At 50.5% G+C, this 287,339-nt stretch overlaps 1 protein-coding gene across 3 annotated transcripts; it reads left to right on the forward strand.

Annotated features, from left to right (window-relative positions):
* Positions 1 to 9,297: 9,297 nt before the first annotated feature.
* Positions 9,298 to 194,262, forward strand: Pax5 (paired box 5). 3 transcript variants are annotated; one of them, XM_021232295.2, is made up of 10 exons: positions 9,298 to 9,781; positions 22,161 to 22,326; positions 28,034 to 28,231; positions 38,361 to 38,425; positions 41,621 to 41,749; positions 74,068 to 74,243; positions 112,601 to 112,730; positions 151,351 to 151,452; positions 181,040 to 181,126; positions 187,791 to 194,262. In XM_021232295.2, exons 1-10 carry the CDS (start codon positions 9,736 to 9,738, stop codon positions 187,865 to 187,867), a joined length of 1,176 nt encoding a protein of 391 aa, XP_021087954.1. In that variant the 5' UTR covers positions 9,298 to 9,735; the 3' UTR covers positions 187,868 to 194,262. The 3 variants fall into 3 exon arrangements, with proteins under 3 accessions (XP_021087954.1, XP_021087956.1, XP_005078815.1); XM_005078758.3 differs by lacking the exon at positions 9,298 to 9,781 and adding an exon at positions 15,296 to 16,498; XM_021232297.2 differs by lacking the exon at positions 22,161 to 22,326 and having other exon boundaries at positions 9,678 to 9,781.
* Positions 194,263 to 287,339: the final 93,077 nt, after the last annotated feature.

Consider the following 287,339-nt stretch of genomic DNA (forward strand, 5'->3'; position numbering starts at 1 on the left):
GGAATCTCTCTATCCCCTGCCTTGCCAGCTCCTAACCAGACGAATGTATTCATTCTTCTTCCACCCCACTGCTCCTACTGAAGCTTCAGGCTATAGCATCCTTGTCTTTCTTTGTTTTCAAGACAGGGTTTCTCTGTGTAGCCTTGGATGTCCTGGAACTTGCTCTGTAGACCAGGCTGGCCTTGAACTCACAGAGATCTGCCTGCCTCTGCCCCCAAGTGCTAGGATTGAAGGTGTGCACCACCACCACCCAGACTGTCTCGTTTTTTTTCTAGTCCACCCTTTCATTAACCTATCTCCCTTGGAAATCTTTATAAGCTAGGTGTGGTGACACATACCTATATTATCTGCACTTGGGAGATGAAAGCAGAAGGGCCTGGAGTTCAAGGCTAGCCTCAGCCATATAGTAAGTTCAACGCTAACCTGAATTACACGAAACGCTTTCTTAACCCACTGGCCCCCAAATCTTCAAATCTTTATGAACATTCCTAGCAGAAAGGAAGAACATCTCCTTCATTTCTTTTACGGTACTTAATTAAAAGCCTGGTTGAGTCGTCCCGTATTACACGCACATTTCTGCATTCTGACCACAAGCGAGTGAGGGCAGGAGGCTCCTGTCTCCCTGAAGCACCTAGCACTAAGCATTTTGCTCTGTTTGCTGAATGGAATCAAATTAAGACCAAGAAGAGGGAACACATCTGTCTCTAAAGTAGGATGTTTCTTTGGTCCTCTTGAGGCAGGTTGGGAATAAGTGTATAAGTCTGGCTGCTGGCATTTAGGAGGGTCTGGATGCTGCCATTCTGGTCAGTTCCAAGTTCTTGATGTTTGGACAGTTGCAGACCTGGTAAGAGGGGCAGAGGCAATCAGTAGATATTGTCTTTCCTTGAAAAGCTTTCCTCCCTCTTTCATTCCTTTCCTCTCTCCCTCCCTCCCTCCCTGCCTGCCTCCCTCCCTGCCTCCCTCCCTCCCTGCCTCCCTGCCTCCCTCCCTCCCTGCCTCCCTGCCTCCCTCCCTCCCTGCCTCCCTCCCTCCCTGCCTCCATCCCTCCCTCCCTGCCTCCATCCCTCCCTGCCTCCCTCCCTGCCTCCCCTCCCTCCCTCCCTGCCTCCCTCCCTCCCTCCCTGCCTCCCTCCCTCCCTGCCTCCCTCCCTCCCTCCCTGCCTCCCTCCCTCCCTCCCTGCCTCCCTCCCTCTCTCCCTGCCTCCCTCTCTCCCTGCCTCCCTCTCTCCCTGCCTCCCTCTCTCCCTGCCTCCCTCTCTCCCTGCCTGCCTCCTCCCTGCCTCCCTCCCTCCCTCCCTCCCTCCCTGCCTCCCTCCCTGCCTCCCTCCCTCCCTCCCTCCCTCCCTCCCTCCCTCTCTCCCTCCCTCCCTCCTGTTTTGATTTTAGAGGCACACTTACACTATGTAGACTGGCTAGCCTCAAACCCACGATTTTTCCTGACACAGTCCTTGGGTTGCAGACCTACATCATCATATGTGGCATTGCCCTGGAAGCATCTCTAAGTCGGTGTCTCTCAGTAGATGGCCAGGCATTTCTGGCACCCTCCTGCTTGCTTGGGAAAGTCATGAAACACTCAGGCTTCAAGCTTCATCCCTTAGCACTAATAAAGCTCTCTGGGGTCTTCAAGTGATTCACACTGAAGTTTAGATGCTCCTGATAGAAGAGAAGGATCTGCCTTTAATCCCAGCACTCGGGAGGCAGAGGCAGGTGGATCTCTGTGAGTTCCAGGACAGGCTCTAAAACAATACAAAGAAACCCTGTCTCAAAAAAACAAAAACAAAAAAAAGGAAAGAAAGAAAGAAAGGAAGGAAGAAAGAAAGAAAGAAAGGGGAGCTGAGGATAGAGTACAAATATTCCATCTCCAAACCCCCAGATGGTGGGAAGGGAGAGTTCCTTCTGCCAGGCCTGACAAGGAGCAGCAGCAGTCATGGGCTGTCTCTGGGAGGGTCCCTTACCACCTTCATGGGATCTAGTAATGTGTGGGATGGGTATTTCAGTCTGGTTTGCTTACCTGCTTCCCAAACTGAAGTCTTTGGAGAGTGTCTCTCTTGCACCCAGGAGAAGATAAATAAACAGAAATGATGCTGGCTTTTCTTTGGTCCCGAGACCATTCTGTCATCTTCCTACCTGGTATCAGGAGCAGGAAGCTTTGGTGTATGCCAGTGGTCTGCTCCCCAGGCACCCTGCCGTCTTTGTTCTATGCCCCTGACATGAGAATTCCTTCCTTCACAAGCAATTGCCATCTACCCTCTAGTTCTTAGCCAGCTTTTTTAAATAGTATTATGCTTGCATTGATACCCAGTAGCCTTATCTGCAAAAATGGGATGTTATTTATGTCCTCTGTGTCCTGATTTACCTAGTGTCTTAGTTAGGGTTTCTATTGGTGGGAAAAAGCACCACGACCATAAAAGACGTTGGGGGAGAAAAGGGTTTATTTGGCTTATACTTCAGCATTGCTGATCATCTTCGAAGAAAGCCAGGACAGGAACTCAAATAGGGCAGGATTCTGGAGGCAGGCCCTGATGCAGAGGCCATGGAGGGACGGTGGGGTTGCTCCTCAAGGCTTGTTCACCTGCTTTCTTACAGAACCCAGGTCCACCAGTCCTGGGGTGGCCCCACCCACCATGAGCTGGGCCCTCCCCCAGGGATCACTAATTGAGAAAATGTCTTATAGCTGGATCTCATGGAGGCATTTCCTCAACTGAGATTCCTTCCTCTCCAAGGACTCTAACTTATGTCAAGTTGACACACATAGCCAGGACATTAGTGAAGCCCTACTAACTCTTCAACATCCTTTGTAGTCCACTGTCTAAGGAGGTCTTCATCATGCCCCTCTCTGGTTTGCTCATCTTGCTGTTTTGTCTCAGAACGCTGTCTTATATACACTTCATCTTACACTCTTCTGATGGCCTATCTCCCTTCTGGACAGGGCCTGGGTCTCAGATGACACTGGTCCTTGGCTTCTGACTCATATATGTGCAGTCCTTTCTTTGACACCGCCTATGAGGAGCAGAGGGTACTATGCCAAGGCTACCTGAGGCCCTCTTAGCAAAGGTTCTGCTCTCCACCCCGGTTCTCTTGATAGTGGAACCCGTTAGGTTGAGAGAACAAGGATCTCTAGTACCACAGGCTGCCTGCCTGGCTCAGGGGGAACGAATACATTCGGAATATGTGGTCCTTTAAAACTGACAAACGTGCAAACACTGCCCACCCCATGTCAGCCATGAATCCTGTATAGTTCTGAGTGACCAGAAAAGCTTTAGGGGCAGAGTTTTCTCTGAATCTTGGAAGCTGCCCTGGCTGGTGAGAGCAGGTATCAGCCAGCACAGAGGGCCTAAGAGGTAGGACGAACCAAAGGCTAGCTCCCTAAACAGGCTTTGGTGAAAGCAGCTGGACAAAACCCAGCTTCAAGCTTAATTAAAAAAGAGTGCTTAATCCCTCCGACAAATGCAAATCACCCACAAAGGAGAACAGGAACCCCAGTAGCCAGGAAGACCCTCTGCCTTATAAACAAGCTCAGCTATGATCTGATACAATGACTATTGTCAGGGAGGGCTGTTTTTCCGTGTTTTTGTATCCTTTTCTTCGAATTTTCTTTTGCTACCTAATTTCATGCATCAGAGGTCAAAAGACAAAAGGTTGGGCTTGGTTCAGAGGCGGCAAACTCCCCACCACCAGGAGCGTGTGTCCAGAGGAGCGCTCAGAGGCCCTGTCTTGCCACACTGTCGGCAGGTCCTGCCTAACTCTCTTTTGTCACTTCATGGGGTACATGAATCTGTTCAAAGGCCATGTGAAATGAGATACCAAACTAGGAAAAACCCGCTCCCCTTTAAGTTCACCAAAGTGTTTCCCTCTCCTATTCTTTTTTGTATAAGAATTTGAACATTAAAAGAAAAACCCACCCAAGTCCTAAACTCATCACTGTAGGGCTAAATGTAACCGTGTATGTATATGGAGATATGTTTATATAGTAGATAGGAGTGCATATTGTTAATATAGAAGCTGAATGCGTGTTGCTTGATTTTTTTCTCCAGAAAATTGCCAGCACCTGTTATAAAACTCGTTTGAATGGAAATTATGGCAGCATTTTAGCACAAATAACTTGGGGTGATTATGTTAGTAGGAATTTTTATCCTTGAACCTCAAGTCTTTTCAGTGTCCCATCTTGGTTTCTTTGGTCTAGTGGGCTACTAGAGTTTCCTTGTGTAATAGGTACACTCCTGGATGTTCATAAAGAGAATGCCACATCATGACTTCTCAAATAGACACATTTTTTGATTTCTTCTATGTTTACAAGCTCCTCAAATTAACCTCATATTCCAAATGGCTTTCAGCTGACTGAAAATTTATTTGTTGAGATCTTTAGTTTTCTTCCTTTCAGATAATTGTTTTAGATTTGAATAATGCAGGGTCATAAAGCCCCTGTCCTCCACTACAAAGCAAAGCTGGGGCTGGGTTCAGGGCTCGTCCCACAGGCCTTTGGACACCAGCGTCGCTTCTGTTTTCCACCTTACTCCAGGCTGAGTTCTGGAAGCCACTACCAGCAAATTGCTGGCTAAATCGCCAAAACCAGGTATCCACTTAAACGCTGAAAGACTTTTAGAGCCGTTTTGTCTCAGGCACATCTTCAAGCCCAGACTTTACACTGCTTGTTCCAACCACCCCCATAAGGTATCTCCCCACAAGAAAATATGAAAACCAGTCCACGGCCCGCCCTGAAACATTGCAGATTCCCACTCCAGTCTTCAGGAATCCGCTCCATCCAGCTGTGGTCCCCTGCCATCGCTCAAGTTATTCCAGAGAAACAGAATGAAGTGAGAACATTAAGGGGCCTACTTGGGGTGAGCTTCACTTCCACTTAGCATTCTTGTCGACATTAAAAAGCAAAAGAATGGTTTAGCCTGGTGTTTTCACTTCGCTCCAAACTGCCTGGGAAGTGAGTGCCTTTATATTTCAATACTTCCTGGAATCAAATTGCATCACATTAATTTTTTATTAGTTTAAAACACATTGAATAAATGTAAGTCTGGGCTGGTATATGAATATTTAAAGCTCACATACAACACGAAGAAGGAAAACGAGTAGAGAGAGCAAAAGTCTCGTTTACAAATATTGACAGAAATAAAAATTCAGCCTTCTTTAGAAAAATATGATTTAGCACTGACAGTTTTGGTATTGCTACTTTTCAGAGAAAAAACGCAAACTAACTGATCACAGTTGTTTTCATTCAGAATCTCTGCAAATCTTTCAATGCCTTGCTTTGGATTCTTAGGTTATACTGACTTGCTGGGACATGCTGGCAAATTTTAAATACTGTTGATGGTTTTCCATATTCATATATTGCAAGTGGAACTCTAGGAGAGTAGATTTAATCTCAGAATTCTCTAAGAGTTGGAGTCAAGTCGGGTCTCTGTGCATACGTACACAGCATAAACACTTGACGTCTGCCATGTGTTCCTGTGCACTGGAAACCAATCGTGAAACTGAATTGAACTGCTGGATTTGAGCTGAAATGATCCCATCCCGACGACCCTGGTCTGCACTCTCTGAGGCTTCTCTCAATAATCTTTTTAATTAAAACAAGAAAAGCAGTAAAGAAAAACAATTGCGCTAGCCCACCATGAAGCATCAGTTCCCCGGAGCACGAAGCCCCATCACGTATTCCGTGCTACCGGTGTATTTCTAGACAGCGAGTGGCTGGCACATGGTACCTCAGCGAACCAGCAGCCAGAGTTCCAGAGCTCGAAGCCCCCTAGAAGCAGAGGAACTTAACAGCAGCAGAAATGGGTGTTTTGGATCAAGCCAGACCTAAAATACCGGTGTCCTTTCTTCACCTTGTGCCCCAACAAGTGAAGGTGCAGGACACAGTCCCTAAGCTTAAGGCAATGTTCCTGCTGATCTGGACTTTCCCTGTTGCCACAGTCTGGGCCTGGCATACGGCGCAGGGCGGGGCTGGGCTTTCCCGGCACCGCCAGTAGAAGGTGTAGTACCACGTGCGCGCTGCGCGGACTGGGACTCCTACGAGCCCAGCTTAGGCCGCCGAGTCTCGCTAACCTGGGGTCCGGACTTTAGGGCGGGGCCTCTCCCTAGCCTCCTGCCTACACAGCTGTTCCCATCCACCATCCTCGCCAGCTCCAGAGGGAAGACTAGGGCTAGAGTGGGTTCCGGTGACTACCTTCAGGGCTGGCCCAGCGGCAGCCAAGAATGCCCCAAACCCTCGCTAGCACCCCAAGATCTGGGGAGGGAGACCTCCGGGCCAGAACCGAATCTCAGTCTCTCCTCCTGGTGTTTCCGGGCTGAGTGGAAGAGCTCGAACTTGGCCCCATGCCTTGTCCGCCTCCGCCTCCCTTGACTCTAGCCTCCTGGCTGGGGGAGAGCTCACCGCGCGCTCGGCCGACCCCTTCTTTTCCTGTCACTCTCTGCTCTCGGTTTCTGCTTTCTCTTTCCTACACACTGCCGGAGCACGCAGAGTCCTGGGAGCCTCAGCACCAGCCCCTTTCCTGGGCCTCAATCTGCCTCTCCCCAGCCTCGCCTTGGCCATTCTGTCTTTCTCTATAGATTCTCCTCGCATTTCTTAGCCGGCCTAGCTAGCACGACTCTCTGCCTCTAAGTGCCGCCGCCCCCCCTCCTCCCCTAACCCCCGTCTCCATATCACTGCTTCGTGTAGCATTAAAAAAACACAGCATATGTTGCAGCAACATGGCTAGGGGGAAAAAAAAGCCTTATTCTGTTCTTAGAACATTTCCGGTCATTACGATTTGGTTTCCTCTCCAGGCGATGCCAGCACTGGCTCCACCGTGCAGGCCGTTGCTGCGGAGCCCGCTGTCTGTGTGCACGCGTGTGTTCAATAGTGGATACACCGACCTACGGTTGTAAACAGTGCGGGCACTCCGAGACGAAAGCTGAACACAGGTTTCTAGAGTTTTAGGCGAGGAAGTAGGTTGCATTCAGGGTCCCCGACACCTTTCTGCGCCTAAACTCCTCGCTTTCAGGCCCTTGTTCTCTCTCTGGGTCCGCAGCATCAGTTCCGTATCCTCCGAAGTGGTTTAGTTTGTCACCTGCTCCGCAGCGGGGAGCGGCCTGTACGCTCAACGCTGCTGGCAGGGGGTTTGAGGGAGTTGAAAGCACGCTACTCGTCGCAAGAAGACCTCAAGCCACAGTTGGCCGAGTGGGCAAAGGAACCGTGGTTAGGCCTGGGTACCGCGGAAGGGAATTCTGAATTGCGATACCAGCACCAGCACCGCAGGACCAGCGAGGTTGTGGTTTGCAACGGGCGCCCCCTCGGGAACGCACGTTTGTTCCGCACTGGTCCGAGGCGCACAGAGCGCAACGCCTCGTCTGGCCCAGGGTCTGCTATTTTTGGAGTCTGGCAAACCCGCCCTTCCGTGGTGTTTGGCCTAATGCTGGTTCCTAGCTAGATATAAACAAGAACGAAATAGTGGTCGGTGTGCCCTCCCTTAATCCCACAGCCCCCACGAAATCAAAATATACACCCCAAACTTATCAAATCGTCTCACAAATACTAAAGCCAACGCAGGAAAACAAGCCCCAAACCCTCATCCAAAATCATAGCTCATAAAAAAGAATCAAAATCGAATAAAACAAAATAAACACATTTACCAACGCATCACACACAAGGCACTTACAGATACATAGCCTATCAAAGCACTGCTCGGAGGAGAAACCTGGCAAGGAGACAGTCTACAAGGACAAACTCCAAAACCCACACAAAATCAAAGCAGGCAAGACAGATAACAATACCCACCCCGGAGCTAAACCTGCAAAAATCAGTTCCACAAAGAGAAAAAAGAAACAACAAGCAAAACGCAAGAAACAAAAGATTCATAGATAATGGAAACTCACAGGAAACAAACAACAAAACAAAACCCCTAAATAGGAAGAAAAGAAAAGCCTACAACTCCCGCCCCAGCCCAGGGTGAACTGTCAATTCCGAAAGGGCTTTTGATCTCCAGGCGCTGGCAAGGCCGCTCCTCCCCAGAGCTGCCTCCCGGCACCGGCGAGGCGGAAGGGCGGGAAGCGGGAGCGGAGGCCCGGAGACGGACGAGAGTCTTAAGCTCCAAAAATCAAACCGCGGAGTAGGGACCAGGACCCACAGGCTGCAGGGAGGAGGTGGCACGGGGGACTGAGCAGATCACTTGGTGTGAGGGCCGCCCGGGAATCCACTGCCACGTTTCCGATTGTGGCGAAATCTGCTCAATGGATTCGTGATGTCCGGTTCCCCCTAACCCCCTCCCCCCCATCCTCGAACTCTAGGCTCTTCCCCCCCTAGGTTGCAGCCCAGCCTCGTGACCACCCCTTAAAAAAATCAAACAAACACTCTCTGAGGACGATTCACTTTCTGAAACTGCCATTGTCCGGTGGGCCAGGAGTGCTCCCCCCGCCCTGGAGAACCTTCTCCTGCGACTACCCCGCCGGCGGGGCTCCATAGGCTTCCAGTGGCCAAGCGAGCAGCTCAGATAGATTCCAGGCTGGGGAGGGGACAGAATAGGGGTGGTTTGAGCTTGGGCTGCAGGGAGCGGGCTTAGATGAGCCACACCTCTGCCTAGTCCCTCCGCTTCTGATTTCACCTCTGGAATCAAGTCTGGGGACTCAGGGGATGCCACAAGGTCTCCTGGCCTGAGGGCAGTGGGATTTCATTTAGGGGCCTGGGTAAGGCGCCCAGAATTTTCGCTTGTTTTGGAACCTACTGAGATGGTTCTGTTTGGCCCGGGTGCTCCAAAACAGGTCCGGGTTTTATCAGCAGCCTTTCTGTTGAACCTCTGTGCTCTGGGCAGAAAGGGACGTGCTCTGGAGAGGAGATCTGGGAGCTGCTGACTGAGCGGAACCTGGGGAGTGTAGGGATCTGAAATTGCCCGAGAAGCAGAGCCCAGCAGACCTATGGAGGTTGCGAACGGGTTGGGGTGGGGTGGGGTAGTTGGGAACCTCGAGGGCGGGCGCCGCCCTAGGGGTGAATCCGAGGATGCTGGAACGTCCTCAGTTGTTGCTAGCACAGGGTTCAAAATCACCTGCTTGGCAGAATTGTTCTTTCTTTAAAATAAAAAAATCGGGCCTACTGGCATCCACAAAACAAGGTTTGCATGTAGAGAGAGCGCACAGGGCCGCGGCCCCCAGACGCAGGTTTGGAAGCAGGTGCGACCTGGTGGCTCCGGTTCAGCCTCAGTCTGCTCCTTCCCCTACGCGCGACTAACGCGGGACTCAGTCTGAATCATTCTTCCTTCCCTCCCCCCCAGTCCCCTATAAAAGTCCGAGGCGGCACCGAGGCGGCACTGCTGCTCTCCGGGCCTCTCGCACGCCTTCGGCCCGGCCCGGTCCGCCCCGTCTGGCACGCTGGGCAGGCCGCAAAGTCGACACCCTTTCCCGGCTCCTGGCCCGCGGTGCGGGGCGGTGCGACGGGGGCGCGGCGTGTCTGGGGACATCTTGTGATGTTGGCGAGAACAGGACATGATCTCACATGGCGAGAAGCTCTTTAGTTCCTTAATCATTTCACGGTGCCTTCGGACGCTTTTTTTCCACCTAAAACGTTTAGTTTCAGCTCAGTGATCAGCTACCCCAGCTCGGCGGGGGAGCGGAAGGCTTGAATTATTCCGACTTGTGAGCGGCCCGGCACCAAAAAAAAAAAAAAAAAAAAAAAAAAAAAAAAGAAAAAGAAAAAAGGGCACAAAAAAGTGGAACCCCCTCCCCCTTGTCCATTTCATCAAGTCTTGAAATATCAAAATGGATTTAGAGAAAAATTACCCGACTCCTCGGACCATCAGGACAGGTAGGACCACCGCGAAACGGGGTATCATTTATGTTAACTCTGGGACACATTTCCCTGGCCGCTAGTGCCCAAATAACGGAGAGGGGGTATGCGGAGTTTCCTCAGGGAAAGGCCTGTCGGTCAACGTGTATTTGTAGGGCTTTCACTAGTCCAGGTGTCTTCAAGGAGACCTGTTTTATTTGGTTTTTGTTTGTTTCTGCTTGTTGCTCGTTTGGTGTCAATCTGGAGGTGAGCAAGTTTGGGTCTCTGTGTTTGCCTAAGAGGCTCAATGTGCTCACGAGCAGGAATGAGTTTGTATGCTCCTAAGTAAGTGTTTTGTTTGAGTTTGTGTGCCTTCTTGTGTCTTAACAAGCTTGTTACCTTGCCTTGGATGTATTAGTTAGTGTATGTGTATGAGTTGGTGTTTGTGTGTGTGTGTGTTCTTTTGAAACCTCCAAAACGAGTGTCTGTGCAAAGATCTCATAATATAATTTTGATAAGCATCTCACTCATTGTACACCTATTGCTTTGAGGGTCTGTTCACCTCTCATATCCCAAGAGACTTTGGAAGTAAGGAAGACCCCTCTGTTTTTGGATGTCAACAGCTGTCCAATGTGTACATGCCAGTACACATGAAACTGCTTGTCTCCAGGCACAGACATGGCTCTGGGGCCTACTAGGGTTACAGTACGCAAACCATGTGCTGCCAGGCCCACGCCATATTTTATTGAGAGAATCACAGGTGAAGTGAATTTAGGGTCCCTAGGCCCCCACTGTGCACTGTGCACTGTTTCGTCCTCGGGGTACTATTGAATTTAGCTTTTGTATGTATACAAGGGTCTCCTGTGACAGGCACAGCTTTGGTGGGTGAGAACAGTCAGTTTGTTACTGATGACATTTTGACACTTACCCCTCCCCCCAATCACCTAGACTAGTCTCTGACATTATATGTGTCTATGTGTCACACTGTATGCTCAGGTTTTGTTTTATGGGTGCTGTTCCAATGGAGGAGAGCTCATGTGGGTGTATATATCTGCCCAGCCTGGTCATTTAGCTGGGGTCACTGTGTGTGTGCGTAGGTCTTCTTGGCACAGTGCCCTTGTGTCTCTCAGAGACCGGGGCACTGGGTAGCAGAGTATGTTTACAACTGAGAAGATGTGGCAGAGCAGAAGGCCTCTGTCTATCCTAAGGCATAACCTGACACCCCCTTTTCTTATTAGGCCTTTGTGCCAACGTGTACACGAGTACTCTGAACGATGGCAAGAAACCCACTCCTCTCAACCCTGGGTCACCTGTGAGACACCAGTTCTACTCTAGCTTTTGATAAAAAGTCAAAGAGCAGAGAGGAGGAAACCTAGATCCCAACCCAGGATGACTTTGTGGCACAACTACGGGTCCAGAAAAGCCAGGATAGAAGAGCGTGAGGCCAGGGGCTACAAGAGATTGCTGTGATGAGCTCCCATGCAGAAACCTGGATCTCCACTCCCTTTCCATCCTTAATTCCCAGACAACCTTCCCTTCTTCAAGAGGCTGGATGCCCAAGGGTGCCTGTGCCTGGGCTGTTTATTGTTGGAAATGGGTTGGATGTATGAGAGTCGAGGGGTCTGAGGGGCTGTCCCTCTCGACAAGCTGTCTACTACGGGAATGTAATTCATGGCGGTCGATGGGCTCTTTGATTAGTTCAATCGCCTGAATAATCGTTTAATCAATAAAGCATTTCACTCTTCTGTGCCATTAGCCTGGGTGGGGTTTGTGTGTGGGGAATCCTAGAGGGGTTTGCAGCTTCAAATCCTAAAAGCCACGCCCCTTACTGATGGGTTAGGGCAAAAGTCACCTGCTTGGAAAGGCGTAGCAGCTCAGGTCAGAACACACTTTTGCTTCCAAGTCCTGAGACCCAGTCTAGGGAAGGGAGAGAGGGTGAGGACCGCGGGTCTATCCAGGCACTCAAAGGCTGTCTTGGTCTACTTTCTGCCCTCAACTTCTGGGCCTTTCGTGGGTCACAAAACTGTCCTTCCTTCCTCAGAATCATGCAGCATTCCTTCTCCAAAACTCAGTTTCCTTGTTTGTGGTGTCTTTATAGCTGAAAGCCCAATATTAAGCAAGGGCAGCACACAGCAGGGAGCCACTTAAGCAGTTTCTCCCTTCCTTGGAAAAGAGGAGGTCCAGAGGGCAGGAACTTATCATGCTCATCAAACAGGACTAGGTCTAGAAGCAGGAAAAAGAATAACACTTCCTGTGCACGGGACAGCATCTCACAAAACTCTGGGGAACAGGGAACAGGCACAAGAAGCTGAGGTCTTAGGAGAAAGGACTACTGAATCATAAGTCTTAGGAGAGAGACTGTCCTGGTGCTCCAGCCTGCAAGGGCAGGCTGGTGGGGGTAACCAGCCCCGGCACAGGAGGTGTGCACTCCTTGAAAGACTTGGTTTAATTCTCTCCTCCCCAGTGATTCCTGTATCATAACCCAGGCCAAGGAGGGCAGAATCTTGACCCACGTTCAGGAATTAGGCAGACATCTCTATGCCCCATTTGCTGTGCAATCACAGACCAGTTGCTTTTCCTCTTTGATACTTTTTCAAACTAAAGGCTAAAAAGAACGGCAGTGGCCAGGCATCTCCGATCCTTCCCAACTGAAAGACCTTGCTTTATTGGAAGAAAGAACAGGCAAATGGGCTGGAATTGAACTGCAAGAGTCAATCTCAGGCCAGAACTCCATGGCAGCACCAGTATCCCAAAGGCTTGGCTCTTCTGTAAACTGGAGGGAGTGTTGGGGAGCTGGGCAAGAAGAAGTGGGGGTGGGGATGAGGGTGGTGTAAAGCATCCAAGTACAGAGGGAGGTAGACAGACACCCCCTCTCCAAAGGTGTTCCAAGTTCCGAAACATTCTCAGAATTGTCATTCTTCAAACAGGCAAAACTTTTCAAAGCGATTCAATGGAAATAAGTTGTTTTGTGCCCTCCCCCATAGTGGTTCTGTTTATAGGTTTATGCCATTGCCATTAGTGCTCTGCTAGTCCTTCCTGGACCCAGGCTGCAGACGGAGGCAAGAGCGAGGCATGGAAGCACATCTATGTTAGGGAATAGCTGTGTGATCTCAGACTGGTTATCCAACCTCTCTGGGCCACTGTTTGGCAGCTTGTAAGGATGGACTGGGTGGTCATATCAGGACTCTTCACTTCTTTGGGGATTTGAAGGTCTCCGAGCTCAGGCACTCCAGGAACGACAAGAACAACCACTCACAAGGAAATTTCCTCTGACCTAGGATCACTAAGTGTAGGGAGGGGCTACCTTCCTTCGTTGGTTAGGCTGGGTCTCACAGAGGGGAACGCACCCAGAGCTGAGCAACACTGACTGTGTGAAAGGGGGAGTTCCGGCTGTTCCTTCTGGAATGGTATCTACAGTTTCCCCCTGCCCTCAGAGTACCCTGGGCATTCTGTCCAAACAACACGGGACAACTGGCTCCTCAGGCAATGTCCAGGTGAATTATTTGGTTTGACACCACCTCCCCTTCCAGTCTCCAGCCTTCCTTCTTTCCCAGACTTTCTCAGACAAGTTGTATTCTGTCTTTTACCCCTCAGGTTCCACATCTGTAAAATGGGAAAAACATTGCTCCAGAATTCTGTTAGTTTTAAGATCCTAGATCTGGGTTTGGAAGCTCAAGGGGCCTGAGTTATCATTGACTGCTTTTTGGGTGCATCCTGTACTCTTGAATTTGCTAGAGGGAATTAACTGTCTTGGAACTGAATTATTGTGGTATCAGATCCATCAGGAGCTACAGGAAAAAGCCAATGGACCCCTATGCCACCACAGCCATTTTCCTATTGTGACCTCCCTGCCCTAAGGCAGAGGTGGATGTGGGGGGCAAATATGTGGACTTGGAGGGGTTCCGGACAATGGAGAGAGAAAGCTACCACCCCACCACCTTGTATACCACAACCTTCTGAGTCCCCAGAGACTGGCCTAGGCCGTTTTCCTGCAGCTGTGCCCCAGTGGGGGGAGGGATTGTGTCAGCCAGGGGAAACTTGTCTGCTTGTCCTGAGCAGCTGTGACCAAGACAGCTGTAGAGAGTGGACCCAAGACCTGACCTAGTATAGAGATGTTAGACATGGAACAAGGAGAAAAGAATGAAAATGAGGGAAAATTCAGGCAGAAAGTAAATAGAGAAAATGGCCCAAGGGTCCTCCAAAAATCCAGCTGAGCTCTGTTTCCTCTGTGCTATGACTGAAGCAGACATCTCAGTGTTCTTGTTCTGGTGGCTTTATGTCTAATACCAGAGGACAATGACTTATTATTCAAAGGAGTGAGTGTTTAGTCTACTCCCACAACTGCTGGGGCAAGGGGAAGCTCATTGTCTGGGCTGAGTTGGGTCTTAGCACTCTAGAGGGCTCACAGAACTATAGCTACCTGGGTGAAGACACTTCTTTTTTTTTTTTTTTAAGTTAAGCTGCTTTGCAGCTGAGAGCCTTACACTCCCGAGAAACTGAGGTGTGGGCTAGCTAAAGAACTTTGCTGGATCAAGAGAATTCCTCTGGAAGTCTGTCCATTTTTGTCTTAAAATCAGAAACTCTGATGAGGGAAGGTCAGAGTTTCCTGGCCGCTGGGCACTGCAGCGTTTGTAACCCTTGGTGCCACACTGCCAGGCTCTTGTAAACACAGCCGCTGGCTTCGGGTGCTCTCATTAGCTCTGGATGCAGTGAGTGCCTTCGCTTCAAAGGAGGCCTTGCACTAGATGCGGAAACCGGCTGTTGACAGAAGCGTTGAGCTGAGAGTATCACCAGCTCCCAAGGGACCTGTCAGCCCCTGGACTGAGGCTGCAAAAAGCGACCTATGGCTCTGTTGCTTGAGACAACCTGGTCCAAGCTTTAGAGACTCGACAATTCCTGGTAATGTTAAAGCAGTATTTCCCCAACTCTGAGTTTGATTAATGCAGCACCGGGGCATGTGTGGATAGGAGAATGAGAAGGAAGGCTACCTAGGAAACGGCCGTCGCTTAGTAGATTCTTGATAAATTTAGGAAACGTTTCCATTGGAAGGAACCAGCATCAAAGTCTCCCTTCACTAAATTCTACCCATTTTACAGAGCAGCAAAGTGAGTCTGAAGCGGCAGGTACACACGCGTAAATCTGCCATCTAGACTGAAAGCCGACTCTCTATTGCGTTGCACGTCTTCTTGCAACGTTTGTAGGTGTTTTCTGCCCGACCTCCACTCCTATTTCTGGAGACTTCTCTCTCCCATCCCCACCCTTCGTGCCCTGTCCCGGTTGCCTCAGTCTCTGAGCGCACCCCGGAATCCCAACAGCAGGCAGAAGGGTTGGCTCTGTGGGACCAAGAGCCGGGCTCTGCAGACATGGCGTGGGCCCTGTCTCTCTCTCCGCCTTATCCGTCCCCGACCCACTAGGCCTTCTCCCCACGCGTTTGTCAATGAACGTGGCGCCGCCGCTTGGGCCCCGCCCCCCATTCTCTCCCATTGCCCAGGTACCGGCTAATCAGGCGGAGCCCGTGAGTTGCTTAGCCAATAGGGCAGTATTTCGGGCTAGGGCCGGATGCCCCGGTTCTGATTGGCTTGATGGGGCGTGATTGGCAGGTGAGCTCCCGCCCCGCCCCCGCCCGGAGGGAGGCTGAGCCCCGGGCGGCGCTGTCCACACGCAGCGGGTCCTGAAAGCGGCTCCGGGGCGGCGCGGTGGCGCACTGTGCGCGCCGAGCAGGCGGAGGGCTAGCGCCGGCGGCGGCGGCGGCGGCAGCGCGGACATTAGAGCCGGCAGGGGTTTCATCTCAGCACCGACAGCCCTGGCGGCCCCGGCGGCCCCGGCGGCAGGGACCCGCATCCTCTGCTGCGCCCCTCGCTCACCGCTGGGCAGACGCGGCGGCTGTCCCGGAAGAGGCAAGCCGGGGACAGTCCACCCGCATCCCCGAGAGCGGGCAGCGGGGAGCCAAGAGTTGGCAGCGTGAGGCACGGCCGGGAGCGAAGGGGCCGGGAGCCTCGGGGCCCGCGGGAACTTTGAAGGCGGCGCGTCCCGGGCTTCGAGGGCTGCAGTTCCGGGGCGCTCCGGGCGCCCAGCCTCAGCAGCTACAGCATCTCCGCGTCTGCCGCGGCCCCTGCGCGGCCGGAGAGGGAGTTCTCCGCAACTTCGTCGGAGACGTCGGAGAGCCGGCAGGAGAGAGGTGCAGGGGCTCGTCCCGCCCCAGAGACAAGGAGCAGCGGGAGACAGGAAGGCTCTGGCGGAGGCCGAGGGGTGGACAGTCGCTCGAAGCAGCGAGACGGAAGCAGCCTGGCAGCCCGCGGGCCTCGCTGCCCCGGAGTGAGACGAAGGGCCGTGTGCTCGCGGCCTCTTGCACGCTTCTGCTCCGTCGCCGAGCGCCGCTAGCAGTCCCGGAGGCGGGCCCCTGCGCTATGCCCTCGACGCCGCGGGCTCCTGGGCCTCTGCTTCTAGGGTGTGGGCCGGGAGCCGCCGTCTGAGCCCGTCAGGGAGCGAAGCCAGCTGCAGTTGGGCGCCCGCTCCCAGACCAACTGGCTGAGCACCATTTCCCGCCTCTCGGCTCAGCTCTCCGCGACCTTCCGCAGGAGGCTTGGAGAGGGACTCCCGCACCGCTGCAGAGGTGTTTTTTGAGTACAGCTCACATAGTGCCTGCCTCCCTGAGCAGCCCTTTGGCGCCGAGAGGCAGCGGCGTGGGCCGACCTGCAGTCTGGAGCGCCCCGATGGAAATACACTGTAAGCACGACCCGTTTGCATCCATGCATAGTAAGTAGGCGGCGAGCTCGCTTCTCTCACTCTCCGACCGGGGTCGGGTTGGGGGTGCTGGACTGCGGGGCAGGTAATAAGTTCTGGAAGGCTCGGGATCTCTGTAGCTGCGTAGATAACTTTGCAAAGTGCAAGGCTTTCAGACTGAGGGCGCGGAGCGCGTTTGGCCGCCAAGGCCAAAGCGCCTGGTCTGTAAATCCCGCCTCCAGCAACAAGGTATTGTAGGCATCGAGCTGCAGCCTTTCTGGATCTCCAGCAGCTAATTCTCAGAACCCTGGTTCATACTCATAGAAGGCTCGGAAGTGGGCCAATTGAAAGGCAGGAAGTTCTAACAGGGGTCAACGAGAGTCTCAGACTGTGCCCAACACCCCAACTCTGTTGGCGCCCTTTTCAGCCATGGGACTGACCAAGATTGACGCTTAGAATGAAAAGTGGGGTCCCGATCAGTCCCTGTATATGTGAATAAAAGAAGCGAGAGTTAAGAAAGTGCACCTGGTCTAGGGTTCCAAACGTGTCCTGGGGTCGAGGAGAAGGGATTTAAAAAAATCAACGAAGTCCGTGTCCCTAAGCTACACTTCATTTTAGACGTCGGCCAGTACAGACTGAGACCTCTAAAGACACCATTGAGTCGTTCTCTGTAGGGTGACTGCTGCCTTGAGATGGATTCTCTCCTAGAAAGAAAGGGAGGAGAGAAAGAAAGGAAGAGAGAGAGAGAGAGAGAGAGAGAGAGAGAGAGAGAGAGAGAGAGAGAGAGAGAGAGAGAGAGAGAGAGAGAGAGAGAGAGAGAGAACTAATTAGTTATAGGCAGGCGAGCCTGCCTTCTAAAAGCCTGTGCGGTGTAAGAGACCGGCAGGGTCATTTCGGGCACCGGCAGGGCCCTGCTGCCTGACCCGCAGGGTTTCTGCCAGTTCACCCATTAACACAGCCTCCTGTGAGATGAGCGCTCTTCTCACGGTGAGTTAACTCTGGATTAGATTCGGAGATTTCAAGGAAATTCCAAGTGGAACGAATCGCGTTTCCCTTCTGTTGACTGTAGAATCGGCCAGGGGAAGGCGTCAGGCTTTGGCAGACTGCACTCGGGTGCCCAGCTCGGGTCTCCGTGGACTGCAAATCGCGGAGTAACTCCGTGGCTAGCAGCGGACTCCAAGCTCACTTAACCTCAACCAGCCGGGACCCCGCTACTCTAGCCGTGGGTCCCCTATTTAACAAAGGCAGCAGAGACCCGGCTAGAGAGAAGGCAAGCTGGGACAAGAATCTTCGTGTCTTCCAGGAAGGGCCCAGTGGCCTGGAGGCAGGGGAAGGTAGCTTCTCTTTGTGTCAATATCCCAGTCGGAGGTAATCCTCCCAAGCGGCAACAGGATTTCGCATAGAGAAGCGGCTTGCTCTGGTCATAGTTCCAACGATTCCTCTCCATTTGGAGACTGGGTTTGAGCAATTTCCAGTCTACCACGGCTCCAACGTCTTCCATATCATTTTCCTACACAAACTGGCTCTGGAGCCTCTCTGCTCTTCCTCAGAGCAAACCTATAAATAAACGAGTTGGGGGCAACGCTCTGAGAGGGGGCCAGCTTGGCTCAGCCAAGAAGCAACTGGGAGACACGATGGGTAGGGTTGGCTCCCGAGCCTCGTTCCTTACTGGCATAAATCCAAAGGCCCACACTGTCTCTCGCTGTCCAGAGTTCTGCTGCCCAGAGGTCATGTCCAAGCCCTTAGGGAGACAGCATCAGACTTGGTAGTCTTCCGGTGTGCATCCGTGTGGAGAAGCAGCTCCTTCCAGGTTTAGGTTAACCAACTGCTAATGTCTAAGCCTTCCTGCCGGGCCTTCAATCTGCCCCCTCCTCGGGAAGTGCTCCCTCCTCCCATTCTCCATCTCCCTGGCAGCACAGAGGGGGCTGGGCCAGCCTAGCTTCCAGAGCTAGTGGAAGCCCTTGGCTTCTTTGGAAAGACCTTTAGTTCTTGTGCCCAAAGCCGTTTGTTTGCACAATGTAGTCTGTCTCTGGGTCCCAATTTGCTGGTGATGGGGGCAGAGAAAATAGCTTCTGTTAGGGGGCTGGTGTAGTAGTGCCCTTCACTTCATCTTTATTTCTGGCTCTGGTCAGTTTTTCCTTGTTACCTCCATTCTTCCCCCCAGCCCACCCCAACCAGTTTTGCACAGGACAGCTTCTGTTGGCCGGGACAGGCACTGCTGCATCGTGGACTTCTGAGTTCAGTGGTACCCCACATGCTACTCCGGTTTCCTTAAGCACACTGGCACAATGACATTCCCTCAGATGTTTCCTTCCCCCAAGCATTTTACCAGTTAGTTACAAAGTACTTTTTGTGGCCGATGGCACACTCGAGTGTGACCCAAACCTTCAGTTACCTCCACTTTACAGAACATGATACTGAGGCTGGAGAAGTAAAAGGACTGTCAGAAATCGGCTGCAGCTGGTTCTTGGGAATAGAGGCATAACTTTAGGCTTTGGAGAATTAAAGGAATGGGGAAAAGAGAAGGACTGGATTCCAGAGAGGTCAGCGGGACTGTTGGCATGTACACATATGCAAGGCTCTACTTCTGTGTCATTCAACTATGCCTGTACTCACTGCATGGCTGTGATGTGAAGCAGCACCTGGTGCCCCATTCTCTGTGGCCCTGTCCACATGTCTATGTGTGCCCTTCCTGTGGCCCTGTCCACATGTCTATGTGTGCCCTTCCTGTGGCCCTGTCCACATGTCTATGTGTGCCCTCCCTTCGGCTCCAGCTTTTAGGAAGAATTCCAATGATCCGGGCTCTTGTAGTGCAGTCTTCAGCAACAGCAGATAGCTCCTTTCTAATTATTTGTGCCTAGCCATGGTTTTGGGGGGTGTGGGCAGTGCCCTATGTGGGCAATATGTCCTTAACATGGTCTAAGGGCCATCTGAGGAATCCAGTTCCTTCCAGAGCAGAGGCACAAAGGTCTTAGGATCACCCACAATTCCATGGTTCTATCAGCCTTCAAACCCTGCCCTTCCAGGTGGGGCTGTATCTGTGTGTTTGTTCCCCAGTTTTTACTAATTTGTTTGCATCGCTTCTGTGCCAGTCTCTAAATTCTGCTCCCCTTAGGGATGGTAGCTGAGTTCATATCTTAGCCCAGTGCCCTCCCGGCAGACGAGCCCTCACCTAGCCGGAATCCACAGTTGAACTTGGGACTTGAATCTTCAAGGAGATGGAGCGAGATCTGAGCGGGAGGGAGAGGACCCAGATTCCCACCCATAGAGCTCTGTCTTCTGGAATCCCTTCCATTTGTTAGTCTATTTAGACTTCCTTTTCCTCCCTCCTCCCTCTGGCTGCTATGACTTTGTGTCCTCTCTAGCCTTCCCTTCTTTGCCCATTGTCTCACCCCTCCCCTCCTCTCTATGGTACAGAGTAGAGAGACAGACTCTACAGTGTCTACATCCTTTGCGCCCGCCTCTCTTTCCCTTGTTCTTCCTCTCCCTCCCTCAGACTTTGGACTCCCCTGCTTACCAGCCCAGATCAGTGCCTTTCCTGAGGCCTGTCATAAAGTGCTCTGTTGGGCAGACTCATGAAGGAGGCAAGAGGACCAAGAGGGTCTGTGGGCCTGTCCAGAAAGTTAAGAAAAGTAAGAGTCACCCTGTCAAGTTTGTGTCAGCTGTGGACACTTGCCTTGAATGCTGCAAATTCCTTAGTATCTCAGCCATGTGGTCAAAGGGAGGTAGTTTGGGGGATCTGCTGTGATTTAGGGAGTCCTGACTCTAGGAGACAATTGGTATTTTTATCCCTATGGTACAAACCCACAAATTCACTGCAAAACTGCTCTTGGCAGTGACTTCCTCTGAAGGTTGCTACCGTGTTTTAGACAGGAAGTCTCAATTGTTAGTGGTATAACAAACAATTGCAGATGATTGACTGCAATGTCTGGACCTTTAGATCATATCAAAAGTGTGCTGGGTCTTTTAGTTGCCTTTTCCTGACCTTTGACCTCCCAATGAGCACACACCAATTTTGGGTATTACTTAAATCCAGCCTGTTTTGGAAAAAAATTGGCTCAGCTCTCTCTCTCTCTCTCTCTCTCTCTCTCTCTCTCTCTCTCTCTCTCTCTCTCTCTCTCTCTCAGATGGTCTCTGTCACAAAACAAAGCTCTTGATCAGGGTTGCTGTAATCTTTTTGTTTTAGGTAAACTATACAATTATATTCCTAGCTGTAAAACCCTGTTCAGGAAAAATTTCTGTCTTTTCATTTTTTTCTTCTGTGTGAAATATTTCAGAACAATCAACTTCCTTAAAGGCATGTTTTAAAAATCAGAGGAAAATTCAGCCTAGTTTGGAATTAAGTAATTACCTAAAAAAAGTCATTTTCTTGGAAATAGCCTGAACCTGGAGATTTGGGGAAATAATTTGTGAATTTGTTAGACACTGTTAAAGATAAATGCTATTTTAGGAGTGTTTTATCCCTCAATTTCAGATTGAGGCCTGGTTGTAGATAAGTCTTGGACTTGGATGGGTTGGTGGTGGCCGAGCTGTTTTCTGTTTTAAAGTTGGAGAGCGGATATATGTGTGACCTGACTTCCCTTCTGGAGTCCAGTCTGTTCCACTCCTTGACCTCTGATCTGTCAGCAGCACCAGTACATTCTTATATTTGGCTTTAGCTATAGTCCTCAGCAATGCCAGTTAGACTGCTTCACAGATTCAGGGCCAATGATGTTGCTACACTGTATCAGTCTGTTAACTGGCCTGGGTCTTCAGTTTGCTCAGGCCCGGTTTCCCTTCACCCGGACCTTGATTACCAGTAGGAAACATCAGAGCAGAAGAGGCACTTTCTCTGACTCCTTTCACTTAAAATACATCCCATGGCACTGGTAAAAATCTGGGACTCAGGAGCTTTATTATTTCCTCCTAACCAACTTAAACCTGCTTACGGACTGCAGAACATGCCCAAAATTCTAGGGGCACACCTTTCTAGCAAATCCTGATTCAGTGGAGTGTGTTGTGTGCAGAAGAGCCTGTGACCCGTTTCTTTTGTGTGCTCTGAGAGGGTATAATGGGCCTGCATGTCAACCTCACCGTTTTAAAAGAAGACTTTACTTTTTTTTTATTTTTAAATTAAGGCAGTGGTTAGGTTTTGTCTCAGTGATCTGAAAATACTGGTCATTAAAAAGAAAGTCTTTAGTTCTTCAATTAGATTGCTGATTTAAAAACACTTTCCCCCTTGAGATGTAGATATTAGAACAGCCCGTTTCACTTTTGAAGACATTTGTTAAAAGAAAATGAGTTCCACTATTTTTCCCTCTTTAAATTTGATTATTTTAAGACATACTTTTCTCCCCAGAATCTTCCTCAAATTCAGCATTGTATAGTAAATTGTGCTCCTTTTACATAGATTTCTTTTACACATTCCCTTACCAATTCCCCCAAATGAAGAGGAAAATGCTAGTAACCAAAAGAAACACAGCATGGGGAGCGAGCAGCGGCTCAGCTGACTGCCTGCAGATGGGCAAAAGCTGAGACCGGTGTTAAAAAGCAATCCAGGGTCCTCATGTCATCTGCAGGATTGGACTCCAGGTGCAAGACATGTAGCCTGCCAGCCATTTGTGATCAGAGGGGCTCTGGGTGCTCACAAGGGCCCTTCTACTGTGACTGGTTCTAACCACCCTTCCCCTTGCCTTTTGTTTCTCGTCTGTTTCAGGACATGGAGGAGTGAATCAGCTTGGGGGGGTTTTTGTGAATGGACGGCCACTCCCAGATGTAGTCCGCCAAAGGATAGTGGAACTTGCCCATCAAGGTGTCAGGCCCTGCGACATCTCCAGGCAGCTTCGGGTCAGCCATGGTTGTGTCAGCAAAATTCTTGGCAGGTAAAGGCACCAGCTCCAGGCTTCCCTCAATGTCTTACAGAAAGATCTAAAAGACAGCCCCAGCTGCTCAAGGTGCCAGTGTCTCCAGCGAGACTACGGCAGCATTTTGCTTCGCACACTTGAGAGTTTGCAGTCTTTTGAGATCATCCTATTCAAAGTAGCCGTGAACCCCATGTTTTCAGTGACACATGAAGTAGGGTGACTCTGTCAGGAGGAACAACACGTTTCTCAAAAGTCTGGTGAATTATTTTCTAGAACCCAAATGCCAGAGGTTATTGGGAATTTTCCTCAAACCTCTTAGGTGAGCTTGAGGTCAAGGGAATGGCTGGGGGTGGGTGGGGATGGACCCATAGGTTATTGAATACATCCAGAGTTGATCGTTTCTTTTTCTTCTTATTTTTCTTTTTCTTCTTGGTGCAGGGTGATGTATGTGTTAAGTGATTGCCTATCATTGAGCTATATCGGCAGGCCTTAGTGTTTTCTTTTAAATGTTTTCAAATAGCACTGATATTTAAGAGCTGTAGTGGTTTTCTTCTGTGTGTTTTGTTTCTTTTGTAGTGACAGGCATCCTAAGTATACATTAAATTAGAAGGAGGAAAACAAAACAGCAACAAACACTAAGTCTCAAATCTGACATTTGAAAGTTGCCACTTGACCCAGCAATTTGCTGCAAGCAAAATACTTACAATGACAATCCTCTCAAAGGACTGTGCAGGCCGTTAGCCTCACGTTTATTTTTTCACCAGCCTCAGCACGATCCAGGGGAGGTTTTAAGATGAGGGAATAAACCCTTCTAGGGCTAACTGACTGGCGTAGGAATGTCCAACCAAGTCAGCACTTGGGCTGGACTAGGTCCTAAATGACTCTGGAATCCTGTCTTTCTCCATAACCCCAAAATGATTGACAGTTTTTGTTTGTTTTTATGTCCTAGGCACGTGACATTGTTCTAGGTCTTTCCTGGCAGACAGGAACATTCTCAGGTTTATCTCTTCAGGGCTTTCTTCCTAGCTCTCTCCTTGGGGTCAGTGGTCCTCATCTTTGTTCTGTAGCTTGCATTATGGTTTAACATTTTGAAGTATTTTTGAAGTTTTCTCAGTGGCATCATGGCTCTCTGCTCTTCTTGTTCCATCTTCTGGGGTTTAAAATTTCTCCCAACAGTGTTGAATAATAAATAATATAGAGGACCTTGATTAACACCAAAGGAAGACATCTCAGGGGCAAGAATCTGGCAGTTCTGTTAGGGCCACCTATCCCTGAGCTTATTCTTCATCTTCCTGCCCAGCATGGGTCACCTCAGACGTGGAGGACAAGGGCTCAATCCACTTCTGCTTAACACTCAGTCCTCAAATGAGTTCCAGCCGGAGTTCAGGAAGGAGCACAGGAAATCAGCCTGATGGCCATGTTAGGTTGGTGGTTTAGGGAAAGCTGGGAGTCAGTGCAACAGAAGCAAGTAGCATTCAGGGACACAGAGCGAAGAGAGAAGACAAAGGGAAAAAAGAATGTGTTTTTTCCAAAGACAGAATAGAAAATGTACGAGGAAAGAGGGAGAGAGGAAGTTGCTTCAGTCACCAGGCTCACTTTTGGAGCTGAATGGTCTCTACCGCCTTCATGCGATGCTTCTTTGTAGCAGAGGACAGGGAGAGACAGGGGAGGCCCTTCCTTTGTTTTTACTGAGACATCTTGGCTCAGCTGACATTTTGTTTGCTGTTTGGAAATTTCAAGATACCAAGAGCCTTTCTCAGACATCCAAATGACTGGGTCTCATGTTCTAGAGCCCCAGAACGCTTTACCTCTCCTGTGAAGACTGAGGTGGACAGGAACCCTTCTAAAGTCAGGCCAGCAGACTCTCCTGGACCAGAATAGATTTGTCACTGGGCAGAGTGGCACTCGGAAGTAACGCGCCGCTCCGGTGCCTGGCCGTTTAAGTTGTCAACAATAAATTGGAATTTCATAGCTCATTATTTTCATAACTAAGAACCACAGTGGACAAAATGTCACTCTAATTAGAACTGCCTTTTAAGAAACAAGTTCAGCCCTAAAACAGTGTGACTGGGAATTTCTGAACTCGGCCTGTTTGAACCACAGATTGCCCCCACCCCCTAGAAGAGTTTGATAGGTGCTCACCGGGTGACGGATTATAGAATGCTCGGTGTGTGGTGGCTGTGGGTTTCAAAGGCTTTGTAGCAAGGCAGGCAAAGTCCCTGGGAGCAGGCAGGGATCCGTGTCCCTCCAAGAGGGTATGTGGGCTACAGGAGTGTGGACATCCAGTCTAGAGAACTCAAGACTGTAGAGGAACTGGGCATCATACGAAGGCCAAGTCGGATCGCAGAGCTGGGCTTTTGTCTCCTCTCATTGGGAATGCCAGGTCATTTGAAATTTGATGGCACCTCACATGATGAAAATTAAACAGTGGGGATTTTAATCCCCAACCATGCACTCTATTTGATGCAAATTCCCTTTAATTTTTTTTGTTGTTGTTGCAAAGTCTTTTCATGGTCATCCTGCATCCCTGTTATCCCAACAGCTCTGCAAAGGAACCATGGCAAATATCCTCTCCTATTACAGAAATGGGGTAGCCGAGCCTAGGAAGGCTGAGTTGGTCAGGATCACACAGCCCGTGGGTGTCAGAGCCACTACAGGCATGGCACCTCTTGACTCCCAACCTAAAGCTCTTTGCACTCTTTGCACTGAGGGGCACGGGGCTGGTGGCTGCCGTTTGTCTTTTGTCTGTAAGCCAAAGGGCTGCACGGCTGTTGTGCTGAGATGAAAGGATGGTTATTAAGTCTGAATCCTCACTTGACACAGTCTTGAGTTGGGCTTTCGGGAGTGTCTGCGTTGCCTTCTAAGAGCCTGGCCCATCTGTCAGTCAAAGGCGAGACAGAGACCTCGAGTGTCGAGACTGCAGAATTCCACAGTTGGCACTGCTCAAGCAGGATGGGCAGGGAGCCCTGAGCTGCCACATACCAGCCATGTAAGCAGGAGCTTCCTGACGAGTTTCTGCATGGTCACTGTAGTTCCATTAGATTTATGTATTTTGAGAACACAGTGTGGTCTACTTATCTATAAGCCCTGTCTCGAGGCCATCCTTGCCCTAAGAGGACCCAGTGACTATTGGTTTATGGAATGAGTGATGTCTGAGGAAATACCTTGCTCTCTGCAATTGTAAGAATGGCACTACTAATACTAAAAATGTTATAATCAAAGCAGAAACTCATAGAGTGAGAAGAGCTCTGGATTCAAAGTCTAGTTTGAAATCTGGGTTGCCTCTGTAACCAGAGGAGTTGGGCAAGCCCCCTAGTCCTCCCATGGTTTCTTTTCTCTTCTATAAAATCCTGTTGACTTTACAAGATGTATGAGGATCAGGGTAATTTGAAGAACTACATAAACTCTAGAATGTTGTACCAGAATAATGAGTTGTTATATGATAGTAAATAATCAGCTTTGTCTGGGCTGGAGAGATGGCTCAGCAGTGAGGACCCAGGTTCAATTCCCAGCTCTGACATGGCAGCTCACACCTGTCTGTAACTCCAGTTCCAGAGGATCCAACACCTTCACACAGACATACAGTCTTAAAAAACACCAGTGCTACTAAAATAAAAATAAATAAGTTTAAAACATCACTGGTTTTCTCTTGAGAAGTTGATAGAACTGTAGAGTCTTCAGGTTGCTGTGTCCTAGAGTTTAAGTGCCTTTCTACTTTCTATAAAAAATTTGTGGCTATCTATTGAACCCTTTTGTGATAGAAAATATTTATTTTTAGAAAATTGCTTCCAACAATTTTATAAAAAGGGAAGATAGGTTGGATTTTGTTTTGTGCTTTAAATTTGTAAATGACTCACTCTTCTTAATGAAAAATAGAACTACTTATTCTCTTCTAGAATATTCATTTACATGGCCCTAAACAGCCTTAACCAAGCTGAGAGTTTTAGCAACACTGTAAACTCTCCATCATTGCTTCTGGGTCATGCCTCCATCCAGCCAATAGATTCTTCTTATTCCCTTCCTTCTCCTCTCTTCCTCCCTTAGTCCTCCTCCTCCTCTCCTCTTCCCTTTCTTGCTCTTCCTCCTCCTCCTCCTCCTCTCCCCACCCCCTGTAAGTAGCCAAGTCTACTTGAAATTCCTTATCCTGCTGCCTCCACCTGCCAACTACTAGGCTTGCAGATATGTGCCGCCATGCCCAGTGCATTCCTTACTTCTTACAAATATTCTTGGTTTAAAACTTATAATTTCTAAAATGTCTTTGGTTTAAAAAATTTTAAACCTCAGGATGATCTTCTTTGGAAGAGGGGATCAGGAATTCCTCAGTGAACACTGAGACAGACATCCAGTGATGGCTAGAATTCAGAAAGAACCAGGTCTTTTTTCTCCTCCCCGGAAAGATCTTCCGTGCCACTCTTCTCTCTGGTCTTGGTTTTGCTGTAAAACCCCGACACCTTATTTGTGTTAATGAGGAAAAGCTTATAGCGTGGAGATGTCCTGAGAAACAGCCATTTACCTCAGGGGAGGTCTCTGGATGAGCTGTCGAGAATCATGGTTGGTTTTTCTGACTGCTTGGGATTTGATTTCTAATACATATTTCCCATTAATGCTGGAATCCAACACTCCCTTTAATTTTATTGTTTTCCTCTTTTAGAAAAAAAAACCCTGTAATATAGGGAACAGCTTCAGAGAGTGCTGTAGACTGTGCTGGGATGGGAGAGCTAGCGAACTGAAGGTCTACATCACCTTCCCAGGGAAATTTTAGTTCAAGAGGATTGGCCAGAGTCCTGGCTGGGTACCTGAATCCTTTGTGACCCCAAGGAAAACACTTCTGTAAAGCTGTGTTTAACATTACAGAAGGGTACGTCACCTAATTGTCCAGTCACTTATTCATTCACCTGAAACAGTTTATGTGCTACAGAGCTGTCAGAGGACCAAAAGCAAAAACTAACTTGCAGTTTTTTAATAATCTGTAAAATGGTGGATGGATGTGAAGGCATTTTGCTAATATGTAGCTTGCTGCTAGCATTGTCTAATATATGTATTTTATAATTATATTATAACATGTAATAGGAGCCATGTGAGCAATTTGAAAATGTCTCATACACTAAGAAAAGTGAAATGAAACTAGTACAATTTATTTTAATTATGAATTTTATTTAACATAATGCATACAGATTATCATTTCAACATACAACCATTATAAAAATTATTAGTGGGCTGGCCAGATATCTCAGCGGGTAAAGGCACTTCTGCCAAGTCTGATGGCTAGGGTTCAGTCCCTGGGACTCCTTAACGTAAGGAGAGAGCTGACTCCTGGAAGCTGTTTTCTGAGCTTGGCACACACATGCATACACGGAGACATGCATGTACACAAAGCAGAATTTTTTAAGAAATACAATTTTAAAAATGATGGAGCTATTTGATAGCTTCTTTTTTTTTTTTTTTTTTTTGGTTTATACGAGACACGGTTTCTCTGTATTGTTTTGGAGGCTATCGGTCCAGCCCGGCCTCGAACTCACAGAGATCCGCCTGCCTCTGCCTCCCGAGTGCTGGGATTAAAGGCGTGCGCCACCACCGCCCGGCTTGATAGCTTCTTACACTATGTTTAAAACTGGATTTCCTGTTTACGTCTCAGCATATCTTTCTTCACACTTTCCCCATTTCAAATGTGTATCCTCTCTGCGTGGCCCCGTGACTAACTGTGGTCTTTTCTTCTTGGGTCTAGGTATTATGAAACAGGAAGCATCAAGCCGGGAGTGATTGGAGGCTCCAAACCAAAGGTGGCCACTCCCAAGGTGGTGGAGAAGATTGCTGAGTATAAACGCCAAAATCCTACCATGTTTGCCTGGGAGATCCGGGACCGGCTGTTGGCAGAGCGAGTGTGTGACAACGACACCGTGCCCAGCGTCAGCTCCATCAACAGGTGAGGGAGGGGCTGGGGATGCGGGTGAGGCTGGGGTACCGAGGGGCAGGTTCTTCTTTCACTCCGTGGGGACACGAGCAAAGGGGAGCACCGGTGGTGCTTGCTGGGCTCTGTGACCTTCCTCCTCTCTAAACGGGACAGGAGTTCTCAGCTCAGGGAGAGGACACCATGCCAGTGCCCAGGCCACTTGAGTTTTCTGAGCCAGGGAGTGACTGACACCACCCAGCTCATTATCTACCTGTGAGGAGCACTTTGTATAAACTATCTTCATTAGGCCTTCACGAATATCCCTGCCCCTGCCAGGGGCCGACTCATCTCAGAGGCTCCTCGGTGGGCAGTCCAGCCCCCACTTTGGACAGAGGTGGAACCATGAGGTGTGGGAAACAAAGTTCCCTTTGGGCTGGGTGGTGGTGCACACCTTTAATCTCAGCCCTGGGAAGGTAGAGGCAAACTGATCTCTGTGAGTTCAAGGCCAGCATGGTCTAAAAGTGAGTTCCAGGACAGCCAAAGGTATGCAGAGAAACCCTGTCTTGAAAAAAAATGAAAAACAAAAAACAAACGAAAGAAGTTCCCTGTGAGCTTGGACAAGTCACTCTTTGTTCTCGTTCTACTGCCAACTTGAAGTGAGATCTCAGCAGATTCTTGTGTTATTTTCTGAGACCACAGGGCTCTAGTGTGGATTTTCTAATGATTCTAATGTGGATATTCCATGCACCCTCACATCTCACCCATGGAGACACGAAAACAGAAATACACCATGGCTCCGTCCATACCATTTTCCTGGAGTTCACATGGTATCCTTTCTTTCCCTTAGGCTGATCCAAAGCTTAATGACGGATAACATCAGAGCTTTAAAAATAAATTTCTGACTTGGAATAGATGTGGTAATACATATATGTAGTCCTAGCACTCTGGAGGCTTGGAGGGCAGTGATTTTGAGGGCAGCCTCAAAATAAAATACTACATAAAATGAAAATTACATTCTGGAAGGAAATCCTTCCTTCTTTACTTCCTTCCTTCCTCCCTTCTTTCCTTCCTTTCTTAATGAGACAGTTTCAGTATGTGTTTTTAGTTGGTCTGAACCTTGCTATGTGCTTGAAATGATCCTCCTGTCTCAGCTTCCTGAATGCTGGGGTTACCAGTGTACCACTACCGGAAGAAGGTAGTTTCCTATTATAGAAGTGTAGACTCTGATCCATTTAAGCCTACAGGCCAGAGCTGTGGGTGTAGCTCAGTTGGTAGACTGCTTGTCTTGAATACAGGAAGCCCTGGGTTACACCACCTAAACCTGGAGCAGTGGTGCATGTCTGTAACCCCAGCATCTGGGATTACAGCAGAGTTCAAGATCATCCTTGGATGACATGGAGAGTTCTAAGTGAGAGGTCCTGCCTCTGAAACCCAAAGAAATAAACAATTAAACAAACAAACCCACAGTCAGGGATGAAATGATGAGATGAATATAAACAATTGTTCTCTAAAACCCACATAAGAAAAAGAAGCCAGAAGCCGGGCGTTGGTGGCGCACGCCTTTAATCCCAGCACTCGGGAGGCAGAGGCAGGCGGATCTCTGTGAGTTCGAGGCCAGCCTGGTCTACAGAGTGAGTTCAGGGACAGCCTCCAAAGCCACAGAGAAACCCTGTCTCGAAAAACCAAAAAAAAAAAAAAAAAAAAAAAAAAAGAAGCCAGAAGTCTTGGAGTTGAACCATTCCAATTTCTTCAGAGTCATGTCCTAACGTGGCCAGTGCTGAGCCTGTCTGAGGACAGAGAACTCCTCACTCTTGAATGAAAGAGGTGTCAGACTGGAATGTCTCTGAGGTCTCCTCTGGCCCTGAAGGCAGAACGGTGGCCCAAATGCACAGCATCAGCATGTGATGGATGTGTTGGCTTCTTAAGTCCCACTGGCCCATCAACCCTTGCTTCTCTTGAAAACCCCTGAGAAATCGGGTGCAATCCTTTCAGATTTGTCCTAGAGGGTAGAGCTGGGGGGGGCAATCCCAGTGGGCCTAGGGGTGAGGGAGTATCTATTTTTTCCTGAGTTATGAAAGGTTTTAGTTCTGAGTTCTCCACACCTCATTCATTGAAGGATTTCCAGGACACACACAAAAAAAACATGATTTCCCCCCCCCTGGGTGTCCAGGTGATTGTTTTTCTTTTTAAAAGTAAGCTGCATTGCAGAGTGATGGAAATTCTGCTAGGGGAAGGGACAGTTGGCAAATCAGAGATCCAAGCCACCTTTTCAGTAAAATCTTAATGGAAGATATGAATTTTGTTAATCTATGTCACTCTATTATTGTTAGATACAATTTGAAATTTTCTAGTGGATATTAAGAGAAGTAAAAAGAAATATGTGTAATTAATTGTGGTTGTATTTATTTCACCCAACATAGAAAAAAGTATTTCAATGTACAATCAGGGTGAAAATTATTAGTGAGCTACTTCACATTTTGTGTCTTGGTGCTAAGTTTTAAAAAGGGTGATTTACAGCACAACTGGACTCATACTAGACACATGCCGATGTCCCGGTGGCTAAGCACCATACTGTTTATGTCCCTAGCTGGGGGTCACTGGAGAATGTAGAGGGAGGGACAGAGGCAACATTGGAGAAGTTGGTCCACTCTGTAGTATAACCTTGTGCAAACCCTTAGTCAGGATTTGGGGAGCCCACATGTTACCCAATGTAAGGTACACACATGATGACGTGGTCCACAGAATAACCTTGGGTCCCCATGGCAGTCACAAACTTTATTGCCCACGTGGATGGGGCAGGCAGATGGTTAATGAAGGAAGTTGTGAGACTCCGGAGGCTCCAGGGGCTGAGGCAGGGGAGACAGCACAGCCCTGTGGGTGGCAGCTGCTCCTGAGTGTCAGCTGAGCGCTGCCGGGAGTGTAAGCCAGAGTCTTTCCACCCCCAGAGAACCTAGAAACCAGGGTCTCAGTGCGTGGGTACATACGCATGGAAAAATCCAGACTTTTAAATGGTGGCATAACAGGACTCCAGTTTTATCTTCTGTAATGCAACGAATTCATTTTTACATGATTTAGAAAAATCTAAGTGCCGTGTCACACTGGTGAGCTGGTGAACACTGAACTTTCTCCTACCTACTCACAGTAGGGAGGCCTGGTGGCCTTATATAATTCATCTAAGGCCCACAATATGCCTCAGTGGGTGAAGGCATTTGCCGCAGAGCCTGAGGAGCCAAGTTCCATCCCGAGGACCCCCGTGGTGGAAGGAGAGAACTGACCCCTGAGAGTTGTTCTGTGGTCTCCATGTGCACTGCAACCTTATCTAAATACATAAACAAGTGCCATTTAAAACTCCACGTAAGTCCAAAGTACGGTGTTTCAGAGGAACGCGTAAAGCAAAGATAGAAGTGGCTACAGGAGTGGTAAAGGCTGTGGAAGACGGACTTGAATGTCCGATTCTGTGTGTCTAGGGCTGTGCTGCTGGAGGTCCTGGTGCTGGTGACTGGGGCCACGGCTAGATTCTGGGACCTCCTGGGCATCTCAGTCGGCAGATGTGACTGGCTGATGGTGTTTCCACATGGCCTTCCTATCCGTGGCCTCCCACAGCCCTCAGGCCTGCTGTTGTCCCGTGGTAGGTGTAGAACTCAGGCCCAGATGTGAGGACCGGAAAGGTGACGCGATGGAGACCAGGGTAGAGTCAATGAGAAGATGAGGCCTGCTGTCCTTCCACCAGCACCCTGGAGGTCCCTGCCAGCCTTCTCCTGTGAGGAGGAGGCCAGGAGACGCCACCATTCTTTCCCTGTTTCAGTGTATCATGGTTTGCTTTGCCGTCTGTCCATCCCTGGAATCCTTAGGTCTTTCCAGTGCTTTTCTCAGGTCCCTCTTGAGGACTCCTCACTGCACCGTTAGTGACAACCCCCAAATGTGACGCAGTCTCTTATCAATACACCCTCTGGACCCAAATCTCCCTGGGATTCCATCTACTATAGAATTGCTTTTATGTTTTGGGGGGAAGGCAGAGCCCGTTGCGTTGAGAATGACGCATGCTCAAATAACCAGCTTGCAGGTGTCAAAAGAAAGCTCACTCCTAGCCATGCTCCCACCAAGGCAATTTCTCACTATTCCTCTATGTTAAACAGCCAGAGAGAAGGTGATGTCCTCTCTACTGCTCACCCCTGGAGGCAGGTACTGTTCTGCTCTCTTTGGGAACCAACTCTGGAAACATTGATATTTAGCTCTGATGTGGAGCTAAATGTCAATGAAGCACATCTACCAGGCTGGTGGGGACTTCCTGGGAGTCCTTAAGTCACCTTGCTCATTTGGAATGCTGCACAGCCTGCAGCGGAGAGTCCTGAAGTCCAGGCAGGGAGAGTCAGCTGCAGGTGGACGTCTCAGAGCTGACCGAGATGGTAGGCAGCTCCCTTTTCTGTGCCAATTCTGTGACTCTAAACTAACAGTCGGGACAAGTGGCGTTCCCAGTTGAGGTGGCCGGTTCTGTTTAGCACTATTGGTTGCTGTGCAGGTGAGAACGTAGGGCCAGCATCACAGGGTCAGGTCAGATTTTTATGGGAAAACTCAACGCTCACACATACTTGCTATTTATTCAATAAACAATGACAAAATAATCTGTGCAGGAGCTGGAGGTAGCCTGGTGAATGAGTTTGTTAGTTTTGTGGGGACAGGCGCTCACCCCGTGCTTCAGACAGGTCTCCAACTGCCCATACACCTGCCTCTGCCTCCCGAGCGCTGGTGCTGCAGGCATGCGCCACCTTGCCAGACTTACTTGTGCTTTTTAACCTCGGCTTTGGCAGCAAGTCTTCTGAGATGCTTTCTCACACCCACTTTCTTCTTCATGCCGATGGCAGGCTGTGGATCCATCCGAGTCCCAGGCTTTTGGATTCCCAGTATAGCTGATGGCCTGTGCATCTCTCTGTGTTGATGGTAGCTTTAGCAGTGCGGTGGAAAGGACCCGTATTTGGCACAACGCTCCCCACGGTCAACCAGTCCCAGCCTGCCGGAGTCATGTTGGCCATGCTCAGGCTGGCAAGAGTCCCTTCAGTGGTTATTTCTCTCTCTCCTTTTTGGTGGTGGTGTGTGTGTGTGTGTGTGTGTGTGGTGTGCATGTAGAAGTTGGACTTGGTGTCACAAATCATCCTCTATTTTCTCCCTTATTCGTTGCTTCAGGGTCTCTCAGTCAAACCCAGAGTGTGTTGATGATTAGTCTAGGTAGCCATCTTGCAGTGGTCATCCTCTGTTCTCTGCCTCCCGAGTCTGGAATTACAGACAGGCCACCCAGCATTTACATGAGATTCTGGGATCTGAACTCTGATCCTCATGTTTGCATGGCAAGCAATTCAACTGCTGAGTTATCTCCTCAGCCCCCACCCCCTTTTTGAGACAATTTCATGTAGCCCAAGCTGGCCTTGAACTTGTTCTGTAGTCAAAGATGATCCTGAGTTCCTGACCCTCGTACCTTAGTGTACTGGGATCACACATAACTCAGGTGCTCCTGGGGCCTGGGCTCCGGGCCTGTGTGTGTGTGTGTGTGTGTGTGTGTGTGTGTGTGTGTGTGTGTGTGTGCTAGACAAGCTCCGGGCCTGTGTGTGTGTGTGTGTGTGCTAGACAAGCTCCGGGCCTGTGTGTGTGTGTGTGTGTGTGTGTGCTAGACAAGCTCCGGGCCTGTGTGTGTGTGTGTGTGTGTGTGTGTGTGTGTGTGTGTGTGTGTGCTAGACAAGCTCCGGGCCTCTGTGTGTGTGTGTGTACTAGACAAGCACCATGCCAGCCAGCTACCTTCTAGCTCCATCTCAGCTTTCCCAACACGCTGCAAAGATCTCTTTCAGTGAACTGGTGTGAGAGGTGAGAGGGCCTAGTTTTTCAAAGGGGAGGGTGAGGTTGAAATGAAGTTCTTAAATGCTTGTCACTTAAAATCCCTTCGATTTTGAAAAACGGATTTAGAGTCTAAATAGCTTCTGTGCTCAAGCCTGGGGGCTAGGAGTCTGGACTGACCCTGTGCTGTGTGATCCCAGCTAAATCACTAGCACAGGCTGGACTTTAGTCTCTTCGTCTGTGTCAGTACTAAACCAGAGCATGTTATCGCGGTAGCTTGGGCCATGCTCATGCTTAGCAATATAGGATGGATCTTATTCATTTACTTTAGATACGGCCCCACTGTGAAACTCAGGCTGGCTTTGAACCCAGGATCCTCCTGCCTCAGCCTCCTGGGTGCTGGTATCACAGTTGTTCCATGTGCCTTAGGCAAATGGGAAGCATCTGAATGTTTTAAAGTTGAAGCTGCTAGTTCATCATTATGAAGACAGCCATGAGACTGATGATATGTGACATTTATTGGGCATTTGATATGGATCGGCCACATCTAAATAATTTATTAATTCGGCCCTAATAACAACAATTCCATGTGGTAGGAATGATTCTTGCTTCCATGTTTTCAGATGAGGAACCGAGGTAAGGAATTTCCTCCAGGTCATGGAGATGGCAAAATGAAGGTTGGATTTGAACTCTAGTGCTTTGGTTCTGGGGTCTGTATACTTACTCCCTGGGCCTCAGTGGTCTGTTATGACCTTTTATAATGCTTTGCCAGTGATTTATAGGTATTTGAAATGTGAAAAATGTATGTTTTTTCGTCTCTAGGCAAATTTAATGAAAAGTCAGGATTTTATGTTGGACTTCAGTAGGAAATAGGACATATATCTAGCACATCTGAATACTCACTTATCCGCTACATCTTTGTAGACACACACACACAAATTAGATCAAGGCTGGCAAGATGGCTCAGCGGGAAAGTTACTTGTCACCAGAGTCTGACAGCCTGAGTTTGATTCCTTTAATCCACATGGTGGAAGAAGAAATCTCCTGCAAGTTGTTCTCTGGCGTGTGAGAACACACACACACACACACACACACACACACACACACACACACACACACACAAAGTGACCTTAAAAATATTTTAAAAAAACCCAAACAACTACAATGTGTAGCAACATAATTCAAGAGGTCAAGAAAAGAACCCCACTCCCAGGTTTTTAATATAGTCTGAGTTTGCTTAGCGGAAACAGCTACTTTAAATATTGTGACAAACACATAGATGTATGGTTATGTTGACTGTTTTTGAGGTTCAGAACAAGGCAGAAGACTTCTCTCAGGTGGCCAGAATGCCAGTGTTCTGTGGTTAGGCTTGCAGCATCGGACGAACAAGTCTATTCCAAGATGTCAGCGGTGTCAAGTGCCGACATGTAACAATGTCAAGTGCCCTGGGTGCCTAGCACCAAGCTGTAAGACCAGGCAAGGCAGAGCTGACTGCCCACAGACGTTAACAGAGGGTACCTGCCGCTTCTGGCCCTCCCATGCGGAAGCTGGAAACCGGTGCAGTTTGGACATGAATATATAGATACAGGGATTTGGCATGTGATGAGTCCCTGGTAGGATGCCTCGAGAAAAGTGCAGGGTATGAAACTGTGTGCACAGCTTGATCTTGGTTTGATGGTGGGAAATGGTGTTTTGGAAACAGCAGTAGGAATGTGGGCATAATGATGTATACAAGGTGAGTGATCCCCCCCCCGCTGTTTTTTGAGATAAGGGGTCTCAATATATGGTTCAGGCTGGCCCAAACTTTCAGTCTTGTGTCCCAGCCTCCCAAGTGCTGGGATTATGCAGCGCCATGCCTGATAGACACCTTTACACTCCCCGTGTCATCCACACAGTCTACAGCCAAGCTGTGGAGACGGAGCACCAGGCACAGGGCTTGTGGCCCTGTGAAAGTGGGGGCCTGAGTCTGATTCCTCGGAATCCACATTTACAAAAGCTGGGCAGTGCTCTGTGAAATGGCTCAGCCAGCAACGGTGCTGACTGCCAACCTGAGGATTTGTTTGACCTTTGGAGCCCATTTGGTGAAGGAGAGAACAGACTCCAGAAAATTGCCGCCCCCCCCCAGCTTGGTGGCACACACCGATAGCTCCAGTTCTGTTGTAACAGACACAGGCAGATCTCTGAGGCCTCCAGCCTAGCCGTAGAAACAACATCTGAGGTTGCCTTTTGGTCTCTACACAGACTCACACACTGCATGGGCACACACAGGAGCATGCAGACATGCACACACACACAGAACTGTAAACAGTAGTCTATAATGAATATACAGAATTTTAATAACGAAGTAGAATTCTACCAAGTATCTGTTAAAAAGTTTGGAACAGTGTTTTTCTTGAGAAGTCGCCATTTTATTAAATTATGACCTACCCATCTCCAAAATGCCAGGGAAGAAGCTCTCCTGCAGATCCCACAGGGACTTTTGGTTGTCTCTGTTCTGTGTTCAAAGACATGCTGCCCCTGTGGTCTCCTGGAGGTCCTGTGTGTGGGTCCTGCTGGAAGTCTGCCACCAAGGCTCCCCAAGCTCCTGCAGAGTGTCAGCATTGCCAGGCTTTGGATACAGGGAGTCACTGCTGCCTTTATCATTTAAATACAGTGAGCCTTCCTGCAAGGTTTCTAGTTTTTATGAAAAGTATTTAATGATTACTTAAAACAAGCAGAGAAAGATCTATGGGAACGCCCCGAGTGTGCTGAGGCCCACATGGGAATGGACTCACTCAAGGTTATCATCAGGTTCATGGCAGAACTCCAACAAGGGTTTTGGGAAGGGGCACTCCTGGCTCCCCGCTGCATGGGTCCTTCCTATAAAGTTCGTTTGCTTTAATTTAATGAAGTTTCCTTTGGCAAATGTGCAGTCTGTTGACCGTGCTCCTGCATCTTTGGCAGTACCAAGCGTCTCCATCCTCTATGCTTCTGGTGTGTGTTGTGTGAGCTCTGTGCTTTGGAGTCACTTTGATGCAACCTTTGCTAAGGCGGTCTTGAAGGCTGCTCTGGCCAGGGAACCGGAATCTTCAGTCTGTTAGAGACCACAGCTGGAGTGATATCCTTATGGTTGGAAACTTTCTGCAGAGTTTGTCAAACAGGACCAGGCAGTTCAGTTTACCCTGAACTTTGCTCTTGGATCCCCCGTTTGGCCTCATCTCACAGTTGTTCACTCGGTCTTTATCTTTTTTTTGTCTAGCGTTCTGGCACTTTTTCTTTTTGTTGTCATCCTTGGGTGACATGGGGGAAACCCTGGGAGCCGCAGCTAGTGCTGCAAGACTCCCTGAGATCCTCCATCCCCCATGGGGTGTGCATGAACTGTCTTCTTAGGAAGCCAAGCCAAGTGCTTTCTTTGGGCAACACAGGCTCCCTTGATAGCTTCAGTGACACACATCCTCTTGCTAGCCACTTTCCCCGGCGGGTGTGTTAATCTTATTTGTGGAGTCTTTGGGACAAAGAAACCACATGCGAGCACTGCCAGAGAACAGACAAGGTGCCTGGTTCACTTCTTTAGCTCCACAGGTGGAAAGCCGAGCTCAAGCCGGGGGATGGATCTGTGAAGGAGCTGTGGGCACGCCTGAGAGTCAGCGAGGCTAACCTGGACCCATGCCACATCAGTTATTCTTCAGAAAAGGAGGCGCTCAGCCTGGGATGGTGGTGCACGCCTGTAATCTCAGCACCTGCCAGGAGAGGCAGGGAGATCAGGAGTTCAAGGGTAGCCTTGGGTAGACAGGGAGCTTGAGGCTGGTATATATTATGTGAGATTCTGCCTCAGAAAGTCTAACAAACCAAAACATAAAAGATAAAAAACTGAGCAGAGAGACACCGACACTGAGGGTCCAGGGGTGATGCCAGTCACCCAAAGACACCCAGTGGGAAAACTCTTTAGAACTCCTAATTCCTAGTCTGGGCTCATAATCTACCAGCCCAGCCCCACCCCTTTCCTGAGTCTCTGCATAACTAGCTAGGGTCTCGTTCTTCTTCCTCCTCCTCCTTTTTCCTTTTTAAATTAAATTAAATTTTTTTATTTTTTAAGATAGGGCTCACTAGGATTGGACTTGCTATGTAGCTGAGTATAGCATTGAACTTCTGATTTCTTACCTCTTCCTCCTCCCTAGTGCTGGGATGGTGGATATGTACCAACACATGCATTTCCATCCTTCCGGGGACGGGATCCGGGGTTTTGCTAATAATGCTAGGCAAGCACTCTACCAAGGGGGCAACACCCCAGCCTCAGGGTCTCTTTCCTTCTCAATGGTAAACAGTCATTTGTGTTTCTTTTTCCCCCAACTGCCTACAGGATCATCCGGACAAAAGTACAGCAGCCCCCCAACCAGCCAGTCCCAGCTTCCAGTCACAGCATAGGTAAGAACTTTTAAAAAAAATTTGAAAATCTAATGGGCTCCAAATATTCTAAAGAACTTTTAATCATTCTTATGGACAGATAATTCTGCATAAAACACTTCACACGCGTCCTAATGCTCCTTCTTTGTCATTCTCCAAGGGCTGAACCTGGCAAATGAATTTTATAAATACTGCTAAAAGGTTTTGAATTTTACTGATTATTATGATAAATAGCTTTCACCATGAGACAGAAAATTGAAATCTAAGCCAAAAAAATCCACTAATGGGGGTCTATAGAATGTCAGATAATTAAAGTAATAAATCAAGAAAGGGATACTTATTCATAACATTTTCTGCATCATTAGTCAGTAAGTAGTTTTGAATGTGTTTTTTTTCCTTCTATAACCAGCCTTCTGCAATTCTTTGTGCGCTTGCAGTCTTGAGTGAAGATGTAGCAAAACTTTCCAAACTTTTTTTCTCTCTTGCTCTCGGTTTGCTCTCTCGTACACTGCCAACTGTTGAGGGCTGCCTGCGGGGTTTCCGAGGTCCACAGGGGGATTCTAAGAGTGACCATGACTCATAAGGGTGGCGTTCTAACTTGCCACACTCAAAAGTCTGAACTTTTTTATTGCTTCATCTTCAAAGAGGAGTTGAAAATGACATAATCCAGGCATGTTCTTGGTGTCATTTCTCCATTTGGGACAGAGGGATACTTCTGGTTTGCTGGGGAAGTTACTCTGCTTTAAGGAAGCAGGTGGCTAGTTAGCAAGCCTCTGCCAGTTTGGGTGCCACAGACCCCAAGGAGTCTGCAGTGCTGCATCTCAGATTGTGCAGTATTCTAGTATATTTATCACTGCCAGTTAAATCTGTGTATGTGCAACGTGTGTGTGCTTACTTGAGGAGTCCAGAAGGGGGCGATGGATCCCTTGGAGCTAGAGTTACACACAGTCATAAGCTATTTGACATTGGTTCTGGGAACTGAACTCAGGTTCCCTGGAAGAGCAGCAAGTGCCACTGAGCTGTCTCTCCAGCCTCCCCTGCCGTTCTTTCTTAAATAACAACCTGAACTCACAGTGATGAGAAGACTAGCAGAGGCACACCAGTCTGTCATTAGCTCACCCAGTCAGCTAGATAAGTGTCTCATCTCTGAGTATCAGTTTCCCCTTGGTTGTATGGAGGAGGGACACAAGCCAGGTGTTCCTGAGGTTTCTGATCCTTTAAGGGTGGCTCTTTGAAGGAAGGTAAGAGAGAAGTCCTCCCTGCCCAAGACCATTCTTCATTCTGCATTGCTGTTGGAAAGACTTTATTATGCTCATGCTATGCGGATCCTGGGCTTGGAGAAGAATGCCAGACTAAAGTCCATGTTCTCAAGGGCTTCTGGTCCTATGAGGGAATGTGGGAAGGGAGCTTGAAAAACAAAAAAACAAACAAAAGAACCAACAAAACAAAATAAAATCCGAAGCCCAGGAAACAGCCCGCATGAGTAGCAGGAAGGGGCCGTCTCTCTGTGAGAGGAATGACAGGACTGAGGAGGGCTTCTTGGGTGGGGTGCGGGGGTGTTTGCAGCTGAGATTTCACCTGTGGCTTTAACGCTCCAGGGCATGTAGCATTAAAAACATCAAACTGTCCTTCATTAGCATTAGAGGAATAATTCTACAGTAATTCAGTGATTTGCTTTGTCCCAGAAATTTATAAAACTTTGTCTCACTTGTATATTGCCTCATATAGTCTGCAAACTTATTGGGCATTGAGGACAGTTAGAGCTCACAAGATGAGTGACGACTCTAAAGTCATATGTGTAGCCAGAACCTGAACCTGGGTCCTCTGTGCCCAGTGTGATTGCAAAATACCTAAGCAGGTGTCATTGGACTCTGCCAACGGCACAACCAAGCCTGTTTTCCATGCGGCTGTTGTTGGATGTGCCAAGTGATCTCTTTATTTCTTTGTTCTTTGCTCCTCAATACAGAGAGGTCATGGGATTTGCATAAATGTATTTTGAGGAGCTTTTTTTTCTGGTGAAGGGAAGGAGAAATTAGCAATTTCTGCATTGGTGTCTCTTAAGGGAGTTCTGAACTCAAGCTCAAACATGAGCAGAAAGGCCCTGTACCTTCTAGGTCTGTAGAGCCATGGGCTGCCTCTGCTCCAAGGAAAATGGTTTATCATTCTAGCCACACCCTGCTCTGCAAAGTAAAGACTCCATCTGCCTCCAGCTGGCTGCTCACAGAGAGGTGTGTGAGGAGAGAGGTCTAGTTACTTATGGAGAGGTGTGTGAGGAGAGTGGTCTGGCTGCTCATTGAGAGGTGTGTGAGGAGAGCGGTCTGGTTCCTCATCATGGAGAGCAGTCTGGTTGCTCATGAAGAGGTGTGTGAGGAGAGAGGTGATTGCTCTTAATGAAAGGAGGAAGAACCCCCACATCTCTCACAAGTGAAACTCAGATGCATAGCTAGAGAGGACCTTCAAAGGTCTGCTGGACTCTAGACTGGAGTCACTGTGAAACTTGCTGAAGTCCCCCTCCTTGCCCTTGGAGACTTAGAGACCTGTGCCTGGCCACAATAAGTCACCACCTCTGTTTCCACTTCTAAGAAGGGAAATTTTAGATCTGAGGCTAACTGTGAGTGCTGCTTAGTTACTTCACTTCAGCTCTCTTCACCTCATGAAACTAACTTTCCTCATTTGGCAAATAGAAAAATAATCAGTAGCACAGCTAAGTGAAAAGCAGGATATCTGTGGGAGACACGTTGTCTTTCTTCACTATCCATCAGCGAAGAGCACACTTTTTTTTCGAGACAGGGTTTCTCTGTATTGTTTTGGAGGCTATCGGTCCAGCCCGGCCTCGAACTCACAGAGATCCGCCTGCCTCTGCCTCCCGAGTGCTGGGATTAAAGGCGTGCGCCGCCAACGCCCGGCTGAAGAGCACACTTTTTATTATTATACTTTATTCTCTCTGTGTGTGTGTGTGTGTGTGTGAATCTGTACACATGCACGGCTGGAATGGGAACAGAGATGAATGTGACTCAAGCGTGCATCTAGTTCTTTTCCTGGCATTGGAGGTGGCATCAGCTGCCCTCCTCCCTGCATCCTACGGGCTGAGATCTTAGTAATCCCCTTTTTTAGTCTGTGCTTGCATTCCTTTCTGCTCGGTCTGTGGCAGTTGTACCCAGCCCAGTGTTTCCAGTGAGCACCTTGTGACAGTCCCACACCCCTCTCCTTCTACAGTGTCCACGGGCTCCGTGACGCAGGTGTCGTCAGTGAGCACCGACTCTGCAGGCTCCTCGTACTCCATCAGTGGCATCCTGGGCATCACGTCCCCCAGTGCCGACACCAACAAGCGCAAGAGGGATGAAGGTAAGAGGCAGCTGGGCATCCCTGTCAGGGATGGACCCATGAGCTCTGTGAGGGGCTCTCGGAGCATGAGCAGAAGGGCCAACTCAGCAGCCTTACCTGCAGGGGACCCGAGCTCCCAGGGCCCTGTCCTTTCCTCTGAGACAAGGAAGACAGACGGGCGCCTGTCTGGGACCCTTTGCTACCCGTTTTCACTGCTTGGGTGAGAAACGCCACCGTGGGCTGTGCTTTGCTGCTTTTAAGAGAGTCCTGAGGACGGAGATGGTACCTCAGGGCTGCTGTGTGGATGGTCTTAGCTTAGTGACACTGTCTCCTCTGTGGGTTCTGGAGGCAAGAGATGGGCTGGGCAGGGTAGCCACTGCTTTGCTCTGTGGTGAGGGGCATGAGGAGAAAGAGCAGGGACTGGAAGCACTCCTCTGTGAAGGAGATGGTGGTGAAAGGTGGAGGGGAATAAATCTCAGTTTTGCCCTTGGACCTGAGAGGAAGGCCTGGGGATTACAAAGATGACAGCCTCTTCCTGTGCTACCTGGGTTATTGGAGCTGGCCACTCCCTCTGGGAGTCTGTAAAACCTTACTCAGAAAGTGTGTGTGTGTGTGTGTGTGTGTGTGTGTGTGTGTGTGTGTGTGTGTGTAAGCTGTGGTCTGGGGGCCGGAGAGCAGACTGACAGAAACGTTGACTCAATTATCTGTCTGCTGGCGTGATTCTCCCTCAGCATCATGTAAGGGGTGTATGATGTTGCAAATACATGCCTAACTACTTAAGATCTGAAACTAGACATCTAGTCAGCCCTGTGGTGGATTGGCCTGGGGTCTTCGTGCCGCAGGCATTGGGGCTGGCCTCAGTGTGCAGTGGTAGTCCAAGCCCGAATGATTCATGGTTCTCAGAGTCTGCTTCACCTCCTTCCCCTGCTCCCATACTCCAGAACAGATGTCTGGAGTACTTAACGCAGCGGGTTGCTGTGCCAGCTTGCTGCGGGAGGCAGTGGGCCTGCCATCTCTGTTGGTTTATGGAGTTGATGGTGCCATCTTTTTTCTCTGTGTCACCTGAACTCTAGGCAGATGAACCAAGGTGGTGCCTGACTATGTTTGATCCCAGTGAAGGAACGGGTGCTAGGATGTGCCTTTGCAGCTGAAAAACTCAAGCAGAGATTTTTTTAGGAGAAAGCAAGAAAAAAATCTAGCTTAACGTTTATTAACGGACAGATTCTGATGCGGAGAGGCTATGGTGCTAGAGAGTTATATGGTTAGCTGTCTTTGATCAGGAGCGTTGTGGTCTCTCAGCCAGGCACATAGCAGCTCAGAAGGTGGTCGGTGTCCTTGAAGGTTCTGCTGGTCAGCTTGTTACCTGAGGATGATGGCTGCTCTGGAGATACTAATTTAAAGGCATTTATTTGTGTGTTTATTTACTGGTGGGGGTGCACAAGGGCCATGTGTGCACTCGGGGAGCAGAGAGCAGCTCGCAGGAGTCGGGATGTAGTGGGGGACGCCTGCAACCCTAGCACTTGGCAGGCGGAGCCAGGAATATGAGCTGAGAGCCAGGGTGGGCTACAGGGTGGGGGCCGTCTCAAAGACGACACAAAAACGTTCAGAATGAGACGTAAGACTGGATGGTCTGCGGTCCCCCCAGTCCTGAAGCCCCAGTTTCAGAAACCCGAGAAGACTTCTGGTGAAATTTCAGTGTATGCTACGGAGGCTGAGATAGAAAGACTTGGACGTCTTGGAAAATTCACAGAGTTGAGAAAAACAGGGAATTGAGTGAGGCCCCGCCCGGCTGCCCTGCTTCAGCAAGAACAGAGCAGGGCAAGCTGAGAAGCGGCTCCTACTGGGGAGACGTCTTGGGGCTGGGGGGGTACTGCCCAGGGCTCCACATCCTTTCTTACCCTCCCTCTGTATCCCCATGGATCCCTGCTCCAAAGAGAGGTGAAGGGGCAGAGCCAGCACCCTCATTTATCAGGGAAGGTCACCAAGGATCCAGGGTGCTCTGTGCCATGGGCAGTCACATGGCTTGTGTAGACTAGGAAGCAAAGGAACTGAAGAACCTGGGGCTTCGCCCTCTGGTGTTATCTGTCACTGCTGGTTCCTCCAGGCTGGAGCTGTGGAGGTGAAGCAGCCTGTGCCTGGGCAGGACCTTTGGCAGCAGTGAAAGAGTGGCGGGCAGTGAGCATGAGTAGTGGGTTGGATGATGCTGAGGGTGTGGTGAAGTCAGACCTTGAGGTTTGGGAGCAGAGGGTAGGACCCAGCAACCAGGTAACACACAGAAAGGCTGGGCTTGGCAGGAGCCAGCTGGGACAAGGCTACTCACCATGGATATGGAAGGGTGCTGGCCTTATGGTGAGCAGTCCCTGCAGGGAAGGGGCATCCAAGGGTCAGGAGGAAGACAGCCGAGCATGTCGCCCCACATCTTCAAGGTTAACAGAGACATCCCAGTGGGGCCCCTCACTCGGGGGGCTGTGCACTATCATCTCCAGCTGGGACTTGGATTTTGCCCTGTGGGCATTTCCTGCTCAGACCTCAGATTTGGGGAGACCAGAGATGGGGTACAACTTCATGCAGAGGGCAGGCGAGGGTCATCGAGAATGAAGGCTCCTAGCTCTCCAAAGGGCAGAGTATGAGGTGACCTCTCCCTGGGGGTTTGTTTTGACCTAAAGGTCTCAGAAGGCTCTTAGGAGATGTGTCAGAGGACTAAGGAGAGACATGCCAGTTACCAGAGGAGAGAGAGCATGCCGGTCAAAGGTAACAGAGAGTGTGTCCAGTCTGGGACTGCAGTGAGCCCCAGGACCCGAACCCGGAGAGGGGTGGCAAACATGTCAGGTGGCTCAGTACTGACTGCTGCCCCTGAAATCTTAGTTTGAAAATGGGATGGCTTTAGAGAAAGACTTTGCTGAATGTTTGGGTGTGTTCATGCAGTTTTGGAAATGATTGGCCCAGCAGCCTCGTTCAGCGGAAACAGAACAAAAGCCACAGGCGTAATGAACCACTTTCCGGACACCAAACAGTAACAAGACTGACTGTGTCCTCCTCTGCTTCTAGTACTCAGAGGTGGGGTTGAGTTCAAGACCAGCCTGGCTACACAGCAAGACTGTCGAAAAAACTAAAATCGAAGCTGGGTGTGGTAACACACACCTGGATCAGGAGTTTAAGTTTGAGCCTCAAAAGATAAACAAACAAAAATTCAATCAACCAACCAGTCTCCTACCCCACCCCAATAATGAGTACAAAGACAAAGAAAGAAGTGGAATTAGAGGTTGAGAAGATGGCTTGGTTGGTACTTGCTGCACAGGTGTGAGAGTCTGATTTGGCACCCCCTGCCCTAAAAGGGTTCACACATTGTGTGAGCCTGTATTCCTGCTCTGGGGAGACAGCCAGAGCATCTATGCTCACTGGCTAACTGGCCTAGCTGAAATGCTAAGCTCCAGGTTGATTGAGAGCCCTGTCTAAAAACAATAGTAACAATCTGGGGGACAATGGAGGAAGATATTTGACGCAAATCTCTGGCCTCAATATGTTTGTGCACCCACACACACAGAAACAAGTGGGATTAATAACATAGTTTCCTAGTGTAAAACGTTATCACTTCAACATGCAGTCAAGTCTTAGGATATGCCATGTTGCCTCTTTTTTTTTTTAAACTAAGTTGTTGAACTATGGTGTGCATTTTACAAGCATAACACATCTCTGGATGCCAAGCATCAGAAATCTCAAATCAGATGTTGTCAATCCTGTCAAAACAACGAAGTTTTATATTTTATGTGGCTCTTGCTTTTTTTTTACAATTGCTACTTGTTTTAAATGGATTGGTTAGTATTACTGCTGTATATGTGTGACGTTTGTGGGCTAGGGCACTCGCGTGTCACAGAGTGCACGTGGAGTTGAAGGCTCACTTTGTGGACGTGGGTCTCTCCTTTACCTTTATATGGGTTCTTGGCTGAACTCAAGCTTGTACCACAAGAACTTTCACCCTCTGAGTTGCCTCACCAGTGTGTTTTCTATTTTTAAAATTTAAGTATATTAAAGGAAATGAAGACAATTAGGTATGTGGTTGGTAGAACATGGCTCTAATCTCAGCGCTTGGAGAAATGATGCAGGAGGATGGGATGCTGGGAGTCTGAGGGAGGCCTGGATTGTACAGTGAGTTCACAGCCAGACTTGAATACATAACAAAACTATTTTAAAACAAGAAGAAAAACTTTAGTTCTCAGTTGTACTAGCTATATTTCCAGTGCTTACTACTACAGCTAATGACTACTGTATTGAACAGCACTGAGTATGTAATAGGTGGTCCATAAATGCTTACTGGTTGAATGGGTCACAGACTTTTCATCCCAGCACTCAGGAGGCAGAGGCAGGTGGATCTCTGTGAGTTCGAGGCCAGCCTAGTCTACAGAGCGAGTTCCAGGACTGCTCCATGGCTACTGAGAAACGCTGTCTTGAAAAACCAGAATGAGAGAGAGAGAGAGAGAGAGAGAGAGAGAGAGAGAGAGAGAGAGAGAGAGAGAGAGAGAGAGAGAGAGAGAGAGAGAGAAGAGAGAGAGAGAGAGTTCATAACTAATGAAGACAACAAGTGTATGTGGTCTCTGGTCTCTTTAGTCACAGGGCTTCCATCTAGCAGGTTGGAGCCTCCACAGAACGCCCTACTTGAGTCTGGGACCACAACAAACAACTTAGGACACTGAGAGACCAGCACATTAGCAAGGGGCCATTCAGACTAAAAATTTTAGGTTTCTCTCCAGGATGTGTCTTCAATCATAACTGGGGATGTGACCCTGTACCCAAAGTTCAGATGGACTGTTCCGTGACTGAGGCAGCATCAGGTCCCTGTGTCCTCTGAGGGAAGAGCCCGGGTTGTTAAAGGGGGCTACGGGGAGCAGAAGGCATCGAGTGTCTCATGCATTTTCCCTCACACCAGCTAGACTGGACCAAGATTAGTAGAACTCACTACTATCAGTGCAGTGACGTCCCTGTCACTGGATGTATGAACAGGGGCTGGACAAAAGAGGAGCAGAAGAGTCGAAGAAGGCGTCTGTTTTGGTTGCTGTGACCTTTGGAGGCTGTGACAGCCGAGGCAGCTAGTACTCCTGTGACACGCAGACATGGTCTTCCCATCCGTTTCTCCCTTCGCTCTCTTGTCCGACTTTGAATTACCTTTTTGTGGGACAGACCTGGGTAATGGCCCTGTCTTGGGTGGCTCTATCCCTTGCTCAGAGAGTCCTGGGAAGGCTTGGCTCCTCGAGGTGACCTTGTGGAGAGGCAGCCTGGTCCCTTACGCCCATACGTGACCTTTCATGGAGAAAGCTGTGGCAGTGGTCCCAGGACCCTGCTGGGTTTAGGGTTCAGTGCCACAGGCGGGACCTCTGTCTCTGGAAGACCCAAGGGAGCTGCTGGCAGGAACATCAGGCAGGGCGGTGAATAGCAGCCACGGGTGAAAGGGCAGCCCCTCTGCTGCTTCCTGGGACTTTGATCTTCAGCGAGGCTTCCTCTGCCTTCCTCCACTGGTCTCAGGGCCCCCATTCAGATCCCCTCGACCTCCCCTCCCCACCTCCCCCGAGTTGAAAGGCCTTGAATACAGGAGGTCAGTGGAGTGAGAATCCTTTCACCAGCTCAGAAAACAAATGCTATCCAGCACTGGTGTAGACAACTCTGGGCCAGAAGCTCCTGCAGAGGCAGCCAGGGTCAGTACAAACAGGCTTCTGGCTTTTTAGAGAGGACAGGAAGGACAGCCAAGACCTTGAGGGGCTGTTAAAATAAAGTCGAGTTGAGTGTGACCCCACAGTGAGGCTGAGGCAGTTGGCTGTGGACTCCTCTCATGACTGCTCTTGTTGCTAGGGTGCTTTTATACCTCTGGTGGTACCTTTTGTTTGGGGGTGCCTCTCATGCTGTTTTTATACCTCTGGTGGTACCTTTTGTTTGGGGGTGCCTCTCATGCTGTTTTTATACCTCTGGTGGTACCTTTTGTTTGGGGGTGCCTCTCATGCTGTTTTTATACCTCTGGGGGTACCTTTTGTTTGGGGGTGCCTCTCATGCTGTTTTTATACCTCTGGGGGTACCTTTTGTTTGGGGTACCTCTCATGCTGTTTTTATACCTCTGGTGGTACCTTTTGTTTGGGGGTGCCTCTCATGCTGTTTTTATACCTCTGGGGGTACCTTTTGTTTGGGGTACCTCTCATGCTGTTTTTATACCTCTGGGGGTACCTTTTGTTTGGGGGTGCCCCTCATGCTGTTTTTATACCTCTGGGGGTACCTTTTGTTTGGGGGTGCCTCTCATGCTATTTTTATACCTCTGGTGGTACCTTTTGTTTGGGGGTGCCTCTCATGCTGTTTTTATACCTCTGGGGGTACCTTTTGTTTGGGGGTGCCTCTCATGCTGTTTTTATACCTCTGGGGGTACCTTTTGTTTGGGGGTGCCTCTCATGCTGTTTTTATACCTCTGGGGGTACCTTTTGTTTGGGGGTGCCCCTCATGCTGTTTTTATACCTCTGGGGGTACCTTTTGTTTGGGGGTGCCTCTCATGCTGTTTTTATACCTCTGGGGGTACCTTTTGTTTGGGGGTGCCTCTCATGCTATTTTTATACCTCTGGTGGTACCTTTTGTTTGGGGGTGCCTCTCATGCTGTTTTTATACCTCTGGGGGTACCTTTTGTTTGGGGGTGCCTCTCATGCTGTTTTTATACCTCTGGGGGTACCTTTTGTTTGGGGGTGCCTCTCATGCTGTTTTTATACCTCTGGGGGTACCTTTTGTTTGGGGGTGCCCCTCATGCTGGGTTCTCCTAGCTCTCTGCGTGCTTTCCATTAGTAACCCACCCTACATACTTTCTTTTCTTTTTGTGTATTTTTCAATCTTTCTTATCAACCAACTTCTGTCACTTGGTCAAAGCCCTACCCAGCAAAGCCTTGCAGGACTGAGTTGTGGAGGGACGGGGAGGACAAGGCTCAGTCCTCATTCTTCCCATAGGTTGGTGGGCTCTGGTCTGTCTGTCTTTCCCTGGCCATGTTTTCTGCCCTCTGGGCAGAGGACAGAACAGAGTAGGGAAACCTCCTGTCAGATTTCCTGGAAGAAACTGGTATGGGCAAAGCTGGGACTCTTTTGTCAGGAGTTAGTGGCAGCCCTTGCCTGTAAATCTCAAGACTTCACAGACCTATGATCCCTGGGGAACCTGGCCTCCCCGAGATGCTGAGCCTGGGAGCCGGGGTCTAGAGCAGGAGTGGGATGGTCCCAGGACTTCCTGTAGTGAGATCTTGAGCAAGTACGGTGGTCTCAGAGCCTGTGCTTTGTCATTTGGGAGGGACAGGTGGCAAGAGTCTTGTAGATTATCTTGAGGTTAAAGGAAAAGGAAGCACCCCCCCTCGGAGGGTTTAAGTACACACTAAATAAATGGTGGCTGTGTGCTTGAGGTTGTGAGGCCAGCCTTGGGCGTAGGATGGTAGGCTCCAGCCACAGTTCAAGCTGCCCACCCCTGACTTCCTGTTTATAACAGTCAGGGGTGGGGGAGGGAGGGTCACTGAGGAATAGGGGAAGGAAAGCTGGGGAGCCCACGGACATCCAGGCTGAACAACAGTGCCCCCAGGTGTCGGCTGCAAAACCAGGGGCCCCTCTGTGTCTGTTTTCTTTTCGTAACACTTCAGTTGTGCTAGTTTCTAAGCCTCAAAAACCTAATGTTTCTAGAATCTGAGCCCAGACCCTAGAGAAAGGAGTTCTCAACCAAAGGCCATGGGAGGCAGGTTGCAGGAGTGGCCAAGGGTGTGTAAGCTTGTGTGCAAGTGTGTGAACCCTTGTGGTCAGGAGGGTGGGTAGTCCAGTACAGGCCAGAAGAGGGTGAGCTGGGAAGTCAAATTCTTGGGGGTGGGATCAAGGAGCCACACTGCAGATGTCCAGAACAGTGGGACTGAGATCATTTCTGTTATACTCCCCAGGGCATAAAGTTCTGGCGACACCCAAGGGTGTGTTGGGGGCCACAGAGATGCTAATGTCTGACTCTTCCTTGTCTAGACTTTAAAACCGTGGGCACTCCAGTTGAGATCCAGGCAGCCAACTGCAAGGGCTCCTGGGCAGAGAGTCCAGGTGGTCTCTTGCTGGGCTTCATGGGTCTTTCCCTAGGGCTTGGGGCCTGTCCCATGGGGCGGGGCAGGTTTCAGTTCCTCCCAGCTCTGGTCCCTCAGTTTCACTTTGATTCAGTAAGGGAGAGCCTGCGTGGGAGCCAGAGCCACTGACACCCCCCTCCCCTGTTTACATGCCTGCTTAGCCCAGGCCTTTCATAGTCCCCCAGGCTCCAGCACCCATTCAATGCTTTTGTGTTCAGGGAAACCCCAGGGATAGGACAAGTGTTTCTCAAATTTTGGGTATTGGGATCCCTTTAAACTTAAAACTTGTTGCAGATTAATTAAATTGTTAGGCTAATTAAAGCGGGTAAAATTAAAGTATTAATTTATGAAAGTAACAATAATAAACAAGTAATGTGTATAACAATAGCGTATAAAGCATGTCTAAGCACTGTTTTCCAAACTGAAAATTTAGGAGTGATACTGTTCTACACCCATGCAAGTGTATCCGGTGACAGAGGACAGCCTCCGTACTCGCTGTCATAGTGCCCCACTTCCCAGGTTCTGGAAAGCTCCACCGTGTGCTTGAGTGGGGGCAAATGACATTATGGGGAAAATTGTTCCAACCTCACAGAGCCCTGAAGGGTCTTGGGAACCCCCTGAGTCTCTGGCCTACACATTGGGGAGCTCTGCACAGAACAATCCTGGCTCTGAATGTGCCTGCTCTTCCGTCCTACAGACAGGGATAGTGGATACGTGGTTTTGGTTAAAAGAGAGGGGACATCAGGGTCTCTCATTCTTAACTGGGAGGGACACACCGGCTTTGGAGGTCCTCCTACACAGCAGACATGTGGTTCCTGACTCTTCCCTCAGCCGTGCTTTACAGAGAGGCGTGACCACCGAGCATTTGGTATTCCTGCAGAATGTCTGTCGGGTTCCATCTCACACCCTTTGTGCTTTCCCGTGTCTTCACTCAGCTCAGTTCTGCACTGGTCTGCAGGTCCCACCTTAGGCACATCTTTGGTGGGAGAAAAATCCAGCTATAACACTGATTGGGAGTGAGACATAATACAAGTAAAATAAGAAAATGCCTTTAGTATGTCTCTTGATGCCCGGTACTAGACGAAAAGCAGCTCTGAAAGGAGATTTTTGATCTGACCACACAGGGGCTCCTGGGCATTTCTAGAACACCAGGGGAGAGTGACTCACATGCAGGTGTGTGCACAGTGTGTCCAAATTCACTTTGACACCACGGTCTTCACTTTCACTTTCACTGGCGGGTGTGTCGTTTGCCTGCCCTCAGGCAAGCTGAGATGTTCCAGGGAACGAAGATGCTGCATTAGAAGAAGTTATAAAGAAGATGGTAGTGTGAGAGACATTCCTTATAGTGCCATCAAGTGAGCTATGAGCAAACAGAAAGGTGTGGCCCCCTGGGAAAGGATGAAAAGTGAGGCGGGGCTAGAACTTCCCAGCACCAACCGCCAGGTGGCACCATTGACCCAGGACAGCTTAGTTGCTGTCTAGGGTACCAGGGCATGGGTACTGGCCATTTGTGAATTGATATGCTTGCTCTTGGGCAGGAGTGGCATGCCTGGGTAGGCCATTTATTCGAGTCTCACTTTGCTGCTGGAGGAGAGACTGACCATGGTTGTTGGGGTGAATGCCATGTTTTTTTCACCTTCTGGCCAAGATGTCTTGACAACAAACCTTTCTAGGAATTCTTTGCTCTACCCTGAGCTTTTGCTTGGTGTGTGATCTTGGGCGAGTCACCACTTTGAGGCTTGTCTCTCTCATGCTAAAACAAACAGTTGGATCTTAATGGTCCCACGTTTGACGGTGTGTCAGGAGTGACACTGGTTCGGAGTTCCATTTTTGCTCTTTCTGTTAGCTGTGTGACCTTGGGCAGGTCACTTCTCACAGGACATATCTTTCAATAGATCATTTTCCTGGTTTTAAATAAAATATGTTTGGAAAATGCTTTGGAGTGTGTGTGTGTGTGTGTGTGTGTGTGTGTGTCTGTCCGTCCGTCCGTCCGTCCGTCCGTCCATGTCCCTGGAGAGTGTTAGACAGGCTTCTCGATGTCCTCTCTCCTTAGATTTGAATCTCTGCCTGTGAGCACTGGCAGGTGTCTGCTTGAAGACAGTGTGTCTCTGTCTTAGACATTTCTTCAGCCTCCTGTTGCTCTCCATCCCTGCTGCTCCTGCACTGGTCCAAACATTCTCTTCGTTCCTTTTGGACTACAGCCTCCATGCTGGTCTCTACTTCCTGATTTCTCCAAAGAGTCTGTCTTTCACATAGCACACTTAGCGTCTCCCCTGCGATTCTGTTCAGCTCCATGGCTCACAGCTGTAACAGTTCTCATCTACACATTACCCTCAGAAGCCCTTTGAACTGTACAAAGCTGACTGCCTCTTGAGACCCAGCCCCCACCCCCTTACCGACAGTCTGTCAAGCCGAAGCCCCTCCGGGGGTTCCTCAGGGCCTCCTGGCCTTTCCTGCTGACATCAGGCAGGTGGGCGAGTGTCAGACAACCCAGGGTCTACTTCCCCCATCACTACCCTGTGGCTTTGGGAGTGACATGTGAGCCTCGGTTTCCCCATACGTAAACAAAGGTACTGGTCGTGCCTGCAGCTGAGCCTGTGAGGTGCTGAGGAGACTCTAAGGCCTTTCCTTATGGTAGTGTGTCCCTTTCCTGCCCCTCCATAGCCCAGCTGACATTCCGTAACCTCAGGATCCAGCTTGTCACTTCCACAAAGCTCCCCTGCCCACCTGTCCTTTCAGGGCAGTTAATAAAAATGAAATGTCACTCATCCATCCCCCCATTTCCCTAAAACTGTGAGTTCCATGGGGGCAGGGTGCACACTTGTGGCAGTTACCATGCCACCTTAGAGCCCAGATCAGAGCCTGGTGGGTGGTGTCATCTATGTCTTGTATGAGAGACTGGATGTCTGAGGCATGGGTTTGGCTGGTTAGTAGGGGCAGGCTGTGGGATGGAACTCAAAGCCTTGCCCATTAGACTCTTTGTCTTCTGCCCACCCAAAGCCTCCAGCATGGCCACCAAACCCCATAGGAGGGAGCTGGGAAGACCATTCCTCAGCGGATGGAGCACCCTCTGGCCTAAGGCACACATGCATACATATGTGTGTCTAACATTCTCCTCTTGCCTGAGCGTGAACATGTGTTCCTAGTGTGAATGGATTGTGGCCCTGGCCAGGAGCTATAATAAAGAACAATATAATCACTAGCACTGACAAGTTTTAATGACATGCGCTTAAATGCTTGATGCAATTAATACAACCAGTTTACCAAATGGGTACTCTCATTACCCTCTATTTTACAGAGACTCAGAGAGCTCAGAGAAGTTGTCCAAGCTCACAAAGCTCAGCCCAGAGTTTGGCACTGTGGGCTGGTGCACCCTTACCTGCCACCCTGGTCTGCTTCTCAGTGTCACATTAGGACAGCACCAGGGTAGGGCAGTGTCCCCGGGGGCACGTCCCCAGCTATCTCCAGTCCTGCCGAGGCTGGACTGGGATAGACACAGCTTATGTCGCCTCTCAGGTCTCCATTTCTGACACTTCTCTAGCAACCCCTCTCTGCACTCTTCCCTGCCACATTTGCCAGTTAGCTCCAGCAGTGGCCCGCCACTCCATGGTGACACCATGGAGGCATGGGGTCCCTCCAAGCTACTGACCGCACAGCTGGAGGTCTTCCTTCATCCCCACCTTCTTTATCTGTCCAAAGGGGGGCTTCCCCTTCGTTTTTGGTAACTAAAAATGTTACCTATTGTATTTCACTTGCAATGGCCAGAGGAAATGTTTATTATTTTTCTCAGAGCAGAGCAGTTTCACCCCAACTCTAAGATTCCGCACCAAACCCTCGAGGGGGCAATTCTCCATCTCAGTTCTTTTGTCACCCCCCACCATCATTTTTCTCTCAAGGTCTCACTGTATAGCCATGTTGGCCTCCAACTCACAGTGATCCTCCAGCCTCAGTCTTCCAAGTGCAGGATTGTAAGCACCATGTCTGGTTTTCTCTCGTTTGATAAGGTTATTCTGGCTAGGTTCAGAAGAAGAAGAAGAGCCAACCAATTTATTCCTTTACTGAGATAGGGTCTGGTGTAACTCATGTTAGCCTTGACCTTGCTTTGAGTCCCAGGGTGATCTTGAATGTCCGATCTTCCCAATGGGATTGCCTGGACTGCAGGTGTACCACACACCCAGTTTATGTGGTACATCAGGGTCTTTCCCAGTGCTTTGTACACGCTGGGCAAGAACTCTAGACAGGCAGCGCGTTAGCCCCATGCTTCAGGAACTCCGCTGACCCCGGCTGTGCCAGCGGGAGTGGACTGTTGTGTGCCAGCGGGAGTGGACTGTTGTAGGCTGTGAGCTCACACAGACAGGGAGCAGCCTGGGTCCACCTTAGGTTTCAGCACAGCCTTGCTGTGTGGTCTTAGCCAGGGCCCCATTCAGATTCAGGAAGCCTGACAAGTCTTCCAGCTCCTGGTCCCCTCTCCTCTCTCCTCCTATGCCCCCCTTCTCCACTTTCTCTTCATTTCCTTTCTCTCTGAGACACAGACTCCATCCAGTACTTCTGAATGGCACTTTTGTTCAGTGAACATTTCTTCTCTGCAAAGGACGACTGCCCAGGTTTGTATCTTTTAAATGCCGGACATTTTATCAGTTAAGAACCCTCGTAGCGCTCTCTCAAGAGACAACCCCAGGGAGGCAGACAGAAGAGGCGGAGGGGAGGAAGGCTGGAGACAGCTGACAGGCAAACAGCAAAACCTCTCTGGGGCCCAAGGCTTCATCCCCCCAGCTCTTTCCGGGACCTTCTTCCTGATCTTCCTCATGGCTCAGAGAATCTTCCAGATCAACTTCACGTGTCTCCCTCTTGGCTCCCTGAAGGAGAGAGGGGTGAGAGCAAAGCCCAAATCTGAGTTGACCTGGTTCAAGGCTTCATTGAGATAAGGCTGGGAGCACTGGACTCCGAGTCCTGGGCCCTCAAGTCTTGCCCTCCCTTGCGGCTGATCTTGAGCAACCCTTTCCAGGCTTCAATGCCCCCTCCTCTTTCCTCTCCCCTTTCTCCTTTTGGGTGTGTAAGTGTGGCATGTATATGTCATGTGTGTGTGGTACATAGGAATGCGTAGGTGCACACAGCCATGTACACTCTCAGAGAGGCTGTAGAAGACCTCAGGAGTCTTCCTCTGTTGCTGTCCATGTAATTGCCTCTAGACAGGACTTTCACCAAACTGTTCTGCCTAGATTGTAGGCCACTGAGTTTGCAAGATCCAGATCTGTGCTACCTAACGCTAAGATTACAGATGTGCATGGCTGTGCTCTGCTCTTTATATGGGTTCCAGGACTCAGATTCAGAGCTTTGTCCTTGAAGAACAAGCAATCTTACCCACAGAGATGTCGCCACAGCCCTCCCCCACCCCTGCTTTTTGAGACAAGGTCTTGATGTGTAGCCTAAGCTAGCCTTGAACTCCTGATCCTCCGGCCTGGACCTCTCAAGGGCTGAGATTTCAGGCGTGTGCTACCACCCCAACTCCATTTTCCTACCAGCAAAGAGAGAGTGAACAATTCCCTCAAAGGCCTGGCAAGCCCCAGTGCCCAAGAAAGTGCTGTGTAAATGGCCGTACTCCATGCACCGACCAGAGCGTTAATGCAGCTCATCTTATGTATCTGCTTGAGGATCTTGCCCAAGAATGAGTTTTGCCATCTGCCAGGTGGGGACAAACAACAATGAAGCCAGCGCTTTCTGAAGACTGCAGGCCCCACTGGCCACTTGTCCTCTGGGAACTCTGGGATAATTTTCCTGCCTGTGCTCCAAGCACCTCTGTTGGAGGTGGTAGTGGTGATGACAATACCATCTTTTTCAGGAGTCAATCAATTCCAGTAGGAGAGGGTAGAGGCAGGAGGATCACTATTTCCAGGCCTACATAGACAGATTCTGTCCCAGAACAAAACAGAACCGAACACCACCAAATAGTAGCTCTGGGATGGGCAGAGCCTTTGTGTGGGGTCCATGAAGCCCTGAGTTTCATCCCCAGATCCACACAAAAAGGTGGTGGTGGTGGTGCACACCTGTAATCCCAGATCTCAAAAAGTGGAGGCAGGAAAAAAATCGCAAAGTTCAAGGTCATCCTCAGTTACACAGTGAGTTCCAGGCCAGCCTGGGATGCAAGAGACCTTGTTTCAAAGCCAGCCAGCCAGCCAGCCAGCAAACAGAATCTGCTTCAGAGGGTTGTGGGGGCTCAGACCATGCTTAGGGCTTGGCTCTGCCTGTGCACCAGGCAACTGGACCGATGCTCCAGCACACTCAAACCCGGGGCTTCGGCTGGCAGATTCCAAGCCTCCAAGTCCTTCTGAGCCTTGACTGATTAGGAAAACCAGGCGGGAACAACGAGAAGCGGTTTATTATAGGTCCGGTAAAAGTTGCATCCCAAGACCCTGCCTTTGCCACCTAGCGAAGGTCCCTCCTCCCGAAGCCGGATCTACTCCAGAGCTCGCTTAGTTCGCGCGCCCAAGGCCCTCCCTCCAATTTCCAGGCTGGACCTTCGGGTTCTTGGCCCTGGGAGGGCTCGGCCTTGCTTCACGCTGTAGAAGGAAAGCAAACCCAACGCGGCAGCACCGGGCGCCCTCGGGAAGGGGCTGCCCGCCTACGCGCCCCGCGCTGGGCCTCCGCTGAACATTTGCAATTTAATTGACATTTGGCGGCTGGAAGCCAATCAGTATAAGTCAATTGACGTTCCGAGATAAAACTAATCGGCGACCGGGAGCTGCTCCCGCCAGCGCCGCTGCGTCTGGGCCTCGGGACACAGCGTGGCGGCCGCTGCGCCGCGGGCTGGCCCCGGCAGGTAACGGCGCTGGCGCGTGTCTCGGCCCGCGAGGGGGCAGCCCGCGGCCCGCTGATTGCCGCGCAAGCCCACGGTGGCCGGGAGAGGTCCGTAATGAATGACTTTATTTGCCGGGGCCCTGCTGAGAACAATTGAGTTTGTTATGGTAACAACGGATGCCAGCTTTCCGCCGCCCCGGGGGGCGCGGGCGCTGTAGCGGCAGGAGTTGGGCAGCCGAGCAGATGATGCGCGCGCTGAGCAGAGGGGCGTCGGAGCGGGAGCAGGGGACAGAGCAAGTGTTACCTCCCAGCCAGGCTGATCAGGGGAGCGGCTCTGGGTCGCCTTGGACAGTGCCACGGGCGGTGGATAAGGGACACACAGTGCAGAGATGGGAATTCATCGAGTTCCCTTGTTTGTTGGACCTGCCAGTATTCCTGGTTTTATCTGTGACCCTCCCCTTTGGCCCTGAGCTCGGGAGTGGGTTCCTGTCACTTTTTGTTGTTTTTGCAAAAAGGACAAAAGGCATCCCTCCCTCTGAAAACTGGGGCTTGGGGAGTTGAGGGACAGTATTTCAGAACCAGTGTGCTCTGTCTTCTGTCTGCATCCCCATGCTTTCTGGCGTGTCACCTGCCACAGGAAGCTTCCTTGCCTCCACAGAGAAGGGTGTCTTCGAGCTCTTTCAGCCTTCTGCTGCCCCTCCATCAGGCCGTGAGTTCTGAGGCTCAGGGCTTGGAGGTGCATCCCAGAAGACTTCAGGGCTTGGCACGGAGCTGTGAGCTCATCGGCTTCTTGGTGGTGTTTCTCTTTGGCTCTAGACACCAAGGTCTTTTCTCTCTGTCCCTGTCTTTCTCTCTCTTACCTCTCTTATTCTCAGTGCCATTTACAGGTACACAAGTAGATGCACAGAGCATCTGAGAAAGCAGGGTAATGCTCTGGAAGGGGTCTGGACGGAGAGTGTAACACAGACAGGTTAGCTGTGTGAACACTGTCTGTTCTCTTTCCAGGTCTCAGGTTCCCTACCTATAGCAAGGAGGGAATTGAAACTGGCTCTCAGAGCCAGTTGAGCGGGAGACACCTCAACGGGAAAATGAGGGCCAGGATCAGGTCTCTGCTTCTACCTCAGAGCCTTGGGTGTTGCATGCAGTGTGGCCACTGGAAATAAATGTCTCCCCCCCCCCTCAGCTTTCGGAGGCAGACGGTGAGATTGACGAGCTCTCTGTGTGACAGGCAGGGCTCACAGCAGCTCTCAGAAGCGTCCGGACTATTACCGTCTTCACTTTTTATAGATGGGAACTAGGAGCAGTTGAACAGTCTAAAGTCATGGAGGCAGTAAATTGAGGGCTAGGTGCAAACCCAAGCAGATGGCACACGCCCCCCCTTGGCCCCTCCCAGCTCTTCCCCGCCCACCCTGGTTCTGCCTCTTTTGTTCTTGTCACCCCCAAACTCACTGTCCACGCATGCAGGACCGCAGGTGAGTGACAGTTCCGGTTGTCATTTCTGTTTTAGAGGTAGGGTCTCATGGAAACCCACACTGCCTTGAACTCACTGTGCTGCCAAGTCTGGCTTTGACCTCCGCATCCTCCTGCCTCGGCACTCTCAGCTGGGATTGCAGGCATGTGTCACCACACTTGTTAACCAGTGTCATTTCTTCCTCTGGCCTTGTACCTGGCTGTGGATAGCTGAGACTAGGTTCTCACAGGAACAGCTAAGGCAGAACTCGGGGCTCCCCTTGGCATAGTCTAGCAGGATTTTTGAATTTGAGAAATCATCCTTTTTCTTCTTCCTTTCTTTTTTCTTTAGACCAGGTCTTAGTTGAGGGTGACCTTGAACTTCTAATCTTCCTGCCTCCACCTTCTGAGAGCTGAGAGCCACCACACTAGCTTTAAGGGCTTCTGAAAAGCAGAGTGGAGGACCCAGGTCTTGCCTTCTAGGAACAGGCTTTCAGAACAGTTTTTGGCACCTGTCTTTTGTCCCTACAACAACTTCTGGAGAACTCTTTGCTTCCCTGAGATAGCCCTTTGCTCTTTGGATAGACTAGGAAAATGGTCTCCAGTCGGGGATAGTTCTAAATGGCAAAACTAGGCAGGGCTGGGAAATTGTTCATCCAGCCCGCTTTATATCCTTCAAACCAGCATCTCCTCTTGGATGTGGTGTAGTGCCTCTTTTGCTGCCCTAAATGAAATTCAGGGAAAAGATAATCTACCAAACACACATCATTTTAAAAAGTAATATAATGACCAACTATAACCAAAAGGGGACATAATATAAAGTGATAATGAAATGTGTGCTTCACTATGTGAAGGCTCAGGTGTGACTACACCAGGGGACACTGGAGGTGGCTAGTGCTTGCTCTTCATGTGGAACGGTCAGGAATCCAGCAGCTGCAAATGCAGACAGCTGTGGTTGTAAGCACTACCAAAGCCTCAGGCAGTCCTGCCATCGGTGAACCGATTCTCGGGAATTGTAAACATGTCCTGATAAAATTCCAGCCAGTGCAACTGGTGGTTGTATTCTTGGGAGTCAGTAGATATTAAAACACCAAGGTTTTGTTCTGTTCTGTTCTCCAGGATCCCCTCGCCTCCTTGCTCATGTCCCCAAACCCAACCCTGGCTGGAATATCTCCTTCCTCCAAGAAGTCTTCCTTGATTCCACAGCCTAATAAATGCTTAAACCGGAGAATTCAGTCTAGCCTCCTCTCTCTGTGTGTCTTGTCATTTTATTTGTTTAGAGACAGGGTCTAGTGGAGCCCAAGCTTTTCTTGAACTTACTATGTAGTCCAGGTGGATGACCTTGAACTCTGCCTTCTAAGGGTTAACATCACAGGCATGGGCTACCATATCCAACTTTGTCATTTTAATTAATTAAAGAAGTCAATTACTTTCTGAGACAGGATCTCACTTGGTGGCCAGGCTCATCCTAACTCTCATTCCCCCTCCATCCTTCAGCTTGGGGGATTGCAGATGCAGGCCTCCAGGTTCATCTTTCCCCCTGTGATCAGGCACGAGTTTTCTTTGTCCTGTTCTCCCTGAGTGACCCTTGTGCTCCCTTGTTTGGGGTCTGCCTGTTCTGATCTTTTGTGTTTTCCTGACCCCAGTGCACAGATGTAAGAGACAGCGAGAGCTTGCACCCAAAAGCTAGATCTTTGCCACCTTAACATTTCCAAGGTCAGGCCTCCTGAGGAGAGAGTCACCCACTGACCAGCTCCTCGTGTGGTGCTGGTGTTGTGGGCAGGGCCTGGCAACTTGCTTCCCTTCAGACTGGTGCCTTGAGCTGGGCATGGAAGCCAGAAGGACACTGAGGAGCCCAGGTCCCACATATATCCATTCATCCTATAAGTGTATGCCTGCTCTGTGCGGGTCTTTGTTCTGGGTCTAGGTGCCAGGGACACAGCAAAGGATGAGGCAGTCAAAAGTCCTTGTAGACAGGAGTGGTATTCTATTGAAGACAGGGAGAAAAATATGAGTGGCCATGTTGTGTTGTTACATGCTTTTTGTTTTTCAGAGCTGGGTTGGGGCCCAGGGTCTGTACGGTCTGTACACACATGCTGGTGGCTGTTGAGCAGGAAACAAGACCAGGAAGGAGTCTAGGAATGCAGTGTCCCTGTGGGTGGGGCCCTGTCTCACAGAGGCTAATCTGAGTGCAGAGATGACATTTGAGTAGAGTCTCCAAGAAAAACCAGAATGAGCCAAACAGATACCTGGGAAAGTTCTAGAACAGCAAGGACAAAGGCAGGGTGTCCTTTACACAGCTGAGGGCCAGTGAGGAGGCCAGAGTGACTACAGAGTGTGGACAGAGGGTGAGGGAGCTGTATCGAGAGGTGAGGCAGGGGGGTGATGCAATGGTTAAAGCACTTGCTGTGTAAGCCAAAGGACAGGCATTTACATGCCAGAGCCCGTGTGAATGCTGGACGGGTGTGGCAGTTCCTGGGTCATTCCAACCACAGAGGGCAGAGACAGAGCAATCTAGGTAACTGGACAGGCAAGCTCTCAGGTGATTGAGGGACCCCGCCTCAAAGAACAAGGTACAAGAACCATCAAGGAAGACACTTTCTATCATCCTTAGACTTAAACGTATGCGCATGCAATACATTCATGTGCATTTACCACATACATGTAAGTGTGTGTATCTGCTCTGTCACATGTAAGCATATGTATATGTGCTCTGTCACATGTAAACATGTGTATATATACTGTCATGCTCTGTCACATGTAAACATGTGTGTATATGCTCTGTCACATGTAAGCATGTGTATATATGCTCTGTCACATGTAAACATGTGTATATATGCTCTGTCACATGCACATGCATATGAAAATAAGAAGGAAGAAAAAAGGAAGGAAATACGGGGCTGTAGTGTGAGCATCCAGGCCCAGTAAGGCCATGTCAGCCATGAGCAATTGTGGATCTTGCTGAGAGAGCAGCCAGAACCTCCGAGGCTCTCCCACCACCTACCCTTAGACAGCTACCACTTCTAGAGACAGTCTTGCTAACACTTTTGCACCTGCCACTTTTGTGGATAGCCATTCCCCTGCCCCTCTCTATGAATGAGAAGTTCCTGCTTGCCTGTGCGATGTCTCATCTCTCTACATCAAGCCCACCACATTAGATATGACTCCTCCCCAAGTGTCTGAATGATAAGGTCAGATAAGGGGCTGGCTACCCGGGATGGAGACTGGGGGGTCTGGATGTGAGGACTAAGGCTTCTGGAAGATGGGCTGTCATTTTTGTGTGTGGCAGAAGTGTGACATAGAGGGTGTCCTGAAACTCTTTGTTCCACCTCCAAGACTCAACCCTGTGCCAGCTACCTCAATGCCTTCCCTAGAGACACCAGCTTTATTTATGCTTCTTTCCCATGCCCTCTGAGTTGTAAACTGCTGTGCCTTGGTCTCTTTGGAGAACGCCCCCCCAATAATGCTGCTGCAAGAGTCTCTTCTTCCAGGCAGCTAGCCCCACCAGCTACAACCTCTTGCCTTCTCCAAGCATCATCAAGGCTTGCATTGGGAAAATGAAATTAAATGCCACAAAGAAACCGTAACAGCACATTGGACCATGTTAAAAATGGAGAGTGAAGTTTTTACTGTGGATCCGGGTGGGCATTTTGACGTAAATTAGGGAACCTTCTAAGGGAAGTCAGGAAGTCCTGAGTGGAGAGTTCAGGGCAAAGGTTCCTATGAGGCTACTGGGTGTCTGGGTGGCTTTGGGTGAGACTGAGTTTGACTTGTCCCCCAAGTTTATGGGTTGCAGACAATCTTAGAATCCATCCTAAGTTCAAAAGTTTTCAGAATGAAAGTGCAAAGATCCAAGAAGTCAGGATCAAAACACATTGCCGGAAATGCCTTGGGCATTCTGAAATTACCTATGGGGTGCTCTCTGATGGTCAGAGGTACAGAGGAGCTGACATACTGGGACTTTTGTCTAATCTGTCCTGTGACCCTAGGCAAGCTACCTCTGCCTCCAAGAGCACACTTCCTCTTCATCTGCACATTGGGAGCCATAATCTGTTGTTGGTATCTGAGGTCATCTTTGGAATCAGAGAAGCAGGTAAATGTCACAGTAACAACATGTCTGAGGTGCAGAGATATCGTTTTCTGATGTACCTTTGGCCTAGGCATACCACCTGACTGTCTAATATAGAAATATGCTTCTGCTGAGGTCAAAGCCCAAACAAGTCAACTTGCTTCCATAGGGAAGAAGGAACAGGGCTTCCATGCAGAAGGAAGAGCCTTCTTGGCACTTGTGACTGCTGTCCTCCATAAATCTGCCCCTCTTATGAGCGTGCTTGGTGGGAAAACACGCCAGATACACACAAAAGCTTCTCAAGTTCTTTTCAACTGGGACGGGAGAGGACACACGTTGGCAGGCAGAGGCTGATCTCTGTGTATCCAAGAGAAGTCGAGCCAGTCCGAGTATATCTAACAGGTCAAGCTCTGAAATGAAGAAGCAATAAGCCAGTGAAATGGTACTATCACCGAAACATGATTGATCAATTGAATTCTATCAGAGACAGTGGACAGTGAGATTAACTCAGGCCTGATAGGTTCAATGAGTTAAAGCATGGTGTTCATTTCAGCTTCATTTCACCAGTCTTTGCTTGTGAAATTGGTCAATCAATAGAGGTTGAAGATCATATATATATGTGTATATATTGGAGACTATCTTATGGAGAATATCATCTCTGCCGTTGGCTCCTGGCTCGGGCTGCCCGAAGCAGGTAATGGAGACAGAACAAGGATTTCATCAGCCCCATCAAAATGGCCCGGTATCTTCTCCAATGAAAAGTATTTTTGGATCTCTGATGATTTATCTTTTTTTCCTCTCACTTTGATCTATGACTAAACCCATACCCATCTTGGAGGAATATAGTGATTTCTCTTGAAAACATTTGTGCAATGATCAGACAGATAGATACACTTCAACATATGAACCTTCTTTCTAGTTATATTGTCCTTGGAGGGGGAAAAATAAAAACAGTGATTTAAAAACTCAAGTAGGGGTAATGCAAAGATTGCAGACTGTATATGATCTTAGACTATTTATTTTTCTGCACATCGGGGATGGTAGACGAACTGCTGTGTACTGGGGGTGGGAGGTACATTCTGGATAAGGAGTCTTGGGGCTGAGTGGTTAGTTAGGGAGGGAAGCCTTGCATGGGTTGTGAACTTTGTTTAGTACCTCTCGGTTTGCTCTTTCTTTGGCTAACTCTTTCCAGCTCACCTTAAAACTCAAGTTGAATTGTTTCCAAGCAGCCCTTTTAGACTGCTCTGTTCCAGTCTGGATTATGTGGAGTAGGTTAGGCTGGGTTTAGAGCACACACTGGAATACCCGCTTGCGTTTGGATCCGACGTCTTCTACTTTTTAGTAGCGGTGCTTGAGCAAGGAATTTAGCTTCCCCGTGCCTCGCGGTCCTCATCTTCAAAGTAAAGGCAGCAATACACGTGCTGTTCTGGGTGTTGGTAAGGTGTCAGCTACTTGGCTCCAGGGCTGTGTCTGCTCTGCAGGCCCCCCCACTTCTCTCGGCACAACAGCTTGAGTGTCCCCAGCCTGCACCCTCCTCCCCAGCGTGGGAGTTAAGACTTGAACCCTCTAAGCTCTGGAGCAAAGGCCAGACACCCACCTTGACTCTCCTGAATGATGAACTGAGAGATTTGGTACTGGCATCAGAGGCCTCCTGGCCTGGGCTGGCGGTTCATTTGGACCTGCTGTCTGGCCCCAGACAGAGCTCTTTGCCACCTGGCCTCACTGTTGACATCCCGAGGGAGGGATATTTAGTCCCTTGGGGCCTTCCCATCACCAATGCCTCTGACTCATTGGGTAACACACAGCACAATCAGATTCGCTTGAGTCAAACCTGAACGCATTTGCCAATTTGACAATTTCGTGTGTTCCTTCCCCGAGAAGAAAAGATTGAGTGAAACGAATGGGTGAATCATGGTGGTTCCAATGGAATTTTCCCCTGCGACGATTCAGATTTTCTCCGTCCGTGGCCCTAGTTTAGGGAGGGATGTATGAAATCATCTGGAATATTAGTTGAGTTCAGGGCTGCCAGGGGCTATTTCCCGGTTTGCCACCCTGACACCCTAGAAAGAAGTCTGGTCCCCCATAGATTCCCCAAAACGGCAATTAGCTGGCTCTGATTTTCCCTGCCTGGATTCCCACGGCCTTGCCTGGCTTGGTGGCCTGTGCTTGCTCTCTCATCGGGACCTCAGGTAGCTGCTCCTCAGGACCCCTTAGGTTGTTAGGCTGTCCCTAATCTACCCCAAGTTACCCCAGACAGTGAATAGAAGCTCTGAATTAGCTGGAGTAGCAACACCACATTTGTTGTTAAACAGAGGAATAGACAACCGGCTGCCTTTGCCTTTCGGGGTGAACGTCAGGAAGCCGGGGAGGGGAGCTCAGGTCAGTCTGAGTTGTTTGTCTTTGTGTCAACATTTTGTGAAGTGCTTTGGATCCCAGGTAGAAAATATACCTGTAGTCGCTGTTTTCTCTCTTCCTCTCTGATGCAGTGGATGACTTTCTGAACTCATAATGGAGGCTGGCCATTGGGGAGTTGCCCTGAAGCGTGCAACCCTGTGGCCCCTTGCATCTATCTCCTCAGGTTAGCATCTCGTCAGCAAGCACTGAGCAGAAGACCAGCATCTCCTGTCTGAGAGAGCCACACAGAGCCTCTGTACTCAGACGGCTCGGACTTTGGCGAGGGAAACAAGCTAGGCCACCATGCACCAGGTGCTGTTTTCAGTGGTTTACAATGACTCTTTAGGCAACCCCAGGGATTATGAGCATCCCATTTTGCAGATGAGAAAATTAAGAATAGAGAGGTTAAAGAAATGCCCAGGCAGGTCCTGGTGGCATCTGCCTGGAATCTCAGCTACTCTGGAGGCTGGGGCAGAAGGATGGTAAGCACAAGCCACTCTACAGGTAAGTCTGCCTGTAGAGTGAGCTCGTGGCCAGACCTAGTGAGATCCAGTCTTAATAGGTGAAAAAGGTTAAGGGTAGAGTGCTTAGAAAGTATGGGCAAGGCTCCGGCTTCAGTTGACTAACACACATGCGCGCACACACACACACACATACACACACACACACACAGACGCACACACACACAGATGCACACTCACACACACACACACACACACACACACACACACACACACACACACACACACACACACGGGAAGAGGGGAGAAGATGCTTAGGTATCATGGGTTTGTAAATGTGGAGTGCCCAGGCTTCCCCGCTGTCCTGAAACACACCCGCTTCATCCTCATGCATAGTAAGAGGCCTGGAAGTGCTCTGCTGGATGTCTACTGTGTGATCTTGATCAGCTGATTCAAGTTCCTTGACTCTACATGGAGACCCCTCCCTGAGACCAAGCTCACCAGAGGGGCGGTTAGAAGTCAACTGCAGACCATAGTTGTAACTGGGGAAAGCCCTCTAGCAGAGACCCACAGGAAAGGGTGACAGATTCAGCCTTTGGACTTTCAGACAGGCTTCGGGAAGGAGGTGGCCTTCAGGCTGAGCTTGCTGGGCGGTGAAGAGGGTGCCAAGGCAGGGAGCAGAGGGCATGAAGCCATAAGGAGCAGGAAAAGAGGCACAGGAGCACAGGCAAGACGTCGGCTGAACACTGAGGGGATGCAGGAGCGGGGCCTGGCACAGGAACACAGGCAAGAAGTCGGCTGAACACTGAGGGATGCAGGAGCGGGGCCTGGCTGGGACCTTGGGCCTTGGAGGGGAGGATGGTGACAGCAGGGGCCTTGATAGGCATGTCAGGGACATCATGGCGTTTGGTTCCCACAAAGACCCGTGGTTTATCCTGCCTGCCACCGCTCCCAGTGTGCAGGTGAGGAGAGCGAGGGCTTTAGTCTTTCTTGGTCTGAAGAGGACAGGAAGTGAAGTGACCAGAGAGGGGAAGAGATCTGCAGGTGGCATAAGTCTCTGTGTGGCTATTTGGGGAACAGTTGGTGGAACAGAACTGATCAGGTCTAGATGGAAAATTCCACCTACAGAGACCTAGGGACACATCCGCTTCTGAGTGAGTGACCACAGCCAGGCACACTCCCTGCGGTGCTGTTCTCATCTACAAAGTGAGAGGAGAAAACTCACTTCACACGAGGCTCAGGGTGCAGCTTTACCTAGAGGTCATCGAGAGGCTTGGAGAGCCCTCACTGCCGTCACTGCTAAGCCCCTGCTTTCTTTGCTAGGCCAGATGCAGAAATGTTTGCTAATGCAGCCAGCCTCAACCCATCCTGGCTCCTTACCCTTGGTGAAGCCTGTGTGACCTCGAGCCCCTCCTGTGGAGAAATTCCACAGCTGATTTTGCCCACATCAAGGTTCTTGTGAATTCTACCCAAAACATTTAAGATGTGGATTAACATGACTGGCCTGTTTTATAGATGTTGCTTTTATTTATTTTTTGCTTGTTTGCTTTTTGAGACAGGGTCTGATGTGTCCCAGGCTAGCTTCAAACTTACTATGTAGCAGAGTCTGGTCTTGAACTCCTGATTTTCCTGCCTTTACTTCCCAAGTGCTGAGAGCTCAGTTATGGGCTACTATGGCTGTCTAGGCTGCAGAACTGGTCGCTATCCTTGTAGCTCCAAGTTCCTTGAGCTCATTTGACCCAAGTTGGAAATACCCCAGATGATATCCAAGGCCCATTAGACTGGCTTAAGACTCCAGGGACAAATTATGGGTGTGGACCTGTCTTTCTCTAGCATTCTCACTGTGTGTTTGGAGGGGGTGCATTCTGGGAGTACAGTGGTACCACAGTTGTGGGAGGAAGTGACAAGCCAGCTGATCTGGGGCCAGAGTAAGGACGGGAAGTCTGTAAGCACAGTAGTGGAGCCTGAGCAGTATTGCCAGGGTTGAAAAAGACCTTGGGGAGTGTGTTCCAGGCAAGAAAAGAGAGACCTTAGGCACGGATGACAGGACTCGTGATAGAGCACTTCTCTGGCCTTCCTAAAGCCTTGGGTTCCATTCCAGCAGAACACACACACACACACACACACACACACACACACACACACACACACACACGCAGAGAGAGAGAGAGAGAGAGAGAGAGAGAGAGAGAGAGATTTCTTCCTTTTCCTTACTGCTCGTCTTGTCCATTTCTTTCTAAACAAAGCACTGATAATTAGATACTTGTTGACTGAAGGAATCATTTAGGGCATTGGTAATGGTGTGTATGGGTTTGCCTACAAATGCAATACAGAGAGGACAATGATAACTTGATATTATTTCGCAGACAAAATCTAAGTCAATTTTGAAGGAGAAAAGAGTTAAAAACGACTTTGTATTCTCTACCTATATATTTTAAGGCAGGGTCTCACTTTGTGGCCCTGGCTAGCCTCAGACTACTGTGGAGCCCAAGCTGAACTCAAATTCCTGCTCTTCCTGCCTCAGCCTCCTGGGAGCTAGGGATACAAGTGTGTACCACCATAGCTCAGCCTCAGTGAGTACCTCAGTGGTACTCACCCACCTTAGTTTACCGATGGGGACTCTGGAGCCCAGAGACAGAGAGATACTTACCGAAGCACACACAGCTAGAACCCTGGTTTGCTAGCTCTGAATGTTTTTCGCACTGGGTCTGTCTGCCCTGCTAGGGACAAGCTATGAGAACGGAAGAGGCTTGCATGGGTCTGGGGCTGCTCCCCACTCTGTGGAGAAATAGAACTTTGAGAAAAGCTACCGGCTGATCCCAAGAGTCAGCCTGGTTTCTCAGGGCTCCTCCATGCCCAGCTGAGGCCAAGTCCCAGAGGCCATGATGCCAGAGGGATTTTGCAGACTTCTGTTTGTTTTTTATCTTTTTCCTCCCAGCCTGAATCTTCAGACATAAAGTGTGTGATCATTTTCAAAGAAACAAACAAGAACCCTGCAAGAAAAATTCAAACTCCCAGAATCTGCCAAGCTTCGAAGGAGATGCAATGGCTTTACGATCTTTTAAGACACACAAGAGACAGCTTTCCCCGGACAGATGGGAATCTCAGGCCATCTTGCTTCCTTCTGCTTTGCCTGACCAGGCACAATTGTATAAAGTTTTTAGCTTCAAAGCCAGGTTCTGAATAACATTGGCTTAACCTGAAATTTGAAGCCAGCATTTCTTTGCTTCCTGAGAAGGGGCTTCCTGCCCCTTGCTCCCCTGAAGCTAGCTTCCAGAATGTTAATTCTACGAGCCATGGTTGACTAAGCCCAGCACTGAGTCTATTCCATATTATTTGATTTGGAGCAGAAAAAAAAGATTTAAAGATACCATGCCCCATATACCTTTGCATCTTTGCCTGAATCTGTCTATATATTTAAGCATACTGTTCTCCCTGGAATAAAAGAGGTTTGGGTTTTCCTGTTGCCTGCCTCTAAGACCATAGCCTCCAGTTAAGTCAACATCTCTGCAGCACCGCCGACAGTCATACTGCCTGGCTGGAGGAGCAGACTTGCCCTCGTGCTGGGGGTGATTTTTGTATTCATTTCTGTAGCTGTCTCTGAGCACATAATCTCTTTGTGTAGCTCAGACTCACAGTACACCCACTGTGGGCAGCATCCAGAGGCAGACTGGCACGTTCTTGCCCTCCAGGAACCGGGTGCCTTTTTGCTAGAGTGCTCATCTTGGGTGATACTTGCACCTGGCCTGGCCTATTGAGTTTCCATTTAATGTTTACCTCTTCCACTGATGGGACTCCAGTAAGGGAAGGGCTGTGTTAGCTCTTGTCTATGGCTGCATCCTTTGCATCAGCGCTTGCTTGCAAAGATTGTTTGAGAGAAGAGGGAGTGGATGAGTGCAGACTCATGGGACGATCCTGATTCGTACAGACCAAATCCGCAGAAGGAAGGGGTTGGTCATAACTTCATTGTACAGGTACTTTTTCTGGCAGCAACAGAGGTGAACTAACGAATAGCCTAGTGTGAACATGAAGCCCAGGGGCTTGCTGCAAAGATGAGGGGAGCTTAGAGCCCTAGGAATGGGAGCTGGGGCGGGATGGAAAGTACCCTGGAGGAGGAGGTGTGTGCACTTGCAGGCTGTGTCTGTCCTGGAGAACGGGGCACTGGCCAATGAGAAGTGTAGTTTGTGTTACTCTGGCTTGATTGGGTAACCTGTGGCTAACAGGCTGCTAGCACACACTGTCTTGACTGGCCCCTGCTCTCCAACGATGCAGTTGGGAGCAGAGTTTAGGAAACAGGGACTAGGATTGAGAAATGAAGTGGGTAATTGTTTCCCCAGCTGCTCACATCTGCTCAGGGCTCCTTCAGCAAGACTCAAGTGGCCTCTGAGTCTCTCTATAGCTTCCTGGGGTTTCATCTGTTCCTCCTGGTCACCAAGTAGGGCTTAGCATAGAGTGAAGGCTCAGGGCATGGAACCAACTCAAGTTATATAGGATGGTTCTTTGGTCCCCCTGAGAACACTGTGGGCATTGCAGGTCCAGGCTGGGACTGGTACCCACTTCTGCAGAGAAGAGGACCAGCCTCATCCAGCTGTGACTTTCTCTATATCAGTAGTGGCCCCTGTGGGCTGCACTCAGGGTTCAAACACAGCTTCCCCTTGGAAGCTCTTCCCAACTCCCCCGGGCTGGAGCATTCCCTCTAGCTTTACATGGTTGCATGTGGATATTTCTGGGAATTGTTTTATACATCCTGTCAGTCAGTTTGTAGTCAGGTGTTTATTTGTTTGATTGCTTCACTGAAGTGGGCTGCCATATCCCTCGCCTCTGCACCCTCGTTTCTTGTCTGCTTTTTAAAAATTTAATTTTGGCAGCTGGAGAGATGGCTCAGTGGCTAAGAGTACATATTGTTCTTGTAGAGGACCCAGGCTCATTCCCAGAGCTCAAATCCAGGGGCTCACAACTGCCCGTAACCACAGCTCTGAGGGGTCCAAGGCCTCTGGCCACTGGGGAAACCCACATCTGTGAACACATAACCCCCCATGCACAACATATATACACACCTAACTAAAATCACCTGAGGTTTTTAATATTACCTGGTACAGAGTAACTTTTTAAATATTTACTAAGTTGAATGTATAATTATGTATTTTGGAGTGTCCTAAGTCTTCTTGTTGTTTGTCATTTGTTTTTCTTTTTGTTTGTTTTTCTTGACAGAGGGTCTTTTGACAGACTGCCATGGAACTCTGGATCCCCTGCCTCAGTCTCCCAAATTCTAGTATCATAGTCATGTGCACCACACCCAGTAATCTGTGACCTCTTAAGGAATTGTCACTTAGTTCTGCTCCCACTCAAGCAGGCGTGTGGATGGAGGTGCTTGCAGGGGACAAGCTGCCAGCATCTTGGTCATCAAGGCAGCCTGAGTTCCCCTGAGTGCAGCCCATGGGGGCCACTACTGATGTAGAGAAAGTCACAGCTGGATGAGGCTGGTCCTCTTCTCTGCAGAAGTGGGTACCAGTCCCAGCCTGAACTTGCAATGCCCACAGTGTTCTTAGGGGGACCAAAGATCCATCCTACATAACTTGAGTTGGTTCCATGCCCTGAGCCTTCACTCTATGCTAGGCCTATTTGGTGACCAGTGACCTTGTCCACAGGAATCCAGAGTTAAGCCACCCTCCCTGGGCTTCCTCAGGAGCTCTGCCCTTGCAGGACTCTCAGCTGAGAGGATCCAGTTGTCTGGGAAGCCTCTGGGCAAGGCAAAGTTGGGCCATCTCGGGAAACAACCAGTGGGAAAGAGAGTAGCAATCTTAGCGGGAATTGCTTTCATCTGGAATTTGCTGGCTTCCTGGGAGGCAGCACAGGCTGGAGAGTTTAGCTGAAGCGAGGAGGCAGAAATTGATATGATCTCCATGGCAGCAAGAAACTTGATGGGTGCTCTGGAGTGCAAAGTCACTGTGGCCGGAGTAGCTGGGACAGGATGACTGGACAGAGCAGTTTCTGAGTAGGAGCAAGCTGAGTACTGCCTGCGTGTGTGTGTGTGTGTGTGTGTGTGTGTGTGTGTTCATATGTGTGCATGTACACATGTGCACCTAGGTACATTGGACCTTTGATAATAAGGCTCTCTGGTGGGTGCTGACCAGCACAAGAGCATGACCGGGCAGTAAGCCCCCATCTGTTATTCTTGGTGACCTTGTAGGAACCATCTCCAAGGGCCATGATGGAAGAAGGGGCCACAAGGATGACATCCTGAGGGCAAGAGCAGGCACCTGGGTTGTGAAAAGCCAGTGTCACTGCCAAAAGAGGGACTCAGGTTTTATGCTGGGAGCGTTGTTGAGAGGGACCAGCTTCTACTTTAGGCTGTGGTCTTTTAGTCTGTGGACCAGCCTTGGTTTGAAAGTGATGAGGGATCTGTTTTCTCAGGCAGCTTGTAAGCCATCCCAAAAGGCCTTTCCTGTAGAACATGTGGGGTATTTTGGGCCTGTTAGCTCTCTTAAATATCCTGAAAGGCCAGCACTCAGGTGAATCCCCAAAGTTGGTGTCTGTTCAAACCCAGGCTCTGCAGACAGAACAGCTGGAACACTGTCTTCTGCCTGAGGCCCAGGGCCCAGGCTCCGCAGACAGAACAGCTAGAACAAATCTTCTGCCTGAGGCCCAGGGATACAGCATCCCTCCACTTCAGGCGCCTTGGTTTGGCTCATTCCTCACATGGGTGGGGTTTTGTCATGACAGTGACATCTAGGGCAGAGGCTGGATGAGGCCTGAGGTATGTGGTGCCTCTCAATAGGAGAGCTGACCGTTGGTGGTACTCACATGGATTCCACAGTCCAAGCGGAAGTCCCACCTGGGTCTAATTTCTACAGCCTCCCATCAGCCTTCAGGGACAACTTGTGCTAGAGACCCCAGGGCCATGATGAGCCCTTCAGGCCATTTCCTTACAGGGACCCTCTTTCTCATGCTTGCTTTCATCTTGAACAGGTCAAATCCAAAGCACACAAAAGACAGTTCAACCCCATTTTTCAAATTAATAACTCATTGTGCTTTCTTTGAAATATAAACATCATCCCCAGAGACAGACTCGGTGGGCAGCTAACACAGCAGAATACTCTCTTAACTTACACTTTGGAATCCACAATGCTTTCAAGTTCTGAAACAAAAGGCAGCTGTTTCCCACGTACCGCTCAAATCGCGCGTAGTATATGCACTATTTCTACTGTGTTTTATGCTAGAAAATAAGACTTTACACAGTACTCATACATCTGAACATTTGCAAGAACACATCGGGCCATCTTTCCTACACCGTGGACACCAGGATCATGACCTTGCCCATCCCTCACACAGCCCCGCCCTGGTGGTCCCTGCCCATCCCTCACACAGCCCCGGATCCTGGTGGTCCCTGCCCATCCCTCACACAGCCCCGCCCTGGTGGTCCCTGCCCATCCCTCACACAGCCATGGACCCTGGTGGTCCCTGCCCATCCCTCACACAGCCCCGGATCCTGGTGGTCCCTGCCCATCCCTCACACAGCCCCGCCCTGGTGGTCCCTGCCCATCCCTCACACAGCCATGGACCCTGGTGGTCCCTGCCCATCCCTCACACAGCCCCGCCCTGGTGGTCCCTGCCCATCCCTCACACAGCCCCGGACCCTGGTGGTCCCTGCCCATCCCTCACACAGCCCCGCCCTGGTGGTCCCTGCCCATCCCTCACACAGCCCCGGATCCTGGTGGTCCCTGCCCATCCCTCACACAGCCCCGCCCTGGTGGTCCCTGCCCATCCCTCACACAGCCATGGACCCTGGTGGTCCCTGCCCATCCCTCACACAGCCCCGGATCCTGGTGGTCCCTGCCCATCCCTCACACAGCCCCGCCCTGGTGGTCCCTGCCCATCCCTCACACAGCCATGGACCCTGGTGGTCCCTGCCCATCCCTCACACAGCCCCGCCCTGGTGGTCCCTGCCCATCCCTCACACAGCCCCGGACCCTGGTGGTCCCTGCCCATCCCTCACACAGCCCCGCCCTGGTGGTCCCTGCCCATCCCTCACACAGCCCCGCCCTGGTGGTCCCTGCTCCTTGGTTTTCTTCCTCCTCACTGCTGCGTGGCTTTCCACCCCCAAGCAATACCACAGTCTGTTTAGCAGCAGTTCTCTATGCATGAACTTTGGTTGATTCCAAGAACCTTGGCATCTTTCACTTTCCATAAATAAGTATATTCCCAGGATGCAGGCTCTCAGGGACAGTGCTAGGTTGTCACCTATCACAGGTGTGTGACGGATCCGTGTGTTGCAGACTGGACATGATGGTGGTGACAAGTGTGTGTGGTGAGGACATCAGCAGGACAGGTACAGAAGGGGCGATAACACCCGTGACTAAGTCCTAGCGTCACTCTGAGCTCAAATCCTCAGGCAAAGAAACTGTGTCATTTTTCTAGGCCTGGAATTTCATCTGCGAAACGGAGAAAACAGTAATATCCTGAGTTAGTTCCTTTTTTTTTTGTTTCTGTAATGAAATTCCTCAGGGCAGGTAACTTTATAAAGGAGGAGCTCATGGTTCTGGAAGTTCAAATCTGTGGTGCTTGCTCAGCCTTGGCAAAGACTAGTGTGTGTGTGTGTGTGTGTGTGTGTGTGTGTGTGTGTGTGTGTGCACGCTTGTGTGAAAGAGAAAAGAACTGAGAAGCGGAGGAGGAAAAGGAGGGAGGAATAGGCACCACTAGACAGGAAGCCATGGAGAAGGGAGTGATCTTGTGACTCCTCCCACTCTTTAAGGCCCCGCCCCCTTTAACCAATCACTGTGGAACTTCCAAGACATTAGCGCTAGGGGCGCAAATGCAAACCCCAGCACATATATTGGGGTCAGCGTGGAAAGTAAAGGAGAAAACGTGTAACAAACAGGCTTTGCACAGTGCCTGGCTTGTGACTATGAGAGGCTGGGTCAGCGGTCAACAGCAGGTGATCTTGTCCAGGCAGATCCTTACCCGAATCCCTGTCATGGGCAGGGAATTGGGCGGGAGGGTCAGTCAGGCCCCCTTCCCTTTCCTCAGTTAGTGGCAGAGTGGCCTCCACTTACCCTATCTCTCTCATGCTCATCAAAGGTATCCAGGAGTCTCCAGTGCCAAACGGCCACTCACTTCCCGGCAGAGACTTCCTGCGGAAGCAGATGCGGGGAGATCTGTTCACGCAGCAGCAGCTGGAGGTGCTGGACCGTGTGTTTGAGAGACAACACTACTCAGACATCTTCACCACCACGGAGCCCATCAAGCCAGAGCAGGTATGTCCGTGACTCTGGCCCACCGCACCGGCGCCACTGTGCAGGCCTGAGCCATCCTGGAAGCAGGGACGTCTGGCACAGTGAGGGCAGGGGTCTTTGCAGAGTGGGCTTCTGGCCATTTTTGGCCAAGCTTGGCTGGTCACAACATCCCACGAGGCGGGTCTCTGAGGCTTCTTGTCCTGGTAGCTCCGTCTCTGGCCAGCCCCAGAGGAACGGGGCTCCTCTGGTTACTCTGCTGCTAATGGATGCTGTGTCTTTTGGTTCGTGATGATCTCCAGGGTTACTTCCTGTGATTTTGTCATCCTGTCAGTTAGGAATATGATCTAAGCATGTAGATCTAAATATATAAAAATACTTGGGCTCGCAGCCGTGGAGTACAGGATATCTCATGATGCTTGACCTATGCTTGGCATTGTGGGACTGCTCACGGGTGTGAATAGCCCAGGCATGGGGTCAGCTCTGACGGGTAAGTCAGACACCAGCCTTCCTTTCACGGCTCTCTCTGAGCTGATCCTATGGGACCTTTTACAGACCATTCAGCCAGTTTGCTTTCAGATAGGGAAACTGAGGCCCATACAGACAAAGCAACTTGCCTAAGGCTGCCCAACAAGTATTCACGTAGCAAGTACTGGCAATTGTCTAGCGTGGGTAAGGCAAGGTACCAGACACTGTGTGCTCATCAGTGAGCAGACGAGCTTGGACTTGCCCCAAACCTAGGGATTTGTAGAAGAATCACAGCTTGGAGAGATGTCTAAGGCCCTCTGAGAACCCGAAGCAGAGACTGAGCCAGCCTGGAGGCCGCCATGGTGAACAACAGTAAAGGATGTGCATGCGGAGGGATGTGTCCGGCAGGGGTTGGCTAGTGCAAAGGCCCTGTGGTCACACGGCGTGAGCAGGAGTGGGAATCCAGTGTGGCCGGGATTCAGGGGCGGGGTGGAGGTGATGCTGGAGAGGTGAGTCCACAAGTGGACTGTGGGAGGGCGCTGCTCATTCTCTTACAAGTTAAATGGCGTCTTCTCTGCCGGGCACACGGCCATGGGCACTGGGCCAAGCCGATCCCATTCTAGAGCCTGGGTTTTGGGGAGAAAAGTCTGCTTCTATCACAGACAGGTGCTGAGTCTTTCTGAGAGACGGTACAAGCCACATGTCCCCCGAGCTCTGTGAGGTGCAAATAAGTGACCAAGGGTGAGGGTGTGAGGCTTTCAAGGATGCCAGCATCTCCACTACGTCAGTATGAATGAAACACAGACGCTGAGTGTTGTGAATCCCTCTGGTTTCATGGGAATCTCGCACAAACCCCTGAAGCGGTGTTCCACTTTCTCCATTTAAACGCCTGGGAAGATGGGCCAAGGCCAGACATTCACTGGGAGGCATCCCAGAGCTTTCCAGCTCCTCACTCACTCAGGGGCTCGCTGGTCCAACACATTTCCTGCACATGGGCAATGGGCCCAGTGCAGAGCCAGGCCCGGAGGGGACAGAGGCACAAACCAGGCATCATCTTTGCCAATTCTTTCATAGATTGGTGTGACGTGAACTCAGGAACCACACATATGATGGATGATGTGTGCTGAAGGGGGCCGGGCCATGAGCTCGATGGTTGCACTGAGGGCAGCCATACTGGGGAGAGAATGTTGCACGGGATCCCAAGGCCGAGGGAGGCCATCCGGGTTCAGGTGAAGATGAGGCTCACTAGAGAGGAGGCCCGGGCTGTGGGCTCTGGGAAGATGTGTTCCTTTGGTGTCCTTCAGAACGCACGCTGCGGCCTGGTGCAGGCCTGTCTGTGAGTTGAGGCAGGTCTAGCCAGGCAAACCGCCGGCAGGATAATGACTGACTCAGTGTTTCCTGGTTACTCTGCTTCACCTCTGTGAGGCATGCCGTAATGAGGAGAGATGGGGTGAGGCTGTAAGACTGCCCTGCACACATGCAGGCACTGGACTATGAATGACATACCCTCGTGCCCTGTTCGCAATCACCACGGACAAATGATGGCTTGAACCGGGGGCCGCGGCTGGGGAAGGCGTGTGCATTAAGGGTATGAGTTCCTGCGTCCCTTCCTGCTCACTGTCTTTGCCTGACTGTTCTCGGGCCCTGCCTGTGACCCCTGCGACCCCAGAGTGATGGTAGTGACACAAAGAAGTGGCCCTGAGCTGCTGGCTGTGGAGACTGGCCAGACATCTCACCCGTTTGCCAGTGTGTCAAGCGGCCTGAGACTCTGGTGACCAGGCCCAGGGCTTGTTGTTGCTGTCACTGGATGGTCTAGTGGGGGAAATGAAGAGCGTCTCCCAACCGAGGAGGAGCTGAGGGCCTCTGATCTGCCAACTCCTCACTTTTTTCTGGACCCCAGTTTCCTATTTTGGTATAATCACAATCGATGATTGCAGGTGCAGCCAGCTAACCGTAAGGGCAGAGGTTAGTTACCTGTCCATGGTAGCATTCAGCCTTCCAAGGACTTAATGCAGCCCACATTGGACGGTCCCTTTAAATGTCCTCTAAGCGACTGGCTAATGCCTGTGAGGCCCTGTTATGGATTTATGACAGACTGCATACCCATTTTCAGGCCCAGGATTGTTGAGGCCACAGAGCTGGAGTCTGACCTCAGGCTCATCTCTGTCTTCATGTTGTACAAGATAGTGTCATGGGTCTTTGTGTTCCTGGAGGGTTCTGGGATTAGTCTTTGGACTGGCTAGTGTTCTGCCTGGCCTTCCTCAGACAGTTTGTGGGCTGTTCCAGGACGTACATGGGTTTGGACAGGTCACTCACCCCATTCCTGGGACAAACACCACCAACTTAATGTCAGGGTGGTCCTGAGGTCACTGCTAAGTTCTGCCCTGAGTGGGTGGCCAGCCCGGACCCTTCCCTTTTCATAAGAAAGCTCAGAATCCCCTTTGCCTTGGTGGAAGATGTTAACAAGACCCACTCTGGGACGATGAAACACTTCCTCCTCAGAATGGCTATTGAAAAAGCAATTCTGTTTTCCCTACATGGGGAGTGAGTAAAAATCACCTCAGAGGAACAGAAGGGAGTGTGTGTGTGGGGGGAACTGCTGGTGTGTGTGTGTGTGCGTGCGTGTGCGCGCGTGCACGCATGCCTGCGTGTGTGTGTGTGCTTGGATGCACACGTGTGTCCAACAGTGGAATCTGTTTCGGTAAACCTCGAGTTGATGCTGGCTGTCACTGTGGTGGGCACTGGCTCTGGCAGAGTGGGTCCCTCCTCCGGCCACCGAGAGGACGCAGCCGATTGCAGCCTGCTGTATTTACCCTCAGCAGACTATTAACCAACACAAGGCTATTAATCTGGCTTTTGAGCCTTCACTAAAGCCCATAAAAGCTCACAGTTGTCAAATGGAGTTCATTTTAATTTCCTTTCAATCACAGTAAATTATTCAGGTGATAAATCAGCTGGAGCAGCCTCCTGGCTGTAATAGAAACCCTAATTCCTGGCTAATTATCCAGCCCATTGCTGCCAACAGATCAATACGGGTGCAAAATGGAACGGGCCCAGGGCCCTCCCTCCCATTGGGCCAGAGACAGAGAGACAGCTGGGGAAGGGGACGTGCTGCTGACCTCCTGGGAAGTTCAAAGGTCATGGGGGGTTAAATCGGGAGATGGCCTGCTCCTTGTCTAACAGAGAGCCACCAGAAGTGCCTCCTGCTGCCCTGAGCAGCTTTGCACACTGCATGGTGGCTCTGTCGGCCAGCAGGTGGACTGGTTTCTAAGTTTGCCTGGTCCCATGAGCATCCTCCCCCTGGGAAGGGCCTGATTTGTTGGTGTCACCAAACAAGACTGATCTTGGCCATTAGGGATGAACTCAGAAGCTACCAGGAAGCAGATACAGGTCTGGGCACTTGTGTGGGTGTTGGGGGGGGTGGAGGTGTCAGGGGCATGAGGCTCTGGCTTCAGGGGCCTCATTTTTCTCCCTGGTGCATGAATGCCCTGTCATGAGCAGGGTGAGGAGGGTGAGCAGGTAGAGGGGGGTGAGCAGGTAGAGGGGGGTGAGCAGGGTGAGCAGGTAGAGGGGTTGAGCAGGTAGAGGGGGGTGAGCAGGGTGAGCAGGTAGAGGGGGTGAGCAGGTAGAGGGGGTGAGCAGGGTGAGCAGGTAGAGGGGGTGAGCAGGTAGAGGGGGGTGAGCAGGTAGAAGGGGGTGAGCAGGGTGAGCAGGTAGAGGGGGTGAGCAGGTAGAGGGGGGTGAGCAGGGTGAGCAGGTAGAGGGGGTGAGCAGGTAGAGGGGGGTGAGCAGGGTGAGCAGGTAGAGGGGGGTGAGCAGGGTGAGCAGGGTAAGCACGTAGGGGGGGTGAGCAGGGTGAGCAGGTAGAGGAGGGTGAGCAGGTAGAGGGGTTGAGGAGGGTGAGCAGGTAGAGGGGGGTGAGCAGGGTGAGCAGATAGAGGGGGGTGGGGACAGGGAGACAGGTGTGCCAGGCCAGAAGTGCAGAAAGTTCCTAGAGGAGGTGCCCTCGGACTGTCTGGCAAATGTGAGCCTGTGCAGATGGTAGTGCTGGCTGCAGAGGGTGCTCTGGACAGCTGGAACAGCATGGGTAAAGGTCTGCAGGAATGCCAGCATGCAGCTGGAATATTGTCTGAGTGGCAGGAAGTCAGGGACTCTAATCCCAAAAGGATGGAATTTGGAAGTGAGAAGATTTGCTGTTGCCTCAGGATCACAGAGAATCTGGCTGCTACAGCCTGGACCATGCTCCCTCCTAGGAATCCATCTTCACTGGCACTTCATGCCTCTTGCCCTGCCCCTGCTGTGGCCTTTGGAACTTTCTTTCTGTAGCCCATTCCTCCAAAAGAACTGCTTGTGGTTTTCTCCCGAGTTTGTTTTTTGCAGGACCTTTCACTGCCCGGGTCCCTTTGCTTGCCCATAAGAAGCTCTTGCTCTGGTTAGGCCTCAACCCCTGCATTGCAAGAGCTGGGCTGATTCTGTGTCAAGAGGGTTGCTAACCATGCCTCTCAGGCTGGCATGTGCACATGTATGAGTATGCACATGTGTGTGGACACCAGTAACAGCCCATAAGTGCTTGGCAGCAGGCACCATAGTTACTACTACTTTCTTGTGTTGTTCACACTCTCAGCTGCTGATCACTGGTTCCCTGCACAGAGTATCAGCCTAAACCTGGTTATATATCCCCGTCCCTCTGGTCCAGGCAGAAAAAGAATCCTGCCCACTCTTGTCAGTCACCTACTGTCTCCTGTTGGAACCCAGACTCACAGAGTGCCAATTCTGACTGCAGTGTCATGTCCAGTGTGTACTCTCTCTTCACCACGAGCCCTGGTAGATTCCTCAAAGAGCCGCCCTGGTAGATTCCTCAAAGAGCCCCCCGATGCCTCTTCCTCCAAGGCCACAAGAACCTCTGTCACCACTCTGTACAGACAGGACGGCGAAGACCCAGTGAGACTGCCACACCATGACTTAGATACGGGGGCACAGCAAGCCCAGAAGTGAGCACTCATTCCTGGGCAGGGGCTACCACAGGTAGAGGGAGCGTCCATGGCAGGGTGGGTGTGAACAGAGGTCTCATTCCCCAGCATGAGGAAAGAGGAGTGCAGACAACACACACACACACACACACACACACACACACACACACACACACACGAGGAGTACAGACACTGTTTCACTTGAACGTTTTCTTGTCTTTGGAATGAGATTGCTTTCTATATCCCAGGAGGTACCCACCAGGCCTAGACTATCCACTCTCTTCCCTTTCTATCATCTATTTTTGTTTGTTTTTGTTTTTGAGACAGGGTTTCTCTGTGTAGCTTTGGAGGCTGTCCTGGAACTAGCTCTTGTAGACCAGGCTGGTCTGGAACTCACAGAGATCCACCTGCCTCTACCTCCCAAGTGCTGGGATTAAAAGTGTGCACCACCACCGCCTGACTATCCCCATCATTTCTAAGAGGCTCAAGTGTGCAAATGACCTGGGTCTAGGGGCTCAGATTTCTTGACATTGCTGTCTAGAGACGGCCTTCAGACTTGTTCCCTGGCAGATTTGAAAACATTTTCTAAGCCACTGGGCAGTCTTTTGTCTTCCTGCAGATCAAGCATGAGGGTGGATTCCCCTAAGTCATGGTGAGGTAAGGGAATTCTTGGGGTATGACCAAGTGAGGTGTTAGACTATGAAAGCACAGGGCCCCTAGTCTTCAGCAACTGGGTCATCCTTGAGATTCATTTAAGCCTTCTGTAAGGTATAAAGTTAATCGGAATCCATCTCTTATCTTTATTTTGACATGTTTACATTTTTTTCACCTCCTGTCTGTTCTACTGATTTTGATGAGAGGCAAATTCCCTGTCTGTGGGGTTTAAGATTACAAGGGAATTGTCACAGAGCTGCCTGCACTCCGCTGGGTTGTTCTCTCATTCATTTATTCATTCATTCATCCAGGAAATCTTACAGACATGCCATGTCAGTGACATTGACCACCTGTGCTATGGTGTGCGGCATAAAGAAATAATGACTGACACAGCCTAAGGTACTGTGTGAGAACTGACTTGGGCAGAGATGTTTCCCCTCAGACCATGCTGACCAATATTTGCAATTTAAAAAAGAGAAAAGGTCTAGGATGTAGCTCAGCTGGGAGACTACTTTCCTAGCATGCACAAAGCCCTTGATTCAGTTCCGGCACCAAATGATCCTGGTGTGGTAATGCCTAGAATTCCAGCACTTCAGAGGTGAGGTATGGGGAGCAGAAGTTTTGGTATTTTTGGCTACATGGTGTGTCTGAGTCATCCTGGGCCCCATGAGATCCCAGCTCAAAGAATAAAAAGTAAATTAGAAAGGACCTAAGAACTAGTCACTCTTGTCCAATGGCTTGTTTGGTTTTAAAGCCACACTGGAAGTCTACCTTGAAGAATTTAGTATCATAAAGTTCTTCAAAATTATAAAAATGAACCTTTCCTGGTTTGCAAATTATATATTTTAAATGCACCCAGATTGTTAACGTGGTCCAGTCCACTTCAGGTTCCCTTCATATTTCAAATGATAGGAGCACTGCTCCAAGAGCAACAGTAAAATATTTTTGCTGTGTCTAAAGTTGGGAGAGAGGTATATCCTCAGAGACTGAAGCTAAGAAGGATCAGAGCCAGAACTCCCAGAGCTAGTGTTAATGTCCTGATGGCCCGTGCCTGCCTGGATGGTTCAGGATGCCCGTCCTGGGTTGTTTTAGTGAATTTGGGGCGGGGGTGGAATATACTGCTGATTTTGTCAGAGACCTGGCTTAGGTGATGCAGGAGTTGGAACTGATACACTGTCCAATAGCTAGAAGGCATATACTGTCTGTGAAAAAAAGCCATAGGCCAGGCTCATCCTTATCTCAGAGAAGCCAACTGCATGGGGCTCAGAGTAGGATAAAAGTTTCCAGTAAGAAGCTGAAACCTCAGGTAGTGGTGGCGCACACTTTAAATCCCAGCACTGGGGAGGCAGAGGCAGGCTGATCTTAGTGAGTTTGAGGACAGCCTGGTCTACAGAGTGAGTTGCAGCACAGTCAGACTATTATACAGAGAAACCCTGTCTCAAAAATGAAACAAACAAACAAAAAACCCTATACTATATCAAGGTGTGGTTTCTCATGTCATAGTTTGCATTTTATACTAACTGAATTATGTCAGTGCAACACCACAGATGCCTCAGAGAAGCTCATGGAAACACTCTCTGCTTGACCCTTCTGCAACCCAGGTGTGTTCTCTGTGCCCACGAGTAAGCCACAGCTATTAAAAATGTTCTCACAATTTAAAAGATGTAACCCTTAAAAGAAAATGAGAGTGAGTCAGAAGACAGTCAGAGAATCCAACTCCAAGAACCTAAGATAACAGACAGATTGAAAGAAACTATAAAGTGACCAAAGAGGAGATAAAATCGGAAATCATTATAAGAGACCAAAACATCTGAGAGAGAGAGAGAGAGAGACTAGAAAATCCCATCTAAAAATAAAAGTGGTGGTATCTATCCATTAAAATGAAAAGTTCAATGACAGAGTAGATGTCTGCTAAGAAACAGCTGAATAGAAAATTGATGGTTTGGAAGACAGGAGTTGAGGGACTAGAAACACAATAGAGGAAGGTAAAAAGTGGGAGAAATAATGTCATAAAATACCTAAACTCATCCCAAGTACCACTGTGCACAGCAGGGCTGAGGGTGTAGCTTGGTGGTGCAGTGTTTGCCTGAGATCTCAGGGTCAGTCACCAGCACTCACACACACACACACACACACACACACACACACACACACAGAGTCCTATAATGTATAGTCACATGTGCATAGAATCCCAGTGCTGAGGAAGTGGAGACAGACAGACTTCTGGAGCTCGCTGGCCATCCAGGTCTCACCAATGAAAGACCCTGTCTCCACAGGGTGGAGGAATGGCATTTGAGGGTGACTTCTGGTCTCCATGCACATGCATACACGCTTGCACACACATGGTCACGAGCACACACCTGCATATACCCTGAATCCCCAGGAGAGAGTAATGCTTGACTTATAATTAAACAAACAACCGCTTATCATTAAAGGTGGGGTCTACCACCAAAGACTCACTGAATGGCTAAACAGTGACTTCAGCGAGATATTAGAGACTTCCAGTTTCAGCTCTGAGAGGTGGAGTTTAGAAGTTGCCATTCCCATCTTCATAGCAAAATTAAAGCTGAACACGGGAAAAGTAAACAGATTTTTATGGCCTATCAGAGAACTAAGGTCACAGGGCTAGTACTCGCCGCAAAACCGGAGAAGCATGAAAAAGCAGTGTTAGAGATCTCCTATGTAAACTCTGAATCCCGCACTACAGTCCTCTTCGCTGCTATTCCTGCTCCCTGATGTGTCTCATGTACATTTCAGGACTCCCTTGTGTGTGTGGTGCTGCAGACTGAACCCTAGGATGGGGGTACAAACACTGTACTATTTCAACAAAAAATTAGGCAAGAGAAAATAAAGCAAGGAGAGAGAAAGCATCCCAGAAGAACTGCACACAACACGGACTTCGGAAACATTTGAGAACGTAAAATAAGTATAATTGATGTATTAACTGCAGTGGAAAAAGTAGGCAGCATGCAAAAACATGTGGGTAATAGCAAATGATGGGAAGCCTCAAAAGGCAACACTAGAAATAAAAAGAGGAACAGAAATCAAGAATACCTCTGGTGGGCTCTTCAATAGGGTGGACACAGCCTAGTAAATAATAATTAAGCTTGTTGAAGATACATCAACAGGAAGTTCCCAAACTGAAATGCAGAGAGAGGGAAAAAGACAAAAAAACAAACAAAACAAAACTCTGAAATGTAAAGAGGAACCACATATATATAATGTGAGAAGAGAAAACAAATAAATGTTTGAAATAATAATGGCCAAGAATTTTCCAAAACCAATGACAAGAGACTAACCCACAGATGCAAGAATTTCAGAGAATTCTAACCCATACAAGCAACAAAAATTTATGTGGAGGCATGTCTCAGTCAAATTTCAGAATATCCAAGACAAAATCACAAAAGAAATGAAAAAAAAAAAGAAAACCACCATAGAGATGCATTCCTTTAATCACAACAGTCAGATCTCTATGAGTGTGAGGCCAGTCTGAGTTCTACAGTGAGACTCTGTCTCAAACAAACAAACAAATAAAATAAAAATAAAGCCCACTGTATTATTAGAGGAAGAAAGCGAAGAATTGCAGAGATTTCTGGTCAGAAACTATGTAACCCCTGTAAGTCAGACACACTCCAGCAGATGGCCTGTCCCGGGAGCAGGAGTACATAGGCAGCATAAGTTGGAGTTAATAGGTGATTAAAAAAAAAAAGGATGGCAAGATGAGGGGGTAGGGAGGAGGGAATGGATCTGGGAAGAGTTAGGGGGAGGAGTGAGGCTCAATATGATTAAAATGCATTATATGAGATTTTCAAAAAACATTATTTCAGGGTCTGGAGAGATGGTCGAGAGGTTAAGAGTGATCCTTACTCTTGCACCCACATGATGGCTCACAGCCCCCTGTAACTCCAGTTCCAGGGAGTTCTGATACCCTCTTATGACCTCCATAGGTACTGCACACATTTGATGCACATGTATGCAGGCGAAACACTCCTACACATAAAATGAAGTCAATTAACCTAAAGACATTTGAAAGGGAACATTTGAGTGTTTAAGAGAGAGGGAAATTATATGAGTCGGAAACAAAGCTATACAAAGAAGGTAACCAGAGAAAGAATGAATGAAGATGATATAAAACCTATGGTTTTTATTATCTTAGCTGGTCTAAAACCACTAGTGTAAAGTAACAATAGTAACATTGGGTAGGGTGATTAATATAAATAGATATAGGAAATGAACTGCGACAATGTCTTGGGGGCAAGAGGGAGGAAGTGGTAAGGACCTGTACTACCGATAAAGAGAAATGATGTCATTTTGGAGGCAGACTTAGCGTTATAAATGTGTATTGCAAATTCCAAGGAAAGTACTGTAATTTATAAAATTTTATAAAGAGGGTAACAGAATAAACAAAGTGGATCATGGGAAAAGGAATAAAGCAAGGGGGAAGTGGATTAAAGACTGCTCCTGCAAAACAGAAAGCTGTAAACAGTAGATGTCCATCCAGTTCTGCTAACAAGCACTCTGAATGCACCCATCAGAGGGTGGCAGAGGGCAGGGAGTGTAAGAAAAGCCAGGGACTCAACTGTGTATTGCCTGCAAGAAGGACACAAAACACAGGGGAGAGTAGGTTTTATGAAGTCACAGTGACCAATATGTTGACAAATTAAGGATAATTTAAATAGGATTATTCAACAACTTATATCGACTGCCAAAAGCCTGGCTAGTTTTGGGAATTTAGAAACAAGCAGAAAAATAGATAATGGCAGGCAGCACTGACAAGGGCATGGTTTAAGTTACAGCATTTCAAGATCTCATACTGCAGCCGGGCGATGGTGGTGCATGCCTTTAATCCCAGCACTCGGGAGGCAGAGGTAGGTGGATCTCTGTGAGTTCGAGGCTGGACTGGACCGACAGCCTCCAAAACAATACAGAGAAACTCTGTCTCGTAACCCCCCCCAAAAAGATCTCATACTGCCCAGGTAGAGGGCAGATGTGAGGAACTCCAGGAGTCGGGAGAGTAAATTCAGGGTCCCCACTAATATGTGTTATCAGATGTGACAGACTACATGACTTCCAAACCAGAAGAGACAAAGAGAGACGTAGAGAATTCTAAATCCAAAGGAAGACATGAGAGGAGGAATGAAGAATACAAGGAAAACGCAAGAGAAACCAAAATATAGAGATCATAAAACACAGAACTAAACGGAAGTATTCAAGATGAAAACTTTCAGATCATAAGTTATATAAGTGAAATAAAAACATACAAATACACTATAAAAGACCACTTGAAACAAGATGGACTAGAAAGGATTTGAGTAATGAGGTAGATAATACAGACCCATCAGTGCTAACCAGAAGAAAGTCATCTGATAACAAATTCTCAAGTCCCAAACCTCCTCAAAGACAAAAGGGTCTTTGTTTAATGATAACAAAAACAATTCCTAGTTAGATAGCAGAGCAATCCGGACTTTTATGCTCTTACCCACAGAGTCTCAAATATCAGAAGCAAAAATTACCAGTGAATAATCCCATGATATCTTTCAAAGACTTTAACAACCCAAAGAAGAACTCATGCTGACAAAATGCCAGCGGGACATTTGTAAGACTCAAGCAATGTAGGGAACGAGCCTCACGGAGCAGCTCACACCAGGGCTCTTACATATGGTGACAGAACTTACGAGACTGGCCGCTCCCCAGGTGGGACAGCAGTCTGAGCAATTCCAACAGCCCACCCTAGACACTCTGCTCTCTGATCACAATGCAATAAAATTAAAAAATGCATAGTTCAGGGGCTAGAGAAATGGCTCAATGGTTAAGAGCACTGGCTGCTCTTCCAGAGGTCCCAGGTTCAATTCCCAGTACCCATAGGACAGCTTACAACTGTCTGTAACTCCAGTTCCAGGGGATCCAACACCCTCACACAGACAATGTGCACATAAAATGAAAAAAAAAAGTAAAATACATAGTCCAAAGAAGATTCAAAACCAGGTCCAGTGACATGACTCACTGGGTAAATATGCTAAAAGCCTGATGACCTGAATTTGACCCTGGGTACTCACATGGTAGAAGAATAGAATTTCTATAAGTTTTTCTATGATATCCATCTGTGTCATGACAACTCAATACTCTCTCTCTCTCTCTCACACACACACACACGTAATTACAAACAAAACAGGGCATTCCTTCCTTAGAGTCCCTACTACTTGTGAGAGCCCTATATATTTTTTTTTACAAGACAGGGTTTCTCTGTATTATTTTGGAGGCTGTCGGTCTAGCCTGGCCTCGAACTCACAGAGATCCGCCTGCCTCTGCCTCCCGAGTGCTGGGATTAAAGGCGTGTGCCACCACCGCCCGGCGTGAGAGCCCTATCTTAGTTCTTCTACATTTGATTTGCTCAAGCAACACAAAAATAAGCCCAGAAACACCCAAGATAAACTCCCCCCCAAAGAAATCCATGTGCCAAAAATTTAAATGCTGGTGAAAAACTGAAAAAACAAACAAACAAACAAAAATCCTTAGAGTGTCTAGCCATGCACCTACACCACAGGTAAGCAAATGAAGCCAAACAGCATCTGGGGCGGACCATGACCTTGAAAATGCTTATAAAATCCTTGTGTCTGCTACCTGAATGTATGTCTTTGCACCATGTCTGTGCAGTGCCCCCAGAGGCCAGAAAAAGCCATTACACCCCCCTGGATCTGGAGCTACCATGTGGGTGCTGGGAACAGACCTTGATCCTCTGCAATAACCCACTGCTGCTCTTAACTGCTGAGCCATTTTTTAATACAGGCCCCAGATGCATTTTTTCCAAAGGTAAAAGTTTAATGAAATTTAGAAAGTCTCAGAAAACTAGAAAAAGGCCAGCAGAGTCTATTCCAATAAGGCAAAGCAGAAGGAACAGGATGCATTGCCAACAATCGAAATGACAAGTCAATAAGACACAGAAGGCTCTCTTCCTTCCCTTGCCTAACAGGCCTCCTCACAAGGCAGCATTAACACCACCCCCCTTCCCCACTTCCAAATTTGTCTTTCAAAGAGCTGAAGCTGTCTGGCCTGGAGAAAAGAAAACCCAGCGGCTGTCGAGGATGCTTTCTGACTGGGTGGGGGGGTGGGGCTCCTCTGGGAGCACAGAAGACACAGGTGTCTTTGTGGCCCAAGGGACAGAACCAGGGACTCAGGGGGAATCAAGGAGCAGCAACTTATGTCTTCGTCTCGGGGAAATGATGGATTTGTTAGTCATGCCTGGGTTCTGGGCCAGGGACCCTTACCTGCTGCAGCCTGGTGTTCAAGTCTTTGAGATGAACCTGGCAGCCCTGGGGTCTGTGAGGAGACTGGCCCCATGCGGCTCTAGAGTAGTGACTGGGGGAAGGTAAGGGCAGGTGAACGCAAAGTGGGAGGTCTGGAGCGGTCAGCTGATTGACGTGGGCAGGTGAGGGGAGAACTCAGGAAGTGTTACAGCAGACAGCAGTGTGTAGCCGCAGTGGCCTGGATAAGGCACAGAGGAACACGGAGCCTGCAGATCTCAGCCTTGTTCACATAGCCCAAAGACAGAAGGGGGAGTCAGGGACCTGACAGTGTCGCAACTCTTACATTGGCTGTGAGCTTCTTGGAGGAACTGTGGCAGTCTCCTGCACTTGGTTTGATCCCTGATTACCATCTCTTCCTGGAAGGACTCACTTTCCTACCTTCCTGGGTAAAGGTATTTAAACATACTCAGAGTACAATGCTCTCACCCCAATCTCCTCACATCTAGCACAGGAACAGTAGTAATACCTTGTCACAGGAGCTGCACTGATTGAATGGGAGAGCATAAACGGGGCTTTAGCAGGGCCACCCTAGAAAAGAGATCCCAGCAGGCAGGTGCTGATTTTGCCTCAGTCTCAGTGGTTTGACTTTATCAGTAAAGACTCCAGAGCCACACGCTGGGGTAAAAGCCTACCAGCTCTGAGAGTCAAAGAGAGCATCTAGTTGACTTTCTTCCTCAGTCAACTTCCCAGAAGCCTCCTGCCTCCTTCACTGTCTCAAACAAAACTGTTCAAATTCAGCTTCCCTCCCCTCTGCTTCCTGTGTATCTCTGTTCTCCTGACTTCCTCTTACTCTCTGTCTTTTTTCTTGATCATCCTGCGTTCCATTCCTGTCAACTGCTTGCTTGCTCCACCTCTTAACCTACGGTTGGCTTTAATTAATTATGTTAAAAATCTTCAAGCAGAAAGCTCCTGGGTTAAAGGTGTCTGCTAGGACTAAACCACACCACAAGTAGAAAAAGATTTTTCCAGTAAATAATGCAATATCTGGGTTCACAGTCTGATCAAATATCCTGTAACAAACAGGTAGGGCAGTGTGGGGCAGGATCCAATTTGCATCAGAGTGCCTAGAAATGGGGTGGAGAGGAGCATTGGTCCAGAGGTCCCATCCACCTGCAGTGGTCCAGGTCCCATCCTCCTGCAGTGGTCCAGGTCCCATCCACCTGCAGTGGTCCAGGTCCCATCCACCTGCAGTGGTCCAGGTCCCATCCTCCTGCAGTGGTCCAGGTCCCATCATCCTGCAGTGGTCCAGATCCCATCCTCCTGCAGTGGTCCAGGTCCCATCCACCTGCAGTGGTCCAGGTCCCATCCTCCTGCAGTGGTCCAGGTCCCATCCTCCTGCAGTGGTCCAGGTCCCATCATCCTGCAGTGGTCCAGGTCCCATCCTCCTGCAGTGGTAGAGCCTTTGTACCATTGAGTGGCTGGAACATTTTCCTCCCTAGGCTTTCTCTGCTTTTACTGGCTACAGATTATACAGGCAAATAAACTCAGGCTTCTAGGGGAAATCCTGTTAAAGCAATCAAAACAACAATTTGTATCACTTTTAGGACTTCTGCTGGAGGAGCTAAGAAACCCTTGTAGTGAATTATTAATTCTGCATACAAGTGCATCCCTGTTTCTTTTTGGACAAACAAGGGACATGAGAGAAGGTGGATATTTCTCAAGGAGAGGGAGGAGTTGTTACAAACCCAGTCAAGGGACTTGGAATATCCCTTCTGGAGGAAGGGTGGGAGCATGTTCCTGGAGATGCTTGTCACTGTCACTCATGCTCAGGCTGCACTGCATTGCCCGCATGGCAGGACCCTGAGGAGACGCTGGAGATCAGCCTGGTGTTGGAATCTAACCCCACACTCAGGAGACACTCGCGTTACTGATCCGTATTCTAACACCCCCAGACTGAACGATACAGACAGGGTTCCTGCCTGCCCCAGCCTACCCTCTGGGGGACTACACATAAAGTGGTGTGGAGGACAGCCAGTAAGGGATTGTCACATGGAAATGAAAGGGAAAGAGGATGTGTGACAAAAACAGCAGGAAATTGTGTGCTCTGTCTGGAAAAGGGGGTTTCTGGGTGGCTAGCGTAAGATGTAAGGGATGATTCTGGAAAACCTTACATACGCATGTTCAACATACTGTAGTTAATTTATCCATATGTACACACACATGCATACATAATTAAATGTTATATATGTGTGTACATAGTCTAGACAATGTACACAGTTAATTACTGTGCATCCTCGCATTTAACCTTTATAACCCTTTTCAGGAGAGCATTCTCATTTAAGCTTCGGTGCTCTTTGTTTCTGAATGTTGGGCATAGATTGGCATCCTCCTGAGGGGGCGTCTGGGTCTGCTGTGCTTTGATGTGGGTGGGGCATTCTTTTAGGAACAGGCATATTAATTTATATGAATGCATTTTTGAGGGAATCTGGGCTCCAAATTACAGAATATGGATGTCTGGAGAAAACCTCCCTTGTTACCTGTGTCCTGAGCAGGGTGGGAAAATCTCTTGTTAGGATTTTGGGGGGATGCTTTTGATTCTCTTTAAGAACTGAGGGAGAAGCTCAGTGGTAGGGTGTGTACCCAGTGTGTATAAAACACCAAAATGAAATAAAATAAGCAGAAAAGAAAGCAAAGGCCAGCATAGACATTTGGGACTTGGTAAAAGTGACCGTTTTCCCTGTCTGGCTCGTCACTGCATGTTGCTCTGGAAGCTGAGAGCTAAGTACACGAAGTAGGCCATGGGCTCTCACAGTCTGTTGCTGACCTGCGGTAGAGAACTTGCTTCAAGTGTCTGCAGGGGCTGTGTCCCAGCTACTGGACCGTTCCAGCTTCACAGAGCTCCTTTGTGACCAGTGCCTAACAGTCAGAACATTGTATCTGTGCTCCAGGGGTAGACATGACCTCGCCATTGTCCCAGAGGGTTAGTTAGAAGATCATCTGGGGAGCCGACATTGCTCCTTACACACACTGCTGGGGTAGACATGGGTGATTGTTTCCAGAAGTCTGCTCTGGGCTGTCACGCATGGCACCCAGGGGCCTCTGGCTGGGGAGTCACTTCCTGGTGGAGCAGTGGTTTTCAGAGTCATCTGTTTTACGGTGGTGTGTGTGTGTGCGTGTGTGTGTGTGTACAACTCACACTTCAAGGTGCTGTGTATGCAAACATACTTCTTCTGTAGGGTGAGATGTGTATGTGTGTTCTGGTGTGGCGTACTCCAAGTAAAATACTCTCTAGTGCTTGACCACATTGCTTTAGAAACATTGTGCACTCACTATGTGCCAAGCATTGGTCGGAGTACTTCGTATATGCTAACTGATGTGATACCTTCAACAGCCCTCTGGGGCTGGGTGGGGGAGGCTTTGTTATCTTAATATTACAAAACAAGAAACTGAGGGACAGAATCACTGAGTGACCTTCCGAGGTTCAAGAAGCTAGGAGGCTGTGTTGCTGAGATTTGGAAACTGGATACGCTCTCTTATACCAGGGGTGATTGAGCAACTTAGACAAGTGGATGGAATTTGCTAGAAAGAATAGCTGTGACTTTAGCATCCTAAAATGAAAGTTACTATTTCCTGTGAACTGATCTATAAATAACACTCCCTTTTGACCATCTGCTTGATTTGTTTATCTTGACATCAATTCCATGTTGGAAGATACTGGAAGCAGTGCTGGTCAAAGCCGGCTATTTAAAGTTTTTTTTTTATGGCAGAGACAGGAGTGCAGTTATATCTGTCCCACGTGTCCTCCAGATCATAGTCTTATGACAGTGCTAAAAGGGTAAGGATGCTAAGGTCTTGGTGTAGCTCTCTGGTTGGAGAGGACCCAAGACATTTCAATAAACACTCCTCCATCATTGTTTGTGGGTGACTCCAGCTTGGGTATCTTTCAGGCCACTTGACTTTCCCAAAAGAGTGCTAGCCAGGTCTGCACTTACCCGAAGACAGCAGCTTCTCTGTTGTCATTTGTTAGGACTCAGAATACTTCCCACTGGTGTTAGTTCAACTCACACACGTGATACTTGCTTGGGAAGCGTACAACCTCTACATCTTCCACTTACTCTGAAATTTTTCTTTTGGGAGACTGGGCCACCTGTATGGTGCATTAGTGTTACTTCCACTGAGTTGCACTTTGAGGTGATCCCTCTGTATAAGATCACCTATGGGAATCACCACGTAGAATGCATCCAATAATGTCTGAGTTGATTCTTAGGCAGCTGGGAGAAATACTGCCTGGATGAGAGTCAGTCAGAGAATGCTAAGTAATACGCAGGCCTCTCTCATGGACTCTGAGAGGCTGCTCATCAGTTTCTCTTCTCCAGGCGGTAGTGAGGACAACCAAGTGTGGCTCCTCTTGTGGCATCTTCATCAGCCTCTCATCTTGATTGTGGTCTTGGGGGTGTGGAGAGCGGGACCATTGAGAGTGTGCGTTCTATCCTGGCTCCAACAACCGCCAACCTCAGGATCTTGGACAGGCTAGGTAGCCTTGCTAAGTCTCAGTTCTTTGTCTACAAAATGGATATTAGGAGAGCCAGCTTTCTTGAACTGTGGGAGATTTAGCAGAGGATCCTGTGAAGTAGAGACTATGCCCACCGTGTCATGTGTGTTCATTACTGGCTACAGTTATTATTGGTCTCTACACTTTGTCTTGTATGTGTACACATGTGTACACTTTGTCTTGTATGTGTCCACATTTAAAGACAACTTAAAGGAGTCTGTTCTCTCTACTGTGTGAATCCTGATTATCAAACTCAGGTCACCAGGTTTGGTGGCAAGTGCCTTTTCCTGTTGAGTCATCATCTCACTGGTCCCTTGGTCCTTTTTTAGACTGTGTTACAGGCTTTACGTTTTCCCTCTATGCCTCTATGTATTCTTTGCATCATGTGACCTCCCTTCAGCCTTTCCTGAAAAGTGGGAAATGAGTGATGGAGCAGATGAAGTTAACAAAGTTGGTAGTGTCCAATAGACTCCAAGAGTTGTTGGAGGACTGTTTGTCCTTCTCTAAGTTTATCTTTTGGACACAGGGACCTTTATTATGAAAATTCTCTTGAGATAATATTTACCCTTATTCCTTGGGAAATGATCTAATGCTTTCCCTCATCCTAAGCCGTCTGCAGAGATGTGACTTGTGGGTATGCGAGCACACTAAGGTTGAACTAACTCACAAGCTCCCATCTATGTCTCCAAGAGCATTGACGGCAACACCAAGTTCTGGCTTTGAAATATAGCTCTAGGTGTGTGAACTCCGGGATCATTGCATGGATATCAGGAGAGGCCGTTTGCAATGAGGACTGGGAGATGGGACTTGAGCTGCTGCCTGTGGAATACTACAAACCAGCTGGATGGGCACTGGGGAGTATCTGGGCACACCCTTGACCTGCAGCCGCCTGGAGGCCATGTCTCTGGGAATGCATGCTTTAGCTGTCCTATAAACAAGCCCACATCTTACCAGGCCGTGCGATGCCGGCCATATGGCATGCAGAGCATGGAGTGTGAGTCCCTGGAGCTGGGCAGGGAGAACTGAGGTGGAGAAGAATAAATGGGACGGGCGGGGCTGGGGCTTCTGAACTGGGACAGGCTCTTCCCAAGGACACAGACAGCCCCAGATTGACAGCTGGAGGCTCAGTGTGGAGAAGGGGGACTTCGAGAAATGGCTGTGGGGACTTCTCACTCTCCGCTCTACTGCAGAGGCCCTTGCAGCTTCGCCAGGCCAGTCTGCCCGGTTGGTTATGACCTTCACGGCTGGCCCTTCCATGCTCACCTTCCATGCTCGCTCACTGTGGGGGAAAGCCGGTCCCACCACTTCTAGCAGCCGTCCTACGAACACCCCGCCTCCAGCACAGGCATGCGCAGTATCACGGTCCAGGAGGAACTGTGCTGTGGTCACGACACTCTGTGCTCAGGTTCTGCATCTGGAAATGAGGAGACGGACAAAGCCCAGGACAAATGACTGGGGGCTGATCTGCTGACGAAGCAAGTGAGAGCCAGACAGACACAGAAACGGCTCTTGGTGCCTCTCACCGGCATGTGCTGCTTTTCTTGAAACCCGTGTTCTGACTTGAGGCCACCGTACAGTGTCCCCAGAACAAGTGTTTCCCTTGCACCTGAAACGCAGAGAGGTTGGGAATGATACCCCCAAATCCCTTCCAGTTCAGACACTGTCTGGGGCTGCAGGTCAGATCCAGGAGAGAGCCGAGCTCTTGCCTTGGGCTCCTGGGCACACAGATTCTCATACCAGGTGTCCACGGCTGGGCACATTGTCCTGCAGACTCATGCCAGGCAGGTTGGGTGAGGAAAGGACAGTCAAGACAGAGGAGTCCTGAAGGACCTATGGCCACGGTTATGGCTCAGTTCCAGTCCAAGTGATACTTGCTCGTTGCCACTTATTTTTCTCTTTAAAAATGTTAGCTGGGGTGGTAATGCCTCTTTGTAATTCTGGGGAGGCAGGAAGATTACAAGTTCAGGACCTGCCTGGGGTATATTATAGCAAGACCCTGTCTCAAAAACTCAAAAAGAAATCATAAAAACATAATAGGGAGTATTGCAAAATGGTCAAAGTTTGAAATACTACAAAACGTATGCAAAAAATTAAGTCTTTCCCTCCTTTTTCTTTCTCCCCCACTTTCTTTTAATTAATTAATTAATCCTCTGGGAGATAGCCCTATTATCAGTTGCTTCTATTTATGGGCGTGAGGGAGACATCTTTGTGTTTGCTGCAAGGACAAGGACTTGAATCCAACCCCTAGAACACATGAAAAAGCCAGACATACTGGGAGGAAGATCCCTGGGGCTCATTGGCTGGCCAGAGTAGCCTACTCCACCAGCTCCAGGCCAGTGGGAGACCCTTGAAAAATAAGGTGAAAGGTGCCTGAGAAACAACCATGGTGGACCTCTAGCCACAAACACATAGGAAATATGTTTTTAACGGGTGTCGATGGGTATAGACAGCCGTGACCTACCACAGCCTGACTTAGAACTCTCGGAGTCCATGGAGGTGGGAAAGCGTATCAACACAACCAGCCCGCTTCTCCCTTTCAGTGCTTGGGAACTTTAGCAACCAAATGTAAACGGGCTCTGGGACAGACGCTTTTACCTACGCGCAAGCACCAGCAAGTGTTCTGTGCACAGGGAGGGCAAGCAAGCCTGAGCTGTGGTTCTCGGTAGGGCAGGGCACTGAATGCACGTTGGCTTCTGTTATTTTCAGTTTACAGTGGGATTATTGGGATGCACTCCATTTTAAAATTGAGAAGTGAGTAAATCCCACACTTAGATGAGGGCAAAATATATATGCAAATATGTATTGAAGTCTCTGTCAATAATTGCCCCTTTTTCATTTAAAGTTTTTGTTAGTACACATTAATCATATGTAAGAATGGATCTCATTACAAAATTCTCTCTCCTTCTCACATCCCCATTGCCACCTACCCCGTGTGTGTTTGTGTGTGCTTGTGTGTGTGCACACGCGTATGCACATGTGTGTGCATGTGTGTGCAGTTGTTTGAGATGAGGTCTCTGACTGACCTGCAGCTTGCTCTGCACATCAGGTTGGCCTCACACTCACGGAGACGCACCTGTCTCTGCCTCCTAAGCGTGGTGACTAAAGGTGTATCTTAACGATGTTGGTCATATTTATTCCCCATCATCCTCTCTTGTCCCTCTTCCATTTCTGTTGGTCCCTCTCTTCTCTCAACTAGCACCCCCTCTGCTTCTACATCTTACTTTAACTTAATTTAGTTTATGGTGACTCAGTAAGTTTCCTTAGGGCCACTTGCAGGCTGACAGGAGCATGGGTAAAGGGATAACAACAGGGAAGTGCCTGCAAATCCTCCCGAGGTCCTCCCCGTCTGAGACGGTGGGTTGACAGGGCCCAGGCTGCTCTAGGCCTTTTGCAGGGGTACACAACTGCTGTGACCTCCCCCTTCAGAGCACAGAGGGTTGCACACTATGTACAGTGTTCCACTTTTACTGTTTTCTATTAATGAGTGTTTCTTGGGATTATTCCACATAAATAAAATACTTCTTTTTGGAGCTGGTGAGATGTTCCAAGGGGTAAAGTCACTTACCACTAAGCTGACCACCTGAGTCTGACCCAGAGTCCACATGACAGGAAAAAATGACTGACTCCTGCAAGTTGTCCTGTGACCCCCACACGCACACTGTGGCACTAATATGCACACGGAAACACACACACACTACACAGATTTTTAAAAAGTGTGCTGCTGCTTTCCTGTTCTTTATTTTAAATTTTGAAACAATGTCTCACATAGCCCATGCTGGTCGTGAACTTGCTAACCTAGATGAGACTGGTCTTGAACTCCTGATCTTCCTGCCATCACCTCCCAGGGTGCCCCACGACACCCAGCTTTGCTTTATTCTTTTGAACAATTATAATAACGTTCTATTGTGTGAGGCATCACAGCTCTTTAGGAAGTGTACCTTTGGTTGCTTTCAAATAATTTTCTTTTTAAAAAGTCTGTAATGAGAATTTTGTCCCCTATTTGTTTATGTCTATGACAGACTATCCTGGCATGATATGTCCTCAAGGGTAGACGGCTGGCTCGGTATGTGTGCATTATGAATTTTTTAATGCTTTTTGTTTGTTTATTTTTGAGACTGTAATTTAATTACAACAGACATCCCTTTGCTTTCCTCACTCTAAAATCTCCCTATAGACCTCCCTTCTCTCTTTCAAATCCATGACCTCTTCTTCCACTAATTGTTATTGCGTGCATATGTGTATATGCTTGTATACACATATACTCCTAAATAGAACCTGTGGGGTCCACATATGTTTTCAGGGCTGACCACTCGGCACTGGATAACCAATTGGCGTGCTGCCCTCTGGGGGGACCACTCCCCCACCCCCAGCTTTACCTGTAGTTCTTTGTGTGGGGCTGAGGTCTTGCGGGCTTTCCCCCATCCAGTTTGGCATGTTTGTTGGTGTTGTCCTTGCTCAACTGAGATCTTCCAGGCATAGCTTCTGATGTTACCAAGAAACACAATCCCACAGCAGACTCCCTGATCCTCCAACTCTTAGAATCTTTCTGCCCCCTCTTCCACAAAGTTCTCTGACCTTAGGTGCAGGAGTGGTCTGTAGGTGTGTCCACTGGGACTGGGTTCCACAACTCTGCCTTTTGACTGATTGTGGTTTTCTGTCGTGTTCTCAACCTGTTGCAAAGAAGAAGTTTCCTTGATGAGAGGACAGAGCTACTCCTAACTGTGGGTAGAAGGACAAATTGTTATAGATTGTGGTTAGGGATTATGCTGGTTTAGTAAATTGAAGGTTGTGGATTCTCCTCCAGTAACCGTGATTTCACTAGCACTGAGTAGTTAGCTAAGCCTGCAGTACCAGGCATGGTCTCCCTCTTGTTGAGCAAGTCTTATGTCCAATTATGTCTGTAGCAGTCGGCTACCATTATGATATGCATGCCACTACTGCATCCATAGGTTGTCATGCTACGCTGGTTGTCGATGTGGTTCATAGGTGCCACAGCTGGGTAGGACTGTTAAGGTTGCTCCCTCTTTGGAACCTTGCATGGCACCTTCTGGTACCATGAAAGCTAGTCTTCAAGGAGGAGGCTCTCAGGTCAGCTCCAGTTCAGAGGTCTCTGGGCCCTGTGTCTGAAATGCATGGTGTCTTCAGTAATAGGGACTTACCTTCCACCTCTGAGTGCTGGCCAAGGGAAACATCAATAGATTGTATCTTCTAGGGCTGTCTTAGAAAGTCCTGGTCAACGAACAAAAAAGGGCTTCTCTTGTCTGGGATTGGGGTTTTTGTTAGATAGTCTTTGGCTCTTGGGAGGAGGATTATAAGCCTAGATGGGAAACGTTCGTTCAGACTGTATATGTATATTCATTCATGCACTGTAGTTGTTTTTAGAATAATTCCTTGTGGACTTTTCAGACATCCATACTGTTATTTTACTCACTCTTTCCTTCCCTTGTGTTTCCTCCCTCCCCCAGGGAGCCTCTCTTTCTCCATGACCCCTATCAGAACATGATGAGTTTCCAAACACAGGTTTAAACTGTGCTTCTGCCCTCTCACACTGCCCCTGTGTGAGAAGAGCCTGGCTGTATGCACTATGGTTTCAGCCTTTTGAGTCTGAAAGACCAGAAATGAGATGTTGTGGTTTTAACTTGTTCTTTTTTCACTGTGAGTGAGGTCCGTACCCCCATACACGTTAATTTTGGAAAAATGACAGAAAGTTTTCAGAAAAGTTGTAAAGGTAGATCAGCCTGTTCCCACATACCTCTCACCCAGTTTCCCCTAACGTTAATGTCTGATGTAACCAGAGCGCGTTCGTTAAAACTAAGAAACCAATGTTGGTACAACACTAAAAACTAAACTCCAGGCTTTCACTTTTGAGTAAAACTACACATACTTCAGTGAAAGCCAACTTCGTATATAAAGCTGAAGATGGGGTTGCACGGACCAGAGCCCCTCTCTTTCCTGAGCTCAAGGGGAACCACACCTTAAACCTTCACGCCATACTCAACACTTTGTGCTGCCCACCCAAGCCTCTCAAGGCCAGGAAGGTTGGCCTCCATGGAGCAATGATTCCTGTTTCTTTTCCTTATTTTGGGAAGCAAATGCAGCTTCTGCTATTAAATGCCTAGACAGGCTCTTTGCCGTTCCGTCAGCAAGTGCCGAGGCATGGAAGCAGGATGCTTCATCTGTCCAGGTCTTCAGTGGAGCAAGTGGAAACACAGTAGCTCTTCCCTACTTACACTGAGCGCAGGACGGGGATGGCTGGGCTAACACTCAGTCCCCTCTTCTGTCCAGAGCTAACCCTAAGTCTGGCTTGTTGCACATCCAACTAGAGCTTTCTCAGGAAAGCAAGATTTTCTCAGGGTGTTGTCAGGGGATGAAAGCGGCAGGAACAGAGAAGCTCCTTCCTCGGAACACGTCATGGATGCCAACCACACAACTGCAGTTGCCTCCCAGCAGCACTGCGAGACAGGTGGGGACCCGATCATTACGTCCTTCTCAGGCAGTGGAATCTGAGGTGTTTGATCTGGCGTCTGGCCGCCCCAAGAGCTCTGTGTGGTCCCTCTGCATGCAGTCTGTGGCTTACCGTCCAGGGCCGCTCTGTGTAAGCGCTGGGTTAGGTGTGTTCCACAGAGAGGAAGTTGAAGCTTGGCGAGGTGAGGCCATGGCTCTGACAGGAAGGACTGGCGTTCCCAGTCAGTCGTGGGCTTAGCCTTCTTGCTGGCTGTGGTCTCACCATCTGTGTGCTTTGCCTCAGGCGCAGCTCCCTGCAGTGTGACAGTCTCCTGGCCATCTTCGAGCTCCACCACCACAAGCTCTTCTGCGTCAGTCCGGAGTTGGCTCCTCCTTAGGGATGGGCCTCTGCCTGTCCTGTTTTCAGCTTGGCTTTCAGACTGTTCTCATCCTCTCACCACTCAGCCCTAAGATCCCTTTCTCTCATTACGTGTCATCAGGGCATTTCCAGAGCCCGGGCTACAGAAACTGTATTAGGTACAGAGGAGACGAGAGGGAACATGGTGGATAGAAGTAGCTGCCCTGAGGGAGCGTCCATTCTCCTGGAACGAAGATGGCATCTGACCTAGAGGCCTAGAACCTTCTGTGGGTCTAAATCTGATTCTCCCTCCTGCTGAGCTCTGAGCATCCTGCTTCTTTCACCTGAGTTCCCTGGGACAGTGGCACATTCTAGTGGCTGTCCTGGAGAAGCGGGTGTTTTCCCCTGGAGGCCTGGTATTCTTCAGTGCCCCAGTATGTCACCATGGGCTGAGGGCAGGTCCCCAGGCTGTTCTTGGGGCTCATGTGCAAATGTGCGTGATTTACCGTGCCTCGCCACGCCACATGTCTTTAAAATTGCAGTGCCCATTTCCTGCTGAAATAATTTCCACAAAGAGTGGCTCCTATTACCACAAGAGGCGTGCAGACGTCATGATTTATTATTATTTATGGTCCCAAGGCCTTGTTTATGCAAGACGGGTTAGGTGCGTGCGATAGAAATGCCATTATGCAAATGACATTGAATGTCCTTACTGCGCCTAAATAATTTTTGTGTTGGACGATTAAACCTCATCTGTTATTGATATGGGCTGCAGTCGGGCTATTACAGAGTCCCAACAGTACTTACTCCCAGTAATGGGAAAAATGAGAGAGAGAGACCAACACAATTGCCTCGAGTCGGTTGTGGTGGTCTGGAAGGAACTAACACCTCTGAGGCCTGAGCAGAGAGAGCCATGGACTCCTCGGGATAAATAAGGCAGGCAGCGTGGGCAATAAATTAAGTCCGGGTTGGAGTGGGGCCTTAGAGGATTTGCGGCCCCTCAGTCTTGTGATTTAGCTATTTGATTTCCAGGGGACCAGAGCTGGGGCTGAGGGAGACGCCAGGGCGGAGGGGAGGGGCCAAGGTGGATATCCAATCTGCTTCGCCCACGCCGCTTCTGCGCTCTCCGGCCGTGTGCGCTCCCACCCCACCCCCCTTTTTTTTGACACAGCTGTGAAGTCCCATTTTGATCAGTGTTGATAGCTTATGAATTCCAAAATTGACAAAATTTACAGAAAGATGAGGATAATCCATCTTCCTTAGCAGGCTGTCAGGAGCTGGCCATACTTCATAATCTCCAATTACAGATGCTATTTTCCGACATTTACATGCAGATATTAGAACCAAATGAAAATGAGAAACAAAGAGAGAATGGAAATGCAGCTATTTATATGTATGAAAGACAAACAGGTAAATTCGAAACATTTAGATTGGATTTGGGGGTCCCTCTAGGAGGCTGGAAAGAGACAGCCTGAAGCACGTGGGGTTTGAGAACGAAATGGTAAGACACGTGGTCTGCCTGGGTTCTGGCAGTTTGGGCTAAAAATGGGGTAAAAACTGAAGTCTGGGAGTAAAGGAAACAAGTAGGGTCTTCCCCAGGGCTGTTTCACGGATTTCACAAAAGGACAAGCTTATAACCATCCACACTTATGGGAGGTGCCTGCCACCAAGATGGACTTCTTCTGCAAGGCAGAGATCAAAAACGTTGATCCATTCTGATGACAAATCCATAAACTCCCCTTTGATAAGGGGACTCGGGAAGGTCCCACTGCCTGTTGTCAGAGGCTCTGGCCAGGTGCACAAGGAGTTGCCAATAACTTTTCAAACGACATATAAATAATAAAATTAATGGAAGCGGGGGAGGACTGAGAGATGGGTCATCCCTGCTTCCTTCTCGAGGCTAATCTGGTGAAGAGAGGAGGGCATGGGAGGAGGCTTAGTGATGAAAATGTTCTCCCCATAAAACTGAAGGGAGAACAGCCTTGCTGCCCTCGCAGCTGTATGTGGCACTGGCTTCTGGAAAGCCGGGGATATTAATTAGCACCACTTTGGATTAAACTCCCCCAACCATGTCGGATGGTACGATTTTTCTCTTTGTGAGCTTGACACAGGGTGGCAAGGAGAAGCTGGCCTATGTTTCTCAGCCTCTGATTACACCAAACTTGTCTTCCACTTAAGGACCAAATCTCCTCCTATTCTGGAAATGAAAATGAGATATTTGGGGTGTTTTGCCAGGCAGCTGGGCTCAGAAATGGTTTTGTTGGATGAATGCAGGGATTGGAGGTGGGTCTCAGTTGCCTTTGGCTTGATAGCTTTTGTTTGTGCAAAGCTTGTTTCTAGCCAACATGTTTGTGTTATCTGAGCCTTGATTTGTAGGAAAGAGCTAAATGGATGTAAGTATCACGGCAAGGGGAACAAGCCATGCTTTAAACCGACGCACACCGAGCCTGTAGGAGAAGTGTGTTTGTTTACAACACGGTCTCAAAGCAAACGGCTTGCTTGTTTAAATAAATTATAGGCATTAGCCCTGAAAATAATTATTATGCTTTGTTCCGAGGTGCAAGCTTCATGAAATTAACACATCACTGCAAAGTGCAAACAGTATGTAATGAAAATCAGAGGCTCTTAAGTAAATGTAACCTTGACAAAAAGGCACATAAGCAGAAAACACCATTGCCAGCGAACCCACTTTTTCTTTACTATTAACTCAGATTAAACTTGGGCTTCTTCAGAATCGCTAAAACCTAAGGCCAGCCAGCATCTCAGTTCTAATAAAGTCAGTGTGTCACCTTCAGTAACGAACACAGAGCCCAGGAGTTAACCAACAGGCAGGTGCCCAGCTTTTCCTTAACAACGCTAAGAGAAACACACCCTCTGTTTCTCTATTGTTCCCATGAGTGTTAAGATTAATCGTTAATGTTGACATTCAATTTGAGCGTGCCTATCCTTTGAATTTATCATGTAGTAATTTCCTGAGGTCTGGAACTATACCTCCGTGGTAGAAGGCTTGCCTGGCACACATGTGGCCTTGGGTTCAACCCTAAGCACTACAAACAAGCAAATCATATAAAAGATTCACGTATTAATAGGGAGAACATACAGGTGCTGAAGACACAGCTCAGAAGTTGAGAGTGCTGGCTGCTTTTACAGAAGACCCGAGTTTGCTTCCAGCACCCACAGGGTAGCTCATAACCTTCTGTGACTTCAGTTCCAGGGGGTCTAATGCCCTCTTCTGCCCTCTGGAGGCACTGCACATACACAGAAATTAAGAAAAAAAAGGATAGATGTTAAAGTTAGTGACATCTGTGGTTGAGCCAACCCGAGATTATTCTATTTTGTTAAATATTTAAAAATTGTATTATTTGGGTGTGTGTGTGTGTGTGTGTGTGTGTGTGTGTGTGTGTGTGTGTGTGTGTGTGTGTGTGTGGTTTGGAGAGGGGTTCATGTGCATGCATTGCCCATGGAGGCCAGAAGAGGGCATTGGATTCCCTGGAGCTTGGGTTATATGTTTGCATGAGAAAGCCACCACAGGTGTTGGGAATTGGGTCCTGAGATTAGAACGCTGGTCCTCTGCAAGAGCAGTGTGTACTCTTAAGCACTGAGCAACCTCTCCATCCTAGTCTGGTAATATTTTCCAAAAGAGGTCATTATTGAGCCAGGATCTGAGGGGCCGAGAGAGGGGACTTAGGCAGAAGAGGGCATGGGCCCTGAGGGGGGTGTTTAGTTAGCAGTAGGTGGGGGATGCTGTGGACTGAGAAGTCATACCTGGCCTCTTGGTCAGCACTCCTGCTCTGGGCTGCAGGGCTTTCCCACGAGGCAACTGAGAAACAGCAATGAACACAGACTCGGGAACCAGAAAGTGCATTTTACCTCTGCCCTGTACGTTCCTCGGTATTCCTCAGCCTCGGTGTTCTCATCTGTGACAAGACGGGGCTGAGGACAGTGACCGAGGGTCACCTTGCTTGCACTTTGGAGATGAACTGCTGAAGGGGTGGTTTTCACACACTCGCCGTATTGGCACCTGCACCTCATGTTCACCATCTGTGAGAGGGTTTGCAATACCCTGCAGGGTTGTTCGGAGGATTAAATGAATCAATACCTTTTAACCTGCAACAGTCCCCTGTGTGTAGGAAGCACGCAGAACATGCAAGCTACATGCAGTTTTTAAGGTGTTAGGATTTCTTTGCGATCTAGCGGAATCCTCCAAACCGTACACCGTGGATCTGTGGCCTTCTTAGTTTTCCTTTTCTGGAAGCTCCATCGCAGTTTCTGTTTGACCTAGGGAATCTTGGATGACAAACAGGGCATTCCCTTCACGCCCCTGTGCTTGCCTTTGCAGAGAGCTGCCTGTTAGAAAGTCCTTTCTCCCAGGGAACAGAAGGGGCAGAGAAATGGCCTTCTGGCCTAAGGAAGGGGGTGGGAGGGAGGGGTGGGGGAGACTAGGCATGGTTCTATTCTGCTCTGCTAGTAGAGAGGGTCAGAAGAAGGATGTGCCCTGCCCCATCCCTACCCCGCCCCTACTCCATCTGGGATTTATCTCTTAGAAGAGCAGTGTTCCCTTATCATTTCCTCATGGACCCAGGAAAACCTCCCGCTCCTCCGCATAGCTGGAAAGTGTGAAAGAGGGTGAACTGGGGGCATCTTGGGATGGTTCCCCTCCTCCCGTGTCAGCTGCCTGACATGATGCAAAGTCCCCTTTTTTTCATCTCCTCCTCAGGCCTCTTGGTCAATAAGAATCTCACACTTCCTTGAGAGGAGTGACCCTCCCTGCCCATTGCTAACTGTATAGCAGGATGGGACAATCATGGGGGAAACTGTGGGATTTGGCTGCCTGGGCATGGGCCTTTGTTTCTGGAACTTTCCTTCCTTCTACACATAAGGACATGAACTTACAGATAGTCACACAGCCAAGCAGAGCTGGAGCAGGTTCAAGTACTCCTATCCTATACTCCAGGTAGCCCCAGATGGGGGTGTCGGTTCTCAAAAAAGCTCCAAGACTCAGGGCTTTGTCAGGACAATGAGGGTGCCCTTGTCAGGGGAACCTTCCTGTTTGTGTCTGGGGACACCCGGGAGCTTGCCAATACCACACTGGTTAGGGGTGGAAGGAAGCAATTGCTTATTTAATTTTTGTTACATACATAATCACTTCCCACTTCTAATGAAGTTGGAGTGAATGCTCATCGTCTTCAAGAGCAACATGAGGATCCAGGAAATGAAGATCCCGGGAATCAGAAGCAAATGCTCTACACCCCAGTCAGAGAAGGGGTGCAGACGGGGTGGTGGAGAAGCTGGAGCCCTGCATGGAATCAGACAGGAAGACACCAGCCTGGGAACCTCGGGGGACATTTGATAGAGCTGGAGGAGAGAGAGCTCACAGAGGCCTCAGGGGACAGGCTGAGCACTGTCCCAGGGTTGGCTGTGTGGTAGTAGAGTTGCCCCTCAGCAAGTAGTGAGTTTGTTGTCACCAATACACACATTTGGTGAGCTCTGGGCACCAGATAGAAACTGGCATCTTACCCTTGGGCTCCAGGCCTTGAGGCTTACCCAAAGCCTACCAGAGGCCAGAGAGAAAGGTTTCTCAATTACTCCTTGCTGAAAGTTTCCCTGGGGGGAAGGCATCCTGTCTGACCCCACTGTCCTCTCTGAAATGTCCCTGCTTTTCCCACCCCACCTGGAAGCTTTTTTAGGGTGCTCTGGGGTTACAGAGGGCAGACACAGATAGAAGGAGGACATGTCATCTGACTTTGAACACGTCTCCTTGGAAGCCCTTTGCTCTGCTGAGAACATTTTGACCCACATATGGCCACAGCCCTAGAAAGTCAAGCAGACAGAGTATTTGCCAGCCTTGTCCCTTGCCAGGTACTTCTGCTAGCGAGCTGAAAGAAGTTTGACATCTCTTATCCTTCCCTTGACACTGCGAAACCCCTGACGACATTGGCAGAACTCAGCTGTGCACCTGGCCCCGTTCATTTGGTTCCAGGCATTTGCATCACCTCTGTTTTGAGCTGGGTCAGGAGCTGCTGCCATGAGATAAGGGGGACTCGGTCCCTCCTTTTGAAGCTGGCACCCTAGCTGGAGGATGGGGACCCTGAGTAGTTAAGTCCGCAACGGTGATGTGAGCTTGGTAGAGATTTACACACTGAGATGTTTTAGGACCATAGAGGGGGGAAATCAGGGAGGGCTTCCAGAAAGAGGGAGGCCTTTCGGAATCCTCAACAATTCCCGCCTCTAGTTGATAGCACAGTCGTACTTTGTAGACGACGGATACTATTACTAGTCCCATCCATAGTCTACATTCAGCAAAAAGTTTATTTTCAAATTTTGATTCATTTTTTATTTGGTCAGTAGAGCCAGAGTGCTAAAGCTTATTATTTTGGAAACAAATTTAAGTTTTTGTTTGAGATGGTTGTAGATGCACATAGAGTAGTGTGGAAGGATCTCATGCCACTGTTACCCAGTTTCCCATGGGGACTGCACGGCCGGACATGGGCGGCAGCTCTAACCCTGGCACTTACGGAGCTGATACTTAAGTGTCTGTGCTCCTGCTTCTTAGCGGTTTCATTGGAGTATTTCCCGCCTGACACTTCGTCAATGTTCTGTTTAGCAGGTGTTTTTCAAGCTTGTTGTTGTTTTTTTTAAATGTGCCTGGCCATGGGGAGTAGACAGAGAGAAAGAGAGAGAGAGAGAGATACAGAGACAGAGACACACAGAGAGACAGAGACAGAGACAGAGAGGGAGAGGGAGAGAGAGAGAGGGAGAGAGAGGGAGAGAGACAGAGAGACTAGAAAAAGATCTTCCTTCCAGTACTTGAGTTCTTACTCCCTCGTCTATGTTTTTGTGGCCCTCCAAAACTGGTCACACATCTCCAATCTCCAGATAAGAAGAGGAGCTGAGAACAGGAAGTCTGGCCATTTGCACATGGTATGAACTTGGGTGAGACCTAGCGCTGGCCTGTGGCTGGGCAATGTCAATGTCTGAGTGATGTCTTGCCCCCCTGTAACTGCCTCTGGGGTGAAGGACAGGCACCAAGCAGGCGTGAGAACAGCTGGGCTCCCTCCTGGGCTTCCTTTCCTCATCTACTCACACCCCAGGGTCCTGAGGACATAAGGGACCCGCAGGGATATGGCGGGGAAGGTGCCAGGCAGGGGGAAGGTGTGAGGTGTTTGGAATTCACAGTCCCTGAAGACGGAGGTGGGGTAGAGGTGTGGCAGCAGGGAGGAGCAGGGCAGGCACAGGGGAGGGGGCAGAGAGCAAACCCCTGGCTGTTGGATGTCCTTGTTATTCCACGGGTGCTCAGGGACTGCTGGTGAGAGCCCCAGTATCACTTACTTCCTCCTTGCTGGAACTGGATACCTGGAAAAAAGCCAGTTAAGGGTGAGAGGTATCTGGTGTGGGTTCCAAGGGATGCAGTGTGTCCTGGCAGCTAACGCATGGTGGCAGAAAGATGATGAGTCTGACTGCACGGTATCACTAGTCAGGACTCAGGGAGGCAAATGTGGCTGCCCAGTTCTTCTAGACATTGTCTTACTTACTTCACGACTACTGTTTGAGAGGAATCCTTCAAAGCTTCCCTTTAAAGACATTGAGCAAAGTGTAACCATCCCGTTCGTCACATCTGAAGAGTGAGCAAATTCCTTGATGTCGTCAAGCACAAGTTTCCCATTTTATGGCATGATATTTTTTTAGTTCCATGACTTCCAGTTTGCCTGAATCAGGGTATGTACTGAGTTGATTGACATACCTCCGGGTCTCCGTTAGCTTGGTGGCCCACTTGCCTCTCTTTTCTCTCCTTGGAATTCACTTTAAGAAGACGGAGTTGTTTTTTGTCTTGCGGGCCAGTGATAACAGTGAAGAGTTATCAGCATTAGAAAGGAATTAGAGATCATAGAGCGGATGGCCCCAGATGGAAGTCCCTAGAAGCCATGAGGTGTTCTTGGGGGGAGAACCCTTACTTCCCCAGTCTCCGCCTTCAGGCCAGGCCTGAGGACTCTCCTCCCCTTCTCTAGCCTCCTCTGGGTAGGGGTGGAGGTAAGCAAGAGTCTGGTCCTTCAGGATGGGGATGGGTATCCTGGCTCTGACTGGGCTCCCAAGGGTCACATGAGGCCCCCAGTGCCCCAGCATGGAAGTCCCCGTCCAGGGCTGGCTGAGTCGCGCCCTGAAGCCTCATCGCCATGCTGCCCCCCTTCTCACGTGTCTGTTTCTTCTCTCCTTCATGCTATGGCAGTGGTGCCCGGTGCTGATGAGACAATACTTGGTGCAGCCCCAGGCAGTCCTTTTCCAGGTAATTTCCTAGGGACCCAAACGTCATCCAGTGCACACTCTCTCGGGGCAGGCGCCTCAGAGTCTTTTGCTAGAATTCCTCAACCTCTCAGTACTTGTCTCCAAGTTACTTTCCCTCTCCCAGCCGTCAGATTTTCATGAGTTTCCTGCAGGCAGGCAGCAAGGGTTTAGAACGCAAACACCATTCCACCCTGTCTCACTTGCGTGGCCTTTCTCCCTAGAATGGACCCAGAGGAGACTGAGCTGGGGCAAGATCCCATGTGATCACCCCAAGCTCCATTTCTGTCTACCATTGGGCCAAGACTTCAGATGACAGATAAAAGGACCCACCTCTCTCTGTTCCTGAGTCTTGACATCAGATAAGGTGGCTCTGAGTATCTTTGTAACCGTTGTGTTCAAGAGAGACCAACCATGAACTGGAGCCTACTAGCTGTCAAGGAGGCTGCGCAGTCTGAGCTGGTCATGATTGGGACCTTGGGGAGTCTGCGGCTGCAGGCAGAGGGAGCTTAGTCCCGCTGTTTGTGTAGGACTGGGTAGCCTGCAAACTGCTGACCACGGTTACTGTTTCTTTATGGGTCACGGGTAAGGACAGTAGCAGAAGCTCTCAGGAGAGAGAGCAGGAGCCTAGCGTGACAGCTTCAGACAAAAATGAAGGGCTCAGAGAAGGGGGAAATGGGGAACACAGCTGGGGTCTGTGACTGTCTGTGGAGTGATTGCCCAAGAGTGTGGGTACAACACACACTGTGTGACTGTATGCACCCTCCACACCCCACTAGCTAGCCCTTGGCTTCCCAGGTAACAGTGGGAAATGGAAGAATACAGACATCAAAGACAGACTGAGAACAGGGCCACCAGGAGGGCTCTCTTCTCTGGCTCATCTTCCGTTTTACATGAGTCTATCTCTCCCAGGCCCCAACTCCACAAAGGACTTGCTTGAGGTGGTCTGAGTACACATATCTAAGCCAGTCTGAAGGAGTCCCAAGGTAATGTCGAGGAAAGGGAGGCGCTTGTCCCCGGTCCCCCCAGTGATGTGGTTGTGCTAGTTGAGCCCTGAATTTGACCCAGCTTCCTGCCAGCCAAACCAAAAGGGGATATACAACAATTTCTAATGTTCTAGTTGCTTGATCAGAGGCAAATTAACAACTCAGCATGGGAAATAACCTTTTTTCCCCTGTGAACTATGAGAAGGGCAAGGAATATAAACATTCTAATGGACAGTGTCCCCAGAGGTTGAAAAATACCTTTGTATGACCCTTTTCTTTTACTGTGTGTCACTTGGAGCTACTGTTTTAAAACCTTCTAGTTAATTATTTTGTTTTTCTGCTTTTTTTTGAGATAGGATCTAACTGTGTAGCCCAGGCTGACCTGGAACTCTGGATCCCCCTGCCTCTGGGTGCTAAGATTATAGGCATGTGCTGCCATTCCTGGCCTCCAGTAAATTCTTGATATCTGTAGTTTATATATATTCATTCATTCATTCATTCAATAAGCACTTGGGGGAGGCTGCAGGGAAGCCCTATGTTCTGAAAGGAGAGAGACAAATGATTGTTATATATGGGGGTACTATGACAAAGTCATATACAAAAAGCCACATAGTGAGGAAGCATAGGGGTTGTGATGACTTAGTCGGTGGGTATAGAGCCAGAGATGGCTTCAGCAAGGACGTCATATCTGAGTTGGGTCTTATGGACAATGTAGGAGCTCTTTACATACTGGGATGGGACCTCCACAGAGACATATTGGAGCCTGGAATGTGGGAGGTACAGCTTGTTCAGCACCCTTGTAGAAGCCCAGGAGATCAGAGAGAATCCAGAAACCCTTCAAACATCACAGGCAGCTCCAAGGATAGACTGGAGGTACAACTGAACACCCACATAAAAGAGTGTCCTGCTCCTAGAGTGGCAGAGGGAGCATTGTCGAATCCCAACAACAGAGGCTGGGCCCCTGCTGGCTGCGGACGAAGCTGCTAATGCCCCTCTGGTGCCCACGAGCCTGGGCTCTTTAGTGAGGCTCTCCCTTTGCCTCCTGGAAGCCAGGTGCTTCAGTGACTGGCTCAGTGGGGCTTCCTTCCCCACATGTTGAAAATACCTAGTCTTGCAAACCCAACAGTTTGGAGCGACTCTGTGCACTTCCTCTGTCACTGAACAAATCAAATATTGGTTTCCACCTGGAAATTTAAATATGTGAAGAAGGGGCAGGGAATCCCCATCAGCCACACTCTCTCCAACTGACTCTGTTTCCTAGGGGGAAAACCTAAGTATTCCCCCACAGGTTCAGTTACCAGTCACATCTGCAAATGGAGTACTGGAGGCTGGGGCCAGGGATGGGCGTGAGGGGTTTGCTGACTCTTGGCTGCAATGCTGAGGGCCTGGAGGACCATGCTCATTGTTTATCTTTGTATCCATGGAGGAGGTCCATCATGGTCCAGCTCCAGCTGGTCTGTCTTCATGTCCTCTCCCTGGGCCAGTGCCCCATCCTGGTTTGACTCCCTCTTTCCCTTTACCTCTAAGCTCTGCCCAGCTGTTCCAACTCAAGGGATGGAGCTCTCTCAGCCCACCCCCAGAAACCTTTCCTGACCACACCACACCCTGTGAGAATGAATGGCTCTGTGCTTTTCTCCATCTTGGGTGGACTTCCCAGGGCTCTGCATCTTTCTCTGGGAGCCTGTGGAGGGTCTCCTTTGTTTCACACACCTGCATGCACACAACAGGACCTAGCATGGGTGAGACAAATGTCCACTCACTGCTCAGGCATCCACTAGGGAGACACAGAAAGAGGAACTAGGACCAATGTCCAGGCATCCAGGAACTCTAGAAGGTGCCGCCTCAAAAGAGACCCTCCTAGAGGCATGGCAGTGCGCTGAAGGAGATAGCTGCCTCTGGTGAGCTTTTATCTCAGATGCATGCTTAGCAAACTAGAGGCTAGGACACTACAGGGAGGAATTCTAGACAGCGACGTTTCCCCAACAGCTCCCTGCTACATGGAAAGCAGATATGTTCTTCAAATGCTTCTCTTTCTAACTCACAGCAAGAAATGTATTTTCCTCTCTACCCACTGATATGTGAACCATGATTTACAAAGTAAGGCTTATCTTTTCTGTGAAAGCCTTGGTCTCTGTTCTATCCCTTCTAACTCCATTACCAATGAGCTGGGGAACTAGCTCAACTGGAGAGTGCCTGCTTGGCACGCATGAAGCTTTCAGTTCAAGCCCCAGCACCGCAGGAAATTGAGTGTTATGATCCATGCTTGTTATCCCTCCCCTGAGGAGCTGGATGTAGGAGGGCCAGAAGTTCAAGGTCATTTTCAGCTACACAGTAAGTTTAGGTTAGCCTAGACTACTCGCCAAACCCTGTCTCAAAAAATCCCAAAATAGCATCAACAAGAACCAACTAAAATAAAACAAAACAAAAAACCCAACTTTAAATAATTGGAACCAACTGTTGGGTTTCATCACTGTCATGGGCCAGGTCTCACAGCTGGGTAATTATCAAGATGCTGGAGTGAGGTGGACCCACCTTTGAATCCTGTGCCTAGGTCCTGTGTGGCTCTAAGCACATCACATTTTACCTTGAGGTCTCAAGCGTTTGCATTGAGGAATGGAACAACACGCAACATGCCTTCATGGGCAGAGCTTGAGGTTGCGATGGAAGGCACCGGTGAAGCCCTTGACACAGTGCTCTCTGAAAATCAGAGCGCACTTCCTGAGCAGTGTCCCTGCAAACTGAGGCCGAGGGCTGCAGTGAGATTGATAGGGAACACAAGCCCTGGTGTCCCTAGGTGTTCCCTGTTGAGGACAGCTCAGCCAGAACCTCTGGGGCTTATCAACCATCTCCCAGAAGTGATTCCAAAAACCTGTAGCAAAGAATCCCTAGGCCCATAGCAGGCCCGGTACTTCAAAGGAGAAGTGGGGCCGAGGACTGGGTCTACCTGCGTGGCGATCACTAGAAAACCGCAGTAATTAACATGGTGTGCTATTGGCATAGGGATAGATAAATAGACCAATGAAACAGGATCCAGGCTGGAAAGCCATCTGTGCACATATGGAACCTTGATATATGGGTAAGGAGATGTACAAATCAGCAGGGAGGGATGGACTCTTAATAACCAGCGAGGGGCAACTGGTTATCCATTCAGAAATGGGGAGAAGGAAAAAATTAGATCTTTATACCGGACACAAAAATCAATCCCAGGTGGATTAGAGACCGAAATGCAAGAGGCAAAGGCACCTAATATGGTCAGCTCCAGGTCCTGCCCAAACTCCCCAGGCATAAACATGGCCTCATGGGAGACAGAGTGAGCGCCTGGGGAGGGGCACAGGGATGTTCAGTCAAGGTGGCCCTGTCACGGCGAAGACAGGTGCAGACCTTAGTCATCTTCCCGTCTCACCCCAGTGCCTCCTGCTCTGGAAAGTCTTTTCCTGGTGACCATTGCGCAGTAGACATGGGTCCCCCTCTACCTGCTGGGCCTGCCAAGTGGTGCCTCAGAAACAGCAACCATCTTTTCCCCAAGTACACCGGGGCTCTCACGTCACAAGTTCTCAGCCTACTCAACACTGCCCCTGCCTGCCAAGCATGTCACCTTGAACAGCAGGGATGTGGCCTCTGGCGGCAAGGCCAGACTTCAGAGAAACCTCCAGCCAAAACTTGATACACACAACTGAATTCTTTGGCGGAAGTACTTGCAGCAGGAGTTTGGGATGGAGGCAAAGACACGCTGTTTGTGGTTATAATGTCGTCTTTCCTTGAATGGGAAGGTCCAGGCTGGTATCCCTTCTGTCTTTCCTGGAGGCCATTCTGTAATGGCTTCAGTGTCGAGGAAAGGGCTCATCACAGGCTTGGGTTTCATGAGTGACTTAAAGAAATGGACATGACACTGTCCACCACATTCGGTTGTCCTGGGTTTGATAAATCTGACCTGGAGTATTTAGAACACAATTGTTCATATGCTTCCAGAATTCAAGAATCACTCACAGAACTGTGACTTGGTTGGCTCTGTGTACTGAATTAGGGCTGAGAACTTGCGGTCAGCCTGCCCCTGGACTGGGGTTCTGTCTTATCTGTGAACACAACCCTCCTCCTCTTGGACCCCAGTTCGTCCATCTGTGAAATGGGTCTGGATTGAGTGATCCCTTAAACCCCTTTTAACACTTGTTTCTCACCTTGTTGTCCGAGAGCCTCCAAACCAGAAACCATGCTGCCCCTGCCCTTGGCAAGTAGACTCCTATTTGCTTACTTTGATACCCTCCCTGGCCTCTGGGGCTGAGCCAGGGAAATTTGACTTCTTGCGATGCTGTGTGGACTCCTGCACATCTTTTCACCTGGGAACAGTGGTTGGTTCTGGATACGTGTGCTGCTCCCTTGAGCTGCATCTGCCTCTGTGCTACATGCTCAGATGTCTGCTTTCTCTTTCAGACCACAGAGTATTCAGCCATGGCCTCACTGGCTGGAGGCCTGGACGACATGAAAGCCAACTTGACAAGCCCCACCCCTGCTGACATCGGAAGCAGCGTGCCAGGTCCACAGTCCTACCCCATTGTTACAGGTGAGCAAAGCTGGATGGGAATTTAGGGGGGGAGAGAGGGAGTGGGAGGGAGGGAGAGAGGGAGAGAGGGAGAGAGAGAGGGGAGAGAGAGAGAGAGAGAGAGAGAGAGAGAGAGAGGGAGAGAGAGGGAGAGAGAGAGAGACAGAGGGAGAGAGAGAGAGAGAGGGAGAGAGAGGGAGAGAGAGAGAGGGAGAGAGAGAGGGAGAGAGAGGGAGAGAGAGAGAGTATGAGTGTGCAGAGGGAGTTGTTCTTGTTGCTTTTGGGGATGGCTGGCCTCTGCTTTAATGAGGTTGTGAGGCCCCGGCTCAGGTCAGGAGGCAGGCTGCTGGGGAACACGGGCTGTGGCTGAGATGTCACATGGCTGCATGCTGCCCCAATAAAACTAGAGGAGAGGAAGTGCTGAGAGAGGCAGGGATTCCACTGTCCCGGGCTCCTGTGGTGGGGCCAGGTTCTCAAAGCTCTGGGATTTCTCCCTTTCACGAGCCGGGAAAATCTGTGGGTTGGCATCAGCTTCCAGGAGTAGAGGGACTCTTTGGAAGTCATCATTGGTATTTCAGACTTCCCGGCTGAGGCGAGTACAGAAGGGCGAGGGTTTGCTGGGCATATGCCAAGCAGCTGGCTTTCCTGGCAGCCCCCGTTATCACCATCAGTGTGAAGACCAAGGGTAGGGCCCTCAGGCTGGCGTGCAGCTCAGCAAGCGAGCACTGTGTGGGGCCTGAGTTCCATCCCCAGGACAGGCCTCACTCCCCTCAGGGTTCCAACCTGCCACGTGTAAGCCCTGCTCTCTTGGGTGAGTTGTACCAGAGCTCAAGCTGTGGTTTTCTGATCTGTATGCTGGGAACAGTGAAAACAGCTATAGCACAGGATTCTCGTGAGGAGGTTGCCTAGCACAAAGTAGTTAACCAGCAAGCGTGTCTGTGTGTGACTCCTCGGAGTCCTTTTGTGCTGGTCACTGTAGGACATGGGGCTGCAGGGGATCCCTTTCTCCAGCCCAGCACTGTGGAGCTTCAGAACAGCACTGCAGCCAGCTCTGGGAGGGTGTCTCACCCAGGAGGCGGGAGGGTCTCCAGAACATGGAAAATACAGACAGCGGGGGATGGTGGGCCTTACCTGGGCTGGAGCTTAGGATCCAGCCAGAGATGGCAAGATGGTCCTGATGGCTAATGGACATAACCTGAAGGTAGTGACGGAGCCAGGAAATTCCCATGTGTTAGAGTTTGAAGAGGAGGGATGAAGGAGGCAAGATTTGAGGCCCAGGGGTCATAGGGACAAGACAGGAAGCCTGTCTCTGAGACCTAACCACTAAATCAGCCCTGGGGCTCAGGGTAAAAGCAACTGAGCCCTGTGTGCAGGTCAGGGTGTTACATGAGGGTGGACAGAGCAGGGGTGACTTGGTCCTCGGTTTAGCTAAGATGGGGAACAGTCCAAAGCCAGCAGAGCCTCAGGGAGGAGGTGCGTGGAAGGGATGCCAACCAGTGAGCTCCAGCCAGTGAGGTGTCTCCTGTGGACCCCTGCCCCGGCTCACCAGGGACCTCAGTGACAACGTTCCCATTATACAGGTGCAGAAGCCAAACTCAGATGTGCCTGCTGCTTGAAGTAAGGAGCTGAGTTACAGCCACCCTAGTCTCCCAGGAGACCACACTGCAGAGGAAAAGTTGGGGCAGGATTTAGGAAATGCATTTGGGAACATGCTTATTTAGGTGGCTAATAGTCCAGTGAACACTGAGGCTAGAATTCTTGTCTGTGGGAACAAGATGAGTGCTTGCTAGCTAAGGCTAATCTAGCCTCCAGATAAATCTAATTGGGCCTCATGGGGCTTTTAGAAAATTTGAGCCAAGACTTAAAAAAATACAGCCTTCTGACTTCTCAAAAAGTCACGGGTCATGGCGGGTTGGGGCTCAGTGGCAGCAGCTCCTCAAACGCCATCACAGTCCCCAGCCAAAGGCCACCTCATTCACATTCGAAGCCATGCATGGAAAGGAGTGTGTATTATGCTTGGATCCAAAGAGTTGCTCTAGGTGCTATAGGAGCTCCTAGATCTGCAGAAGGCTGTAAGGAGTAAGATAACACGGATTGGTTTTCAGATAAGCCCTGGACCAAACGTTAGTTTGTACTTATTTGAATTTCTTCATTTGTAAAGTCGCATTATAGCACAGGAAAGGAGTATAAACATCCCTGACCAAAGTTAGGGTTAGGGTTAGTTCTGGAGTGTCAGGGACATTCTAGAGCAGCACATGAACAGCACTCAGGAAGCTGAGTTGGAGATTCAGGAGCTGGAGGCCAGCCTGGGCTGTGTAGTAAGACCCAGTTTCAAAACACAAAAACCAATGTACAAAATGGAAGGCATTTTAATTGTCAGCATAATCATTAGCTTTCTTATAAATAAATAATAATTAGCATAATAGAAAAACGAATCCTTCAGCAACAATATAGATAATACCAGAGAACAAATTTAGCTTTAGAGCTACAGTGACACAAAAATATAATGGAGAGATATGTATTTCTAGACTGACTGTCAGAAAGCTGTTCATTCCCCAAATCACCTCTTACCTTAAAGTAACCCCAAGGAAGACATGATAGACTTTGAGAAAAATCATCAAAGTGGTGCTAAATGCTGGATAAATAAACACTGTAGGATAGCTAGGGACATTCTGTAGTAAAGAAACAAGTGGAGCTTCTAGGACATTCCAAAACATATGAGAAGGGGCCAGAAAGATCAGTCAGTGGGTAAAGTGCTTGCTGTCAAGCTTGATGACCACACACACACACACACACACACACACACACACACACACACACACACTCATGCATGCACACATACCACACACGCACTCACACACACACTCATGCATGTATACACACACACTCATGCACACACACACAGACTCACACACACAACCAACCAAAGATAATAAATGTAATAAAATTTTATATATGAGCAAAAATGTATGAAATTCTAAAGTAACTAAAACTATTGTAGAAGCTGAGGTTTCAAACACATGGGCCAGGATGACTGTCATACGAACAGGTCCAAATATGTGTGGTCAGATCCCTGATTCACTGCCTCCATTGAAACAAATGGGTTATGAAATAGCAGATGCTAATTAGCCAGATTTAGTCACGACACATTGTAATGTATATCAAAACATCACAATGTACCCTATAAACATGTATATTTACATATCATTTATAACAAATTTCCAGTTAGCTGGAACTTTTTTAAAAAGCCATAATAAACAAGGACAAAAAAGAAACAAAAACCTAGGGAAAATTATATTCCTATGGTAGAAAAGGCCTTTAAATGTTTCAAATACAAGTAATTGAAAAACATTAAAATGCAATCTTGTTGTATGTGAAAACATTCGAAGACAGAAAGAAAAACTAGGGTGAGATGTAATACAGATGGTAAAAGTTAATTTGTTTAATATATCAGGGGCGTTTGTGTATACACAAAATATTGCTAGGCACTGTTTTTTATGTGTATGTGTGTGCCTGCTTGTCTGTATGTGTGCCACATGTGTGCGGGTGCCCAAAGAGTCAAGTCCCCTCGACTGTTGAGCTATCTCTCCAGCCTCTCTCTAAAGGGCTTTTAAAAACAAGAAGGGGACTGGAGAGATGACTCGGCAGTTAAGAGCACACTCTGCTCTTGCAGAGGACCTGAGTTCCAATCCCAGCACCCGTATCAGATGGCTCACAACCGTCTCCAGGTTGACACCCCAGACCTCTGCAAGCACTTCACTAGTGCACACATGCCCTACACAGATACTCATGCACACACATAATTAAAAATCATACTAATAGTTTCAAAATTAATAAAAATAATCTCTAGAAAAGCTAGGCAATGAGTGGGTAGTTTATTGGCAATAGCGCAGTGCCTCAGAGTATTTGGGAGATGTGTACCTCCTCATTGTCTCAAAGCTGCAAATGAAAACAGCTGTGAGATGCTTGAACTGATACCATTAGCTCTGGATTAAGGCTTGGTGTTGGAAAGGGCACAGGAAAGATGTTTTCATATCTTTCTATGGGAGTATAAATTGATGTAATTCCTTTTGGAGGAAAACCTGGCAATGTCTATCAAAGTTTTAAATACAGAGTTTCAATACTCTTTAAGGAACTTATTCTACAAGCCTGCAATGATGGTTTTGCCTGCCGTATATAATGGCAAACAAATGGAACCAAAGCAGACCCTGCAATAGAAACTGGCTAAGTAGGTGATGGTGCCTTCCTACAATGCAATATTATTGCTACCGTGAAAAGAAAGGCAAGGCCTGGAGAGGTCGCTCAGCGGTGAAGAGTGCTTGGTGTCCCTTCAGAAGTCTCAGGTTCTATTCTTAGCACCCATATCAGGTACCTCACAACTTCCTGAAATTGAAACTATGGCTAAGGGGATCTGTCCCCACGTCCACATACACATACATGTAAGCTAGGGGCTGGAGACGTGGCTCGGTGGTTAAGAGCATTTGCTGCCCTTGCAAGGGACTCGGGTTTGATTCTCAGCACCCACTGGGTGACTCGCACCTGTCTAACTCGCCCTCTTCTGGTTTCCACAAGCCCCTGCGTGGACACGGTGCACAGAGACCCGGCACACACACACAAGTTAGAATAAATATTTCTCTGTGTAGCTTTGGAGCTTATCCTGGCACTTACTTTGTAGACCAGGCTGGCCTCAAACTCAGAGATCCACCTGCCTCTACCTCCCGAGTACTGGAATTAAAAGTGTATGCCGCCACCAACACCTGGCTTATAATAAATATTTTTTAAAGGAGAACTATCTATAGCAACATGAATGTCTAAGACCTACATTTGATTAAAAAAACAAATTATAGAAGAATAAAGTATGATCCATATACTGTAATAGGGTATTATTAAAAATGCAAAACATAACAGTTAGAAAATTGTACTGCGGTTAGTGGAAGCATTGAATTCACACAGTAGGCAGCTACATACATGCACACACATCCTGTGTAGTGGACGCTTCTGCATGAAGTTTCAGTAGGAGGTCTCTGCACCCCTTCCCCTGTCTTATGGGGAATTGAGTCTCTGCTATCACAGTGGGCTTTTCATTTCATCCCCACAAGAGTCTCTTTGGGTTAGCAAATGTTTGGAGAACCTCCCCCACCCCCTTATGCTGTTGATATCTGAGTTTACAGAGATTGTGGCCTGTTGTCTAGGTTACCATTTTATTGCTGCGATAAGACACTATGACTGAGGCAACCGATAAAAGCATGCATGCTATGGGGCTAATGGTTCCAAAGGGTTCAAGTTCATGACCATCATGGTAGGGAGTCTGCCAGCAGACAGTCAGGCATGACACTGAAGCAGTAGCTGAGAGCTTGCGTCCTGATCCACACGTAGGAGGCTGAGACAGAGACACTGGGAATGGTGCTGGCTTTTGAAACCTCAAAGCCCACCCCCAGTGACACACCTCTTCCAACAAGGCCACACCTCCTAATCCTTCCCAAATAGTTCCGCCAACTGGGCACCGAGCATCCAAATACATGGACCTATGGGGCCGTTCTCATTCAAACCGCCACACCTGTTTTCACACGTACTTTTAAATAAAATCACACAGAGCCTGGACTACGGAGCACAAGAGGAACTAAGTGGTGTGTATTTGCTAGGTATATATTCTGCATGTCTGTACTGCAGAACATTCTAAGGTGATCCAGGGCTTCTCCATGCACAGAACACACGTAGGGAGGGGTATGATGGGGGTCATAATGCTCATCTTGGCATTGTGGTTTACCAGAAGGTTGAGGAACTCCTGGCACAGCTCCAGGTGAGAGACGGTAGCTGGGGTCCTAGGAAATGTGTGGTGTGTGAAGACTGTGAATGTGGCAGGTTCACACTTACATGGACGTGAAGTACAGTTCCAAACTTAAACGACTGTAAACAGGTTTTCACCTACTTGGATGTTTGGTCATAGTGAAGGAAAAGAGAAATGTGGTGTGTTTGTCTACCAGTCAGCAATGCCCCTTATCACAGAAAACCCCACAAACGTCCCAGGCCTTGAAGGAGAAACTGCAGAGCTGCTGGGCCCGGAATCTCCTCATTTCCTGAGCCTGTGTTAGTGGCTGACTGTAGATGTTCAGAGCTCTTTGGGGACAGATGGTCCTCCAGCCCACCTCTGTCCCTCATTCCTGGCCACAAAGAGCATGGGGAGGGGACCCCTGAGCTACCCGATCCTTGCTTCCACATGCCAGGCAGACCAAGGAAGGTCTCCTTAGAGACCCAGTCAGTTTCTCTGCACTGTTTATATGCTGCATTAAATGTTAAGCTAACCCCTGCTCTGCCAGCCGGGGCCATGCTTCAGAAACCGCTCACCATCTGCAAATTTGGTGGCATGACCAGCCAGTTCCCGCACTGTCAGCAGTTTGGGCCCATCCTGATTGGGACTAATTATCTGCAGGTGTGTCCTTGGGCCACGGCCTGCTGATGGGGCAGCTACTAGGTTTACCTACCTACAAGAGGGGATGGTGTGTGCAGTGCCAGGCTCCCAGCTTCTGCCTGCCTCCCCACTGGTCCCCAGATGGGCCCACCTGACCTTTTGCCTTTGAGAACAAAAGAGTTAGGCCAACATATGCCCCTGTGGTCTCTTCCCTGGGGACCAGATCTTTGCATCAGCAGATTGGAATGGCAGGACACTGAGAAAGGTTTCCTTTGTCCCAACAAGTGTGGGAGCTCCTTCTGGTAGTGGCCTAAGCCCTGGGATCTGAGCCATCCCTGCCATTGCTCCGGTCAATCCACGGAGGCCATTTTATAACACAGTGTGTGAGACCCACGGAGGCAGAGAGGGTGGCGGCCAAGTCCCCAAGTGTGCAGCTCAGCTGGCTTCCTTCATTGTTTGGAGCATCAGGACCCCAAACATGGCCGCCTATGAAAGCACACTCCTGCCCTCTTGATCTGAGCAGACGCAGAGGCTAGAGGAAGGAGCACCAGAACAGGAGTCAGGGTAAGTCTGGACTTGGCCACTTCAGTGCTCTTGTGTTGGGAGCAAATTCAGTGTCCTCTCTAAGCCTCGATTTTTCTAGTTTTGAATGGAGAGAATGGCCGCTTCTGCTGCCTACCCTGGATGTTTGGTGGTTTGTCCTGCTTTTAATTTTCTGGTTTGTAATACTGGTGATTCATTCCAGCAAGACCCACTGCATGTTAGGCAAGTTCCGTTCCGTGGGTGGCAGTGGCGGCGGTGGTGTTTGTATTGGCGTTCTGTGAGGATCATTTGAGTGGACCTTGTGTAGTGCTAAGAAGCAGGGTGCTCAATATATGCATTAATATTTGTTTTAATATTTGTCTTCGTATATGCCTTGGTTCTTGCATAAACAAGTTTACTGCCATCCTTGGTGTATAACACAGACTTTCCCAGTGCCAGTTTTCTATGGGGGGCACCTATAGGGTAGGGAGGCAGAGTATTTTGGGGACTCTCAAAGGGTCCTTACCCTGTTTGCAGAAGTCCACAGAAAGAGGTTCAGGCCATTTGTTGTCAGGACATCTGGCTGAGGGGCAGGGAGGACAAATGCCCGAGTGTGGCCAGGGATGGTTTCTCATGTGCGTGTCTTGTCTCTGTGTGTGTGTGCCCATGTGGGTGTGCACGCATGCGTGTTCTGATGCATGTATGTGCATAAGCATGGAGGCCAGAGGTAAATATTGGGTGTCATTCTTCATCTGTCTTGACCTTATTTTTGAATTAGAACTTTCCACTGTATCTGGAGTTCCCTGACTCAGCTGTGCTGGCTGGTCAGCGAGCTTTGGGATCTGCCAATCTCTGCCTCCTCAGTACAGGGATGACAGATGAAATGCCACCTCACCTTTTAAACACATGGTTGTTAGGGAGATGAGCTCAGGTCTTCATAATGGTGCAGCAAGCAACTGCCACCTGGGTCGCCTCGCCCATCTGAGGAACACTAAAATTCCCTGTATTGCTTGTGGGCCCTCGGGGCAGTCTCCAGGGTTGGGAGGCAGTTCCAGGCCCTTGGTGGGCGGCCTCCTCTGGAGCTTTTCTAAGGAGGCTTCCTGCTCAGATGTGCTCTGCTTCCCACTCAAGCTCCCCCCAGCTGGCCGCCAGGCAGCTCTGAACAACCGATTGTTCATGTTTCCGTGGGGAGCATCTCCTTTGACCCACTTTTTATGAGGCTTTTGGAGGCTCATCAGATGCAGCTAAATACCTCTTCCCTCAGAGTGGAGTCATAATGAATAATGAAAGCACGACTCCGAGAAATGTCTGTGTACCCAGGCTGCTGAGAGGTGCCCGGGAAAATGACAATGAAAGCTGAAATACAGTATGAGAACTGGGACCCAGTACTGGGCCACCAGCTCCCAGTGGAAGACACGGGGCGGCTGAAGTTGCTTTGTGCATTGGAAAGGGGAGATAGCAATGGCTGCTCGCTCCGTGGGGCCCCTGGGGACAGTCTCTACCCTCACCGGGTGTGCCTGCCTGCGTGCTATCGTGTGTGAGGGGGGCGCTTACAGTCGACACAGAATGAACACACAGTGTGGCTTCAGGAGCTCTGGAGAGAATCCCAAGGGGGAGAATGTGGAGACGGAGTGGGCAGTGAGGGTGACGTGATGAAGCAGTCTTTCCAGAATGCTGTAAGGGTACCCATACTGGTTGTATCCTTGGGTTCTTAGGATCCCAGAATTTCCAAATCTCTGAGCCTCTGAGAAGCCAGAAGTCTGATGGTTTGAAAGCCAAAGTGAAACACAGGCATGTCTGTAATTAACATGCACAGTGAAGAAACGGTGCCTTGCTTTCGGGCTAGCCCAGTGTTCCCAAGAACTATGTGTTGAATAAATGAATTAATATTTGCGTAACGTGTGATGCCAATTAAAAAAAATAATTTCAGCCGAAAGTGCTCTACTTGTTTCTGACCTTGTATTTTGTAGGATAAAAATAAACAAAGCTGGATGGCCCTCCTGCAATGCACTCAGAGATTTTTTTTTTACACTCGGAAGCCGACCTTTCCAAATAGCCTTCCAGTGGGTCTCTGGGCCCCCAGCTTCCCAGCCCAGGCTGCTGCAATCCATCCTCCTAAAATAGTGATTTCATTAGCTGGTTCTCCTGGCCAGAGAGCTCCCAGACCTTCTCCTTGTCTAGAGGAGAGCAAAGCTCCTGGCTAATTTGTAGAGGTTCTGCCTTGTATCATTCATTCACTCATTCCTTCATTCCTCCTTCCATCGAGACTTGGGTCTTTTTGCACGTTGGCCTGTGTTGGGCATGGGGGTCCTGGGGTTCCTCACTCAGTCTGATGGAGAAAGCAAATACGGAAAGCTGTACAGGACAAAGCAAAGAGAAAGTGTCAGATTCCTGGGAGACACTGTGCACATGAGCTTGTGGTGGCGCGTGGTGGGGTGGTAGTGTATGACTTCTCTCTGACCAAGAATTTGATGGAAGGCTTTATGCAGAGGCACTGTCTAAGGGAAGCCACATTTATCTGCTCTTTATTTAAAGGTATATGTCTTTAAATCCAACACATAGAAATACACACGTCAGCCTGTCACCATGTTCCCACACATTATTCCTGACCCATTCTGGAATGCAGTTTGCAGATGTTAGCAGAGTCCATGGTGTGGCGTGTATCTTTCCGGAGCCATATGTGTGCATAACAAATTTATACCACACTACATGCACATGGATGATTATCTATAGTTGCCTCTATATTCTACATAAGGTTAGCTTTAAAAACTTTTTGCTTCATATTTTTGTAGAGACCTTAACCTATCAGTAAGTAAAGAATTGTCCTCCCTAATGATGTAGACAAGCCAATGTGGATTTTGATCATGGCCCATGTCTTTAGTGACACTGCATAGATGGGAGGACAGTGGGGAATCTTGTTACCCTTGGGGTCTGGCCGCTGCCTCCTGTGCTCAGCGCTGTCGCGTGAAGATGTGGAGTTGTCCAAAGCACTGGGAAACCACAGTGAGGCCTGCTTTACATTGGCTCCTAGGAGAGCAACTTGAAACTTGTTTTCAATTTGGTTATTTTAAGTGTATGGGTGTTTTGCCTGAATGTTGTCTGTGCTCCTGTGTGTCTGGTGCCCACCGAGGCCAGAAAAGGGCATCTGACCCTCTGGAGCTGGAGTTACAACAGTTTTGAGCCAGCACGTGGGTGCTGGGAGTTGCACCTGCGTCCCCTGGAAGAGCAGCCGGAGGGTAACCACTGGGCCATCACTCTAGCCCCCAGGAGCTCAACACGGAGTTCTTTGAGAACTGCACAGGCTGCTCCTGGAGCTAATCACACATTGTGTGTGCTTTGGGTCTCTCCAGCCTTTACTCTTTGAAACACAGGCACTATTTTTATCCTACTAACATTTCAAGAGAGTGCCCGGGTTCCCTCAGCTAGAAGTGGGATGACTTTTCTTCTGCCCCCATCCTGCTTTTGATAGCCTTGAGCTCCATGTCATCACAGGACTCTAAGAAGAGCCCTCTGTGCTCGGAAGCACGGGCTGGCACTGGGGCTGTGAGAGCTGATCACATTGCATGGTGCCTGCCTCTGACCTGCAGCTCGGTAACTCATTGGGTGGCCTGTTTCTCCAGACACGGGGGCGGGGGTGAGGATGAGGGGGGTATGGAGCTGTGTGACCAAACTACCTGAGAGCATAACTGAAGAGGGAAAGGATGCATTTCGCCCATGGTTTCAGAGGTGTCACTCCATCCCACGGGGCGAGTATGACTGGGAAGAGCCGTTCACACCATGGCAACCAGGAAGCAGGGTGACGCCGTGGCAAGACATGCCCCAAGGACATGCCTCACGGGACTTAGTTTTTACAACTAGGCACCATGGCCTCCTTTCTCACCTCCCAATGATGCTGTCACTTACGAATCCATTGATGGGCTCACCCATTCTTTGGGTCAGAGCTCGCAGGAAACACCATCCTAGGTATTTCTCAGTGCAATCAAATGGACAGTTAAGATGAGCTATCACGTGGTTAAATGAGTTGATATTAAAGGCCTGGCACTCCCTCCTGGGCTATTCAAGTCTTTTTTTAAATCTGGAGCTCAGGAAACTAGCCTGAGGCAGAGTCAGACTCCGAAGTCTTCAGACAAACGGTGGCTGCCGTCAAGCAGGGGCACTGGTTTTCTATCGCAGACCCCCGTGTCTTAGTTTCTAGTTGTTGCTAGAGCACATTGCCTCAGTGGTTAGCTCTGTGGTTAGACTGGACTGGGGCCTGCTCGTCACCTTCTTCCACTCGGCCACACGGGAGCCCTTGCTTCCGCTGGGCCTCTGACTAGGATGCTCCTGTTGTTTGCCCAAAGGGGAATCAACTGTGAAAAGAAGGACAGGAGCCTTGGAGTGGGATCAGGTCCTGGCCGCTGGCACTGCTGTAACTCCTGCTCACTCTGAGAGTGCCCTTCCCCTCTCCAAGCATCTCTTTTCATGTCTTCAAAATGGGGGTCACAGTCCCAGCCCATCCCCTCCCTCTGGAACTGTAGTGAGGTTTCCTGGAGATAAGCGAATGTCCCCTAGTCTGTAAGCACTGTGCCCTTTCCTATGAACCCACAGAGAGCCTGTCACCCTGCCTGCACCAGATGGTCTAGCCTTGACTCCTAGAAGGAACATGAAAGCTGGTCCAGGGCATTGCCTATTCTCTCTCTCTCTCTCTCTCTCTCTCTCCCTCTCTCTCTCTCTCTCTCTCTCTCTCTCTCTCTCTGTCTCTCTCTGTCTCTCTCTCTGTCTCTCTCTCTCTGTCTCTCTCTCTGTCTCTCTCTCTGTCTCTGTCTCTGTCTCTCTCTGTGTGTTGTGTGTGTGTGTGTGTGTGTGTGTGTGTGTGTGTGTGTGTGTGTGTGGTGTGTGTGTGTGTGTAGCACTCCCCCAACTATCCCAGTCAGGGGTGATGCTCTCATCTGGGCCCTGAACAAGGCCACTGTTATGCTGCTATCCCATTGATCCTCGATTCTTAATTCTTGGAATCCTGCTTAACTTTCTGTGCGATTCCCAGCTCTCTCTGCCTCCTCCAGTCCAGCCTGATGCACGGCTTGGGCTACAGCAGGGACTCAGACAGTGGAAGACAAATGGACAGATGAGCTACTATGACTGGTTGTTGCTAATCGCTCCACCCTTCTAGGTCATTGTCAAGGTTAATGACATGATTCACACACTCACATACGTATCTTCTGTGAGCAAAGAGGCACATTTGATTTTGAGATAGTATCATAATTATTATTTCTTCCCAAATCCATTGGCTTCTACTATCTGCTGCCTCCACTCCCCACCCTGCTGCCAAGAAAGCCTCTCTAATTTATCTCTATTAGCTTTTATTTTCATTATCTGAGGCAGTGGGACTTCTACACTCTGAGAATGTCTATGAACGCCTGGCGAGGCTGCCGGCAGCCTGAGTCTTGGGGTGCCCTCTGTTTGTTGGATGGCCCTGTCTTTTCTCACGCGTCTCTTTGTACACCTCTCCTGTACCATGTCCAGGATGGTGTCCTTCGCCCACCTGGAGGGAGTTGCTCATCTGCGTGAACTCTGGGGCAAGGCCTCTCCCCTGACAGATGGCCTCCATTTTGACCAGTTAGAGGCGCACCCGAGCTAGGGATGTAAAGCCCTAGGATGGAGAACACACATTCGCCTCCGGCCTGCTGTGTGTCTGGCAGTGTTCCACGTCTGTTGATTTACATGGGCTTGTCCAGTCGGCATACTGACTCTAGAAGAGTTGTTCTGACGGCTTCCATTTTACTGTGTGATAACAGGCACGGGGGAAGTGCATACACGCTTGCTGAATGCCGTACAGCTTGTAAGTGGTTGGGTCAGGGTCCAAATGCACACGGCCAGGCTGCGCAGGCCACACACTTGACCATGGGGCCTCTCACCCAGGCCTGCTGTGCTCGTGACAGACAGGAGATCTCAGTGGGGGCAGACGGTGATCCAGGGGACAGAGCACACACACAGCCCATCTTTGTGAGGAGACGCCCGGACAGAACAACTCAAGGAAGGGGAGGCTTGCATGGGCTCACTGTTTCAGCAGGATTTCAACCTGTCACCACGGGGAAGGGGCAGCAGACTATGTGGCTGGTGGCAGGTGGGCATGGCAGGTTCCTCACACCGTGACTTAGACAGGAAGCAGAGGACACAGCCTGGAACCAGGAGTGGGTGGACCCTCCTACTGAGACTAACTCCTACTGAGCTGCTTCCACCAGGCACACCCAGCCTCCTACAGACACAAGCTGGACCCAAGCATTCAAAACAGGAGCGGGGGAAGGGGGCGCACTTCAGACTGAAGCCATACCAGAAACGTGGGCCCTCTCCTTTCTAGCATATCTTACCTGGGACAGGCTTCCTGGAGATGTCCAGCAACCTGGGGAGCCTTAGCTTAGCCCCTGGAAGGCTTCCCCAACCCCTAGGCTGTCATCCAGTAAGGGGAGCCCAGGCTAACCCAACATCTCCTACCTAGTCCCAAACTTTTTCTCTGTTTTTTTTTTGTTTTGAGGGGGGAAAAAGCAATAGAGAAATAATTATCACTGTGGTGGCTCTGTCAACTTTCTGGCCAAGCCTGGGAGGGGGCCATGACTTCAGGTCTGGTTCTCCTCAGATACATCCTCTGTTCTTCACCTTCCAGCTGAGAAGGCTTCCTGTTCCCTTACCCTGAACTGCCCTGCCTGGCTGAGAGGACAAAGAGGCCAAGTGCAAATGCAGACCTGGAGGAGTTGAAAACCCCAGCTGGTACCTGACGAGCACAGCAGGAAGATGGGGAGGTGGGATGGGCAGCCTGGCCCGGCTCACTAACTGGAGCCTTCAAATGTGTGTCCTCTTTAGATTCTCATCTCTGTGCACCATCAAAGTGGTTGGATTTGGGGGTGAGGTAGGAGCATAGCGCCAAGAGAGGAACAGCTAAGGGTGCAGTGATCCCGCAGCTGGGTGGGCTAGGAATATTCCAGCATCCTTCACTGTGGGAACACGCGCCCTGGTGTTGCTGAGAGGAGCGGTACCGACATGGATAGCCAGTGTGGGTCAAGTAATGAAAAGGTTCCGCTCAGTTCATTGATTTAAAATCTCTTCTGGGTGGAGGAAGAGGTCCCAAAGGAATCAGCCCTGAGGCTCTGGGTCCCTATGTGTTTCCTCATTCCCCAGAACTCCCAGGTCAGGTCCTGGGGCCCTGTTTCAGCTGCTCCCATCCTATATTCCCTGGGTGGGGCTCTACACTGCCAAGGCAGAGCCAAGTGACCAGCCTGTCTGTGACTGGAGCTCACCTGCAGCAGGAAGTGACCGCGGCCGGCCGCGGTACCCTCTGTGGTGAATCCCTTCTCTGACCTTTGTAATTATTCCTGTTCAATCTCCCCTCGTGTTTTCCCTCCCGCTTTGAGGTGCTCAACTCCTGCACCCTCTCGGGGGTATTAAGGATGTGAGTGAAATTGATGACCAGGATGTCTCGGGTCTTTATGATGATGAATGACTTTCACTGCCAAAGCTTTTATTGTCTGTGATTTGGGGAGAAGGAGAACTGATATATCAAGGCTGCCTGTCACACCATTTAATACAGTTATAAATCCTGACGTCACTAACTGCTGGTCAGGAGCTAGAGAATTCCTCCGGTCTGCAGAGCCTTTATGGATTTTTACCCCGTCCTGCCCCTTTCTTTGCTTGACTGTCACAATTGTGTGGTGTGTGTGTGTGTGACTGTCACAATTGTGTGTGTGTGTGACTGTCACAATTGTGTGTGTATGTATGTGACTGTCACAATTGTGTGGTGTGTGTGTGTGACTGTCACAATTGTGTGTGTGTGTGACTGTCACAATTGTGTGTGTATGTATGTGACTGTCACAATTGTGTGTGTATGTATGTGACTGTCACAATTGTGTGGTGTGTATGTGACTGTCACAATTATGTGTGTGACTGTCACAATTGTGTGGTGTGTGTGTGTGACTGTCACAATTGTATGGTGTGTGTGTGTGTGTGACTGTCACAATTGTGTGGTGGGGGACACAGTGAGGTGGTGATTTTAAATATCTCAGGGACACTCTGGTCTAGGGAGGAATCAGGGCCCTTACCTCATCTTTGGTCTCAAAGAAGCCAATTAAAAGCCTTGGGTTCTAAGTCAAGCAAGAGATTTCTCACTGGGACAGTTCCTAATGCCCATGCATTCTCTCTTACCTGTGCTCTGCCGGCACCACGTACCTAGTGACTCAACATCTGCTACCTGATAGAGCTCCTGCCCCCCCACACTCCTGGGGAGGGAAATCAGGGAAGAGTTAACTTCTGATTTACAGAAGGGGAAACCGCACCTCAATTTACAGAAGGGGAGACTGGGGTGAAGTGTTGGCCATGGTGGGCTACACCAAGTGGATAGCAAAGGAACTCCCCCAGGGTGAAGCCACGGGGCATCTGCATCAAGAATTTGGGGTGCCTGCCTAACTTCCAGTCCTAGGGAGAATCCTCGACCCCTAGCTTAAGATCCTGGGCAGGATTTTAAACTTTCTGACCCACAGTTTCCACACCTAGCAACAAGAAGCGCTCTCTCCTCATAGACTAATGTTGTGGGGTCACATGGGGTCATGTACATGCCATTCCTAACAAGCTCCGGGGACAGACGTGGGATGCTTTTACAGGTTGGAGCTACAGTGACAAAGCCAGGCACGGCCACCTCCACCTCCTGAGGTCATGTGGAAAGTGGCCAGGGTAGCTTCCTGCAGAGAGCTACATGGGAGCCTTGGAAGGGAGGAATAGCCAGGCTGGCTTAGAGAGGAGGGAAGTCTCTAAGCAGAGGGAACAGGGTGACATTGGTGGGGGAATGCACCCAGCAAATGGAGATGAGGGAGGGACAAGTCACGGGGCTCTCAAGGGACTGGACCAGAAGTTAGGGCGCCTCCAAGGCCTCTAAGCAGTGAGTGGCATCCGATAGGGACCCTGGGGGGTCGGCAGAGGGTGCGTGCAGTGAGGCCCAGCAGGGAGCTCTGGCCAGCTGATAGAGGTTACAAACCCTCAAGAGACAGAGGTGAGGGCCTGGGCCAACGGTAACCCGCGGATAAAGGAGAAATGATGGGTCTAGAGCTGGCTGTGGTCCAGCGGGAGGAGAGACGGGAGGCTGAAGTCAGGGGAGCTCCCTGGTTAGAGGTGGGGGACCAGACAGGCGATGAAGCACGAAACAAACGCCCCCTGTCCGCTTGGACTCCAGAGCCAGCACATCACCCAGACTGAGTCCAGTGAGTGGCTGGGGAGATGCTCCCCAACCTGGTGGGCACTCAGCCTCAGCTCTGTGACAAGCATGGTGCAGGCACTGCCAGGGAACAGGTGACTAGGTCCCGGTGACAGTCTGAGGTAGTCAGGCTTGCGCCTTCCAGTGAACAGCTGTCCCAGCACTCTCACAAGTGCTAGGATGTGAACACGTGTGCAGAGCTCTGAGGATGCTCAAGACGGGGAGTGGTGGGGGCAGGGTCGTGGTACCCGGGAGGGGTATGCCCAAGGGGAGATGGTGAGGGCATCACAGAGTGTGCGAAGGGGTGGAGATGAGGAAGAGCACATTGTCTGTGGTGTGGAGCGAATGCACAGCTTTAACCAAATGGTTGGGAAAAGGGCAGTGGGGGTCTGGGTGTGAACCAGAGGCATTGAAGAGCCAGGCAGAGCCTTCTTCGGAAGGTTGGAGCCAGGCGGGGCTACTTCTCAGTGTGAGCAGCAATGGGAACCTATGTTGTGATTGGAACTGGCTTTGAGGTTATTCCAAAGTCCCCAACTGGAGGGTATTGCAGGAGAGGTGGTTTGACCTGTGCCAAAGTGTCCAAGCTGGGCCGTCTCACCCAGGGGTGCCACCAGAGCCTCATTAGGCCTCTCATGTGTTGGGAGAGACAGAAGCATTGCCGGCTGCCTCCTGCTGGTGTGTGGAGTGCCAGGCAAACCACATGAGATCCCATCTCGCGCATAATGTGCAACCGAGGACAAAATTAGATTGAGAAGTAAATGGAGCCGAAAATTTCCAAAGCATTTCCCGTCAAGAAGCTGTGTGATTGCATGTTTTAATTCTCTGCATTTCGGTGGGGATTGCTGGAGAGAAAGGGACTTGGGTGGGAGGGGACTTCTAGGTTCCTGGGGTGAAGGCCAGAGGGGAGAAGAGATGCCTTTTGTGAACCGAGACACCATGTCCAAAGTGGGTAACATTTGCTCCATTTTGGAGCTAAGGAAAGTGGGATGGGCCACGTAAACAGTGTTTAGATAGTGGGACCCCAGGAAAGATGAGCTTCCAAACTCAAGCTGAAAGATATGCGCAGGGTCACACACCTAGAACCCCAGTCTTTGGGACTGAGGAATGGGATCTTGCGTTTGTCATCCTGGATGACATAACAAGTTCCAGGCCAGTCTGGAATACACAGCAAAGCTCTGTCTTAAATGTCAAGCCTCTACCAAAGCAGAAGCCAACTCATGCTGACACCACACTAGGGAGCCCTCTCCCCTCCCACTCTCTGCCCCAACTTCTCCTTCCTGAGTTTTAACCCTGGGAATCCCAGGAGGCAAAGGGAGGACTTACTCACATTTGCAGGTGTATAAACGAGGCTTAGAGGGCTAAGGAGATGGCTTGGTCAGAAAGTGTTTTTCATGCAAGCATGAAGGTCTAATTCTATCCCCAGCACACACATGAGAAGCCAGGACTGGTGGTGTGTGCTTGTAATTCAAGAGTCAGGTCTAATTCTATCCCCAGCACACACATGAAAAGCCAGGACTGGTGGTGTGTGCTTGTAATTCAAGAGTCAGGGAGGAAGGAACAAACCCATCTCTGATGCTCACTGGCAAGGAAGTCCCAGGCCCCATTGAGGGATTTTGTTTCAAAAGAAAGAAAATAATAAAATAAAATAAAAAGGTGAGACAGTGACATAGCTCAGCCAGTAAAGGTGCTTGTCACCGAGAGGGATGACCTGAGTTTAATCCCTGATCCCTACACGATGAAAAAAGGGACCCAACTCCTGCAAATTATCCTCTGACCGCCACACATGCAACGTGGAGCATAAAAACATGCATGAACCTGTGCATGAAAGTGCATGCAAGCGTGCACACATGCGCATGAGCGTGCACACGCACACCAAATTAAGCAACTAGGAAATAAGGGTGGGTAGCTTCTCCTGAGGAACAACACCAGAGGCTGACCTCTGGCTTACAGACAAACTAGCACACTCATGTGCACACACACACAAAAAACATATGCATTCCCTCAGAAACACACCGACACCAAATAAATGAGTAAGTGAGGCTCAGCAGCGAGCTATCATTTGTTGGTAGCATGAAGACAGATGGCATCGGTGGGCTACCCGGGTTTCTCTGAGTGTTACCCCATCTCTCCCTGCCCAGTGACTTCCAGAAGGCTCCAGAGACCCTGCTTACTTGGCTGTACCTGTGGAGTTCAAGAAGATGCAAATATTCTTGGGGTTGCTACCAAAAATAACCAAACCAAAGCAAACAAACAAAACGCTTTCTGGCTCATTTCATCTGGACCCCAGGGCCCAGACTAGTGACAAACTGTCAATTTCCTAAGCCTGGGTAATGGCTGCTCTGTGCACAGAGGGGGGGTATGGAAGTGGGAGAGAGCTGGAGAAAGCAAAGAGGCCACAGGGAGCAGCCATGTGCGGGAGGCTCTAGAGCCCAGGCTGCCCAGGCTGCCTCTCTGCACAAGGCTGTGTCTTACAACTCAGAGTAGGCACCTAATCATGTCCAGCACTGCTAAAGCCTCATAAGACTTTCTGGTGGGCTTTTTTAAAATGGGGCCTCACTATGTTGTCTAGACTGGTCTTAAATTTCTGGGCTCAAAAGATCTCCTTCAGTAGGAGGTCCTGTAGGTCAAGCCTAGAGCGTTCTCTCTCTCTCTCTCTCTCTCTCTCTCTCTCTCTCTCTCTCTCTCTCTCTCTCTCTCTCTCTCTCTCTCTCTCTCTCTCTCTCTCTCTCTCAATACTGAATCTGTATAGCCCAGGCTATGAACTCCTAATCCTACCTCTACATCCCAAGTGCTGGGATTGCAAACGTGTGCCACTCTGTCCAGCTGCTCTACTCTTGGTTATACACAGGACCAGGGGCCAGCCTCTGCCTCTCTAAGCCAGCTTCCTTTGCTGTGGGCATTAAGTTGGTGAGTAAACAACAAATCGAATCCAGGCCACATCTCCCATGTTCCTTCCTCTATGATGTTCCCCATATAGTAAGTTCCCGTCCCTGCGTGGCACAAGCCACCACCCCTTCTATGATCCCACTTGTGCCTCCTGATGACCCATGAGGGAAGCAGGGCAGAGCAGGGGTGATTAGCTACACTGCACAGGAGAAATCAAGATCTGAACTGGCAGGGACTTGCAAGCAAGAGCGGAGCATTACTGGGGCTCTGAGAGCAGGCAGGAAGACTGTGACAGCCAGACATCATACCTGCTTTTCTGGGAGGGGAGGGCCAGTGCTCTGGCAGCCTGCAGTGTGACTGAATGGGTGTTCTCCGCAGCGCATTCATTTGCTGTGCCCGCTAGGAGGTGCCCCAGCAGGGCAGGCTTGGTTTTCTTTGGTAGGCAACACACCTGCCCAGCCCTCCTCTTGCTCTTCATGATTGGTTACCAATATTGGTCTTGCTAATTGGATTGAGGAAAGAGTTGAAGGCGAGAATAGGTATTGCCAGATGTCAGCATTGCCCAGATGTGCCCTCCAGGCAGGGCTCTGTGGCATCAACATCTAGAACTCGGGGTGTGACAAGGACAGGCTGTCGTGCTGGTTCAGGGTGGACCCGAGTCCCTTGCAAGCGATCAGTGTACATCAGTGGTGTGGACATTTACATATGTCTAAGGATGTTTCTTGAGTCCTTACATATGTCTGCAGTGTTGTTTGATCTCCTTGGTAAGCAGTGCAGGGCTCTGGGTTCCAAGGCAGGATATTCCCAGAGGGGGTGGAACATACTTGGGGTATAGTAAGGAAGTGGCGGGCTTTCTCACTCTCAGGCCCAGGCTTATTGTGCCTCAGCAGGCTTTACACACGATCCTCCAACTCTGACCTCACTCCTTAGCTTGAAAGGACCAGCAGACCACTGCCACCATGCCTGATCTATGCTGGACTAGAGCAAAGGCCTTGGTGGTGAAGAGTACAAGCTACCCGAATCCTGACTCCAACCCTCATCACTTCTCACCGGGTCCATTTCCTGCCTGTGCCACCTTAGGCAAATTACTAAATCTGTCCAGTGTCACTTGACACCCTCATTTATACACTAAGTGTAAAAATAGCCTAACTGATACTTATGGGCATTTGCACAAGCTTCGTGTATATGAAATCTTTGATCCTTTTTACCAGTCTAAGTTTGTAGATGAGGGAACTGATGTGTGTCCAAGGCTGTCAATGGCGGGAGCTCAGCCTCATAACTTCTAGGCTCAGCACCTCAATAACCACAGCACTGGTTACGCTTTTCCATAGGGCTGTGGAGATGACTGCATGGGACAATGCACTCAAGTAAGCGTGCCTGATAGACATTGGGAGCTCCCCTGTGTCCCCACTGCTCCTCCAGGCACAGCGAATGCTCAGCACAGGCTCTCCAACACAGCGCATGCTCAGTACAGACCCTAGTCATAGCACATGCTCAACACAGGTTCCCAGGCCACAGTATACGCATAACCCAGGCTCCCAGGTCACAGTATGTGCACTGCACAGGCTCTCCAGCACAGTGCATGCTCAGCACAGGCTACAGACCCTAGTCATAGCACATGCTCAGCACAGGCTCTCCAACCACAGTGCATGCTCAGTACAGACCCTAGTCATAGCACATGCTCAACACGGGTTCCCAGGCCACAATATATGCACTGCACAGACTCCCAGATCACAGTATGCACAACCCATGCTCCCAGGTCACAGTATGAGCACTGCACAGGCTCTCTAGCACAGCACATGCTCAGCACAGGCTCTCCAACACAGCGCATGCTCAGCACAGGCTGCACCACTGTGGCACGGGTGAGTGAATCCCAAGGCTCTGCACACTTGGAGAGGCGGGTGACCTGACAAGAACAGAACAGAGCTTCTGAGACCAACATGGACAGAATGGGGGTGGCTGTAGTGCCTGGGAGCCACAGGTGGCACTAGGGGCGTTATAGGTGGACATGCTGAGTTAGTTAGGCACAGTGCCGTGTGCACATCTGGCCATTTGATCCATGCAATAATGCAGTGAGACAGACTGATATGGTGAAGCAGCTTCTGCAGGACCACACGGCTAGCAGACTTGGAGCCAGGAGCCATAGTCCTAGGTCTTTGTCCCTAACTGTCATGCCATACCACCTATTTTGTAAAGATGGAATGTTCTCAAATCTAGATAACATTGCCAGGAGAACTCTGTGTTTACTGTTTCTTTGTGGGGTTTTTTTTTTTAGTAAAAAGGTATCAGATATGGATGCCATCTCCTGGGAAGGCAGGCTGTCCCACAACTTTAGGTCTGGGGAGTGTGTTCTGCAGTAGCAGTAGCTACCAGGAGCAGGAAGAGCGATACAGGGGAAATAGGCAGCAGCAATACTGGCAGCCCTGAGTAGGACACTCAGCAGCCTTCACACTCTGGTCTAGGCTAACAACTGTGTGATTCTGAAACATCAAAAGACAACAAGGGATCAAGCATGGTGAGCTACACCTGTAATCCCAGCACAGGGGCATCGTTCAAGGCTACCCTCAGCGACATTGTGAGTTTGAGGCCAGCTTCTGTCTCAAACAAACAAACAAACAAAAAACAAAAAAAGAGGCGAAGATGTAGTTTTGTTCTCCAGTGGCTTGGAGGTGGCTTGGTCTGGACAGAAGCATACAGCATAAGGGGTGTAGTTGGCACCCATAAAATCTAGCCTCATAGAGGTTTGCTCTGGCGCCACCCCTGCACAAAAAGCTTTTCACCATCCGTTAGTAACAACTATGGGGAGGAGGGTAGGCGCTTAGCAGACACTTGTTTGTCTATGCAAGTCTTGTTAAGAGATGCACAGTCAGGTTGGAAAACAAAATATCCCCTGCTTTTGATGACCTCACCCAGGCTTATCCTGTAACCAGGCATGCTTGACCCCCCCTCCCCACCCCCCCACCCCCGTACAGCAGTGAAGCCTTGGGAGACTGGGAAGTCACTGGTGTCACCATTAATTACCCTGTTTGGACGCTGTATCTGCTCCTATCGTTTCCCCATCTCCATATGTGATGGTTAATACTGATTACCAGCTCGACTGGCCCTAGAGTCACCTAGCAGACAAACCCCTGGGGAATGTCTGTGAGCACTGTACACTGGGGTGGAGGGGGGCCCACCTTAAGTGTGGGTGACACCACCCCTGTGCATGGGCTGGAGTCCCGGACTGAATAAAAGCAGAGCTGAGCTGAGCACCAGCATTCATCTCTCTGCTTCCTGGTTGTGGAAGCAATGTGACCTCATGCCTCTGCCACTGTGACTCCCTGCCCTGAGGGACTGTACTCTCAAACCGGGAGCCTTCGGATTGCGTTTGCCAAGTCACGACAATAAGTAATCAGCATGCTGTCCTTGCCACTCACCTGTCACTTTTCCTAATGGCAGTGCTAGCAGGCCAGAAGTTCCCTTCCCCACTCTTTGCTCTGCTGTTTCCAATACATTGGTGGGAGCCTGGGAAACTAAGCCACCAAGTGTGTTGGAGTGATGTACCCCTGAAGATTAGGTTTTCCAGATTTGGAGGCAGGAAAGACTCCGAGGAGGTCTTATAGCCGCACAGAAAGGAGCTGACGTTGTTGAGTGGGGTATTTCAGGCAGGCGGGACAGGCCACCACTGAGCCTTGGGTACTGGCCTGGAGAGACCTGGTGAGTTTGGGGTAATTATTTGTTGCTTGTATAAGTGATATGGCCAAGATGCTTCTGGCATTATCATGAGGTTGTCCTGGAAAGCAAGTATGTTCTCCTATGACAATTCAGTTCCAGAACAAGGGACAACAACTTTATGCATCTTAAATATAATTCTCCTTCTAGACCGTGAGTGGGCCCCTTGGGGTACAGACACTGTCTGGCTCCTAAGGAAAAAAGTTAAGTTTAAATCAAAATGTTAATTTTCAATAGAAGGTGATACATTCATGTGATTAAATATTTAAACTGTATAAAATATAAAATGAAAAATAAGCTCCTCCTGCCGATCTCAGCTCGTTTCAGTTTTGTGCAAACATGTGTCACCTTAACATTTTATTTGTCTCTTTTTTTCTTCTGGTTTAGTTTTTTGAGACAGTGTTTCTCTGTGTAGCTTTTGGGGTCTGTCCTGGAACTCGCTCTGTAGACCAGGCTGACCTCAAACTCACAGAGATCCGCCTGCCTCTGCCTCCTGAGCTGGAATTAAAGGTGTGCGCCACCACCGTCTGGCTTTATTTGCCTCTTAGCACATGGATCTGATCCATTGGTTTACTAGCAAAAGCAAAACTATGTAGCACAGAATCCTTATCCTCTTGCATTTTGTTTTATACATTTAATAATACATGGAGATCTTTCCATAATCCCCACTTTCAAATTCCTACCTCCTCCTTCCTCCCCTGCTGCAAACCTGGCCCCCTCCTCTCCCTGAATCAGGGCCCACCTTGGCAGAAAGGCCCAGGGCCACTGTGTGGTGGGCTGCTTGCTAATCGAAGCTCTGCCTTTTTCCTCTCACTGTTTTGTATCAACAATTGCCAGCGGAGCAAGAGTAAGCCACAAAGGTGCAAAAAAAAATATTGACTAAGCCCCCATCTGCTCTGAAACCCCAGGCAGATGAGAGCCACTCTCTCGACACCAAAGCAAAGGGCTCAAGGTACGGCTTGCTAAAGCATGCAGGTTCTGGGTTCAACCCCCAGCACCCTCCGACCACACACATGCACTAGCCAGGTACAGTGGTGCACACCTGTAATCCCACTCACTAGCCAGGTATACTGGTGCACACCTGTAATCCCACTCACTAGCCAGGTATACTGGTGCACACCTGTAATCCCACTCACTAGCCAGGTACAGTGGTGCACACCTGTAATCCCACTCACTAGCCAGGTATACTGGTGCACACCTTTAATCCCAGCGCTTGGGAAGTAGAAGCAGGATGTGGAGGTGAAAGCCAGCCTCAACTTCTCAGTGACTTCAGTGTTGGGCTACCTCAAAAACTAAAACTAAAACAAAATCAAAAAACACAACAGAGAAAAATCCCCAAAACACAGGGCTGGGGAGATGGCAGAGCTCCCAGTGACCTCAGAGAAGTAGATGAGGTTTGCCCACATGAAGGGCTGGGAGGGCTGAAGATGGGAAAGTAAATGGCACCTAATTACTTACCGAGTGCTCATAATCGTCTTTCTGGTTCTCCCGATCCAGGCTGCACTTTTAGTCTGGCTAATACGAGACAGGCCAGTCAGAATTTGTTACATGTGAGGAACTAGTAATTTGGGAAAAAGAAATGTAGGCGTATTGTTTCTAGAGAAACAGCACTCTCTAAACTAACGGCTAATAAGCCTGTCGTTAGGAGCCTGCCAGACCTCCTGTGATGGCTAGCTGCCGCTCATCTCAATGGCTGGTCCTTGTCTGCAGGCGGAGGTGGGCTGCTGCAGCAGGACCCCCTGTGAGACAGCACATCCTTTGACGGTGACAGGTCCGAAAGAGGAGAGACTTCTGAGCATTTCCTTTGTACATCTGCTGCGAGTGGGGGCTCTGAGCTAGTGCTGTACACACCCTGGGCAGACTCGAGAGGCTGCGTGTGTAACAGGCTTTGTCCCCTCTCCCAGACCTTGGCTTTGCTCTTTCATACCCCCAAGGTGGCAGTTGTTCGTGTCGCTAAAATCTTCAGCTCGTTGCACTGTCTCAGGCAAATACACTCTTGAGCAGTTAAAAACATAACTGTTTTAGTCATAATTGCTATAACAAGATACGAGGGATAAATACCTTCCAGAGAGATGTGTACTCAATCTGCAGTTCCGCAGTTCCCAGCCCAGAATCCAGTGAGCCTGCAGCTTGGAGCCTCTACTGGGGAAGTTGGACCACAGTGGTGTGGAGTGCTCTTTACACTTTACCTAATGAGCAGGAAGAAAAACTTAAAAATCCAGGGCTCCACAGTCCTGTTCAAAGACATGTCCCAAATGGTCTAAGGACCTCCACACAGGCCTGACTTTCCTACAACCATTTCCCCAATAGTGATCCACACTGGGAACAGCGTTTGACGGACCTGACCCAAGGCACATCATGAATATTATACCAATACAAAACTGACAATATGGAAGTGAAGAGCTGACTCTATTTGTTAACTAATGTGGAAATGTGTTGGTTCCAAGACTACTTGAGAAACAGGGATTTACACCCTCTACCAGGAAAGCCTTTTTAAACTTCTCTGTGCGCTGGCGAGATGACTCAGTGAGTGAGGGCATTTGCCACAAAGTCTGATGGCCCAGAACCCACATGGTGGAAGGAGAAAATCAGCTTCCACAAGTTGTGATCTGACTGCCACACACATGCTATGGCATGCATGTACACACAAACGCTCATGCACAAAAAATATAAATGCAGATCATCTTATTTTATTTTGTGTGTGGGTGTTTTACCTGCATGTATGTCTGCACCACGTGTGCGTCTGGTGTGTACAGAGACCAGAAGAGGGTGTTGGATTCCCTGGAACTAAAGTTACAGACACAGTTGTGGGCCTCCATAGCTACACAGGCACTGAGACTCAAACCCAAGCCCTCTGGAAGAGTAGCTAGTGCTCTTAACTACTGAGACATCTCCTGAGCCCACACACACTTTTAATCTTAGCACTTGGGAGGCAGAGGCAGGTGGCTATCTAAGTTCTAGGCCAGCCTGGTCGACAAAGCAAGTTCCAGGACAGCTAGGACTACGCAGAGAAACCCTGTGTCTAAAAACAAACAAACAAATAAATACATATTTGTGGGTAGAGAGTGCTGGGAATGGACTGTGTGTGCTAGGCAAGCCCCCTGTCACTAAGCTATACTCCAAGTCCCTCAAGAAAAGCATTTAAAAAATATCAGCATAAGAACTAGATTGAAAACATAACTGGCTAATAGTCTATGAGGCCTCTCTGCCAAACCTGGGAGCTATCTCTCTTAGCCAGCAGGAATCTGCACGTTAGCCTGTGCCTTCATTGAGTCAGGGCTCAACTTACACAACTCTCCAAACAAGGCATATTCCCTTAGAGACATGACCTGTGGCCTGTCACTGAGGAATGCCCTGTGACACTGAGTTTGGCCTGTCACTGAGGAATGCCCTGTGACACTGGTTTGGCCTGTCACTGAGGAATGCCCTGTGACACTGAGTGTGGCCTGTCACTGAGGAATGCCCTGTGACACTGGTTTGGCCTGTCACTGAGGAATGCCCTGTGACAGACACCGAGGGGCCCTGGACACGGCCCACCTTTAGTGCCTGTTGTGAGGGATGCTCCTCACCTCAGAGCAAGGTCTCTTATGGCTCTAGCAATGCGCGAAGGGGAATTCTGGGAAGATACCTTGAACCTCCCTGAGGGAGGAAGAAGCGTCTGCAGTCATGGCAACAGTGAGAAGGCAGGGCAGGAGCAGGTGCGTGGCCTTGCACTCTTCAGTCAGGTCAGAGTGGACCTTGGCGTGGGGTGGGTGGGGAGGCCTGGGAACAGCAGCCTGAATGGAGGGAGAAAAGGTGTGGCCAAGGGCAACTCGGTGTCGTGGAGCACGGGACAGACAGTCGGGAGGGCTCGGAGACGGACTGGGTGTAAAGGAGTCTCATCTTCATAAGAAATTGTCTCACTTTGAAGCCAGAGTTTCCAGGAAGCTAAAAGTGTCACCCACAGGAATGAAAAGGCAGGGGTCCCCAGGAAGCTGACTGACTCCCAGCCTTGTCTTTTGAATGCTGTCTCTCTCTGCTTTGTTTGGCCTCCTCCCCCGTCAGGGGCTCTCCTGTCTGGCAGGTACCTGGGCCCCGGGCAGCAGCCCTGACTCTAGCCAGGCCCCGGCGGTAGATGGAGCTGTGTCTGATGAGGTGGGTCAGACACATGGGACTCCAGAGCCTTGAGTACGGGTAATGGAGGAAAACTGGAAGTCTGGGGCTAAACATCTGGACATATTTTCTTTGTTCTTCAGGACATAGTTTTATTATAGTTTTGTCTTAAAATTTTAAAATAAATTTTATTATGAAAGCTTGCAAAAAGCAATTATTTTTATATTTTAAAATCACATTAATTATTAGAATTGACATAGTTGAAATGCTCCAAACGCAATGAAACGTGGAAAGCAGGACCCCACTGCTATTAGCTATCTGAGCAGGTACCTCACACCCATGTCCACACTTAGAGAGGAGACTGTGGCAATGGCATGCAAGTCAGCAGCCCCGTCTCCTTCCAGAGGTTTCTTTCCCGGACACATGATAACAAGGCTGCCTTTCTTTTCAGCTCAGAGGGTCCAGAGAGGCGGGGTCTGTGTAGTACAGGCATTGGGCCGACACTAATGAGTCTGTCTTGGCTGCAGCCACTCTATCTGTCCCCAGATAGAGGCCACCAACCCATAGGGTATTGGCATGGGAAGACCCCTTTCCAATCGGTTCCACCACTCAGTTATAGTTGGGGCAGAGGAGAGACTGCATGCAGAGACCTCCCTCCTGTGGGCAGGACCTCCTATCTACCAGGGGCTGTTAGGACCAAGGACAGCAGCTCCTCTCTTGGCCAAGGAACCATCACTAACTTCCTGTCCACTCACCCCACCCCAAACCCATTCGCAGTTAATGATTGCCTCTCCAGTGAGCATGGAGTGGTGTGTCCGTCCTTTCCCTCCCACTCGCCGTCAGGTAGGTGGAGGGGGAGCTGAGTCTGTACCCCATGGCATTCAAAGTGAAGGCTTTGCACACTGTCAGAGTAATGAATTCTGCAAGGGCTTGAAGCAAGGGCTGGAGGGTTCTTGTGTCATGCGTCTAAGAGTGACAACCCCCAGTGGTTAATTACTGCCACACGATGAGAACCGAGCTGGTAGCAAAATGAGATAAGTTCATTATGAGCTAAATTTGAAGTTAATTGGATTCACGCACACACACACCCATTAGTAGACATACAGACTACCTAGGAAGGGTCTGTGTGGAAAAGAAAAAGTTGCATCTGAGCAGAAACTGGTGAGCCAGGCAGGTCTGGTCATTTTATGCAGGCAGCAAGGAAAAGCCTCTGAGGTGTGGGGAAGACGGAGCCATAGCTCTTCCAGCAGAGTAGAACTGAATCGTGGGGCTAAGGTCATCTCAGCAAACATTTTCTGAGCACCTACTGCATGCCAGGCCAGGGCACGGGAGGCAAGGGACAACAGTAACTCTCCAGTCCAGAGCAGGAGGGGGACAAGAGTCGAGGTGCAGGGGAGGAATGTGGAGGGACTTGGGGACAGGATGCTCAGGGTTGGGGCGTGGCTCCATTCCTTACCAACTGCGTGAACTTGGGCAAGTGTCTAAACACAACCTCTGCATCTTCATCCTCGTGTCTATAAAATGGCTGGTAATAGAGCTTGTCCTGCCAAGTGTTGGCGGTTGAAGGAATGAGTATCTACCAAACACAAATGGTGCTTAGAGCATGGTCCATGCTGGAAACATGCTGGTGTTGAAGATTAGGCTTGAGAAGACCGTGAGAAGTACAGCTCATAGGAACCCCCAGAAAGCTGTGGCTTTTCTGATTGGCCAGTGTGCAGGGCTGCCCAGAGTTAAGGCGAGGGAAGGTAGACACCACCTCTGCATGGAAAGGGTTGCAAAGAATCCCCAAATTAATTTTAAAGAGTCATAAAGAGTGCCATTGTTTTAGTCCCTAAAGGTACTGTTTTTCCAATTTTAGAAAGAGACTCAGATAATTTTATTATTTTCCTAAAACACACAGGTAGTAAGTAGCAGAGGTAAGATTTGAACTCAGGCCCTGATCTCCCCCTGCCACATTCTGAGATCTAGATTTGGTTCTAGAGGTATCTGGAGAGGGTGCATGAGAGGTTAAGTGGTTATGGGTCTTCCTGGCTCTTCAGACCAGACACTCAAAGGGCTGGCCCAGCGTCTCCTCCCTGGAGGTAAGGCTGCCCTCTGGTAGCCATGCTCCTCACTCAGGTCAGCTATGGCTTGCCTTTGCCCAACCCCCCTCTCTCCCCCTCTCTCCCCTAGATGCATCCCAAAATGCCTCACATCTTCCCTTCATCTGTTTATCCAAATTCACACACCTTCATTGTCCCCCAAGACTTTCTGTAAGAATCTAACCTTGGACTTCCTTTGTTCATCAGCTGGCGGGTGTATGAGCAGTCTCCGTTTTCCGGCTGTCACAAATGGTGATACTGTGAACACTCACAGACAGGTTTTCACAGGGACAGTTGGTCCCATTTCTCTTGGTGGTACAACCCGAGTGGAATTGCTGGGTCATGTGGGAAGTCTATGTCAAACCTTCTGAAGCCCCTCCAGACCTTAAGTACACACACCATTTTACATTCCCTCCGGTGGGAGATGAGGAACTCTCTTCATCTACAGAAGATATTCTGTCTTTATAATACAACCGTCCTGGTAGAGGAGAAACACTGTATCACTACAGCTTTGATTTGCATTTCCCTAAAGGCTGAGGGACTTAATCTGGGCTACTTTTTATCCATGCGCCTATGAAAGTCCTTTGCTCATTTGTAATTGGTTTGTTCCTCTCTCTCTTTATTAATTTCTGATGTTTCATATATTCTAGATGAAGCCTTTTATGAGAAACCTGATTTGCAAATGTTTTCTACCATACTATGGGTTATCTTTGTTTCTTTTCGTTTTAAAACCTTTTTAATGAAAAAAACTTCAGGCAGGTCTTACTATGTAGACCTGGCTGTCCTGGAACTCACTATGTAGACCAGGCTGTCCTTGAGCTCACAGAGATCCTGTCTCTGCCTCCCCAGTGCTGGGATTTAAGGTGTGTGCCAAACTCATCTTCATTTTCTTATTGGTGTCCTTTGAAGCACAGGCATTTTAAATTTTAATATGCTAATTTTTTATTGTTTGTGTAGTTTTTAAGACAGCCTGGCCTAATCCAAGGCCATGGATGTTCAGTTTTTCTTCTGCGAGTCCTGCAGTTTCAATGCTTACTTACACGCAGGTCTTTGGTCATTTTGAGTTACGTTAAGGCGGCATGCAGACATCTGGTTTTGAGTCATCGTTTCCTGTCTTTCCACACATCTAGCCTGGAGGCGACTTCAGCTGCTTTCCCTGCCTGTGTGCAGCTCTGAGTTTTGTTTGTCTCAGAAGCACATGGAATTCGTTCTCCTGACTGCTATGAGGGACCTCCTCACTTAATCTCGTTTCCAATGGCGGGTGGGCTCCCCAGCTCCCCACACAGGCTGCCCTTGTGCCACAGTAAGCTGGGGTCCTTCCCTCGCCCCAGGCTGGAGCCCTGTGCACACTGGGGTTTACTTGTCTTGCTGTCCATCCCCTTGGTTTTCTAGTCATGAACAGGTGTCACACTTTAATTATAAAGACTCCCCAGGAAGGTTAGCATCTGGGAGGCCAGTTTCCATTTGGGAGACACTGAATAATAACCCAGCAAGAGTTTCACTAGACATCAGGACACCTGGGGTGAAGTTCCCGCCATCGATTCCTCTAAGACTTTGATCCAGTCATGGCTCTCCTCTGGGTTTCCGTTTCCTCCGTGGTACAACAGGAGGAGGTACCAGCTCTTTCCTTTCCTCCCAGAACTGGAAAGAGCAAGGTTCCGTCTTGAGTTTCAAAGCCCCTAGAATTGCTATCACTGGGCAAGGCTGGCGCTCAATTAGTCTCTCCAAGAGAAGGCTACACAAAGTCGAACAAGGCGCACTCACACGTAGCTCTGTGCGTCGGGAACCTGATCAACTCATTCTGTTCATTTATCGCCGTCAGTGCCAGAGCTGCACAGTAAATGATGTGAACCATCGCCTCCTTGGTGAGAAGGGACATAAACATGAGCCTCCATGCCGTGCTGTGTTTGGAGATGTTGATTCTGTTTGGTCTCCAAGCCCAGAGGCCTGGACCAGCTGAGCAAGAGCTCTAGCATCTCATTAGCTGCTTTGTCCTGATGGAGCCGAGTGGTAGAGAAGGGAACAGGCGGGGGAAATGCCCACTGCTCTCGGGGTCACTGGAGCCCCAAGGCCACAGAGTCCTCAGAGGCCAGCGCGGCAAAGCGGAGTCCTCTGTGTTTCCTCCCCAGGATGTGTCCCGCCTCTGCCTGGATGAGGCCCCAGGAAGTGTGTTTGTAGTAGAAAATGAATAAAAACAGGATAGGTCTCGCATATAATCTTGTATCAATCATCGGAGGCTTAGCAGACCACACTGCAGTGCGGGGCTGGCAATCATCTGTGCTGCTCATGCCTTTAGTGGCCAGCAGGAACCCGGCTGAACTAGGGGGAGATGAGCCACTCTGCTCTGGCTCCCTGCTCCATGGGTGAGAGGCCAGGTGAGACATGTTCTCATGGTGACGGCAAAAGCACGCAGCGCCTCACCCCGACGCACACTCATGCGGCAAGTCATGCCAGGGAGTAGCTGCGGACACCCCGTTGTCCATGGCAAGGCGTGTGACTGAGGCCCCATGGGGGTAGAAAAGCCCTCTCTGTTGAGTAAGGAGAGCTGAAAAAACCATTGCTCTCTGTTTCATTAGTTTTTAGAGGTGGTTATGTCCACTTTTGGAGTTTCAAGATGGCAGCAGAAAAGGTAAAGTGTTGCTTTTTGTAGATGAGGGCACCAAGGCTCGGAGTGGTGCGGAGTCTCTCCCAAGGTTGTACAGGAAGGAGTTCATGGTGGAGCAGGGCAGGCAGCCCAGGGTTGATGCTTTTCCTCACGGCTCTGCCTGCTGCCTGCTCTGGAGTATTACGTCACGGTCTTCTGCCCTGGTACACACAGAACTTTGTCAGTGACGAAGACAAAATGAATAGTGTCCATCAACGGCCTCCATCCCGACTGGTACTGGTACCCAGCGGAAGTGCAACAGGTCAAGGTGACACAAGAAACTGTCCGTCTGACTTCCTCAATTGGCCCAACAACAGGTTGTGTGTCCCATGAGAGTACTTGTAGCCGTAGGATGGAGCCTCTGTTTCTAGGGTGTTCTCTAGGTAAAAATGGATTCGTGGGTAACACGAAGGAGCCCCTAGGAACCAAGAGACTCAGTAGCAGGGTTCCTTGTAGAGCATACATCACTGTTTGCCAGCTTCTCGCAGGGCACCTTGCTTGAAAGAGAGAAGGAATGAGCCCCAGTGCAACGGCAAGTGTGACGACAAGGTTGGTGCTGGCACCGAGACCCCCAGGCCGCGCCTGGAAAGACCGTGCCACCAGCAGCCCAGGGCACAGCCCTGAGGCAGCGTTACACACCTGCAGGGGAGGCTGAGGCTCGAGCACTTCCAGCTTTACACGTGTAGATCCTCACGCGTGCGCACTCAGTCCAGCAGGCGCTTCCGGGGCTCGAGAGGCTGAGCTGGGAAGTCTTTTTAAAGTTGGGGAGACTGAGGTTGGAGAGAGAGGTAGCCTGACTTGCCCAGGGTCCCAAGGGGAAGTGGGACTGGGACCAAAGGGTCCTGGGTGGTCTTCATGTCTTCCCCTCCAGAGTGTTGGTGAGCCTTGTGTGTCCAGTGTCACACAGCCCTGTCCTGGGGAGCTCATGACTTCTTTCCTGGAGACTGACTGACAGCCATCTCCGTTGTGGCTTCCAGTGGCCTGTCAAGGACTCCTCTCTCTCTCTCTCTCTCTCTCTCTCTCTCTCTCTCTCTCTCTCTCTCTCTCTCTCTCTCTCTCTCTCTCTCTCTGCCGTGTCACCTGCTCATCTGGTCTTGTCGCTCACCTCATCAACCCGGCCCCTCCAGCCACCCGCCACCCTTACTCACTGCTCCCACAGTCCCAGCACCCCTCACCATCAGTAGAGGCTCAGGCTGAGGGCCAGAGTCCCGGGTTCAACACGGAGCTGGTGGACGTGCCACTGTGGACAGATTGCTTACCCATGCCTTCCTTCCTCTTTGACAGAGTCGGTGGGACAATGGTGTTGGTGTGTTGAGAGTGTCCAGTGGCAAAGCAAGGGCTATTCTGTCATTAAAATCTCATCACCTCTGGCTTTGTCCGTTCCCCTCCAGGGCGTTTCCATTGCTCTGGGGTGGGGGACAGGGAAGCCTTTCGAGGAAGTAGGTATCAGAAGGACTGGGAAAGGCTGTATGGAGGAGCAGGGCCCTGCCGGTGACTTGGGGGCTGGACTGATGTCGTAAGGATTGGCCCTGGAGGAAGGCTGCTTGAAATGGGAACCGCCTGGGCAAAGGCTGAGGGTGCAGGCAGGTTTGGCAACTGGCAGGTGTTCCTGGAGCTGGGGAAGCACAGACTGAGGAGGCCACGGGAAACTAAGCCAAAGGCTTCGTGCTATCAAAGGTGGTGGGAGCTGGTCTTTAGCTGGTACCTACAGACACCCACCCATCACCAGACAGTCCTACGAGCTCTCTCACTGGCTCTAGCAGGACACCTACTTTTCAAGGTCCAAGGCAAATCCTGCTGAATAATTTTGTTTGCCGTTTTCCTGCACCTACAGTAACTCCTCCTGTCTTACTGTATTGGCTGAAAATTTCAGAATAATTTTCCTTGATAATAAATTTCCTTGTCACATTCCTGGCTTTGATAGGAAATCCTCCAAGTGTCTCAGCGATGAAATATAATATAATATTGACAATTTTAAATCAGTTTAAGATTGGAGTGTACTTTGATCTTATGTACTAACATGTAAGGAATGAATTTTAAATGGTATCCAGTGTCTTTTCCATCTTTCATACAGCCAGACAGTTTTTTAAAAAAATAACGATAGGAAGTTCAAACCAATATTTTGATGTTGAATCACCCTTTCATACCTGGGATAAAACTCTTTTGGTCATGGCATATCATTAACGCCCAGTGTTGCTCAATCAGCATGATAGAGGACATTTGTTGCCATTGCCGATAGTAGCAAGAGTGAAATAACTTGGTATCCTATGAATGAGTTATGATACTAGCCTTTAAGTGCTTGCATCACAATTAGTCCAAGATGGTGGAATGAATGAGGAAGACTCTCTTTGTTTATAGACTAGACCATTTAATAACATAAGAATATATCCCTTGATTATATACAATGAAATGAAATATAAAATAAATACTTACTCATGAAGCTAAGAGAACAAGGCTCTTATTTTTTAATAAAGATAGTGTTCTACTTCTCCAAAGACTATTAGGCTATTGGTATTTTCCAGCTACTCTTGTTATTATGGTAATTTATGTTTTCCTAGAAAATCAAACCTTTTGTTGAGAATTTCATATTTATAAGTATGCAGTTTGTATTCTTTATAAATATTATTTTTCTATTATCTTAGTTATCGTTGTTCATTCTTTATCTTCTTAAAATTGTAACATAATTTCTTTATTGATCCTTTGGGAATTTCACATCATGCACCCTAATTTCGCTTACCTCCCAATCCCTCCATATCTTCCCCTCACCCCTGTAGTGTCCCCCAAAAAAGAAAAATTTTAAATTCAAAACAAAGCAAAAAAAAAACCAAACAAACAACAAAACCCTTCGTTTTTCTGTCTTTCCTAACAGCTCTTCCCTAACAGCTCTTCATTCCTCCTGGTGGCATTGGGAGTGGTGTGGCACACAGTGTACCCTTGTGTCCTATCAACTTTGCTAGCAAATGTTCATTGCAGTGAGTCACTGGTCTGGGTCAAGGCCTCTGGCTTCTGGTACACCATCAACACTGGATCCTCACTGGAACTCCTCTGGGATATCCCTCACCATGGAGATCCTGTGGGTATCTTCCCACAGGACCCGTCGCTTCACAAGCTCCAGCAGGTCCTAGATGGGGTAGATGTTAGGGTGGGCCAACCCAAGGTGAGGGGGTGGAGTCAGCTCTCCTTCTCAGGTGAGGGGTGGAGTCAGCTCTCCTTCTCAGGTGAGGGGTGGAGTCAGCTCTCTTTCTCAGGTGAGGGGGTGGAGTCAGCTCTCCTTCTCAGGTGAGGGGGTGGAGTCAGCTCTCTTTCTCAGGTGAGGGGTGGAGTCAGCTCTCTTTCTCGGGTGAGGGGTGGAGTCAGCTCTCCTCAGGTGAGGGGGTGGAGTCAGCTCTCCTTCTCAGGTGAGGGGGTGGAGTCAGCTCTCTTTCTCAGGTGAGGAGTGGAGTCAGCTCTCCTTCTCAGGTGAGGGGTGGAGTCAGCTCTCCTTCTCAGGTGAGGGGTGGAGTCAGCTCTCCTTCTCAGGTGAGGGGTGGAGTCAGCTCTCCTCAGGTGAGGGGGTGGAGTCAGCTCTCTTTCTCAGGTGAGGAGTGGAGTCAGCTCTCCTTCTCAGGTGAGGGGTGGAGTCAGCTCTCCTTCTCAGGTGAGGGGTGGAGTCAGCTCTCCTTCTCAGGTGAGGGGTGGAGTCAGCTCTCCTCAGGTGAGGGGGTGGAGTCAGCTCTCTTTCTCAGGTGAGGGGTGGAGTCAGCTCTCTTTCTCAGGTGAGGAGTGGAGTCAGCTCTCTTTCTCAGGTGAGGGGGTGGAGTCAGCTCTCTTTCTCAGGTGAGGAGTGGAGTCAGCTCTCCTTCTCAGGTGAGGGGTGGAGTCAGCTCTCCTCAGGTGAGGGGGTGGAGTCAGCTCTCTTTCTCAGGTGAGGGGTGGAGTCAGCTCTCTTTCTCAGGTGAGGAGTGGAGTCAGCTCTCCTTCTCAGGTGAGGGGTGGAGTCAGCTCTCCTTCTCAGGTGAGGGGGTGGAGTCAGCTCCCTTTCTCAGGTGAGGGGTGGAGTCAGCTCTCCTATGCCCATGCTGTCAGGGTTGGTTCTCCATCACCCGTGTCGAGGTGTGGGACCGTCTCTCCTGTGAGGGTCAAGGACAGATCTCTTGCTGCAGTGTCCAGTGAGAGGCAGGACCAGCTTCCCCAGGGCCAGTGAAGGACGGGGCTGGCTCATCCTGACCCTCTGATTTCATCCCACATGGCTCCTATGACCGGTGAGATGACACGGGCCGCAGACATCAAGTCAGAACCCAGCTGCAGCTGGAACATGGGCCCAGGCAGGGCCCATTTATCTTGATAATCCCCTGGGATTAGTTTTAAATATTGACTTACGTTTGTCCGTTTTGCTGGTCTTTTCAGATAAGACGGGGCGTTTCAGGGTGGTCTGGCTATAGACGTCACTTCATTTTCAGATGCCAACTCTTGGCTGTGCTTACGGCTGTGTCTGCTCTTTGTTTCCCCTTTCGTGAATTGATTCCTTCCTCCTCCTTTCCCCAAGTTGCTTTATTGCTTTTTCATCTGGCCTCAGCCGAGCTCTTTGCCAAGGTTCTGATTTTCTGAACCTTTGCTTGAAGGATAAAGGTTTTAAGGTGTGTGTACCAGCAGCAAAAACTGTTGACTGAACAACCCATAGGGCAGGCACTCGTTGAAGAGTGAGCTGGTCCCAGGAGGCGGGTGCCCCGGGATGCAGGCCAAGCCCCGCTCAGAGTCTTTGAGTTTCAATGGGCACTCTGCCCTTCTCAGGGCCTGCTCGCCGTCTCAGGCTGCTGGGGCGTGCACGAACAGCTACACGAGGTGGGCTTCACCACGGCACCCTCCATCTCCCGAGAGACACGCTTGGCACCTCTCTTTTGTCTTAACCAAAATAAGCATGTTCACTATAAAAATCTATGTGGCCAACGTTCCTTCTGGAAGATGGAGCTAACAGGTAATGGTGGCCGTGTCTCAGCTTAGAGATGGGACTTCAGGAATCAAGGCAGGAGTACAGACAGCTCATAGCAAGGCACTGGAGTGGACAGGTTGGCTAGCCACGTAGACTTGACAAATCACATTTTCCTATAAGGAGGGAATAATACTGATAACCTCGGGTTGTTGAGGGCTGAGGTGTTAACCTTTACAAGACCCTTGGCAAGAACCTTGTGTTTTACAATTTCTTTAAAGCAAGTGTCCTTTTGCAGTTGTCATCCTTAGGTGGGAACCTGGGGTCAGGGACGGGGTAGGAGATGCTGCCCAAACTGGAGAGATGCTCCTACGACTGACAGAGATGCCCCACGACTGTCAGAGATGCCCCACAACTGACAGAGATGCCCCACGACTGACAGAGATGCCCCACGACTGACAGAGATACCCCATGCCAAGGCAGACCTTGACTTTGGCTGTCCCACAGACTGACTCCCGACGTCTCAGCCCGGTGCTGAGTATCTGACTGGTGCCCACTCTGCTTCCGGAGATATTGTCACAGCTCTTCGTCATCCCGTCCCTGGCCACTGACTCTGTGAAGAAGACTGGGGATCAGAAGGCCTTGGGCTGGGGTAGGCGCTAGGCTGAGGTGCCTGCTCAGTCACAGTCGGGCGGCCCCCAAGCCGTTGCTCCCCTTCCTCAACCAGGTCTCAGTTTTCCATCTGCAAAATGGCAGGAGCAGCTCCCAGAGCCCCCCTTGGGTCTCCTCTTGGACAGGAGGGGAGGAGACTGCAGGACTCCCGAGGCCATTGCTTCTCCAGCAGAATGACTTCTTTCTTTAGCCCTGTGCCCTTCTGGCCTTGGGGTATGAAGACGTTCAGACTTTGCAGAGAGGCACAGGAAGCCTAATAGGACAAATCTCCTCAGTCACCTCAGGTTCTGCAAGCTTGGTCATTTGGTTTGGCCTTGGGCTTCCTTGAGAGGATTGCCTAGGCGCAATTTGTGTCAAGGATGAAGGACTCCCAGAGTTAATGCTGGGGTGTTTGCTCAACTCCAGCATCTCATGTAAAGACTCTTGAGCCAGGGTGCCCAGCCCAAAGCCAGGAGGTGATGACCAGGGCAGGGAAGGGACTCCTTTGGGGCGGGGCTGTCTGGGGTTCTTAAAGTTCTGGACTGTGGAATGGGCAGCCTCTGGATGGTCACGGACTGTTGGCACTGGAAGGGCTGTGCAGTCTCAGGACAAGCTCCTGCTCTCATGCTACGTACGGACTTGGGTCTCTGAGGGACATCGGTCAGTGGTGGCACTCCTCCGGCCACCTGTTGGTTGTGCGGGGCTGAGAGTCCTTGCTGGCGTACTGCTGGCTTTCAGGAGGGACCTCTGCATGATCTGCGGTCACTCATCATCCCGCCCACGGGCACCTTCTCGCTCCCCACCCCCTCCCTACCCTTGTTGCCCACACCCTAGTTCCAAATCTACACCATTTCCCATCACTTCCCAGGGTGGCAGGCAGCGGCCGTGACCCTTCCTTTTAGGGTAAACTTGTCAATTCTCTCCCCAAGGACAGCGTTTTCCCTCAGGGTCCAGCAACCACAGAACATGGTACTTTCCCAAGGTCTGGCTTCCATGTTGAATCAGTGGTCTCCCTGTCATCTGTAACCTGCTGGAGGATTTGACGAGTCACAGGCCCTGTTCCTTCCTGAAGGGACACAGATAGGAACAGTTATTTTTTCCCTGCTTGTGGCTTTCTGCTACCTTGAGATTCCTTTCCACAAGCCTCTTCGATGTTTGGTTACCCCATGGATTTAACCATAAAATGCCTACTATGTCCCACAAGATACCTGCTCTGGTATATGGCACTATCTGATTTCTCAGAGATAGACCACAGTTCTAGCTTGGTCCTTGCCAAACAGAGCCAGGAGAGCTGGTGTGGAGTGTGTGTGTGTGTGTGTGTGTGTGTGTCTGTCTGTCTGTCTGTCTGTCTGTCTGTCTGTCTGTCTGTCTGTGGTGTGTGAGCATGTGTGACTGACATGGGGGGTAAGGCATGCTGGAGTTCAGCGTCCAGAAGTGACAAATGTGTAGGAATGTCCAGGGAGTTGTGGCCGAGCATCAGGCTGCAGAGATGCTCACCCTGTGATCTGTTGCTTTGATTCTTCAGGCCGCGACTTGGCAAGCACGACCCTCCCCGGGTACCCTCCGCACGTCCCCCCCGCTGGACAGGGCAGCTACTCGGCACCCACGCTGACAGGAATGGTGCCTGGTGAGTGTACACTGTCTGCATCTCCACAGCAGGCAGCAGATGGGGATGGTGTGGGAGGGCGCTCTCTGCCCCACAGCAGCGCAGGTGACTCCATGCTTCTGAGAAATCAGCCTGAATAAGTCAGCAGAGGTTGACTCAGCCTCTTCTGTAGCGGGATCTGCAGCGGGGCCAGACTAGCAGTGGCTGCACTGTGAGGACATCAGAGGGTGGGTCCTTGTCTGACACGTAAGAAGTCTCTGGGCAGACACCCTGGGTGCCAGAGCCCAGAGGGGTGCAGGGCCACGGGTGCAGGCCCAGTTAGTTGGGATGTCTCCCTAGCTCTCCCAACTTCTCCTTTGCTCCTCAATCTGTGTGACACGAATCACATAGACGTCCCCTCCCCCCAAGGCACTCTTGGTGACCTTATCCCTTGAGTGTGAGCACAGTGTGTTTTCAAGACACATAGGTTGTTGACTACTGACTTTGCCACTTGAACTCTACTGACCACCATTAAAAACTTACAACCTGTCCCTCCACCAGTGAAGTGTCAGTTTTGACACTGAGAACAGAGATCACCATTCCTTAAAGGGTGTCCTCTGTCTCTCTCTCCCCATCCATCCCATGGGCCAGGGTGAGTCCACAGAACCAAGGGCTCCTTCCTCCATGCTGGAGGCCCACTCAGATGGAGCCGAGCTCCTTCTGGCTCCACCTCAGGCTGTCCTCTTGAAGATGCCCTGATGGCCTGTTTGTGAACCCCTGATGGCGAGCCCTTGGTGAGGACTTGAATGAGCTTGAGTGTAAGGTATATAAGGCTTCACAGGTGTGTAGGGGGCGGGGATGCTTCGCATGCCAACAAGCGGAGCAGGTTAGGGCACAGGCAAGTGGGGTTTCCTGCACTGCACACCCTAGCAGAGAATATCAAGGAGCCCCAGAATTCAAAATTCCATTCTGGCCTAGTTGTGTTCACAGTGTATTGAACAAGGTAGGAGGATGAAGCATATTTCATTTAACGGTTTGTTAGCTTGATTTATGCCTTTTAAATATGAGACATATGGGAAATGGCCTCCGTGAAGACTTGTCCGGGGCCTTGCCAGCACCGGGGAGGCCTGCCAGGTTGCATTGCAAACACTTTGCCTTTCCCGCTGCGAGGATGGGCCAGTGGCAGATGCCAGGGGTACAGTGCAGGGCTAACAGGAGGTGGGGTGCACGCTGCCACCACCACACTCTGGGCTCCTCGTTTTCCAGCCTCTGGCAGCCGGGCTCAAGCGCGGCTTTTCGCCTTTATGTGGCGCTTCCGTATCAACAGGCAAACTTCTCTCCCCTGTGCTTATGCGAAACAACTCTGTCAGATGGGCTAACTCCGAGGGGTCACCCCATTTCTCTAAATGTCCGGGACCCAAAGAAGTTAGTGGACTTCATGGTGCTGCTAATAAGCTTGACCCTGGCAAATGGGCTCTCTAAGTCCCCAACCCTGGCTTTTCAGAAGAGCATTGCTGTAGTAACCCTGGGTCCTGGTCCCGATTAGACCTGGTGAAAGTGAGACCACCTTGATGGCCCTCCCAGAAAACCTTCCCTTCCCACAGAGAACAAGTTGAGAGAAGCAGCCCAACCTGTTGGTGTACCCAAACAAAGCAGCCCTTGGACCCTGACATTCGTCTGTCCCCGACTACAGGCCCCACATACAAATGGCTATGGGCCAGCAGAGGCCTCAGCAGGGCAGCGGTAGCTTCTCATCCATTGGGGATGGCAGCGAGAACCACAGGACCACACGACAGCACAGTCTCCTGTCTGTTGCAGTGGGAACGCAGGACTTCCAGGGCTCAGTCCTCCACCGCAGAGTGAAGGTGCCCAGAGCTGAGGGGAGGAAAGCAAGAGTTACGGTTGGGGGCCCTGACTCAGGGACCCCGACTTCTTCCTTCTGCACGTCTCTCCGCTGCTTGCTGACCCTCTCCTCTCCCTCCTCCTCACTGGCTCCGAGCTTTCTCCTTTCCTACACCCACAGCAATTAATGCCAGATCAAGACCACTTAATTCCTGCTCCTCAGCATCCTAGCCGCTGCCATGCCCTGATTCTACGTTGTCCTGGATGCCCTGTGTCCCCAGCACAGAGGGCCTTGCCTTTCAGCAGAGCAGTGGTCTAGCCTCCTCCCAGGCTCTGCCAAGGTCAGGCCCTCGCTCGCTATGTGGTCCTCTCTTCCAACCCTCCGCAGTCATCTTGTTCATTCTGTGTCCTTGGCTGGACCGCGCTCCACCTTGGCCTGTTGCGAACCAGCCTCACTCTCCGGGTCTGAGCACACACGTCGCCGCCCACAAGCTTCCAGGATGGTGCTGCCTGTGCCAGTGTTCTATGTTGCACCAGCTAAGTGGCGCACACTGCTCTCACTGGAATCTTCTTCGCATTGGGCACCATCAAAGCTCTAAGCAGGTCCTAGGTACTTTCCGTGAGTGTTGGCCAGGGTTCACAGGCAGGGCAAAGCAGATAAGCCTGTGTTTTAATTTCCTGCGACAAGCGGAAAATCCCAAATGCAGTGCTCATGATAACGGGAGCATTCTCTCTCATCTCTGTAACAAGTTTGAAGTCAGCATCACCAGGCCAAAATGCTGGTGCTGGGAAGTCCCACTCCCTGGGAAGCCCTGGGAAGGGTGTGACTGTGCCTCAACTCAACTTGCTGGAGCTGCGTCACCCCAGGGCCCAGTCTCTACATCACCCTCCTCTTCTCTCATATGAGGGCACCCCAGCATTCGGGGCCCATGTGGGCAATCCAGGTCATCCATAGCTCAACTTCCCAACTTCTCCACATCTGACAACTTGTCTTGGCACTCGCAGGTTTCATAGTAAGGACCCTCACTCCTCAGGTTCTAGGGACCAGCATGTGACTGCTCTGTGACTTGCTTGAGGGCTTTGCTCTCACACCTGGCCAGATTTCTGCTGTTCAACCTCTTAGGTTTCTAAGTCCTTGAGGTACTCACTGATGGGACCCAGTTATCACAGCCCTGGGCGGCCTGTTGGCATGTTCTGAGAAACAGTTGACATGACTCCGGGGAAGCTGTTATCTGGTTTCCCGGCTCTGAGGTGGCCACTCTGGGATGGATGGTTTCGCTATGTGAATCAGTCTCCCGTACTTGCTATGGGCCTGCACACACACACAAGAGGGACTGCCTCCAGGGTACACTCGGGCAGTTGATCTATGGGGTGTGAGAAAACAGGTCTAGCGTGTTCTGTGTTGAGTGGCAGCTTGTTGGCATGCCCTGCTTCCTGGCCATGCTGCTGCTGCGGGGCTGTCTGTCCCTCCTGCTCCAGGGCGTTCTCGTGTCGGCAGAGCACGGCACCCAGCTTCTCTGAGGAGTCTGTAATTCCCTCCCTGCAGCCCTCTGCAGAAAGCAAAGCCCGCATATTATATCAGCTTAGGGTGGAGATAGTTTCCTGATTTTATTTTCATCAAGTCTCAGCAAATGCCAAAAGTTTTGCACCAAGGATTCCATAGTGTCCTGATGGGTGAGTAAGTGCCAATGCCTGCCTGGAGATGTTTGTGCAACCTCACGGATGTTGACCTGGCATTTGGAACTCTTAAAAGCCCTGGGCTGCAGGGAGGGGAGTCTCCTGCCCTTTAGCTTCAGTGAGTCTGAAAACAAGATAAGCATCTTTGAGAATCCCTCAAGGGATCACAGACTCCCTCCCCAGCCCCTTGTGTTACTCCTACTTTGTAACTTTAGGCAAAAGTACTAGCAGGGCTGGCAGTGCTCTCATCTTCCCCAGGCTGCAGCAGATGCAGAAGCTGATAGACAGGAGGCCTTTCAGAGCAATGTGAACCAAGGAGCATGGCAGGTCCCTGTGGCCCTAGAGTCCCTGGGGTCCTATGGTCCCTGGAGTCCTGGGCAATAGTAGTCAAGGATTGGGAAAATTACTTCTAGAAGCCTTGCTGTTAAGCTGCACACTGACAGTTTTTGGTCTCTGAGGAGGTGATATGTGAGGACAAGGGACAGACGAGGAGTCTGGAGCAAGCTGCAAGCGTGGGGCAGGAGCCGCCTGTGAGGGGACTGCCCCACGACACCTGTCTGTTACCCTCCACAGAGACACCTCTCCAATAACCCCGGTCTATTAATTTCCTGTTGCACCTATAAAAATTACCATAACCCAGCGACCTAAAGCAATGGAGATGTTCTCTCCCAGTTCTTGAAGTCAGAAGCCCAGACAGTCTAATTGGGCTAATGTCACAGTGTTGAGTTCCTTCTGGGCACGCCGAGGGGAGAGCTGTTTTCTTCTGTTCTCTAACTTGCAGATGCTGCAAGCACCCTTTGGCTTTGGCTCCATTGTTTCGTACTGAAAGTGGGCAGTGTTGGGCCTTGTCACATGTGCTGCCACCTTCCTCTGTCTCCTGTCAGAAGGGGTCCTGCGCCGACCTCGGGTCTGTCACTCAAGCCAGGCTAATTCCTTTTTCTTTAGGACAGTTCCCCAGCAACCTTAATTCTCTCTATCACCTGCATTTCTCTCCGCTGTGGACTCTTACGTATTTACCGTCTCTGGGGATTAGGATGTCAGGAGAGGATGGATCTTTCTGTCTGTGGTGAGACTATCCTCGATCCTGCTTCTGCTCGACCCTGGTGGGATATGGCCAAGTGTAGCAGGGACTCCTGTGTGGTCTGCCAAGTTTTATTCATGGGAGTAGAATACACTCTACACAGGTGGTAAATATAGTTGAGACACTTTATTTCCATCCTGTGCAGAGACCCTTCCCATAATTAGGGCAGAACCCAGTAAAACTGGACAAGTTTAGAAAAGGCTCATAGAGGCTAGCCAGCAAAATCTTGGAGACTCCAGCACTGAAAGGAGGTTGAACCATTGCCCTCTGGGTGCTACTCTAGAGAAGGACTTTGCTCTTCATGTATGTGAGTGCATGCGTGCGTGCGGGTGTATGTGTGTGCGTGCGTGGGTGTCCACTTTCTCCTTGAGTTCTCATTGGGCCTTCTGCTGGAACTCTGGCTTGGTGTGGGCCCCAAAGCTCACACCTGTTGCTTTTTTCTGACTCTTTGCTGCCCTCTTGTGGTCTCCAGTCACTCTGCCATGCTAGGAATGAACAGAACCCAGACACAAACAGGAGGAAGCCACAGGTGGTCCGTTTTCTTGTCCACTATTGCTATTCACTTTGGGGCATTTCCTAAGAAACACTAAGTGTTGGTTCTGGGCCCAGTGTGGCATTTCAGAACCAGTTGCTGCCCGCAGGGAGCTCACAGTCTAACTTGGGAGAGAGATTTTTTTAAAAATCATCCCACGTACTGTGTTAAAAGTTATGGCATCCAGGAGATGACTCAGTCAGTAAAATACCTGTTGTGAGAGCATGAGGACTTGAGTTCAATCCTCTGGACTCACATAAAAAAATCCAGACATAGTGGCACATATTTGTCATTCCAGCTCTAGGGAGGCAGAGACAGAGGATCCCAGGGGCCTGCCGGCCAGCTTGCTTATTTGAGTGAGCTCTAATCAGCAGGAGACAGTCAAGACAATGCCTCCTGAGGAGTGACCCTGAAGTTGTGCTATGTCCTCCACATGCATCCACAGGAATGTGCAACCTTAGATAGATAGATAGATAGATAGATAGATAGATAGATAGATAGATGAAAGATAGATAGATAGATAAATAGATAGATAGGTAGATAGATAGGTAGATAGGTGGGTAGGTAGATGATACACAGATGAGAGATAAACTCCAGGAATGTACACAGTGCTCAGGGAAGGGATTGTTGAGTTGACTGGGACAATGGAACAGAGTAGTGGCAGTCAGGGGAGCTGTCACAGAGATCATTTGAGCAAAGCTTGAAGACTGGATTTGCCAGTCAGAAATGCCAATACTGGGTTAGGGACCAGTACTGTCAGCTAATAGTCCCAGAGGGACCAGAAAGCATGAGCACCTGGGAGGATCTAGGCTTAATCTTTGGGGAGAAGAAGAGAAGAGCAGGAGATGCAGGCTGGGCCTGATGGGAAGGCATCTGCTGGCACCTTTGTCACCCCTTGAGCGTCAGGGTGTGAGGCAGTGCCCTGCTGCACGTGTCTGGAATGCACTTAGGACCTGTGGCTTCTGTGTCCTCCCAACTAGCTCAATCCTGTGTGGCTAAATCCACTGAGGAGAAATTGGCAGCCCTCGCAGTCTTTCTGAGGTCTTACTACGGTTGGGGGGAAAGGCGCTACAAAAAGGTCCCTTGGGACTGAGAGCCCTGCCTGAGCTGAGGAGACCTGGGTTCTGATTCCAGTGTCCAGACTGTCAGACACTCCTAAAACGGGGGCCAGTGGGTGGGGAAACAGGACTGAACGCACCCGGAGGAGTTTCCTAGTCTTGCTACTCTAGGGCAGTCCACGCCAATATCACCTGGCCAGCCTAGGGAGCTCTGGAGTCTCAACATCTCTACTCTAGATGGGCATTAAATGCTTCCGAGTTCTCTTCATATTTGGGGCTATAGAGTGATAGAGCCCCACCCCCACCCCCGGATGCAGGTGTGACTCGGGAAGGACCTCCAGGGATTGCTGAAGTAAGGAGGCCAAGGGCTGTAGATCTTACTCAGACCTTCCTTGTTTCCACTGGAAAGGTCCCCAAAGCTGCTTTGTAGGCCATGGCTACCTCTCAGGACTGCCAAACCTAAAACGGGAGCCCCAAAGCTTGGGAATCTGGGACCTCAGGACACACTAACAGCCTCTACTCCATCGTCACAAGTCCCTTTCGGAAGCATCAAGGCAGGGAGGCAGCACACCCCAGGCTGCAGCAGGTCTGCTCACGCACGTCAGTCAGAAAAAAGTTTAGAAAGGTGGTTCAGCCCAGGTATCCCTGGTCTGCCAGGAAGGGGAACACTTGCCCACACTAGGGGAACGTGGGGCTGGTAGATGAGGAAACCCTGTCATGGGTGCTTCTCTGGATCACAGTGTCTCCCAGGTCTCTGGCTCCTCTGATGATGGTGGTTGACCCAAGGTTCCAGTCACATGGTATATGAAGCCGCGTTGACACTCTGGCCAAGTTTTCACCAAAGGTCTTTGTCTTCTTACTTTTCTATTTCCATAACGAGACACCATGACCAAGGCAGCTTTTAAAACGAAAGCATTTAATTGGAGGCTTACAGTTTTTGAGGGTTAGCCCCTTTATCAAGGCGGGGAACGTAGTGGCAGCAGCACTTGGGCGTGACTCTTGAGAAGTGGCTGAGCGCTCACATCTAATCCACAGATCTCAGGCAGATAGAGGGGAGGGGCTGCTATTTTGAAACCTCAAGGTCACCTCCAGTGGCACACCTCCTTCTGTGGGCCACACCTCCAGATCCTTCCCACTAACTGGGGATCAAGTGTTCAAATATAAGAGCCCATGAGAGTCATTCCGGTTCAAACCACCACAGACCCTCTACTGGTGGGATCCCTTGAAAACAGTACAGTCCCTCGACCGTAGTGGCCTTGTAGATAAAAAGGCTATAGTCAGCCTTAGAAGGAATGAAGGTGTTTGTGGGAGTCCTGCACACTGGATACATAAGGAGCCGGTTGAGCCTGATGTCTTCAAGGCCCTCCCCTGCTGAGAGGCTGGAGCGCTTGGCTGGTACAGAGAGGAGCATGGAGGCACATGGAGCTCTAAGGAGGATGGATGGTCTCCCTGGGCTTGGGTTGGGCCATCAGCTTCTAGGTCCTGATGATCAAGGCAGATCCTGATGAAAGAGATCAGACATGAATCCGGTACTGAGGAAGGATTACGCTCCCTAAATCCCGGCCCACAGTCAGTATGGAGCAGATTGACCCCAGGCCAAGAGGACCCATGCAGTTTTCTCTGGTTACCGACCCGTCTTTCCTGGAGCAAGTAAGGAAGAACAGAACCAGGCCTGGCTTGGCAGGGGTGGGTGGGGTAGCAGTCATAGGAGAAGCCGGGTCAGCAGTACCCCACCACCCTAGCCCAGGGCTGCTCATGCTGGAGGGCTCACACCAGCTTTGCCCACACCAGTGATCTGACCCCTTAAGGCTGAGGACCCCCACTCACTCCTGGGTCTCAACCCCTGCCAGATTGGAGATCCTGCAGGTCGCCCACCCTGGACGTCCTGCAAGACTGTCAAGAGGGGTGCGGGAACCCAGACAGGACTTTTCAGGACTTTACGACAGTCTGATGCCTGAGGGGGAAACGTACTTTGCCTTTAAAATTCAAAAAGGAAACTGGCAAGCTAGCATTAATAAATGTTATGTGAAGTGTCTGCATATTGCAACATTAACTTTTATTAACTATTACATTTAATGCTCATAAAAATTTCATCACACTTGAAAACAATTTTAGGTTAGATTGTCTCACTCTGTAAAAGTTCTCAAGTACACACCATGGTTGCTAAGAAATCACAGCTAATAATCACATTGCTCATGGTCAAGTGATTTCAAAAGCAAGAATATCCCGGATATAAGCTTTTTGTAATTTTAGAGCAGAAAGTAATAATGTGCGTAGTTATTGTGCTGTAGGATAGAAGGGGTCTTCACAGGATAGTACTTAGGTGCCCAGGGAGAAGGAGCTTGGGCCAAACCTGATTTTCTGTTGAACCCCATTAGGCAAGGCCTTCAGATGATGAGATGTCAGCAGCCTTAAATTCCTTCAGTTTATCGATCATCTACATAGGAGCCTAAGGACACCTTGTCGGGCAAGTCATTTAGGGCCCAGAGAGGAACAAGTGTGGTGTCACATAAGCTATGGGATGCCAGGCTCAGAGGGTGGGCACGTGCTTTTACAAAGGGTAGTGTAAAGATGGGGATAAAGCCTTCAGAGGTATCTGCGCCACTGTCCCTACACATGGGAGGGACCTAGCAAGACAGTTCTCACCTGGAGAAATGTGCTGGGGGGGGCGGGGCTGGGGAGAAATTAGCAAGGGAAGGGGCTAGACCATGATGGTACACAGAAGATAGGCCTGAGCCATGCGCTGTCCTGTGTGCACTGGGCCCTTCCGAACCAGCTCTGGCCTGTGGCTCGCCTCTTTGGCTTGCTGAAATCCCCAACCCCCTGTTTCCAAGACCTTGTTGTCGTCTGTCAGTCCTCGGCTAGAACAACCACCGCTCTATCTCACGGCTCCTAAGACACTTGTCTCCAGAGCCCAGAGCCGCAGAAGCAGTGGGAAGGCTCCTCCGCCTTTTGGCTAAGATCAAGTGTGGAAGCAATCAGAGTCGGTAAGGTGAGGTCTCTGCCCTCCAAGGGAAGAGCGTCCTCAAAGGTTAGCAAATCTCCACCCCCAGCCTTCACGGTGCTGACCATCCAGAGAGGTGACACACACTTGTTACCCAAGTTGCCACTGAGAGCCCCTTGTGAGAGCAGAACGTTCCCCCTAGTTCATAAGCAAGTCAAGAGCTCTGACGTACCTCGCTTGGACTCACGCTATAGGCAACCTGGGAGCAACCAAGCGAGTGAGGTTTAAAACTCCTACCTCAAGTTCATCAACCCTGATGCCCCTGGAGACTAAGAGGGTGTGGAGCCTATTTGATAGGCACTGGACCCAGGAGGAGAGTAAGACTTTCCTGGTGCTCCCCTGAGACGCCAGACAGCCTTCCTGACCCACAGTTCCCTCCGGGCCAGTTGAAGCCCTTCCTCCTGGGACGCTAGGGAACTGCACTTCAGATTCTGGGATATTCCTTTCTCCCTCCCTATCCACCTGCCAATGTGCTGCGTCTGCCCTAGGCCAACCAACGTTTACTCTTTGGAGATACCTATTTGTTGTTAAGGGCCTCAATTCTCCTGTGTGCACCCTAGGGCCTTGCCCATCGTTAGCTCAGCCCCAGGTCACCAACCACGATCTGCCTTCTTGGAGCTGTTGGGACTATGTGCCCCTGTCTCCTGATTGCTTCTGGGGTTAGACCCAGCCTGGAGCTACCCTTGGAGGAGGGACTGTGCCCAGTGCCAACACACAGTAGACGTCTGAGAGACGTGTGAGAACTTAAATCCTGTGCTCACTGCTTCCTCACATGACTGGCCTGAGTAGAGTCCAGGCGCAGGGTCCAGGGCGTAATTAAACAGGGCTTGTGCTCCACTTCCAGTATGTGCTCTGGCTGTTGTCGGAAGACACTGAGACAATGGCCCTTGTTACCCTCTGTTTGAGCTATTTATTTTTTCACTTTTCCCTCCTTCCCCTCCCGGGGGACTCGCCTCTGCCCTCATCCCTCATGTTTCCCCTTTCACTTGACTGTCACTCTCATTGTCCTCCTGGGGCCTGGAAGGCAGGGTGACAGGCAAGAGGAGCCCAGCCAGGCCGGGGAGGCTGGAAATATAGTCATTAATGGGAGCTGGGGAGCCCAGATGTCCTCCCCGAATGCGGGTAATTTGTTTTTAATGAAAAACCACGCGGTGACCCTGAACAAATGAATTTTCTTTATAAGGAGTCTATGTGCAAAGGCACAATAAAGGACGTGAGGGCGACTTAAAGCCAGGCTGGGAAGGAAGGAAGGACGGAAGGAAGGAGCGAGGGTGGGGAGAAGTGTGTGAGGGAAATGAAAGGTTTTTTACTGGCAACTGTCGTCTTTTGTCTAAAGAACATCCCGGCTCAGACATGCTTTGGGGGACTGCCCTGCCTGAGCAGTTGGGACCATCTTGACACATTTGTCAGCCAAGTACTATGAACATGGCCTGCCATTTGCACAGAGCTTCATAGTTTCCAGACGGCCCGGCATGGTTGTTGGCCCCAGTATACAGAGATGAAGACTGCAGTTTGACTCTTGGACACTCCCTATTCATGTCTAGAAGTGGCTTTCTCTGTGGGGCATCGGAGAAGTCCTGTGGCCTGAGCTGATCTGGGACAAGTGAAAATGTCATGTCTATACCGAGGGGCCCGGACCACACTAAATGCGCTGGGACTTGGGGAACGTCCCGCTTTTTCAAGAGCACGATAGGTAAGGATTCATGCAGAGACAACACCCAGGAATAAGACTGGGGCGGGGGTATGGGGGACTGAAAATAACTGATTGACAGAAAAATTCTGTGTCTGACTTTCACTGGTCAGGAGCCTTCCACCGCCCAGGCTCTTTTATGAGGGTTAGAGCAGGTCTTGGTGGGAGGGGCAGCCATGTGGGCACCGTCTCAAGAGAGGCTGCAGCTAGACGCCCCGCCCACGGTAGGCAAGTCCACCCTGTTAGAGAAATATGACAGGTGGTTGAAGCAGGCCTGGGTTGGGGCGTGCAGATGGGGTCCATGTTGACACATACCTCTCAGGTCCAGAGAGGCCTTCATGCAGTCTACAGGAACTTTACCCTCCATCATGGAGAGAGGCCATGAAGAGAGGCTGTGGGCAGAGTCACAGGGAAGGCGGAAGAAAGAGGCAGCCGGCTTTCATGTCTCCATCACCTCAGTCCTTCCCTGGAGCAAGGAAAGGAAGCATCCTGCCTCCCACCCTCACACAGACTTGGCGTTTCCAGAAAGGTCCCAGGCACCACAGCTTCTAAGTGCTTTAAAAACCCTTGTGCCACTCACCCTCATTATGCTCCTGCTGGTGCCTGGGCAGCTCTGAGAGCCCTTCCTGCTCTGACCCAGTGTATATAGATAATGCCCCCTGGCCCAGGCCAGCAGAGTAGAGCCTGGAACCTGGGGCATTTTTGTGTGTGTGTGTGTGTGTGTCTGTGTGTATATGTGTGTGTGTCTGTGTGTGGGTGTGTATGTGTGTGTCTGTGTGTGAGTGAGTGTGTGCCCGTGAGTGTGTGTTTATGTGTGTGTCTGTGAGTATGTATGTGCGTGTGTGTGTGTGTGTGTGTGTGTGTGTGTGTGTGTGTGTGTGTGTGTGTGTAGAGGGAGTTCTGCTCCTTCCAGCTCAGCTTTTCACTCTAGACAGGTAGCTGGACAAAATGCAATGATATGTTCTTCCTCTGGGTTCAGCCCCTCTGGAAATGGTAACCCAACCAGAAAATCAGGTAAACAGAAAACTCAGACGACGACCCGTGGCCTGCAGTCACTAAGTCTCCACTCTGGGTTAGGCCTTGGCTGAGTCCTTGCTTCCCCAGAAGCCAGAAGCAGACCTTCCTCAGAGCAGGCTTCCTGGAATTGAGGGTTTATTCTTCACCAGCCTCCCAAGTGGATTTCAGCCACGCCAGACTGGCCGGAAATCCCCATCACAGAATAAGGGTGCTGCCAACATTCCTTGTGGTGCTGAACACACAACCACCCCGCCCTTGTGAGGCTCCTAGAGTGACCACACCCCTCCCCACTGCAGCGGGAACTGGGATCATCCCAGAAGAGTGTGCCTGTCTGAATGCATCCCAGAATGCACTTCCAACCAAAACGATCACTAGAAGCATGGGCAAGTTGCTGTTTCTACAATGGACAATTGCAAGCACCAGGCAAGATTGCCAGTTGGCAAGTAAATTCCGGAAACGGCTTGGCTTCATCACACTGCCACTGAGCCAGCTGGGTGGGGTCCCCATTTGTGAGCTAGCCTCTGGCTGTCTTCCCTCACTTACACTCATTCATTCCCTCATTCATTCATCAGGTAATCACAGGCTCTTCCACGTTGCTGAGCCTGGTTCACAATGGGCACAGACATGACCATGTGACTATGAAGCCCCAAGCACTTCTGTGAGGAGTGGCCCTGTTCCGTGCTCAGGATGGAAGAAAGCCAGCTTGAACATGGTGTTTGGGAGTGGTTTTGCTGGAATGATAGGCCCAGGAGGCAAAGAGGATACAAAGAGGGGGAGGTCTGAGGGGCACAACAGCTGGAGGCTGGCCAGCCTACAGGGACGCACGCCTGACTGGTGTCCAGCTCCAGCCCCATTCATGATGGACCTCTCTGGGAGGGCTCGGAGGGAAGGCTGGTGCCTGCAAATCTCAGTCCTGAAGCAGGAGCTGACCCGCGTGTACAAACGGGGCTCGGTATTTAGGAGCAGGGAGGAGCAAGGGAGGTACCCTGAATGGCTGCCTGCTTTGGAAATTTCTATGCATTTGTAATAACAAAATTACCATAATTTGCTCGTTAACGCAGCTAGATCAGTCAAGCATTGTTCCTTCGCAGGCGGGCTGGGAGGTGTGCGCCTCTCTGCACACTCCACACACCCCAGCCAGCCCGCCAGCCCGTTGGAGCACTGGAAATTAGCATGCAAATGGTCCTAATTCGGTGGGCGAGCTGTCAGGCAGGCCTCTCCGGCCTCGTCTATGTGAAGGCCCTGACAGCCCAGCTCCAGAGCCGGCCCACCCTCCTTGCTCCAGCCAGGAGGAGCTCTGAGGGGCACCTCCAGACTGACAGCTTGGCGGCCTCCCTCCCTCTGCTAGCGCCATCAGGCCTGGCGGCAGACTCCCTAGGGAGCAAGCAGGGCCTGCCACCATGCCGGCCCCGAGGCAGACTAGCGGGTGGGCTGCAGGGGAGGCTGACCGTGCTCAGGTCCACCTGCCTGGCTGGCTTGGACATATGGAGCAGTGTGAGAATGGAGAGGTGTCCCCTGACTCGGGGTCCAGTCCTAGCCGATGGGCTCCAAGTGATCCCATGGGGCCTGGGAGTACCCCCTCTATCTGCACATGTGAAGGAAGGTGGCTCAACTCCTGATTCCAGGATTCCTGGGCTCTGAGGGAGTTAGTTCTGCTTCTATACAGACTTGCGGTCGACACCTTCTCAGTGGCGCCGTCTTTTTGTTCTTGTGAGGAGGTAGAGGCAGCGGGATTAGCTGAGATGTCCCATGCATTGCCCCTGTGTTGACTCCTGCCACCCTGGCCTTCCACTGTCCATCTTGAGGCCAGGTGGGTGCTACCCCATTTCATGGAGGATAGAGCTGGGGCATGCTTCCCCTTGTGACTTCAAGTGCTAGGATAGATCCCTGTAGTCTCACAACTGAGGTGAGGCTGACTGATGCCCAGGCTAGCCTTGAACTCCTAAACATTTCAATTCCAGTTCTTTTTGAGGTGCTGAGATGGAACCCAAGACAACATTCAATCAGGGAACCACACTCAGAGCTCTTTGAAGGGAAAAACCTAGATCACCCTCTACCTGGCATGCGACCCGTGGCTTATTCCAGTCTCCCCGGTGGCTCTCAGGCTGCTTCTGTTCCTTCTCCTGAGCAGACAGACCTCCTCGCCAGGACCCTGCCAGTCATCTGGCTGTTCTTGTCATTCCTAGGCCAGAAATGGTACCAGATGCCCTGTAACTGTAGTTACAGACAGTTGGGAGATGCCATGCGGGTGCTGAGACCTGGTCCTCTAGAAGAGCAGTCTGTGCTCTTAGTGCCTGAGCCACCTCTCTAGTCCCCCCTGGGCCTTTTTAAACCTTCAGATAAATGAAGAGGAAGAGAGACCCTAAGACATTGAAAGCCCTGGCTTCTCCTGGTTCTCTGGAGACAGGCAGCAGGTCATGAGCTAGAACCCATGCTACATCACAAGCTTGCTTCATACTCAGCACAGAGCCTAGAGCGCATCCTTGTGGGACGTTTAACCCACTTTAAATAACCTGTAAATCCACCCAGGAAGCAGGCAGGCAGCACTTGGCCACCAGGTTCAGGGCAGGCTTTCTCTTCCCTTCCACTTTCCCTCCCCACTTACTCTGGCTGGATTGGGGGATGGGGTCATGGGAAGATACTGGTTGAAACTTGGGCTCTGTATACCAACCTCTCATATCATGCCAATCACAAAACCCCTGGATCTATGGTAAGATCTCAGGGGCACGTCTGTTTCCAGCCCGAGGGCTGCTGGGAACTTCTGAAATTTCCTACATGAGTTGGGGAAAAGGCTTGCCAATTTAATTTCCTTTGGAGAAAGGGTTGCACGGATCCCCCTAGTGGACAAGTAAGATGCCTCACTCCCTACACTCCTGTGTGTGGTGGGATCATACACACACACAGACACACACACACACACACACACACACACACACACACACACACACGGTTTGCTCAGTTTCTACATCTATTCTCTGCCAGAATCCTCACCACAACCTTGAAGTCCCGTCTTGCTCTGCTCTTGTCATATGCTCAATGAGAGGATGGGGCTGGCCAAACGCAGCCAGGACTGGACCAGAGAATTGCCATCTGTCCAGCAGCCCACCACCACACTTGTTCTTAGATTTGGCCAGTGACCATCTGCTTGCTTGGCCTGTGACCCGGCACTCCCTAGCCTTGTGGCAAAAGCGGTCAGAGGTTTCCATCCTTTGCAAAGATCAGTCTTGCGTTGAATATTTCTGATGGCTTCCCCACATCTCCTCACCACCGCCATTGTTCCTACCGACATTTATTTTATTTCACTGAGACGAGCATAATGGCTTGAGTGAAAATGCCCCCCTAGGTTCCTAGGGAGTGGCACTATTTGAAACGATTAGGAGGTGTGGCCTTGTTGGAGGAAGTGTGTCATTGGAGGTGGGCTTTGAGGTTTCGGAAGCTCAAGCCAGGCCAAGTCTCTCTGACTGTTCCTGATGCCTCCCAATCCTGATGTAGAACTCTCAGCTCCTCTCCAGCCCCACGTCTACCTGCATGCCACCTCCTTTCCTGCCACGACGACAATGGACTAAACCTCTGAACGTAAGCCAGCACCAGTTAAATGTTTCCCTTTGTAAGAGTTGCTGTGGTCCTGGTGTCTCTTCACAGCAATAGAAACTCTAAGTAAGATACCAGGTACTGGCCTGCCAAGGCTTGTTATGTAGATCAGGCTGGCCTCAAACTCAAGAGACCCACCTGCCTGTCTCTGCCTCCCAAGCCCTGGGATTAAAGGTGTGAGCCACCACTCCCAGCTTCCAGGCTGCTTCTAATAGCAGCTCCAGTGATCCCAAGCAAGGTCATGCTCTCCTTTGAAGTGTGGATGCCAGAGTCCGTCGGTGACCCGGTGGCCAATTCTCCCTCATCCCCTTCCTCCTCCCTCTTACCTCTCCAGCCATAAGGACTCCTTACTCCTCTGCCCTCTCTCCCCCGTCAGGGCCTTTTCACAGTCTCCTTCCTCCGCTCTTCCCACATATGCGGCTGGCTCTCTCGCTTCCCTTTTAGTCACAGGGAAGGCATCACTGGCCTCCCTGTCTAAAATCTCATTTCCTCCTCGGCACTTTCTGCTCCATTCCTGCCTTGGTCTCCCCCTTGCACAGCACTGTCTAGCACACTGTGTGTTCTGTTCTACGCCCTGGCTTTACTGTGCAGTTGTTTCCTCAGAGTGTAAGCTCCAAAAGGGCCAGGACTGCAGTCTGATCTGCTCAGGGCGTGGCTCCATGTCTGACTCAGACGCCCTCTCTGTGCCTGGACGATGAACAAAGGGGTGAAACGGTGGCCTTGTTTAGTACTGGCCTCGAGGTGGGCACTTGTCAGGTCCCCCCAGCAGGTGGGGGCTTCTCCACCTGCTCTACCTTGTTTCTCCTGGAAACATCTCCATTCTTCTCTCCTTGGTCACCAACACATCTCTCCTTTCTCCCTGCCTCCTTCTCCCTACGCTGCCACAGGGGGAGTGTCAGTAGCATTTAAGAAAGGGCTCAGGAAGTCAAGAAGACTCAGAGCATCAAGACACCTGCTGCCACGGCTGATAACTTGATTTCAGTCCCCGGAACCCACATGCTAGGAGGAGAAAACCAACTCCCTGAAGTTGCCCTCCAGCTTCAACATGTACACAAATACATACATACATACATACATACATACATACCCATCATACATACATACATACATACCCATCATACATACATACATACATACCCATCATACATACATACATACATCAATGTTTTTAAAACATATTTGAAAGAAGAAAGCTTTCCAACAGGAAGCCAACTGCAAGGTCCCGATCACTGTTTTCCTGGGGAAACTGAGGCCCAGGCCGGGGGGGGGAGGCTTAGATTTAATCTTTTAGAGTGGCAACAGGACTATGCCAGGTACCTTCATGTGTTCTAGCCAGGGGGTGGTGCAAATTCAGCTGCCTTCACAGTGCCTTACTAAATAAACACTCTGAAGAATGGCGGCCCCAAAGCATGCCTGGAGGCCTCCTACACAGCAGTCCTTGGTGGTTAGTCTAACAGGGACAGCCTTCTTAGAGACTGACCACTGAGGAGCCCATTGCAGAAGCCTGGACTCTTTGGCCTCAGAGGATGATGGGAAACTCTACAGTGTTGACCAGCATACCTCCAACTCCATTGCACATAGCCAAAGGGATGTCTCCTGAGCAGAAGGTGGCCAACTCTGCAGCTTGTTAATTCAGAAATCTGCTCCCAAGAACTCTGAGCTGGAGGCCAGCCCTGCCCCTCGCTCCCCAGTTTTCAAACTCACTTGATATATCCTCCACTTTGGTTCAAATAAGCTAGACCGATGGGGGTTTTGTTGTTGTTTTATTTTGTTTGTTTGTTGTTGTTTTGAGACAATGTTGTACTGTGTAGCACTAGCTGACCTGGGACTCACTAAGATCCACCTGCTTCTGCCTCCTGAGTGCTGGGATTAGAGGCCTCAGATAACTCAGTCTGGGATGTGTGCTATGGTCCAAAGTTTCAGAGCTCTGTGGATGACTACACAGCCTGTGTGAGCATCCAGGCTTGAGCCCACCCCCGCCCCACCACTGAACATTGCTCCTGCCCTGGGGTAGCTCTGAGAGGGATCTGGATGGCAGAGTCTAAGACCGGAATTATTGACACCGTGAGGAAGAATGAACAGCAAGAAGTGGGTGTATCCCACACCTTCCTTTCAGAAGGAAACCCCAAAGGATTGTGCAAGGATGTAGCACCGCAGGAAAGGAGGTTGTGAGTCCATCAGGCCAGAATGGGATGGATGGGAGCCTGGAAGCCCCTTCTTGCTAGGGGGGAACCAGAGGAACCACAGCAGCTGAGGGACTTTAAGGCCCTGATCTCCGACTTCCTTTTTTAACCCTGACTCTGAGGAAAGACATAAGCCTCCCCTCACCCCCCACTCCAGGCCCCAGCCTGTGTCTAGTACCTGTCTCAGCACCTGGTCCCCAGCCACCTCAGAGGAAGGTAATTTATGTGTGTACAGCTCTCTCCTGCAGACTGCGGGCTCTCCGTGGGCAGGAACCGTATCTGATTCATCTCTACTCCCCAGTCCTACCCCCTGCAAGCTGGGGGCAGGAAAGGTGTACAAAATTGAGTGTGTTTCTCCAGGTGCGGTGGGGCTCTGGGCTTTGGAGTTCCCAGCCCACAGTGAAGCCACACATGGCAGTAGTAATTGCAGAGGTAAATCTTGTCTGGTCTCCTCGCAGACACTTGGGGAGGCATTCCATAAATATGTCAGCAGCAGCATTAAACTTTGATGCAGGCAGTGCAGGTCGGGACTAGCACTGTGACTTCCCAGCAAGGTATTACACCTTCACCTCAATCTCATTAGTCAGCCCAGATGCTCAGGAAAAGCCCCAGCCTCAACAGTAGAGTGGACTGCTGGCTCTGACGGACAGGCCAGGTCAAGGCCACAGGAAGGTACATTTGCTTTGGGCTGGCACTGGGCTGGCACCAGGCTGAATGGAATCCCTGTAGAACCTGGGAATGTGCTGGGACATTACAGCGTCTCTGACTTGGAGTGGCCTGGGACAATGTTTTGAGACTAGGAGCTGGTGCTAGGGACCAGGATCTTGGTGACAGGGACTGTGGACAAGGTCTTTACAGTCAGCCTAAAAGAAATTGTCTATTTTCAAAGCATAAACAACTAAAGAGAAGGGTTGGAATATCATTAAGCAAGCAAAGAGTCGCTGGCTCAGGGTCCAGGTCCGGGAGTGTCCCCAGGGCCACCAGTGTCATCCTGCATATACCTTACTGTTGCCCGCGGTGGGAAACTGAGGCTAAGATGATCTGAAGGGTAAACTGGAAGAGGCAGGTGATGAGGAGCCCTGGTTTTCCGTACAAGCAAGAATCTTGGACACTAGTTGACACGTGAGAGGAACATCTGAAATGTGTTTTAATATTGTATTTTGTTAATTCTTTGAGAATTTCTTACATACAAAGTATTTCAATCATATTTATCCCCTCTCCCCCCCCCTAATTCCCCCCAGATCCACCCTGCACTCCTCACCCCTTTTCCAACTCCATGTCTTCTTCTTTTTGTTTTTAACAACCCACCAAGTGCAATTCGTATAGTCATAGATGTGGGGCCGTCTACGGGAGCAGGGCAGACCCACCAGGACCACACCCTTAAAGAAAGCCAACTCTTCTCCCAGAAGCAGTCAGCATCTACCTCCTCTGTAGGGATGGGGGCTTCCGTGCCTCCCCCCGCTTCCCGCTACAGTGCCGACTGGCTTGGTCTTGTGCAGGCAGTCACATGCCGTGAGTTCCTGTGCAGTGGTCCTGTCATGTCCAGAAGATGCTGTTTCGCTCCACTCCTCCCTGACCTCTGGCTCTTAGAATCTTTCTGTCCCCTCTCTTGAGCCTTGGAGGGACGGAACGTGGTGTAGATGTCTCATTGGTGGCTAAGTACTCCACAAACACTCCTTTCCTGTACTTTGAACAGTTGCAGGTTTTTGTGTTAACCATCTGGAGAATTTTATCTTTCAATGAGTCACGCAAAGTACCCAGTTTCACATCAAATAGCCGCTTACATTTGCGTCACGTTTGTTAATTCACAAAGAACTTTCAAGTGTGTCAGTATTACTTGGACCCAGGAGTGCTGGGATAACAGCAGTGTGGCACCTCAGATTCAGTTGCATTGACTTTTCCAGTGCCATTCAAATGAGTGCAGAGGCTTTGGGCAGGCCTGGTGGTGGCCTCTCAGTTATTAACAGAGAGGCAGCCACTGTTCTCTTAGACTATGCAGAAAACTGGACACACCTTTCTGTCATTAATTCTAAGCCCATGCCCTCCGCTGACATCCGTGTGCCTTTGATACAGAAGTTCTCACAGGTCTGGGACTTGGACTCATTCTGCTGAGGGTATCGACCTCTGAGAGAAAGGCCACTGTGAATGGTGAAATAAAGGCCGTCACTAGTACGTGGACCTAACAGTAAAGATGTAGCCACAAATCAGAGATGGCAGATGAGTTTCCCTAAGTTCATGTGTGGGTTCAGGAGTCTCGAAACTTTGAGGGTTAGAGGAACCGTGTGACTCTTTCTTTCTAACTCTTGAGCTGCCCTGAGTGTGTTCTCACAGTGAGTACGTATGAGTCCAGCATGGACCTGTGACATTGTTAGACACCTCCATGGATATGTGGGTGGGTTTTCTTGATAGCTCCTATAGTTTAGATCTGGAGGGATTCCCCAGCCTGGTGCTATTGACAGGTAATTGAGCCTGTAAGAGGTGGGGCCTATGGGAGTTCTTTCAGTCATCGGGACATTGAGGTGGATTCTAGGCACAGATCTTTCCTCTGTCCCCTTTCTGTTTCCTGGCTGTGAGGTGAACAGCTCTGCTCTCTCATGTCTTCCCTGTGATAGACTCCCCTGTCACAAACTTCAAACCAATGGGTTTTGAAACCTCAAAACCATGAGCCAAAATAAACCTGTTTCCTCTTCAAGTCACCTCACATCTTTGTTATAGCAAGTGACAGACCGCACCTCAGTGTCATCCCATCTGAGCTTTGGAACCTGGGGCCTGGAAGAGTAAGCCCAAGCACAGGGGCTCCTAGGAATATTTTGTGACCGCTGTAGGCCACTCTTAATGCCCACAGTCAGCACAGATGGACAGGATATGTGTTAGGGCTACAGGGTTGGTTCCCAGAGTCAGTCTCGAGGAGCCACAGACTCCATGTCAGGGAAGGCCAAAGCGGTTCACAGTGACCCTGAGTCTGCAGAAATACAGTGATGGGCCTAGGGCTGGGGACCCAGGAGACAGAGGAGGAACTCTCACTAACGGAGGGTTGTCCAGAAGGGCTTGCTGAAGGAGACGCCATTTGAGCTGGGTCTCGATGAGTCGGGCATGGGACACGAAGCTGAAAGGAAGGCAGAGCGTGGGTTGAAGAAAATGACACACTCAGATGGAGATGGAACGTGGCTTGTGGCCAGGGGCAGTGAAGGGTGGCTGGAAGGCCCATCGTTAGCCGATCCTGAAGGGCCTTGATCAGCCTACATGAGGCAGCTTGGGAGTTCACCCTCATCAGTGGGAGGCCTGCGGAAACACCCTGCTGAGGTGTGGAGGGCTCCAGGCCCCCCTGTCCCATATCCATACCCATAAAAATCTAGTACTATCTGCCACCATGTATATTGTCTTGCCCATTGTTTGCTTAAATTGGGGCATAATGGATCAGAATTTTGGAATGAGACTGCAACAAGAAAGCAGATTTACACTGGACCAGAACAATTCGAAATGTTCTGCGGCATAAGTTTCAAATGGGTAATGCCTACTGGCAAAGAAAGAGAGGGACCAGGCCTCAGGGAACAAGACAGTGACCTACATTGCTTGTTCTATGGCTCATATACATTTATGCCTTTGAAACTTAGAGTTATTCCTCGATCTAAGTCAGTGTACATAGGACTATGCAGCTCAAGGCTCCATTCTTGCATGTGACGGCGCCCTCATGGGTCCAGTCTGGGTGTCCCATGGCCTAAGGTAGAGGTGCTATAATGCAGCCATGAGTCCCCGGGTCAGGAAGATCACACGACTGCCTGTGACTGGCCGGTAGCAGAAGGAGTGCTCACACAGGTCTCTGCAACTCTCTGGCACTGCTGTGGACGCCAGCACAAGAGTCCATTGTGCATTCTCTCTCATGCCCACCCTCTCTGTCGGTTTTTCTCTTCCCTCGGCAGTTCTGAAGGAAAGCCTGAGCCGGTAGGAGAAGAGGTTTTTCCCAGTGGTGAATCGATGGGCTCCGGGCAGGGCTGTCTGGGTTGACAGGCTGACCTTTCCTGAGCTTGGGTTTTTGCCTCCCTGTTGGAGCCCAGGAAGGTCTTGCTGTGGAGAGGGAGGACAAGCATCCCTTGGCCTGTGAAGGGCCAGGCTGGAAGCTGAATTCAGGGAAGACAGGAAAGAGAAACCTCTTGGAGGTTATTTGCATATGTGCCACTTCACAGATGAGAAAACTGAGACTTGCTAAGAAATAAGTTGTTTATTGGTCACTCAGAAAGACTTTGACAGGGCTCTGTCAAATGCACACCTATGCAGACATTGTACCTATGTATATGTTGTACATATTGCTGTGTATTCATACATGTGTGTGCATATGTGCATAAATCCTGTCTATATGTAAGATGTATGTTAAGTAACATAATGATGCATAGGCTGCCTGTATCTGTGTCATGTCCTCATTTTGATCACTGTGGTCACAGACAGTTCCCAATGGCAACAGCCCAGGTAATTGCTGATCCCTGATCCACCACTCGTCACATGATTCTACATGACCACTGGGAGGAGCTCCTTTCAGACCTCCTTTCAGAGCTCCTTTCAGACCTCTTCTCCTCCTCCCTCCTCCTCGTCCTCCTCCTGCTGCCCAAATTCTCTCCAAGCCCAGCTTGACTCCTTCAGAAGCAGAAGTTGACTGCGAAGTCACTTTGAAAGACTTTCCATATGTTAATTGCAGTCGGCCAAGGTCTGGAGAGGAGGTGGGAGTCCACCATCTGCAGACAGGTCGGCCCCCAGCGAGCTCGCAAATCCCCATCATCTGGCAGGTGTCGTTTTGGGTTAATTAAGAGCTATGCAGAGCCTGTTTGCCTGTCACTTCTGAGAATTTTAGGAAACTTTGACTTTCTCGCCATCTCTGGGTTTTGAGCGAAGGGGAAAGATGAAAACACCCATAATGCTGTAGCCGCAGGTTTCCCAGGCAGCGGCATCAGGACATTTTATCGCAGCCAGCTCCCCCACCCCAACTCAATTATCATGAGAGTGTGATGCTTCTCATTTGGAAGGCTGTGATGTTTGGGGGAATCCCACATCTTTCTAAATGTTCTGTTTGTTTTCTTTTTGGTTTTGTTGTTTACTTTTGACAGTACTGCCATGGCAACAGGGCACTCTGGCCCTCCCACTCTTAGCCCTCTTACTCTGTTTCCAGACAGTCTCTCACTATGTTGCACAGACTGGCCTTGACTTCTCTCTGTGGTGCAGACCCCGAAATTGCTATCCTCTTGTTTCTCAGCCTCTGGAGTGGCTGGGATGACAGGTCTGCACAAGCAGGCTCAACTTGTAGCTACATTCCTTAAACCTCTAAGAGAAGAACCCTTCCCTAACTTAGTCTGCTTAGTGACTTCAATGGAACCCGGGTGGCCAACAGAAGCCTCCTTCAGTGACCAGAGCCCCGGTCATCACGGTTAACCTGGGAGCATATGATGTTATATCCGCACTGCTGGGTACTCAGCCTTCTCTGTTGGGCAATGCTAATGTTCTAGAAGTTACCAGAGCTGAACATGGGTAACACTGTCCATGTATTTGTCAAATGAAAGCATTAGTTCACCCATATTCATTGGTTTCATTACATGCAAACTTTGTATCCATAGGGAAAACGTGTTTGTTACATCACTTACCAGCTTTAGTTCATGATATGCACGCTGGAATACTTAACGGAAAATGTACTGATGTTGGAAACTTACTTAAAAAATGCAAAAATGATAAGTGGCAGACGGGAGTAATACAGAGATACAGCACAGACAAGCCTAAGATAACTAAGGACGAAAAGAGGATGTCCTCTGAAGTTCTATGGACTGCTGTGCTGGGGAAGGGGTCTGGGGTGGACCCCCTCGTCTGTGCTGGGGAAGGGGTCTGGGGTGGACCTCCTCTTCTGTGCTGGGGAAGGGGTCTGGGGTGGACCTCCTCTTCTGTGCTGGGGAAGGGGTCTGGGGTGGACCCCCTCTTCCCTGTCTAGCGTTTTCTCTATCAGTCATGAACAGAAGGTTGCAATCCAGCTCCACCCCTTCAAACTTGGGTCTGTAAAGATGGTTTATAGCCATCATGCTACTTTACCTTCTCCACGAGCCTAGGAAGTTCAGACTTCTTCCCTTCCCTTCCCTTCCCTTCCCTTCCCTTCCCTTCCCTTCCCTTCCCTTCCCTTCCCTTCCCTTCCCTTCCCTTCCCTTCCCTTCCCTTCCCTTCCCTTCCCTTCCCTTCCCTCCCACTTAAGAGAGGAAGAAACTGAACCTCAAGGGAGTAAATCCATACGCCCTCGGCCACACAGCTTGGTCTGCAGCCTGGGTCCATATGACATCACAGGTCACTTTCTTCTTTAAAAGGTTTTCTTTTCCTTTATGTGTATGTCTGTGTATCTGTGTATGCATATGCCACCTGTGTGTGGGTGCCCTCACAGGCTAGAAGAATCTACAGGAGCCGCAGTTACAGGCAGTTGTGAACTGCCTGATGTAGGTACTGGGAGCTGAACTCTGGAAGAGCAAACATTCTTTCCCTGAAGGCTCTTTCTACCTTCTTCTCCATGGTAGGCAGGCAAGAGCAGGCTGCAGGCAGGGCGTGGCCTCGGGCTGCTGCCCTCTGACCTGTTGATACAGCTAGAATCCCATCCTGGGCCACCACTGGCCAACCCTATCCTGCCTTTGTTCACAAGGTGCCTCCAGGGGCCAAACCACTCCTTTCTGGCTGCTCCCCTTAGCACCTCAACCACAAGCAAGATGGAACCAGGCCCTTGTTTCCTACCTCATAGAAAACCACAGTTTTTTGCCATGTTGTCCTGGCTTCTTCCCCACACTTCCTGTGCTCTGTGATCTACACCTGTCCTTTGACCACACCCCGTCATCACAACTCCATCGGCCACACAAAGATGGCACCGAGGCATCTCCTCTGACTTCCGTGTCTGGGGAAAACACCAACTCGTCTTGGGATGTTGTCTTACTGTGCTTTCTGTCGCTATAACAAAATACCTGAGTCTGGGTAATTTATAACGAAGGGAAGTTTATCTTGGCTCAATGCCCTGGAGGTTGGGAAGCATAAGGGCATAGCAGCGGCATCTAGCCGTGGAGGAAAGCTGAAGAGTAAGGACACACAGAGACAAGCAGGAAACTTTGAATTTGCTTTCTACAGTCCACTCCCCTGAGAAGAACCTAAGTTCCTCTCTGAATGACCTCATCACCTCATAAAAGCCACCCTCAAAATAGTCACATGACATTCAAGTTTCTCCATGAATTTTGGAGAAGGCATCCATGTGCAAACCACAGCAGTGAATGGCAAGCTTTATGAATGCATGGGAGATGAATAGGGGGTGAGTTTCACTCCTACCAGGACACCTTAAAGCTGGATCTAGGACTCCCAAGTGCTCACTCACACACACACACACACACACACACACACACACACACACACACACACACACACGATGTACTCACACACATGCATGCACTCACACACACACTCACGTACATGCATGCACTCACACTCACACACACACTCACACATGCATGCACTCACACACACACTCACACACATGCATGCACTCACACACTCACACACACTCACACACACACTCACACACATGCATGCACTCACACACACACTCACATTCCATATGGGTCATGTGCATCTTCATGTCCCTCCATTCAGGCCCTTCCGTCTTCTCATGCACAGCCCCTCAGCTCTCCCTACTTTGACCCCTAAACCCAGATCCTGGCTTCCTTTTGCATATCTAAGAACTCAGTGAAAGCTGTGAAATCCTACTAGAGCCTGGTTCCGATCTGTTAGAGGGGGCTTTTCCTCATTTTCCTTCAGTAATACCGTGTCCTGCTTCTCTCCGGACCTGTGATGCATGTGCTCCCCTTAGTCCGTTTTCTGTTGCTATAACTGAATGCCACAGACTCTAGTTTATACAGAGAGGCTTGACTCAGCTCACGGCTCTGAGGACTGGCAAGTTCGGTCAGGTAGCTATAGCTAGTGAAGCTGTCCTTGCTAGGGGGGGACCCTATTGAGTTCAGAGGTGTTTCAGGACCTCATATGGCCACAGAATCCCCAGTTCAGGTTTCTCTGTTTGTTAAGACACAATTCCATGGTGTTAATGCCCTCCCCCATGACTTCTGATATTTTTAATTCCTCCCTCAAAGCCCCACCTCCAAAAGTCAAGTCATGCTTCTATGGAGATGAATGTCACTTGACTCTTGTGTGGACACATTCAAACCATAAATAGTGCTTTCTCCAGTCTGTACCGAAGATGAGGAGACAGCTCAGAGAGGTTCAGCCACATGACCAAGGCCACACAGACATTGAGAAGTGCTGATGGTTGACAAGCTTTCAGCCCTCCTCAGGAGTGCTGCAGTGGGGTTCTCCCTTGTGCTCCTAGGGCACCGTGTGGGGCTCAGCTTGCATGCTAATTACAGGCCCTCTTCTGCATGGGGCCCCTCCTCGGGATCACTCCCCTAGCCAGGATGGAGAAGGCATGGCACTGGATTCTGTTCAAGAGTTCTTAGGTGATTCCAGGCGTCACTCTAGGCGGTAGCCAAACCTACACACACATATAAACACACACACACACACACACACACACACACACACACACACACACACACACACATATATATATATATCAGATATTTACATTACGGTTCATAGCAGTAAAATTACAGTTATGAATTAGGAACAAGATGGTTTATGGTGGGGGTCACCACAACATGAGCTGTATTACAGAGTCTCAGCATTAGGAAGGTTGAGAACATTTGTTCTGCTCTGACCTTTGACAAATGAGGAAACAGAGACCCAGGGTGGGAAAACAATGTCTTAAAAACAAGCAAGTTCAGGGCCAGCAGACAGAAGCCTGGCCTTAGGGTTGTGTTCTAGCCCTCATGAGAACACTGAGGATATTTTGTATCTGAAATGCAGTTTTATGAATGTTGTGAGCATCACAGCGTACCTGGGAGGTTGGTGAGATTCTGGATGTAGAGGAGGACTTGGTGACTGATGGAGGAGTGTGTCACCATGGCTGACATGTTGAGCCTTCTTTGGAACTTTACAAGTACCACATGACCTTTGAAATTGTCCCATTTTACATAGGAGGAAACTGAGGCACAGAGGAGTTGAGTGACCCATTGAGAGTTCCAGAACTTTGAAGAGGCAGGCTCAGGATTTGAACCCGTGAAGTCTGGCCCCATATCCTCTCCCTTGTGCCAAATCGGTCAAGGGCCATGGTATTCACCTGGTCAGTCTGCTGTCCCGCACCCAGCTTCGGCATTGGGAGGACCAGATCTGTGGAGAGCTTCCATGGCAGTGAGACCCTGGCTTCTCCACTCTGTACACTCTACTAGCTTACTATACTGCAATTCAGATGACCAGGCACCACTGCAGAGGTCCCAAGAGGTGGCTGGACAGCCTCTGTGTCAGCCTCACGTCCCTGAGATAACCAAGCTCCCCTTACCAAGAATATACTGGTCTAACGGGGCCTGTCACAGGACAAGGACCCAGGCACCCACCTCACCCTGACTCTGAGCGCACCACTTGGGGGTCCTGGTGGGGTTGTTTCCTCCTGGACACAGGACACTGTGGTGAGCAACGAATCAGAAATTGCTTTACACCTTAGCCCATAGCAGGTCCCTGGCTGCTGAGGTAGTGGTGGCTAGTCGTGAGGTAGCTAGAGAAGTAGTGGTGGCCAGTGTCCAAGTGGCAGGTCCACTCTGTGAAGTGTCCCTGGTTGACCTAGGAGCTTCATTCATTCATTCACCCACTCGCTCACTCGCTCACTCACTTAACAATTAGTCATCCATGCATGCTAGATGGATGCCAAGCCTTGCGATGAAGCTTGGGATCGAGACATAAACAGACAAAACTCTGTCCCCAAGGAGTTTTCAGCCTCGTGGAAGAGACAGATAATTAGCAAGATGAGCATGGTGAACAAGACAGGTTGGGATGTGATAAGCTCTGTGGGATAAACCATGGCAGGACAGGAGGTTGGGCTGGTCAGGGAAAGCATCCCAGGGAGGGCTTCTCCTGCGTGGAGCCCAGAAAGCGAGCAGGAGAGGGCCTCCCGGACTCTGTGCCATGGGATACCAGTGTCTGCCGGAGACAGGGCATTATGGGGGACACAGACCTGCAGGAACAGACTGTCGGCCCAAGGTGAGGCGAGGAGACACTAGGGGATCATACGGGACCTCTGCGCCAGTGGAGAGGCAGGAAAGGGTGCCTCCTGGAAGCCACGCGCTGCTTCTGACTTAGGCTCACTTCTGTCGCATGTGGAAGTTGCTTATGCACCTTTGCAGGTGTCCAGGGGCCCATGCCAACTCCCTCCAGCTGAGTGGTCCTGAGACTCCCATTGGGACTGGAGCTCAGAGAGGCTTCCTGGAAGAGGTGGTCTGGCAGTAGGAGATACGGTGCTAATCAGAGATAGACCATGCACAGCACTACCAGGATGTCCCTCTTATGGGGCAGTGTAGATGCGTGGATCGAGTCTTGATCCAAGCGTCTACAGGGCAGTTCATGGTGCCAGAATCTTGGGGACAGTGTGGCCTGGCCCCCAATCCAGACTTCCCTATCTCCACATTCCTCCCCCAACCTGCTTCCCAAAGAGGAGAAGGAATAGGGGGGAAGGGGGAGGAGGGGGAGGAGGGGGAGGCGCTGTAGCACTGATGGGTATGCCCAGGCCGGGCTGTGCGGCCCAGCTCTGTCACCACTCTCTCCCTCTGTATGCCGGAACCTGACACCCTGACCACTGAGGCATAAAAAACAGAGAATTGGAAGGCGCAGCCTGTCAGGCTGGGAGTGGCCCCAGGAGAGGCCTGAGCAGGAGTGTGTGTGTGTGTGTGTGTGTGTGTGTGTGTGTGTGTGTGTGTGTGTGTGTGCAGGCTCTGCCTGTGCTTGCCTATGGGGTGGGAGGAGGACTAGTCTCTTCCAGAGCCTCTTGCCCTTTGGCCTTGGTGCGTTCCCTTTAGGGGATCACGGAGTCATGCTTGGCCGAGGGTCGTCTCTCAGGACCATGTAGCTCCTGTCATCTCCAGCAGGAGGGGCCTTACTTGGGGTTTTAAAAAGCCATTCAATGCCCCACTGGTTTTCCGTGCCCTGCTCCGAAGCCTCTGCTAGACACACCAGGCTCTCAGACACTCAGTGTGGAGGCCTGAGAACCCAGTCTGCCCTCTGCGGCCCCATCTATAGGAGGGAGGGAGGAGGAAATGGACAGAATCTGCTGCTACATGAGTGTGGGGCAGGAACTGAAGCCGTGCCTGCGCCTAGATGGCAGAGAAGAGACTCCCTTGGGGCTGCTGCAAACCCAAGGAACAGCCAGGGGCGGGTGCAGCTCTTGAGGTGCTAAGCATCTGAGTGAATGTCCTCTGGGTCCACCCTACTCACCTTTCACCCATGCACAGCTCAGTGCCTGTCTGAGCATGCCCACAACCATGAACAACTGTCTGCTCCCCAGTATCTAGAGGACCCCAGCCCACTCCCTCTTTTGTATTTCATAAGCATTTCGCCTGTCCCTTCATGTCTGCATTCTCCAGACACAATGGGTGGCCCTGTGTCTCGTGTCCCTGTCCAGCTGGCCACCCTTGGCGCAGTCACTGTGAATTCACAGCACACACTAGAGCTGAGGTCGTGGGGAATGGAACCAACCCACACCAGGGTCCCTTCAGAGCCTCAGCCAGTGCCAATAGCCCAGCAGGCTAGGATTGAACTTGGGCAGGTGTACCAAGTGAGACCCCACCCTGCACATGATGACTCTATGACTTCCATTGCCACTGATCCAAAGTGCATTGGGGTGAAATAGACAGCTCACTACATGAAGGTATAGCCCCAATGTGGTATAATTGGTTACCAAAAGTACCTCACAGAGGAGCCGAGCACCATCGATAGTCAGTATTTGAGCTGACTTGAACCCACAACCTCTTCTGAACCTGATTTAACATTTGCCTCCCATTTGTCTCTCTTCCCACCTCCTGCAGGGAGCGAATTTTCTGGAAGCCCGTACAGCCACCCTCAGTATTCCTCCTACAATGATTCGTGGAGGTTCCCCAACCCAGGACTGCTTGGTGAGTACTGTCCTTTGGGGTCCCTAGGTCCTTGGATGACCTACTTGACCTCCTCATTGGTCGGAGTCCCTTTTGAGATCTGGCCACTGGGGTGAGATTTTGCCCCATGAGTGTGGAGTATAGGGGCTGTTATGGTGGTCTTAGGGCAGTTAGTGCCACTGTAGCTCAAGGGGGGTGGGAAAGTGAGAAAGAAAAGAAGGTAGGAAAAGTGCTTGCCCATGAGTAACTAATATTTCTTAAGAACCAGTAAATGTGGGGCTGGAGAGATGGCTCAGAGGTTCAGAGCACTGACTGTTCTTCCAGAGGACCCGGGTTCAGTTCCCAGCAACCACATGGTGGCTCACAACCACCTTGAATGAGATCTGGTGCCCTCTGCTGGCGTGTAGGCAGAAGACTGTATACATAAGAAAAAAAAAAAAAGACAGTGAATGTAAGGCAAAGCCCCTAAATAAAAGGCACTGAAAATACAAACTTGGATTGATTGGTGCTGGCTGCCTGGAAAACTGTCTCGTTAAGGACTCTGAGGCCTAGAGGTTGATTAATGATGTCTGCTATGGCCACAACCGGTGCCAGCACTATTAGGAACCAGCTGCCCTGTGGCTGTGGCTTGCCAAGGCATGCTGTGTAGGGCTCAGCTGGTGCCTAACCTTTATCCAAGACTCAGATCGGCAGAATCCATGGCTGGAACATTCTGGTCTGTGAATATCGTCAGTACATTTGTACATAGATACACAGACAGTCAGACACACACACACACACACACACACACACACACACACACACACAAAGCTAACTTTGTCCTCCAAGGTTCCAGCAAGGAGTCCTCTCCTTCGTTAACCTAACCCTACATGAAACCAGCAGATGAGTGAGTACCCACCAAAGCTGAAGTAAATTGAAACAGAGGTCCTGGATGCAGATGTCACCCCTTAGAGGCAGAAGCAGCCAATCAGCTTGCAGGTTACAATACTGATCTCACACCTGTAGTCAGCTAAAGACGGTCTACTTGGAGCAGTGTAGGGAGAGTGGGAGGGTGGAGGAGTGGTAGAGACTGCTCTGGTCTATCCGTCCACGTTAGCAAGGCCTCCTTCAGAGAGCCTGCTTGTTCCTCAGATCCTTACTTATTGCCAGACCCTAGGCCTGTGAAGCCGCAGCCTTGATTCCTTCCCCAGTCTGATTTGACTAAGACAAGCACATGGAATGGTTGCCACATTGCTCACTGCCACAGGAACTGGGCATGTGATATGGTCTTGGTGTGTCATCCGCAACTGATGTAAGGGAGAGATCCAGTCTGCCTTACAAAAGACTCTGGGACTCTCGTCAGCCCTAGTTTCCCTCCAGCTGAGTCCTGGTCCCAGTTCTATGGGGAGAATCACAGGGAGTGTCTCAGGTGAAGTCCGGGTCCTGTGGAAATGCCTTCCTAAGGTCACACGACCCAGAGCTTCTACACATGATTTCTCGGCCTAGGGAGCACAAGAACAGCAGAATTCCTGCCGAGAGGAGTCCCCATTTTGTGCTTTCCACAAGACATCCCAGAGGTTAGCAGTGACAGTCACTTCTGGGGATTTAAGGAGCACAGCAGCAGGGAGAGGGGTAGTTGTTGAGGGTAGTTGTGGAATATTCACAAACAAGGGACTTTGAACAAGGCTGAGAAGTTGGGAACACATTGCAGGGTAGTGGCATGTCCAAAGTGGTGAGGATGGGGGCCTGAGGCTTTCTGCTCAAGTCTGAGTGAAAGCCGGTCCGCAGCCCAGTGACCTCATGGCGGGGGTGAGGGAGCCTGGAGCCTGTGCTGGGTGCTGAGGCCTTTCGGGGGGACTGGAGAGAGGGGGAAGAAGCAGAATCAAAACCCGGATTATCCACAGTTGTGCCATGAAGTTCGAGTTCCAATAGGTCTTAATAAACAAAGCCCAGAGTCAGATATCAGGGGGTGAAAGCTAAAAGATCAGAAGCAGCCAGCCACTGAGAAATCCTCAGCCTGAAGAGAGACGGAGCTCCTGTCTCCTCCGCCTATATTCCTCTCTCCGCCCTGCTGTATCACTCCCCGTCTGATGTGCAGATCGCCAGACCTCTATGGCTAGCCAGCGGGTAACTCCCACCTCTGATCTTCAGGCAAGCTTTATTTGCTAGAGTATAAACAAGATACCCCTACAGTATGGGGCATGGGAAATGCTCATTTTATCCCTTCAAAAGCCCGATGGGAACCATCCTGATAGCTAGGATACAGCGGAGAAGCAGTGATCAGAAGGGCAGACTCATTCACCCCAGGCCACACACGCACAGGTATCAGACCAGGTGTCACCTTGACTCCAGAGCCTGTTTCCTCAGGCAGTGTGTGATGGGGTTCTCTCAAGCTCCCTAACTAATTCAGGCTGGACAGCTACAGCTAGGAGGAGACCTCAGGCCTCTGGAGAACCGGAGAGTCCTCAACACTCCAGCCTTGTGTGTGATAAGGACAGCAGGCTGCTTTGGAGAGCCAGGTTATTGACTTATAATTGCAAACCCACAGAATCCACTCTGGCTAATTTACACAGAAACATGTTTAGTAAAGGCCACCAGAGGTTCCCAGAATCTCCAGGCAGACTCAATAGATGGGCATGGGACCGGAGCCAGGAACACACCAGTTACCCTGCAGGGCTGCTCTGCTGTGAGCACCCCCCATTGCTGCCACCCACCGATTACACCACGGTGCAGCTTTCCCTAGGAACCTGACAACATGGGAAGCCGTTCCCCGCCACCATTCAGACATGGAGGCCTTTGACACACCTGTTCCTAGTGAATGGGGGCCCAGCCCACTTCCTTAGGCTGCTTCCTTTCCCATCAATGTCCAACAAGAGAGCCTAATAGACAGCTCTCGGGTAAAAGGCCCACGCCCTAGCAGCAAGGGAAGCCGGGAGAACGAGTCAGAGGCAGGCCTGTGGCAAGGAAAAGGGTCGACTCAAGAGGAGTGTAAACCATGTGGGGCCTACAAACCAGGCTCGAGTCCTTATCTAGATCCATCACCAGCCATCACCGTAACCTGGCCACCCACCAGCCTGGACCTCAGTTGGCTCAGAGATAAGATGAGGATGGTTACCATGGAAGCCTCTCACTCCGACCTGTGCAGGAAGCTCTTGAGGCATGGGGCTCTGAATCCATAGGGATTCTGCTTGCAAGCAGATGAAGACACTGCCTCACCTGACCACAACTTTACAGACAGCTCCACTCTGCTCCCATGCGCCTATCTTACGGGCCGGCCACAGAGTGCAGTGGATTGACCAAACGCATCCCGTGGTTCAGCCTAGAAAGACTCAGTCTAGTGATTTCTCTGATTGGGGGTGAAGGAGACCAGGAATGTGGTGACCTGTCCTGTGTTTCCTCAGGCTCAGGTGAGCTCCTGAAGGCACACAGCACAGCTCACTCTTCCCCAGTCAGATACAGCCGTGCACAGGACCCTCAGGTACCCCAGCTGGCCTCGTTGAAGCCTCCTTTACCAGCACAGCATGAGAACTGACAGTTACCTTCAGCACCCCATCGTGTGGGTTCCCCCATCCTCTGGGATCCCCCAGGCTGGTGAGGGAGTAGCAGAGGCAAGCAGGGCTGGCAGTGGGAAAGCAGGCCATGGTCAATTAGGATTAGAATAGCGGTGCCTGTGGCCGCTGTGAAGGGATTAGGGAGGGTACCAGCCCTGAGCCAGCCTGGGATGACTGTGTCAAGAGGTAAATTGATGATAATGTGAATTAGAGAGGAAAAATGACAGAAGGAAGGACAAGTTTATTCTAGATGGAGGTCTAATGGGTGCCAAGAAGACAGGGTGCTTTGTGAGGTGATGTTTTCATTTTTGTGGTAAATCAAACCCTCAGTCAAGGCTGCCACCCAGGCTGGCTAAGCCCTGAGGGGCAAACACACTGTGGGAGAGCTGGAAACCTCCCCCACGGGGCTTCTAGAGTGGCATCCCCCCTACTTCCTGCCTCTGGTGGACCACTTGTGAGGGCAGTCCCTATGATTTTCATATTCTTTTCATTTGTGAGGACAGTCCCTATGATTTTCATGTTCTTTTCATTTGTGAGGGCAGTCCCTATGATTTTCATATTATTCTTGTGCAGTCTCCAGACCTGCAGGGAATGAACCCCACCCCACCCTGTTGCTGTGGGGAGGTGACCTTGAAGGCAGCAGGAGAACGTCTTTGGGGATTCTCGGGTGTGTGATGCTTGCCTGGGCCTTCTAGAACAGCAAGGAGAGGCACCACACTATCACCGCCTGAGGCAGCACTGTCCTGAGTCAGGGGTAAGAGTGGATCAGCCTATGAGGCTGGGGTCCAGATGCTAAAGTGTCCTGCTACCCTACTGCATGCTAGCTAGCCATACGGCTTTGGCAGATAGCCTCTTCCACAAAACAGGGACAATCATAGTCCCTACCCGATAAGAGTTAATGGGTGTAAGTCCTTTAAAGAAGGGGATCATTTCCACAGCACCATCACACCCTCATTCAGGGTATCCTCACATTGCCCCACAGTGACCCCTTTTTAAAGACGAACACAGCTGAGCTCAGGGGGCCAAAGCCACTTGGTCAAGACCTTTCACTGAGACATGGTTGGGCCCATGAAGAAAACCCCTGCAGCTCAGCCCTCAGTTAGGGTATCTGGGAGAACGGTCAGGGTCGGTTTGGGTTTGAATAAGACTCCAGAATAAATCCTAGCCCATTCCTCTGGGAATTCAGCTCAACAGGCCTACCGCATGAAGACCGACTGATAGGGCCCCAACTTCTGTCTGCTGCAATAAGTCTGTCCCTCCGGTGTCAACCTTGAACTGTGCTATGGTGGATGAACCCCCTTGCCAATGACACACATCCTGGGCTCAAGGAGGTGCCAGCACTGAGGGGCTTTGTGACATGAGTGGGTTTTTATTTTGCTGAACATCATGTCCTAACCCTGTAAGATTTGAAGCTCTGGCCTCTGTGGCTCTGAGAATCCAGCCAGGCCCTTGGACCCTCAGTTTCCCAGGTCCCTGGGGAAGGATTTTAGTGTAGACAGGACTTCTACTGGATGAGAGAATGTGTCCAAACAGCAGGAAACAGTCCAGAGGCGTGAGAGGAACCCAGAGAGAACTCTGTCCTGAAGTCACAGGAAGGGCCTGTATCCAGTTCTGCACGGCCACCCCTGCTCCGTGTCCATGCCTAAACCCAGACCAATCCCACTTTCTGTCAGTGGCCGCCAGAGCTTTTCCAAAAGCCCAGCCTCCCAGGACACAAACTCATTTTTAAATTTTCTCCCAAGAGAGAATCTCTGTATGTAGACTGGCCTCCAACTCCTGGCAATCTTCTTGCCTGGGACCCCAGAGCCCTGGATTATACGTGTGAGCCAACATGCCTGGGTCAGATTCCTCTTAACTCTGAGCATCCAGCCACGTTGAAGCAGTGGATGCCCACTGTTTCTTATCCCTGCAGCCAATGAGACCAGGAAGGGAGTAAGTGAACTAGTGGATAGTTGAGCCAGCAGCCAAGGGTTTCTCCACACCTGCTTGTTCACGCAGGACCATTGTTCCTTCATGCTAGAATCCTCACTGAGTAGAGCGGCAAACTCCAGGCAAATGTCAAAAAGGTCAGAGCCCAGCCCTTGCCTGCTTAGGATTCTCTGCCCTGGAATAGGCATAAAGGAGGGTTAGGGTTAGAGGTTAGGGGTTAGGGTTAGAGTTAGGTCTAGGGTCAGGGGTTAGGGGTTAGGGTTAGGTTTAGGGTTAGGGTTAGGGTTAGGGGTTAGGGGTTAGGGTTAGGGTTAGTGTTAGGGGTTAGGGTTAGGGTTAGGGTTAGGGGTTAGGGTTAGGGTTAGGGGTTAGGGTTAGGGTTAGTGTTAGGGGTTAGGGTTAAGGGTTAAGGGTTAGGTTTAGGGGTTAGAGTTAGGTTTTGGGGTTAGGGTTAGGGTTAAGGGTTAGGGCTAGGTTTAAGTTTAGGGGTTAGGGTTAGGGGTTAGGGTTAGGGTTAGGGGTTAAGGTTAGGGTTAGGGTTAGGGTTAGGGAAATGCATAAAGGAGAGTGGTGGTTACACCTTGTGGCTCAACTGTGAAGGAAGATGAGCCCATGGGAGAGTCTCCACATTGGAGGAAGGCTGGGCCCTAGAACTTGAAGGAGGCCTAGACAGGAAAGAGGCTAAAAACACAGGGGGACCTCCAGGTAGGAGGTCTGAGTCTGATAAAATGGGGTCACTGGCCCTGCCCGCTACGTTTGAATTTCATTAGATGGCAGTATCAGGCTCAAACTTTGGGTCTGATGTGGAATATGGCTAGGAATGATGGGCAATATGACCAGTGAGTCCAGAGAGGTTGGCCAAGGCTTGTCAATCAGACAAAAACCTGAATACTTTTACTCTGTGGGCAAGGCCTAAAAGACATTTTGTATACAAGACCAGACACTAAGTAATTTAGGCTTTGTGATCCATAGGGTCAACTACCCAGTTTCTCAGCAACACGGAAGCAGCCAGAAGTCACACAAAGGAAGGGGGGAGCACGTGCAGCAGCCAGGGTGGAACCCACAGGCGTCAGTCTGTGTGCAGCTGATCGACTGGCAGCTCAGGAAACAGATCGGGACGGTATCTTAGGGAGAGTGGACAGTGGCCTGAACTGGGAGAGAGGACAAAAGGGACCTGTGGGCAGGAGACCCCAGGGCTAACCTCGGCGCCCTCTCCTCTCTTCCAGGCTCCCCGTACTATTACAGCGCTGCAGCCCGAGGAGCCGCGCCACCCGCCGCAGCCACCGCCTATGACCGCCACTGACCCTCAGAGCCACGTGGGCACCAATTCTTACAACTCGTATCAACCCCAAGACAGACAGAGAGGCCCAACAGGTCCGTCTCCCACCCCCGTCCCACACACACGTGAAGCATCCTCCCTCCATTTCTTCCCCCCCAGGATCCAGGTAGGGCTGTTGGACTTCTGGATTCTTATCCGTTTCAAGAGCCAATTGACGAGCTTCTCCCAGTGGTGACAGGGTCTCTGCTGTTCTGAAGACCTTCGCAGCCAAGCCCAGCCTGCCAGTCCTCCTGAATGTCTGACCATCTGTGGGTCTCAGCCACAGCAGGCCTGGAAAGGAGAAATGGCTTTCGATGCTCCACAACACCCATGTAAATACCTTCTTGCTTCCCTGTGGACCTGAGGGTCTAACAGAGCAGATCACCCCCAGCCACGGTGCATCATGGGATATCTTCCATCTCTGCACAGAACACCCCCCTCTACCCTGGTGCCCTGTCAGGTGTCTCAAAGCTGTCTTTGAAACTGACAGTGCCCACCTTGAGGATGCCTGGCCTCGAGTTCGCCCCACTTCTCGAATATCTGCAAGGCTCGCTGGTGGTCACGGTGCAAGCTTCTCCTGAGGTTCCCCCAAGAGGAATACACTTCGGGGAGACACCCTGGCCTCTTGCCTCCATTTCCACGGGGCCACTGTGGTGTCAACAGTCCTTTTTTTAGTCAAGGGACTCCAAGAGAACTTTTCTGGGACAGCTGCTTCCCTAATGTAGGAGGTCATCCAAGCACTGATGGCATTGAATGCTATCCGGATCAAGACCATTGGACCCAGGCCAGGATCCTCCTGGCCCCTGAACCACCAAACTCAGTATGTTTTCTGAGACATGCCTACGCTCAAATCATGTTGAACATCAGCCATGGGCACTCCATAACTGTCCTTTGGGACCCCAGCAACTGGATTCTGGGCGAGCCTCTCCCAGCCATAGAGACACTGGCTAACAGAAAAACGGACTGATGCCTGCACTAAGGGCCAACACACCCTGCAGGCATCACCAGGACCCCAGCTTCCTCTCAAGCAGCCCTGCCACCCTTGGGTGCACAGAGTGTGGAGGACATGGAGGTACTGGGGGGGGTGGCAGGTGCCCAACTTACACCCGCAGGCCAGTGTGTTCATATGAGGTGTCGAGACGGAACTCACCGTGGGAAAGGCAGAGGGGTGTGTGAGAGACAGAGAAAGGGCTGGGGGAGGGGCAGGAGAAGCAATGAGGAACTGGCGAGTGACTTGAGGACGGGTTTGAGTCTGGGGTGCCCGGGGATACAGTTTATTGATCTGGAACCTCTGTTCTCCGCACAGTCCCTCTTGCCAACTCAGAATAGGAGAGACGAACCCCTGTCTAAACTGAAACTGAAAATTGCAATGACAGCAAACGAACATTTCTCGTGACAGCGTCCCTAGGGGCTGCTGTCTTGTGGGACCTCAGCCCCTTCACCTCTCCGAGTCTCCGCCGGGCTGACAGCTGGCTTACCTCACTATTTTCCCTCCTCTCCCTTCCTCCCAGGGGGCTGAGGCGGTGGCAGTGTCACCTGGGTCAGGCCCTCACTCTTGCTGGTGTTCCAAACAAGTGTACAACAAGAATGGGAACCGAAAAGACGCAAAAGATCTCATTTAGTTCTGAGAGGAGACTGAGGCCCAGCTTAGGGAAGCCCAAAGCCAGACAGGGGACCAAACAGACCCCCCCCCCCCCAGCGCTTTGTGTCCCAGTACCTTCCACGGGCAGTGGGACAAAAGGAGAAACTGAGGTTCGGTAAATGGAGTCCCCACTGACTGGCAGAAGTAGCACTGGGACTTGGCCCCCTCCTCACTCATGGTGATCGCTGTCACCTCCATCTACCCTCCTCTCTGGGGGGAGAAGGTGACAGTGAAGACGGCGGGAGTAACGTTTGTCCCAGTACTTCAGATCAGGCTTCTGATCTGGTAGAGCTGCCAAGGATCCCTGTCAGCAGGCCAGAGGCAAGGCCCATGAGCTTAAGGCAGCCTCGGTGACTTGCCTTCAGCCTTGGCTTGTCAGCCAAGGCAGGAGAAGGTTCCGTCCTCATTCCCTCTCTGTCCCATGCCGCTGCTCTCTTATAGTGATGCTCACCCTGGCCATAGTTCCGAGCTGCAAGAGGGCAGCTTCCCTCCCTGTACAGCCTTCAGTGTGCACACCTTCCTCCCTCAGCTAAGCCGCAGTGCTCCCTCCCCGCCACCTGATCTTGCCTGTATAAGCAAGTCTGTGTCTTTCCTCTCTCGCCTGAGGTGCTGCTGGGCCTCAGCCTGGAGTCGTATTTATTAGACAGCCCCGTGGTTCCTGGGATGCCAGGCACAAGGGCAAGAGGCCCAATGGCTGTTCAGGCACGCACGGCTCTCGCCAGCTCCTTGAGACGCAGGTGCGTGTGAGTGTTCCCACATTGCACACCTGCTCTCTCTAGCGCCCTCACACTGCAGCTGCACATGCCAGAGAACTCGAGACGGAGTCTGGGGCTTCACCAGTGCCACGGCAGAAGGCCTGGCTATTCCTCCGGGGGCCTTCAGTCCTGGTTGAACCTCATGAAACCAGATCTTTCCACAGCGTTTGTCTAGCTCCAGCATGGGAACTTGCGATGCTCCAACAGCCCCTGTGCCAAGGCACCTCCTTAGAGATTGTGCCTTCCTGACCAGCACTGTGCAGTGCTGTGCAGTGCTCCACTGCCCCATGGGGTAGAGACCCCGACGCCCGAGGCTCACTGTGAAAGTAAGGATGAAGCGAATCTGCAGATCTCTGAGCCAGTCTTTGCCCACAAGTTGGTCTCCCATCATGAAATGTGTGGCTTGAAGACACGCACCCCTTAGTCCTCCGTAAATCCCCAGACATACAACGAGGAAAGAAAGAACAGAGCCCAAAAGCTGGTCCAGTCACAGGAAGGGTCTGGGTACTGGTGGACTGACACTTTCAATCTTTACCTGAATTCACACAAACACTTCTGAGTGTTCACACGGAGCCTTTCCCTGCTGTACCCTGGGGCTCCTAGGGCAGTGTGTCCAAGTCCATGCCACAGTCGCTGGCAGGGCCTGGACACAAGCCTGCTCTGGCTCTCAGAGCATAAGGCAGCAGTTCCACGAGCCATCTCCTGTCTCTTTTTTCTGCCCTTTCTACTTTAGAACAAACTGTGGCAGTGCGCAAGGCTGCCTGGCTAGAGCTTGTCCTATCCAGACGGCAGCATCTGAGGCCAGACAGGTGGTTTGAGGCCGCCCTCCGGGCAGGGTACAAAACAGCAGGGTGTGGTGCATCCCCCAGATATCTAGAGCAGGATTGGCATCTTCATAGTGAAAAACACTCTGCTGGCCCAAAGAAAAAGAGGTCTGTGGGCTGAACCGGGCCGGTCAGCCAGACTTGTGAGCCACCGTCTATTCTCTCCGTCCTCATTCTCGCGTGAACTCTGGGAGAAGGCGAGAGGAGATAAGAGGTGTGCAAACCGTTTGGACGTTGGGAGTGGTGGTGGGGGGAAGAACATAGGTGGTGGGCGTGAGGGGAGCTGTTGGGTTTCTACTCGTAGAGCTCCAGATGTGGCCACAAGGCATTGAGGGGTGACATCCCTTAATGAGTCAGGCTTCAGAGTGGCTGCTGTGCCCTCGGCAGCCTTAGCTCCATTCACCCCCCTTGTAGGTGACATTTCAGAATTTAACTCCAAGCCATGGAGACCAAATCTTAAAAATAAACCGAGCACTCCCAAACAAATACTAGGAACAAGCAGCGTAGGAACGGCCGTCTCCCAGGAGACCCCTGCACAGGCCAGGCCAGGCTAGAGTAGGCTGACCCCATAAGTCTCTGAGTTAGACCAGCTCCATGGTGGCCCTGGCCTTGTCACCCATCTGGAGTCTGCCTGTGATGGTTTCAAGGCACACAGTGGTGAACCTGGGTAAATTTATTCCTTTAATGTCTTAGCCTCCAAAAGGTCCAAGGCATGTGCATTTCTTAAGAGGAAACAAAATACATGACTGGAGACTGGGACAGTCAGGCCACGACATCTCGCCTTCACTCTGCCCTACCCCCCAGTGGCCCTTCAGCCCCTTGGCCCTTAGTGTCCCTAGACCTCAAGATTCCTTTTTACATATTCATGAGTGAGTCATGGAGTCGATCCATACTTCCCTGCTGTCAGCTGAGGCTGTTCCTGAGGTGGCAGCCAGGTCCCCAGGGGCCAGCTGCAGAGCACATAGTGAGTCCCTTGCACAGGGGCTGTTCGGACGCAGGTGCAGCTTCTCTACATGCTGGGAGCAGTAGACAGCCATCTTTCTTTGTCTTTGGTAATTCCTCAGCACTGGACACTTCCAGGACCAGCGGGGAACTCTTTGCCTGATCATTGTCACTCCTGGCTGCCAATCCAGGAGTTCCTCTCATCTCGTCTCCAGACGAGGTTGGTCAAAGTCACCCTTTAGTACCTCTAGATTCTTCTGCACACACCTTAGTGTCCTGAACAGCACCAAGCTGTTGTTTCTGTCCTCACTATGGGAATGTTGTGGCATGTTGGTGACCTCTCAGTGGGATCAGGCTCAACCTGGACAGCACTGAGCATGAATCAGAGATGGGAGCAAGGAAAACAGAGAAAAGATTGGGAACTTGGACGTTCTGTGCCTCTCACTAACTCTAAGACCTGACTTGAGGACACCGACCTGTAGTCTCACTTGTCCCTGCCTGGTTCCCTCACCTGCTAAGCTGCACTTGGGATACGCTCCCCCAAACTAGCATGCAGTCAATGCATCCCTCCATCCCTAGTCTTCTCCAAAAGCACCATTGGGAACATGTGACGATGGGTTTTTGATTTACAAGTGGTGCATTTCGCTTAGAGTGGAACAAAAAGGAAACCATTTAACGACCCCCGTGTTTCCAAGCATGAATACATTTTAATGAAATTATTTTATTGTATTTGAGGAAATGGAGAGTTGAACATTCCAACCAATCAATAACCAATTAATTGCTGTAAAGCTTAAAAGAAAAGAAATCCCAAGTCTATTTTAAACATCCTGAAAAACTCAGAGCCTCATAGTCAGGACTTCCTCTCCATGCCACGCACACAAGTGCATGGACAGGGGAGTTCACTCACACACACATACACACGCGTGTGCACACATACACTCACACATGTACACAGTCTCACACAGTCACATACAAACACACACAGTCACACACGCTCTCTCTCACACACATACACACACGTACACACACACGCACTCACACAGTCACACACACACATACACACACGTACACACACACGCACTCACACAGTCACACACACACATACACACACGTACACACACACATACACACACGTACACTCTCTAATACTAAGACAGGAAACTCAGAAGAACTTCTCTGTCCCCGATGCCAGTTCTTGCTGCCTGTCTTTGCCTTTGGTCACAGAGGTGAGCAGCCTCAGCTGCAGCCTGTCCTGGGGCTCAGAAAGGGACAGAGCTGGCCCCCAGGGCCAAGCTACGAGCACAGTGTGGGTGGTGAGGGCCTACTGTTGCCAGCAGGGTTCTTTTCTACCCGGCTACAGGGTCGCCCCCACAGAGGGCAGGGGGTGGGATTTTGACTCCTGCTGTATGATGCTGCCCTGGTTTGTCACCCTCTAGTGGCCTCTGGACATTGAGTATTTGTAGGAATGCAGATGACATTCCAATGGAACTCTGCCAGGAAGACATGTGGGTTTTGCTTCTCATTCTTTTAGATGGTTAACACTGCCCTAGGGACTGGCCCAGCATCAAAGAAATGCATATCTACTGTATCCGCCAAAGTTTGTGATGCCTGCATAGACGCTTGTTAAAAAATATACAAAAAAACAACAAAAAATAAACAAAACCACACAATTGAATTGCCTTTGAAAGTGGGAGATGATCTGTCTCCAACAGATTGAGAAACAAAAAGCTTCTTAAAAGTGTGTATGTTTTATATTCTTTTTTTCTAGTAGAACTGACTTGAAATATTGGTGGTTTTTTTTCTTAGTGATGTGTGTTGCTTTTGTGTGTGATAATATTTGAATGTAATTACAGCAGTGCCAATTTGCCAAAGATGTTGGACATATTTTTCTTTTGTTGGGGAAGGGCGGGGCTTCGGGTAGGATTTGGGAGGACACTGGGATGGGATACTGGTTTAATTTTTTCCAAACTTTTTTTCTCGTCAAACCTGGGATTTGTGATTTTATTTTAAGTTAAATGGTTGACTGCAACACCTTTATTTTAAATTAGCTGGAGAAACATGCAATAAGGTTGGCGTAGTTTCAATATCTGTGTCTTTTCATGAGTGATTGTTCCTTGTGAAGAATTGATTTTATGTAACCTTTATGTGAGATAATTATTTGTAAATATTTGCCATAATTTTATTGGTTCCTAAAATAAAAGTAATTTTTTAAGTTCAGAAAAAGGATTTGATAGTATTTGTTTTTTCTAATCCATACGTGATCTCTGACAACTTTGACTAAGTGAACAACTTCATGGCTCTTGGTTAAATTGGGGTCAAAAACAAACTTAGACACCCAGTGTATAGAACTGTATGTGTGACAGAAAGAGCAGACACTTGAGGAGACCGCAGACCAGTTCACTAAGTGTGTAATGGGAAATACTCCACCACCTCGCCACCCCCACTCACACACAGCAGAGACCGCAGACCAGTTAACCAAGTGTGTAATGGGAAATACTCCACCACCCCGCCACACCCACTCACACACAACAGACCAGTTCACTAAGTGTGTAATGGGAAATACTCCACCACCCCCGCCACACCCACTCACACACAACATACTCACACACTCACACACACATACTCATATACAGACACTTACACACACTCTCACAAAACTCACACACTTACATACTCTCTCACATCTTATGCACACTCACACTCACACACTTCCATACTTACACACATACTCACACTCTCATACACATGCTCACATTCTCTCTCATACACTCACACACAGTCACACTTTCACATACCCTCACATACTCACACACTTACACAATCACTCTCACACACTCACACTCTAATACACTCACACTCACACTCTTGCACACTCATACTCGCTCACACACTCACTCTCTTACACATACTCACACACACTCACTGTCATTGGCATGGGAATCTTACTAAGCTCTTTAAACTCAACTTTTTCAACTCAGAAATAACCAGGACTACCCACATCATTCATTCCATTTGTTCATTCATTCATTCAATTGACCGAAGATCTATTCTACCCGTTACATCAGGAAACAGAGCAATCAAAAACCCTGCTGACATCAAACTCATAACCTATAGCTTGGGAGCATTGAGTTAACACAGCTAAGTTACTGAGCGAGCGGTGTGCCCACACCTATGCTTTTAACCTAAACCCAGGCTGAGCTTCCTTGAACCTGAAGTGTCTGAGTCCCGACAGCTCAGAAGTCGTTCACACCAGAATACTTCACCCCTCGTCTCAAAGCATATCTCTGGCTGACCTGAGCCTGGTTATCAGACTCTACAGCCCTGGGAGGGAAACCCTGTCCCTGAGCCCTTAGAACCGAGCATCTGGACTGCATGGGAGCCAGAGGTAACTTTATTTTTCACCAGGGGGCAGGGCAGTGTGGACCTGAGCCTTGCCCCTGCCGGGCTGTGTCAGTCTGCAAGGGCAAACGGGGACCGCTGTGCCCCTTGGCACAGTGTGTGCAACTCAGTAATTGCCAGAGATGGAGTGGGTGAGTGACCGCGTGGGGGCTATGGACTGCGACTCATTCATATTTAATAAAGCTGCTGCATGGCCTCCATTCATTTTTGCAATGGATGGTGACGACAAAGATGACTCCTCGGGGAAGGGAGAAGGGGGTGAGCACGGGAAAGTCTAGCTCTTCTTCCAACCCAAGCCTCTGGCTCAGAAGCGCCAACTCCGGAAAGAAGTGTTGCATTTGGGGTAGGTGACACAGGGAGGGAGCCACCAAGGCTCATGCTTCTGTTTCCCTGGGGACAGAAGCCTCGCACCTGATGTCTGCCTCAGCCAGGGCAGCAGCAGCCCCACATGACCACTGAATAGAGATGAGGGACAAAGGCCTCAGGAGACGAGGGTGACTATAATTGAATTGGAAATGTCTCTCACCAGCTCATGAAAATGTTTCCCACAAGTTGGTGTTCTGAATGTTTGGGTCCCAGGGATGCACTGTTTTTGGCGGTTCTGGCATCTTCAGAGGCGGAGCCCAGCTGGAGAAAATGGGTGGCTCTCTGTCAGGGTATTGTTAATGGCCATTTCCCCTCGCCTTTCTCTGCGCATCCTGAACCACCAGGCGGACTCACCTGTTCTGCCTCTTGCTCCTACTACCGTAGTGCCCTACCCACGCACACGGGGCCAAACAGATATGCACTGGTTCCTCTGAAACGGTGAGCCGAAATAAATCTTTCTTTTCACAAGTAAGTTCTCTCTGTTAGCGGTTTGCTGTTTAAAAGGAATAAATCTGGCGGCAGAAATGCCAGCCAGCCTGCAGCTTTCTCCACTTGGCAACAACCACAGAGGGGGAGGAGAGATGACTGAGGTCTGAAACGCAAGATGAAGCCTTGGGTCCATTCATTCCCTGGCTAAGCCAGAGCAGGTGCTGCATATAGGGTTGCTCAGAGCGGGGAATGGAGCCTCCATGAGACAAGGCACAGTCTCTTAAGGGGTTTGGCAGGGAGCCATCTTGTTGGTACAAGCTCACAGTAGTCTTCATTCCTTCACCTGTGCAATGGGTGTGCTCCTTGTCACACTTACCTCAGTGTTGTGAGGGGTAAGTGTCGTGTAGCGTATGAAAAGGTTTTCTAGATGATGAATGCGACATTTACCCTGGTGTAAAGAAGTCAAAATGTGGGCTGGGGGGATGGGTCTGCAGCTAAAGCGCTTTGTGCACGAGCCTGACAGTTTGAGTTCAAATCCTCCTGAACTCATGGAAAGCCGGGCATGACGGTGCGTGCCTGTAACTCCGGTGCGTGCCTGTAACTCCGGTGCGTGCCTGTAACTCCGGTGCGTACCTGTAACTCCGGTGCTGGGGAAGGAAAGAAGCAGAAACAGGGCTTGCTTATCCAGCCAGGTGGGAAGTGTCAGGAGAAACCTGTCTGGGTAGGAGATGTACATATTCTAGGTACCACATGACCAGAGTCAGCTATGCAGGGGCAGACAGGGAAGTATATCCTCAGAGGGAAATTTCCATTCAGTTGCCAGAGCTAGGGGAGGCTTCCCAGAAGAGGTGTCTTTTGAGCTGAGCCAGGAAGAATGTACCGGATTTCAACAGGGATTTGAGAGGGCAGGAAGGAGAGGCCGCCCAGGCCAATGGTTCCCAGAAAGGTGTGTTGGGTGGAGCCTTCTTCCCCCTGAGCACTGTGGTCTTGCCCTCTGAGGCTTTGTATGTCAGACTAAGAGCTAGCCTGACTATGGACCAAGAGAGATGGTTGCCCGGGCCATGTCATTTCCTGGCAGGTAGCGCTGCCTAGGGAGTAGCCGGAGGTGGCCGGCGTAGGTGGGGGCTGAAGCCCCTACTCAGCAGGCTGCAGAGAGGGGAGGAGCACGCATGTCCAGCATGGCTGTGTGGGGAGGGGGCCTCCAGGCCTGCATGCCACAGTGGCGTCAGGAGAGGGACTTGGCCTGCCTAGTCCAGGACTTGGGGTGGCTGGCACCCAGAAACCTTCTCACAGCAGACACAGCCCTGTGGTTTTAGACTGTGAGAGACATTAACACCCCAAGTGATCCTATTTGCTTCTAGTTTGCTTATTGTGTCCTGATTCTTTTTCTGCAGGGAGTATGCCTTGTACATGATCTTTAATAATTGGGTCTTTTAACCAATAAAAGTTCTTGGCTTGCTCTTCCCAAGATCTGGTGATAGGAACCGTTTAAACCCTGTTTCAGGTCAACTCCAGCATGGGAATTTGGGGCCCTGTCCACAGCTACACTCAGACTACAGAGACTCGAAGGCCCAAGTCCAGCCTAGGCTGGCTGTTCACATTCCAGCTGTCCTGACACCGTCTCTTCCCAGCAGGCCATGTCCTGTCTGTGCTGGAGACTTGGGTTCCACTGCCCACCTCCATCTCTTAGCTCTCCAGCGCCACACCCCACCCCACCCCCACCCCACCCCCCATCCCCCACACCCCACCCCCTACCCCGCCCAGGAAGGTCTTTCCTCACACCTCACATTTCATCCAGTTTCTGCCAGACTATAAGAAAGGAGTTACTTTATAATTTTTCATAAAACTAGTAGGATTATAAGTGCTGCATGGGACATGACTTTATTTCTCAAAAAGATATATAAAAGACTCAAAAGAAAAGAGTGATGTATTTGGATACTATATATTATATAATATAGATAAAATTTTATGTGTGGTTAAATTTTTTTAATAAAATGCAAAGGCAAATAGTTCAGTAAAATAAATCCAAGAAATGTGAAAAGACACGGTGCCCTTAATACACAAAATCTTTGTATGGGAGCCATGAAGATAGTCTCCTCCTCAACTGAAAAATGGATCAAAGCCATGCACAGCACATTCACAAAAGGACATGTCCTACTTATCCGTGCAAGCTCAGCCTGTGTATAAAAGCATAGTTCAAATTTACAGGGATATTTGTTGTTTTGTTTTGTTACTCAAGCTGACCTTGAACTCATGATGATCCCCCTGCCTCAGCCTCCCAGGCATTCAGGTGAGCCAACTCACCCACCACAGGCACAGATTTGAAAGAACAGAGCTGCAGACAGTGCAGAGAAACAGACCCCACCAGGCTGCCCCTGAGCTGTCTGAGAGTGGAACAAAGCTGTCCTTCCATTTCTAGGCCTGATGCTGGCCCCTCAGTTGCCTGAAGGGGGCTGAAAGGGGCAAAGCAGAGACCCCGAGCTTAGCCTGACCATCCCTGGGTGTGCGCCTTTCCTGAGAGCCTGCAGGCTGCAGTCTTTGAGGACATGGACAGCCCAGGTTGGGAGGGAGGCGTGGCTTTTCCAGATCAGTGCTGTCATCTGGAAGGGCACGCGGCAGTGGAGGTCCCCCCCCATCCACAAACATGTGTAAATATCGCAACAGCGCTAATGTAACCAAGAAAATCACTTCCTGTTGTTTCCCCTTCAGTGATATTTTCTGCTTGGCTGAGTTTGCTTACCACACTGGAACGGCCAACTCATCAGTTCTCGTTGTTAATCAAGAGCAGTAATTGTCCGAGTGCAGAGCCTACTGACTTGGACTCTGCTGAATAGGATAACAAGTTCCAAAAATGCTAAGTAGTAGTTTCTATAAATGGGCCTCTTTTAATAGGGAAGTCCCCCAAAGAGGATTCATAGAGAAAGGCCTTCTATGAAGTGGAATTAAAACATTGTGTGTATTTTACAGAGCATGGCAAGTAAGTTGAAAACTTCTAGAAATTCTTAAACTGTGAACTCCATAGATGCTCTCTCATTTCCCCCCTCACTGGTAAACTTGTGGACTGGTTAAAAGGCGATGCCAAACTACATAATGAAATAAGCGTAGCCCATAACTTCAATGGCAGACAAATAGAAATGTGTTTGAGGTCCACATAACTGGCACTCCCGGAAGGCAGGCAGCCTTCTACAAGGTGGCACAGGGATCCAGGCTGCTTTCTTCTATTGGATTTGTCTTTTCAAGTTTGCATTCTTTGAGAGCCATTGGGCCTGTAAAAGAGGAAAGAGTCTGAGACCCCTAGCAAGGCTGAAAGGGTATGCATTCACGGTCTTTTAGCCAGAACCAGCTGCGTCCACACGCCATTGCAAGGGAGACAGGATGGCAGCCTAGCTGTGTGATGAGACAGCTTTGAAGAAGGACTAGCCGTGTTATCCTGACACCCGTGAATTCTGAGAATGGCAACCTTGGCGTCACTCAGAATGGTCTGAACACACCCTGCCCAGCTCCAGGCCTCACCTCTGCCCTGCCCTGAGTTGAACCCAAGCTGACACCATGGAGACTAGCGTACTTCTGTACTGGGAGAATGGAAGGCATTTCCTGGTACATCCTCTGCAAGCCTGCTCCCCACCCACTCTGGTCTGCTGCCTCCTTCTGAACAGAACCCTGGGTTAAGCCACGAATAAGAACAAACACCTGTTAGAGTGTACTGAGAACTGTTTACCAGGCACTAATACCTAGCAGAATTTTCCCTGCTGCTCCACAATTACATAATCAAATGTTCAAGTCACTTCTTGCAGTACTGGTGTGCTACAGAGACTAGACCTGGCACTCACTCACAGCCTCCAGTCACCATCCACAGCCACAGCCATTGACCACAAACACAAAACATTTGAGACAGAAGGATTGGACAGCAAGGGGAACACACAGGTTCATCGGGAGGCCAGACACGCCCTCCCTGTGAGGAGGATTGCTGATTCCTCCTCAAGCTGAGCAGCACCGGTTAAGAGAACCCCTTGCATGGTAACTTCAGGAAGAGGAGTCTGGAATTTCAGCTTCCTGTATTTGCATCTTCCCTGCCAGCCAAGATTCTGGCCTGTTCTTTTGCTTACTGGAGCAAGAGAAAGGACATGTCAACTACATGCCAGTACCTTATGGGCAAGGAAATGCCACTAGTAATAGCTACAGATATATTGCCCTGCTGGAACCCCAAAGAGCCTCTCCCTGGCAAAGGGGCATGTAGAAACCACAGGCTGTTTGGGGTAGGAAGTGTTCCTTAGGGGCTTGGGAAGAATAGAGCCTCATCTTCCAACATCCATGAGCCGGGTGTAAGAGTCGGGACAGAGCCACAGTGGAAAGATAAAGCAGATGTGATGAAGTTCCCTAATCCACTGTAAATTGATTGAAAGAGTATCCTGGGTGGGTCTGACTTAAACAGGCCATCTCTTTATAAGAGGATTTAGGTCAGAGAGGCAGATACCTGCCACACTGTGGGCAGAGTTAAGCTGCAGGGAACGACCAGCAGCCTCCAGGAGCTGAGAACATTGGTTCTAGAGCTGCCAGACCTTGATTCACTGACCTGAGTGAGTCAGTTTCTATGAGCAGCTCGAGAATGGAGAGGCCTGGGCTTTAACAGCATTGGCAGGTCTCTCAGGAACCTTGAGCTCAGCCTTGGCAGCCCCAAGGAGAGGACCCTGCTAAAGAATGACCAGACTCCTGGCCCACAGGAGATAATGAATCCAAGTTGTTTGAAGCCACTGCCTGTGGTTTGCAGCAACAGAAGATGGGCACAGCATTTCTCAGGCCACAGAGAGGTCCAGCCTGCACTGGGGAGGGGATGAGAACATCAGCTTATGCTATGTTTGAGACAGAAGGTTCCAAAAGAACAGAGTTGATGTCAAAACAAAATTGTTCTAATAACTGTAAATAATTAGAAAGTTCTAGAATCTGACCAAAATGATTTTAAAAAATCCCACCACTCTACCAGGAATGGAAAAGGACAGTTTTACACAGTGAAGTGATTGGGGAGTCCTTATGTGTATATGTCAATAAAGCACTGTTGGCCAATAGGGAAACAAGATAGGTGGGACTAGGATTCTAAGAGGATTCTGGGAAATGTAGTGAAGAGACTGGTCACCATGTGGTCCTGGGAACAACGGATGCTCAGTAGTGTGTCCTTAAAAAGATAAGGCCTTATAAAATATATATTAGTAATTATGGGTTAATAATCAAGTCAGAGCTAGCCGATAAGAAACCAAGCAAATGGCCAACAGCTTCATAATTAATATAGCGTCCTGTGTGTTCATTTGGGACTGACGCAGCTCTGGAACCAGGCTGGCAGGAAGACTTCATGTTACAGTGAAGAGTGAAACTTTATCTCATTTCATGTTTATAGCTCAAAGAGTGATGCCTCTTAAATGAATTGGTCCCACACACATGTCATCTCATTTAACCCACACAATAACATGGTGAGTGTTATTTCCAGCCCTGAGAGAGATTTCCTTGTTATGCAGGTGGTAGGTAGTATGGCCAAGTTTTGAGGCCAAGTGGTGTGACCCCCAAAATGAAGTTACTGAGTCTCTGAATCCCAACTGAGCACTCAACTTAGTTGGTCCTAGCTCCCCAGCCAGCTTTGCAGGAGGCAATAAAGGCCTAGGGGAATGCTAACCGTGTTCGCCTCTCTCTTCCCTAGAGGCAGAGTTCTTGGGTCTTTCTCACGCTCTTATGCCTCCATCATGTGAAGTTCAACCTAGGCCAAACCAAACGCCAATGACATCGTGAATCTGCTGGACGGCAGAAGGCGGCCAAGCTCTGCGTTTGTCATTGCTGTTGTTGTTGTTTCTTTGTGGTGTTTTTTTCCTTTTTGTTGTTATTGCTCATTGATGATTGATTGATTGATTTTCAGACCATATGGAGCTATGTTGGCAGGCATGTGGCTGAATCTGCACTGTAAATACATTGCCAGTTTCCTTGTTCCTCAGCCAATGTGGATCCCTTGATCTCCGCTTCATGCACAGTCTCTGCAGAGAACAAGGGCTGCAGGGCAGAGGTAGACCAAGCCTGGCCCTTGACTTGGGAGAGCACCCCTTCTGGTGGGCAGAGATGGGGGTCAGTAGTTCAGGAGCTGGGTCTGCAAGGTACTTGGGAATGCAGGACTGGGTGGAACAGGTGTCCGCTGGGAGTCAGTACTGTCACCAAACAGCAAGAATGGGCCACAGCTGCTAAGCATGCTCACTTGGCCCTGTAAGGACTTTTCTGTATTCCTCCAGGTGAAGAAATCGATTGCCTTTTCTCATCCGGGGAGAAGGTGAATGCCTGGTCACTGAGCCCCAAGTAGGAGCTGGATGACCATCTGGCAACCCTGAATGGCCCATCTGATACAGCTGGGCGGGGCCTTTGAAGGCACACAGTGAACTTTCATTTGTTTCCCTCTCTTGAGATTTTTTTAAGGCCATAAAAACAGCTCAGTAGGTGAAGGCCCTCTCCACCAAGTCTGATGCTTTGAGTTCAATTTCCAGGACCCTCTTGGTGGAAGGAGAGGACCACCTCCCTCAAATTGTCTCTGAACTATGCACACACAAACACACAATAAACATAAAAACGTGATAACATTTAAAAAATCATACTGGCCAATGATAGGCTTCAGCTGGCAAAGGTGATGGACACAGAGCCTGGCAACCTGAGTTATGTCCCTGGTGCCCATATAAGGGTGGGAGGGAAGAGTCAGCTCCACAGAGTTGCCCTCTGACCCCGGTGCTTGTACCACGGCATAATGTGCACACCCATAGACTGCGCACACAGCGATAGATAGATAGATGGATGGATGGATGGATAGATAGATAGATGGATGGATAGATAGATAGATGGATGGATGGATGGATAGATAGATACACAGACAGATGGATGGATATTTTAAAGTAACACACAGAATGTGATGGGCTGGAGCAAAGGCTCGGTGGTTAAGAGAGCTTGCTGTTCTTCCAGAAGACTGGCGTTCAGCTCCTAGAACCCACGCTAGGTGACTTACAGCTGCCTGTGACTCCAGCTCCGGGAACTCTTTTTCCTCCATAGGCACTCACAGGCATGTGTGCGCATACACACACAGACACTAGAACTAATATAGGGGCTAGCAATAGGGATCAGTGGGTAAAGGGACTTGCTGCTAAACCTGATGGCCTGAGTTAGATTTGGGGACTCACAGAGAGGAAGGAGACAACCAACTCCTGCAAGTCGTCCTTTGACCTTCGCATGTATGGCATGGCACATGTGCAATCATACACTCACACACACACACGTACACACTCACACACACATACATACTCACACATACACACTCACACACATACATACTCACACATACACACTCACACACACATACATACTCACACACACATACACTCTCACACATACACACACATACACACTCACACACATACTCACTCACACATACTCATACACATTCACACACTCACACACACTCACGTACACACTCACACACATACATACTCACACATACACTCTCACACATACACTCTCACACATACACACTCACACACATACACACTCACACACATACACACTCACTCACACATACACACTCACACACATACACACTCACACACATACATACTCACACATACACTCTCACACATACACACTCACACACATACACACTCACACACATACACACTCACACATACACACTCACACACATACACACTCACTCACACATACCCATGCACATTCACACACTCACACACATACACACTCTCACACATACACACTCACACACATACACACTCACATACACACTCACACACATACATACTCACACACATACACACTCTCACACATACACTCTCACACATACACACTCACACACATACACACTCTCACACATACACTCTCACACATACACACTCACACACATACACACTCACACACATACACACTCACACACATACACACTCACACACATACACACTCACACACATACACACTCACACACATACACACTCACTCACACATACCCATGCACATTCACACACATACACACTCACACACATACACACTCACACATACACTCTCACACATACACTCTCACACATACACACTCACACACATACACACTCACACACATACACACTCACACACATACACACTCACTCACACATACCCATGCACATTCACACACATACACACTCACACACATACACACTCACACATACACTCTCACACATACACTCTCACACATACACACTCACACACATACACACTCACACATACACACTCACACACATACACACTCACTCACACATACACACTCACACACATACACACACTCACACACACTCACGTACACTCTCACACACATACATACTCACACATACACTCTCACACATACACACTCACACACATACACACTCACACACATACACACTCACTCACACATACACACTCACACACATACACACTCACACACATACACACTCTCACACATACACACTCACACACACACACTCACACACATACACACTCACTCACACATACATACTCACACACACACTCTCACACATACACTCTCACACATACACTCTCACACATACACACTCACACACACACACACTCACACACATACACACTCACTCACACATACCCATGCACATTCACACACTCACACACAAGCCGATCAATCTGATAATTAAATAAATGTTATAAAAATCTTTTTAACTAAAATAAATGCAAAAAGAATTTTAAAAGCAGGCAAGCAGCTCTCACTTCCTCCCCACCACAGACACTCAGGTCTCTTGCCTCTGACCACAGCCTCTGTCTAGCCACCCTGATGAGCACATGTAAAGAGGGAATCACTTTATTTAAAACTACTTTCGGACACAGCCTAGTTTCGTTGTGAAGAAGTGCAGTGCTTTTCTTGGCAAAGCTAAAAGATCAGACTTTTTTTCAAATCCTTGTTAAATATTTATTTTACTGCTGGTAATAGTTAGTTAGATCCGCTATGAATGACTGACAAATTCAGGACAACAGTGGCTTAAACAGGACAGATCATAGGCTCTCACAGATGGAGTCTAGAGGTCAGTGATCCATGGCTGATATGGCGGCTTGGCCAAGGAACCCCACAGGGAGCAGACTCAGTCAACCTCAGCACTCCCGAGGCTGCCTCTCCTCAGCCACTTGGCCCAAGACAGAGCATCGGGATCCCAGACTTCGGAACAGAGGAGACAAAGAAGAGACTGTCCCTTCAGTAAGGTTCTAGAAAACTACTACCTGGCACATCTGCCTACATCCCACTGGCTGGGGACTGAATTATGTGGTTACATCTAGCTGCGGGGGATGCCAGGACTGTGACCTCTGTCCCAAGCAGCCCTGTTCGTCCATCTGTATAGTCTATTAATATTACTGAGAGGAGCTGATGGAACATAGCTACAATACCCTCCGGACTCCATTGCTCACTCCATTGGTTCAGTTGAGAGACACGTTGCTCCAGTGGAGTTGAACTGAAAGGTGGTGGGGGACAGGATGGTCTTGTGTGGTAGTGTCAGAGGGTCTGGAACTCTTCAGAAATGCACAAATGGCCAGATGAGACCAGACCCCAGGGAGCTGTCATCTTCCTGCCCGCATCCTCTCCCATCCAGAGTAGATGGCCCTCCTCTGCACAATGGGGACTGAAGATTGAGTCTTGTAGTCTCCAGCCTCTTTGCTTCAGAAGTCTAGGGGGTCTATGGTTCTATATTGGTCACAGTCAAGTGACTACGAATCACCATGAGGCCTCAGAGGCAAGGCTGAGCCAGAGATCTGAGGGCCACTGTGTCTGGACTCCCCTGTGGGAATTCTGGCAGCTCATGGGCCAGACCTATGCAGTCCCAGATGTTGTGCTTTTGAGCAGGCAAACAGGATCTTAGCAAACACTGCTTCCCATATGTGATGGTTAATGTTGTCTTGACCACATCTACAATAACCTAGGAGACAAGCCTGCAGGGAAGAGTTTCTATCCTGAGTTCACTAAGGCGGAAAGACCAACCCCAAATGTGGGTGGCACTATTCCAAGGCCTGGGGTCCTAGACTGATACAAAAAAAAAGCCAGCTGAGCTCCCGTTCTTGACCACAGACACAATGTGACCAGCTGAGCACAATGTGACCAGCTGAGCACCCGTTCTTGACCAGATACAATGTGACCAGCTGAGCACAATGTGACCAGCTGAGCACCCGTTCTTGACCACAGACACAATGTGACGAGCTGAGCTCCCGTTCTTGACTACAGACACAATGTGACCAGCTGAGCACAATGTGACCAGCTGAGCGCCGGTTCTTGACCACAGACACAATGTGATGAGCTGAGCGCCCGTTCTTGACCACAGACACAATGTGACCAGCTGTCTCATACTCCTGCCGCCTTGGCTTCCCCCCCACCATGGACTGTATTCTCAGACTGTGAGCCAGAAAACCCCTTCTCCCTTATGTTGTCTTTCCAAGCGTTTTGATGAGGCAATGAGCTAATAACTTACACACCCTTGGAAAGAAACTGCAGTACTCTGGCCACAACGGAGCATGTGTCATTGGAAATAACTCCCAGACTAAAAAAAGTATCCAGCTGCTGGGGACTGCCACTCACAAGGGGAACTATTAAAAATAGTGACTTAGGTGTCTTTGAAGGGCAAACTTTGACAATGGGTGTATTGCTTACTTTTCTATTCTTTGCTAAAACACCATGACCCCCCCAAAAAACATAAAAGGAAGGGTTTGTTGGGGTTTATGGCTCCAACAAAATAAGAGTCCATTGTGTCAGGGAAGTATGGTGCAGATAGCAGATACAGTGGAAGGAACAGTTAAGAGCTTACACACAAACCACAAGCAGGAAGCAGAGTGCCAGCTAGGACTGGTGTGAGGTTTTGAAACCTTTCCCTCCAGCAAGGCTACACTTGCTAAGCCCCCACAAACAGCACCACCAAGTGGGGTCCTAGTACCCAAATGCCAGGGTCTTCGGGGGATATTTTTATTCAAACCACCACAACAGTGAAGTTCTGCAGAGATGCCTGTCCGACTTGTGGTGTCCTTGAGGAAGAACGGCATGTAGGTGAGGATGAGCCAAAGGTGTTATTGTTCAGTCTTCAGGAAGCTTTAAGAACATTCTACAGAACCCCACTAGCAACATTGACATTCTCAAGAAGTACTAGGACCCTCCATCATGAGTAAAAAAAAGCCAACTTAGGGGAAAAAGCCAAATGTGCAGTTAAACAGACACCTCTTTGAATGGACTAGAGTAACATTCTCCGATTCTCTAGAGCCTGGGATTAACTGACATTAGTTTACAGCTATTGGGGGAATTTTCTGGTAAGGAAGGAGTTAAGTTGTGCATTGGAAAGATTCCCAGGCCATGTGGAAGTTTGAAATGAATCAGGTGAGCTTCAGTGGGGGAAAGATTTAGTTGTGGATTTGGAGATGCAGAAGATGCAGCTCAGGAGACATGTGAAGACCAAGGCTGTTGAAGGACTTCCCCCAAACCAAACCTATGCTTAATTAAAGAAGTGTCTATTAATTTTATTTTATTTATGTGTGTGTCTGTTTATATGTATGCCGATGTGTGCAAGTCCCTGAGGAGGCCAGAAGAGGGCGCCAGATCCCCTGGAGCTGGAGTTACAGGCAGTTGTGAGCAGCAAGGTGTATGCTGGGAACTAAACTTGGGTCCTCTGGAAGGGTAACAAGAGCTCTTGGCCACTGAGTCACTTCTCCCGTTAAAGAATTTTAAATATGAGAAGTATACCTGTGCCATTTTTAGACAGCCGTGACCCCTGGGCATGTGTACAGTCACAGTATCACAGAAGAATCCGAACCCCTGATAGTGAAAATTCGCTGTCCGTGGTACTGCAGCGCCTCAGGTCCTTGCCCTGCTGGTGAGAGTCCGCTGTCCGTGGTACTGAAGCGTCCTTCGGTTTTTAGCCCAGTCAACAGATGTTCCTCCTTCTGCCAGGACACTGGAGTTTCTATCCAACTTCCCCAGTGATTCTGAACCCGGTGAAGGTTTTAATTTGCTATCTTGATGAAAAATGTGTGGTTTATACACTGTCATGGGACAAATGGAATTAGGATTTATTTCCACAACTTACATGGTATGTTTGGGTTTTTTTCCATATGTCTTTGATGGTCCTATCACATTTCTGACAGTTACAATATTTTTCCTTTCTGGGAAGTTGTGAAGAAGCAGAGAGAATGTTCCCCTGCTTTCTCCACGAAGTCTTGAGAGTGCTTTGTACAACATAGATCTACGCATATGTGTTTAATGTGTGTGTATGGCTGCGGGGGTTATGTTTGTGTGGTGTTCTGGGCTGCGGTGTGTGGGCATGTATATGTTAGGTATAGAGTTGTGCATTTGCATGGATATTTGTGATGGGAATATACCTACACTAAAAAATTAGCCAATTAGATGGTGTTCCAATTCATATGTCATTAATAGCAAACCTTTTTCCTCCCAATGTCATGCACTGATGTGTGTTGGGCTTTCCAGCAATTGGGAAGGGTCAAATTATTCTCCATGCAAATTCCATGTGTTTTCAATTAATCTCACATCTGTGTTTGCAAGTGTGCTGCTTTAATTACATAGGTGAAGAAAATGTCTCACTCCCAATTATTAATGGAGGAACATTCCTTTACTGCATGCTACAGAATCTTCATCAGTAAGAGCCGTTAAACATGACATCAGTCCCAATCCTTTGACTAATTCCTTTTTCATTATTAGAACAGATTTACAACTTAGGAGTCAGGGTGTTGAGCTTTCTCTCCCACTAGAAAATTCATCTGTATCCTAGAATCAGCTTGTAGCTCAATGTAAATTCAGTGTAGAATTCAGTCAGTTATTAAGTGGATTTAAGTGGCTGAACCCTGGTGTAATCTGACCAGCAATGCATGAAGGAAAGAGTTGGAGGTGTAAAAAATGTCAAATAGCTTTCTCAGATGCATTAAACTATTAATAAAGATAAAACGATCTTTATGTTTGGGGTTTAGAACATCTCTTTTATGATAGCAAGAAGCCACTTTGATTCACGACTCGTTGCTTCCAGGGTCTGGTGTCATTATTCAGAAGGTGTCAGGAAGAAAGTGAGGGAAGCTCCTCACAGAGGGAGAGCCAAGGACCGAAGCTGGAGCTGAGGACGGCTCTGGGTCAGTTGCGCTAGGCGAGGGGAGGAAAATGAAAGTGTCCGCTCGCGGAGCGGCCTCTCTAGAGGACTCTCCGCTTGACTCTGAGATATCTCTTCCTGTGGCCCTTCTGGGATGGCTGTGGCCCAAAGTGGCCTGCCTGAGGCATCTCATGGAGATGCTGTGCTAGACACAGCCCATTGCTCTCCTACACACTGGTCCCCGTCTTCGTGTTCCGTCCTGATCTGTATTCAAGGTTGGCCTCTGGCCCAAATCACCCTGACTCCCCAGCCCTCTGACTTCCAATTGGATGGATGTAGCCAGTGGGGGCACCAGTGGGAAACTGGAGGGAGAGAGGCGTGACAGGTAGGAGAGTCTGTCCCCTGTTCCTTCCTGGAGCTGGTTTCCTCCAGTGCTGGCTTCCCCACTCCCTGTCCCTTGCCCTCCGGCCTCAGGCGCTGTGCTCCCCACCGCTGCGATCCCATCTCCCACTGCACCCTGGGTCCTGCCCCCACTACTCCCTGTGCAGTAAATTCCCCACAGTTGAACTGTTTGAGGGGCAGTCACCTCTGCTGGAGTCCCTCCCCTTGGGCCCCCACTGCTTCAGGTGCTGTACATACAAGTGGGAGACCGGCAGGATGAGGCGGAGGGCAGTTGGGAGGAGGGAGTCTCGGCACAACACATTTGTTGCATGAGGACCACTGGTGCATGGCTGCTTCTCAAGGCTTCTCAGACACATCTCTGCACATGCTGATGCCATTCTTCCAACGAATACTGGCCAGGCAGCTTCCAGGAACCAGGAATCAGAGGAGGCTGGCCCTGCCCTCAGAGAGTTCACAAGAACGGGTTAAGCCTGTGTTTTAGACTATTACGGGGTGGCTCAGACTCTGAAGACCACGTAAGAGGAGAGGTACATGGGGGACAGAGAGCAAGGTCTCCAGGATGAAGGGGCATTCAAACTATGAACTCAAAGGATGAAAAATGTCTGGCAAAGGGAGCTGGGGGAAGGACAAGGGGACAGTGTGCTCTTGGCAGAGGAAGTGGCATGTACAAAACTCAGAAGACCAAGGAGAGCTGAGCTGTTGACAGAGCTGGAGTCAGGGGGCTGAGTGGCTCAAACAAAGAGAGGCACTGGAGAAAACACCACAGGGTGGGCAAGCAGACCCGCAGTCTCCTCCCGGCTCTGCCCTCCCTCCAGCCCTACAGGACTTTCAGAACCCAAGGGATCTTGGACACAACCTGGCTTATATCTCCCTAAGAGCCTCTGGGCTACCGTGTGCAGCATAGAAACAGGCCGGAAACAAAGTAGCTCTGGAGAGAGATGGGTCCTGGCAGTACATCGAACCCTACATTTTCCACACGAGGACATGAGTTCTAGAGAAACTCAGGCCTCACTCAGATCATGCAAGCAAAACAGCAGCCAACGTTAAGGCTACTCAGGTCAGGGTAGAGGGGAAAAGCCATGGTCTGCCTGGAAACCACCTCATCTGAGAAGGAAAAGTCGCCGACAGCTGCTACGGAGCAGGCTCTGGGCCCCTCCTGTGTCCTTGCTAGGCTGGGTTGTCTTGTAAGGCAGGAGAGCCTGGCCCTTCACCCTGGGTACCTCTGCCCAGCCCGTGGCTTGGCACAGGTGACTGGAGCTTCCCACTGAAATCATGCGAGTATTAAGCTAATCAAAGGCGCGCTTGAGAAAGGCTGGGGTGGGGAAGGCGGCCCTAACGAGCTGCGTGTCACTCCCTCCACCCACGCGTCTCGTGCTGTCCCATTTGTCTGGCTGTAATCTACATTTCAAATGATTACATGGGAAGCTGAAGTGGTAGTGACAAGGATAAACGAAGCTTGTTAAACTAATAGCTGCACTAATGCCCAAATATGTGAACTTCCCGACGCAGGCCGCATCCCAGCCTGGCGGAGCTGTCAGCCCAGCTCCCCCGGGCTCCGCCGCCAGCCGCGGCCACATGATGAATGGCCCTGTCGACCAAACTCATCCGGGGCCCAATTAAACAGGCAGAAATGAACTAGAGCCGTCAGGCAGCCGGGGAGGGGGGAGTGGGATGGGGGAGGCCACACCAGACACACAGAGGCTGGGGGAAGGGGGGAGTCAAAGCGGATAGCGGGAGTAGGGAGAGAGAGGTACAGTGGGCGGCGGCGGGGGGGCAGTGTAGGGGAGACAGCAGCTTGAGAACAGGGAGAGCAGAGAGCTGGGGACGACATGGCAGAGTGGGAAGGGGAGAGAGAGAGACAGAGTCAGAGAGACAGAGAGAGAGAGAGAGAGAGAGAGAGAGAGAGAGAGAGAGAGAGAGAGAGAGGATCTGAGAGGGACACCAAGAGGGCGGCACCCACTGGGATACACAGGCACCCAAAGTGGGAGAGAGACAGCCAGAGACACAGCACAGGGGAGGCACAGGGAACCCTTAGCCCATCACAGAGGACAGCCCCTGGGATGAGGGAGAGAATGGAGGAGGGAGGAGAGGATCGGGGAAGAGGGAATAGTCCCCTGGCAAGTCATTGCAGCTCACGGCAGCGGGGAAGTCGTTCTGTCAGAAAATGGTCATTTAATGGTTTGCCGAGCCTGCGACAGATATGTCATGTGAGGCGCTGGGCGGCAGTCCCCGGGCGTTTCATTTATTAATTACCAGTTTCCAGCAGCTCCCTCCGTTACTGCCTCACACTCATCATCAGTCTAGGCCCCCTGACTGGAGCTGCCCCACCCCCAACACCACTGCCAGCCTCTTGGTCCCATTTTCCAGAGGAGGAAGACAGAGGCAAAGGTCAGATAGGGGCAGGTGGGATCAAAAACCTGCTGGCAGACAAGACTTCCCTTCTGATGGTCCCTGGTGGGCAGTGGACACCTCCAGGACAGAGAGTGGGCACCGGGTCCTCCCTAACTCAGGCTAACGGAAGGCTGAAGCCTGGCCCCGGGCCCCTCCCTTTTTAAACAGTACATTTTCTTGTTATTTTTGGTCTTGGTTTTGAGACAAGATCTTTCTATAAAGCCCAGGCTAGCTGGGGGCTCTCTCCTCTTCTCTCTGGCCCCTTGAGCTCTGGGTTACATCACACTTTGTAAGCCACAAGTATCATCACCTAACACTGTATCACAATCTTACACATTTTCATGCAACTCAGCTTTCCTGTGCTCTGGTCCATGTCTTCCCCTCTCAGAAGTCCTTAAGCTTTTCATCCGCAGTCAGGTAACTAGACGTCCTTCTCTGTGGCCCTCACCTACAAGAAAGACTTCATCAGAACATTATTGAGGAGACTAGAGAGATTGCTCAGTGGTTAGGGACACCGGTTGCTCTTCCAGAGGACCCAGGATCAATTCCCATCAACCACGTGGCACCTCACAGCCATCTGTAACTGTCTCAAGGGATCTGGTGTGCTAGTTTGGCCTCCGCAGGTACCAGGCGTGCCCTTGGTACAAACATGTAGGGAAGATCCTCATACACAAAAAATAAAATTGTGGCCGGGCGTTGGTGACGCACACCTTTAATCCCAGCATTTGGGAGGCAGAGGCAGGCGGATCTCTGTGAGTTCGAGGCCAGCCTGGTCTACAGAGCTAGTTCCAGGACAACCTCCAAAACAATACAGAGAAGCCCTGTCTCGGAAAAAAAAATGCAATTAAATAAAGAATTGCAATGACATGGAAGCCCACACTGCCAGGCCCCGCCCACCAGGCGGTCTACAAGATGGGGCTGACACTTACCCAGCCACCTCTGTCCCTCTCAATCTCCATCCACCCCCAGCTGACCTGAAATGTCACTGGGAAAGGGAACTACAGGGGGATCTGTCTGTCCTCAGAGGCTTAGAGGATTCTAAGCTACCCAGAACCCGGCTGGCGCCCTCCTCAGCCCTCACCAATCCTTCCCAGAGAAAGTTCCAGAAAGGAAGTGAAGTCCTTGCGTTGTACAGAATGCTGTTCAGAAATGGGTGCTGCCTCCTCCACCTCCAGATAAGTGTATCTACTCTCCCAGAGGCCCATGGGAGACACTGCTCGTGGCACTGAGGGGTGTGAATCTGGGTGCTTGTTCTAACTATCCCTAAAGTCTCCAGGTAGACCACACACACACACACACACACACACACACACACACACACACACACACGCACTCACAGGAGCTTATCTGCTCTCTGGATACACGGCCTGACGGTGATAAAGGACTACAGACTGACCACCCACACCTTCACACCTCTGGCCTCCTCACCTGCCCCCACAACTCCCTCCCTTCCATCACCTTCTGTCTTATGCTCTCCCGCTCTCCCGCCCTCGGAGCTGGGCTCCCAGTTGAGTTCCACAGTCTTCCGTATCACAGCCAGGGAGCCTCCCCCAAAGCAGTCTCTCTCCCGGCTTCCTTCGGAAGGGCAGACGTCACCCGCATGGTGTCTGTGGCCCCACTGTTCTTCCCTGTCCCTGCCTTTTGCCAGTGTCCCGTCCACTGTCCCCTGTGCCCCAGGCTCCCATCCGTCTTCCTCTGCACCCTTCCTTAACCCTTTCCCTCTCCTCTCTTCCTCTCACGGTCTGTGGGAACAGGATGCGTCTCTGGCCAGTCCTGTTCTGGCCTAGCTGGAAATATCATGCATGGGCTGGAAACAGTCCAAGAATGGAAGGTCGTCCACACTCGCCAGGAATGGTGTTGGGCACAGGAGCTGGAGGGGCCGGTGTTCCAGGGGCTGGAGAGGAGCCTCTGTGTAGGACATTCCTTATCCAGAACTTCTCAGAACCCCCTGGCACAAGGATCCCTGTGACTCTGTGTCTTGGCACAGGCTTGGCCAAATGCTACAGACACTCCTTCTTTCTACTGAATGGAAGGCTAGAGCTTTCAACAGCTTTTCCTTCCTCCCCTCCTTCCTTCCTCCCCTCCTTCCTTCCTTCCTTCCTTCCCTCCTTCCTTCCTCTCTTCCTTCCTTCCTTCCTTTCTTTTTTGAGACAGGGTTTCTCCATGTAGCCCAGGCTATTCTGGAATTTGCTTTGTACACCTGGATGACCTCAAACTCAGAGATCCGCCTGCTTCTACTTCAAAGTGCTGGGTTTCTTGCTATGTCTCCTTAAGGTGGTGGGACAAAGGAAAGCTGATCATGGTACCCCATCTTTGAGCTCAAGGGTGGCTAAAGGCATTGAGAACCTGACTGAGATTGTGTGTACCTGTTCATGTGTGCAAAGTCTCTCCCTGAACCTGCAGCTCACAATTTGGCTAGGCTGGCTGGTACACAAGCCCCAGAGACCTGTTTGCTCTGCTCCACAGTGCTGGGATTACAGATGTGCACTACCAGACCAGGCTCTTTACGTGGGTGCTGGGGATTCGAACTCAGGACTCCATGCTTGTGCGGTGAGCCCTTTACCAACTCAGCCATCTCCCCAGCTTCTTTGGGATTCTGTAAAAGGCTGCCTCCAGAAAGGATGAAGAGAGGTTTCTCAGCAGACTCCAGTTACACTACACTCCAAAGCCCTCAGTGACTCCTCGCTGCCATAGAGGAAGAGCAGCACCTGAGCTTAGCCTCAAGGTGAGCCACAGGCTGTCACAGATGCCTCGTCCCCTCCCTCCTGCCCCTGGATCCCACTTGCGCCATCCCCATCCTCCTCCTCAAACACACAGAAAGTTCTTGTTCTTCTTAGGCTCAGCCCAAGCGCTATTCTTGTGGCCAGCCTTCCTTAACCCCCCAGAAACAAAGCAAGTCCGCTGGGTCACCCCTGAGAGCAGCTGCTCCCTCTAGTGGCCCATCAGAGTCTCACAGTCTGCCTTATGCTAAGTGCATGGTTTCTTCCACCCCCACGCCGCCCCATCAGACACCAGTAACTCAGGGTTCCTCCTTTAGGCACTCAGTGGTCAGTTGACCCAGGAAGTTTCCCTTACTTACTTCCCCAACACAGTCTGTTCCCTTCGTTTTCTTATCCTTTCAGAATTTTAAATTATTCTTCAGTGGTGCTTATTACATTTTATAATCAAATATTTATTATCATGAAAATTTGATCGATGTTTATATCATTTGACCAGAACATATGCTCTCTAAGAGCTGAGATACACACACACACACACACACACACACACACACACACACACACGCACGTGTGTGCCTCACACACATGTACAGGGGTCAGAAGTAGATGTCTTCCCCAGATGTTCTTCACCATGTGCATGTGCGCATGTGTGTGTGTGTGTGAGAGAGAGAGAGAGAGAGAGGGAGAGAGACAGACAGACAGACAAACAGACAGACAGACAGACAGACAGAGACAGAGACAGAGACAGAGACAGAGACAGAGAGGGCCTCTCACTGAACCTGGAGTTCAATGATTCATCTAAAGTAGCTAATAAGCCAGACCTCCTCCTGTCTCAGGCTCCTTAGTGCTGGGTTTATAAGAACATGCTACTGTGCCTGGATTCCATATAGATGCTGGGAGTTGAACTCAGGTCTTCATACTTGCATAGCAAACACTTTTCCTGGCTGAGCCACTTTCCGGGCCTAGAAAGTGTAGCTAGAATGCTGTCTGACATATCAGTCAATGTTAGCCGACTTGATACTAGTAGAAGCAGTGCCTGAATCAGTATACAAATAAATGAACAAGGGAATGAGCGAGTATCTCTCCTAGCCCCTCACCAGCCGAACACACCAGAGATTTTGCGGCCCTCATTGTTTCCAGCACAGAGTCACTATGCATAACCAGGGAGCATGATTTTAACTCTCAGTGAGAGCACAGCCTACAGTATTCCTGGGTTCTATTGATAACTATCTCAGGCACCAGGAAGCTTGAGCACCAATACAAGCTAGGCCAAGAACTGAAACATTTTAACGCTATAGAGAGCTCTTCCTAGTCCAGGCACACTAGGGCTGCAGAAAGGCTGGGCAAGCCCCCCTGCCCTTAGAGAGCGCATGTACATTTTTCCTGAGTTGTTCTGACCCATCTCCTCTCCAATGGGCTATGACATCGTTCTCAAATTTTATTACTACAAGATGGGCGTCCTCAACTCCTCAGTAAACAGCATTACACAAGCCCCATGCACACGCATGCAAATTCAGAATGGACAATAACCCCAGGCATGGTGGAGTGTCTGATGGAATGACCACAGGAAAGCAAGCCAGGAGCCAGCTTTAAAAACAATATTTATTTATTACAATTGACAGAGCAATGGAGAAAATTGCCACTTAGATAGGATTTTACATTTGCGGAGCATTTTGTAATCAGCACAATTTCTCCCAACAATTTTTGAGGACAAGTTCTTTTTGTCTTTCCATTTGCTGGCAGGAAGGAAGTGGGGGATGGGGGAGGCCATGCTTTCAGTTATGCAGAGCACACACTGACAGAACTCTGGCTTGTTGGAATAGACGCATCTTTTTATCGTGCCCACCATATCCAGGTTCTCGGGTACTTACAAGGCCTTTATTAGACAGTCTGGGCTCTGGTTCACTGCTGGTTTCTCTGGGGGTGCATTTCCTTTGTCCCTCTCAAGAAAAGTAAACAATGTGTTGTCATACATCACTTCTACTTACCACTTTCCTTGGTCACTTGTCTTTTGAAATGTCATGCAAGTTGTATGAGTGAGGTTAGGCTAGTTAATGCTGCTGTAACAAATAATGCCAGGTTTCAGTACCTTCAAATAACAAATTTTTATTTCTATCTCAAGCAATATGTGTGCTGTGTATCAGCTGCGTGGGCTGTGCTAATTGTAGGTGCTCAGAAACCGAGGCAAATGGAGTATCTTCCACTGCGTAATTCAATGCTCTGGTGCAGATGTGCCATATATCAAATCAGGGACGATTTTGGAATAGCCACACAACACCCAAGAAGTGCAATACCTCTGCTCAAAGGGGTACAGGACTAGAAATAATTGGCAACTTGCACCAATAAATTAAAGCTGTTTTTTCCCTTGAGTCTAGAAAAATGCCAGTTCTGTGACTAGAAAGATGTTTTACAGATGATTTTTACATTTTTAGGAAGGCAAGGAAAGAGCAGGCAAGGGAAGGAAGGAGAAAGAAATGACAGGAAAAACTAAGAGCTTTGCAAAGACTGCCTTTTACCAAAATCAAGACATGCTAAAGGGGAAAGCCTAGATGATGAGATAGGACAAGAAAAACAAATAGAAGGTATACAGAAAGCAAAAGAAAAACCTAAAGTTGTCTGTACTTGTAGCTGACGTGACTGTGTACACAGGAGAACCCAAACATACACAAAACACAATGGAACAGCCTACTGGAATGAGTGTGTGAGTTTAGAGTCTCACTACATATTGAGGCAATAGAAAAGTCAATTGCATTCTACATTCAGACAATTTAAAAATGATCTTATTAGAAATGCCATTTGTAACAGCATTCAGAAACACAAAACACTCGCGTGTGGATGTAATAAGAATGTATGAATCTTCTACACTGAAACTATGAAACAGTGCCTGAAAGAAACGTGCTTTTTAAATGACCAGATGAAATGGAATAAATTAAAATGTAAAACCCATGTGATGAAAGATATCAAGTCTTATGATATCAGTTGTCCTAAAAGTGATCCAAAGTCACCCAAGTCATAAAGATCCTTCGGTTTTCTGTGAAAGCCAGGTGTGACGGAACTGACCTTGAATCCCAGCCCTAGGGAGGCAGAGGAAGGTGAAGCTCTGAGTTCGAGGCTAGCTTTTCTACCTAGTGAGTTCCAGGCCAGCCAGTGATACATAGTAAGGCCCTGTCTCAAGCAAAAAAACAACAGTAGCCAAAAGAACTTTGAAAGTCAATTAGAAATGAGAAGACTTATACTACCAAAATTCACGACTTACTGTGTTAAACTACAACCTAAACAGTGTGATTTTGGCAAAAAGAGACAACTGCATCAGTGGATCAGTTCTCCTATGGCAGGGTCATGATGACACTCCCTGGGAAGGGGGCTTAGCACAGACTCCGCCCAAGTGTGAACTCTCTGGTAATAATTATTCTAGCGAGGACAGTAACGGTACAGGGTACACAGAGACGGGAAGATTGCCAGAGCTCCCGGACAGCCTAGTCAGTTAGGAGAAGAAGGAAAATGTCTTTGACAATGGTCTGGAACAATGGTTGCCTATATGAGGAACAAAGATTCTAGATCCCATCTCACCCCATACACAAACACTAATCCAAGATGGGGCATAGATGTAAAAAAAGAAGTGAAATTGCTAAAAGAAAATGTAGTCTATGTTTATAACCTCTAGATAAGCAAGCATTTCTTAAGACATATAAAACAAATTATAAAGAGGAAATAAGAGAATGAATTATAAAAATATAAGCTGCTCTTATCAAAAAGAGTCATCAAGGGCTGGAGAGCTGGATCGCAGGGTGTTAGTCACTGTCCTTCTGCTATGAAGGGACACCATGGCCAAGGCGATACTTATGAAAGAAAGCATGAATTGAGGGCCTGCTTACACTTTGAGAGGGTGAGCCCATTGTTATCAAGGCAGAGATCGTGGTGGCAGCAGGCAGGCAGGCATGGTACTGGAGCAGTAGCTGACAGCTTACTTCCTGATCTGCAGGCAGAGAGAGAGAGAGAGAGAGAGAGAGGGAGGGAGGGAGGGAGGGAGGGGGAGGGGGACGGGGAGGGGGAGGGGAGGGGGAGGGGGAGAGGGAGAGGGAGAGGGAGAGGGAGAGGGAGAGGGAGAGGGAGAGAGAGAGAGAGAGAGAGAGAGAGAGAGAGAGAGAGAGAGAGAGAGAGAGAGACTGTATCTGGGCTTTTGAATCCTCAAAGTCCACTCCCAGTGACATACCTCCTCTAACAAGACCACACCTCCTCCTACAAGGCCACACCCCCTAATCCTTCCAAACAGTTGCACTGAGGACCAAGCATTCAAACGAATGAGCCTATGCAGACCATCTCACTCAAACCACCACAGTGGGTAAAAGCATTTGTCAATCAAGCATGACGACCTGAGATCAATTCCTGGAGCCCACGGTGGAAGGAGAGAATTGACTCCTGCACGTCACCCTCTAACCTCCCTCCAGGTCCATGCGGTGGCATACATACACTTGCACCCATGCACACTAATAATAAAATAGTTAAATAAAGAAACAAAGCGCCATCAGGAAAAAATAAGCAAACCATAAAATGAGAGGAAATATTCATAGCATAACTATCCAGCGGAAGTCAGTCCTAAGCAATGCGATGGTAAAGAAAACCAGCAGACCTTGGTCTTGGACTGCAGCGCAGTCAGTGGTGGAGGGCCTGCTTAGGGTATGCAATGCCCTGGGTTCCGTCTCTAGTGCCAAACAACAGAAAACACAATTTCTAGGGAAAAAGGTAAAAGTCTCGAACAGACACTTTACAAAGGAGGTCTCTATGTAACTGGCTAAGACACATTCAGAGCCTCACTTGGTATTAGTTGTCAGAAAAATGCAAACCAGAACCACAACGTGCTATTGCTCCTTCTCCTGTGGGAAGGCTGAACTGGTAAACACCGACCACAGCAGATGCTGAGGAGGATGAAGGTAACTGGGATTTGTGTGCTTGGCAGTTCGTGGTGTCATACGGTGCAACCACTTTTGAAAACTGTATCACAAATGCTTAGCATATATCTTCCCAGCAACTTCATTTCGGGGTGTTCATCCAGGAAAAATTAAAATATGTTCATGAAAAGGCTGGTAAAAACAACTGTCATAGGATTTTACCCACAACAGCTAAAAGCAGAAAACAATTGGAATTTCTCCCTGCAGAATGAGCAAGCTGCGGGCTAGTCATCCGATGGATTACCCCTGAGCAATAAAGAGGAAAGGGTCACAGTGACATGCACTGAGGATGAATCTCAAAACAGAAGTGAGAAGCAAACTGTGCAAAGATGTGCTGCTGTTTTACCTTGGCTGCCTAAGGCACCTGATTGGTTTAATACAGAGCTGAATGGCCAATAGCTAGTCGAACTTTCAGGGGAAAAGAGGAACTTGGGAAGAATCTAGGAGTTCAAGAGACACTAGCAAGATGCCAAGGGAGTCAGACATACAGAATGGAGGAGAGGTGAAAAGCAGAATGTAGATTAATAGAAACAGGTTAAGTTATAAGATCTAGTTGGGAACAAGCCTGAACTAAGACCAAGCTTTCATAATTAATGATAAATCTCCATGTCTTTATTTGGGGGTTGGCATCCAAGAAAGTCCAACAAGAGAGACTTGCTGTGCAATGGATGATGCTACTTGTTCTGGAATGGAGAAACTAAATTGCATTAGAACTCAGAATTTCTACGTAAAAACATTCTGTCTTCATATGCTTCCATGGCACTGGTAGAAAACAAGCTCACAATGTGAGTAATCTACCGTATGCAGGGGAGCTGGGCAACAATGCCTCCGAGAAACTCAAGTCATGGATCTGTCACTAAGCAAAAGTGAACCATGGTGTCCAGCAGCCAACTCTGCACAACCTTCCGGTGACAGAGCGTGTGGGCACAGCATCAGACATTACTCATCAGTGACTGTGAACGCCTTCCGTCCACACGTGACAGGTCTCTTTGACAGTACTGAAACTCAGCCCCATGGCATTCTGACTTGCTAAAGAAAAGTAAACTGCTGAGCCCTTGAAAGCAAGAAAACCCCAGAATTGATCACAAACTCCTGACGTTCCCAAGGCAAGGCCCCTCCAGGTGGCCCCATGTGTGGATTAGTGGAGTTTGGATGCAAGAGATGGAAAAATGTCCCCTCAAATGCAGTCACTCCTTCCTCAGAGACCTCCAAAAGCCCAGTGAGGAAAACGTAGTTGCTAGTGTCCCTACTCCACAGACAAAGAGACTGAAGCTAGGGGAGGTCACATGACAAGCCAGGCAGTGAGGGATCTCAATGTGCTCTCCTGCTCACTCAGCCCATCCCCATTGAAAGGGCACCTGGGAGGCAGTGTGGCTCAGTGGGTAGGGGTGGAGGCAGCACACCGGTGTCAGCTCATGCCTCCAGTAACAGCTGAGGAACCTTGGTTACAGAACCATCCTGCGCTTCGGTAAAATGGGAGTCACAATATAACTCAGGTGAGAGAGCAGGGCCCGGGTTCACAGTTAGTGCTCAGGAAATGGTGCCTCATCTTGTGTGGCCTGGAGGCCCACTTGGTAACGTAGGACCCGGTCCCAATGACACCACCTTAAGCTCTCATCCTACAAGACTAAAAACATCTGGATCCTGTATGATGCTTGCCACCCCAAGGAAGACTGGGGGCCTAATTAAAATTGCTACTCTGTTTGCATTATCAGCTGTCAGGATTTTTTTTTCTTCCCACAGAGCAAAAATTTTTCTTATCAAAAATCTATCCGCTAAAATGCTAATGATCGCCAGTGATTAGAAAGTGCTGCTCAGATTTTGAAAGTTCCCAGTGGGCCCCTCAGACATGGCTTATAACTTGTCAGCTGGAGAAACGTCCTCAACAAATGAAAGTTTGCTGGATGTGACCAAAAAAAAAAAAAAAAGGAGAAAGAGAGATTTCATGTCCTTAACGCTTCACTGTGTGGGTCCAGGAGGGACTTTCCAGCAAATGACAAAGACCACATTATTAGTTGTGGAGTCATTTCTAATAGAAGTCTCCCAAGGCAGGTTATTCGAGAGAGACCCCAAAACACCCACCAAAGCCTGAGCACCCTAACCAGTGAGCGTTCTGTTTGGCCACAGGGAAGGGTGTCCTGTGCACTCTTACTCCCCACAGTGTTCTCCCTCTGCCTTCCTCTTCCAGAGGACAGATCTACAGGATCACGTCCATCAGTGTGCAGCCATGATCTCCAGACCCTCACCTGTTCCCATGGTCAGACCCGAGTACTGGGACTTCCTGGGTTTCCCATGATCAGGCCTGAGTACTGGGACTTCCTGGGTTCCCCATGGTCAGACTTGAGTACTGGGACTTCCTGGGTTCCCCATGGTCAGACCTGAGTACTGGGACTTCCTGGGTTCCCCATGGTCAGACTTGAGTACTGTGGCTTCCTGGGTTTCCCATGGTCAGACCTAAGTACTGTGGCTTCCTGGGTTGGGTCCGGAGAGGCCGAGTAGGGGTTGCCGAGATGGCTCAGCTGATAGAGGCCTTTGCTGCCAACGCTGACCACCTGACTTCAATCCCGGAACCCACACGGTGGAAAGAGAAAGGTGACTCACACAACTTGTCCCTCCAGCACAGAGAGAGACAGACACATAAATAGATGTACCGGAGCCCCAGGAGTTGCAGAGGGGCCGATGGTATGGCATGCAGGCTCCCCTGCACTCCCGGCTGCTCACACATTGGCTCTGTCAAAAGCCGCTTAAAAGGCCTCACATCCCGACTGTCCCGCCTCTTGGCTTCTGGAGCTACCAGAACACGGAGCGGAACTGTGACAGAACAGCCACTCAGGACACAGGAGTGTGGTGTTCAGCTATCTGGTGACAGCAGGCCAGTGCGGCTGGAGGGTGTGAAGTCAGAAGCACACAGCACCCAATGACATTTATTTATTTATTATTTTTTTATTTTTGGTTTTTTTACGAGACAGGGTTTCTCACAGAGATCCGCCTGCCTCTGCCTCCCGAGTGCTGGGATTAAAGGCGTGCGCCACCACCGCCCGGCCCCAGTGACATTTATAGCATCCACTCAGCAAACAGGCTGGGGCTTTGACTCGGCTTCTCGATACCTATTCAGTCAAAAAATGTAGCTGAGCCTCTGTCACGTGCCAGGAACTGCACTGGAAGTCAGTGATCCAGAGGTGGACAGATGTTGTTCTTGCCACGCCCTGTCCTTCCAGCTTCCAGTCTGGTGGATGTGGCAACCATCAAGAAGTAAACAAATCAATTACATATTACAGATTAACGGTATAGCAGCAATGACTTTTTTTTTTTGGTTTTTCGAGACAGGGTTTCTCTGTATTGCTTTGGAGGCTGTCCTGAAACTCGCTCTGTAGACCAGGCTGGCCTCAAACTCACAGAGATCCACCTGCCTCTGCCTCCAGAGTGCTGCTGGGATTAAAGGTGTGCGCCACCAACACCCGGCCAATAGCAATGACTCTTAATGTCTGGCCCCTGAACCAAGTGTTTCAGTGGTACCTGGGAACAAGCCTCAAGTGCAAATTCCTGGGCACCAACTCCAATCGACAAGATCAGAAATTCTGGAGTGGGACCCAATAACTTGCAGTTTACCACACTGCTGAGTGGTCTAGGCACACGGTCAAGTTTGAGGCCCTGGTGATGGCATGTTGGGTTGTGTCTTGGTGTTTTATTGCTGTAGAAAGATGTCATGACTAGCCGGGCGGTAGTGGCGCACGCCTTTAATCCCAGCACTCGGGAGGCAGAGGCAGGCGGATCTCTGTGAGTTCGAGGCCAGGCTGGACCGACAGCCTCCAAAACAATACAGAGAAACCCTGTCTCGTAAAACCAAAAAAAAAAAAAAAAAAAAAAAAGAGAGAAAAAGAAAAGAAAGATGTCATGACCAAGACAGCTTATAGAAGAAAACATTTAATTGGGGGCTGGCTTACAGCTTCAGAGGGTCAGTCTGTTGTCATCATGATGGGGGGCATGGTGGCCCACAGAGAGGCATGGGTGCTGGAGAGGTCAGAGAGAGAGAGAGAGAGAGAGAGAGAGAGAGAGAGGGAGAGACAGAGAGAGAAGGGGAGAGGGAGAGAGAGTATGCTGGGCCTGGTGTGGGCTTTTGAGAGTTTAAAGCCCATCCCCAGTGATATGCTTCCCCCAACAAGGTCACACCCCCCTCTTCCTTCTAAACCTTGTCAAACGGTGCCACTCCCTTGAGGTGATGAGAATGGCCCTGTAGGTCAAAGAAAGGAGCTTGCCACTAGCTAACCATAGAGGTCTGACCTTCAGACTGACTTTATTTGTACAAGCAAGATATCGCCACACTCCCTGGTGACTGAGAATTCAAATATATGAGCCTATGGGACCATTCTTATTCAACCACTGCAGGTACCGGGGATCCGTGTGAGGCTGGCCTGGGAAGCAGCAAACAGTGAGGCTACAGGAATGGGGAGGATCCCTTAGAGAGGCAGCCTCGGCTGCGTGGACGTGGGCCTCCGTGCTCTCGGGTGTGAACTAGGAGTGACGGTAGTTCTCCTATGGCAGGGTCATGATGACACTCCCTGGGAAGGGGGCTTAGCACAGACTCTGCCCAAGTGTGAACTCTCTGGTAATAATTATTCTAGCAAAGGCAGTAACGGTACAGGGTACACAGAGACGGGAAGATTGCCAGAGCTCCCGGACAGCTGGTCTAGTCCAGTTAGTGAGCGCCAGGTTTAGTGAGAGACCCTGTCTCAAAAAATGAAATGGAGCTGGGCGGTGGTGGTGCACACCTTTAATCCCAGCACTCGGGAGGCAGAGGCAGGTGGATCTCTGTGAGTTCGAGGCCAGCCTGGTCTACAGAGCGAGTTCCAGGACAGGCTCCAAAGCCACAGAGAAACCCTGTCTCGGGGAAAAAAAATGAAATGGAGAATGTAGGGAGACCCAGCATCAGCCTTTGACCACTACATACGTGTGCCCACGCACATACACACACACACAGAAAAAGTTTCGTTTTTAACTATTGTGGTCATTTAGAGCATGAGGCCATGGGGGTCCCAGTTCCAGAGTCCCTCAGACTAAGAGGTGCCGAGAAAGCTCTTGGGAAAATCTATGTAACTCAGACTGCCCTTGACTTTGTTACTCCCCCCCCCGCACTGGATTTTAACTCATCACCGTCCTGCGTCAGTCTCCCAGGAGCTTCTGGGAGCCGAGCTGTGTGCCATGACAAGCAGGATTAAAACAGCATGGGTCCCCGCAGTCCATCCCTCTGAGGCGATGGGGGCTTGTTTCCCCTATCCAACCAGCCAACGGGCACACCACGAGTGCTCCCCAAGACCTAAGTGCACAGCCACTGGCCTGGGGGGGTGGGGGCGGCCTGGCTGTGGGGCACAGGTACAAGCAGCTGCCTCAGACATGAGGTAGGAAATGCTGCGAGAGACAGACCAAGCGTTCATGACGCAGAGCAATTGATCCCTGCCGGGGCTGGGGAGACCTGCCCGGATCTGCCTCCCCTTGGCGTTCATCATTTCTTTCAGGAGTCTGCAGGTCTAAAGAGCGTATTATTCTCTCCTGCACCAAATTGCTCTTAGAATTGTAAATCAAAACTTTCGGTTTCTAGCGCTCCTTTGTTCACAGGGGAAGAAGCAGAGGCTGTAGGTCAGTTTCACCTCTCTGCCAGCCCTTTAGGGGGGTGGTGAGATTTGAGAGGTGCCCACACTATGCTGCAGAACCAGGCATTCCCTAGGAACTTTCTGCACCAGGCCTCCCGCTGACAGGGTGAAGCAAGGTGGGTGGTTGAAGAGGCTCCTTAGGGTCAGACCCTCAGCCCTGGGGCCTCAGCGGGATAGGCGGGAGGGCAGGAGCTTGTGAACTAGCCCCAACCTCCTGATGGAAGCCCCTGGGTCTCCAGTGCTGAGGTTTGGTTTTGTTTTCTTTTGTTTATTACTACCAGTTTTGGGTTCCTGCATCAAGAATCTGGGCCACCTACCTACAAATGCCCCCAAAGGAGCAGACAAAAGCCCAGAACTTTCTAAAGTATCCTTCCTGCTCGCCGTGCTTTGTCTCATCTTTTCGTATTGTGTTTTGATGGGGGTGGGCAGGGTCTCATATATTCAAGGCTAGCCTTGAACTCACTAAGTAACAGATAATGCCCTTGAACTTCTAGTCCTCCTGCTTCTGAGTACTGATTACATTACAGGGTTACAGGTATACACATCACACCTGGTTTATGCAGTACTGGGAATAAAAGCCAGGGCTTCGTGCAAGCTAGGTGAACACTCTACCCCGGGATAGCCCCATCCACAGCCCCCAGCTCCTTGCCTCTTGGTCTGGGAGCTTTCGGGGAGCATGCCTCCTTTCCCTGGTTTTGATCTGCTGTTGCTGCTGTTCTCTCCGCTGGAGCACATCGGATGTGTGTTCCTGCTGGGTCTCCCTCTTCCTGCGGCTCCAGCTCATCACAAAGGCTCCTGATCCTGCCTGCTCTCCAGCCCAGCCTGTGATAACTCAGTTCCCTCCTCCTGAGGCTGCCCCAAGAAGGACAAAGCTCTGCATAACACTGGAGAAACTGTCACATTCAACATCCCTGTAACAGTTAGGGAAACTCATGAAACTGGCAGGAAAACACAGGCTTGGCTAATGAAAATTACACTGCTTAGAATCAATGAAGAGAGCTAAGGTTAGTCGATCATCCAGGTAAAGCTTTTCTTGACATCGTCAGCATGTGTCAGACCAGCTTGGCGAGGAGTTTAACTCCATGATGCCACTGGGCTCTCATTTAGGCCTCTGAGTTGCCATGTAGCCATTGCCATCCACTCCAAATTCTCAGCAGGGGAAGGATAGATTAATGTAAAAAAATGTTTTTCTGGGGCCACTGAGATGGTTCAGCAAGGTGCCTGTCACCAAGCCTGATGACCTGAGTTTGATCCCCAGAACCCACAGGAGAAAAGGAGAGAACGACTCTCACAGACTATCCTCTGAGCCCCACACATGAAAATATGATGTACCTACAAAATAAACAAATAAATGGAAACAATGAAGACCTGTGTGATCAGATATCAGGACCTGTGTTGTGCTTTGGAAATTCTCATGTTAAAAGGACAGCAGAACTGAGTGATGGTGGCACACGCCTTTAACCCCAGCACTCAGGAGGCAGAGGCAAGCGGATCTCTGTGAGTTCAAAGCCAGCCTGGTCTCTACCACAAGTTCCAGGACACCCATAGCTATACATTGAGACACTCTCAAAAAAAGAAAAAAAAAGGAAGGCAGGAGAGAGGGAGAGAGGGAGGGAGGGAGGGAGGGAGGGAGGGAGGGAGGGAAGGAGGGAGGGAGGGAGGGAGGGAGGGATGGATAATAGCAGAGGCTATCCGAGTCAGGGCAAGCTAGGAAGGAACCTTCTGCCGCTGTAGTCACTCAGCCTGTTCTTGAAGATTCCTGGGCATGGTGAGCTCACTCTTTACAATAAACCCGAGCTTTAGAGCAGCACTGGTTGAGTGGTTCTCTATTAGGTGGATTCTGATCTGCCTTTGTGGTTTGCATCTTTCATCTACTTTTCTTGATCAAAATTTTTTTTAAAAAATGGAGAAAAGATGTCCAGTCTTTGCTTTCCTGTTGAGGGAGTCACACAAACTCTTGGCACCAGTTACATTAATGAGAAGACGGGGCACTACCCTTCCCGGACATCCAAGCACCGACAAGATCGTCTGCTGTGTGAGCTGTGTTGTTTCCACTGCCCCCTGACTAGCTACTCTGCCTGCCCACTCTCTCTCCTTAAAGACTGCCCAAGCCTCCTTCCTGCTTCTCAGACACAAGCCACAATAAAGTGTTGTTCTAAAACTTTAAAGAGTCATCTCATAGACAAGGCTAAGTGAAGTTGTTTAGCCTGTGGTACCAGGAAATACTTAACATGATGGTTTGGGTGCTTTTTGTTACTATTCTAGAAAGGGGAAGGGACACTGTTTGATGACAGATATGTTTCAAACCGAACTGACTTTTGAATAACTTGGATGTGTACCTAAGTGAAATGTCTTAAATAAAGATCAGGCATGTGTGCCGAACCCTGCTCTAATTACTCAGCTCGCAGAGTCTCCCGCCCTTCTTTGGAGACTCGCTGAGTCTCAGTTCCCATTCCCCCCCAGGTATTGCGCTTCGCGGTGATGAATGGGAACTGATTCTTGGAATAAAAATGCTATTTCCATGGGGCTGTGGCGGCAGTGGGAATGTTGTTAGCTGCTGTTTGAAATGCACACTCCTGGCTTGGAGACCTGCCGCTGCCTCCAAGAACACCCCCGGCTCAGCCAGAAGAGTCTCCGAGGACCCCAAAGCTTTTCGATGGCGAGAATTTCAGGAGCACCAGGGACTGCTCCTCGGTCGCATGCAAAGCTGCAGCTCCCGCTACAGCTGTTCCAGGCACAGTAGCTTTTCCTTGGCCAGTCAGCCATGGCGTCTAGGAAACCCCAAAGCAACAAATGCTTCCCTCTTCTCCTCTGGTTGCCCACGCCTTTTTTGGCTTGGGGCTGTGGTTGTTTGAGTGTGACTGTATTCCATGGAGGCTGTGCATGCATTATCTCATTAGATGCAGGGTGCCCATCTGAGCTTGGCAACTTTATTCCCACTGCACAGGTAAAGCAGTTGAGACCTGGGTCTCAGTTGGATTGTTCACAGTTACCTCAGCTCTCATTTCTTCATGCCCTGTTGAGAAAGGGTGACTGAATTAGTTTCAGCAATAAAACTGGAGTGGAAATGAAGCAGCTCACTTCAAGAACCAGGAAGTTCCATCCCACCCTTTCTGCATTGCTCTGGTCGCCAGAGAGGCAGTAATAAAAAGAAACTTCCACAAACCTGTTCCCAAGTCACCCCTATGAATAGCAGTGCCAGCAAACGGTAAATGAAGAATACATAGCAAGCTGTCATTTTCAGCCACTTAGATTTCGGGGCTATTTGTTACTGCAGCATAACATATTACTATCCTGACTAGTAAAAAAAAAACCGGTCAAAATATTGCCAAGGTTGTGTGGATGGAATGTGACATCTGGCAGCCCCAGTTCAATTCCCAGAACCCACATGGTGGGAGGTGAGAATCAGCTCCTGCAAGTTGTCCTCTGATCTCTACGCTTGTATGCACACGTGAACATTTACACACAAAAAATAAGTAACCATGATTTTTTTTAAAGAAGAAACAAAAATTTAACTAGACAAGCCTCACAGGCACAGGTTTGCAGGTAGTGACATCTCTCTAATTCTTCTATCTTCTTTGCCAGCCACACACGTTCATGTTCAAGGATGAGTGCATTCACGCACACACACACACACACACACACACACACACACGAGAACACATACAAGCACACCAGATGCTTCCTCCCTTCGTTCCCCATACCTCTGTCCTCCTCCATCACAGCATGTGTCATCTGTACTGTCCTTGGGTCTGAACATGCTGCCACCCCACCCACCTGACGCACCCAAGACAAGGACCACACCAGACTCTTTCCGGTGTCCCCAGAGTTCCCTCAGGCCTTATCCAGAGTGAGGACTTCTGAAATTGATAAATACCAGCCACCCCAAACCTGAGCTCTAACAGAAGAAAAAATTGGTGTGTGTGTATGTGTGTGTGTGTGTATGCCTGTGCCTGTGTTGTGTCTGTGTCTGTATCTCTGTGTGTATAAGTGTCTCTCTGTGTGTGCCTGTGTGTGTGCCTGTGTCTGTCTGTGTGTCTGTGTGTGTCTGTGTGTCTGTGTGTGTGCCTGTGTCTGGGTGTGTGGGTCTGTGTGTCTGTGTGTCTGTGCGTGTGTCTGTGTCTGTGTGTGTGTCTGTATCTCTGTGTGTGTCTCTGTCTATGCCTGTGTATGTCTGTGTCTCTGTATGCATGTGTCTCTCTGTGTGTGCCTGTGTGTATTTGTGAGTCTCTGTGTGTGTCAGTGTGTGGTATGTGTGTGTGCCTGTGTGTGTTTGTGAGTCTCTGTGTGTGTCAGTATGTGGTATGTGTGTGTGCCTGTGTGTGTTTGTGAGTCTCTGTGTGTGTCAGTATGTGGTATGTGTGTGTACCTGTGTGTGTTTGTGAGTCTCTGTGTGTGTCAGTGTGTGGTATGTGTGTGATTGTGAGTCTCTGTGTGTGTCAGTGTGTGGTATGTGTGTGATTGTGAGTCTCTGTGTGTGTCAGTATGTGGTATGTGTGTGTACCTGTGTGTGTTTGTGAGTCTCTGTGTGTGTCAGTGTGTGGTATGTGTGTATTTGTGAGTCTCTGTGTGTGTCAGTATGTGGTATGTGTGTGTTTGTGAGTCTCTGTGTGTGTCAGTATGTGGTATGTGTGTGTTTGTGAGTCTCTGTGTGTGTCAGTATGTGGTATGTGTGTGATTGTGAGTCTCTGTGTGTGTCAGTATGTGGAATGTGTGTGTACCTGTGTGTGATTGTGAGTCTCTGTGTGTGTCAGTGTGTGGTATGTTGTGTTACATTTTGCAGCTTTGCTCTACTCTCTTGAAGATCAGCTGAAACAAACAAAACAACCAGAACGTGTTCTGTTCTGTGAGCCCCAGACTGGTTTTCCCTGGGCACTGCTGTGTTTTCAAACATCATCTGCTTCCCCACTCCAAGGTCTATCTATCATCTTTGCCAGAACCTGTCCCTGAGGGGCTGTGGCATGAGAATCGTCAGCATTTAACACAATCAGAGCTGGTTCCATCATGGGGGGGGGCAGTGCTGGCAGGTTGAGAACTGCTTGTCTTCTCGAAGGAGTAGGAACTCCAGACAGGATTCTCTCCTGAGGCCTCACCCCCCCCCCAGTTTTCCAATTTCCTTTTATCAGAGAGATACGGCAGGACAGATGCAGAAAAAGGAAAAAATTCACTGGCTTTTCCCCCCTTGCCAGCTCACCACTGACACAATGCTACCCGCTGTGTCCTCACCACCCAACACCACGGTGCTTGGTGGCCAGGACCTGCGAGTAAAGGTCACCTGCATTTCCTTGTGCATCAGTAGCAGCTGCATTGCCTGAAGTCCTGGTTGTGACAACCTCGATAGTGGTGGGAAGCCCCAGACTACAGCCTCGCAGTGGGGCCTCCGCAGGCTTCTGTGAACAGGACAGGAAGAGGAAGGAGGCAGGAGGAAACACAAGTAAAGTCAGTGGTGTCTACGTTCAGGATCTGTTTCCTACCCTTCTCTGGTTTCAACGCTTTACCCTCCAGGCCAGGCAGGAAGAGCAAGGTAGATATGGACTCTATTGCACAACGATGTCTGTGTGTGAAGAAAGATGATTTTGGTACTTGACCACGGCCAGACTCGTGCTCAGGAGCAAACAGGGATACGTGTCATAAAATAGAGATCGAAGGGAAGGTTGAGAGAGATGGTGGCTGCCTCCTGGAATCCCCTCCCTCTGTCCTTCCTGGTGGAAAAGCCCAAGACATTGATCCACGGCCAGAGAAGTAGCCACAGCATGCCCTTGTGGATCACCTCAGACATCCCTCAAACAGAGGCTGAGGCATTCTCTGAAGCCGCTGTGTGGGAATCTCAGCTTTGGGAGGACGGAGGAGGAAGGCAAGTGAGGGACGCTAGCCCAACACTCTGCGAGCTTCCTGTGGCCCTGCTGTGGTGGTGCTGAGTCTGAGCCCCGAGAAAGGGAGGCTTCCCCCACACCACCAGGAATGGGATGATTGATGGAACTTAGTTTATTTTTCCTCCTGAGTAGACAGACGATGCTTACAAATCTGATGAAACTGATGTGGCATCTGCGGGTGAAGACACTCCGCTCTCAAAGGCCTCGCTCAGAGGTTTGCACATGCTCCTTGCAGTTACGGGGCAATAATTTTTACTCCAACCCTGCACAGCTGAACTGGACCAGGTGGTTCAGAGTGAGGCTGCCCTGTACTCATCTCCTCTGTCTTCTCTGTATGCTCTCTCCCTGTCCACCATCACGTTGTCATGCTCCTGAATTTCCCACTATGCTCCTAGGCTTCCCAGACTCCATAGTCAGGAGCCTAGCTGGATAAACTTCCTTCCTTTATAAATTACCGAATCCTGTGCAGAATTTTATAGCAACAGAAAATGGAAAAAGGAGCCAGGGCACTATGACCGTGAAGTCGGCGTGACCTGGGGGGGGGTCACACCCAGCTATAGCTAAGCCAAGCTCTTGACGGCTGCTCACAGCCCTTCAGGTGGCACATGCAGGAGGGGCCATTTGAGTGAAAGGACACCTAGACTCAGTGAGGAAATGGGGGTCACAGCACTGGAGCCAGGCTTTCTGATGCTCAGTCCTGTGCTCAAACCTCAACTGCCAAAAGCATGCGTTCCTAGTTTCCCTGGCCCTGGTTTGCGGGTGGCTTCTGGTCTGAGTTAATGGGAAGGGGGCGTATGATTGATTAGTAATATTTACCATGAGCGAAGGCCAGAGTGACACAAAGGTGAAGTATATTTATGGACCCTTCTCCAAACTCTAAGCAATATGCCTTTTTATTTTTCCCTCCTCAGTTTGAAATTACCTCCTCCTTCCTGTCTCCAGCTCAATAAAATCTTCTGACGGCATGGCCAGAAGGTGGGAAACTTCAGCGTAACGCTACCTGGAAGGAAGGCTTGATAAACAATTTAACATTGACTTCAAGATTGCAAGGGGAGTGTTTAATTTGCTCAAGAGACCCACTGTCCTCAAGGACTCCAGTCCATTAGCTTTTGTCCAACTAATGACAAGTGAGTTTTCTATATTCATTAGAGCAGACTTGGGATTTGGCTGCAGGGGCAATGAACTGGAGAGGAAATCACACTAGACTCAAGAGGAATGTTCTTGATTGTTTGTTGTACGTCTGGAAAAGAATAAAATGCTGTTCTGTTTTCTAGAATCCTTGTAAGTCACACATCTCTCCGATGTGGATGGAGGGTTTCTGGACCCACACTAAAAGACGTTCTCAGGTCAAGTCAAACCAGTGGAGCCCAGCTCAGGTGATCTCACCGACATCTCCCTGCATCCTTCCTCCGGGCTATGCTGGCAGAGATGGGAGAGACTGGTGCTGGAGAACTCAGTTTAATAAAGAAACCAAGGCAGCACCCAGACCCTGCAGGTGGCAGCCGGGAGACAAGCCCTTGTGCTCACTGGTCCTTGAATCCCAAGCCCCGCCTCTCCCACTCTGGCTCACAGCCTTCAGCTCCTCTCAGAATAATGGTCACGGAGATCTGGGAAGTCACCAAGTGTCATGAAAAATAGAACCAAACCAAGCCCTGACCATGCTGCACTGCTCCGTTCTCTACACCTTTGCTTCACTGCTCCCATGAGTGTCAGAGTCTGGGCTGTTATCCGAGTCCCCCCAACACACACACTCTCCAGAACACTCCCCAATGCTTATGCAACTCGGCCAGGAGGCCGCTGAGACTACCGTTTGTCTGAACAGTAGCTTTGTGTAAGTCATGTCCCTAGACCATCAAGAGGATGGCTAACCCTGAATCCAGAGAAGAGGGCATCTAGTGGAGATGTTCACATGGGTGTGACATGATTAAGAGAAATCAGCAAATAGGCTGCTGTGGTGTATACTGTAACCCCAGCACCCAGGAAGGCTGAGGCAGGAGGACTATGAGCTCAAAGTCAGCCTGACCTACATAGACAGACTTTGTGTCAAAAAAAAAAAAACCCACATGCGCTTGGGAAATAAATACCTCAGTCAGTAAAGTGTGTACAAGCATAAGGACCTAAGATCAACCCCCAGAAACCACTTAAAAATCAAGGAGTGTTGGGACCGGAGAGGTGGCTCAGTGGTTAAGAGCACTTGCTGCTCTTTCAGAGGACCCAAGTTCAGTTCCCACACCAGGTGGCTCACAACAGCCTCTAACTCCAGTTCCAGGGGGTCAGAAGCCCTCTTTTGGCTCCTAAGGGGACTGCATTCATGTGGTGCACATACATACACTCAGGCACATACATAACACACAATAAATAAATACATATATATCATTGATTTCTACATATATTGTCGGATATAGGCCTCAGCTCAGTTCTAGAAACTCAATTATCAAGGACAACTGAGCTGGTTACCTCCAGATGGCCAAAGTGGAGAATGGCTCCTAGTTTGTATAACAAAAGACCCAGGCCCCGGGTGGACCCACACCCACCCTGAGGGCTAGAGAGATGTGCCTGGGAACTAGGGGGACATGAGGGAAGGCTAGCGGGGATGTGTAGCTTTAGGGGTGTCTTGGGGATTAAGGGAAATGTTTGATATCAGCTCTATACATGATAATAGATGTCTTCTGCCAGTATCCCCACTTTTGGAAAGCTATTTAAGAGGATGCTTGAATAAACCGTGATCTCCAGTATTGACAGAGAGCCTTCCTGAAATGACAAGATGTCTCTGTCTCGTTCTTAACACCACTGGGTAGCTAGGACTTCCCTGGTCCACACTCTCCCACTCAGGGTCAGACCTGGGACTGTTTGGCTGGTTCCGAACACAGCCCCAAAGACATCAGTCCAGAATAGATGGCCCCTGCAGTGTAGGACTGACACAGGCCGGACCCCGGCAATATGTATGTAAATGACAGGATTGCTGGCGCACACTTGCACTTTTAGTGTTGTGGTGGCAGAAGCAGTAGGAATCCTGAGGCTCCCTGGACAGCCAGTCTAGACCGCTCAGCTCAGGCCGATGAGAGACCCTCATTTCTGAGAATGACACTCTAGATCGTCCTCAGCTTCCTCATGGCTCCCACGTGAGCATACGAGAGAGAGAGAGAGAGAGAGAGAGAGAGAGAGAGAGAGAGAGAGAGAGAGAGAGAGAGAGAGAGAGAGAGCACCGGAGAATGTTAGTTAAGCTGTGCACTGGGGTAGAAGAGAGCCATGAGCATCATTAGGCCTCAAAGGACATCGGGAGAAAACATTGAGAGAAAGATAGGTGTGTGTGTGTGTGTGTGTGTGTGTGTGTGTGTGTGTGTGTGTGTGTGATCCTAAGTCCTTTGAAACAGCTGAGACCCTATCCATCCCCGAGGAGAGCATCCAAGAGGCCGTTCATTGTCCCAAAGCTGAGAGCACTCAATGACATCCTGCATGTGCCTGTCAGTGACAGACTGATTGTCTCTAAGGACAGAAGTGGATCCCCATGGCCACCCTGGAAGTCTGGACTCTCAGCAGGGCCACTATTCAGGGGCTGGGCCTATTCTAGAGCCTCTAGAGGGTCCCAACACCACTACTGTGTCCTTCTGTTCATGTCATGCCGAAGCAGTGATAGTGTATCCGGCCCATCTCCACACGGAGCCCCAAGGACACCTACTCTGCTCAAAGGCACATCTCCACACGGAGTGGCCCAAGCATGGCATCGGGTAATGTGGTTGCTTTCTTGTGCTCTTAACATTTTCAGCTCTCCCCTGGGCATCTTAGAGGACCACATCTACCTACCCACTGAGAGCTAGGCGTGGCTGTGACTTGCTTTGGCCGAAGAAGTGTGCGTGGCAGTGAAGTCCACCTGCCACTCTTTTCTCTCCCTCCGTTACAGAGGGCAGCAGTGTTCCATGTAATAGTTGTCCTGTCAGTCAGGGCCTGGCTGACAATGGCAATACCATGGACCAGTGCCCTTGGCTGATTCCTAGGAAATGTGCCGTAGGCCATTGAGACCCAGGAGGTGCTCATCACCACAGCATAGACTAGCTGACCCTGACTAATACCCATGAGGCCTGTCACAGCAAGGGACTAGTATCTATCGCATGGGCGCGTCTGAAGATTACCTGGTTTGGTCAGTGTAAACCAGAATGTAATTAGTTCTTAATAAACAGTAGCTATGTCATATAGACCTATATATCCTCACTCTGCACAGCCACAGAACATACACAGATCCAGATGTAGATATCAAATGACGTTTTTGGGCTAGCTAGTTTTCCCAAGGCATGTCTCAGGGAATCCCAGGCCCTTGGTCTGGAAAGAAGGCCAAGCTCTCCACAGGTCCCACAGACAGATTCTACTGGTAACCTTTTTTTTTTTTCTGCTTCACCAGAAGCCAGAACTTGCGAATCAGCAAGGCTCAGCAAATGCAGGCCCTGGTTCTCCCCATCTGTCTAGCCATCGATCTTGACTCATGAGCAATTGCTGCTGACTGTGTGTGAGCTGGCAGCCATGGATTTTCTTTCCTTCTGGGTTAAGTTTCTGGCTGTCAGTGGGCGAGTGTCTATTACCTGCAATTCCCCATCTCTGGAAAAACTGGAAGGCTAAGGGCTGGGGGACTGCAACAGCTGCAGAGACAGGTACCCTGGATATCCAGCCCATGTCCACACGCGTCCCTACAAGCTCTGGTCACCAGAATGTCTTAATATTCCTGATTGACGAAGGGTAATGACCCTCCAGGACATTTCTAATATGCGCCATCTAAATTTACTATGTAACATATTCCTGTTTTTAAAAAATATGTTCAGTACATAGTGGCACCAGGCACCAAAGTAGGATGAAGTTTCTGCCCCCACCAACTTGCAGATTGCGTAATAATGGCAACAGTTACAATGCTGACATTTTGAGTGTTACATTGTGCCAGGCCTTACCTTCCAATAAGGGACTAAGACGGCTGGGAGTGGTGGCGCACGCCTTTGATCCCAGCACTCAGGAGGCAGAGGCAGGCGGATCTCTGACTTTGGGGCCAGCCTGGTCTACAGAGCAAGTTTTAGGACTGCTAGGACTGTTACACAGAGAAACCTCTCTCTGAGAAAGAGAGGGAGGCAGGGAGGTAGGTGAGATACTGTCACCATTTTCAAAGATGAAGACGAGGAGGGTTGGGGATTTAGCTCAGTGGCAGAGAACTTACCTAACAAGTGCAAGGCCCTGGGTTCGGTCCTCAGTTCTGGAAAAAAAAAAGGACAAAGATGAAAACGCTGAGACTCAGAGACACAGCCAGTGATGGTTAGAAAGTGGTGGAGCCAGGGTCTCAGGCTGACTCCCATGTCCTAAGAGTTGCCAGAGAAGGGCGCTGGCATCTGAGATACTGCTCACAACAGCCTGTGCGCTTTGCTGCTTTCCTGATTCAGGTTGAGTTCCCAGGGCCACAGTTACAAAGGGGTTCGTGCAGTCACACCATAAGCAGGTAACGGGACAGACTGGTTCCCAAGAGCTTGGCATCAAAGACTCTTCCTTTCAGGAAGTGCTCTGCTGCGAAAAGTGGAAATGGACTTGTCTTCCCTTTCATGCAGAAGGGAGTGTATCAGACAGGGTTCTCTAGAGGAACGGATCCAAAAGACTATGTACGCCTACGGATGTGTATATGCACGTGTGTATTTATGTGATGGAGACTGTCTACGCAGGAGGGACTGGATAGTCCAGCAATGACCATCCACATGCTGCAGAGGCTGGGAACCTGGCAGCTGCTTAGTCACTAAGTTGGACGCCTCAGCTGTCTCAGCCAGGCCCTGAAAGCTGCTAGTTCCCCCAGAGAGTCACTGTCGGAGTCCAGGTGGGAAGGCCAGAGAAGACGGAGTCTGTCTTCAGCAGACTCGCTGGGAAAGAAGTGAACACACACACTCAGCCTTTCCCAGATCCTTTTACATATGGGCCACTCCTCAGAAAGGCTGCCCGCTTTGACCCGGGTCCTCCCCGCCCTTCAGCTGGTCTTCTCTGCAAGTACCCTAGCCGATGTTCCAAGGTGAGTCTCCTATGTGACTCCTCAAGCCTTCTCAAGTTGACAGTCAACCATACAGATACAAGACACTACTAACACATTTAATGGGGACATAAGCAGAGCTTGAGGGGGGCAGTTGGGGGTGACTAATTCCAGGCTGATGAAGGAATACTTCCTAGGAGGGACAGCATTTGGAGAAAGGGGAGAGGAGAGAATCCCGAAGGAATGGTAGGAGACCTGGTACTGTCACACTAGCATCACCAACTGGGACCACGGCAGCCGGAGGCTAACATTGCCCATGCGTCTTGAAAGCTGGCACTTTGAGAGCCCCTTGCCATTTTCTCTCCATTCCTTCATTCCATATCCATACAACTCCAAAGATACAGCAGATTTCAGATATTCTATTCCCTTTTCCAAGAGCGCGTGCGCGCGTGCACGTGTGTGTGTGTGTATGTATGTATGTGTGTGCTGTGTGTGTGAGTGTGTGTGCTGTGTGTGTATGTATGTGTGTATGTGTGTGCTGTGTGTGCTGCGTGTGAGTGTGTGTATGTGTGCGAGTGTGAGTGTGTGTGAGCATGTGTGTGTATATGTGTGTATGTGTGTGAGCATGAGTGTGTGTGTACTGTGTGTATGTGTGTATGTGCTGTATGTGTGAGTATGTATGTGTGTGTGTCAGTGTGTGTGCGCACCTGTGTGAGTGTGCTAGGGGCGTGCACACTCCCACAGAGATCTGAACACATTCTTCAGCCACATCCGATTTCCCCACTGCATTAGTGTCTCATCTCCATGAGTTCATGATTCATTTGTTTTCTACCTGCCTGTCCCCACCCCGGAAACAAAACTGCAGGAGAGTAAGGAGGGAATAAAATAATAGGGACTTTTGAGTCTAGAGCACTCGTTTATACTGTCTGCCCATCCGGCGTCTTAAATGGAGGAGAGACCTGTGAGGGCAGAGGGCACTGTTAACACTCCCTTGGTGTGGCAGCGGGAGACAGGAGACACGGGCTTGGAGAGGGTTTTCCAGATTGTGCTGAAGTGATGGAAACAATGGGTCCCCAAATGCAAGCAAAGCTCACAGGCCTCTCCGGATCCGGATCCGGCAGGCAGTGGCGCAAACCCTCTCCTTGCTCCTTTTCAAGCAGGACTGAATTAATTCAGGGACTATGCGGGCCTTGTACTCCCTTTTCGATTACAGACAGACCTAGTTTTTGCAGAACTCATTAACTAGCAGGCCTATAGGGACCTGGGCTTCCAAGCCTTGCTGGACAGGTCTCATGAGCGGCTTCTGAGGAATCCAGATGCCTGGCATTGGGCAAGGCCTGGGAGGAAATCTGGGCTTCAAGTGCTGCCCTAGCTGGTTGTGTGCATCCAAAGAAGGTAAATGTGCATCGGAGGCAGGAGAGCTTAGCAGGCTGCCTCTGGTCCCCTTGACACACCAGTGTCTCACACCAGGTGACACATGTATGTACACGCGTCCATGCTAACACACACACACACATGGCAGGAAGAGAAGATATATGTGCACACGCACCCACACATGTCTGTGCACCCTTCCCTCACACCCCTGCTGATGACCCTGTCTTAAGGCACGTGACGCAGTTGAGAAGTGGGTGTGTCCATCCACTTCCCAGCTCCTGTTGGTTTATCTGTTCCCAAGGGCCACCCCCTGAGGCCTTGTTTGTCCCAGTTTCAGTGTGTGGTGAGCACAATATCTGTCTGAGCACCTCAGCTAAGAAATAAATGCAAAGGAGAGACTCTGGGGAAAGAAAGGGTAAAAGAATACACTATTTCACATAAAAGCGTCATACTAAGAGGGGAGTGGAGATAACCCAGTTGAGTGGCCACATTCTAGGAAGTACTCAGATCCTCACAGGGGCAGCCTAGCACAGCAACCAACTCAGCGGCAGAAACCATTTTCCCCTCTGAACTTAGCAGCTGCCTCATCTGCAAAAACGGGAGTGACACAATTTCTTGATCAAGTTATTTTAAAAACTACTTATGCTGGTACTCAGCACCAAATGGCGAGTCATTCTTTACCCTCTTGTTCTTCAGAACACCACAGGCTGCAAGCCACCCGCTAACGCTGCTTCTGCTGCAGCGAAACCAAGCTGCACTAGGTCAATGGGGACCCCTGGTGGCAAGAAGTGGAACTGTTGGAGCACTGTTTCTTCCTTGTCTTTTTGTTGTTGTTTGTTTATGGAGGCAGGGTCTCTCTGTGCAGCTGTGGAGTCTGTCCTGGCACTCGCTCTGTCGACCAGGCTGCCTTGATCACAGAGATCCGCCTGACTCTGCTTGCCGAGTGCTGGGATCGAAGCCTGGCCTCTTCATTGTCTTTAATCCCCTCTTCTCCCCCGTCTTTCTGTTCACAGCACAGTTCGATGCCTCAGATAGTCTCTTACACATATGTCCTCCTCCTCTAACTTTGGCCCAGTCGCCTTAATTAAACCCTTCCTTCCATCCTGCACCTCGTTGTTTACCCCAGAGCCCTAACTCTATTCCTGCCCTGGTTGATGTGAGACCAGTGATGTGCTCGTGCAGTGTCCAACGCGGCCACCACTGGCTATAGTGCTGGTGCTTTCAAATTTAAACTCCATACACTTACGTCTGCTCGTTAGAACTCAACAAAACAAAAGCCTCTGTTCTATAGTGTTCCACCTACGCGTCAAGGGAGCAGTAGCCATGTGGGTTGGTGGCGACTGAAGTCGATTGTGCAAACCCTTCCACTGGGCAGCACTGCTCATTTCTCTGGATAATCCCTTAGAAGGTATTGGGGAGACCAGGCTGGGATGGCCCAGTGGTTAAAGTGCTTGCACGTCAGTGTGTCAGTGTGAGGACCAGAGTTCAGTTCCCCAGAACCCACATAAAATGACAAGTGGGCATGCTGACCCACCTGTAATTCCAGCCTAGCAAGGCAGAGACGCGCAGGATGGAGAGTGAGAGTAGCCATGTTGTTGAGCATTGGATTTGGTTGAGAGGCCTCGGTCTCGAGTGAGGTGGAAGAGGGGTCCAAGAAGAGTCTTGACGTCAACCTCAGGCCCCCACATGTGCAGGCATATATGTGCACACGCACCCACACATGTATGTGCAATACACCCACACATGTAAGTACACACGTCCATGCTAACACACACACAGATGGGAGGAAGAGAAGATATATGTGCACGCACACCCACACATGTATGTGCACACGCACCCACACATGTATGTGCAATACACCCACACATGTATGTACATGTGTCCATGCTAACACACACACAGATGGGAGGAAGAGAAGATATATGTGCACGCACACCCACACATGTATGTGCAATACACCCACACATGTATGTACATGTGTCCATGCTAACACACACACAGATGGGAGGAAGAGAAGATATATGTGCACGCACACCCACACATGTATGTGCAATACAGCCACACATGTATGTGCAATACACCCACACATGTATGTACATGTGTCCATGCTAACACACACACAGATGGGAGGAAGAGAAGATATATGTGCACGCACACCCACACATGTATGTGCACACGCACCCACACATGTATGTGCAATACACCCACACATGTATGTACATGTGTCCATGCTAACACACACACAGATGGGAGGAAGAGAAGATATATGTGCACACGCACCCACACATGTATATGCACATGTCCGTGCTAACACGCATACACACACACACACACACACACACACAACACACACGGGAGGAAGAAAAGACATATGGAAGCCCTCTGGAGTTTCATGAAACTATCTGAGTAGCATATCCTGTCTAATTCAAGTTGCTTTTCCTTAACTGTCAACATTCAAAATAAACAGCTCAGTTTGTTTTCTCAGAGACCCTTCTCTAACTTGGCCCAGTTACCTTTAATTAAATTCTTCCTCAGGGGGCTCCACGGATGTGAACTTTTGTTTCCTTAACCAGCTCACAGCTACACTGTTACTGCCCTGCAATACTGCTGTTGGACATGAACTAAACACAGTCATACTCCCAGCCTCCAGGGAAAAGGATGTCTACATATGGCTGCTAAGAATTCCCTTTGAGCTCTAGGAAAAGTTTTCTTTCTATAATTGTCGTTTTTATTAAATGGCCATCAGGAGTCACAAAAGATTTATTGCTACGTAGCTTTGCAGGCTGACCTGGAAACTAAATGACCACTTATTACTGATTTCCACAGGACCACCTGCTCTGAGACCTAAACACTAAGTCTCAGCTGGGGTAGTCAGAACTGAGAGCCTATACCTTAACCACAGGTGCCTGGGGACACGTGTGGACACTGTCAAAGGCGTGGCCTGGCAAGAAGGAAGGAGGGAATAAAGCGCCATCGTTCCCACTTCCAACACAGACGGAAAATGCTCCTTTCAAGTTGCCTGGTTGGCTCTCGAGGAGAGTCTAGGTGAGACTTGGTAGACACTTTCCCGTGTCTGTCCTGGTGAGACTATCCAGCATCCTGACAATGTCAGGTGAGGGCACAGGCTTCCCCTGAGGCAGCCGAAGTCCTGAAAAACATGCCTGTTACACCCTTCCTTCCTTTCCTTAGAAAACAGTGTAGAAGGGGGTCCCCCTCCCCGCTTCCAGCTGACTGGGCGAAGGCCCATCTCTCACAGGCTGGCTGGGACACAGCTTCTCTGGAACAGACTGAAGCAGGAGGCCTTAAGAGCTTGGGAGTGAAAGTGCCTACAGCGGGGGCCCGGGTGGGCCATGCCTGAGCAGATGAGCAGGCAGGAAAACCGGCGAGACAGCGCACGCCTCAGGAGCAGCAGTGCAAAGCCAGCCCCTGAAATAATGGAGTGTCTGAGGCCTTTCCTGGCCTGTGAGGCCCACCTGTGCCTTTTGAGAAGGACTGCCCTGAGTCTCTGGGGCTCTCCCCTTCTTAGTGGCTAGTGATGGTGGGCATTAACCTCGGAGCTTCAGGGAGGCCAGGCCAAGGACACCACCACTGAGCTATCCCACAACCTACCACCTCCTTTACAACCCAAAGTCCTGGTGGGGCTCTATGGCTTGCCTCACGATGACTCCTGGCCAGACTCTCTGTCTTTGAGCAGAGCTGTGAGGAACAAGCCAGAAACAAGCACAGACTAATGATAAATCTCCATGTCATGGTTTGGGAGCCGGTTGGTGGCCTCAACAAAGAGACTGGCACATCCAGTAACCTGTACAACCACATACAGTAATCTCACCAACCATTACTACATACAGACACCCTCATCAACAATTACTACATACAGTAACCTCACCAACCAATACTACATACAGTAACCTCACCAACCAATACTACATACAGAGACCCTCACCAACAATTATGACATACAGTAACCCTCACCAACAATCACTACATACAGAAACCCTCACCAACAATTACTACATACAGAAACCCTCACCAACAATTACTACATACAGAAACCCTCTCCAACCATTACTACATACACAAACCCTCACCAACAATCACTACATACAGAAACCCTCACCAACAATCACTACATACAGACACCCTCACCAACAATCACTACATACAGAAACCCTCACCAACAATCACTACATACAGAAACCCTCACCAACAATCACTACATACAGAGACCCTCGCCAACAATCACTACATACAGAAACCCTCACCAACAATTACTACATACAGAAACCCTCACTAACAATCACTACATACAGAAACCCTCTCCAACAATTACTACATACAGAGACCCTCACCAACAATTACTACATACAGAAACCCTCACTAACAATCACTACATACAGAGACCCTCACCAACAATTACTACATACAGAGACCCTCACCAACAATTACTACATACAGAAACCCTCGCCAACAATCACTACATACAGTAACCTCACCAACCAATACTACATACAGAAACCCTCATCAACAATCACTACATTCAGTAACCTCACCAACAATCACTACATACAGAAACCCTCACTAACAATCACTACATACAGAAACCCTCACCAACAATTACTACATACAGAAACCCTCATCAACAATTACTACATACAGTAACCTCACCAACCAATACTACATACAGAGACCCTCACCAACAATTACTACATACAGAAACCCTCACCAACAATCACTACATACAGTAACCCTCACCAACAATTACTACATACAGAAACCCTCACCAACCAATACTACATACAGAAACCCTCACCAACAATCACTACATACACAAACCCTCACCAACAATCACTACATACAGAAACCCTCACCAACAATCACTACATACAGAAACCCTCACCAACAATCACTACATACAAAAACCCTCACCAACAATTACTACATACAGAAACCCTCACCAACAATCACTACATACAGAAACCCTCACCAACAATTACTACATACAGAAACCCTCACTAACAATCACTACATACAGAGACCCTCATCAACAATTACTACATACAGTAACCCTTACCAACAATTACTACATACAGACACCCTCACCAACAATCACTACCTACAGAAACCCTCATCAACAATTACTACATACAGTAACCCTTACCAACAATTACTACATACAGTAACCCTCACCAACAATTACTACATACAGAGACCCTCACCAACAATCACTACATACAGAAACCCTCACCAACCAATACTACATACAGAAACCCTCACCAACCAATTACCATGAAAAACTGTTGTGACAAGTATGCGACTAACTTCTGGCACAGTTGGCATGTAAACTAAATCCCCATGGTGGGTTATTTTTTCATTTTTAAATATTTATTTTATTTGTATATGTGTGTGCCTGAGTGTGTGTGTGCCTGAGTGTGTGTGTGTGAGTGTGTGTGCCTGAGTGTGTGTGAGTGTGCTGTGTGTGTGAGTGTGTGAGTGTGCTGTATGTGTGCCTGAGTGTGTGTGTGTGTGTGAGTGTGCTCTGTGTGTCCACAGAGGCAGGAGGGGGATGGCGTCCCAGGAGGTGGAATTGCGGATGGTTGGCATCAAGGGAGCAGCTTCTGCCATCACACACTGCACCACCACAACGCCCTCCCCACCGGGAGGAACGGATCCCTCTGAAACCAGGAGTCAGATCAATCCTTCCTCTTTAACTTGTTCCTGTGGGTGTTGATAAAAAGCTAACTAGTGCCCGTTGCACCGCGCACTCCAGTGGAAGCTGCTTGGTGCCTGTTTTGAGAAGGATGTGAGCACCAGGGGGACTTAGATTTTACACGGTGGAAATTGGGACATTAAAGAAGGTGGCTACAGGGAAAGTCACATGGTCCATCTAGGAGACAAGAACCCTGGGACACCTGGCACCTGATCCGACAAAGGCCAGACCTGAGTTTGGCGTCAAGGCCAATAAGCACCCACTGGACCCTTGGAACTGGACGGTGTGAGTGGGAGAGCGCGTTTGGAGGGCAGCAGCGCCCCAAGACTCCTGTCAACTGTGACGGCACGGACTCTGAGGAGAGGCGGCTGCGGTGCCACCGTCCTGCAGGTCACAGCCACCCCTCGTGCCAGCGACTCCTCATCTCATCCGCGGGGGGGTGCGACGGGGGTGGGGGTGTGTGACGGGGGTGGGGGTGTGGGGTGTGGGGTGGGGTGTGGGGTGGGGTGTGGGGTGTGGGGTGTGGGGTGGGGTGGGGCTGGGGTGTGGTGTGGGCTGGGGTGTGGGGTGGTGTGGGGTGTGGGGTGGTGTGGGGTGTGGGGTGTGGGGTGGGGTGTGGGGTGGTGTGAGGTGTGGGGTGTGGGGTGGGGTGTGGGGTGGGGTCTGGGGTGTGGGGTGGGGTGTGGTGTGGGCTGGGGTGTGGGGTGGGGTGTGTGGTGTGGGGTGTGGGGTGTGGGGTGGGGTGTGGGGTGGGGTGGGGCTGGGGTGTGGTGTGGGCTGGGGTGTGGGGTGGTGTGGGGTGTGGGGTGTGGGGGTGGGGTGTGGTGTGGGGTGTGGGGTGGGGTGTGGTATGGGGTGTGGGGTGGGCTGGGTGTGGGGTGTGGTGGTGTGGGGTGTGGGGTGGGGTGTGGTGGGGTGTGGTGTGGGGTGGGGTGTGGGGTGTGGGGTGGGGTGTGGGGTGGGCTGGGTGTGGGGTGTGGGGTGGGGTGTGGAGTGTGGGGTGTGGGGTGGGGTGGGGTGTGGGGTGTGGGGTGTGGTGGGGTGTGGGGTGGGGTGTGGGGTGGGGTGGGGTGTGGGGTGTGGGGTGTGGGGTGGGGTGGGGTGTGGGGTGTGGTGGGGTGTGGTGTGTGGTGGGGTGTGGTGGGGTGGGGTGTGGGGTGGGGTGTGGTGTGGTGGGGTGTGGGGTGGGGTGGGGTGTGGTGTGGGGTGGGGTGTGGTGGGGTGTGGGGTGGGGTGGGGTGTGGAGTGTGGGGTGTGGTGGGGTGTGGGGTGTGGGGTGGGGTGGGGTGTGGGGTGTGGGGTGTGGTGTGGGGTGGGGTGTGGGGTGTGGTGGGGTGTGGTGTGGGGTGTGGGGTGTGGGGTGTGGTGGGGTGTGGGGTGGGGTGTGGGGTGGGGTTAGGGTGTGGGGTGTGGGGTGTGGTGGGGTGTGGGGTGGGGTGTGGGGTGGGGTGTGGGGTGGGGTGTGGGTGTGGTGTGGGGTGGGGTGTGGTGGGGTGTGGTGTGGGGTGGGGTGGGGTGTGGTGGGGTGTGGGGTGTGGGGTGGAGAGTGGGGTGTGGTGTGGGGTGTGGTGTGGGGTGGGGTGTGGGGTGTGGTGGGGTGTGGTGTGGGGTGTGGGGTGGGGTGTGGGGTGTGGGGTGGGGTGGGGTGGGGTGTGGAGTGTGTGGTGGGGTGTGGGGTGGGGTGTGGTGGGGTGTGGGGTGTGGGGTGGGGTGGGGTGTGGTGGGGTGTGGGGTGTGGGGTGTGGTGTGGTGGGGTGTGGGGTGGTGTGTGGTGGGGTGTGGTGTGGGGTGTGGGGTGTGGGGTGGGCTGGGTGTGGGGTGTGGTGGTGTGGGGTGTGGGGTGGGGTGTGGGGTGGGGTGGGATGTGGGGTGTGGGGTGGTGTGTGGTGGGGTGTGGGGTGGGGTGTGGTGGGGTGTGGTGTGGGGTGGGGGCCTGTGGGGTGTGGTGTGGAGTGTGGGGTGGGGTGTGGTGGGGTGTGGTGTGGGGTGGGGTGTGGTGTGGGGTGGGGTGTGGGGTGTGGTGGGGTGTGGGGTGTGGGGTGTGGTGGGGTGTGGGGTGTGGTGTGTGGTGTGGGGTGTGGGGTGGGGTGTGGAGTGTGGGGTGTGGTGTGGTGTGGGGTGTGTGGTGTGGGGTGTGGTGGGGTGTGGGGTGTGGGTGTGGTGGGGTGTGGGGTGGGGTGGGGTGTGGAGTGTGGGGTGTGGTGGGGTGTGGTGGGGTGGGGTGTGGGGTGGGGTGTGGTGTGGTGGGGTGTGGGGTGGGGTGGGGTGTGGAGTGTGGGGTGTGGTGGGGTGTGGGGTGTGGGGTGGGGTGTGGTGGGGTGGGGTGTGGTGTGGGGTGTGTGGTGTGGGGTGGGGTGGGGTGTGGGGTGGGGTGTGGGGTGGGGTGGGGTGTGGAGTGTGGGGTGGGGTGTGGTGTGGGGTGTGTGGTGTGGGGTGTGGTGGGGTGTGGGGTGTGGGGTGTGGGGTGGGGTGTGGTGGGGTGGGTGTGTGGTGGTGTGGGGTGTGGTGTGGTGGGGTGTGGTGTGGGGTGTGGGGTGTGGGGTGTGGTGGGGTGTGGGGTGTGGTGTGGGGTGTGGGGTGTGGGGTGTGGTGGGGTGTGGGGTGGGGTGTGGAGTGTGGGGTGTGGGGTGGGGTGTGGAGTGTGGGGTGTGGGGTGGGGTGGGGTGTGGGGTGTGGGGTGTGGTGGGGTGTGGGGTGGGGTGTGGGGTGTGGGGTGTGGTGGGGTGTGGGGTGGGGTGTGGGGTGGGGTGTGGGGTGTGGGGTGTGGTGGGGTGTGGGGTGGGGTGTGGGGTGGGGTGTGGGGTGTGGTGGGGTGGGGTGTGGGGTGTGGGGTGTGGTGTGGGGTGTGGTGGGGTGTGGGGTGGGGTGTGGAGTGTGGGGTGTGGGGTGTGGTGGGGTGTGGGGTGGGGTGTGGAGTGTGGGGTGTGGGGTGGGGTGAGGTGTGGGGTGTGGGGTGTGGGGTGTGGTGGGGTGTGGTGGGGTGGGGTGTGGGGTGGGGTGTGGTGTGGGGTGGGGTGTGGAGTGGGGTGTGGGGTGTGGTGGGGTGTGGTGTGGGGTGTGGTGGGGTGTGGTGTGGAGTTGGGGTGTGGTGTGGTGGGGTGTGGGGTGTGGGGTGGGGTGTGGGGTGGGGTGTGGTGTGGTGGGGTGTGGGGTGTGGGGTGTGGGGTGTGGTGGTGTGGGGTGTGGTGTGGAGTTGGGGTGGGGTGTGGTGGGGTGTGGGGTGTGGTGGGGTGTGGTGTGGGGTGTGGTGTGGGGTGTGGTGTGGTGGGGTGGGGTGTGGGGTGTGGGGTGTGGGGTGTGGTGGGGTGTGGGGTGGGGTGTGGTGTGGGGTGGGGTGGGGTGGGGTGGAGTGTGGTGTGGGGTGTGGTGGGGTGTGGTGTGGGGTGGGGTGGGGTGTGGGGTGTGGAGTGTGGGGTGTGGTGGGGTGTGGTGTGGGGTGGGGTGTGGGGTGTGGTGGGGTGTGGAGTTGGGGTGGGGGTGTGGTGGGGTGTGGTGGGGTGTGGGGTGTGGTGTGGTGTGGGGTGGGGTGTGGTGTGGGGTGGGGTGTGGTGGGGTGTGGTGTGGGGTGGGGTGGAGTGTGGGGTGGGGTGTGGTGTGTGGTGGGGTGTGGTGTGGGGTGGGGTGTGGGGTGGGGTGTGGTGTGGTGTGGGGTGTGGGGTGGGGTGTGGGGTGTGGTGTGGGGTGTGGGGTGGGGTGTGGTGGGGTATGGGGTGTGGGGTGGGGTGGGGTGTGGGGTGGGGTGTGGTGGGGTGTGGGGTGTGGTGGGGTGTGGTGGGGTGTGGTGGGGTGTGGCGGGGTGTGGGGTGTGGGGTGTGGTGTGGAGTTGGGGTGGGGTGTGGTGGGGTGGGGTGGGGTGGGGTGGGGTGTGGGGTGGGGTGTGGGGAGTGGGGTGTGGGGTGGAGTGTGGGGTGTGGGGTGGGGTGTGGTGTGGGGTGGGGTGTGGTGTGGGGTGGGGTGTGGTGTGGGGTGGGGTGTGGGGTGGGGTGTGGTGGGGTGTGGTGTGGGGTGGGGTGGGGTGTGGAGTGTGGTGTGGGGTGGGGTGTGGTGGGGTGTGTGGTGTGGGGTGGGGTGGGGTGTGGTGGGGTGTGGGGTGTGGTGGGGTGTGGTGTGGGGTGGGGTGTGGGGTGTGGTGGGGTGTGGGTTGGGGTGGGGTGTGGTGGGGTGTGGTGGGGTGTGGTGGGGTGTGGTGGGGTGTGGTGGGGTGTGGGGTGTGGTGGGGTGTGGTGTGGGGTGGGGTGTGGGGTGTGGTGGGGTGTGTGGTGTGGGGTGGGGTGTGGTGGGGTGTGGTGTGGGGTGGGGTGGAGTGTGGGGTGGGGTGTGGTGTGTGGTGGGGTGTGGTGTGGGGTGGGGTGTGGGGTGGGGTGTGGTGTGGTGTGGGGTGTGGGGTGGGGTGTGGGGTGTGGTGTGGGGTGTGGGGTGGGGTGTGGTGGGGTGTGGGGTGTGGGGTGGGGTGGGGTGTGGGGTGGGGTGTGGTGGGGTGTGGGGTGGGGTGGGGTGTGGTGGGGTGTGGTGGGGTGTGGCGGGGTGTGGGGTGTGGGGTGTGGTGTGGAGTTGGGGTGGGGTGTGGTGGGGTGGGGTGGGGTGGGGTGGGGTGTGGGGTGGGGTGTGGGGAGTGGGGTGTGGGGTGGAGTGTGGGGTGTGGGGTGGGGTGTGGTGTGGGGTGGGGTGTGGTGTGGGGTGGGGTGTGGTGTGGGGTGGGGTGTTGGGTGGGGTGTGGTGGGGTGTGGTGTGGGGTGGTGTGGGGTGGGGTGTGGTGTGGGGTGGGGTGTGGTGTGGGGTGGGGTGTGGGGTGGGGTGTGGTGGAGTGTGGTGTGGGGTGGGGTGGGGTGTGGGTGTGGGGAGTGGGGTGTGGGGTGGGGTGTGGGGTGTGGTGTGGGGTGTGGTGGGGTGTGGGGTGTGGGGTGGGGTGTGGGGTGGGGTGTGGTGTGGAGTGTGGGGTGGGGTGTGGGGTGTGGTGGGGTGTGGGGTGTGGGGTGTGGTGTGGGGTGGGGTGTGGTGGGGTGGAGTGTGGGGTGGGGTGTGGGGTGTGGGGTGGGGTGTGGGGTGTGGGTGTGGGGTGGGGTATGGGGTGTGGGGTGTGGTGTGGGGTGTGGAGTGTGGGGTGGGGTGGGGTGTGGGGTGGGTGTGTGGTGTGGTGTGGGGTGTGGAGTGTGGGGTGGTGTGGGGTGGGGTGTGGTGTGGTGTGTGGTGTGGTGTGGTGTGGGGTGGGGTGTGGGGTGTGGTGTGGGGTGTGGGGTGGGGTGTGGTGGGGTGTGGGGTGTGGGGTGGGGTGGGGTGTGGGGTGGGGTGTGGTGGGGTGTGGGGTGTGGTGGGGTGTGGGGTGGGGTGTGGGGAGTGGGGTGTGGGGTGTGGGGTGGGGTGAGGTGTGGGGTGTGGGGTGTGGGGTGTGGTGGGGTGTGGTGGGGTGGGGTGTGGGGTGGGGTGTGGTGTGGGGTGGGGTGTGGAGTGGGGTGTGGGGTGTGGTGGGGTGTGGTGTGGGGTGTGGTGGGGTGTGGTGTGGAGTTGGGGTGTAGTGTGGTGGGGTGTGGGGTGTGGGGTGGGGTGTGGGGTGGGGTGTGGTGTGGTGGGGTGTGGGGTGTGGGGTGTGGGGTGTGGTGGTGTGGGGTGTGGTGTGGAGTTGGGGTGGGGTGGGGTGTGGGGTGGGGTGTGGTGGGGTGTGGTGTGGGGTGGGGTGGGGTGGGGTGGAGTGTGGTGTGGGGTGTGGTGGGGTGTGGTGTGGGGTGGGGTGGGGTGTGGGGTGTGGGTGTGGGGTGTGGTGGGGTGTGGTTTGGGGTGGGGTGTGGTGGGGTGTGGTGGGGTGTGGTGGGGTGTGGTGGGGTGTGGGGTGTGGTGGGGTGTGGTGTGGAGTGGGGTGTGGGGTGTGGTGGGGTGTGGAGTTGGGGTGGGGTGTGGTGGGGTGTGGGGTGTGGTGGGGTGTGGTGTGGGGTGGGGTGTGGGGTGTGGTGGGGTGTGTGGTGTGGGGTGGGGTGTGGTGGGGTGTGGTGTGGGGTGGGGTGGAGTGTGGGGTGGGGTGTGGTGTGTGGTGGGGTGTGGTGTGGGGTGGGGTGTGGGGTGGGGTGTGGTGTGGTGTGGGGTGTGGGGTGGGGTGTGGGGTGTGGTGTGGGGTGTGGGGTGGGGTGTGGTGGGGTGTGGGGTGTGGGGTGGGGTGGGGTGTGGGGTGGGGTGTGGTGGGGTGTGGGGTGTGGTGGGGTGTGGTGGGGTGTGGTGGGGTGTGGCGGGGTGTGGGGTGTGGGGTGTGGTGTGGAGTTGGGGTGGGGTGTGGTGGGGTGGGGTGGGGTGTGGGGTGGGGTGTGGGGAGTGGGGTGTGGGGTGGAGTGTGGGGTGTGGGGTGGGGTGTGGTGTGGGGTGGGGTGTGGTGTGGGGTGGGGTGTGGTGTGGGGTGGGGTGTGGGGTGGGGTGTGGTGGGGTGTGGTGTGGGGTGGGGTGGGGTGTGGGTGTGGTGTGGGGTGGGGTGTGGTGGGGTGTGGTGTGGGGTGGGGTGGGGTGTGGTGGGGTGTGGGGTGTGGTGGGGTGTGGTGTGGGGTGGGGTGTGGGGTGTGGTGTGGGGTGGGGTGTGGGGTGTGGGGTGTGGGTGTGGGTGGGTGTGGGGTGTGGTGTGGTGGGGTGTGGGGTGTGGTGGGGTGTGGGGTGGGGTGGGGTGTGGTGGGGTGTGGTGGGTGTGGGGTGGGGTGGGGTGTGGGTGTGGGGTGTGTGGTGTGGGGTGTGTGGGTGGGGTGGTGTGGGGTGGGGTGTGGTGTGGGGTGGGGTGGGTGTGGGTGTGGTGTGGGGTGGGGTGTGGTGTGGGGTGTGGTGTGGGGTGGGGTGTGGTGTGGGGTGTGGTGTGGGGTGGGGTGTGGTGTGGGTGGTGGTGTGGGGTGGGGTGGGTGTGGGTGGGGTGGGTGTGGGTGTGGTGTGGGGTGGGGTGTGGTGGGGTGTGGTGTGGGTGGTGGTGGGGGTGGGGTGTGGTGTGGGGTGGGTGGTGTGGGGTGGGGTGTGGGTGTGGTGTGGGGTGGGGTGGGGTGTGGTGTGGTGTGGGGTGGGGTGTGGTGTGGTGGGGTGGGTGGGTGTGGGGTGGGGTGGGGTGTGGTGTGGGGTGGGGTGTGGTGTGGGGTGGGGTGTGGGTGTGGTGTGGGGGTGGGGTGTGGTGTGGGGTGTGGTGGGGTGTGTGTGGGGTGGGGTGGGGTGTGGGGTGGGGTGTGGTGGGTGTGGTGTGGGGTGGGGTGTGGGGTGTGGTGGGGTGTGGGTGTGGGGTGGGGTGTGGTGGGGTGTGGTGGGGTGTGGGGTGTGGTGGGGTGTGGTGTGGGGTGGGGTGTGGGGTGTGGTGGGGTGTGTGGTGTGGGGTGGTGTGGGGTGGGGTGTGGTGTGGGGTGGGGTGTGGTGTGGGGTGGGGTGGGGTGTGGGTGTGGGGAGTGGGGTGTGGTGTGGTGTGGGGTGGGGTGTGGTGTGGGGTGTGGTGGGGTGTGGAGTTGGGGTGGGGTGTGGTGGGGTGTGGTGGGGTGTGGGGTGTGGTGGGGTGTGGTGTGGGGTGGGGTGTGGGGTGTGGTGGGGTGTGTGGTGTGGGGTGGGGTGTGGTGGGGTGTGGTGTGGGGTGGGGTGGGTGTGGGGTGGGGTGTGGTGTGTGGTGGGGTGTGGTGTGGGGTGGGGTGTGGGGTGGGGTGTGGTGTGGTGTGGGGTGTGGGGTGGGGTGTGGGGTGTGGTGTGGGGTGTGGGGTGGGGTGTGGTGGGGGGTGGGGTGTGGGGTGGGGTGGGGTGTGGGGTGGGGTGTGGTGGGGTGTGGGGTGTGGTGGGGTGTGGTGGGGTGTGGTGGGGTGTGGCGGGGTGTGGGGTGTGGGGTGTGGTGTGGAGTTGGGGTGGGGTGTGGTGGGGTGGGGTGGGGTGGGGTGGGGTGTGGGGTGGGGTGTGGGGAGTGGGGTGTGGGGTGGAGTGTGGGGTGTGGGGTGGGGTGTGGTGGGGTGTGGTGGGGTGTGGGGTGTGGTGGGGTGTGGTGTGGGGTGGTGTGTGGGGTGTGGTGGGGTGTGTGGTGTGGGGTGGTGTGGGGTGGGGTGTGGTGTGGGGTGGGGTGTGGTGTGGGGTGTGGTGTGGGGTGGGGTGTGGTGTGGGGTGGGGTGTGGTGTGGAGTGTGGTGTGGGGTGGGGTGTGGTGGGGTGTGGTGTGGGGTGGGGTGGGGTGTGGAGTGTGGTGTGGGGTGGGGTGTGGTGGGGTGTGGTGTGGGGTGGGGTGGGGTGTGGTGGGGTGTGGGGTGTGGTGGGGTGTGGTGTGGGGTGGGGTGTGGGGTGTGGTGTGGGGTGGGGTGTGGGGTGTGGTGGGGGTGTGGTGTGGGGTGGGGTGTGGTGGGGTGTGGTGTGGGGTGGGGTGTGGGGTGTGGTGGGGTGTGGAGTTGGGGTGGGGTGTGGTGGGGTGTGGTGGGGTGTGGGGTGTGGTGGGGTGTGGTGTGGGGTGGGGTGTGGGGTGTGGTGGGGTGTGTGGTGTGGGGTGGTGTGGGGTGGGGTGTGGTGTGGGGTGGGGTGTGGTGTGTGGGGTGTGGGGTGTGGGGTGTGGGGTGGTGTGGTGTGGGGTGGGGTGTGGTGTGGGGTGTGGTGGGGTGTGGTGTGGGGTGGGGTGGGGTGTGGGGTGGGGTGTGGTGGGGTGTGGTGTGGGGTGGGGTGTGGGGTGTGGTGGGGTGTGGAGTTGGGGTGGGGTGTGGTGGGGTGTGGTGGGGTGTGGGGTGTGGTGGGGTGTGGTGTGGGGTGGGGTGTGGGGTGTGGTGGGGTGTGGGGTGGGGTGTGGGGTGTGCTGGGGTGTGGTGGGGTGTGGCGGGGTGTGGGCTGTGGGGTGGGGTGTGGGGTGTGGTGGGGTGTGTGGTGTGGGGTGGTGTGGGGTGGGGTGTGGTGTGGGGTGGGGTGTGGTGTGGGTGTGGGAGTGGGGTGTGGTGTGGTGTGGGGTGGGGTGTGGTGTGGGGTGTGGTGGGGTGTGGTGTGGGGTGGGGTGGGGTGTGGGGTGGGGTGTGGTGGGGTGTGGTGTGGGGTGGGGTGTGGGGTGTGGTGGGGTGTGGAGTTGGGGTGGGGTGTGGTGGGGTGTGGTGGGGTGTGGGGTGTGGTGGGGTGTGGTGTGGGGTGGGGTGTGGGGTGTGGTGGGGTGTGTGGTGTGGGGTGGTGTGGGGTGGGGTGTGGTGTGGGGTGGGGTGTGGGTGTGGTGTGGGGTGGTGTGGGGTGGGGTGTGGTGTGGGGTGGGGTGTGGTGTGGGGTGGGGTGTGGGGTGGGGTGTGGTGGAGTGTGGTGTGGGGTGGGGTGGGGTGTGGGTGTGGGGAGTGGGGTGGGGTGTGGTGTGGGGTGGGGTGTGGTGTGGGGTGTGGGGTGTGGGGTGTGGGGTGGTGTGGTGTGGGGTGGGGTGTGGTGTGGGGTGTGGTGGGGTGTGGGGTGGGGTGGGGTGGGGTGTGGGGTGGGGTGTGGTGGGGTGTGGTGTGGGGTGGGGTGTGGGGTGTGGTGGGGTGTGGAGTTGGGGTGGGGTGTGGTGGGGTGTGGTGGGGTGTGGGGTGTGGTGGGGTGTGGTGTGGGGTGGGGTGTGGGGTGTGGTGGGGTGTGGGGTGGGGTGTGGGGTGTGGTGGGGTGTGGTGGGGTGTGGCGGGGTGTGGGGTGTGGGGTGTGGTGTGGAGTTGGGGTGGGGTGTGGTGGGGTGGGGTGTGGTGTGGTGGGGTGTGGGGTGTGGTGTGGGGTGGGGTGTTGTGTGGGGTGTGGTGTGGGGTGGGGTGTGGTGTGGGGTGTGGGGTGTGGTGTGGGGTGGGGTGTTGTGTGGGGTGTGGTGTGGGGTGGGGTGTGGTGTGGGGTGTGGGGTGTGGTGTGGTGTGGGGTGTGGGGTGTGGTGTGGGGTGGGGTGTGGTGTGTGGTGTGGTGTGGTGTGGTGTGGTGTGGTGGGGTGTGGTGTGGGGTGTGGTGTGTGGTGTGGTGTGGTGTGGTGTGGTGTGGTGTGGTGTGGGGTGTGGGGTGTGGGGTGTGGTGTGGGGTGGGGTGTGGGGTGTGGTGTGGTGGGGTGTGGTGTGGGGTGTGGTGGGGTGTGGTGTGGGGTGGGGTGTGGGGTGGGTGGTGTGGGGTGTGGGGTGTGGTGTGGTGTGGGGTGTGGGGTGTGGTGTGGGGTGGGGTGTGGTGTGTGGTGTGGTGTGGTGTGGTGTGGTGTGGTGGGGTGTGGTGTGGGGTGTGGTGTGTGGTGTGGTGTGGTGTGGTGTGGTGTGGTGTGGTGTGGGGTGTGGGGTGTGGGGTGTGGTGTGGGGTGGGGTGTGGGGTGTGGTGTGGTGGGGTGTGGTGTGGGGTGTGGTGGGGTGTGGTGTGGGGTGGGGTGTGGGGTGGGTGGTGTGGGGTGTGGGGTGTGGGGTGGAGTGTGTGGTGTGGTGGGGTGTGGGGTGTGGGGTGGGGTGTGGTGTGGTGGGGTGTGGTGTGGTGTGGGGTGGGGTGTGGTGTGTGGTGTGGGGTGGGGTGTGGTGTGTGGTGTGGTGTGGTGTGGGGTGGGGTGTGGGGTGTGGTGTGGTGTGGGGTGTGGGGTGGGTGGTGTGGGGTGTGGGGTGTGGTGTGGTGTGGGGTGTGGAGTGTGGTGTGGGGTGGTGTGTGGTGTGGGGTGGGGTGTGGTGTGGGGTGGTGTGGTGTGGGGTGGGGTGTGGGGTGTGGTGTGGTGTGGGGTGTGGGGTGGTGTGGTGTGGGGTGGGGTGGGGTGTGGTGTGGGGTGTGGAGTGTGGTGTGGGGTGGTGTGTGGTGTGGTGTGGGGTGTGGGGTGGTGTGGTGTGGGGTGGGGTGTGGGGTGTGGTGTGGGGTGGTGTGTGGTGTGGTGTGGGGTGTGGGGTGGTGTGGTGTGGGGTGTGGGGTGTGGGGTGGTGTGGTGTGGGGTGGGGTGTGGGGTGTGGTGTGGTGTGGGGTGTGGGGTGTGGGGTGTGGTGTGGTGTGGGGTGTGGGGTGGTGTGGTGTGGGGTGGGGTGGGGTGTGGGGTGTGGTGTGGTGTGGGGTGTGGGGTGGTGTGGTGTGGGGTGTGGAGTGTGGGTGTGGGGTGGGGTGTGGGGTGGGGTGTGGTGTGGTGGGGTGTGGGGTGTGGGGTGGGGTGGGGTGTGGTGTGGTGTGGGGTGTGGTGTGGTGTGGTGTGGGGTGGGGTGGGGTGTGGGGTGTGGTGGGGTGTGGTGTGGGGTGGGGTGGGGTGTGGGGTGTGGGTGTTAATCCTGTGCCGCCTCATCAAGGAATCAGCCTTGGTTAAAGCTGTGGTTCCCAGCCTGGCCGCTGTGTTGATGTGAGGTCCCCAAAGGCTTCACGTGTGTTTATCTGTCTCAGAGACGCTAAATCCCCAAACCAAAGGAGGCCCCGGCCTGTAATGCAGCCCAAGTCCCAGGGGGTCCCACAGTGGGGCCTGACCCCTGCACCATCCCCCCTCAGCATCACCCCACCCCTGCACCATCCCCCCTCAGCATCACCCCACCCCTGCACCATCCCCCCTCAGCATCACCCCACCCCTGCACCATCCCCCCTCAGCATCACCCCACCCCTGCACATCCCTCCCTCAGCACCCCACCCCTGCACCATGCCCCTCGGCACCCCACCCCTGCACATCCCTCCCTCAGCACCCCACCCCTGCACATCCCTCCCTCAGCACCCCACCCCTGCACCATCCCCCCTCAGCATCACCCCACCCCTGCACCATCCCCCCTCAGCATCACCCCACCCCTGCACATCCCTCCCTCAGCACCCCACCCCTGCACCATGCCCCCTCGGCACCCCACCCCTGCACATCCCTCCCTCAGCACCCCACCCCTGCACATCCCTCCCTCAGCACCCCACCCCTGCACCATGCCCCCTCAGCACCCCACCCCTGCACATTCCCCCTCAGCACCCCACCCCTGCACATTCCTCCCTCAGAATCACCCCACCCCTGCACCATCCCCCCTCAGCACCCCGCCCCTGCACATTCCTCCCTCAGCACCACTCCTGCACCATCCCTCCCTCAGAATCACCCCACCCCTGCACCATCCCTCCATCAGCACCCCAGCCCTGCACCATCCTCCCCTCAGCACCCCACCCCTGCACATCCCTCCCTCAGCACCCCACCCCTGCACCATGCCCCCTCAGCACCCCACCCCTGCACATTCCCCCTCAGCACCCCACCCCTGCACATTCCTCCCTCAGAATCACCCCACCCCTGCACCATCCCCCCTCAGCACCCCGCCCCTGCACATTCCTCCCTCAGCACCACTCCTGCACCATCCCTCCCTCAGAATCACCCCACCCCTGCACCATCCCTCCATCAGCACCCCAGCCCTGCACCATCCTCCCCTCAGCACCTCACCCCTGCACCATGCCCCCTCAGCACCTCACCCCTGCACCATGCCCCCTCAGCACCCCGCCCCTGCACATTCCCCCCTCAGCAACCCACCCCTGCACCATCCCTCCTTCAGCAACCCACCCCTGCACCATCCCTCCCTCAGAATCACCCCACCCCTGCACCATGCCTCCCTCAGCACCCCACCCCTGCACCATCCCTCCCTCAGCATCACCCCACCCCTGCACCATGCCTCCCTCAGCACCTCACCCCTGCACCATGCCCCCTCAGCACCCCACCCCTGCACATTCCCCCCTCAGCACCCCACCCCTGCACATTCCTCCCTCAGCATCACCCCACCCCTGCACATTCCTCCCTCAGCATCACCCCACCCCTGCACATTCCTCCCTCAGCACCCCACCATGCCCTCACCTCTGGAGAGCACTGACCTCAGGCCTTAAGTAAAATAAAAACTGACATGTACAGCCGTGTTTAGTCTGAGCTACACAGGAGTCACGCAATTGTCTTTGTCAGAACCCATTCTGTCACTACTTCTCCACTCCTTGGGTTGTGGCTACTAAGATTTTTGCGAAGTTTGAGGAAATTGAGGATAAAATGAAAGGGAGGTCACGGACATTTCTGGAAGAACGTGACTTCAGAGTGGAATAAACGAGGTCCAGGGGCAAGGTGTAAGCATGAGAGACTGAAGAGAGAACCCCAGACCCCAGTGGAGGAGACCTTAGAGGCCTCCGTTCAGCCCCTCTTACGCCCCAGTTCAGGACTGGGCTCCATCAAAGCTCAAACCCTACAGTACTTGGGCATGGGGGACTCCTACAACGTTTCCTTGGAGTTTGGCCTAAAACTCTCTGCAGAGACACCCTCTGCTTAAAAGAGTCCAGTCCAAACCTAGAGCAGCCCAGGGAAGGGCGGGCAGACAGGTTTTCTCACCGCTCTCAGTAGACTCACACAAGCATACCCTGCCAGAGTCCCAGAACCGCTGAGCCCCAGAGACCTCAGAGGTCATCCAGCCCAGGTGTCCAAATTCCAGACTGGGAAATCAATTTACTGAACTGAAAGTGATTTTAAAATGAAATAGAAGAGAAGGGATAATGTCAGAATGTATTGTTTTCAGTGAAAGAAATTGCTTTGTGAAACTTTTGTTTCAGAAGAGAGGTGTGTGTGTGTGTGTGTGTGTGTATGTGTGTGTGTGTGTGTGTGTGTGTGGTGTGTTAGTTCAAATTGCAAATCTGTTTCTGTGGGTCACAGTTGCAAATGTTTGAAAGCCACCGATCTAACCCACCGGTGTGTACTGTCTTTATCAAATTTTCAATAAATCATATGGCATTTCTTGCTCACCATCCACCCCTCCATGTGATCCAAAGACTCTGCACACAGCCGCGGCCCCGTCACTGCCCACTGCTCCGGGAAGCCCTTCCTCCCATGGAGCTCATGGGTGCCTCTAGTGCCCTCCCTGTAGGTTTTCTCTTGCTCTCTGACCGTCCCCTCCAAACAATCCCCTTCCCACACCAGCCTTGGGGGACAGAGGACAGTGCTACAGACCCGTTGGCCACGCCCCTTAGGGGCTCCACAGCTCATCTCCTGCCTGCCCAGCACCCCTTATGAAAGCAACACCTTGCCCTTCATGCTGGGTCACCATCTCTGCCTAGCTCATAGACTGTATGTATGATTTAGTGAGACTAGCCCCATCCCTGGATCCTGAAGTGACCAGTGTGAGCATTTCAGGGACTGGGTCCAGAGTAGGAACTTGATTCAAACAGAAACAATCAGGCCGGGTGGTGGTAGTGCACGCCTTTAATCCTAGCACTCGGGAGGCAGAGGCAGGCAGATCTCTGTGAGTTCGAGGCCAGGCTGGACTGACAGCTTCCAAAATAATACAGAGAAACCCTGTCTCGTAAAAACCAAAAAAATTTTTAAAAAAAACCAATCTGGAACTTCAGCCAAAATTCTTAGAAAAGGCATTAAGAAACAAGATGGTACACAGGAGGTCCCAAGCTACTACAGCGCTCATCTTTGCCAGAGTCTGGGGAAAGATCTGCTGTTGAATGGAGCCCAAACAAAGGAGAGAATGCGAGATAGAAACACAGAGAGAGAGAAGAGAGACTAATAGGGCTCTCGTCACTACTACACCACACCCTCCTAAAAGAGCGTTGTAAGCCCCTAGCCCTGGGGAAGAGGGTCATCTAGTCAGAATGAGCTAACTGGAGTGGAGCCTTGAGCCCACATGACTAGCACGCCCACAGAGATGGAAATCTCAACAAAGGATAGCATGAAGACCTGTGAGGGAAATGAGAAGGGTAAGTACAGCTCCACAGGGACAATGAGAGAGGACAGTGTGAAGACCCTTGAGGGAAATGAGGGAGGATGGCATGAGGGAAATGAGGGGGGATGGCGTGAGGGAAATGAGGGGGGATGGCGTGAGGGAAATGAGGGGGGATGGCGTGAGGGAAATGAGGGGGGATGGCGTGAGGGAAATGAGGGGGGATGGTGTGAGGGAAATGAGGGGGGATGGCATGAGGGAAATGAGGGGGGATGGCATGAGGGAAATGAGGGGGGATGGCATGAGGGAAATGAGAGAGGATGGCGTGAGGGAAATGAGGGAGGATGGCATGAGGGAAATGAGGGAGGATGGCATGAGGAAAATGGGAGAGGATGGCATGAGGAGCCATGAAGGAGACGGGAAGGGGTGGCGTGAAGACGGGAGAGGGAAACGGAAGAGGACAGTGAGTGTGAGGACTAATGAGGGGAACGAGGAGACCTTGTGAGACCCAGAAGGGAGGAGGGGCAGGAGGAGCCCTGCAGGGTTCAGAGCGGGGATGGCCCAGAAGACGCCTTGATTTAGGACTTGAGTTAGGGTCTTAGTCAGAGTTCCTATTGCTGTGTAGAGACACCATGACCATGGCAACCTTTTCAAAGGAAAACATTTAGATACCGTTCCGAGGTTTAGTCCGGTATCATCATGGTTGAACATGGGGGCACACAGACAGACATGGCGCTGGAGAAGGAGCTGAGAACTCTACGTCTTTGAGCTGCAGGCAACAGGAAGTGACCTGAGACACTGGGTGCGGCTTGAGCATATATGAGACCTCAAAGCCCACCTCCACAATGACACACTTCAAGCCATACCCACTCCAACAATGCCACACCTCCCAATAACGTCATTTCCTATGAGCTTATGGGGGCCAATTACATTCAAACTACTACAAATTAGGAGCTAACAAATTTCTGTTGTTTGAGGTGGCAAGATGGCTCAGCAAAAAAAAAAAAAAAAAAGGGCACTTCCCATACAAGCATGGCCACCTGGACTTTTATTTCTAAAAGTCATACAGAGATAGGAGAGAACTGACTCCACAGCTATCCTCTGACCTCCATGTATGCACACATAGAAATTCATGCACGCGTGCACACACACACACACACACACACACACACCCCACCACCACCACCAATAACAACAACAACAACTCACATAAAGGTCTACATTCCAGAAACCTTCCTACAGCCACACTAAGAACATTACACAGATTAGTTCCTTAATTATTCACAGAAACCCTATAAAGCTAAATGAAGGAACTGAGGCACACAGCATCAAGCACCTTGTGCAAGGTCACACAACTCATGGGCAATATTCAAAACCAGGCCAGCTGACTGCAGAGAAAGCCTTTTCCAGAGGTGAAGTATCTTAGTGACCATGAGCCCAGTGGGAACCAATAAGCATCCATACACATTCCTGTGTAAGCTCCTCTGCTTGGAAATCTGTCAATGCCCTGCCCATGGTGTGGGTGTCTCTGCTCTGTGAGTCTTGGACATGGCTCCTAGGGCCTCTGTCATTTTGCCATCTCTATTCTTTCAAATGCCTTACTGTACATCGGAGGTTTTTTTTTTTATGTCATGTATATTATCTGGTTTGTTCTCATGAACCAAGAGACAGAAAGTGCTTAGTAGGGAGCATGGGAACCACCCAGAGAGTCTATGTATCATTTTCAAAAACTTCAAATGTTATACGGCAAGACCTCGAGAAGGACTCCCTCAAATAGCAGTAGAGCCTGAAGGGTTACTAGCGAACCCACAGGGAAGTCTCTCTCTCCCAAGTTCAAAGCAAAAATGACAAGAGCACAGGAAGTGGACTTAGGAGGAGCTGGGATGAAGACAGGGTCTCTCACTACTGTGGATCTCATGCAGTGGCCTAGGCTGTGTGGTCTGCCCACCCAGGGATCCTCCTGTCTCCCTCTCCTTGGACCACCATATCCAGCTTTTTCACAGACTCGGGGACTTGAACCCAGGACCTAATTCTGGACTACACAACCTCTCCAAAGGAAGGAAGGGCTCTGGGGTAGGAGGGAGCAAGCAAAAGTCCTCAAGTTTCTTTTACTCCTCAGGATGCCAATTTGTTTTTCAATCTAACACCAAGCTAAAGTCAAAGGAAGATTAGGAGAAGGTGGAGGCCCGAAAAGGGGAGAAGGCAGGAAGGGGAGGGGAGAAAAGTGGCCGAAGAACCCTGTGTAATCGGAAGTAAAGCCTGTCTGTCATCAGCTGTCCAAGGGCTTCCTGTGGACTGGTCTTCTCCTCGCTAGGAACCCATCGCCACGGCCCAGAGCTTTGTCCCACCCTCTCACCTGCAGCATGGAATCAGGGCTCCCCCCTTTCACAAAACAGCAATAGCCAAGAGGAAGGAAGAAGCTGGCAGCAAACAATGCCAACGTGAGCCCATGAACTTGAACTTGGGGCCACCGAGACGGCTCCCCCAGTACAGGTGCTTGCTGCTGAGCCTGACATCCTACATGATGCCTGAAACTCACAAGGTGGGAGAACCAACTCCCTTCAGTTGTCCTCTGACCTCTCCACATACGTGGTGGCATGGCACACACAAATAAATAAACACGTTTTAAATGAATAAGGAAAGTATGTGGGGAGGCCCTCCTGCTGCCCACAGACAGGTAGAGATAAAGTGGGTCTTCCTTGGGCCCCACAGAGTTAAAAGTTGAGAGGAGGCAGACATTACACACTAGTGAATGACACACACAAGCCCTGGGGTAACCTATCTGGGTTGAGATGCTAAGCCTTGAATTTTTCTTTTAATGTGTGTTGTATCTATGTAAGTGTACACTACACGTGTCTGGGCACCTAGACAAGCCAGAAGAGGGTATCATCTCCCCCAGAGCTGGAGTTACAGATGGTTGTGGTTCACCTATCATGGGTGCTGTGAATAGGAGACCAAAACTGGTCATAGACTACTGTCTAGTAGGGTACTGATGTCGGGATAGTGCTGGGTAAGGATGTCAGTCAGATTTCCCTTACTGTAACAAACTATCTGAAGTTATGTGGTCAGGCAGCATATCATGGCAGGAGTGGCAAAACAAAGCCACTCACGTCAGTTGCTGGGAAAGCAAACAGAAGAGAAGGACGCCACACCCTCCGTGGCCCAAAGACTTCTCACTGGGCTCATTCGCTTCCCAATAGCACTATACTGAGGTCGAGTTAGCAAATAAGCCTTTTGAGGGTGTCTAATATTCTAGCCATAGAAGCGCACAGTCTCAAGACCAAGGGCGTGCTGACTGTGGAGGTAACCAGAGACCTTGACAGTAGTCCTCCCAGTCTTCAGGAAAGAGTAACTTGAGGCACTGTCCCTGAACCCTGGATACCATCAGTCCAGAGACTGAGAGGGGCAGCACCCTGTGACCCACCCACATCAAGGAAAGGCCTAAGACATCCTCCAGGATGAAAACGGGATAACACCATCAACACCAAGTATTCCCAGATGTCTCTTCTTCTCCATCCTATGCCTTTCCATTTTGCTGGAATTATCGTGCCAGTGCTTCGTATCTGTGCGATGAGACATGAACTCAGACAAAATGCGGAAACAGAGCTTGAAGCCCTCACATCCCAGAAAGCCCTGTGCAGGGACCCACCCAAGTCTCCCACCTTGCAGCTCATCTGCTTACGCTCTGTTCTTCTGAACCAGCTCTGCAGGTGAATAGACAACATTTCTCCTCTCTCCCTGGAGTGATCTTTTAAAAATATATATCGGCTCATTCCTTCCCCTGCGGAAAGACCTTTTATGGCTTCCCTTTGCCCTTAGAATAAAAGCCAAGTTCCTTAATGCATGCTGTGGGGCTCTGGATGTCTGCTTCGCCCATGCATCATACACATCTGTTCTCACCCACTCTTGCCTTCTCATTCCCAGCTCATGCTGGTGCAAGCCACTGCCCTGCCTTTCCTCCCTCTGGCCCTGGACCCAAACCTCAATTTAAACATGGCCTCCTGGGAGACTCACTGAAACAAAGAACTCCCCATGGAGGACTTCCCACACCATTTTCCTGGGAGAGGAAGAACTTCCCATGGAGGACTTCCCACACCAATTCTCTTCCCAGATGCACCCATCTTTCTCTCCACAGTGGCATCTCTCCTTGTAGAAAGTCAGTTTTGCCCTCCCCGGTTCAAGTTGTGCTGAAAAAGCCTCACACAAGTATGTGAGGGCCCCTCAATAATTATTTGTTAGATAGATGAATTAATTTACTAAGTCAACATTTATTGGACCTTCCAAATTGTGACAAGGATCAAGTGAACTAACACTACACAAATATGGTTTTCCTCATCTGACGTTTCAGCCCGCAGCAAACTGGCAGACAACAGCACGGGCCGGCCACTGCCTGCTTTCGGATGTTGCCAGTACAGTCTGAACAATAGCAACTATGGAACAGGTCAAGGATTCACCATGCACAACAAGGGTCATTTACAGTCAAATCATTTTAGTTAATCTCCTGACTTGAGTCTGATCTATTTTCGTCAAGCAAGCAAATAAATATATATATTGATATTTAAGAGGGTTATGCATGTGGTGTTCACTAAAATATGACTGCATTTTCCATAGTCATTGTCTCTGGAAGCTCATTCCCAGCTGTGCTGGCTCATTTAGCTAATCTGCAGTGAGTATAGTATTGATCCAAGCAGCCAGGGAGAAGACATTAGCCTGGGCACATGCATGGCTGCATGGTCACTTCCCAGACTGGCTGAAGCCATAAAGCCATGCTGGGACAGTCTGGAAGTCATCCCTCTGCAGCTCTCGCTACCCCTGAACATCACACACACACACACACACACACACACACACACACACACACACACACACACAGTGGCGTCTGAGTTCACAGGACAGGGACAGCATGATGGCAGAGCGACATTCCCACTCTGACAAAAGGCTCTATCCACTCATTCCTTCACTCATTCATTACTGTAACACTTCACAAACATAATGCTTCCTGCTTGCTAGGATGAACCAAATGGACTTTCTCCCACCACGCTTATGGAGCCGTAAGTGAGCACAATCAACTGGACAGCCAACTGAGCTGCTGCTATTCTCTGACTCTGAAATTCCACGTCTCTGAGCCTACTCTCCAGTGAATAGTCAAGGATGTGTTTACAGTCGTTATAAATATTCCAAAATTGGGGATGGGTTACCTGAATAAACTAGTGTATGTCTTTACAAGCACTACTCTTTAACCATGGAAAGCATTTGTGAATAATCAAATGGGAATGGAGGAGAGGGAGAGAAGCAGCCCTCAAACACTATAGACAATTTGTACATCATCATTCAGAAGTGTTTCAACTTGTAATTATACACAGGGAAAGTGCTGCCTTTATTAAAGAGAGGGTGTGTCACAGGGAAAGAGACAATGCTCTCAATTCTGTACACATTTGAGATAATAAGAAAATCTAAAGGATATGTTTCGAAAATGCATATACCAAAAGATATTAACAATCCATGCAGGGTTTCAAGGACTCTTCTTTCTGAGAGACTGTTCAGATTTTTTTTCAAATTTTCTAAATTGAGTGAATATTTTTGTAAAATCAAAAAGAGAAAAAGTTCCACTTTGTTTACAGAAACACACATCTGGCCAGTGAGCACCTACTAGCCATGAAGTCTGGCCAGTGAGCACCTACTAGCCGTGAAGTCTGTGAGGCCATGTTGAAGGCAAGAAGAGATACAAGAGGAAGAGAATAGCTTGTGTAAAGGCTGGGATCTGGGACCTGGGTGTAGACGTACACACCTTGTAATCTCAGTACCTTGGAAGCAGAGGCAGGAGAATCAGGAGTTCAAGGTCATTTTTTGATGTTTTAGTCACTGTTCTATTGCTGTGAAGAGGCACCATAACCAAGACAAGCCTTATGAAAAACAGCATTTAATTGAAGATGTGTTTATATTTTTGGAGGATTAGTCCATGAGCATGATGACAGGCTCTGGAGCAGGAGCTGAGAGATTTATACTCTGATCCACAGGCAGTAGGCAGAGAAAGAGAAGAGACAGAGAGACTGGACCTGGTGTGGGTTTTTGAAACCTTAAAGCCCACCCACAATGACAGACATCCTCCAACAAGGCCATTGTGGTGATATCCTCTTGTATGAATGAAGTCTGTCTGAAGACCAGAGAATGGAGTTTGCCAATAGCTAACCATAGAGGTCTGGAGGTCTGTATAGACAGACAGGAAGATGGCTGGGCACAGATGGGAAATGAGATGGCTGGGCAGAGAGAGGATGTAAGTGGGAAGAAATAAGAACTCACTATGGAGGTAAGGTGTGCTATGGCTTGCTCCTTCTTCTCTCTGATCTCTCAGCATTTTCCTCTATATCTGACTCCAGGTTTTTATTATTTACACCAATTCCCTTTCACAGGCCACACCTCCTAATCCTTCCTAAGCAGTTCCACTAACTTGAGACTAAGCATTCAAACGTAAGAGCCTATGAGGTCAGTGTCATTCAAACCAACATACTTGGATACATAGTGAGTCTGAGACCAGCTGCTGCACAGAACCCTGTCCCAAAATAATGACAGTAATCATAATAAATGATTTTTAAATGGGCTTGGCGATATGGAAACACTTCATCTGGAAAACATGTCGAGTCCCTTTGCTTGGCCAGTTGGGATCCACAGAAAGTATAGTGGGGGGTTAGACCAGAGGGGTTGGAAACACTCCTAAGTCAGACACTTGGGGGATGTTGGGTCACATGGTGGGACTTAGAGAAGTGGCATGCTGGGATGCTGTCTCAGGACAGTGCCTGCAGGCAAGCGTAGAGAGTGCTTGGGGCCACACCACAGGCCCAGCATAGGTGGAGAGGTTGGAATGTGACCAGGTGAAAGATCAGCAGACAGAGCCAATGGACTCCTCCCTGCCCTTCTCCCAAGACCAGCATGAGCTCACTGAGTCAGAGATTAAGAGCCCATGCTGCCTGAGGTTCACTCTGGCTTTACCACCTACAATTTTGTGATCACAAGCAAACTATGTGATCTCCATGTGCCTCAACACCGTCATTTTTATAACACCATGTCCCAAGCTGTTGTGAAGACGTTGTGACAACACAGGTGAGTACTTAGACTGTACTGACTAACCCCACTCATTAGTCCTTTGACTGGGAGTTCCCTTGGGAGGTCTTGCCTGCAGGAGGCCTGTATCCAAGGCATGTAGCCAGAGTCACCAACAAGTTACACTGTTGAGGAAGTCGAGATTGCAGAAGATTGGGAAGAAGTTGGTCACAGCTTTGTTGGTAACGTTCCAGAATCAGAGATTGGGGTAAGGTCAGTGTGCCAGGACAGAATTTCTGGGCCCCTAGCTGATGACAAACACCCGGGAGCGTCCTCCTCTTTTCTCCTTGAAAATCATTTGTTGTGACTCTGTGGGTACAGCTTCCCTCATGGAAAAAGACTTTAACGGATCCTGTCCCCAAACCAAGGTCTATGCACTCACAGGAAATAGAGGTTCCCATTGCCCACCTCACGTCCACCACTCCCAAAGGTGTAAGGGGCTTCTGTAAAAACTGGTCTGAGTGGACACGAGAGGCTGGTGGGAGGAGCCACGCCCCAGCAAGCCCATCTGCACTCCAACTGCAGGACCACAGAAGTGATGAACAGGCTGGCTCATTACAGGGCAAAGATATGCACAATCAATCCAGGCCTTTGGGGCTGGCCTACAATTTAAGGAGAGGCAAACAGAATAAAAAGGCCTATTTTCAAGAGACTCATTTGAATCCAGAGAGGGGCCATAATAATGTGCACAGCGGCGCTGCTTAATTCGTCCTGGCTCTCTCAGAATGGCCGTGAGGTAATCAAAAGGAAGTGAAGAGGAGCCACCCAGACTGCAGTTCAGAAGGAGGTAGTAATTAGCATCCTTGCCTGGACTCTGCTGTCAGGCAGGCTTTGGCTGCAGTGGGGCCTCCTGCTGTCTTCCAGTGGCAAGAGATACTCAGCCAGTCCTCTCTCACGCTGAGGTTGGAGAGCACAGAAATGACACATCCATGACTGTATTTCTAAAATCATCTCTCAAAGAGATAAATGACTTCTGCCAGCCAGCATGGTCCGACCCGGGGCCTGGGAATAGATAAATCCATTTACTCAGAGGCTGGGGTCCATTTTTCTCCCAATGCCATCCATAACCCCATCTCTTTCAGTGTGGAAGATGCTCAGCATGATGAATGGGTCCTGGTCACAGGCAGGAGGTCAGATCCTCTTGGGAAGGCACAGGCAGCCAACCACAGGGGCTAGCCTATGCACAGCCTGCTCAGGGTCCTTTGAATGTAAGCAACCTCTGCACCAATGGTCTCTCAGAAGGAAATGTGCTCAAGCCAGAAGCCCCTCCTTTTCACACCCAGTCTTGTTAACCAGGCCAGAGCGAGAGGAATCCTGCCTCGGAGAGCAACAGTGACCCGGTGTTCCCAGCTGCAATCTCAGCACAAAGGCAGCAGAGGCAGGAAGATGGAGGTTCAAGACCTTGTCTCAGTAAACAAACAAGGCCCCGGGGCCTCTTGCAGCTGGACAGAAAGACTGGCTGGGACCAGAGGGAGGCAGTCCCTGAAGCCTGGCCCTCAGTGGACAGTTCAAACTCCCGCCTCCTCCAAGGGCAAAGTGGGCCTACACAGATTCCCATTGTTGGTGATGAGGTTTCACAAGGCAAGGCCACGAAATCACCTTCTTCGTTGGTGTGTTGTTAGTTGTAATTATCAACTTGGAACAATCTAGAATCACTGTGGAAGGGAGCCTCCACGAGGGGTCGTTTAGATCAGGTTGGCCTGTGGGAAATAACACTGTTCCTTGGATCTGGATCGTAGGCTGTGTAAGTGTAGAAAAAAGACTAAACACAAGTGACCATAAATACGTTTATTTCTCTCATCCCTTTACTGTGGATGTGACACGGCTAGACGCTTCAAGTTCCTGCCTCGATTTCCCCAAACGATGGGCTACAACCTGGGTTTGTGAGCCAGTGAGCCTTCCTCTCCCCCGGAGTTGCTTTTGACCACATCGGCAGAATGGAACTAGAATGGTCTTCTAGCTCCTCGCTGCCTTCCTGCTGTCCTCAGCTCCCCAAGCCTCCATCTCCTCACAGCAAAGAGAGTAATCTTACCTTATTCTGGAAGGATTTGGTGAAACCAAATACAACCTCTGGTGAAAATACAATGGCAACACCATTCCATCCTTACCAGTCAGATCATGGCAGAACACCTGGGCCAGGGTGTCTCAGCCGGAAGCCCACCCCAAGCTGGACAGCGCCACCTCCTGGCTGCTGGTGGATTTGCACATGTACTTTTCAGCCTCCTGGCTGAGTGGTGACATGGACTTTTGGGTAGGCGGCCAGGGTGAGAAGTCCTGGCCATGTGCCCTCACACCCATCCTATGTACTAAATAAGTGGTTGGCTGAGTCCCATGAGCTTGCCAGGGGCTTCTCATGGAGAGGCAAAAGCAAGATCACACTCTGGTTGTTATGGTCACTTTTGATTGTCCGCTTGGCTGGAGAGGAAGTACCCAGGGCATTAGGTGAGGACCACTTCCGGATTGTCTGTGAAGGCTTTTCCAGAGAGGATTAGTTGTGTGGCGTGAGCTTCCCGGATGTGGGCGGCGCCACCCTGTGTGCCGAGTCAGGGACTGAATGGAAAAGGAGGAAGGAAACACCAGCCCCCTGCTTCCTCCGCCTCCCGCCACCACCGTTGAGAACAGCGCCTTCCCCACTCCAAGAGACTGCATCTCCTTACCAAAGGAGCCTTAAGTCACCTCTTGTCAGGTCACAGGAAAGAGGAGAGGAACAAATATACTGCCTGGGACACAGCAGTGGAGATACAGCAATACAGAATTAAAACCAAAACCTGCATTTCCAAGATGGCCTGGCAGCCAAGGCATGATTTAGGTTTGGTGAGAGTACAGGCTGCCCATCTTGTGCTCTGCTTGAACGGAAGCAGCCGCGGCCCTGAGCAGATCCAGGGCCTTCCGCTCTGGTGTTGTGCACCGAGCTGGCTGCTTTCTGATTCCCCCGCATCTCCTGTGATAAATAAAGGCAGGGACGCGCCTGGCAGCCAGCTCTGTGGTGTGGTTCCAGGAGTGGATTCTGGAGATCCAGCTGAGCCTGTTCCTCAAGCTTCTCAGAGCCCATGCACAACCAGCTGCCACCCAGAGTCCCTGCTTCCTTCAACAGCTGGGCTCATTTTTATATCATCTGCAAGGAAGAACCCTGATTCCCGGGGATGGAGCAATGGCTCTGAGGTTAAGAGCCCTGGTTCATAAAAGTGCACTCTTCCCAACCGCTCTGACATGGCAGGGACATGGCATTAGGGAGACGACACTGAACGTACCGTCTAGGGCCAGAGACAGGGGTCTCTGCTCTCACCCACAAAGGGCAGCTGCCCAAGGTAAGCCTCAGTCCCCACATGTGCAGAATTGACAGACTTGCAGCCTGCACCTACTGAGCTGAGTCCTCCAGTGCATAACCACTGTCCCCACGTGCTCCTGTGGTGCCGGGTGGCACAGTTCCTACTGGGAAAGAACTTTCAGATGGAAGACCCAACCAGAGCAAAGTCCCACGAGTGACACCACTGGAGTGTGGAGCAAGAGGAAGGCACACGGATGAGCTCGTGGGCTCTGGACCTGGCGAGGCTCTGAAGGCCACGGCAGAAGCAGGTCAGCCATCACACTGGCCAGCAGCCCAGCTCTTGACCCTTCACAGTCTTAATACGCATGGTGGCTTGGAAAAGAATGGCCCTCATGTATGTGAACACTTGCTCCTCAGCTGATAGAACTGTTTGAAAGGGATTAGGAGGTGTGGCCTTGTTGGAGGAGGTACATCACTAAGAGCTGGCTTTGAGACTTAAAGACTTGTGCCCTTCCTAGTGCTCTCTCTCTCTCTCTCTCTCTCTCTCTCTCTCTCTCTCTCTCTCTCTCTCTGTCTCTCTGTCTCTGTCTCTGTCTCTGTCTCTCTCTCTCTCTCTCTCTCTCTCTCTCGCTCTCGCTCTCGCTCTCGCTCTCGCTCTCTCTCTCAGGTTTACAAGCTCTCAACCGTTTCTCCAGCCGTCTGCCATCCTGCCCCACTCTGCTCTCATACGCTCTAACCTCTGGAACTATAAGCGCTTTAAACTCTTTCTTTTTTATCTTGCCTTGGCCTTGATGTTTTATCACAGCAACTGAAAAGAAATTAATACAGTAACTTACTGCCAACTGTGAGGTGAACAAGTCATGTGGCCCCATTTTATGGACAGGAAAACAGAGGCCCCGAGGTAGGCCAACCCAAGGACAGAAGGGGAGTTCATGAGGAAGAAGAAGGCAAGCCCACTCTTGTGCTATCGGGGCTGGTCCTTCTTCCCCAGACCCCACCAGCTCTGCAGGACTCAGAGCTTGGCAGGAGCTACACCTGCTGACGGAGCAGCTGCTCTCACCGAGCTGCCTCTGGGTCTCAGAGACCCTGTTCAGAACTGAGGCATATTCCAGGCCTCTGCTGAAGAAGACTAGCACCCCTGAAGTGAGGGCAGCTCGGAGCTCTGTCCACCTCAGCCCCGCCAGTCTCCTGGCGGTAAGGCCCTAACACTGACTGGAACTGGGCAGGTCATCACCTCAGAGCTGCAGCTTGCTGTAAAACAGACCCGGAAGTACGGCTCTGTTTGCTGCCCAGGTCTTTGCAGAAACAAAAGCAAAGAAGGACATAGAGGCCTCGGTTACCCGTGAGCCCCAGCTGTCTGCACTCTTCCACTGCGGCATGGTGGGACCAGAGGACGCTGTGTGTACCCAAGGTGGGCATTTGTCCTCCAGACCCGCTTCCTGTCTCCACGTCCCACCCCCTTTTTCTCTGCCTGGCATCTCCCTGACAACTCCTGGTCCCGTCTTTGTCCTTCCTGAGGGCTCTTCTCTGGAGAGGAAGGGCAAACTGAGCTTGTGGTGGCAGAGGGGACAACCCAATGTCGGGAGGAAAGCCCAGCAGCGACTCTTGAGCTCCAGTGCCCACAGGCTGGCTTTGGTGGTGACCCTGAGCGGTGTCCCCTTTTGTTTCCAGTGTCTCGATGCCACTGCGCTATCCCACCGCCAGCCCTGTGAGAAGTTCCATCCCATTAACTCCTCCACATCACCATGGTAACACAGGCTCCCGACTCTCCCAAAGACAGGAGATGCTCCACTGACACCCGAGTAGGCCCGCACTCCATCCCCAGATGCACAGGGAGGGGAGGAGACTTCGCTCATTTCCAGCTGAGGTCACCACTTACCCTCCTGCCATGCACCCAGCACAGAGACGGCCCAGGAAACAGCCTCCACCTAAGACAGCCAAGGCCACCGAGGGTGTCAGCAGATGGCTTTCCACCTGCTTATGTTCACCTAACCCAGGATCTCATTCCCAGCTTGTCTCTCTGAAACTCTGGTAGCTAAACTAGCTCATCGTGGACTCAAAGCATACGCAGCAGCAATCCGTAACCATAGTAAACTCGGGCTTTCTCGTCGGCCCCTACTGTAAACTTGTGAAGTCTCCCATAACTAAGAGACATTGGAACCAAGAGGGGTTACGGAATGCTGTGAGGATTTAAGTTTTGAGCCCGGGCTGTATTTTACTTGGCATATTTAATACTTAATGGTTCTTATGGTATGACAGGCACTTTATTTTATTACGTGTGTGTGTGTGTGTGTGTGTGTGTGTGTGTGTGTGTGTGTGTGTGTGAGTCAGTTCTCTCCTTCAACCATGTGTGTCCCAGGGATTGAACTCAGGTTGTCAAGCGTGGTTACAAGTGCCTTTACCCTCCCTCTGAGCAGTCTCCTAAGAAGTAGATGCTGTCAATTCACTTTATAAATGAGGAAACCGAGGCACCAGTGAGTTGGGTGGTTTGCCCAGAATCACAAGAAAGTCTGGGGCCTAGATCCAAGCGCAGGCAATTTGCTTCCTGAGTTTGTGACCAGAATCACAGTTCTGGCTCTGGTTGGATTCTGCAAGTCCTCGCTCCCGGCCACATTCCACCACACCTGAAGTCAAGAGACTGACCACTTGGCCATCCGTCAGCTCTCTGGTATCTACATCTGGCTCGTACTGAACTGACCAGTCTTTCAGAGCCACCCCATCCCTGGCTGGCGTGGGGGCTCTATCTCCCAGCCGCGTGCTCCCTTTTCCAGTTTGCCCTTCTCTCAGGACGCTCTTGCCTTCCACTCTCGGGGTTGGGCTGTGAGAGGCTCTCGTTTGGAACGACAGACGGGACTTGTCTTCTTTAGAGAGAAGAGCCCTCTGATGCCCTCACAAGGGAGGTCCCCCGTCCCGTCACATGCAGCCTGTCTCCAAAGACCATTAGCGCAATCACTTAACAAGCGCCCTGCTCTAATAGAAAGGAAGAAAGAGGAGGAGCCTTGTTAGTGGTTTGAAGGGGAGAAGAAATCATAAAATCCATCAAACCTGTGTTTGTCTCATTAAAAGTGTTCCTAATTTATAATGCCCTGGAATGCAGATGCCGCCCAGCTGTGCGGGCCTGGCAGTACTGCCTGGTGCACACACTTCCCCCCCACGCTCCTGGGCCCCCTCTCCACCTCGCTGGGACTGCCATCAATTTCTGCTCATCAGCAGCACTTACAGTAAATGGATTCATTTGTGGCAATGGGAGCTGAGAGACAAAGGTGACAATATAATTAAGGTTTTTAATTCTATGCCTGAACAGTTAAGTCCAGAACTCATGATAATTAGCTGGCCGTAATGAAAGATCTTTAATCGTTATTTTCCCTTTGTTTCCTATAATTGTTCATTTTGGCCAATGACATTTGTCCTTTCATTTGAATCCGGCTGCACGGTTCCATTATGCCTATAAACTCTGAAGAAAATATGGTCATTTACACATAGCTGGTCATTTACAAAGTCAGTGGCGGGCGGCCCACGGAGCCCCTCACTAGACTGCTGCTGATGAGGGGATAAGGCTGTGGTTACTTTCTGAGCAGAGGAAAAAAACTGAGCTCCAGAAACCCCCAGGCAGGAAAGGGAACCCAGGCAGCTGACTGAGGAAGCATTGGGCCCTGCATAGTGGACCGAGCCTGAAGAGTCAGTTTGCAAAGCGGTTCTGGGGGGCGGTTGTTACCACACACGTGTTTGATTCCGAAATGCACATATCTTTTCACGGTTTGGTGTTCTGTTATTAGGGCGCCTCTTTTCACTGCTTTTCATCCATGCTCATGTTGGCTGGCATGTCTGCTTTCTGTAGCTCCTGAGAAGTTGAAAATGGCTGTTTCAAGGTGGGGAGGGGGGTGTTTTGTTTCTATGGTGTTTCTTAGGGTGCTTGCACTTTGGGCTTGAGAAAGCCTGTGAACACATCATTCACATGGCAACTACTTCTGGAGGAACCGTCTCATGCCAGGCAGGGGTGAGTCGGCACTCACTAGCCCCTGTCACATGGTCTCCACAACCTAAAAGATCAGCCTCTGCCCAACAGTGCTATCTCGGGAACGATGCTTTTTCCCTTGCTGTGGATGTTTGAACTCTGCTTCAACCGTGAGTCCCACTGGACAGGTTTCTTGAAGGTAGACCTCGGAGAAGCCAGAGCAACAGAGACAAATGGCTAGAGCTTCCGGTGTGGAGATGGAGGAAGTAGGTTGTGAGCTCTGTCTCTCAACTGCCCAGGACCCGAGCAGACTCCAGCCCAGGAAAACTGAACGGTGAGATCGTGATGAGAAAGGGAAATTGGCCTTTGACAAAATATAAGGAATGCGGTGCTATACACAGGGCTAAGCAAACCTGTGTGGCTTTGTGAGATGTCCCAGCCTTCCCTCCTGACCTGAGTGGTGCCAGTGGCTTGCAGAGACCAGCTCAGCTCTGTCTGGAGAGGACAGAAGACAACCAACACCTCCTCAGCACAGCCCTCAGCACGGTTCTAGATGGGTGTTATCTCAGCCATTTCCTTTAATAAAATAAAACCCCCTTGCTTGCCCTCATCCTGTCCACACAAAGTCAGAGGGGCTGTTTGAAAATCCCAAGACACTGCTCTGTGAAAACCTTCAGCGGCTCCCCAAGGTTCTAAGGGAAAAAATCTCAACCCTGACTACAGTCAGGAGTGAGAGGGACCCGCCCACCCCAGGCCTTCCCTCCAGGCTGGCTGCTCACTCAGCATGGAGCAAACTCGTGTCAGCAACCGTCCTTGGTCCATGCTTCTCCCTCTGCCTAGGGACAAGCCCCCCTTTCAACCTCCCTCTGCTTGGTGAATGGTGTCCTTCTTCCAAACTCTGCTAAAAATGTCACTTTCCCAGGAGCTGTCTCTAAATGATGTTGCTATTATTTTATTTCTGGGCATGCTTCCTGTCGTGGCGCATAAATTCATAGAGCAGACTGAAGAGCATGTTTGCTTTCTGCTTTCAGCAGGACTGCGAGCCCTGTGAGAAACCCAGAATAATGACCAGTACAGGGTGATCCCAGACCACCAAATTAGCTGTTGAGGTTAGGTTAAGCCAGACCCGCTAAGGTAGACCTCGGAGGCCTTAGCTCTCAAGTGAAAAGAGACCAAAAGGCATCTAGAACTCCTAAAGGTGGAAAGACTGACTGCCACGCAGGAAGCAGCTGATGAATGTCTATGAGGATCAAGGATGGTCCTGTGGGTGGCCCTCATGAACCCTGGGGTGCCAGCCCGACAGAGCCAGGGTCCCTCAGGTGGAGGCAGCCAGAGGCCCATCATTTGAGGGCAGCACCATGGCCCAGGTCTGGAGCAGGCTCTTCCCCAGTGAGCCTCTCATTGGTCATTCTCCTGCACAATGAAGGCCCACTTCTCTGCCTTTGGGATCCCAGAGACTCTACCCAAGCAAGTCCCCTGCCCATGCTCCCATCTCCTTCCACCACAGGTTCCAAGGGGAACCACACACCTCAGCCTTGAAGCTGAGGTCACTTTCTCAAGCCCAGTTTATTGACCTGCTATCACCCTTTATGCAGAGAAAGGTTCCCTCAGACCTAAGTACAGGCTTATCAAGCATTAAGAAACGCCACTCTTAGGCGTATACCCAAAAGATGCAAATTCATACAACAAGGATGTCTGTTCCACTATGTTCATAGCAGCATTATTTGTAATAGCCAGAACCTGGAAGCAACCTAGATGCCCCTCAACTGAAGAGTGGATAGAGAAAATGTGGTACATTTATACAATGGAGTCCTATTCAGCAGAAGAAAACAATGGAATCCTGAAATTTGCAGGCAAATGGATGGCACTAGAAGAAACCATCCTGAGTGAGGTAACCTAGTCACAAAAAGACAAACATGGTATGTACTCACTCATATATGGATTTTAGACATGGATCAGGGGAGTGCCAGCCTGTAATCCCACAGTCAGAGAGTCTGTGAAACGGAACCTTCATCCACTGTCTGATGGAAGCAGAGGCAGACACCCACAGCTAAACACTGAACTGAACTCCTGGAATCCAGTGACAGAGAGAGAGGACTGATGAGCAAAGGGGTCAAGACTGGGCTGGTTTAACCCCCAGAAACAGCTGACCTGAACAGGTAGGAGCTCTTGGGCACCAGACTGATGACTGGGAGGCCGGCATGGGACTGATCCAGACCCCTGAATGTGGGTGTCAGAGGGGAGGTCCGGGCAATCTATAGGGCCTTGGGTAGTAGATCAGTATTCATCCCTGGCATACAAATGGACTTTGGGAGCCCATCCCACAATGAGAGATACTCTCTCAGCCTAGACTCTTAGGGGAGGGCCTAGCTCCTGCCCTGAGTGAAATGACAGACTCTGAAGATCCTCCATGGAGGGTCTCACCTTCCCTGGGGATCGGAGTGGGGATTGGGTGGGAGCTGGGGGACTTGGTGGGGGTGGGGGAGGAGGGGAGGGAGAGGGAACTGGGATTGACATGTGAAGCAAGCTTGTTTCTAATTTAAATAAAATAATAATAATAAAGATCTTTCTAGAAGTGCACATCTACCCATTTGTAGATATTTAACGATAAAAGGCTAGCTATATTTAAAGTTTATTCATTTAATTTTCTTACAGCAAAAAAAGAAAAAGAAAGAAAGAAATGCCCATCATCTTCTCCCAGGCTCTGTGCTGACCATCCAGGGTACAAAAGGTGAAATGCCTCTCTGCCCATTCCCTCTTCAGACCATCTCCTTTAGGCTCCTGCTGCCGGCCTCCATGAATGGAGGATTCTTGCTCACTCTGGTCCAGCTGGAGTGCTGTCCCAGAGTCCCTCTCCAGCACAGTGTGAGCCATCCATTTACGTCCAGACAAATGTTTAGTGGCCACCTACTGTGTGCACGGCACCGCTGCAGGTGCTTGCCATGAATCCCTGCTGTCTTCCATGCTGGTCTGGTAAAAAGCAAACACCGTGAGTGTGATCGTGATCATTTTCCACTCATGAAGGCAGGAAAGCCGGGCCCCTGGGGAGGCTGTGTTTGAGCAGACAGCTCTGGGCAGACCATGCTGGCAAGTTCTCCTAAACTTGTCATCCTGACAATTCTCCTCCTCTTCCTGGGCAGTGACATCTCTATTTCTGTCTGTTTTGACTTTTTAATTTTCTTTTATGTGTATGAGTGTTCTGTCTGCATGTATGTAATGTATATCATATGTGTGCCTGGTTCCCTCGGAGTTCACAAGAGGGTGTTGGATCCCCTGGAGTCCCTTAGAGTTAGGAGCCACCATTCGGGTGCTGGGAACTGAACCAGTGATCTTCACCACTGAGCCGTGTCTTCAGCCCGCATTTCTGTCTTCCTGGCCAGAAAACCCAGAGCCCCCAGCTCAGCCACATCCAGGCTGCTGACGTCAGCCCCGTGTCTCCCCTCCTTCTCATTCAGGTTTGTCCTCGGCCTCCCGTGCCATCCTTGACCCCCGAATCCATCTCCTCCCTCTGCTGCCGCACTTGCCTTCCAGAAGCCTGCCCCAAAACACGGTGCTCAGCTGCTTGGAGACTTGTGGAGGCTGCAGAGTCCTCTCAGAATAAATCCCCCATTCGGAGCTTGGTGACCAAGGTCTCCACCACCTTGCTCTAACCAACCATGCTGAGTCTTACTCGTCATGACAATAGCTTGTCCCTCCAGTGTTCACTCCCCCACCTGTCCTTCCATCCACACTGTCCCTCGTGTGTGGAGTGTCCGCTCTGTCCTTTGTAGCTTAAGTAACCAACCCTGCTGCCTCCTCCACAACTCTTCACTATAAAAACACACCACATACATCCCTACACACACACCCCACACATCACACATACACACACACCGTAGAAACACTGCACACATACAGCATACATATATGCCATATAGATCTCCCACCCATGCCACACACACCATAGAAACATCCCGTACAAACCACACCACCACACTTCCTGTCTCCCCGTGATTAAGCTCAGTTCCTCTCCTCCAATCTGCCCGCACTGGGAAAGGCACATCCTGAGGATCTCCCAGCAGCCCCTGAGTATCTGGCTTCTGGGCTTAGCTTGCTGGGCTGAGTGTCTGGAAATCTCACACCCACCCAGGAAGCCTGTGCGGGGTGAGGCCTGGCCCCTCCCCCGAAGATGGATGGTCCATTCACCAGCACAGGAGGAGCAGAACTCACAGTCACCTTGAGCAAGGCCTCCTCCCCTGGCCAGCGCATCCCTCACCGGAGACAGAAATGCTCACGTGTCCGCCCAGCCACAAGGTGACTTCAAGTTACTCTGGGATCCCTGCAGAGGGACCTTCCGCCTCCAAGGGAAATTTCAAGAGTCCCATTGTCCCTCGAACCTCCCGTTCTCTCTTCAGTGAAATGAGAGCACTGAGCAGCGAGTCCTGACAGTGACGCCGGGGAAGGCTGGCGAGGTGAACCGTGGTGGGTGAGGCCAAGTGCAGACCCCAGCAGGCTTCATTCATTTCAGATCAAGGAGAAACTGGGCCCTGCCCAGCCTTCTTCATCAGCCCCCACCCCACAACAGGGTCCTACTCTGAGGCAGAGGCATGGAGGACATGGCCTGCAGCATCTTCCCTCCTCAGAAGCCCAGGTCCCCGCACTGTCTGCCTGCCGGAACTCAATAGGTCAACAGCAGCCCTTGGCACCTTCTGAGTGCTGCTGACAAACACTTTCCGGAAAGCGTTCGTTTCAAGGTTGGAAGAACAGCATGGATATGCCCCCCGCCACACACACACACTTTACAGACAGAGAAACTGAGACTCAGCTCACACAGCTCCTGAGTGGCGGGAATGAGGCCAGAAAGTGGGTTAGCTTAGTTCAGAGGTATGGCCACTGCCTGGCTGTCCCCGCCTTGGGATGCTTGTTGCTCCAGAAATCACCTTGGACAGACTCAGGCTAACAGTGTAAGGTCCTGGGGCAGAAGGTGCCTCCACGATATGGAAAACAAACGCTGTGCCGTGTTGAGAGCAGTCAGAGGGGTGCCTGGAGCATCCCACTGCAGACAGTGAGCTCCTCCGCTGACCACAGGACCCCAGCCTTGGATCAGCTTCCTCTGACCCCTGCGCCTCCCATCCCTGCCACTCAGCTGAGGAAGAGAACTCAGGCTGTGGAGTCCATCTCCACTCCCTACCTAGATACCTTGAGAAAGGTTCCTGAGAGATGGCTCAGTTCTCCTGAAGCCAGCTGGGTCTTCAAGTTCTCCTTGGGATGCATGAGGAGGGAGGGCATAGCCATCCTTCCTACTTCACAAGGTAAGGGCAGAACAGGGCAGCAGAAGCCAAAGCCTTCTGTGGGCTGAAGAGGAGTGAAGCTGGGCGCTAACTGTTTGCTAGAGGACACACAAGAGCCCCGGGACCAGACACAGATAAGGTGTGGGGGATGGGCACTGTCACATTTGCCTTAATGAGCAGGGCTTACATGAATCCGAGGGGCTGAGTGTCTTGGCCAGGCCCAATCCTCAGACCCCACCCCCACCAATGATTTCTAAGGCCTGTGTCCCCAGGGTCTGCCAAGATCATGGTGACAGCAAGTGCCATTCCTGATGACTGGCTCTGGCCACAGGGCTGTTCTTGTGCCCTTGAATCTATTAAACAGAGCAAAGTGATTAATTATTTTACTGTCTTTATGGCATCAACCTTAACTTGCTTCCCATCCAGATTTCCAATTACATAAGCCAGAGTCTTAAACTCAGGAGGACATGTATTATTGAACTATTTATAATCAGAGTTTTTCAGAGCAGAAAAAGCTCTGCCAGGCAGGAGCTACACAACTAAAATTAATGATTCGGAGACCCAAAGACAATCTTTCTGCAATCAGAGGGGTGTGAGAGGTCGGAGGGGGAAGCAGAGAGGTTGAGTCTGAATTAAGTACAGCAAACCGTTTTCCACTACAGGACACAGAGCCTGAATGGGAGGGCGTGGCAGATGGGTGTTGAATAGGAAGACAGACCATGCAGAAAGCAAGCAAAGTGTCTGTGTGACCCCAGCGCCCAGGAGGCTGAGCAGAAGGCTCAGGAGTTCCAGAACAGCTCTGGTTACATAGCGAGCTCACGGCCAGCCTGAACAACATAGCAACACCCCGTCTTCAGTAAAACGGGGTGAAGTGAGGGCAATCAAATCCAGTTTAGGGGGCTGCAGCCTGGGTTGTCATAGCTACAGCAACTGTGGGTTTGGGACACCACACACACACACACACACACACACACACACACACACACACACACACACCCTGGATTACTGATAACTGACAGCTCTGGGATGTTAGGCCTCCTCTAACAGACTGACAGTTCTGACTAGCTGCTACCATCTCAGTTACCTCCAGGGAGCGCTACTAGCTACTGATCCCCCTCTTCAGAGGAGAATAACCCACCTCTGTCCTGAGCTCACACCCTACTGACAGTGCCATGGATATACCTGAACCCTGCGTGGTCCACAGCCAGCCTATGCCCCATGGGGCTGTCTTTTCCCACTTTCGTGTCCCAAGGCCCTGTAGGGCCCGTGTTTTGCCAACATTTTGCTGCACTTCTGGTGAGGCTCCACTCCCTGGTCTCTAGACGACCGTCCTGTTGCTGTGGCCTCTTCCTGGGATCTCTTTTAGGGAGGTTATATTAGAAAATTTTGCCTTGTCACAAAATACTTGAAACTGGTTCATTTGTAAAGAAAATCGGTTTACTTAGCTCACACAGTTCAGGGAGCTGAAGTCCCAAACAGCATGACACAGCTGTGGCAAAGCCCCTGGGTTACACCACAGCATGCAGATAACATCATGGCTGGAGCATGTGTGAAAGAGATAGCATAGGAGATAGGAAAATGGACCAGAGTGAGGCCGGGGTTGTTCTTTTATCATAATCCAACTGAGGGAAGGAGCTGGACTCCAGAGAACTCCGTGAGCCACATCCCAGCACCTCAGTGACCAGTCCCCTTCACCAGGCCCCATCCTTAAAGATTCTGCCTCCCCTTAGCATGGCTGTACTCTAGACAGGGCTTCCAACACACAGGCCCAATTGTATAAATACCACAGCAGACACTGAGTCATCTGTGGAGCTCCTATCCGCCTTGACCCTGTGCTCCACCCTGACGGCCACCTTAGGATGTCATCAGGTGACACTGGGTGACTTCAAAGTTAGACCCTTCCCTCCAGACCAGGACTCTAGCTACCCTGTAGGTCTCCAAGCCTGTACTCTTTTTTTAATCCTTCTCTTTATTTATAAAGATTGTACAGTTTCTTTGCGTGAATACAAATATAGTTCCTAAAGTACAGGACAGTCCACATTTGTGATTCAGTGGCCTTGAATTTGTTTTCATGGCATACTGAGCTTGTAAAACATTATGTATAATATAACTGAATTTTGTTTTATTTTCACAAAATCATTGGTATTTTTGTAGACTTTTTGTCTTCATATTGCTTTATTTTTCATCTTATTGGCCTTTTGCTTGTATATCATGGTTTCCCTTTTGGTTTTATGGATTTTGTTTTCTGTGTGTTTTTTTCCTTTGGAAGATTATCATTATATTATTATTATTTGGTTGGGTTTTTTCTCCTGTTTGTTTTCCAAATACAGAAAAAGAAAGGGCATGTAGTTCGTTGGGTGGGGAGATGAGAACGATCTGGGAAGAGCTGGAGAAGGGAAATCACGAACAAGATATAGTGTATGAAAAAATGTTTTCAATAAAGGAAAAAAAGGCTTAAGTCTGCAGTCTAATCACCTGTTTGGTGGGAATGAGTGCCATGGCCTTAGACACAGGGTAAGCCAGGGTGCGGTGCAACCACCAAACTAGACCACTCCATGGTGGAAGGAAATGTTTATGGTGCTCAAACTGCCAAGGCTGTCTCTCAGGGGACAGAGAGAAGAGTAAAACGGCAGAAAAGCAAGAGTGATTTGTATGACAGCAGGGTGGGGTCTTTGAGGTGATACAGGTGTCAGGATCTGTCCAGACTGACCAGATTGACCCTTGTCTGTGGTAGGTGACCTTTGGGGCCAAAGAGAGGTTCCTGGTGAATAGACACTGCCTTAAAAGATCTGCTCTCCTAGTAAACAGACTTCCTCCAGCTAGCCCCTCTTCAAAACAATTCTGTTCAAATCCTGCCTCTCCAGGGAGTCCTTCCCTAACCACTTATTTAAACTTGCCTTGGGCTTGTTTACCTGTTAACAATCCTGTTTACCTAGTCCAAATCCTTCTAAGATACACCACCACCACTACCGTGGCTGGGGGCCTTTGAGCCTAACGCATAAGTAGTGTTATGGATTTGGAGTCATTGAGAGACTCACCAATCTGACCATGAATAAATTTTAATAAATAAGATGGTTTATTAAATACTGGCCAGGACCATGGATACTAGCAGGTACATATCCTAGCTGGGATTCCCAGAGCATGATCCCAAATTACATTAGTTAGGAGATTACAAAGGCAAAGCTCACAAGGATACACACTTCCTGCTTTCTTGCAATCAGGCACAAACGTACATCCTGATGCACCTCCTGACTACGTATGACCAAGCACATCCTGTACAGTTGGGGCAGCCAATCTTGTTTACAGAGGCAAAAACATGGCATTTGTTATGAACAACAGTTCCCAGCATTCCAGGGAGTTATCTGTCCACAGGCAAGTGGGGTTTACATTTTAGGAGTATTCTGTTTTATAGATCTCTTAAGCACAGTAATTTAAACTTAAAACATAGCATTAGTCATCACAGCTGAAGTCTGAGGGAACCTGAACCCTGAGACAGTATTGGAGACCCATATTTCTGGAGCAGCCGGACTTAGCAAAACCCAAAACAGACTGTTTTATTAAAATTTAATTTTAGATAAACAGTGAATATCTCTCCAATTATAATGTGTCCCCATAATTGGGACAGAGTGACCCCAAACGACCTTTTTGAAGGAGTTCTGGGCCCTTAAGATCACTGGGTTGTCTTTTGGAAAATTACTTAGACTTTTAAATTTAGGCCTTGTTTATCAAAAGCTCAATGCAACCAGCTGTGTGTTTGATCAAACACCTATTTGTGTACGTGTGTGTGTGAGTGAGTGCGCTCCTGTGCATGGTGAGGATGCGGGCAGAAGTCAACATTGAGTGTATTCCTCAATCACTTCTCCATTTTACTTTTTGAGACAAGGGCTCCCACTGATCCAGGAGCTCATCAGTTGGCTAGACTGGCTGGCCAGCAAGTCCCAGAGATCCTCCTGTCTCTGCCGCCCCAGCACTAAAATTATAAATGCATGGCTTTTACATGAGTGCTAGGAAAAGGAATCTGGGCTCAGGTGCCTGTTCTTTCGTGACAAGCACTTTACTGACTGGGACATCTCCCAGCCTCTATTATCCTATCTTTGTCTGGCAGCAATACTCCTACCTATCAGAACATCTGTCATGCTTCACAGGTGAGACATGAATATGGTGCTCAAGTTGTCACACGCTTGGAAGTTTGGCTGCATAGCAAGTTCCAGGCTAGCCAGAGCTACACAGTGAGACCTTGTCTCAGAGTGGAGGGGGTGGTATTATGTTAAATCATGCTTATAAATGCCTCCTTTCTCTAGCCTAAATTCCTCCTCCTACTTACTCTCCTTGCCCAGAAGTCCCACCTGTACCTCTTCCCTCACTATCCGTCATTCAGCTTTTTATTAGACCAATCAGGTGCCTTAGACAGACAGATAAGACAACAATACATCTTTATATAATTAAACAAATGTGACATATCATTTCATAGTTAAGCAAATGCAACACATCTTTGCATAGCTAAACAAATATTCTACATTTTCCCCTTTTTGTCCAAATAAAAAGAAAGGCTTTAGCTTTAACATAGTAAGACTATATACAATAAGAATAATTAACTGGGAACCCATTCTACATGGTGGGATGCTCTCTCAGCCTGGACACATGGGGGAGGACCTAGGCCTTGCCTGGGATGATATGACAGACTTTGAAAATCCCCCATGGAAGGCTTCAGTCTCCTTGGGAAGCTGAGGGGAGATGGAGTAGGGGACTAGGAGGATTGGGGGGAGGGGTGGGGAAGAGCTAGGAGTAACATGTATAAAAAATTAAATAACAAATGACAAATATTTAAAAACAGAATAATTATCAAGAATCACATTTACAATATCCTGTCCATTTGCATTTGGAAAATTCAGAGAAAATACTCCATTATTTATCCTAACTTGGTGAGTTCAAAGTGGTGTATCTAATTTACTTTCTATCCTAACTTGTATTACCAACTCAAAATTATCTTTTTAGACCTCAAAATATTTTATTAAATAAACAGTTTAAGCTTTTACGTTTCTCGACCTTATAAACTTTACAAAAGAAACTCTTATGCAAAAGTTTCTTTTCTGAATTTGGTAACAAGGAAAACTATAACTCACCTCCACTCCATCAGAGACCTGAGAAGAATATAATATTACCTGAGTAAACAGGAAGTGCAGCGCAAGCAACTTCCAAACCTATAGACAAAGACATCTCACTGCCTGAACAGTCAACCAAGTTTCCTCTGTAATGTTGGGCCACCCATCTTCAGTCTACAGGCCTAGAATATCTGATTGACTTTTCTGTGAAGCAGGAATTCTGAAGGACTTGTCCACCTTGTCTTGGCCAAGTTTGGCAGTCTTTTTCCTTTGTGTCCTGCAGTTTGGACAGCAGGCTGTCATCAGTTGAGGCAAGGGCAATCCTTGCCCAAATGACTAGCTTTGTCACAATGAAAACAAACTTCATATAGAGATTCTTTGATGTCCATCATCCTTTTATTAAATAGATTGGTGCTGCCAGCTTATTAAATATCTTAAATACAATATCCTGTAGGTCTCTGAAGCATTTGAAGATCATCTGTCTATCTAAAACATATCTGTTTAACCTTGAAAACATACCTAACATGACTTCGTTTGATTGTTATAAATGATTAACTACTAACCTGCATTTCTTAATTATTCTAAACAGTTTGTGGGGCTGAGGAGATGGTTCACTGTTTAAGAGCACTGGCTGCTCTTCCAGAGGACCTGGGTTCAATTCCTAGTACCCACATAGCAGCTCACAACTATCTGTAAATGCGTTCCTGGGGATCTGATGCTTTCACACAGATATACATGCAGGCAATACACCAATATACCTAAAATAAATATAAATTATAAAAGTTTATAATAATAGCTTTTAAGTACTAGAACTTTATACTACAATGAGCTGCATAGGTTCAATACCTTAAACAAGAATATAAACATATATATAGCATAACAAAAATAACCTTAAATTTGTATCAATATATAAAAATCCATGACAATGTACAATATTTAAGGTGAGTAGGTGTCTTCTTACCCTATATTCCTATATCCTCACTAAATGATGACAAGAACCCATAACCCACTGAATGAGCAAAAACCACCTACCCCAACTCTTGGGAATGTGGGCATTGTATTCTTAAAAGTACTTCCTGTTGTCTGGAGGCAATGGCATTCCCAGGGGACCCTGAGAAAATTGAGAGAGTTGTCAAGCCCTAGGAAAACTAGCTATAACATTTGCTGTTCAGTCTCTGTTCAATGAAAAAGTGCAAGGCTTATCTGATATCTTGGCTAGCATAGTCTGTGAGGCTGCAGCATCTCAGCCAGCAGCATTGAAGCTGTTCTGAATGCAGAACTCTGAGGAAATTGCAACAGAGGAGCTCTGAGAGGCTGAATCACCCGGGCCACCCATTTGTATTGGTGTCTGATCCCCTTGCTCTGAAAACACACAAACTTTCAAAATCAACATACATATCTACATAAACACAAGCCAGCCAAAGATGGGGTTTTGTTTTATGTTTGAGCAGATAAAAGACATCTCTTAATTTTATAAGTTTGTTTGGATTATATAATCAAGCTGTAGTATAAATTCTATCCATTCATGTGAAAGGATGGCATGCAATAATAAATCATGAGGACTCTGTAACCAACAAGATTTATCATGTCTCATCCAGTCTTAGAGTTGATCCCATGTCAAGGGGATATACATCACCTGTCTTATATCTTTTCTAGGTTTATTTCTTTATGTCTGTAGCCAAGATCTTTCAGGGGGTCTCCCCCAATCAAATCTGATCTCTATTAATTTTGAAGGAATCCACAGTCTTTTATTTTCTGTGGAAACAAAAGCATAACCTCTTCCCCAATGCAATGCATTTTCTGAATTCCATTTTGAAGTTAAGACATCCCTAAAGTATCTAGGCTGGTTTAATTCAGCAGTTCCCTTTACAATCTCGTGTCTCTCAGCAGCTGCTGCTCATTCATAGGCATTAAAAATTCAAAGTCAAAGGAGTGCCATATAGGATCCAGACTCCCTATGTATTTCCCATATTTACATGGCTTATTCTTTTAATATTATTTTACTCTTTCTTTAAAGACTTTACTTAATAGTTTTTAAACTATTTATTCTTCCCATGACTGCCTATATCCATTTTCTTATCTTTCTTAAGTGCCTATGCACACTGTAACCTGTTTAAAGGTTTTTTTTCCGTCTGGACCTGTTTTATTGTGCACCCGTACAGTTCTCTGACCATGTAAGACAAACCTTAAACTGCTTAGCAGCAGCTAGACACTCCACTGTCTAGCTCTAGGAAGTCGGTGCCCACACTGTTGCAGGCATTCTTCCTTCCTTCCTCTAGCCTAAACTTCTCTTCCTCTTTACTCTCCCTGCCTGAAAGTCCTGCCTATACCTCCTCCCTCACTTTTTGTTAGATCAATCAGCTGCCTTAGGCAGGCAAGGTAAAACAACAATTCATCTTTACATAATCAAACAAATGCAGCATATCTTTGCATAGTTGAACAAATAGTCTACAGCAGGAGGCATTATCATGGCTCTTCTTGCCTGGGAAGTTCTTACACCTTTGGGAGTCCCTCCCTTCCATAGATACATTTGGGGCATCACAGAGGAAAAGAGAGTGGACTGAATTCTTTCCCAGCTCACATTCCAAAGCCCTCTACCTAGTGTCGCAGTAGTTTTAGTAGACCCATAAACCGAGCACAGTCTAAGGCTAGGAGAGCCCAGAGTCAAAAGTCGTCTCATCACGAAAGCAGAGAGAGTAAGGACATTGCAGACAAGCCTGAGTCCCTGCTCAGGCACAACAGCCTCCAGCTTCGGGTCCCACTGAGCAAGTCCTCGGTGGGTAAATGACCAACCAGTCCAAGTGTCACAGTGGGAGTGGCTGGACTAGAAGATAGGGCTCGGCTCAGGAGTATGGACGCTTGAAGTCAGGATGGAGCCATCGAAGCAGTCAGTTCCCAGGAAGTGATGTCCACCATAGCCCAGAGCGCAGGGAAAGATCTTTTTCTTTCTATTCGTCTTTATTTTATGCATATGACTGTTTTTCCAGTGTATATAAATGTGCACCACATGTGTGCCCGGTACCTTGAGAGGCCAGAAAAGGGCACTGGCAGTCCTGGAGCTGGAGTTACAGGCAATTGTGAGCCATTGTGTGGGTTCTGGAAACTGAATCCTGGTCCTCTGAAAGAGCAGCCAGTGCTGCTAACAGCTGAGCCACCTCTCCAGCCCCTAGAAGCAAGACTTTGAAGTTAAACAGACATAAATTCAGGGCATGGCTTTGCTGATTTTGAACTATGTGACTCTCTCTCTCTACGTGTGTGAATATATGTGAGCATGCATGCGTGTGTGCATGTGTGCCTGCTATTTCACCTTTCTGAACTGCAGTTTCCTCTCCATAAAATAAGATAATACCCCGCACGTGTTACAAAGTCACCAAGAAGGCCAGAGGCTCAGTGATAGAATGCTTGCCAAGCATTATAAAACCTTAGGCTACATATCTAGCACTGCAAAATAATAATCATAAATGAATAAATAAATGAAATAAAATCACTTAAGACAGAAAACCAAAACTAAACAATCAACAGAACCATCCAAGACAGCAAGCCCAAATGCTTACCTCCTAGTCAGTGCCCAACAAAGGGAAAGACCTGGAAGCTGGAGAAGGCGGAGGAGAACCTGCGTTTTAATCACTCCCCAGGTCCCATAAATGTGAGCATCACCTGCCCCTGCCTCTGTGAACCAGAGGCCACTTCAGCTAGGGCTGGATAAAGTGTTTAAGAT

Source organism: Mesocricetus auratus, unplaced genomic scaffold (assembly GCF_017639785.1).
Source record: "Mesocricetus auratus isolate SY011 unplaced genomic scaffold, BCM_Maur_2.0 Super-Scaffold_6730, whole genome shotgun sequence".
Classification (NCBI taxonomy): Eukaryota; Metazoa; Chordata; class Mammalia; order Rodentia; family Cricetidae; genus Mesocricetus; species Mesocricetus auratus.

Coding starts and splice junctions, on each gene's coding strand:
- Pax5 (XM_021232295.2), top strand. CDS start 9,736: ATGGATTTAGAGAAAAATTACCCGACTCCTCGGACCATCAGGACAG. Junction 9,782..22,160: donor TCCTCGGACCATCAGGACAG/GTAGGACCACCG, acceptor CGTCTGTTTCAG/GACATGGAGGAGTGAATCAG. Junction 22,327..28,033: donor GTCAGCAAAATTCTTGGCAG/GTAAAGGCACCA, acceptor TCTTGGGTCTAG/GTATTATGAAACAGGAAGCA.